Source organism: Pristiophorus japonicus, chromosome 6 (assembly GCF_044704955.1).
Source record: "Pristiophorus japonicus isolate sPriJap1 chromosome 6, sPriJap1.hap1, whole genome shotgun sequence".
NCBI lineage: Eukaryota > Metazoa > Chordata > Chondrichthyes > Pristiophoridae > Pristiophorus > Pristiophorus japonicus.
The window spans coordinates 215,070,906-215,340,829 of record NC_091982.1 but is presented as its reverse complement, the minus strand read 5'-3'; the positions used below and the strand labels follow the sequence as shown (position 1 = coordinate 215,340,829).

General features: G+C 45.6%; 1 protein-coding gene across 1 annotated transcript; it reads right to left on the bottom strand.

Moving 5' to 3' along the window:
• Positions 1-44,289: 44,289 nt before the first annotated feature.
• prss59 (serine protease 59, putative) lies at positions 44,290-180,174 on the bottom strand. Its single transcript, XM_070884081.1, has 12 exons — positions 180,001-180,174; positions 179,025-179,108; positions 175,488-175,494; positions 169,578-169,786; positions 167,574-167,755; positions 158,535-158,767; positions 140,088-140,223; positions 92,987-93,101; positions 78,310-78,511; positions 72,297-72,387; positions 67,361-67,557; positions 44,290-44,399 (listed from the first exon to the last, which is right to left on the bottom strand). Exons 1-12 carry the CDS (start codon positions 180,172-180,174, stop codon positions 44,290-44,292), a joined length of 1,740 nt encoding a protein of 579 aa, XP_070740182.1.
• Between the last annotated feature and the right edge of the window lie 89,750 nt (positions 180,175-269,924).

Here is a 269,924-nt window from a genome sequence, read left to right as displayed (position 1 = left end):
TCCGCCAGGCTTAGCGGAGCTTCCAGATTTTCGGCGTCCTTGTGCATGAAACCCAAAAGGTTAGTTTGCAGGTGCAGCAGGTAATCAGGAAGGCAAATGGAATGTTGGCCTTCATTGCGAAAGGGATGGAGTACAAAAGCAGGGAGGTGTTGCTGCAACTGTATAAGGTATTAGTAAGGCCGCACCTGGAGTACTGCGTGCAGTTTTGGTCACCTTACTTAAGGAAGGATATACTAGCTTTGGAAGGGGTACAGAGACGATTCACTAGGCTGATTCGAGAAATGAGGGGGTTAACTTATGATGATAGATTGAGTAGACTGGGTCTTTACTCCTTGGAGTTCAGAAGGATGAGGGGTGATCTTATAGAAACATTTAAAATCATGAAAGGGATAGACAACATAGAGGCAGCGAGGTTGTTTCCATTGGTGGGGGAGACTAGAACTAGGGGGCACAGCCTCAAAATACGGAGGAGCCAATTTAAAACCGAGTTGAGAAAGAATTTCTTCTCAGAGGGTTGTGAATCTGTGGAATTCTCTGCCCAAGGAAGCAGTTGAGGCTGGCTCATTGAATGTTTTCAAGTCAAAGATAGATAGATTTTTAAGCAATAAGGGAATTAAGGGTTACGGGGAGAGGGCGGGTAAGTGGAGCTGAGTCCACGACCAGCTCAGCCATGATCTTATTGAATGGCGGAGCAGGCTCGAGGGGCTAGATGGCCTACTCCTGTTCCTAATTCTTATGTTCTTATGTTTATTAACAGGCAAGTACACCAGACATTTCAAATGGATCATTATTTTTTTAACTTAATTCTCCTATTTTGACAGGAAAACTCACACAGGCCTAGATCTTTCCCCCCCCACCCCATTTACTGCCTGCTTTGTGGTGGATTCCAGACATATGATGGATGAAAAAGGAGCTATGAAAACTCGTCCACAAGTCCAAAACCCCTTGGGATTTTCCTCCATCCCGATGTGGATGCAAAGGGTCACTTCATTATACAGCACTAATATCAATATTGTCCTGTCTGGCATAAATCAACTTCATAGTCCAAGAAGGATATAGTTGAATTTCTGTCATACTTGTTTTCAATCTTGTGCCTTGGTTATTGTTGTGCATATGTGTAAGATCAAAATTTGGGACTTTTGATAATTTGCTAATCTCCATTATTCATCAGGTATATTTCCCTGCATAATGGCAGCAAATGGAAATTCCACTGTGCAACATCTATTCAGGTAGGTAGGTTATGTGTAGAATAACAAATTAAAAAAATAATCTAACCAAAAGGTTCATATGACATGATAAACCAAATGGACTGAAATTTTAGTGGTTTATAATCATCTAAACCCTCCAATTTTAATGTTAATTCCCCTTAGAGAAGTGCCCATCTTTTGTTTGACCCCCTGCCAGTTCAGTGAAGGTTGGAAACGTATTATATGAGGCATATGGGGATAAACATAGATGCATTTAAGGGTAAGCTGGATAAACACACAAGGGAGAAAGGAATAAAAGATTATGCTGATAGAGTTAGATGAAGAGGGGTGGGTGGGAGAAGGCATATATGGAGTTAAAACACAGGCATGGACCAGTTGGTCCAAATGGCCTAATTCTGTGCTTTAAATTCTATGTCAAACCCGCCTTGCACCCACTCCTTGGTGCAATTTGTTGAACCACCATGTTGTGCCACTTGCATATGGAAAGATCTGAAATTACTTAAAAAAACACATCTGGAAGGAGCTGGTGGGTTGTGTGGAGAGAACTGTCATCAGTTTTATTGTGTTCCTAACACAGATGAGACTGCACACAGGGAGGTTAAAGTAACAGTGACCTCAGTCTTTAGTACAAATGTCTGTTCTGGTGTGTTGACTGTGCCCTCACTGGGCTGGCGTGTTGTTGGCCCTGTAGGGCTGCTGGGTGAGCCTGGCCTTGCTGATGGGCGTGATGGGTTCGATTTCCTGGTCCGGGATGGTGTCGTTGATCCTTTGGGTGTGTGTTGTGGGCTCGAAAAAGATGGTGTCTGCTGTGGGTTGTTCAGGGCAGTCTGTGAACCGCAGCCTCGTTTGGTCCAGGTGCTTTCTGCAAATTTGTCCATTGTCTAGTTTGACTACAAACACCCTATTCCCTTCTTTAACTATCACCGTGCCCACGATCCACTTGGGACCATGTCCATAGTTTAGCACAGACACAGGGTCATTCAGATCAATTTCCCGTGACACAATGGCGCGACCATCGTTTACATTTTGTTGCTGCTGCTTACTCTCTACCTGATCATGCAGGTTGGAGTGAACCAGCGAGAGCCTGGTTTTAAGTGCCCTTTTCATGAGTAGCTCAGCCGGGGTTACCCCTGTGAGTGAGTGGGGTCTCGTGAGGTAGCTGAGCAGTACTCGGGACAGGCGGGTTTGGAGTGAGCCTTCTGTGACTCGTTTAACAGAAACATAGAAACATAGAAAATAGGTGCAGGAGTAGGCCATTCGGCCCTTCGAGCCTACACCACCATTCAATAAGATCATGGCTGATCATTCACCTCAGTACCCCTTTCCTGCTTTCTCTCCCGACCCCTTGATCCTTTTAGCCATAAGGGCCATATCTAACTCCCTCTTGAATATATCCAATGAACTGGCATCAACAACTCTCTGCGGTTCTGTTTGCTTGTTTGTACTGCCCGCTCTGCCTGCCCATTGGAGGCTGGTTTAAACGGGGCTGAGGTGACATGTTTGATCCCATTGCGGGTCATGAATTCTTTAAATTCAGCACTGGTGAAACATGGCACATTGTCACTGACCAGTATGTCAGGCGGGCCGTGGGTGACAAACATGGCCCTCAGGCTTTCAATGGTGGCGGTAGTGGTGCTTCCCGACATTATTTCACATTCAATCCATTTTGAAAAAACATTCACCACCACCAGGAACATTTTACCGAGAAACTGGCCCACATAGTCGACATGGATCCTCAACCATGGTCTGGAGGGCCAGGACCACAAACTTAGTGGTGCCTCTGGGCGCGTTGCTCAACTGAGCACATAGGCTGCATTGCCGAACACAGGACACTAAGTCAGAGTCGATACTGGGCCACCACACGTGGGATCTGGCTATCGCTTTCATCATTGCTGTGCTGTGGAGATCCGAGATGAATGTCTCCTTGCCCTTTTTGGGTAGCTCTACGCGGTTACCCCACAACAGGCAGTCTGCCTGAATGGACAACTCGTCCTTTCACCGCTGGAATGGCTTGATTAGCTCTTGCATTTCAACGGTGATGCTGGCCCAGCTCCCATGCAGTACACAGTTTTTTACTAGGGACAGCAGAGGATCTTGGCTGGTCCAAGTCCTAATCTGGCGGGCCGTGACAGGTGATTTATCATTTTCAAATGCTTCCATGACCATCAACAAGTCTGCGGGCTGCACCACCATCAACAAATTTGCAGGCTGCGCCATTTCCACCTCCGTGGTGGACACTGGTAGCCGACTGAGAGCATCTGCACAGTTCTCGGCGCCTGGCCTGTGGTGGATGGTATAGTTATACGCTGATAGCGCGAGTGCCCACCGTTGTATGCAAGCTGAGGCATTAGTATTTATCCCCTTGTTTTCAGCGAACAGCGATATGAGGGGCTTGTGATTGGTTTCCAGCTCAAATTTGAGGCCAAACAGGTACTGATGCATTTTCTTTACCCCGAACACACACGCTAATGCCTCTTTCTCAATCATGCTGTAGGCCCTCTTGGCCTTAGACAAGCTCCTGGAGGCATAGGCGACAGGTTGCAACTTCCCCGCAATGTTAGCTTGTTGTAATACACACCCGACTCCATATGAAGATGCATCACATGCTAGCACAAGTCTTTTACACGGGTTATACAATACAAGCAGCTTGTTAGAGCATAAAATGTTTCTGGCTTTCTCAAAAGCAATTACTTGTTTTTTTTCCCATACCGAGTTCTTACCTTTATGCAATAACACATGTAGGGGCTCTAAAAGGATGCTTAACCCCAGTAGGAATATACCAAAATAGTTGAGGAGTCCCAGGAATGACCGCAGCTCGTGATGTTCTGTGGCCTGGGCGCGTTCCTGATAGCCTCTGTCTTGGCGTCTGTAGGCCGAATGCCGTCCGCCGCGATCTTTCTCCCCAAAAACTCCACTTCTGTTGCCATGAAGATGCACTTCGACTTCTTCAGCCGCAGCCCTATGCAATCCAGTCGCTGGAGGCCCTCCTCCAGGTTTTGTAGGTGCTCAACGGTGTCCCGACCCGTGACCAATATGTCATCCTGAAAAACCACCGTGCGTGGTACTGACTTGAATAGGCTCTCCATGTTTCTCTGGAAGATCGCTGCAGCCGACCGAATTCCAAACGGGCATCTATTGTAGATGAACAGTCCCTTGTGCGTGTTGATGCAGGTGAGGCCCTTCGAAGACGCCTCCAGTTCCTGCGTCATGTAGGTCGAGCTTGGTGAACGTCTTGCCTCCTGCCAGCGTCGCAAATAAGTCGTCTGCCTTAGGTAGCGGGTATTGGTCCTGTAGCGAGAAACGATTAATAGTTACTTTATAATCGCCGCAAATCCTGACCGTGCCATCACTTTTGAGTACTGGAACAATCGGGCTGGCCCACTCACTGAATTCCACTGGGGAGATGATGCCCACGCGTTGCAGCCTGTCCAACTCGATTTCAACTCTCTCCCTCATCATATAAGGTATCGTTCGCGCCTTGTAGTGAATGGGTCATGCCTCTGGGACCAAGTAGATCCGCACCTTCGCCACGGAAAAGTTTCCAATGCCTGGCTCAAAAAGGGAAGGAAAGTTATTAAGAACCTGGGTACATGAGGGCTCATCGACATGTGTTAGCGCTCGGATGTCATCCCAGTTCCAGCGGATTTTGCCCAACCAGCTCCTTCCAAGCAGCGTGGGGCCATCGCCCAGGACAATCCAGAGTGGCAGTTCGTGCACCGTGCCCTCATAGGTGACCTTGACCATGGCACTGCCCAGGACAGTGATGAGCTCTTTGGTGTATGTTTTCAGTTTTGTGTGGATGGTGCTCAGCGCTGGTCTGAGTGCCTTGTTGCACCACAGTCTCTCAAATATCTTTTTACTCATGATGGATTGGCTAGCGCCAGTGTCCAATTCCATGGCTACGGGTAAGCCATTCAATTTTACATTTAGCATTATAGGTGGACATTTCATCGAAAATGTGTGCACCTCGTGTACTTCAGCATCTGCCTCCTCTCTTTGAGGCTCGAAATTGCTTTGATCCATCATGGACCGATCTTCCTCTGCCACGTGGTGGTTCGCAGGCTTTGCAGAGCTTGCAGCTTGTCTGCAAGCTCATTGGAGGTGCCCATTGTTCCACAGCTCTTGCAAACATACCCTTTGAAGCGGCATCAATAGGCTGAATGGAAGCCTCCACAATGCCAACAAGGTGTGAATTGCCTTGCATTCATCCTTTGTTGCGGACTCTGAGTCATCTGGGTCACCTGTGGCCTGCTGACAGTTGCAGACTAATGGTTTCTGCCCTGTACATTTCTGCTTGCAAACACAGTTCCGGTTAATTTATGAACATTGCTAGCACTTGTGTGCTGAGAGATTTGTTTGGTGTTCTCACTGGTGGACATAAATGCCTGTGCTATCACAATGGCCTTGCTGAGGGTCGGTATCTCTACAGTCAAAAGTTTTCGTAGGATGGTCTCGTGGCCAATGCCCGGTACAAAAATGTCTCTGAGCATTTGCTCCAGTTAGCCATCAAACTCACATTGTCCTGCAAGTCGCCTTAGCTCGGCGACGTAGCTCACCACTTCCTGATCTCCTCACCCTCCGAGAACTTCTCCAGGATGCCCACACTTTGCTGCATCTTTACATTGGATTTGTATACTCATCGCCAGTTATTGTGTTCCTAACACAATGAGACTGCACACAGTGAGGTTAAAGTAACAGTGACCTCAGTCTTTATTAAGACACTCCAGAGTGAGGAACAGGCCTTAGGGGCTGGCTTATATACAGTGCTCCTAAGGGATGCTGGCATCCCTTGGGACTTCAGGGGATGCGCTCCCTGGTGGCGGAACATGGGAGAGCATGCTTTACAGATACACAACAAGTTTATTCTCAATAGGCATCCAAAATGGATGCAAACCATTTCTTGTGAGATTTCTGCTTTAGTGAATTGTTACATTGAAAATAACTTTTCAACTGTATACCTCATAATATATAAGCCAACTGAATATTTTCTTGATAATTAGTTGTTGATTATCATCCAACCAATTATGTTAAAATCATTAATCCTTCAGTATGGATACCGTCCTGACTATCAATGGCACCAAATGCCTTTTGTTATCATCCACTAGAGTTGGTAGTGGAAATTAATGAACCCAAAGTTAAATGAAATCATTCTCAAATGCAGTTGTTTCTTTAAGTAAGCTCCTTTCTTAATACAAATATTAATTTTCCAATGAAAGTTTTTAAAACATCTTGCAAATTTTTCTGGTGCCATTATTGGACCAATCAAAATCAGTCCATATTTACATATCATATTAACTCATTACTATATTGCCACTGAGATTTAGCAACAAGATGATGAAGGTGGAATAGATGTGTTCTTTAATACATGGTTTAGTTGCACATTTTCAAATCTAATTAACTTCCCAAGTACATTAAATGCCATAAGTCTCACTTTGTAATATTGATTTTTAAGGAAAGGTTCAATGGAAATGCTACATTACTAAGGATATAGAGCCACTGGAGAGGGCACAGAGATGAATTACAAGGATGAGACCAGAGATCTGAGGGCATATCTATCAGAAAGGATGAACAGAATGGCTCTCTTTCTCTTGAAAAGAGACGGTTGAGGGGTGACCTAATAGAAGTCTTTAAAATTATGAAAGGTTTTGATAGAGTAGATACAGAGAGAGTGTTTCCACTGGTGGGGAAGAGCATAACTAGAGGCCATCAATATAAGTTAGTCACCAAGAAATCAAATATGGAATTCACAAGCAACTTCTTTATCCAGAGAGTGGTGGGAATGTGGAACTTGCTACAACAGGGAGTGGTTGAAGCGAATAGTACAGATGCATTTAAGGGCAGTTAGATAAGCATATGAGGGAGAAGGGTGTAATGTATGCACCTATTTTCTATGTTTCTATGTGTATGTTTCTGGCCAAAGTTGCCATTAACCGGTCCAGGCAGCGGGCGGTCGAGGGGGTCGTTTAGCCCGACTGCCTGCCTCTCTTCCGCGGTTACATCTGAGCCAGGGTGTCCCTGGAGATGGAGCACGCGGTGTCCACCGGTATGCTCATGGCCTTCCGCGAGAGGTGGGCGCCGGATGGACTGGAGTGCATCATTACCACCGGCAACTAAATTTTAATTTGAACCAGTTAACTGTTCAAAGTTTAATTTGTTTAATTGTGTCGGTTTTAGTGCCCCCCCTTTAACCAGGGGGCATTTCATTTATTTGATTTACTTGATTTCCAGGTGCAACTTAAAATAGTTGTAGAGCTGTTGGCTGCTCCTGGGCCTGGCCAAGGTGACTATTAACTGGCTCAGGCAGCGGGTGGTCAAGGGGGTTGTTCAACCCGACTGCCTGCCTCTCTTCCACGGTTACATTCGAGCCAGGGTGTCCCTGGTGATGGAGCACGTGGTGCCCACCAGTATGCTCGCGACCTTCCATGAGAGGTGGGTACCAGAGGGACTGGAGGGCATCATCAACCCCGGTAACCAAATTTTAAGTTGAATTAAGTTTACTGCCAAAAGGTAATTTGTTTATTCTATCAGTTTTAGTGCCCCCCCCCTTTAATAAGGGAGCACTTGTATTAATGCAACAAAATAGTTGTAGAGCTGTTGACTGCTCCTGGGCACGGCCAAGGTGGCTATTAACCAGTCCAGGCAGCGGGCGGTGGAGGGGGTCGTTGAGCCCAACTGCCTGCCTCTCTTCCGCGGTTACGTTCGAGCCACGGTACCCCTGGAGATGGAACACGTGGTGTTCACCGGTATGCTCGTGGCCTTCCGCGAGAGGTGAGCACCGGAGGTACTGGAGTGCATCATCACCCCCAGCAACCAAATTTTAATTTGATTTGTTTACTTTCAAATTTTAATTTGTTTAATTTGTCAGTTTTAGTGCCCCTTTAATAAGGGGGCATTTGAATTATAGTTTTACCAAAATGGTTGTAGAACTGTTGACTGCTCCTGGGTTTGGCCAAGGTGGCTATTAACCGGTCTAGGCAGCGGGCAGTCGAGGAGGTCGTTCAGCCCAACTGCCTGCCTCTCTCCCATGGTTACATCCGAGCCAGGGTCTCTCTGGAGATGGAGCACACGGTGTTCATCGGTACGCTCACAACCTTCTGCGAGAGGTGGGCACCGGAACGACTGGAGTGCATCATCACCCCTGGCAACCAAATTTTAATTTGAACCACTTAATGTCTAACGTTTAATTTGTTTATTTGTCAGTTTTGTTGCTCCTTTAATGAGGGGGCACTTGATTTATAGGTAAACTAAAATAGTTGTAGAGCTGTTGGCTGCTCCTGGGTTTGGCCAAGGTGGTCATTAACCGGTCCAGGTCGAGGGGGTAGTTCAGCCCAACTGTCTGCCTCTCTTCCACGGTTATATTCGAGCCAGGATGCCCCTGGAGATGGAGCACGCGGTGTCCACCGTTACGCTCGCGGCCTTCTGCGAGAGGTGGGCGCCGGAGGGACTGGAGTGCATCATCACCCCCGGCAACCAAATTTTAAATTGACCGTTAATGTTCAAAAAGTTTTATTTGTTAATTTGTTAATTTGTTTAATAAGGGGGCACTTGGATTTATAGTTTTAATAAAATAGTTGTAGAGCTGTTGACTGTTCCTGGGCCTGGCCAAGAAGAATGAGAGGGGATCTCATAGAAACATATAAAATTCTGACGGGATTGGACAGGTTAGATGCAGGAAGAATGTTCCCGATGTTGGGGAAGTCCAGAACCAGGGGTCACAGTCTAAGGATAAGGGGTAAGCCATTTAGGACCGAGATGAGGAGGAACTTCTTCACTCAGAGAATTTTGAACCTGTGGAATTCTCTACCACAGAAAGTTGTTGAGGCCAGTTCATTAGATATATTCAAAAGGGCTTACGGCGAAAGGGATCAAGGGGTATGGAGAGAAAGCAGGAATAGGGTACTGAAGTTGAATGATCAGCCATGATCATATTGAATGGTGGTGCAGGCTCGAAGGGCCGAATGGCCTACTCCTGCACCTATTTTCTATGTTTCTGTGTCTATGTTTCTGGCCAAGGTGGCCATTAACCTGTCCAGGCAGCGGGTGATCGAAGGGATCGTTCAGCCTGATTGCTTGCCGCTCTTCTGTGGCTTTATTCATGCCAGTATGTCCCTGGAGATGGAGCAGGTGGTGTCCAATGGTACGCTCGTGGCCTTCCATGAGAGATGGGCACCGGAGGGAGTGGAGATGCATTGGTTGTAATCTACCAAAGTTCCCTGGATTCTGGAGAGGTGTTAGAAATCAGTGATGCCTAAAAATGTATAAAACTGTTATGAATGTATAAAACAGATAAGAATGCTGTGTTTAAATCATTGGTTTGAACTGGAGATGAATTGTCTATTGAAGATGCTCAGAAATGCTGTTATCTTGGAACCCTGCTGAGATGTAACAGTATTTTAAACTATGGCAACCATTAAATTTGATTTTCAAGTTAAAGCTTCAGTTTGTTTATATATCTTGAAGACAATTTGTATAGAAAAGGCTTGGAATCGAAGGATGTTTGTAGCAATTAGTGTAAACACAGGCATTTTGCTATGTCGTAAAGACTGGTTAAGGTGACAAGACTCTGGTTTGGGCCTCATAGTTCAAGGGACTAGGCTTTTGTATTGAGGGAATAGGGACAATATAGATGAAACGTTTTCCACAGGAATAAACCCTGGGTTAGTATAAACAGAGAGATATCAAAGGAATTCTACAGAAAAGCAACTTCGATAAGGTATAAACAATGACACATGGCCAGAATTGTAAGACATTTTTAAAGCGTGTTTTGTTTTGAGCTTTGAGACAATGAACTATAAGTCTTATTGGATAGTAAGGTTTATGGGGAACCTTTATAGGTCAAAACTTCTTCACTCAGAGAATTGTGAAATGTGGAATTCTCGACGACAGAAAGTTGTTGAGGCCAGTTCGTTAGATATATTCAAAGGGAGTTAGATGTGGCTCTTACGGCGAAAGGGATCAAGGGGTATGGAGAGAAAGCAGGAATGGGGTACTGACGTCACAATAGTAAGGAGGGACATTTGCTTGGATGATGTGGAATCTGTATGAGTGGAGCTGCGGAATACCAAAGGGAAGAAAACGCTAGTGGGAGTTGTGTACAGACTACCAAACAGTAGTAGTGAGGTTGGGGACAGCATTAAACAAGAAATTAGGGATGCGTGCAATAAAGATACAGCAGTTATCATGGGCGACTTTAATCTACATATAGATTGGGCTAAACAAACTGGTAGCAATACGGTGGAGGAGGATTTCCTGGCGTGTATTAGGGATGGTTTTCTAGACCAATATGTCGAGGAACCAACTAGAGGGCTGGCCATCCTAGACTGGGTGATGTTTAATGAGAAAGGACTAATTAACAAAGGACTAATTGGAATCAATTATTAAAGATGAAATAGCAGTGCATTTGAACAGCAGTGACAGGATCGGTCTAAGTCAGCATGGATTTATGAAAGGGAAATCATGCTTGACAAATCTTCTGGAATTTTTTGAAGATATAACTATTAGAGTGGACAAGGGAGAACCAGTGGATGTGGTGCATTTGGACTTACAAAAGGCTTTTGACCATGTCCCACACAAGAGATTGGTGTGCAAAATTAAAGCACATGGTATTGGGGGTAATGTTCTGACGTGGATAGAGAACTGGTTGGCAGAGAGGAAGCAGAGAGTCGGGATAAACGGGTCCTTTTCAGAATGGCAGGCAGTGACTAGTGGGGTGCCGCAGGGCTCAGTGCTGGGACCCCAGCTATTTACAATATACATTAATGATTTAGATGAAGGAATTGAGTGTGATATCTCCAAGTTTGCAGATGACACTAAACTGGGTGGCAGTGTGAGCTGTAAGGAGGACGCTAAGCGGCTGCAGGGTGACTTGGACAGGTTAGGTGAATGGGCAAAAACATGGCAGATGCAGTAAAATGTGATATGAGTTTATCCACCTTGGGGGCAAAAACATGAAGGCAGAATATTATCTGAATGGCGGCAAATTAGGAAAAGGGGAGTTGAAACGAGACCTGGGTGTCATGGTACATCAGTCATTGAAAGTTGGCATGCAGGTACAGCAGGCGGTGAAGAAGGCAAATGGTATGTTGGCCTTCATAGCTATGGGATTTGAGTATAAGAGCAGGGAGGTCTTACTGCAGTTGTACAGGGCCTTGGTGAGGCATCACCTGGAATATTGTGTTCAGTTTTGGTCTCCTAATCTGAGGAAGAACATTCTTGCTCTTGAGGGAATGCAGCGAAGGTTCACTAGACTGATTCCCGGGATGGCAGGACTGACATATGAGGAGAGACTGGATCGACTGGGCCTGTATTCACTGAAGTTTAGAATGATGAGAGGGGATCTCATAGAAACACATAAAATTCTGACGGGACTGGACAGGTTAGATGCAGGAAGAATTTTCCCGATGTTGGGGAAGTCCAGAACCAGAGGACACAGTCTAAGGATAAAGGGTAAGCCACTTAGAACTGAGATGAAGAGAAACTTCTTCACTCAGAGAGTTGTTAACCTGTGGAATTCCCTACCTCAGAGAGTTGTTGATGCCAGTTCATTGGATATATTCAAGAGGGAGTTATATATGGCCCTTATGGCTAAAGGTATCAAGGGGTATGAAGCGAAAGCAGAAAAGAGGTACTGAGGTGAATGATCAGCCATGATCTTATTGAATGGCGGTGCAGGCTCGAAGGGCCGAATGGCCTACTCCTGCACTTATTTTCTATGTTTCTATGTTTCTAAAAGGTCTTGTCAATATTCAGGTTCAGGCCCACCCCTAAAAATAGGTTAAAAGTGACCTCCTGGAAGTTTGTAGTCACAGATGGTGTGAGGGGAGAGCAGAACAGAAGTCAAGCTGATCAAACACTCTTCAAGAGTGATCCCAAAGGAAGCTCTGGAGAGAGAGACTGCAAGCTAAAGAGAACTGCTTACGTGCGCCAGCCATTTGTCCGATTGGAATCGGTATTATGTTACGTTTGTATGTATTTGCTATATAACTAATGTGTTATATTCCATCTCAAACTCTGATTAAACACAATATATCCACCAGATTGGTTTTATAGTCAATCCTGATTATTAAAGTGAATAGAAATAGCCTTAACTCGGCATATTTCTAACAGAGGTCCCAGTGGATTGGGAAACCGCAAATGTAACACCCCTATTTAAAAAAAGAGGCAGACAGAAAACAGGAAACTCTAGACCAGTCAGTCTATATTTCAAAGTGCTGCACTACAGAGGGACCTGAGGGTCCTTGTGCATGAAACACAAAAAAGTTAGTATGCATGTACAGCAAGTAATCAGGAAGGCAAATGGAATGTTGACCTTTATTGCAAGGTATAGAGTATAAAAGCAGAGAAGTCCTGCTACAACTGTACAGGGTATTGGTGAGGCCACACCTAGAGTACTGCGTACAGTTTTGGTCTCCGTATTTAAGGAAGGATATACTTGCATTGGAGGCTGTTCAGAGAAGGTTCAGTAGGTTGATTCCGGAGATGAGGGAGTTGACTTATGAAGGTAGGTTGTGCCTATACTTATTGTGGTCAAAAGAATGAGAGGTGATCTTATCGAAACATATAAGATAATGAGGGGGCTCGACAAGATGGATGCAGAGAGGATATTTCCACTCATAGGGGAAACTAAAACTAGGGGACATAGTCTTAGAATAAGGGGCCGCCCATTTAAAACTGAGATGAGGAGGAATTTCTTCTCTCAGAGCTTTGTAATTCCATGGAATTCTCTGCTCCAGAGAGTTGTGGAGGCAGAGTCATTGAATACATTTATAGGCGGAGATAGACAGATTTTTGAGCGATAAGGAAATAAAGGGTTAAGGGGAGCTAAGACCATGATCAGAACAGCCATGATCTAGTTAAATGGCGGAGCAGGCTCAAGGGGCCAAATGGTCTACTCCTGCTCCTATTTCTTATGTTCTTATGAATGCATCATTTCAACAGGAAATAAAATTTTAATTTAATTCGATTGGTTAATTTGTTGGTTAATTTCTGGATTTTTGTGCCCTTACAAAAGGCGGCACTTGATTTAAAGTTAGTTTAAAATAGTTGTAGAGCTGTTGATTTGGGAGTGGCTTAGCGAGTGATGTGATGTTCACAAGACTCAATAAAACCCAAGCCAATTGGGTTCAGGGGTTCCCCGATGAGACATGTGGTTGTGAGCCTGGTGGATGAACTGGTAATGTGTAGTGTGATTGCTAATGAACCAACTAGTGATGTGTTGCTATGAATTCTTAAGCAAAGAACCCATGAAGCAAATACATTACAAAGGGAATAGAGGGTTATGCTGAAAGTTAGTTTAGGAAAGATGGGAGGAGGCTCGAGTGGAGCATATATACCGGTATGGACTGTTTGGGCTGAATGGCCTGTTTCTGTGCTGTATATCCTATGCAATCCTATGTAATTAATATCAATGGAATCTCTATAATTCTCTTACAACCAATATAGAATCAAATCATAGAATCATAGAAGTTTATGGCCATTTAGTTCATTGTGTCTGTGTGGCCGAAACAGAGCTGTTGGAGCGGATTTTTGGACATATATTTGATTGTATACGGGACCAAACATTTGTTTTATTTTCCCCTTTAAATGAATTTTGTAAGGGACAATACTGATGCATTATGAACACTGGAGTGTTAAGTGCTAGGTATGTTTGTTTATACCGGTGTCAAAAGCCTGCACTTGTTTATACTGCCCTGTCACAATGCAGGATGGGTTATATATCAAAAGCTTAGCCTTCAAGATAAGTCAAAGCTTTGTAGTGCTAAAGCATGTGTTGTAAAGTGACTTAATTTGTAAGATAAAAGGACTTCACTGCAGATACCAATTTGAGAAGATGGTTCAAAGACAGGGGTCTTTAAAACTTCTCCCAAAGCTTTGTCTCCGATTTAATAAACCTCTCTTTATATATATTATACAGTCTCGGAAATATTTTTCCACAACAGAGCTATTCAGCCTAATCGCACTTTCCAGCTCTTGGTCCGTAGCCCTGTAGGTTACGGCACTTCAAGTGCATAATCTAAGTACTTTTTAAATGCAATGAGGGTTTCTGTCTCTACCAGCCTTTTGGGCAGTGAGTTCCAGACTCCCACCACCCTCTGGATGAAAAAAATTCTCAACCGTCCTCTAATCCCTCTACCATTTACTTTAAATCTATGCCCCCTGGTTATTGACCTCTCTGCTAAGGGAAATACTGATCCACTATTTCTAGGCCCCTCATAATTTTATACAACTCAATTAAATCTCTCCTCAGCCTCCTCTGTTTGAAAGAAAACAACCCCAGCCTATCCAATGTTTCCTCATAGCTAAAATTCTCCAGTTCTGGCAACATCCTCGTAAATCTCCTCTGCACCCTCTCTAGTGTAATCACATCTTTCCTGTAATATGGTGACCAGAACTGCACACAGTACTCCAGCTGTGCCCGAACGAGTGTTTCATACAGTTCTAACATACCTTCCTGCTCTTATATTCAATGTCTCAGCTAATAAAGGAAAGTATCTCGTATGCCTTCTTAACTACGTTATCTACCTGTCCTGCTACCTTCAGGGATCTGCGAACATGCACTCAAAGGTCCCTCTATTCCTCTACACTTCTCACTATCCTACCATTTATTATGTATTTCCTTGCCTTGTTAGCACTCCCCAAATGCATTTTGTATATACTTTACACTTTACATTGCATCAACCACTCTGAGATTGGTGTCTAGGCCCTATATATCACTCACTGTGTTAGAGGACTAAAACTGGATAGAGTATTCTAGTTGAGGCCCGATGAAGGCCTTATAGAAAGACAAAATAGTGTTCCTTGTTTTGAATTTAATTATCCTGGCAATATATCCAGACACTGTTTGCTTTTGCAATTAGCTTCGTGGCACTGGTAATGGACCTTCGATGGCTCGTGCTTTATAATACCCATATACTTCTACTCAACAGCCTTGAGCAATGTCTATGTGCACAACATTACATTTACATATGTTAAAAGACATCTGCCAGATATGTTATTTGGCATGTATCCTTGCGACCAACTGTAATGGAATAGTAAAAACCTGCTCCAGTCTGAATATCAACAGGAATTTCAAAAACAAATGGATTAATTGTAACTTTTGAGAGTTGCAAAACTGAAAGTCGAGCATGTAAATGCAGACAATTTTAACGTTTTTTAAAACTATTATATCATCAATGACACATATTTCCTTTTTTTGTTCACTCTAGATTTCCTATTCTTGTTTGAATTTTCTTAAGTGTCAGTTAAGTTAATCGTCTGTTCTGTTATTGTTGTGGTTTTGTATTTTTCATTTATATTGGGAATATTGGGAAGACCAAAGCCATTGTTTTCACTCCCCGCCACAAATTCTATTCCCTAGCCACTGACTCCATCTCTCTCCCCAACTTTTGTTTGAGGCTGAACCAGATTGTTTGCAACCTTGGTGTCATACTTGACCCTGAAATGAGCTTTCGACCACATATCTGTAGCATAAATAAGACCATCTATTTCCACCTCTGTAACATCGCCCGTCTCCGCCCTTGCCTCAGCTCATCTGCTGCTGAAGCCATCATCCATGCCTTTGTTACCTCTAGACTTGACTATTCCAATGCACACCTGGCTGGCCTCCCACATTTTACTCTACTTAAACTAGAGGTGATCCAAAACTCTGCTGCCTGTATCCAAATTCGCACCAAATCCCGCTCACCCATCATCCCTGTGCTCATTGATCTACATTGGCTCCCGGTTAAGGAACGCCTTGATTTCAAAATTCTCATCCTTGTTTTCAAATCCCTCCATGGCCTCGCCCCTCCCAATCTCTGTAATCTCATCCAGCCCCACAACCCCCCGAGATGTCTGTGCTCCTCTAATTCTGCTCTCTTGTGCATCCCTGATTATAATCGCACAACTACTGGTAGCCATGCCTTCTGTTTTCTATGCTCCAAGCTCTAGAATTCCCTCCCGGAACATCTCCCCCTATCTACCTCCCTTTCCTCCATAAAGATGTTCCTTAAAACCTACCTCTTTGACCAAGCTTTTGGTCACCTGCCCTAATTTTTCCTTATGCAACTCGGTGTCAAATTTTTTATCTTGTAATACTCCTATGAAGCACCTTGGGACGTTTCACGATGTTAAAGGTGCTATATAAATACAAGCTGTTGTTGTTGTTATGCCAGTCTTACGTTATGTTTTGGTCTGTGTATACTTCTGTATTATCTGCCACCAGTTGGTCATTTTCCTAGCGGTCTTGATTTTTTTGATTTCCTTCTATCTCTAAAAGCGATACTTCCTTCATTTGTTCTTTCCATTTTGTGTATTTTTTAAATTGTTATTTTATTCTCAAAATCATGTATTCTGAAAACTAAAACACGCCAAAAAGGTTTAAAAGAATATCAGAATACTCTGTCTCTTTAAGCATCTACAAGAAATGGCTGGAAGTTTATGCTGAGCTCTGACAAGCTAATAGGTTTGGTAGCTAAAAGATATGTTATGATCTAGTCATCTTATTGGTTGTTATGAAACACCATTTTTAAATTTGATTCTAAATTTCTTCTAAAATCTTTTAGCCATTGAAAAAATATTTACATTTGTGATGTTGATTTTAAGATCCTCAGCACACAGATCCTGCTGTAAATCAGCTTTGGCTAATTATATATGTATTTCTATTGCCATTTTAAACATTTTATTAATATATCCAACTAAATTAAACAGGAAGAAATTAATAAGAGTGTTCTTGCACAACTCTTGGAGGAATTACACTGAAAGCTCTGCATACAGATTGGGGTGAAAACAGCACAGTCACTATGGAAACAAAATGTGCATCTCTGGGGAAATTCATGTAACAAAGACTTAGCAAGCAATGAATGAAAGGAGTGTAGGAGCTGAGCAGAGTGGAGGCAGAAGCTGATCGGGAGCCATATAACTACCATGGCAATATTGCAATGGTATTTAGCAATGGGCTGCCAGCAGAAGGGTGCTACCTAACTGAGACAAAACAAAACCAGAGCTTACATTTGGAATAGCTTTGCAGTCAGTTACTGCAAAATCAAGTGGGTCTGCCTGACTCAACCTGGAACTGCTACTACAGTGGCATTTTCTCTTTTCAAAGTCGGAATCCTTACAGCCTTACCTCTGTCTGTTTGCTCGATATCAGCGATTGATTGCTTCCCTTGGTTCTGTTTGTCTCTTTATTTTGTCTTTCTTACTTATGGTTGTGTATTCTATTTTTATACGTTTGTTTCATAATGCCGCCTGCACTGTTGCCTTGATCTCTGTCTTCCTCTCTCTCTCTCTTTGTATTCTGTCTGTATGCCCCATTCTCTCATTAGTTGGACTCTGTTGGATGGAGAATGTGCCAGTAGCACTGCACCCACTCATGCAGTCAACACAAGAGCTTTTCATGTTATTTTTTGGATGGTTTGTAACCAGGATAAGACTTTCCTTCTGGAGAGCCACAAAAAATAGCTCCAGGAGCTGAATCACAGAAACAACAAATAATTCCCATCAATTAGCTTGGCATTGACCTCAGTGCCAAGATAGATGCTTATATTTAGCTATATGCAAAATCATTTCAGATACATTTTTTAGTGTCAGTTACAATTTACACTCATTTCCTTCATGGTTGCTGTCAATGCAAATTCTGGGCATACTGTATGCAAGCATGAATAAGATTGATGCACAGTTTCTGATTATTCGGATGTATATACAAGTCAAATGGTTTGAATGAATTGTAAAAGTCAGGTTGAGCACACCTCTTTTAATTAGCAGTAACATAAATGTCAGTGTTCTGATTTTGGCTGCTGCACATATAAAAGAATAAAAATTAATAGTGCAAAATATTGAAAAATATAATACTGCTGTGTAACAATGTTTGTTAAGTGAACCATCGGAGCAGGCCGGGGAGGGGAAGGAACAGCGTGGCAGCCTGTTCCAGCAGGCTGAGCGACCCCCGGCCTGCGAGCACCATCGAAGCAGGCCGGGGAGGGGAAGGAGCAGCGTGGCGGGCCTGCCCCAGCAGGCTGAGCGACCCCCGGCCTGCGAGCACCATCGAAGCAGGCCGGGGAGGGGAAGGAGCAGCGTGGCGGGCCTGCCCCAGCAGGCTGAGCGACCCCCGGCCTGCGAGCACCATCGAAGCAGGCCAGGGAGCGGAAGGAGCAGCGTGGCAGCATACCACTCCAGGGAGCAGCCTGTGCTGGAGCAGGAGAGCAACAGCAGTGAAGAGGGACATCACCAAGATCCAGGTCGATGATTGGAGCATGGGCAGGTACAGCAGGAGCAGCGAGGTCGGGGCGAAGGCACGGCGAGAAATTGTAGAGGGATGTGATCGGGGACCAGGAAAGGTGCGAGTTCGGGGCCCAGAAGAGGCGAGAGCCCAGGGGCAGCACGGGCCAGCCCACACGTGATATGTGTGCGCACTAGGTCCGTGCAGCAGAGCTGGTCTCTGTTAAGTATGGAAGAACTCCACAAGACTGAGTACTCTGAGCTAAAACTGTTGTGACCTTAGTATCTTTAATACAACTCCAGAGTGCCTGAGCAGCATGGCAGACAACCTTTTATGCTTCCTTGCACGAGGTGCGCAGGTGACCCTTAGGCCTCCAACAGTTGCGCTCTCTGGTGGAAAATCTTACACAGTTACAATGTTTACATACATAACATCACTCCCCCCCCAAAGTCTTTGATACAAATTATTTACAAGTTGAGATGCTCCGGGGCCCTACGCTCCCTGGTTGATTGTCTGAGTTCAAACTCTGGCATGGGTGAGTTGTTTGGACCATTGCTGCACTGTGGCGCGGCTGATCTGACAGGACTGTTGGGAATGGTGGGTTTATCCTCTTGATTGACAGTGAGGTCGATTGCTGGTTGGGTGTGTATTGGTTGATCGATGATGGTGATGTCCTCTTCAGGTTGTTCCTGGTTGTCGGTGAACCGCAGTTTGGTCTGATCCAAATGCTTTCTGCACGTTTGTCCATTCAATAGTTTGACTATAAACACTCTATTCCCCTCCTTGGTCAAGACAGTGCCAGTAACCCATTTAGGACTATGACCTTAATCCAGGGTCATTAACATCAATGTCACGCGATATAGCCGCGCGATCGTGGTACATGTTTTGCCTGTGACGCTGGGTTTCCACATTTTCATTTAGATCCGGGTAGACTAGGGAGAGCCTGGTTTTGAGTGCTCTCTTCATTAACAATTCTGCAGCGGGAACCCCAGTGAGTGAGTGGGGTCGCGTCCGGTAGCTGAGCAGAACCCGAGATAGCGAGTCTGCAAGGAGCCTTCCGTCATGCGTTTCAAGCTCTGCTTGATAGTTTGGACTGCTTGTTCTGCGTGACAGTTGGATGCAGGCTTAAACGGGGCAGACCTGAATGCTTGATGCCATTGCAGGTCGTAAACTCGTTGAATTCCGAGCTGGTGAAACACGGTCGATTGTCACTGACAAGGACGTCGGGCAAGCCATGGGTGGCGAACATACCCTGGAGGCTTTCAATGGTGGCAGTGGATGTGCTGGATGACATGATTACACATTCAATCCATTTAGAATAAGCGTCCACTACAACTAAAAACATCTTTCCGAGAAAGGGGCCAGCAAAATCTACGTGGATCCTGGACCACGGTTTGGAGGGCCATGACCACAGACTCAATGGAGCCTCCCTTCGTGCATTGCTCAGTTGTGAACACATGTTGCACTGGTGCACGCATGAATCTAAGTCCGAATCAATGCCGGCCCACCAAACATGCGACCTGGCTATAGCCTTCATCATGACTATGCCTGTGTGGGTATTGTGTAGGTCGCGTATAAACATTTCCTACCTTTTTTTGGCAAAACCACGCGATTACCCCATAAGAGACAATCCGACTGGATGGACATTTCATCTTTGCGTCGGTGAAACGGCTTAATTTCATCTTGCATTTCCCTGGGAACAGTCGACCAGCTTCCATTGAGGATGCAACTTTTTACAAGTGATAGCACAGGATCCTGGCTGGACGAGGTCCTGATCTGGCGAGCAGCGACTGGTGACCCCTCGCTCTCAAAAGCATCGATGACCAGAAGCAAGTCTGCGGGTTGCGCCATTTCCACCCTGGTCGTGGGCAATGGTAGCCGACTGAGGGCATCAGCACAGTTCTCCGTGCCTGGTCTGTGGCGGATAACATAACCATAGGCGGACAATGTTAGTGCCCATCTTTGGATGCGGGATGAAGCATTGGTGTTTATACCTTTGCTTTCTGAAAATAGCAAAATGAGTGGTTTGAGGTTGGTTTCAAGCTCAAACCGAAGTCCAAATAGGTATTTTGTGCATTTTCTTAACCCCATACACACATGCTAACACCTCTTTCTCGACCATGCTGTAGGCTCTTTCAGCCTTAGACAGACTTCTAGACGCGTATGCAACCGGTTGAAGTTTGCCCGATACATTGGTTTGCTGTAACACACAGCCGACCCCGTACGAAGATGCATCACAAGCTAGCACTAATCATTTACACGGATCATACAGTACAAGAAACTTATTAGAACAAAGTAGGTTTCTGGCCTTCTCAAAGGCTGTCTCTTGACATTTACCCCAAACCCAGTCGTCACCCTTACATGTGCAACGGTTCCAGCAAAGTGCTTAACCCAGGTAGAAAATTACCAAAATAGTTGAGTCATAGAAACATAGAAAATGGGTGCAGGAGTAGGCCATTCGGCCCTTCTAGCCTGCACCGCTATTCAATGAGTTCATGGCTGAACATGCAACTTCAGTACCCCATTCCGGCTTTCTCGCAATACCCCTTGATCCCCCTAGTAGAAAGGACTTCATCTAACTCCTTTTTGAATATATTTAGTGAATTGGCCTCAACAACTTTCTTTGGTAGAGAATTCCACAGGTTCACCACTCTCTGGGTGAAGAAGTTTCTCCTCATCTCGGTCCTAAATGGCTTACCCCTTATCCTTAGACTGTGACCCCTGGTTCTGGACTTCCCCAACATTGGGAACATTCTTCCTGCATCTAATCTGTCTGAACCCATCAGAATTTTAAACGTTTCTATGAGGTCCCCTCTCATTCTTCTGAACTCCAGTGAATACAAGCCCAGTTGATCCAGTCTTTCTTGATAGGTCAGTCCCGCCATCCCGGGAATCAGTCTGGTGAACCTTCGCTGCACTCCCTCAAAAGCAAGAATGTGCTTCCTCAAGTTAGGAGACCAAAACTGTACACAATACTCCAGGTGTGGCCTCACCAAGGCCCTGTACAACTGTAGCAACACCTCCCTGCCCCTGTACTCAAATCCCCTCGCTATGAAGGCCAACATGCCATTTGCTTTCTTAACTGCCTGCTGTACCTGCATGCCAACCTTCAATGACTGATGTACCATGACATCCAGGTCTCGTTGCACCTCTCCTTTTCCTAATCTGTCACCATTCAGGAAAGTTTTTACCAGCAAAGTGGATAACCTCACACTTATCCACATTATACTTCATCTGCCATGCATTTGCCCACTCACCTAACCTATCCAAGTCACTCTGCAGCCTCATAGCATCCTCCTCGCAGCTCACACTGCCACCCAACTTAGTGTCATCCGCAAATTTGGAAATACTGCATTTAATCCCCTCGTCTAAATCATTAATGTACAGTGTAAACAGCTGCCTGCCATTCTGAAAAGTCCCCATTTACTCCTACTCTTTGCTTCCTGTCTGACAACCAGTTCTCAATCCATGTCAGCACACTACCCCCAATCCCATGTGCTTTAACTTTGCACATTAATCTCTTGTGTGGGACCTTGTCGAAAGCCTTCTGAAAGTCCAAATATACCACATCAACTGGTTCTCCCTTGTCCACTCTACTGGAAACATCCTCAAAAAATTCCAGAAGATTTGTCAAGCATGATTTCCCTTTCACAAATCCATGCTGACTTGGACCTATCATGTCACCTCTTTCCAAATGTGCTGCTATGACATCCTTAATAATTGATTCCATTATTTTACCCACTACTGATGTCAGGCTGACCGGTCTATAATTCCCTGTTTTCTCTCTCCCTCCTTTTTTAAAAAGTGGGGTTACATTGGCTACCCTCCACTCGATAGGAACTGATCCAGAGTCAATGGAATGTTGGAAAATGACTGTCAATGCATCCGCTATTTCCAAGGCCACCTCCTTAAGTACTCTGGGATGCAGTCCATCAGGCCCTGGGGATTTATCGGCCTTCAATCCCATCAATTTCCCCAACACAATTTCCCGACTAACAAGGATTTCCCTCAGTTCCTCCTCCTTACGAGACCCTCTGACCCCTTTTATATCCGGAAGGTTGTTTGTGTCCTCCTTAGTGAATATCGAACCAAAGTACTTGTTCAATTGGTCTGCCATTTCTTTCTTCCCCGTTATGACTTTCCCTGATTCTGACTGCAGGGGACCTATGTTTGCCTTTACTAACCTTTTTCTCTTTACATATCTATAGAAACTTTTGCAATCCGTCTTAATGTTCCCTGCAAGCTTCTTCTCGTACTCCATTTTCCCTGCCCTAATCAAACTCTTTGTCCTCCTCTGCTGAGTTCTAAATTTCTCCCAGTCCCCGGGTTCACTGCTATTTCTGGCCAATTTGTATGCCACTTCCTTGGCTTTAATACTATCCCTGATTTCCCTTGATAGCCACGGTTGAGCCACCTTCCCTTTTTTATTTTTACGCCAGACAGGAATGTACAATTATTGTAGTTCATCCATGCGGTCTCTAAATGTTTGCCATTGCCCATCCACAGTCAACCCCTTAAATATAATTCGCCAATCTATCCTAGCCAATTCACGCCTCATACCTTCAAAGTTACCCTTCTTTAAGTTCTGGACCATGGTCTCTGAATTAACTGTTTCATTCTCCATCCTAATGCAGAATTCCACCATATTATGGTCACTCTTCCCCAAGGGGCCTCGCACAACGAGATTGCTAATTAATCCTCTCTCATTACACAACACCCAGTCTAAGATGACCTCCCCCCTAGTTGGTTCCTCGACATATTGGTCTAGAAAACCATCCCTTATGCACTCCAGGAAATCCTCCTCCATCGTATTGCTTCCAGTTTGGTTAGCCCAATCTATGTGCATATTAAAGTCATCTATTATAACTGCTGCACCTTTATTGCATGCACCCCTAATTTCCTGTTTGATGCCCTCCCTAACATCACTACTGCTGTTTGGAGGTCTGTACACAACTCCCACTGACGTTTTTTGCCCTTTGGTATTCTGCAGCTCTACCCATATAAATTCCACATCATCCAAGCTAATGTCCTTCCTAACTATTGCATTAATCTCCTCTTTAACCAGCAATGCTACCCCACCTCCTTTTCCTTTTATTCTATCCTTCCTGAATGTTGAATACCCCTGGATGTTGAGTTCCCAGCCCTGATCATCCTGGAGCCACGTCTCTGTAATCCCAATCACATCATATTTGTTAACATCTATTTGCACAGTTAATTCATCCACCTTATTACGGATACTCCTTGCATTAAGACACAAAGCATTCAGGCTTGTTTTTTTAACACCCTTTGTCCTTTTAGAATTTTGCTGTACAGTGGCCCTTTTTGTTCTTTGCCTTGTGTTTCTCTGCCCTCCACTTTTCCTCATCTCCTTTCTGTCTTTTGCTTTTGTCTCCTTTTTGTTTCCCTCTGTCTCCCTGCCACATTAGTTTAACTCCTCCCCAATAGCACTAGCAAACACTCCCCCTAGGACATTGGTTCCGGTCCTGCCCAGGTGCAGACCATCTGGTTTGTACTGGTCCCACCTCCCCCAGAACCGGTTCCAATGCCCCAGGAATTTGAATCCCTCCCTGCTGCACCACTGCTCAAGCCACATATTCATCTGCGCTATCCTTTGATTCCTACTCTGACTAGCACGTGGCACTGGTAGGAATCCCGAGATTACTACTTTTGAGGTCCTACTTTTTAATTTAACTCCTCACTCCTTAAATTCGTTTCGTAGGACCTCATCGTTCAGTCCCAGGAATGAACGCAACTCCGTCACATTCTGTGGTCTGGGTGCATTCTTGATGGCCTCTGTCTTTGAGTCCGTGGGTCTGATGCCGTATGCCGCAATCTTTCTCCCCAAAAGTGCGACCTCTGGCACCAGGAAAACACACTTGGATTGACTTAGAACCTCTTCCAGGTTGTGCAGGTGTTCGGTGGTGTCACAACCGGTGATCAGGATGTCGTCTTGAAACCCAACGGTGCGTGGAACCGATTTCAGCAGACTCTCTATGTTTCTATGGAAGATGGCAGCAGCCGAGCGAATCCCAAAAGGGCACCTGTGGCATATAAACAATCCTTTGTGCGTGTTGATGCCCATCAATCTTTTCGAAGATTCAGCCAGCTCCTGTATCATGTAGGCGGAGGTTAGGTCCAACTTGGTGAATGACTTCCCTCCTGCTAGCGTTGCGAACAGGTCATCCGCCTTGGGTAGCGGGTAACGATTTGATCGTTACCTTGCAGTCTCTGCAGATTCTGACCATGCCATCGCTTTTCAACACCAGAACAATCGGACTGGCCCACTCATTGAACTCGACTGACGATATGATTCCCTCTCGTTGAAGACTGTCCAGTTCGATCTCAACTTTCTCCCTCCTCATTTATGAAATTGCTCGAGCCTTGTGATGAACGGGCCTTGCATCGGGGACTAGAGGGATCTGCACCTTGGCACCTGTGAAATAGCCGATGCCTGGTTCAAATAGCGATGGAAACTTGCTCAGCGCTTGGGCGCACGAGGCATCATCCACTAAAGATAATGCTTTGATGTCATCCCAGTTCCATCGAATCCTTCCCAGCCAGCTTCGGCCGAATAGCGTTGGGCCATCACCTGGTACAATCCACAGTGATAATTCATGCACAGCTCCATCGTACGATACCTTAACTGCCGCACTGCCATGACTGGTATGATCTCTTTGGTGTAGGTGAACAGCTTTGTCTGACTCCGGCTCAGTTTGGGCCTTTGTGCCTTGTTGCCCCACAGTTTCTCAAAAGCCTTCTGGCTCATAATTGATTGATTCTCTCCTGTATCCAACTCCATTGATACCGGAATACCGTTCAATTTGACTTTCAGCATAATAGGAGGGCTCTTGGTGGGGAAGGTGTGTACCGCATACACTTCTTCCTTGGGTTGAGTTGCTGCTCTTGTTTGTTCTGCATGATCCGTGCCGGGTTGATCATCCTCTGCCGACTCTACCACGTGGTGAGTCGCAGCACTCTTGCACATTCGCTGGAGGTGCCCCGTTGTTTCGCAGCCTTTGCACACATAGTGCTTGAATCGACATTGATGGGCTCGATGATTACCCCCGCAGCGCCAACATGGTGCTAATGGATTTGCATTCATGCTCAATGGTGGACTCTGAGTCACCATAGGTCTTGCAGCTGCAGACGTGTAGGCTTTGCCATATGCAGTTCTGTCTGCTAGCGACATTATTTTATGCACATTAATTGCCGGTGAGCTTCGATGCTGGGAAGATATCTGTCTGGTATTATCGCTCGTGGATATGAATGCCTGGGCTATCGTGATGGCCTTGCTCAGGTCTAGGAATTTGGCGGACAGCAGCTTGTGAAGACTGATCTTGTGGCTGATGCCAAGCACAAAAAAGTCCCGCAGCATTTCCTGCAAAAATCCAGCAAATTCGCAAGTTCCTGCGTCTCAGGTCAGCGACATAACTCGCCACGTCCTGGCCCTCAGAGCGGTGGTGCATGTAGAAGCGATACCTGGCCATTAAGATGCTCTCCTTTGGCTTGAGGTGTTCCCAAACCAGCGTACACAACTCTGTATATGTCTTCTCCGTTGGTTTCTCCGGTGCTAGCAGATTCTTGATGAGGCCATCAAGGAGAATCACCCTGAGCTTGATCGCTGTATCGTCTCCATCCAGTTCATTGGCCACGAAGTACTGGTCGAGACACTCAATGAAGGCTTCCCAATCATCACCCTCTACAAATCTCTCTAGAATACCAATGGCAGCCATAACCGCGTGAAAGTTCGTAATCTGTTACTCGTCACCAATTGTTAAGTATGGAAGAATGAGTACTGTGAGTTAAAACTGATGTGACCTTAGTCTCTTTAATATAACTCCAGAGTGCCTAAGCAGCATGGCAGACAACCTTTTATATTCCCTTACACGAGGTGTGCAGGTGACCCTTGGGCCTCCAACAGTTGCGCCCTCTGATGGCAAGTCTTACACAGTTGCAATGTTTACATACATAACAGTCTCCAGTCATCTTGGTTAATCCTTGCCACTGGACCAAGACCTAGCTCTGTCAAGCCCGTGTGCTGGCTGGTGTGCAACGGCCACCACATGTTAAAAAAGTCCACGCACAGGCATCTTCCACCCTTCAAGGTTTAGTTCGGGACTGGAATTTTAGTTCCTTCATTGAAACACCTGTGAACTTTTTGACATAGAAGCAAGTCATCCTCGATTCGAGGGACTGCCTATGATGATGGTTAAGGGAGTGGTCACTAAACTTTACCCACACTCCTAAAATTGCTGTTTGGAGTAAAAAGAAGTACGGCACATTAACAATTGGAGGATTTCTACCTAAATTCATAATGGGAAAAGTGTTTGTCTATGGGTGGAAGGAACAGAATTGTGTGTAAACTGACCTGAATCAAACAAATCGAGCAAATGGGTTAGCGAGGGCCCTAAGATAAAGTAGCAAAGAGACAACAGAACACCAGAATCTACCCTGAATGGAAAGTGTTTCACATGCTGAACCACCTCCCCACCCCCCCGCCCCCCCCACCCCCAATGTGGTGGCTAGGCATCTGTGACTATTAATGACAGTTATGTTTCTATGATACAGGATATCTGTGCATGAGGAGGACAGGTAAGGACAAGAGCAGCAGACGCATGGGAACACAATCACCTGCAAATTCCCCTCCAAGTCACACACCATCCTGACTTGGAAATATAACACTGTTCCTTCATCGTTGCTGGGTCAAAATCCTGGCACTCCCTCCCTAACAGCACTGTGGGAGTTCCTTCACCACAATGACTGCAGCTGTTCAAGAAGGCGGCTCACCACCACCTTCTCAAGAGCAGTTAGGGATGGGCAATAAATGCTGTCTTTGTCAGCGACGCCCAGATCCCGGAACAGAGGAAGTATCAGATAGCTAGCAGGAATTGGAAAAGAGTTAGTGAAATTGACTAATTGCAAGTTTGAAAAGATCAGTCTGAGAAAGTTTTTGAAAGTGGGAACAGATGAAGTAAGTTTGAGGGATTTAGAAAGAGAACTCCAGAATGCAGGGCTATGACCGCTGAAAGTTCTACCACTAATGCTGATGTGAGGGAGGGAGGACCCATTGTAGTCCAGACTCAGATTTTCATGCTCTTCATAATACACCCTACATATATTCCAAAGCTATAATATATGATGGGACTGATTTAACATTTATAAACATCTAATGCTTTGCTCTCACATTTATCCCAATTCTCATGAACAGTGATTACATGTTGGTACCATTTTCTGAAAAATAAACCAGAGTACTGGTTGTATCAGTTGCATACACCACAGACATAGAAACATAGGAATAGGAGTAGGCCATTCAGATCCTCAAGCCTGTTCTTCCATTCAATTCGATCACGGTAGATCTGTATCTTAACTCCTTGATTCCGTAAACCTGAATACCCTTGCCTAACAAAAAGCTATCAATCTCACTTTTGAAATTTTCAATTGACCTAGCCCCAATAGCGAGTTCAGATTTCCACTACCCTTGACCCCTCCCACCTTGCAAACTACCACCCCATCTCAACCTCCCTTTCCTCTCCAAAGTCCTTGAATGTGTTGTTGCCTCCCAAATCCATGCCCATCTTTCCTAGAATTCCATGTTTGAATTTCTCTAATCAGGTTTCTGCCCCTGCTACAGTACCGAAACGGCTCTTATCAAAGTTACAAATTACATCCTTTGTGACTGTGACACAGGTAAACTATCCCTCCTCATCCTTCTCGATCTGTCTGCAGCCTTTGACATGGTTGACCACTCCGACCTCCTCCAACGCCTCTCCACCATCGTCCAGCTAGGTGGGACTGTACTCCCCTGGTTCCATTCTTATCTATCTAATCGTAGTCAGAGAATCACCTGCAATTGCTTCTCTTCTCGCTCCCGCACTGTAACTTCTGGTGTCCCGCAAGGATCTATCCTCGGCCCCCTCCTATTTCTCATCTACATGTTGCCCCTCGGCAACATTATCCAAACATACAGGGTCAGTTTCCACATGTACACTAATGACACCCAGCTCAACATGACCATCACTTCTCTCGACCCTCCACTGTCTCTAAATTGTCAGACTGCTTGTCTGACATCCAATACCGGATGAGCAGAACTTCCTTCAAATAAGTATTGGGAAGACTGAAACCCTATAGTCTTTGCGCCCCACTACTGATTGCATCCTTCTCCCTAGCATGTGTCTAAGGCTGATCCAGACTGTTCGCAATCTTGGTGTCATATTTGACCCTGAAATGAGCTTCCGACCACATATCCGTGCCATCACTAAGTCCGCCTGTTTCCACCTCCATAACATTGCCCGACTCCACCCCTGCCTCGGCTCATCTGCTGCTGAAACCTCATCCATGCCTTTTTACGTTTAGACTTGACTATTCCAATACACTCCTGGCCGGCCTCCCACATTCTACCCTACATAAACTTGAGGTCAACCAAAACTCTGCTGCCCGTGGCCTAACTCTCACCAAGTCCCGTTCGCCCATCACCCTTGTGCTCACTGACCTACACTGTCACCTGGTTAAGCAATGCCTCGATTTTAAAATTCTCATCCTTGTTTTCAAATCTCGCCATGGCCTCCCCCTCCCTATCTCTGTAATCGCCTCCCACCCCACAACCCTCCAAGATATCTGCGCTCCTCTAATTCTAGCCTCGAGCATCCCTGATTTCAATTGTTCAACCATTGGTGGCCATACCGTCAGCTGCCAAGGCCTAAACTCTGGAATTTCCACCCTAAACATTCCATATCTCGACCTCTCTTTCCTCCTTTAAGATGCTCCTTAAAACCTACCTCTCTGCCCTAATTTGTCCTTATGTGGCTCGGTGTCAAATTTTGTTTATTAATGTTCCTGTGAAGCGCCTTAGGATGTATTACAACGTTAAAGGTGCTATATAAATGCAAGTTGTTGGTGTTGACCTTTGTGTAAAGGAGTGCTTTCTGGCATCACCCCTGAACAGCCTAGGTCTAATTATAAGGTTATGCCGCTTTGTTCTGGACTCTCCCACCAGAGGAAATAGTTGCTATCTATCCTATGAATTCCTTTGATCATCTTAAACTCCTTACACTTCTCTATTCAAGAGAACACCAGCCTCGTCTTTTCTTTTTATTCATTCATGGGATGTGGGCGTCGCTGGCAAGGCCAGCATTTATTGCACATCCCTAATTTCCCTTGCGATGATGGTGATGAATCACTTTTTTGATCCGCTGCAGTCTGTATGGTGATGGTACTCCCACAGTGCTGTTAGGGTGGGAGTTCCAGGATTTTGACCCAGCGACGATGAAGGAATGACGCTATACTTCAAAGTCAGGATAGTGTGTGACTTGGAGAGGAACATGGAGGTAGTGATGTTCCCAAGCACCTGCTGGCCTAGTGCTTCTAGGTGGTAGAGGTCAGGGGTTTGGGAGGTGCTGCTGAAGAAGCCTTGGTGAGTTGCTGCAGTGCTTCTTGTAGATAGTACACACTGTAGCCACAGTACGTCGGTGATGGAGGGAATGAATGTTTAAGGTGGTCGATGGGGTGCCAATCAAGCAAGCAGCTTTGTCCTGGATGGTAACGAGCTTCTTGAGTGTTATTGGAGCTGCACTCATCCAGGCAAGTGGAGAGTATTTTATCACACTCCTGATTTGTGCCTTGTGGATGGTAGAAAGGCTTTGAGGAGTCAGGAGGTGAGACACTCACTGCAGAATACCCAACCTCTGACCTGCTCCTGTTGCCACAGTATTTATGTGGCTGTTCCAGTTAAGTTTTTGGTCAATGGTGAATCCTAGGATGTTGATGGTGAGCGATTCGGTAATGGTAATGCTGTTGAATGACAAGGGGTGGTGGTTAGATTCTCACTTGTTGGAGATGGTCATTGCCTGGCACTTGTGTGGCGTGAATGTTACTTGCCACTTATCAGCCCAAGCCTAAATGTTGTCCAGGTCTTGCTGCATGCGGGAATGGACTGATCCATTATCTGAGGAGTTGTGAATGGCACTGAACTTTGTGCAATCATCAGTGAACATCGATGTCATGTATGTAACCACAATGTAACACCACTGTATTTCTGTATACACTCAACCTAGATGCACACCTTGACCACAAGGGTTGAACTTGTGGGAGACACTCCTTATCTGATCACACAGGTATAAAAAGGGAGGTCCCATGCAGGGTCATCGTCTTTGGAGTCCTGTGAATAAAGAGTTAAGGTCACAGAGTGACCTTGTCCCCAGAATGTGCCTCATGTGGTTTCATACAGTAGAGGAAGGACTTTACATTGGCGACGAGAAACGGGAATTCACGACCCACGAGAATGGCCACCGGTAACACAGAGGAACGGTACTGTTTTGGGGAAGACTGGGACGATTTTGTCAAGAGGCTCCAGCAAAGCTTCGTTATGAAAGAATGGCTAGGAGATGCAGCGGCCGACAAGCGAAGGACTCATCTTTTGACCAGCTGCGGACCAAAGACTTATGCGCTCATGAAGGACTTACTAGCACCCAAAAAGCCGGTGGATAAAACCTTTGAAGAAGTTAGCAAATTGATCGGCGAGCACCTCAAACCGCCGAGTAGCATACATATAGCCCAACACAGATTCTACACCCACCGATGTCGTGAAGGACAGAGCATACCGGACTTCGTAGCGGATCTCCGCCGTTTGGCCAGCCTCTGTAAGTTCACAGATGCCTGCAGGGGGGAGATGCTAAGGGACTTCTTTATCGAGGGCATTGGTCATGCGGGTATTTTCCGCAAATTAATTGAGACCAAGGATTTGACCTTGGAAGCGGCGACGTTGATAGCTCAAACATTCATGGCGGGGGAGGAAGAGACGAAAATAATATACGCGTGCAATTCTGCCTCTAACGCGGCGATGGATCAGGGAGTCAACATCATCAATGCGACTCAGAGCCCTGCAGGCAGGCGGGGCAGTCCGACACTCCGCAGGCAGCAATAGACCCCAGAGTAGGACTTCAACAGAGACAATGCCAGGCTGAACGGATATTCACGCCATCACAGTGGACAATGCGGCCTGGGATGGGGCCATTGACACCCACTAATAGGGTACTTAAGAGCAGTCAAAGGGACAGTCAACACGGAATACCTGGCCATAGTCCCTTTGTTCCCAACAATGGAAACTTTAACTCATGCTGGAGTTGTGGAGGAAAACACTCAGCTAGATCTTGCAGATTTCAACAGTTTGTTTGCAGGAACTGCAACCTCAGTGGCCACTTAGCTCGAATGTGCAGGAAGTCTGCAACCAGACTAATAGATGAGGTGGATGGATCAGAAGAGGGTTCTTTGAGGCAGAATGACTTTTGGGGCAAATTGATGGACGCCGAGATTCAGCAGGTCCATGTGGCGAATATTCACAGTTCATACATCAAAACGCCACCAATGATGATGAGGGTTTTATTAAATGCGCATGGAGCTGGACACTGGGGCCAGCAAGTCACTCATGGGCATTCAGCAATTTGAGAAGCTATGGCCCCTTAAAGCCAGTAGACCCAAATTAGCATGTATTGAGACACAATTACAGACTTACACTAAAGAAATCATTCCGGAGTTAGGCAGTGCAATGTTGGCTGTCACACACAATGGGTTAGTGAATCGGCTGCCACTCTGGATTGTCCCGAGCAATGGTCCCGCACTGTTGGGGAGGAGCTGGTTAGCCGAGATGAACTGGAAATGGGGGATGTTCATGCAATGTCATCTGTGGAGCGAATTTCGTGCTCACAAGTCCTACAACAATTCGATTCACAATTCCAACCTGGCGTCGGGACTTTCAAAGGCACTAAAGTAGTGATACACATGACCCTGGACGCCAGGCCAGTGCACCACAAAGCCAGAGCTGTGCCGTATGTGATGCAGGAAAAGATCGAGAGCGAATTGGACCAGCTGTTAAGAGAGGGAATCATCTCGCCTGTTGAATTCAGCGACTGGGCAAGCCCCATCTGTCTCGTCCTAAAAGTGGATGGCTCTGTCAGGATCTGTGGCGACTACAAGGCCACCATCAATCGGGTGTCCCTACAAGATCAATACCCGCTCCCGAGAGCGGAGGAACTCTTCGCCACACTGGCAGGCGGCAAGCTGTTCACCAAGTTGGACCTCACTTCAGCCTATATGACCCAGGAACTGGCCAATGAATCTAAACTACTGACCACCATCACCTCGCACAAGGGACTGTTCATTTATAACAGGTGCCCGTTTAGCATTCGATCAGCGGCTGCGATTTTTCAACAAAACATGTGAAGCCTGCTTAAATCCATTCCTGGAATGATTGTATTCCAGGACAACATCCTCATCACGGGTCGAATCACCGAGGAACACCTCCACAACCTGGAGGAGGTGCTATGCTGACTGGACCGGGTAGGCCTGCGACTCAAGAAGTCTAAATGTGTGTTCTTAGCTCCTGAGGTTGAGTTTCTGGGCAGGAGGGTTGCTGCAGATGGGATTCGGCCCACCGAATCCAAAACAGAGGCGATTCGACGAGCACCCAGGCCCTGCAACACATCGGAGCTGCGTTCATTCCTGGGACTGTTGAACTATTTTGGGAACTTTCTGCCGAACTTGAGCACATTGTTGGAGCCGTTACACGTGCTCCTGCGTAAGGGTTGCGATTGGTTTTGGGGAGACTGTCAGGAACGGGCTTTTGATCAGGCGTGAAACCTACTTTGTTCAAACAAGTTGTTGACTCTGTACGACCCCTGTAAAAAATTGGTTCTGACATGTGATGCATCATCCTATGGGGTTGGGTGCATGTTGCAGCAGGGCAATGCTGAGGGTCAACTACAACCTGTGGCTTATGCCTCCAGGTCGCTCTCTCAAGCAGAACGGGGATATGGGTTGGTCGAGAAGGAAACGTTTGCATGTGTCCATGGTGTAAAAAAAATGCATCAGTATCTCTTTGGTAGGAAGTTTGAATTGAGATGGACCACAAGCCATTAACATCTCTGTTGTCAGACAGCAAGGCTATCAATGCCAACGCATCAGCTCGCATACAGCGATGGGCCCTCACGCCGGCTGCTTATGACTACTCCATCCGGCACCGGCCCGGCACTGAAAATTGCGCTGACGCGCTCAGCAGGCTTCCACTGGCCACCACTGAGGGCAAAACGCCGAGATGGTCATGGCTGTCGATGCCTTTGACAGCGCAGGCTCCCCCATCACAGCCCACCAGATCAAAATCTGGACAAACAGAGATCCCCTCCTATCTCTAATTAAGAAATGTGTCCTGACTGGGGATTGGGCGCCCGCACACGGAGCATATCCTGAGGAGGTCAGACTGTTCTACAGACGGATGGATGAGCTCTCCATCCAAGCCGACTGCCTACTATGGGGCAGCCGGATAGTTATGCCCCAGAAGGGCAGGGAGGCATTGATCAGGGAACTCCACAGCGAGCACCCAGGCATTGTGCTGATGAAGGCCATTGCCCAGTCACACGTTTGGTGGCCTGGAATTGATTCAGACCTGGAACACTGTGTTCGCAGGTGCACGACGTGTGCCCAGCTGGGTAATGCCCCCAGGGAGGCCCCGTTCAGCCCGTGGCCCTGACCCATGGTCACACATTCATGTTGACTACGTGGGCCCGTTCATGGGCAAGCTGTTCCTTATTGTGGTAGATGCGTACTTGCAATGGATCGAGTGCATCATTCTGAATTCATGCACATCATCTACCACCGTTGAAAGCCTACGTGCGATCTTTGCAACCCATGGCTTGCTGGACATCCTGGTTAGTGATAATGGCCCATGTTTCACAAGCTACGAATTCCTCGAGTTTATGTCGGGCAATGGCATCCACCACGTCAGGACTGCGCCGTTCAAGCCGGCCTCCAATGGCCAGGTGGAACGTGCGGTCCAAATCATTAAGCAAGGTATGCTCAGGATTCAAGGACCTTCCCTACAATGCCGCCTATCGCGTCTCCTGCTGGCCTGTAGATCCCGACCGCACTCGCTCACGGGGGTCCTGCCCGCAGAGCTACTAATGAATTGGACACTCAAACCTTGATTGTCCCTCATTCACCCAGTCCTCACCGACATAGTTGAGGGCAAGCGCAAGTCACAAAACGACTACCATGACCGTAATTCGAGGGGGAGATATAAAGAAATAAATGATCCTGTATTCGTCCTCAATCACGCCATAGGGCCCAAATGGCTTGAGGCCCAAATGGCTTGAGGCCACTGTAATGGACAAAGAAGGGAATAGGGTGATCGTGGTAAAACTCAACAATGGTCAGATATGCCGTAAGCATCTGGACCAAGTAAAAAAAAAGGTTCAGCATCGACACGGAGGAACCTGAAGAAGACCATGAGATGGAGCTCACAACACCGCCAGTGAACGAGCAACAAGAGCAATCAGAAGAATGCACAGTCTCTGCGGTCAGCCCGGACAGGCCGGAATCACCACAGGTGACAGACACTCACGTCAGTGTCCAACAACCAGAGCCCCAACTGCGGCGCTGCACGAGGGAGTGTAGACCACCTGAAAGACTAAACCTATGATCCCAATAAGACTTTGGGGGGGAAGGTGATGTCATGAATGTAACCACAATGTAACACCACTGTATTTCTGTATACACTCAACCTAGATGCACACCTTGATCACAAGGGGTGAACTTGCAGGAGACACTCCTTACCTGATCACACAGGTATAAAAAAGGAGGTCCCACACAGGGTTATCGTCTTTGGAGTCCTGTGAATAAAGAGTTAAGGTCACAGAGTGACCTTGTCCCCAGAATGTGCCCCGTGTGGTTTCATACTGTTGAGTAAGGACTTTACAATCCCCACTTCTGATGTCATGATGGAGGGAAGTTCATTGATGAAGCAGCTGAAGATGGTTGGGTCAAGGGCATTGCCCTGAGAAATATGCAGTGATGTCCTGGGGCTGTGATGATTGACCTCCAACCATCACAACCATCTTCCTATGTGTTAAGTATAACTCCAGCCAGTGTAGAGTTTTCCCCCTGATTCCCATTGACTTCAGTTTTACTAGAGCTCCTTGATGCCACACTCGGTCAAATGCTGCCTTGATGTTAAGGGCAGTTACTCTCATCTCACCTCTGGAATTCAGCTCTTTTGTTCATGTTTGGATCAAGGCTGTAGAGATCTGGAGCTGAGTGGTCCTGACAGAACCCAAACTGGGCATCGGTGAGTGCCGCTTGATAGCACTGTTGATGACACCTTCCATCACTTTGCTGATGATTGAGAGTAGACTGATGGGGCGGTATTTGGCTGGATTGGATTTGTTCTGCTTTTTGTCGACTGGACATACCTGGGAAGTTTTCCACATTGTCCGATAGATGCCAGTGTTGTAGCTGTACTGGAATAGCTTGGGTAGAGGCGCGGCTAGTTCTGGAGCACAAGTCTTCAGCACAACAGCCAGGATATTGTCGAGGCCCATAGCCTTTGCTGTATCCAGTGCACTCAGTCAGTTCTTGATACCACATGGAGTGAATCGAATTGGCCGAAGACTGGCTTCTGTGATGGTGGTGACCTCAGGAGGAGGCCGACATGGATCATCCACTCAGCATTTCTGGCTGAAGGTGGTTGTAAACGTTTCAGCCTTGTCTTTTGCACTCGTGCTGGGCTCCGCCATCATTGAGAATGGGTATATTTAAACAGCCTCCTCCTCCCATTAGGTGTTTAATGGTCCACCACCATTCACGACTGGATGTGGCAGGACTACAGAGCTTTAATCTGATCCATTGGTTGTGGAATCACTTAGTCTTGTCTATAGTATGCTGCTTCCACTTTTTAACATGCATGTAGTCCTGTGTTGCAGCTTCCCCAGGTTAGCTCCTAATTTTTAGGTACGCCTGGTGCTGCTCTTGGTATACTCTTCTACACTCTTCATTGAACCAGGGTTGCTCCGCTGGCTTGATGGTAATGGTAGAGTGAGGGATATGCCGGGCCTGAGGTTACAAATTGTGGTGGAATACAATTCTGCTGCTACTGATGGCCCTCAGCACCTCATGGATGCCCAGTTTTGAGCTGGAGATCTCTTCTGAATCTATCCCATTTGTAGTGCCACACAACATAATGGATGGTGTCTGTTGTGTATGGAGAAAGAGTCAGACTGAACACTGTGAGCTCAAAGTAAAGTGTGACCGTAGTCTTTTATTGCAGGTCTCCAGAGTGCCTTTCCAACCTGTGAAGCCTCCTTAAATACCTGTGCTCCCAAGGGATTATGGGATCCCTTGGGACTCCATGGGATGAGCCCTCTGATGGCTGTACAGAGTAAATACAAGTATACATATATAACAACACTCCACCCCCCCTCCCCCCCCTACCCAAAGTCAATAGTGTAACTATTTACAATGTGAATCGATCTGGGGCCCTTCTTGCCCTGGTTGATCGTCTCGGTGTGAAAACTGGAGTTGTTGAATCATTTGTTGGGCCCTCGCTGGACTACTGTGCAGCTGGCCTTGCTGGGCTGCCTGGTGTATTGGATCCTGCTGGGATGCTGTGGATGATGGGTTCTGCTTTGTGGTCAACCGTGGTGCCGGTTGCCACTGGTGTGTATGTTGGGGGATCAAAAAAGATAGGTTCCAAGATAGGCTCAGGATAGTCTGTGAATCTGAATTTGATTTGGTCCAAGTGTTTCCGGTGGATGAGTCCATTTGAAAGTTTGACCCGAAACACCCTGCTCCCCTCTTTGGCCACGACAGGGCCGGGAAACCACTTGGGACCTTGTCCATAATTTAATAAAAATACAGGGTCATTGATTTCAATCTCGCGTGACACATTTGCGCGCTATCATGGTATACACTTTGTTGAAGCCGCCTGCTCTCTACCTGCTCATGTAGATCAGGGTGAACTAACGAGAGCCTTGTCTTAAGTGCTCTTTTCATGAGCAGTTCAGCAGGTGGGATCCCAGTGAGTGAGTGGGGTCTCGTGCGATAGCCAAGCAGGACTCGGGATAGGCGAGTCTGCAGTGAGCGTTCAGTTACCCTCTTCAAGCACTGCTCTCTCTGCCTGACCATTGGACGCTGGTTTAAACGGGGCAGATGTGACATGTTTGATCCCATTATGGGTCATGAATTCTTTGCACAGCACTGGTAAAACATGGCCCGTTGTCGCTCACCAGGACATCGGGTAAGCCATGAGTGGCAAACATGGCCCGCAGGCTTTCAGTGGTGGCAGCGGACATGCTACCCAACATTATCTCACATTTAATCCACTTGGACTACGCGTCTACAACCACAAGGAACATTTTACCCAAGAACGGGCCTGCAAAGTCGACGTGTACCCTAGACCATGGTTTGGAGGGCCAAGACCATAAACTTAGCGGCGCCTCCCTGGGTACATTGCTTAACTGCAAGCATGTATTACATCTGTGAACTCAGGACTCTAAGTCCGCATCGATACTGGGCCACCACACATGGGATCTGGCTATCACTTTCATCATTACGATGCCTGGGTAGGTACTGTGGAAGTCATTGATGAAGGTGTCTCTGCCCTTCTTGGGGACCACTACTCGATTGCCCCACAGAAGGCAGTCTGCCTGTATAGACATTTCATCTTTGCGCCACTGGAACGACTTTATCTCTTCCTGCATTTCCACTGGGACACTGGACACAGCTTTTGACTAGAGATAATAAGGGGTCCTGGCTTGTCCAGGTTTTGATCTGCTGGGCAGTGACGGGTGATTGCTCACTCTCAAATGCTTCCATAACCATGGCTAGATCTGCAGGCTGCGCCATTTCCACCTCCGTGGTGGGCAATGGCAGCCTACTGAGAGCATCGGAGCGGTTTTCTGTGCCTGGCCTGTGACGGATGGCGTAGTTGTATGCGGACAATGTGAGTGCCCATCTCTGGATGCGGGCCGATGCGTTGGTATTCATCCCTTACTCTCAGAGAACAGGGATATAAGTGGCTTATGGTCAGTTTCCAATTCAAATTTTAGACCAAACAGATATTGATGCATTTTCTTTACCCCATAGACACACGCTAACGCTTCTTTCTCAATCATGCTGTAGGCTCGCTCAGCCTTAGACAGACTCCTGGATGCATAAGCAACTGGTTGCCGCTTCCCGAAATCATTAGCTTGTTGCAATACACACCCGATGTCTATTGACGAAGCATCACATGCTAGTACCAAACACTTACATGGATCATACAACACAAGCAATTTGTTTGAGCATAACAATTTTCTCGCTTTTACAAAAGCATTTTCTTGGCTTTTGCCCCAAATCCATTTGTCCCCTTTTCGTAGTAAGACATGCAGTGGTTCTAACAGTGAGCTGAGACTCGGTAAGAAGTTACCAAAGTAGTTCAGGAGTCCCAGAAACGACTGGAGCTCCGTCACTTTCTGTGGCCTCGGTGCGTTCTCGATTGCCTCCGTCTTCGGCGTTGGTGGGCCTGATGCCGTCCGCTGCTATCCTCCTTCCCAGGAACTCTACTTCAGGCACCAGGAAAACGCACTTCGAGCATTTTAACCTGAGCCCCACATGGTTGAGTCGACTAAGAACTTCCTCCAGGTTCTGCAGATGCTCGACTGTGTTCCGACCTGTGACCAAGATGTCGTCCTGGAAGACCACGGTGTGTGGGACCGACTTCAGTAAGCTTTCCATGTTTCTCTGGAATATCGCCGCCGCCGATCGGATTCCGAACGGGCATCTGTTATAAAGAAAAAGACCTCTGTGCATGTTGATGCAGGTGAGGGCCTTCGATGATTCCTCCAGTTCCTGCGTCATGTAGGCTGAAGTCAGATCCAGCTTCGTGAACGTCTTTCCTCTTGCCAGCGTTGGCCTTTGGTAGTGGGTATTGGTCCTGCAGGGAGAAATGATTGATAGTTACTTTGTAATTGCCACAGATTCTGACGGTGCCATCTCCCTTGAAGACTGGGACAATAGGACTGACCCACTCGTTGAATTCAATCGGGAAAATGATGTCGTCTCTTTGTAGCCGTCTAGCTTGATCTCGACCCTTTCTCTTATCATGTACAGTACTGCTCTCGCCTTGTGATGGATGCGTCGTGTCCTTGGAATTAGGTGGATCTGCACTTTTGCTCCTTAGAATTTCCCGATGCCTGGTTCGAACAGCGAAGGAAATTTGTTTCAGAACTGGGCACACACAGTGCCGTCAGCGGGCGATAGCGCTCAGACGTCGTCCCAGTTCAAGCGTATCTTTCCCAGCCAGTTCCTGCCGAGCAGCGTGGGACCATCACCCGGTATCACCCAGAGTGGTAGCTTGTGCACCGTTCCATCGTAGGAGACCTTTACGGTAGCACTGCCGCTTACAGGAATCAGTTCTTTCGTGTAAGTGTCTTAGTTTCGTGCGAACTGGAGTTAAGACTGGCCTTGAGGCCTTGTTTCACCACAACCTTTCGAAAGTGTTTTTGCCCATGATGAACTGGCTCACTCTCGTGTCCAGCTCCATTGACACCGTGAGTCCATTTAGTTTAACATTCAGCATTATCGGGGGACAATTCGTGGTGAATGTCTGCACCTCATGTACCCCTGCCTCCTCGCTCTGAGGCTCTGGTTCGTCGTGATCCTTTGTGGATCTGTCCTCCTCTGCAACATGGTGGTTTGAAGGTTTAACAGGCTTTGCAGCTCGTCTGCACACTCGTTGGAGGTGTCCCATTGTTCCACTGCCCTTGCAAACATACTCTTTGAATCGGCATGAATAGAAACGATGATCACCCCAACAAGGTGTTAATGGCCTTGCATTTATTACCCTTGATGGTGGACTCTGAGACATCTGCGAACGTGTAGTTGCAGGTATGTGTGACCTGCCCTGTACATTACGATTCGAAAACACTATCACTTTGTTCACAGTACTTGTAGCAGCACTAGTGTGCTGAGAGATTTGCTTCATATTGTCACTGGTGGCAATGAACGCCTGGGCTATCGCAATGGCCTTACTCAAGATTGGGGTCTCTACATTCAAAGTTTACGAAGTATGGTTTCGTGGCCAATGCCAAGTATGAAAAAGTCTCTGAGCATGTGCTCCAAATGTCCTTCAAATTCGTAATGTCCTGCAAGGTGTCTTAGCTCGGCGACATAACTTGCAACTTCCTGTCCTTCAGACCTTTTGTAGGTATAGAACCGGTACCTCACCATCAGAACACTTTCCTTAGGGTTCAAATGCTCTTGGACCAGTGCGCACAAATCGTCGTACAAGTTCTCAGTGGGTTTCACTGGAGTGAGCAGATGCTTCATGAAGCCATACGTTGGTGCCCCAAAGACGGTGAGGAGGATCGTCCTTTGTTTGGCAGCGCTCTCTTCCCCATCTAGCTCGTTGGCCACAAAGTATTGGTCAAGTCGCCCCACAAAAGTTTCCCAATCTTCTCCCTCCGAGAATTTCTCCAGCATGCCCACTGTTCTTTGCATCTTTGGGTTCACTATCTGTATCTCGTTGCCAGTTGTTGTGTATGGAGAAAGAGTCACACTGAACACTGTGAGCTCAAAGTAAAGTGTGACCTTACTCCTTTATTGTCGGTCTCCAGAGTGCCTCTCCAACCTGTGAAGCCTCTTTAAATACCTGTGCTCCCAAGGGATAATGGGATCCCTTGGAACTCCAGGGGATGAGCCCTCTGGTGGCTGTATAGAGTATATACAAGTACACATATATAACAATGTCCTCAGTGTGAAGCTGGGACTTTGTCTCCACGAGAACAGTGCGGTGATCATAGAAACATAGAAACATAGAAACATAGAAACATAGAAAATAGGTGCAGGAGTAGGCCATTCGGCCCTTCTAGCCTGCACCGCCATTCAATGAGTTCATGGCTGAACATGCAACTTCAGTACCCCATTCCTGCTTTCTCACCATACCCCTTGATTCCCCTAGTAGTAAGGACTTCATCTAACTCCTTTTTGAATATATTTAGTGAATTGGCCTCAACAACTTTCTGTGGTAGAGAATTCCACAGGTTCACCACTCTCTGGGTGAAGAAATTCCTCCTCATCTCAGTCCTAAATGGCTTCCCCCTTATCCTTAGACTGTGTCCCCTGGTTCTGGACTTCCCCAACATTGGGAACATTCTTCCTGCATCTAACCTGTCTAACCCCGATGGACCAATACTGTCATGGACAGATACATCTGCGACAGGTAGATTGGTGAGGATGAGGTCAAGTAGGTTTTTCCCTCATGTTCGTTCTCTCACCACCTGCTGCAGGCCCAGTCTGGCAGCTATGACCTTCAGGACTTGACCAGCTCGGTCAGTAGTGTTGCTACGAAGCCACTCTTGATGATTGACATTGAAGTCCTCCACCTAGAGTACTGCCCTTGCTACTCTCAGTGCTTCTTCCAAATGGTGTTCAACATAGAGGAGTACAGGTTCATCAGCTGAGGGAGTGCAGTAATCAGCAGGTTTCCTTACCCATGCTTGACCTGAAGCCATGAGACTTCATGGGGTCCAGAGTCAATGTTGAGGACTCTCAATGCCACTCCCTCCCGACTGCATACCACTGTGCTGCCACTCCTGGTGGGTCTGTCCCAGGGATGGTGATGGAGGAGTCTGGGACATTGGCAGAAAGATATGATTCTGTGAGTATGACTTGCTTGACTCGTCTGTGGGACAGCTCTCCCAATTTTGGCACAAGTTATCAGATGTTGGTGAGAACGACTTTGCAGGGTTGACTGGGATGGGTGCACCATTGACGTGTCCGAAGCTGGTGCCGAGGTCGATGCTGGGTTTCCGTCCAGTTTTATTATTCTTATTTTTTTCGTAGTGGTTTCGAAGTGGCTTGCTAGGCCATCTCAGAGGGCAACCACATTGCTGTGAGTCTGGAGTCACATATAGGTCAGACTGGGTAAGGATGGCAGACTTCCTTCCCTAATGCGCATTAGTGAACCAGATGGGTTTTTACATAATCCGGTAGTTTCATGGTCACCATTATTGATACTAGCTTTTTAATTCTAGATTTGTTTAATTAACTGAATTCCCCAGCTGCCATGGTGGGATTTGAAGTCATGTCTCTGGATAATTAGTCCAGGCCTCTGGATTACTAGTCCCATGACATTACCACTGTGCTACCATTCCTGATCTATGCAATTTGTCCTCATAATTTAACTCTTTTAGCCTGGTATCATTCTGCTGAATCTGCCCTGCACACTCTCCAAGGCCAATACATCCTTCCTGAGGTATGTTGCCCAGAACTGAATGCAATACTCTAAATGGGGTCTAACTGGAGCTCTGTACACGGCGGGAGTAAGACATAAGAATACAAGAACATAAGAAATAGGAGCAGGAGTAGGCCATACGGCTCTACCATTTAATATGATCATGGCTGATCCGATCATGGACTCAGGTCCACTTATGTTTGCTGGTGACTTGCATTACATAATTGTCCATAAATGACTGATCCAGGAAGTCTATTCTATTTATGCAGTAAATCTAAGCAATAAATAGTAATTTTTTTATATGTGCTAAAATTATTTTGTGTTAGCTTATTGCTATTTGCATGTGCATTTACCAGTGACTTGTGAAGTGTTACATTTGGTAAACTTGAGTGACATAATTCTTGCAGTATTTGAGACTGTATCCTTGAAGAAGAATACATAATGAATAAGGATGGCATCATTTTGTGGGAATTTTACATTAACTTAGAAATCTTACACAGAAAGATTATCAGGACAGATGTTGTGGAAAATGGAAATGTCACTGTTAAGCAGGTGTGAGAATTGCAGAGAGAGCTTTATGTTCGTGCTATATCTGAAATTGCAGCGGATGAATAATGTTCAATTTGTCGGTCCAGAGTTGTGCCTTGCATTGATGATCACAAAATCTTCTGCCGCCCCCTCAAAAAAGGAAAGAAAAGGACAGGCAGTGCAGCAACAACACAGCAGAAAATCTCATAACATGTGCAGGATTTATCATCTCATTGCTTGCTGAGCTCCATTGAACGTACAAGAATAAACAACTAAAGGCAATATTAGTGGATTAGATCTAATGGGACCTTCAAACAATAAGAAAACAAATATCACTTACAATACAGTCAATACTTTCAGACTCAAAAATTCTATCTTACCTCCATATGACATTTTATATCAGGATCATGAGAGAAATTCCCTATCACAATTGCTCGAATAGCAAGGTCCAAAAGATATGATGCCAGCATCATTCCTCTTATATTAATAGATTTGCTCAACTTGCAACAGTCAAAATTTGCTTTTACAGTTTACTTCAAGAAGTGTTTATTGCAGAGCAACTCTAAAAAGAAAACATTGCGAAAATGACTTGATTTGACAGTCTAGTTGGACATGTTGAAGCAGCTGATTCATGGACCCAAGACCCATCCCAACAAGTTATTCTAAAATCAGACTTGGAAAATGATGTCATTGAACAGCAGTGGGAATATCTACTTTATCTTATCCCAATCCTTCCCATTTTCCAGTGCACACCATCCTTGATTAATGAAATATCTATTTCTATATATTTCCTCCTGGTGTCTAAGTAATGAAAACCTGGGAACAATTCACATAAGCCATTCACCTCACCGGCACATTTGTTCCCGTTACGCCGCTGGTCAAATGATTTCCAAGGTCAGTATTATAATTCTAACATCTCTCACATCTGCGGTTTTGACTGCACCATCCTAATCTGGATAGCATTAACTCTTAGATCCTAAATATTTATCTAACTATAAAAAAATGGTATAATAGTACAATAGCTCACACTTCCTGTTTGATATGGTGTGCTTCTTTACTTTCTTGTAGAATTCTGCAAGTATAGTTTAACACTCATTCTGCTGACTAAACCATAAATTAATATGGTTAGAAGATATATTGTGAAAAGCATTTTAATACAGTTTATACAGAAAGGCATTGCATTAACACATTTTGGAGGGGAAAAGGTAACCAGCACCTGTTCTTGACATTCTATATGAACAGGTCAAGGGGAGAAAAAAATACAGTGAATCCCTGAAGTTCTGAATCCTTCTATATGTTTCATTCTCACATAGTTAAAGACTTCATTCTTTAACCCAGGTTTTGAGCCGGTGAAAAATCTCTTTTCTTGCTTGTTTGAGCTGTGGCAGGTCATTTTGGTTTTCCGGGTACATGTCGGCACAATGGGCTGTACCTGTTTTAGGTGATTAAGGGAAATAGACAAAAATAAATCTCCGAGAAACATGAGCTCCTTTGCACTGTATTTTCACAAACCCCTCATTTGTTTAAGAACATGCCAAGTAAATCTTGCATACTGGTATACTCCCCTTAGCTTATTGTAACTGATCTTTGTTACATGAAATCAATGATACTAGCCAATTTATACATGCAAATGTCACTTGTAGAATGCTTTACTGGAATTCACTATCAACTGTTCAAGCTTACAAGTCACACCAGATGCAGGGTTATACTCAACAGATACAGTGTTAGGCCCAGCAAATCAGTCCTCAAGATTTAAAAAAGCAAAAGCTAAAATCTTACGAACTTACGAACAATGATGGACAGGTAAAGACCATCTGGTCCATTAAGCCTGTCCCACACAATTGCGATACCTTGTGTATCAGAACATATACTCTCCACCCCACTTGAAACCAAGTGATTTCCTGGGAGAGGCAAAAAAACATAAAAAACCTAGGCCAATTTGGGGAAAAAAATCTGGAAAATTCCTCTCCGACCCAACTAAGTGATCAAAACTAATCCAGGAGATCACTCTGGCCATTAAATTCCCTGCGTACCTACTTTCTGTAAGAGGTGATCTCCACCACAGCCAGAAACAAATCCAGTTTTTGCTTGAAGGAATTCAGCGAGTTTGCATCCACCACATGAAATGGCAGCTTGTTCCAGAGGTCTACTATTCTCTGGGAAAAGAACCTCCTCCTGACGTCTAACCTAGATCTAGCCCTATACAACTTAAATTTGTGACCCCTCGTCCTGCCTAACCTATTTAATTGAAATAAACTGTCACTTGGAACACCGTCTATTTCCTTCACGCGACGTGGAGGCCCTGACCTGCGAGAAACAATCAGCAGCAGGTCGGGGCCATAAAAGGAGTGACGTGCGGCCCCTGGACAGCATGGAAGCATACCACTGCAAGGTACAGCACGAGCTGGTGCAGGAGGGCAACAGCAGCAAAGCGTGACGTCAGCAAGGTCCAGGTCGGTGATTGGAGCCTGGGCAGATACAGCAGGAGCAGCGAGATTGGGCGAAAGAGCTGTGAAAGACTGTGGAGGGATATGATCGTGGCCCAGGGGCAGCATGGGATATGTGCGCGCCCTAGGTCTGTGCAGCAGAGCAGGTCTCCAGTTGTCTTGGGTAATCCTTGCCACTGGACTAGACTAGCTCTGTCAAACCCGTGGTGTGCAACGGCCACCACATGTTAAAAAAATCCACGCACAGGCATCCTCCACCCTTGAGGATGTAGTTCAGGTTCTTCATTCGAAACACCTGTGAACTCATCCTTTTTTTTGGCGTGGAAGCAAGTCATCCTTGTTTCAAGGGACTGCCTATGATGATATGATTTCCTTCATTATCTTATAAACCTCAATCATATCCCCCCCTAAGTTTACACTGCTCTAAGGTATAGAGTCCCAACTCTTTTAGCCTATCTTGATAACTAAAATGCTTTAGACTTAGTCGCCCTCTTCTGCACCCTTTCCAGAGCCTCAATATTACCCACCATGTGAGGAGACCAAAACTGGACACAGTATTCCAAGTGTGGCCTGACTAAGGTCTTGTACAAGGACAAAACAGTATGCCTCGTCTTATACTCAATTGACCTATGGGTACACCGCAACACCTTATTTGCTTTAGCTATCGCTGCACGTCATTGCTCATGTACCTTTAAGGATGTATGCACTATAATGCCCAAATCTCTTTCTATCTTCACCATCTTTAATGCCTTTCCCTGGAGGGTGTATGAATGTTGAGCATTTGCCCTGCCCACATGCATGTTGGGGAGGGTTTGAACTAGCTTGGCAGGGGAATGGGAACCGGAGAATAGATTCAGTGGGGAGAGAAGCAAAGCTGGAAGTGGGCAGCGTAGAAGTAGAAGTAGAAAGTGAATTTGGAAGACAGTGGAATCAAGGGCTGGAAAATAGACACCAGGGGAGTTTGGCAATTCTAAATGGTATATACTTCCCTGTGAGGAGTATAGCAATAAGGCAGATCAGCTGAGAGAACAGATTGACACTTGGGAGTACAATATTATAGCTATTATGGAGACATGGCTGAAAGAAGGGCAGGTATGGCAGCTCAACATTTACTGGTTACAGGGTTTTCAGATGGGATAGAAAGAGGGGTAAAAAAGGGGAGGTCGCAGTATTGATTAAAGAAACAATTACAGCTGTGAGAAGGGATGATATGTTAGAGGGGTCATCAAACAAGGCCATATGGGTTGAATTATAGAACAAAAAAGGGACGATCACATTATTGGGAGTGTACTATAGACCTCAAAACAGTCAGAGGGAGATAGAAGATCAAATATGTGGGCAAATTGCTGCAAAGTGCAAAAACTATAGAGCTGTAATAGTGGGGGATTTCAACTACCCTAATATTAACTGGGAAAAAGGTAGTGTGAGTGGTAGAGGCTGCAGAATTCCTAAAATGCATTCAGGAGAACTTCTTTAGCCAGCATGTAACAAGCCCAACAAGGGAGTGGGCGGTTCTGGACTTGGTTTTGGGGAATGAAGAGGGGCAGGTGGAAAGGGTATCAGTGGGAGGGCATTGTGCTGCTAGTGATCATAATTCAGTAAGATTGAGGGTAGTTATGGAAAAGGACAAAGGGGGACCAGGAATAAAAGTTCTCAATTGGGGTAAAGCCAATTTTGCTGAGCTGAGATGGATTTTGGCCAAAGTGGATTGGAAACAGCTGAATGAAGATAAATCAATGTCAGAGCAATGGGAGGCATTCAATAAGGAGATCCTGAGGGTTCAGAGCAAGTATGTTCCCTTAAAAAAAAGGGTGGGACTAACAAATCTAGAGCCCCCTAGATGTCAAGGGACATACAGGTTAAGATTAAGAAAAAAAAGGAAGCTTATGACAGATACCGATAACTCAACAGTGCAGAACATCTAGAGGAATATAAGAAGTGCAGGGGTGCAATTAAAAACGATATCAGGAAAGCAAAGAGAGAGCATGAAAGAATGTTGACAAGCAAAATCAGGGAAAACCTAAATATGTTTTATAAATAAATTAAGAGCAAAAGGATAACGTGAGAAAGCGTGGGGTTGATTAGAGACCATAAAGGAAATTTGTGTGTGGAGGCGGAAGACGTAGATAGGATTCTTAATGAATACTTTGCATCTGTTTTCACAAAAGAGAGGCTTTGCAATGAGGGAGGAGGAGTGTGAAATATTAGACGAGATAAACATAGTGAGAGGGGAAGTATTAAAGGGCTTAGTAGCTTTGAAAGTGGATACATCCCCAGGCCCAGATGAAATGTATCCCAGGCTGTTAAGAGAAGCAAAACAGGAAATTGCAGAGGCTATGATCATCATTTTCCAATCCTCTCTGGCGTGCCAGGTGTGGTGCCAGAGTACTGAAGGACTGCTAATGTGGTACCCTTGTATAAGAAGGGAGAAATGGATAGGCCATGTAATTACAGGCCAGTCAGCTTAACCTCGGTGGTGGGAAAATTATTGGAATAAATTCTGAGGGACACGATAAGTCTTCATTTGGAAAGACATAGATTAATCAAGGACAGTCAGCATGGTTTTGTCAAGGGAGCGTCGTGTCTGACTAACATGATTGAATTTTTCGAGGAGGTAACCAGGAGGGTCAATGAGGGCAGTGTGTATGATGTAGTGTATATGGACTTTAGCAAAGCTTTTGATAAGGTCCCACACGATAAACTGGTCATGAAAGTAATAGGCCATAGGATCCAGGGCAAAGTGGCAAGTTGGATCCAAAATTGGCTCGGAGGCAGAAAGCAAAGGGTAATACAAAAGCAAAATACAGCGGAAGCTGGAATTTGAAATAAAAACAGAGAATGCTGGAAATCTTAACGGGTCAGGCAGCATTTGTTGAGAGAAAAACAAAATTAACTTTTCGGGTCGACAACCCTTCGTCAGAATTGCCGAATGTTCGAAAAGAGCACATTCTTAAGTACAGAAAGGGGGAGGGGAAGAAAGAACAAAAGGGTAATGGTTGATGGATGTTTTTGTGACTGGAAGGTTGTATCCAATGGGGTTCCGCAAGGCTCAGCGCTGGGTCCCTTGCTTTTTGTGGTATATATCAATGACTTGGACTTAAATGTTGGGGGTATAATTAAGAAGTTTGCAGATGACACTAAAATAGGCTGTGTGGTTGAAGAAGAAAGCTGTGGACTGCAGGAAGATATCAATGTACTGATCAGGAGGGCAAAACAGTGGCAAATGGAATTCAATCTGGGTAAGTGTGAGGTAATGCATTTTGGGACGTCTAATAAGGCAAGGGAATACACATTAAATGGTATGACACTGAAAAGTGTAAAGGAACAAAGGGATCTTGGAGTGCAGGTCCACAGATCCCTGAAGGTAGCAGACCAGGTAGATAAAGTGGTTAAGAAGGCATATGGAATACTGCCTTTATAAGTCGCGACATGGAATACAAGAGCAAAGGGGTTATGCTTGAATTGTATAAAACACTGGTTAGGCTGCAGCTGGAGTACTGTGTACAGTTCTAGTCACCACATTCTAGGAAAGATGTGATTGCACTGGAAAGGGTGCAGAGGAGATTTGCCTAGACTGGAGAATGAGGAAAGATTGGAGCTGCTGGGTCTGTTTTCTTTGGAACAGAGGAGGCTAAAGGGAGACCTGATTGACGTGTATAAAACTATGAGGGGCTGGATAGAGTGTTTAGGAAGGACCTGTTTCCCTTGGCAGAGGGGTCAACAACCAGGGGGTGTGGATTCAAAGTAATTGGGGGGAGATGTATTCACCCAGAGGGTGGTGGGGGTCTGGAACTCACTGCCTGAAAGGATGGTGGAGACAGAAACCCTCACCACATTTAAAAGATACTTGGATGTGCACTTAAAGTGCCGTAACCTACAGGGCTACGGACCAAGAGCTGGAAAGTGCAATTAGGTTGGATAGCTCTTTGTCGGCCAGTGCAGACACGATGGGCGAAATGGCCTCCTTCCTTGCTGTAAATTTCTATGATTCTACGATAACACTGCACATATCTAAGTTATTCATTTTCCAGACTTTGAGCACCATCTCCCACACATTAAGATCTGCCTGAAGCAGATGAGCATCTTTTACAGTTCTATCACTTGTGCAGATCTTGGTATCATCTGCAAATTTGCAAATTGTGCCTCCCAACTTCAAAATCCAGATCATTAATAAAAATAGTAAAAAGCAATGGTCGCAAAACTGATCCCTGCGGGACTCCATTGGTGTCGATACAGATTCAAGTCCATCTATAACTATTCTTTGCCTGTGTCCTGCCAGCCAGTTCTGAATCCAACTCAATATATTTCCACCAATACCAGAGGCTCCGATCTTATGGAGAAGCCTCTTTTGCGGTACCTTGTCAAAAGTTTTTGGGAAATCTAAGTAGATAATGTCTACTGGGCTTTACTCATCCACCAACTTTGTAACTTTTTCAAAAAATACAATTAGATTTGTGAGACATGACCTCTTTTTCATGAAGCCATGTTGGGTGTCCTTAATATGTGCCTCCCTATCCAAGTATTCATATGTTGCATCCCTTATGATTCCTTCAAGCATCTTACTTATTATTGATGTTAAACTGATGGGCCTATAGTTACCCGGGTCTGCCTTGTCACCTTTTAAAAAAAATATATATATTTTTTGCAAAGTTCTTCAACCAGCCCTTTCTTTGAAAGTGTTGGGAATCTTGTTCAGTTAATTTTTCCATGCATGCTTTTTTGATGCTGAATGTAAATTATTTTTCAGCAGACTTTGGGTATTTTTTTGTTTAAACAGTTTGGAAATCAGTTTTAAACTGTTCAAATTTTAGTCGCTTTTTCTAGAAATTGGATCGGGTCCAACTGAGTCACCACGCAGATCACTTGGAGACTAAGCCTACAACAAGATGGTTAATACATACTACATTGGTGTTATTACTGTAATTCTCTCTTTATTGCAATACTTTAACACTTAATTGATAATCCCAAATGAGCAATTAATCATAATTTTGCTGACAAAACCTTGGCCAGTTGCTCAGCTTAACAGCATTAAATGTCATTATTTTTCATTTATAGCTTTTTCTCTTGTTAGTAGGCTAATTCTTCATGTGAAGCTGCAAGGTGTAAGAGGGCTTGCTCTGAGATTTGTACTATTACATTAAAAAAGCCTTAATTGTGAATGATGAAAATCTGGAATATTCAGAAGACGATTACAGTCGTCCTTAGATGTGCAACCCTATCAGTTTGGGACAGACCAATAAACTGGAGACAAGCTTATTAGGAACAAGAATTCCATGCCAAATTAACGAGATGCAATATGGAGGATGAAAGATGGAAACACTGCTGGAGTTTGCCCGAAAAATCTCAATCTGTGTTAGCACAGTTATTAGCATGGAAGATTCAAAATGCAAAGCAAATCACTCTCCTGTCCATCACTTAAATATGTAAGTAAAATGTTTAAAATTGCATTCTTGTTTGTAGGAATCATTAATTTATATGTCTATCCCTATTATCTCCATAGAACTGATAATGAAATGTTTGAAGCCCACAGTCCTGCTGCGCATGCCCTGCATTATGGGGCACTGAGGCCATGAGAGAGGTTTATCTGCACAGTGAATCAGTCACACAGTTGTAAGGCTCTGAAACATACAATGCATGATAGAAAGCACACGTACCCAATACTTTTACCAAACACAGTATCACCTCCATTGGCCCCAATCCTACGTCAAGACCAATTGTCACTTTTGGATTTTTACACCATTGGCATATTTTGCCCTGTCCAAATGAGGTCTTACAATACATGGCGATATCCCCACCGACACCGACACCTGGGAGTCCCTGGCCAAAGACCAATGGAGGAAGTGCATCCGGGAGGGCGCTGAGCACCTCAAGTTTTGTTGCCGGGAGCGTGCAGAAAACAAGCGCAGGCAGCGGATGGAGAGTACGGCAAACCAGACTCCCCACCCACCCTTTCCTCAAATGACTGTCTGTCCCATCTGTGACAGAGACTGTAATTCGTGTATTGGACTGTTCAGTCACCTAAGAACTCACTTTTAGAGTGGAAGCAAGTCTTCCTCGATTTTGAGGGATTGCCTATAATGATGAATACATGGGAGTCCTATTACACTGACAGTATGTGTGGTGTAAGTGGGTTTAAGTGACAGTGTTAGGTGTGTGTCTTCCACTTCCTAATCATATTCTCTTTCTTTGTGTTTCCCCAGCAAGAGGGTGAAATGAGAGGGAGGGCTGTTGCATGCCAATGGATGCCTCTAGTGATTGATGTAATTCCAGTGCCTCCTTGTGCTCGGGCAGTAGATTTGTTTTTTTTTATATGTACACAGATGTGGGCGTCGCTGGCAAGGCCAGCATTTATTGCCCCTCCCTAATTGCCCTTGAGAAGGTGGTGGTGAGCTGCCTTCTTGAACTGTTGCAGTCCATGTGGTGAAGGTACTCCCACAGTGCTGTTACGGAGGGAGTTCCAGGATTTTGACCCAGCGACGATGAAGGAATGGCAATATATTTCCAAGTCAGGATGGTGTGTAACTTAGAGGGGAACTTGCAGATGATGGTGTTCCCATGTGCCTACTGCCCTTGTCCTTCTAGGTGGTAGAAGTGGCGGGTTTGAGAGATGCTGCCGAAGAAGCCTTGGCGAGTTGCTACAGTACATCTTGTAGATTGTAAACATTGCAGCCATGGTGGAGGGGATGAATGTTTAAGGTGGTGGATGGGCTGCCAATCAAGTGGGCTGCTTCGTCCTGGATGGTGTCGAGCTTCTTGAGTGTTGTTGGAGCTGCACTCATCCAGGCAAGTGGAGAGTATTCCATCACACTCCTGACTTGTGCCTTGTAGATTGTGGAAAGGCTTTGGGGTGTCAGGAGGTGAGACACTCACCGCAGAATACCCAGCCTCTGATCTGCTCTTGTGGCCACATTATTTATGTGGCTGGTCCAGTTAAGTTTCTGGTCAATGGTGACCCCCAGAATGTTGATGGTGGAGGATTCGGCGATGGTAATGCCATTGAATGTCCGGGAGCAGTGGGTAGAATCTCGCTTGTTGGAGATGGTCACTTGTGTGGCGCAAATGTTAATTGCCACTTATCAGCACAAGATTGAATGTCGTCCAGGTCTTGCTTCATGCAGGCATGGACTGCGAATTATCTGAGGAGTGGCAAATTACATTGAACACTGCAGGCTGCTCAGGTCCCTGCCCTAACTTCTGAGATGTTTTTGGCTTACGCTGTCTGGGTTTGGAAACCCCTGAGGGCCTTGCTAAAAACGGCTTCACTTGCACCCATGCAGGGGCAGTTTCAGCCATTGGGAGATGAATGAGAATTGAGAGCGCTTTAAGTGGAGTTCCCACTTCCATGTCCCTTTCACCATCATCACTCACCTGGGCCAGCGCCACACCACTCCTACCACACTGCTGCAAACCAGCTTGCTGAAGATTAGTGACATGTTGTAAGGCCATGGATAAGGTATCTATCATCCTATTTAAGTCTGCTTGGCGGTCGTCATGGTCTGCATGGAATCATTTGAGAGCCATGCTTGAAGTTTCATGGAGGCGGCCACTCTCTCCATAGCAAACATTCTCGCAATTGCCTGCACCACAAATCCATTAGTGATCGTTGCACTCTTCCATCCTCTCTGCTATTGTGGAGAGTGTGTGTGGCATGACTGTCAGTGCCTGGCTAAGTTGCTGATGCACCTCTTGCATTCTTCTTCTCAAAGATAGCCCCCAGATTCAGTTTCTGTGTTCAGCTGAGCAGAACTTGGAGAGGATTAAGCCCCCACCCCACCCCGATATGGATTATCCACAGCTGTCCCTGGCATCAGTATCTCCTCATGCTCACTTGTGAATAGTGAATCACGAGGTGAAAACCCAACCAACTCTCCAACCGGCCAATTAAAATGCGAGTATTTGCTCTGGTGCATGGCTGTACAACCTGTGCACCCTCAGAAGGAATTATGTCATCTGAGGAATCGTTCTCATGCATCTCTAGCAACACTTACTGTACATGTGGACGTCCTGGAAGACAAGAAAAGGATATGAATTAGTCGTGGCAAAGTAATGATCTTGACGATCACCATACACAGTCTTCTCATAGTTTAGATATTTGATTAAATAAAATCACCAGCTATTTGCGCATCGCAGTCATTCCATCTCTGATTGAGAGGGATGCAGGTGTTCCACTTATCTCCATGGCATCCTCTTCTGCATTTGTGAGCTGGACTATATGTGCCACCTCCCCCCGCCGCCCCCCCAACCCCGAGTCCTCTCCCGCTCTCTTGTGTTTTGCGTTCTCTTCTACAAGGGGAGAAAAAACAGACCAGTGAGCGACTGAAGGTCATGTATTCACCAGATGGATGCAGTTCATTTGGTGAGGGTGACTGAGACAGATGAATCACATTGCATAAGGATTGGGGTGAGTGTATAAATGGGGCGGCAAAGAAAGTGAAGGCTGGGTGCTGCTGAAAGGTAAGTGGGTGTGAGGAGTGATGTGATGGAGTACACTTGGCAAGACAGAGTGAAAAGTGGGGGGGGGGCATGGGTGTTAAACCACAGCAAATAGGTGAATCAGCAAATGTGCTCACTTTTCCTTGCCTGGTTAGGTCATTAAACCATTTCATGCACTGCATCCAACCTCCAACCACGCCGCCTTGCTGAGAGCCACAGGTTTCTTCCTCCCATTACTGGGGGAATGTATGTCCCTCCCGCTCCTGACGGCACCCAGCAGTAATTCCAGGAAAACATCATTAAGTCTAGGTGCAGCCATCCATCATAAACACCTCCTGACTCCTCCCATTTCCATTTCTACACTGTCCCTTTAAATAGAGTTGAGATTGCGTCATGTGGTGTACATCATGCCCGTTGTGCAGCTTGGAGATGCAAAACTCGGATGTCAAAACTTATTGCCCCAATCAAGTTGAAATCAGAGAATCCGACCCGCTGACTTGACTTTCGAGTTACGCCCATGCACCCCCAGCTTTGAACCTGTCTCCACATTAATATCGGGGCCCTAGTTTCAAATTGTACTGCATTTGCCTGGTACAGATAATTTCCCTTATCCTAACAGAAATCAACAAGGGGTAATTTAAACCTATCCCGACGGTGGGAAGCTGGTGCAATTGGGTGGACCACCTGTTTTACAATTTCTGATTTTACTCTCACTTGAATTTTACTCTCACTTGAATTTAAGGAGTGTAAAATCAGACGGGGTGTAAACCAGGTGGCAGACCCGTCTGCTACTCGGCAGATTAGATTAAGATTACCCCCAGAAATGCTGCTTTTCAAAATTGAGCAAGTAGGTACGAAAGAATTCACCACAGATTGGATGCTAATTTCTCGACTTGTTGGCACTAATATTATTTGCATGATGCACCACAGTGCACTTTAAGTTGTAGAACTAATACTTAACCTAGCCCACCCAGCAGGAACGGGGCGAGTAGTGGGTTAAAATCACATCTGGGGGCTCCCCGCACCCTTCCCTCCCCTCACCAGTTTCTGGCTGCATGTCTGGCGCTCACCCTAGGCAAGTGGGGCCCTCATTAAAAGGTTAGAGTCATACTCCAATAACCTCATTTCAAATCCAAATCATGCATACCCCAGCCAGTCTCAGTAGGATTGGTGTCTGAGTGTTTCTGAAGTAATATAAAAAGGGGCCTCAGCTGCTGATCACTGGATCACAAGATTTTTTCTCTCTGGTTTGCCAGGAGAGTTTCCCGCTACCAGATTGCTACTTCCACAGCTTGTTGCCTTACAACCCTTTAGTCAGCTTTCTCTACTTATTATCAGTACCATTCTTACTTCTTTGTTCTGGATGGAAGAAGATATGGAGGAGGAGCAGCAGCAGCCTCAGCAACCACCAGTACCTCAAAAGACAATGGGTAAGAGGGGCTGGGTGCAGGAGGCCACACCTGGTACACAGAGACATCTTCATGGTCCTTTCTGAGGAGCAGTGCTGGAGGAGGTTTCACTTCTCCAGGCAGACTGTCACTGCAACCTCCTGTAACATGGAACCAGTGGGGAAGGCCATACAAGTGGCACACAAAGTTGCCAGTGCCCTGAATTTTGACACCACTGGATCCTTCCAGGGGACATAAGCCACATCTCCCAGATTGAAGTTCACAGTTGCATTAAGCAGGTCACCAACTCCCTCTTAGCCAGGACCAAGCCATACATCACCTTTCTCACTGATCTCAGCAGACAACAGGAAAGAGCTTGTAGCTGGCTCCCCTCGTGTACAGTGTGGGAGCGAAAGCCCATATTTCTGAAATGCTTCAGCGCTGTCTGGAGAAATCGAAGGGGTTGAAAGTTGAAGATTGAGGTTTGGATCGAAACAGACTGATAGATGATATGGAGCCATTTAACCATTCAAATGTGTCTATCTGATCACCTGTGTGTTTACAGTACTTCATGGTGGGAATCGATTGAAGCAGTGGGACTTGATTTTGGGATAATTGTTGTGTATCAGTAAAGCATGCACTCCCATGTTCCGCCACCAGGGAGCTCATCCCCTGAAGTTCCAAGGGATCCCAGCATCCCTTGGGAGCACTGTATATAAGCTGGCCCCTAAGACCTGTTCCTCACTCTGGAGTGACTTATTAGAGACTGAGGTCACTGCTACTTTAACCTCCCTGTGTGCAGCCTCACCTGTGTTAGGAACACAACAACTGGTGACGAGAATACGAATCCAACGCAAAGATGCAGCAAACTGTGGGCATCCTGGAGAAGTTCTCGGAGGGTGAGGACTGGGAAGCCTATGTCAAACGGCTAGACCAGTACTTTATAGACAACGAGCTGGACGGAGAAGCAAGCGCTGCAAAAACGAGAGCGGTCCTCCTCACAGTCTGTGGGGCACCGACCTACAGCCTCATGAAGAATCTTCTAGCTCCGGTGAACCCCACAGATAAGTCATATGAGGAGCTGTGTACACTGGTTCGGGAGCATCTTAACCTGAGGGAGAGCGTGTTGTTGGCGAGGTATCGGTTCTACACGTGCCAGCGATCTGAAGGTCAGGAATTGGCGAGCTACGTCGCCGAGCTAAGGCGACTTGCAGGACAATGTGAGTTTGGTGGCTACCTGGAGCAAATGCTCAGAGAATTTTTTGTACTGGACATTAGCCACGAGACCATCCTACGAAAACTTTTGACTGTAGAGACACCGACTTTTAGTAAGGCCATTGCGATAGCACAGGCGTTTATGTCCACCAGTGATAACACCAAACAAATCTCTCAGCTCACAAGTGCTAGCAATGTTCATAAATTAACTGGAACTGTGTTTGCAAGCAGAAATGTACAGGGCAGAACCCACGAGTCTGCAACTGCCAGCGGGCCTCAGGTGACCCAGATGGCTCAGAGTCCCCAACAAAGGATGAATGCAAGGCAATTCACACCTTGTTGGCGTTGTGGAGGCTTCCATTCAGCCTATTCATGCCGCATCAAAGGGTATGTTTGCAAGAGCTGTGGAACAATGGGGCACCTCCAACGAGCTGCAAGCTCTGCAAAACCTGCTAACCACCACGTGGCAGAGAACGATCGGTCCATGGTGGATCAAAGCAATTTTGAGCCTCAGAGAGAGGAGGCAGATGCTGAAGTACACAGGGTGCACACATTTTTGACAAAATGGCCACCTGTAATGCTAAACATAAAATTGAATGGCTTACACGTAGCCATGGAACTGGACACTGGCACTAGCCAATCCATCATGAGTAAAAAGATGTTTGAGAGACTGTGGTGCAACAAGGCATTCAGAGCAGCCCTGAGCCCCATCCACACGAAACTGAGAACGTACACCAAAGAGCTTATCACTGTCCTGGGCAGTGCCGTGCTCAAGGTCACCTGCGAGGGCACGGTGCAAGAACTGCCACTCTGGATTGTCCCGGGCTATGGCCCCACACTGCTTGGAAGGAGCTGGCTGGGCAAAATCCGCTGGAACTGGGATGATATCCGAGCGCTATCACATATCAATGATGCGTCACGTACCCAGGTTCTAAACAAATTTCCTTCCCTTTTTGAGCCAGGCATTGGAAACTTTTCCGTGGCGAAGGTGCGATCTACTTGGTCCCAGAGGCACGACCCATTCACCACAAGGCGCGAGCGGTACCTCACATGATGAGGGAGAGAGTGGAAATCGAGCTGGTCAGGCTGCAACGCAAGGCATCATCTCCCCAGTGGAATTCAGCGAGTGGGCCAGCCCGATTGTTCCAGTACTCAAAAGTGATGGCACGGTCAGGATTTGCGGCGATTATAAAGTAACTATTAATCGTTTCTCGCTACAGGACCAATACCCGCTTCCGAAGGCAGACAACCTATTTGCGACACTGGCAGGAGGCAAGACATTCACCAAGCTCGACCTGACTTCGGCCTACATGACGCAGGAGCTGGAGGAGTCTTTGAAGGGCCTCATCTGCATCAACACGCAGATGCCCGTTTGGAATTCGGTCGGCTGCAGCGATCTTCCAGAGAAACATGGAGCGCCTACTCAAGTCGGTACCACACACGGAGGTCTTTCAGGACGACATATTGGTCACGGGTCAGGACACTGCTGATCACCTACAAAACCCGGAGGAGGTACTCCAGCAACGATCGCGTAGGACTGCGGCTGAAGAGGTCAAAATGCATCTTCATGGCAACAGAAGTGCCGTTTTTGTGGAGAAAGATCGTGGCGGACGGCATTCGGCCCACAGACGCCAAGACAGAGGCTATCAGGAATGCGCCCAGGACACAGAACGTCACGGAGCTGCGGTCATTCCTGGGACTCCTCAACTATTTTGGTAACTTCCTACCGGGGTTAAGCACCCTTTTAGAGCCCCTACATGTGTTATTGTGCAAAGGTAAGAACTGGGTATGTGGAATAAACCAAGTAATTGCTTTTAAGAAAGCCAGAAACATTTTATGCTCCAACAAGCTGCTTGTATTTTATAACCCGTGTCAAAGACTTGTGCTAGCATGTGACGCATCGTCCTACGGAGTCGGGTATGTATTACAACAAACTAACGTTGCGGGGAAGTTGCAACCTGTCGCCTATGCTTCCAGGAGCTTGTCTAAGGCCGAGAGGGCCTACAGCATGATTGAGAAAGAGGCATTAGCGTGTGTGTTTGGGGTAAAGAAAATGCATCAGTACCTGTTTGGCCTCAAATTTGAGCTGGAAACTGGTCACAAGCCCCTCACATCCCTGTTCGCAGAAAACAAGGGGATAAATACTAATGCCTCAGCCCGCATACAAAGGTGGGCACTCACGCTATCAGCGTATAACTATACCAACTGCCACAGGCCAGGCACCGAGAACTGTGCGGATGCTCTCAGTCGGCTACCATTGCCCACCACGGGCGTGGAAATGGCGCAGCCCGCAGACTTGCTGATGGTCATGGAAGCATTTGAAAATGATAAATCACCTGTCACGACTCGCCAGATGAGGACTTGGACCAGCCAAGATCCTCTGCTGTCCCTAGAAAAAACTGTGTACTGCGTGGGAGCTGGGCCAGCATCCCCGTTGAAATGCAAGAGCTAATCAAGCCATTCCAGCGGCGAAAGGACGAGCTGGCCATTCAGGCAGACTGCCTGTTGTGGGGTAACCGCGTAGTGCTACCCAAAAAGGGCAGGGAGACGTTCATCTCGGATCTCCACAGCACATACCCGGGTATAGTAATGATGAAAGCGATAGCCAGATCCCACGTGTGGTGGCCCAGTATCGACTCTGACTTAGGCTGCATTGCCGTACACAGGACTCTATGTGCTCAGTTGAGCAACGTGCCTAGAGAGGCACCACTAAGTTTGTGGTCCTGGCCCTCCAGACCATGGTCGAGGATCCATGTCGACTATGCGGGCCCGTTTGTAGGTAAAATGTTCCTGGTGGTGGTGGATGCTTTTTCAAAATGGATTGAATGTGAAATAATGTCGGGAAGCACCACCACTGCCACCATTGAAAGCCTGAGGGCCATGTTTGCCACCCAAGGCATGCCTGACATACTGGTCAGTGACAATGGGCCATGTTTCACCAGTGCCGAATTTAAAGGATTCATGACCCGCAATGGGATCAAACATGTCACCTCGGCTCCGTTTAAACCAGCCTCCAATGGGCAGGCAGAGCGGGCAGTACAAACTATCAAACAGAGCCTTAAACGAGTCACAGAAGGCTCACTCCAAACCCGCCTTTCCCGAGTACTGCTCAGCTACCGCACGAGACCCTACTCCGCTCACAGGGGTGCCCCCGGCTGACCTTCTCATGAAAAGGACACTTAAAACCAGACTCTCGCTGGTTCACCCCAACTTGCATGATCAGGTAAAGAGCTGGTGGCAGCAACAAAATGTAAATGATTATCGCGCCACTGTGTCACGGAAAATTGATCTGAATGACCCTGTTTATGTGCTAAACTATGGACATGGTCCCAAGTGGATCGTGGGCACGGTGATAACTAAAGAAGGGAATAGGGTGTTTATAGTCAAACTAGACAATGGACAAATTTGCAGAAAGCACCTGGACCAAACGAGGCTGCGGTTCACAGACTGCCCTGAACAACCCACAGCAGACACCACCTTTTTCGAGCCCACAACACACACCCAAAGGATCAACGACACCACGCCGGACCAGGAAATCGAACCTATCATGCCCAACAGCCCAGCAAGGCCAGGCTCACCTAGCAGCCCTGCAAGGCCAACAACACGCCAGCTCAGCGGGGGCACAGCCAACACACCAGAAAAGACATTTGTACCGAGGCGGTCCACCAGGAAAAGAAAGGCTCCCGACCGCCTCACCTTGTAAATAGTTTTCACTTTGACTTTGGTGGGATAGTGATGTTGTGTATCTGTAAAGCATGCACTCCCATGTTCTGCCACCAGGGAGCGCATCCCCTGAAGTCCCAAGGGATCCCAGCATCCCTTGGGAGCACTGTATATAAGCCGGCCCCTAAGGCCTGTTCCTCACTCTGGAGTGTCTTATTAAACACTGAGGTCACTGTTACTTTAACCTCCCTGTGTGCAGCCTCATTTGTATTAGGAACACAACAATAATAGTGGCTGGTCATTTATCTGTATGTTAATTATTTGTATATATCATCTCAATGCATGGAATAAAGAAACTCCTCTGCCGATCATCTGGTTTGTGTACAGTAATTCATGACATCATCTGTATGTTAAATATTTGAATGTACCATTTGTTACTATGCAAGAAAACAATGTGGTTTGTGTATAGTAATTCAGAAAGCAGTTAGTCGTGATTTTAGGACAATGCCATTTGAGTCTACATCGTCTGCGCACATAGAGAGGCTGAACTTCAGGATCTAGTAGACATATTTACTGCGGCGTACGAACGCATGGGCCTTACGCTAAACATCCGTAAGCAAAGGTCCTCCACCAGCCTGTCCTCGCCGCACAGCACTGCCCCCCAGTCATCAAGATCCACGGCGTGGCCCTGGACAACATGGACCATTTCCCATACCTCGAGAGCCTACTATCAGCAAGGGCAGACATCAATGAGGAGATTCCAATCTGTACTGTACAGATTGGAAAGATAAGGAACACTGAGCAATGATCCGTTTGACCTACTTAGTCATGTCTAAAATTGAGCACTCTAAGAGCATTCAAGTGCTGAATACCTGTCAAAGCTAATCATTACCGACGACATGGCATCTTTTAAACCGATCGGATAACTGAACAATTAACAGATTAAGATTTAGAAAATTAAGAATGTCTCATTTCAGTGTGTACATATGAACTGCAAAATCATAGATTTAAATGAAAATCAGCATTAACCAATTAACAGATTTCCACTGGATACTTAAATCTATTATAATAAATGCCAGTCCTTCAACAGCATTATTAATCAGCATTGTTCATGTGTTTATAATTCATTGCTGCTTGATAAAACAAAAATGTTGTAGATTAATACAGGTAGTATCTGTGAACAATGACTGATTTGTTGAAGTTCATCTTTCATAAGTAACAGTTACATTCTGTTGAAAGCTGAAACTTTAAGACCATTAACTGGTTGTGAATGATGTTACTGTCCAGTGTTTAATCGTCTTACTCAATGATTATACAGAATCATTCATCAACCAAAGGATTAGTAAAGGATCCATTTAGGAGAGAATAAGAAAATTTGGTGCCTTGAAGATGGGAACATGAATCAATAACTCGTAAACCCTTGTGGAATGCATTAAACTGTTGATGAAAGAACATAGTGCAAGTCCATGCAGAGAATACCAATATGTGGTTCTGTAGTTGATTACTTGCTTAAGATTCTTCAAACACCTAAACAACAACGTAGCTCTCTTATGGTATCGTAGCCCAGGAGCAGCGGAGTCTAGGAACGGTGGGGTTGTGGCCTAGGAGCGGCGAGGTTGGAGTCAAGGCATTGCGGAATTGTAGTCCAGGAGCGGCGGAGTCGAGGAGCGTCAAGGTCGGAGTCAAGGAGTGGTGGGGTCAAGGAGTGGTGGGATCGTGGCCCAGGAGTGGTGGAGTCAAGGAGTGGTGGGATCGTGGCCGGGGAGCCGTGGAGTCAAGGAGTGATGGGGTCGTGGTCCGGGAGCCATGGAGTCGAGGAGTGGCGAGGTCGGAGTCAAGGATTGGTGGGGTCGTGGCCCAGGAGTGATGGAATCAAGGAGCGGTGGGGCCATAGCTCGGGAGTGGTGGGGTCGTGGCCCAGGAGTGGTGGAGTCGAGGAGTGGTGGGGTCGTGGCCGGGGAGCCATGGAGTCGAGGAACGGCGAGGTCGGAGTCAAGGAATGGTGGGGTTGTGGCCCAGGAGTGGTGGAGTCGAAGAGTGGTGGGGTCGTGGCCGGGGAGCTGTGGAGTCGAGGTCGGAGTCGAGGAGCCCAGCAGCGAGGCAGAGGCCCAGGAGTGCGCAGAGTATAACAACAGTGGGGTCGGGGCTCAGGGGAGGTGCAACATGGGCCAGCCCACACTGTGATCTATGGTAGGAGTATGTGTGCATACTAGGTCTGTGCAGCAAAGCTTGGTCTCCAGTCGTCTTGGTTAACTCTTGCCACTGGACCAAGACCTTGCTCTGTCAAGCCCTTGTCGTGGCTGGTGTGCAACGGCTATTCCACGATAAAAGAAATCACGCACAGGCATCTTCCGCCCTTCAGGTAGTTTGGGAAACACCTGTGAACTCATCCCTTTTTGGTGTAGAAGCGGGTCATCCTCGACATGAGGGACTGCCTAATACTAATATTGTTCAATAGATTTTGGAGTGCAGTTTCTGTGTTTACTTTGGTTTCACAGTGGCTTTAACACATAGGTATTGCAGAAATTTACCAAGACAAAATGGACCCTGATATTCCTCTAACTAACTTTGGCTGGGTGCTGCCCAGGTGCATCATGCCTGATTTTGGTAGGCCAAGTCATTTGGAAGGCTCAGTTGTACCTCTTGGCAGGGCCTTCTGCCTGGAAGGGGAGCAGCGTAAACACAGTTGCAGTTGGAAAACAGCAGTCATAAGACCTCCAAGCCCGAAGATCAATGGGGAAACTGCAAATGTAGGTAGGACTTTACCTTCTCAGGCCAACTGACAGTTTCTTCAGGTGGCCCTGCATCTGAGGTGCTCTTCCAGAAAAGATGGAAGAAAGTGAGGTGGGAGATCTGGGAACACCTTATCCTGCCTCATCTGCATGGTTACCCTTATTCTGTGCTTGTCATAGATGCAGGTCCAAGTATGTCAGTATAAAATATGTTTTTTTGCTGCTTGTGTTCATAATTGTTACTTGTAAAATTTCTACCTTGTTGTTAGATGGCATGAGTTGTCCTAGTGCACTCTGGGTTTAATAACTCCACAGCATTGTGATGAAAAATACAGCTCCCATGATGTATTACACACAAATAGGCACGTGCACACAGAATTTAAACAGGAGTTGCAAATAGGAACATAAGAACATAAGGAATAGGAGCAGGAGTAGGCCACACGGCCCCTCGAGCCTACTCCGCCATTTAATGATCATGGCTAATCTGATCACAGACTCAGCTCCACTTCCCCGTCTGCTCCCCATAACCCCTTATCCCCTTATCGTTTAAGAAACTGTCTATTTCTGTCTTAAATTTATTCAATGTCCCAGCTTTCACAGCTCTCTGAGGCAACGAATTCCACAGATTAACAACCCCCTCAGAGAAGAAATTTCTCCTCATCTCTGTTTTAAATGGGCGGCGCCTTACTCTAAGATCAAGCCCTCTAGTTCTAATCTCCCCCACCAGTGGAAATATCCTCTCTGCATCCACCTTGTCAAGCCCCCTCATAATCTTATACATTTCGATAAGATCACCTGAATTCCAATGAGTAGAGGCCTAATTTACTCAACCTTTCCTCATAAATCAACCCCCTCATCCCTGGAATCAACCTTGTGAACCTTCTCTGAACTGCCTCCAAAGCAAGTATATCCTTTCGTAAATATGGAAACCAAAACTGCGCGCAGTATTCCAGGTGTGGCCTCACCAATACCTTATATAGCTGCAGCAAGACTTCCCTGCTTTTATACTCCATCCCCTTTGCAATAAAGGCCAAGATGCTATTGGCCTTCCTGATCACTTGCTGTACCTGCATATTAACCTTTTGTGTTTCATGCACAAATACCCCCAGATCCCGCTGTATTGTGGCACTTTGCAATCTTTCTCCATTTAAATAATAACTTGCTCTTTGATTTTTTTTCTGCCAAAGTGCAAGACCTCACACTTTCCAACATTATACTCCAACTGCCAAATTTTTGACCACTCACTTAGCCTGTCTATGTCCTTTGGCAGATTTAGCGGCACCCCACTAGTCACTGGTTGCCAACCAGAGAATGAACCATTTATCCCGACTGTCTGTTTTCTGTTAGTTAACCAATCCTCTAAGCATGCTAATATATTACCCCCAACCCCCTGATCTTTTATCTTGTGGAGTAACCTTTTATGTGGCACCTTGTCAAATGCCTTCTGGAAGTCCAAATGCACCACATCCACTGATTCCCCTTTATCCAACCTGTTTGTTACATCCTCAAGGAACTCCAGCAAATTTGTCAAACATGACTTACCCTTTATAAATCCATGCTGACTCTGCCTGACGGAATTTTGCTTTTCCAAATGTCCTGCTTTAATAATGGACTCCAACATTTTCCCAACCACAGATGTTAGACTAACTGGTCTATAGTTCCCTGCTTATTTTCTGCCTCCTTTTTTAAATAGGGGCGTTACGTTTGCAGTTTTCCAATCTGCTGGGACCTCCCCAGAATCCAGGGAATTTTGGTAAATTACAACCAATGCATCCACTATCCCTGCTGCTACTTCTCTTAAGACTCTAGGTTGCAAGCCATCAGTTCCAGGGGATTTATCTGCCTTTAGTCCCATTATCATACTGAATATCACCTTATTAGTGATTGTGATTGTGTTAAGTTCCTCCCCCCATAGCCCCTCGACTATCCACTGTCTGAATATTGTTAGTGTCCTCTACCGTAAAGACTGATACAAAATATTTGTTCAGAGTTTCTGCCATCTCCATGTTCCCCATTACTAATTCCCTGGTCATGTCTTCTAAGGGACCAACATTTATTTTAGCCACTCTTTACCTTTTTATATATCTATAGAAACTCTTGTTATCTGTTTTTATATTTTGTGCGAGTTTACTTTCATAGTCTATCTTCCCTTTCTTAATCATTTTTTTAATCGGTCTTTGCTGGCTTTTTAAAGCTTCCCAGTCTTCTGTCCTCCCACTAGCTCTGGCCACTTTGTATGCCCTTGTTTTTAATTGGATAGTTAGCCACGGATGGCTATCTTTTTTCTTACACCCTTTCCTCCTCACTGGAATATATTTTTCTTGAGAGTTTTGAAATATCTCCTTAAATGTACACCACTGTTCATCAACCGTCCTACACTTTAATCTATTTTCCCAGTCCACTTTACCCAACTCTGCCCTCATACCTTCATAGTTTCCTTATTTAAGCTTAGTACGCTGGTTAGAGATCCAATTTTCTCACCCTCATCTGAATTTGAAATTCAATCATACTATGATCACTCATTCCAAGGGGATCCTTTACTAGGAGATTGTTTATTAATCCTGTCTCATTACACAGGGCCTAAGATAGCCTGCCCCTTGGTTGGTTCTGTTACATAGGAACCCGTTCCTTACGCACTCTATGAACAAGGCTACCCTGGCCAATTTGATTTGGCCAATCAATATGGAGATTAAAATCACCCATGATTATTGCTGTTCCCTTTTTACAAGCCCCCACTATTTCCTGGTTTATGCTCTGACCCAATAGAGTTGCTACTGTTAGGGGGCCTATAGACTACGCCCTCCAATGACTTTTTCCCCTTATTGTTCTTCATCTCCACCCAAACTGTTTCAACACCCTTATCATTTGAACCAATATCATTTCTTACTATTGCAGTGATTCCATCCTTTATCAATAGAGCTACCCCACCTCCTTTTCCTTTCTGTCTGTCCTTCCGGATTGTCAAATACCCCTGAATATTTAATTCCCAGTCCTGGTCACCTTGCAACCACGTCTCTGTAATGGCTATCAGATCGTACCCATTTGTCTCAATTTGTGCCGTCAACTCATCTATTTTGTTACAAATGCTACGTGCATTTAGACAAAGTGCCTCTAAGCATTTCCTAATCAAAGATATCAAGAGGCAGCATTTGACTGTGACAGCTGGTGAGGGTATGCATTGCAGTTCTGCAATCTGAAGGAAGTTGATGATTGTAGAGTTGAATCTTCAGCAAAAGAATAAATAGAAAAAAAAGAAAGACTTGCACTTGTATAGCTCCTTTCACTACCTCAGGATATTCCAAAGCACTTTATAACCACTAATACTCTTGAAATATAAATGCAATCACTGTTGCATTATAGGAAATGCGGCAGTAAATTTGCGCACAGCAAGCATAGAAATGAAATAATTGACCAGATCATCTGTTTTAGGTTAATTGTTCAGGGATAATTGTTGGTCAGGACACCAGGAGAACTCCCCTGCTCGAGTCGTGCCATGGGATCTTTTATGCCCAACCAAGAGGACAAACTGAGCCTTGGTGAAATGAAGTCACCTCTGACAATGCCACACTCCCTCAATATTGCACTGAAGTGTCATCTTAGATTATTGTTGGGTAATGAGTGGAAGAATTAATGATATGAAGAAGGAACAGAATGGGGAGAGGACAGAGCCTTATGGAAGCCGAGGTGATGGAAAATATCAAAAAATAAGTTGTATCGTGCCCTCCACATACTCAAAATTATTGTTACAATCTGTCCACTACTAAATGATACCCCAGATTTCATAAAAGTACCCAATGAGGTAAAGTTTCCGCTTTGGATGCAATCGGGCAATTGGGTACAAATTACGTTTGAAATTGCGTCGGTTAAGTTACAGGTCAAGTTTCCTCTAAAATGCATTTGTATGATCACAAATGTAAAATCTTCCATGAACCAATGCAAGCCGGCAATGTAATAGAATGCAACGTTTCTTCTACATTAAAAAAAATTCCTTTATGTATTTAAGAATGGTAACCTGGTGCAGTTTTATCAATACAGCTGAAAATAGGTCTATCACCAAAATAAGCATTCTTTTATAATTATTCTCTTTAATCAGAGTGTCTAGTCTAAAAAAAACTATACTAAATCATTGACTAGTTTCATTGGTGTACACTACTCAGTTTCTTAGTAAATTAAATATTTTTCAATATAAAAAACTTTAAAAAGTGCCTGTGCCCCGAAGGAAATGAGTTCAATTTGAAGACCCTCCATGAAGGGCCGCAAACTGGTGCAATTGGCAGAAACTCGCATCCTCATTATTTCGATCTGCTTTGTGGGCAGGGCCATCTTTAGGCAAAATGATTTTTAAACCAGTGTTAAAGATCGCAGAAACTGGATTTACGCTGGACACAACTTACGCTTGAGTTTACCTGACCTTTTGCGTTGGTTTGGCTGACTTTACGCAGAATGCGGTGATAAAACTACAGCAAACTAGCGGAAACTCTAGACCAATATGCTTTATATCAACAATTTCATTACCTTGAATGTAAATAGCTTTATGATTTTTGGTAACACCCAGTATATGCCAGGGATCCATTGAGCCATTGGGGAAGATTATCCGACTTCCTTTGATGTTAATGCCTCCATAATTTTCATTGGTGTGTTGTACAGCATCAGCAACTACAGTGTCATTAAACGCTGGACCAAATAAATCCATGCATTGCTGAAGTTTGTAGCTATAACAGAAGAGAGAGAGAAAAAACTAACATGTATTTGTAAAATTGTCTGTCTTATAAAACCAAAAGATCAATAATGATAACTTTTCACAAGACTATACAACTTCATAAATAACAAAGATTTAAAATAGCAGGTCACCAATTCAATTGTGTAGGCAATAGAGTGGGCATTTTACCACTGAAATATTGTATAAACAAATATAAGAAGAAACATGTTATTTATTTAGATTATTGTGTCTCACGCACATCAACTTTTATAAGACATCTTTAAAGTGAAAGAGATCTGTTAACACACTGATTTATAATTGGTTGATTTTGAATTTCTGAAATGGATTTAAATGGGTAATTTTTGATAGAATTTACAATACATGATAAAACATGTGAAACATTCTTGAGCAGACTGTGCTTAATGTGCATAAATGATTGTTTAATGGTTAAAATGTTTATTTTTCTTGCCATCAGTAAGATAAAGTGAATAAAAAAGGAAGACTTGCCGTTATATAGCGCCTTTCATTACCTCAGGACGCCCCAAAGTGTCTTTCAGCCAATGAAGTACTTTTGAAGTGTAGTCACTGTTATAATTTAAGAAATGAGGTAGCCAATTTGCACACAACAAGCTCTCACAAACCATCATCATAGGCGGTCCCTCGAACCGAGGATGACTTGCTTCCACAAGAGTTCACAGATGTTTCAATGAAGGACCCGATGTTCCAGTCCTGAACTCCAGTTGAAAGGGTGGAAGATGCCTGTTCGTGGATTTTTTTAATGTGTGGTGACCGTTGCACATCAACGACCACACGGGCTTGACAGAGCTATGCCTTTATCCAGTGGCAAGGGTTAACCAGGACCAGCTCTGCTGCACGGACCTAGTGCCTACACATATAGCAGTGTGGGTTGGCCCGTGCTGCCCCTGGACCCTCACCTCTTCTGGTCCCCGTACCCTAATTCACTGCACCTCCGCTATGATTTCTCGCCGCTTCTCCGCCACAAACATTCGCCACACCTCCGCCACGATCCCTCATCGCTCCTCCGCCACAAAAACACTCGCAGCGAATGTCTTCACTCAGAGGGTTGTGAATCTTTGGAATGCTTTTCCCCAGAGGCTATGGATCGTTGAGTATATTCAAGGCTGAGATATATCTTTGGAATCTAGCGGATTTAAGGGATGGGGAGATCAGGCGGGAAAATGGTGCAGGCTCAAGGGGCCATATGACCCACTCCTGCTTCTAATTCTTATGTTTTTATGTTCTCACAAATCGATCAATCTCAGTTTTGACATTTTCAGTTCACCCACAGCATCTACAACTTTTTGGGGGCAAGAGTTCCAGATTTCCACTTCCCTTTGTATGAAGAAGTGCTTCCTGACATCACCCATGAACAGCCTAGCTCTAATTTTAAGGTTATGCCCCCTTGTTCTCGACTGCACCCCCACCTCCCCCCACCCCACCACCACCAGAGGAAATAGTTTCTCTCTCTACCCTATCGAATCCTTTAATCATCTTAAAAATCTCAATTAGATCACTCCTTAATCTTCTATTCTCATACATCTTATTTCATTCAGGACAACAGTGGAACTTCATTATATTTATCCAGGAAGCTCGCTGGCTGACTCCCAACAGTTCTGTGGGCCAGGACATCAGAAAGGGGAAAGAATTACCTAACTTCCCAGCGAGGGAGGGAGGGTAGAAGGCAGCTGTTGCACTGTGAGTGGCCTAGCCAGTCACGTTGATGTTCACAAAACTCAATAAAACCCCAGCCAGTTGGGTCACGGTCATCCACGGTGAGGTATGCAGTTGTGAGCCTAGTGGATGAACTGGTAATGTGTAGGGTGATTGTTAATCCTTTGTTAATAAACCAACTAGTCCTTAAAAGCAATGTGTTGCTATGAATTCTTAAGCAAAGAACCCACAAAGCAAATACATTACATTAGCCAAGGAGTCAAGAGGCAATGGGATCCTGACTGCACTGATCCCTTTCAGGGCCAGCTTTGTGCAGTGCCATGACTGCTCAAAGTGTGGCGGGAGATCCCACAAACAGCAATGAGATAAATGACTAAATCTATTTTAGTGATGTTGGTTGAAGGAAAAATATTGGCCAGGACATTGGGAGAACTCCTCTGCTCTTCTTGTCATGAGATCCTTTGCATCCACCTGAGAGGGCAGACAGGGCCTCTGTTTAATATCTCATCTGAAAGATGGCACCTCTGACACTCCCTCAGTACTGCAGTGTCAACCTAGATTATGTGCTCAAGTCCCTGGAGTGGGACTTGAACCCACAACCTTCTGACTCAGGGTGCTACTAACTGAGCCATGGCCGATACCTAAATGGCATATGTTTTATGCTTTCCTCAGGCCCTGATTGTTAATGCTGATTTCCACTTGTTTTCTGCCCATTTTTACATTCCAGCATATACTAATGAGATTCTCAAGAAATTTCAGTGTGAATTCCTGCCAGAAAAATCAGCATATAACAGTTGTAAATGTCGGCGTAACTTGGCATGCCAATTTTCAGCAAAACAAACCCTGAAGATCGCTAATGAAGAACTTCTGCTGCATTCCACAGATGCAGAGTCACATTGAAAAATGAGCAGTTAGTGCCAACCTTGAATAAATAAGTTTAATGAGGGAGAAACTTTTCCAAGTATCACCATAAAAGCAAAACAAGTGAATTGAATAGAGAAAATTCCTACCTGAGAGCATTGGAGGTGTGTCCATTGGTGGATATATTGCAGTGGGGTAGGAGGGGGAAGAGACAAACTCACAGCAATACGACCCCAGGCAACAGATTTACCATGGCAGTCAGTACCTGGCCACAGTGGCGGAGGAGTTAATGAGGAGGCTCAGGCTTGTCAAGGAGGCAATGACTGAGGTGTACTACCTGGTCCATGAAGACCTACAGGGATAATCAATCATCTGTACTGCATTACAATGGCAGTGAAGGTCACCACTGTCCTCAACTTTTATGCTGTGGAGACTAACCAAGCATTCGCAGCAGACATCTCAGGAGTCAGTATATTTTTGCAGTGTTAGTGCTTTATGTGTTTTGCTGCTGTGTTTGGTCCTTGTGTATTGTGAATGTTTCCCACTATTAGAAGTTCCCCCAGTTGAGAGAATATTGTTGATAGATGGTAGTACAGCCAACTGCAGAGCTGGCAGAAGATATAGAAGGCCTGATATCTGCATCAGCATCAGTGACAAGGTTCTTTGGTTGTAAAGTTGCTGTGGCCTCAGTACTCTTAGAGCTGGTGCCTACAGCTACTAACCAGGTGTATGCAATGGCACAGAACTGCTGCTGACATGACAGCCAACTGCCTGCTCCTACAGTAATCCATGCAGGGCAATAGGCAAGACCATTTCTTCACAAATCTACAGGAACATAGAACAGGGGCCACCTCTGAACTTTTTAATTCTCTCGTGGTTGTCTACAGACATTCTCTAAGCTGATAGTTGCAATAGAAGCATTCAAATGAGGGATACCTCTACTCACTATGCTTACATATATTGAGGTCTGTATAGTAGATGCCATTGGAGTTGCCATGCAATCAATACCAGAGTACAATGTAATTCGTGCTCCATGACATTCTTGTGGGAGATGGCAGTGCATATCTTGGTGTTGGTATCTTCACACAAACAAGCCCACTTTAAATTCCATGTGAAAAGAGGTAAGTGACTCCTCAATAGAGTATTGATTATCGACCGGCCGTGTTTGAAAACAGTCCCACTATGATCTGTGTTCATACGCAGCTAAGCAAACCAGGTCACCATTCTGTACCACTTGGCCCTTCATCAACCACTGCCACTGTTACCCTTCCTTCATCAGTCTTAGTACCTCACACATGCTTTCTTATCAACAATATCTAGATCTTCCACACTGTGTGTAACTGGCGCTGGTGCCTGTTTCAAGTGAGGGTGGTGATGATGATTTATACTCAGAATTGTGGTGCTCTTTAGGCATGGCTGGTGATCCGTTGGGTTCTCCTTGTTCTGTGAAGAGAGTAGATGGTACATTTTGAATACATAGAAACACATCCATTTGGGTACTGCATTGTAATTACATGGCCAATGTAATTTTCAGAACCATGCTATTTTCACTTCTAATACCTTATTTGCTACATTTTTGCTGACATTTCTCTAGAGTCAGTACAATGTTTTCGGCATTCATCAGTTACAGTTGTAACTTTCCCACATGTCATTAATTTACAGTCATATTTGTGCCTTACCTTTATATTCTTCTTTAAATCCTTTTACCTTCTTCTGGATCTCCTGTCAGTTCCTCCATAAGATGCAGACGATGTTGACACCATCTGCCACATATTGTCACAATTTGCGGTTTCTTTGCAAAGTAGGAGATATGTCTCCTTCACTAATACTGTGCTTGCTTCACTCCTTTAATGCGCTTACCATTACTTACAGAGGATCATCGGTAAATTATTTTTTTCACAGTTGGGGTTTAGACATTTCATCACCAGTTGTGTGCGCCACGGCTAGATTATCAAACTCCTGAAAATTTATCGTGGTTAAATGGCATGTTACTTGTTTAAGAAGTGTGAACAGATCACTATTGCTGGTGCGGCACCATTTTCTGCTTCTTTTTATTTGCCACAAACAAAATCAGATTCTTACAAGCAACACATTTCTGCAATTTTGTTACACTTTAAATGTACATTTGCTCAGGAATATTGTGAATTAGCATTCAACAATAAATTATCAATAGAAACAGTCATCTAGAATTCAACTTACCTGAGAGGAAAACCACTAAAAGGCTGCAGCTTTGAGTCACTGGATTGATAATAGCCAAATTCTGTACATGACTGATAGGCCCACTGCCTACCTGGAATGGGAGAAAAATGCAGTTGAAAATGCATAAACATATGAAAATACATTTGTGGCTTAGTGGGTAAATGCACAAGCTAGAGTAATACTAAGCCAAATATCTCAGGTTTAACTCCCAGTCTGTGGTGAGCCAGCCAGAGCATCAGTTGAAATGCTACAATTGACCTCAGTGCTTGTGAGAATCCAATGAAGCCTCCTTCAAAGTACACATGTCGACATTTTTATAACGATTGTATCAAGCTCGACTGAACATCCTTCCAACACAAACTGCCTAGGCATGCATATGAAGAATAACCACTCAGGCAACTAATGGCCATGGAACTGAATCCCAGCATGAGATGGTACCTTCAAGAAAGAAAGGGAGAATATTGGAGGGACAAAAGAAAAGAAAAAAATAGTGGGTACCACCAGTGTTGGTATGGTTCAGCTTCACAATCTTTTCAGAAACTTTTTAATATTGACATGTAAATGTGAGAATGAGATAGGAAGCATAAGGCAGACATTTTGAGCACTAGGCTCCTGACTGCAGTTCAGGCACACCTACACAATGCACCATTTCTGAAACACTAGCTTCATTCATATCATGCAAATTCTCAGGTTGGTCAGACATTCCTGTTCTAAATACACTTAAAAATGAATCTCATAACTCAGGAACTGCACACATCAAATTGAAACATGTAAAATAAAATGTGAGAACTAGTTAAACACTGTACTGCTGGATTTTTATTTTATTTTGTGTTATCTAGTTTTACAGAATTAAATTGAAAAGAGGGATTTAGATTATAAAGGCAAAATATTGCTCTAAAGACCTTAATATAATTTATTACTTTTTAAAATGATCAACCTTAATATTATTTTGAGAAGGCTCTTTTTAATGTTTCCACTAAATAATGAGAGCTGACGATATATTTTCAAAGTGGCTGGTGACAATTATGTTGAATCCAATGGGAAATAAATTATCAATAGAAATAGTCATTAACCCAGTGTGGTTCAGCTTCGAGCACATGCATTAATTAGCATCCCGTGTACAGTTATTCACTCAGTGACCCTTACAGTAATAGTTCCCTTGCTGACTTCATCAACTCTAGCTGTTTAACATTTAAAAAAAAACATATTAATGTCAAAGTCAGACCACTGGGAAACGCTCATTCCCCATAGGAAAGAAGGTTTCTTTTTAAAATCCAAAAAAATTTATATTTAGAATCCCACAATATACACAAGGTATTTCATTCCTCTGTCATGCACTTTCAAAAATAAACTTTTAGATCCAGTCTAAAAACAGAACTCATGAGATAATGAAATAAATTCATCAAATAAAATCTGCTTTTAAGGTGTAACAAAATAATTACAAATGAGAAAAATACCGAATGGTCAATGACAAAAGTATAACCCATGAATTACCAGGTTCTGTCCCTTACCCAACATTAGATAAGCACCCAATATCATGACTGCAACATTACACCAAGCAACTACAGCATACATGGTGCAAAATATGGGAGCGATGTGCTATCTGTACAGGAGATAGCTACCTTAATGTGGCTGCTGTAGTCACAGAGGCCAGGCAAATGCATATAATTTTCTCCACAATTGACACAGCTTACAATGCTGTTAAAATCAGTTCTCCTGTTATGGTGTCTATCGAACTTATTCAACATATAAGCTGGCTTGCACATAACTGAAGATGGCCAGATATGGCTGATTGGTCAGCTTTTCACCAATCAGAAGGTTTCAAAAAGTGAGCAGCCTTCTGAAAAAGGGTTTTCTTTCACAATAAAATTGAACAGCACAAGTACATGGGGCTAGATTTTACACGTTCGTACAGATCACCCAAAAATGGGCATTATTTCCGGCGTGGGCGGTAAAAATGGGTTTTCAGATCGCTGGCTGGTCGCCCATTTTCAAAGCCCCTAGTCTCCATTTTAAAAATTGGACGTTACCGCGAACGATATGAAATGGGCATTAGCGTTAAATCTCTCTGACCTTCTGTCGTAAAGTGTTGCCGTCCTTAGCAATGGCATGGTAACGTACGATTCCCGCGATTCAGGGGGTCAGGGGTCATCATTACATGCGCAGAAGAGGAGACAGAGAGAGAGGGAGCAGAGAGGGACTGAAAGCGTGTGTGGGTGTGGTGTGTGCTTGTTTGGCTGTTGTGGAAGGCATGAGGGAGATTCACCAACAGCAAAAAGCCTACTATATACCAAGAACATAGTTGGCACCGAGTTCTTGTCCAACAAATAATACATAATATGGAAGGGATGGAGGAGGCCCTGGAGCTGTTAGCCAGGAAAACTGGTGGCAGAGGGCTCCCAGTGGTCGCGGAGCGCGGCACTGCACCCCAAAGTGCCGCACCCCCATTACCAACGACACATGAGAGCCAGCAGCAACATCTTGCTGCTGGCTCAGAGTACGTTCCCACCTTGGGACCATCCTCTCCCATATCCGTCCAAGCAGCGGTTCTGCCGTCACCGCGCCCCCACCACCCCCCACCCAATGAAGCATTGCCTGAGGAGCTCCTCGTCCAGGTGGCTTGGAGTCAGGAGTGGAAGGGGAAAGGTTAGAGGTGGGGAGGAGGGGAGGAGAAGCGGGGGGCGGGGTGGCAGGGGGGAGGTGGGGAAGGAAAGTGAGTTGCATGGCCAAAGGTCTTGTCTGGGGCATATTTTTAGGTTACTGCTGCTGTTTTGGTGGGAGGGTCGGGGCAAGGGGTAAGGGGGCTACCTTGTTGGTTTGCATTTGTGTTCTGTGTTGCTGGAAATGGGGACCATTGTAATGATGTAAATGTGGTAAACTTGTTGTGGGCTGGGGCGGGGGTGGGGTGCGGTGGTATTTACAGATATACTTATGATTTCAGATAAATGGTCAGATTAAATGTTTTTTATTTAACATAACCTTATTGTGCATTGGCTCAGTTAGCTGCACCGTTACACACTGGTGATTCCTTAACATGAAAGGATATAATTACACTTAACTTGAATCAACTTAAACGTTAACTGTCACCAAGTTGATGCCCACTATTGATGTATGACCTGAACACCCAGCAATGTGTCAGCTTTGTAAATACCACCAATGTTCTTTCAAGCAAAGTGCTCATTAATGAACTCCTGACATAAGAGTCTTGCAGCTATGATGTCACCACGGGCCCTTTCCTGTGGCCTACAGGGGGGCTTGGGCATGGCTTCAGCGTCAGCTGATTATCTGGCCCGATGTCAGCGTCCACCTTCTCGTCCTCCTCTTTATCTCTCTCCTGAGGTGAACAGTCAGACCCTTCTGGCAATTATTGTCCTCTTCTGATATCCAAGTTATGCAGCATACAGCACACCACCACGAATTGAGCTACCTGCTCAGGGTGGTATTGGTGCTCGCCTCCTGAGTGGTCTAGGAATCTAAAGTGCTGCTTAAGCACTCCAATGGTTTTCTGGATGATATTGTGAGTGGCTCTGTGGCTCTCGTATCGCTTCTCGGCTTCAGTGTGGGTGTCATCAGGGGGGTCATCAGCCAGGTGGCGAGGCCATATGCTTTGTCACCAAGCATCCAGCATTGACCTTGTGGTTGATTGGTAAACAAGTCAGATATGGTGCTCTCACGCAGGATGTGAGCATCATGGATGCTGCCCGGAAATTTAGCATTCACTGCCATAATAATTTGCTGGTGGTCAACAACGAGTTGCACATTCAGGGAGTGGAATCACTTGCGGTTCCTGAAAACCTCTGCATCCTGAAAAGGTGCCCACATGGCGATGTTCGTACAGTCTATTGCTCCCTGCACCTTGGGGAAGTTAGCAATTCGATAGAATCCTAAAACCCTCTCAGTCCGAACCTCCCTGGCCATAGGGAAGCTGATAAAGTCCATCCTGCATACGTACAGGGCTTCAGTCACCTGTATAATGCAACAATGTGTGGCATGCTGAGATATATCGCAAATGTCGCCAGCAGAGGTCTGAAAGGAACCCGACGCATAGATCGACAATGCTGCGGTGACCTTGACCTCGACGGACAGTGCAGTCCTGATGGTGCTGGCAGGCTGCAGATCTCCCCTTATGAGCTGGTATATCTCACTGATAACCTCTTTGTGGAAGCACAGTCTCCTAAGGCAGGTGGTGTTGCACAAGTTGTGGTAAGACCGCTTCTCCCTGTACTTGCGGAGGGTGTAACATCTGGTCCTCCTCATCAGTCTGTCACATCTTACATTGGGCACATGATATTGTCGAATGTACCTTCTGCCATCTCGAGTCTGCAGCATGTGGTGGTCATCAAGAGAGGGTGAGAAATGACAGGCCCCATTCCAATAGCTATCCGTTTTCCACCGATTGTTCACAAAGAATGAATGTCCCCACTAAGACAGCTAGTAAATTCCAATCCTCCATAGTATGAAAAGATGTTTGTTCAGATGTTCACATCACCTCCAAACTCCTCCAGAGTTCATCCAAACTCCCCCGAGGTTGAAGCAGAGCAGCCTTTTAAATGATGCGACCTGCGATTTAGAACATGGCGTCCATACCGCTGTGAGTAGTTCCGATTAGTTCAACTTTTTCTGGGCGTTTTTTTCGGCGATTGATATTGTCGGCGAGATGTGTGCGAGGTGCCAAAAGCAAGGATGGGCAATATACTGGGCGTTAGTTTCGGCAAATGTGATCTTTACGACAAAAAACAGTGGGCGGTCGGTATTATTAAATCTCTGCATTAATTACATGCCGAAAGTAATGCTGGGCGATATTATGGGCGTTGGGTTCGCCCATTCTGATGATTCTGCCCCAAAAAAGTGGGCGGGCATTATTATTTTTCCCCGGCGAACATGGCGAAAGTAACGCTCGGTGATAAGTGTCCGAAAAATGGGCGTCAGTTTCCATTTTGTGGCTAAGTGGGTGATATCTGGGCGTTACACCTCAATTCAGCATTTCAGATGTTAAGAGGGTGTTATGCATGCCAAAATAATGGAAAATCTAGCCCATGGTCTTGTGTCTGATACAGGGTTATTAAATAGATGGCTTTGATCACCCATGCAGACCAGCAACTGGTTTTTGCAGACTTTGCCCAGCATTAGGAAAGATCTGGCAGATAGAAATGAAGTCAGCAATCATGGAGGAGAAATTTGGTTAGATAGCACCCCTCGCGAGGCGCTACAGGGTTTGCAGCCACGAGCGCCGACATTCACGCTGCTCGGCAAATTCAGCGTGCCAGTACCAGTGGCGCTGAGGAGCATCGCCCGGGAGCATCGCGCCGGTGTGCAACACTCCTGGTATCGACACGGAAGCAAAATTTGGATTGTGCTGCACCCGTAGCACCCCGTAGTGACACCTACAGAGAAAGCTGTCATGCAGAACTGTACCGGGGCCCTAAGGAAGTGAATGAGGTAACTATGATTCATATGTTATTTTATTTGCAATTTAACTTTATTTGGGGTGAGCAATGTATAGGGAATGCTTTTTGTGTTTTTAGTTCCAGTTATTTTTGTTGCAGGGAGGCCTCTCCGAGGTCACTATGAAGCCGGCTCTTTAGCATGGAATATTCAGTTGCGCACCCAGCCTAGTGACCTAAGAGAAGTGTGGAACGCTTCCCTGAGTGCTCCACTCCATTCTCAGGGCGCAAAAACTGAATTGAACCAAATTTTTGCCCCAGGACTTTCAAATAACTGTATTTCTGTGTCTGCAGAATCCATCCCATAATACAAAATTATGGATTCTACAGCATTGTGGTCCCGTAAATGTAATATTAACATAACCAAGGCCACAGCATTGCACTTTAACTGGTGCAATTATTACAACAGTAAGACTTAGATTAAATAAACAACAAACTCCTTCAGGATCCCAATAAAAATGGGCCAATGAAGTGTAAAATTATTCCATCCTCCCACTATTTTTGAATTCCAAAACACAATAAAACAGATCTCGATAAAAGCAGTTTTTAAATACTGATTGCTTTCCTACTTCCATCTGCTGCTGGTGCAGCCCAGGAGGTGTTCAACATATCAGATACAAACTTGCTGTAACTTGCATCTAGACATTTCTCTTCATACGTCTTCAGTAGGAGCTGTGAAACCTTAGTATATCTGTCATAGGGTATGCCCAGTGATGAATTCTGCATTATACCACAGAGCACGTCAACGGTGATGTTGGTACCTTTTGGGTCCTGTTTACAAAACATCCAGATAAAACATTATAGACATTTAAAGGAAAATGCAAGAAAAATAGATTAAATGATGACAATTACCTATTTCTTTCTTCTCCCTCCACCCATGATGTTCTATAGGAAAGAGAAGGCTCAGAGGTGACATAATAGAGGTCGTTAAAATTCTGAAGGTATTTGATAGGGTAGGGAAGATGTTTTCACTTGAGGGGAAGTCCAAAACTAGGGGCCATAAATATAAGGTTGTCACTGATAAATCCATTAAGGAATTCAGGAGAAACTTGTTTATCCAGAGAGTGTGGAACTTGCTATCACATGGAGTAGTTGAGGAGAATAGCATAGATGCATTTAAACGGAAGCTAGATAGGCACATTAGGGAGAAAGGAATAGAAGGATATGCTGATATGGTTAGATGAAGTAGAGTGGAGGAGGCGCGTGTCGTACATAATCTCCAGCTTGGACCAGTTGTGCCAAATGGCCTGTTTCAGTGCTGTAAATTCTATGTAATTAAGATTGAGTCTCTCACTTTTCCACACCTCTGCCACTATTCACAAAGCAGCCAAAGTATTCTATCATGATATGCACATACTCAAGACATCTTATTAGATTACCACTAACATCCCCTTCTTTCTAGCAGGACAAGCTGGCACACAATACCCAGGAGCAGGCGAAGACAGGAGGAGGGCGAATATACAAGAGAATAAGAACATAAGAACATAAGAAATAGGACCAGGAGTATGCCATTTGGCCCCTCGAGCCTGCTCCACCATTCAAAAAGATCATGGCTGATCTGATCCTGGCCTCAACTCCACTTCCCCACCTGCTTCCCATAACCTTTGACTCCATTATCATTCAAAAATCTGTCTATCTCCATCTTAAATATATTCAAGGACCCAGCCTCCATAGCTCTCTGGGGTAGATAATTCCAAAGCTTCACGACTCTCTGAGAGAAGAAATTCCTCCTCATTTCTGTTTTAAATGGGCGACCCCTTAATATGAAACTATGCCCCCTAGTTCTAGATTCCACCAAGAGGGGAAACATCTTCTCTGCATCGACCCTGTCAAGCCCCCTCAGAACCTTATATGTTTCAATAAGATCACCTCTAATTCTTCTAAACTCCAATGCGTATATGCCCAACCTACTCAATCTTTCTTCATACGACAACCCCTTCTTCCCTGGAATCAACTCTTGAACCTTTTCTGAACTGCCTTCAATGCAAGTATATCCTTCCTTAAATAAGGACACCAAAACTGTATGCAGTACTCCAGATGTGGTAATACCAATACCCTGTACAGTTGGAGCAGGACTTCCCTACTTTTATACTCCATCCCCCTTCCAATAAAGGCCAACATTCCATTTGCCTTCATGATTACTTGCTTTACCTGCATGCTAACTTTTTGCGTTCCACGTGCAAGGACTCCCAGATCCCTCTGTACTGCAGCATTTTGTAATCGCTCTCCATTTAAATAATTTGCTTTTTTATTTTTCCTACCAAAGTGGATAACCTCACATTTTCCCACATTATAGGCCATCTGCCAAATTTTTGCCCACTCACTGAGCCTACCGAAATCCCTTTGTAGATTATTTGCGTCTTCCTCACAACTTGCTTTCCCACCTATCTTTGTATCATCAGCAAATTTGGCTACATTAAAAACATAGAAACATAGAAAATAGGTGCAGGAGTAGGCCATTCAGCCCTTCGAGCCTGCACCACTATTCAATAAGATCATGGCTGATCATTCCCTCAGTACCCTCTCTCCATACCCCTTGATCCCTTTAGCCGTAAGGGCCATATCTAACTCCTTCTTGAATATATCCAATGAACTGACATCAACAACTCTTTGCGGTAGGGAATTCTACAGGTTAACAACTCTCTGAGTGAAGAAGTTTCTCCTCATCTCAGTCCTAAATGGTCTACCCATTATCCTAAGACTGTGTCCCCTGGTTCTGCACTTCCCCATCATCGGGAACATTCTTCCCGCATCTAACCTGTCCAGTCCCGTCAGAATCTTGTAAGTTTTTATGAGATCCCCTCTCATCCTTCTAAACTCCAGTGTATAAAGGCCCAGTTAACCAGTCTCTCCTCATATGTCAGTCCTGCCATTCCGGGAATCAGTCTGGTGAACCTTCGCTGCACTCCCTCAATATTAAGAATATCCTTCCTCAGATTAGGAGACCAAAACTGAACACAATATTCCAGGTGACCTCCTCACAGCTCACACCGCCACCCAATTTAGTGTCATCTGCAAACTTGGAGATATTACACTCAATTCCTTCATCTAAATCATTAATGTATATTGTAAAGAGCTGGGGTCCCAGCACTGAGCCCTGCGGCACTTCACTAGTCACTGCCTACCATTCTGAAAATGACTCATTTATCCCGACTCACTGCTTCCTGTCTGCCAACCAGTTCTCTATCCATGTCAATACATTACCCCCAATACCATGTGCTTTGATTTTGCACATCAATCTCTTGTGTGGGACCTTGTCAAAAGTCTTTTGAAAGTCCAAATACACTACATCCACTGATTCTCCCATGTCCACTCTACTAGTTACATCCTCCAAAAATTCTAGAAGATTTGTCAAGCATGATTTCCCTTTCATAAATCCATGCTGACTTGGAGTGATCCTGTCAATGCTTTCTAAATACGCTGCTATTTCATCTTTAATAATTGATTCCAACAAATTTCCCCACTCCTGATGTCAGGCTAACCAGTCTATAATTACCCGTTTTCTCTCTCCCTCCTTTTTTAAACAGTGGTGTTACATTAGCTACCCTCCAGTCCAAAGGAACTGATCCAGAGTCGATAGACTGTTGGAAAATGATCACCAATGCATCCACTATTTCTATGGCCACTTCCTTAACTACTCTGGGATGCAGACTATCAGACCCCGGGGATTTATCGGCCTTCAATCCCATCAATTTCCCTAACACAATTTCCCGCTTTATAAGGATAGCCTTCAGTTCCTCCTTCTCACTAGACCCTCGGACCCCTAGTATTTCCTGAAGGTTATTTGTGTCTTCCTTTGTGAAAACAGAACCAAAGTATTTGTTTAACTGGTCCGCCATTTCTTTGTTCCCCATTATAAATTCACCTGAATCTGATTGCAAGGGACCTACGTTTGTTTTCACTAATCTTTTTCTCTTCACATATCTATAGAAGCTTTTGCAGTCAGTTTTTATGTTCCCAGCAAGCTTCCTCTCATACTCTATTTTCCCCCTCCTAATTAAACCTTTGTCCTCCTCTGCTGTATTACAAAATTCTCCCAGTCCTCAGCTTTGCTGCTTTTTCTGACCAAATTATATGTCTCTTCCTTGGATTTAACACTATCCTTAATTTCCCTTGTTAGCCACGGTTGAGCCACCTTCCCCATTTCATTTTTACTCCAGACAGGGATGTACAATTGTTGAAGTTCATCCATGTGATCTTTAAATGTTTGCCATTGCCTATCCACCGTCAACCCTTTACGTATCATTCACCAGTCTATTCTAGCCAATTCACGTCTCATACCATCGAAGTTACCTTTCCTTAAGTTCAGGACCCTAGTCTCTGAATTAACTGTGTCACTCTCCATCTTAATAAAGAATTCTACCACATTATGGTCACTCTTCCCCAAGGGGCCTCGCATAACAAGATTGTTAATTAGTCCTTTCTCATCACTCATCACTCAGTCTAGGATGGCCAGCCCTCTAGTTGGTTCCTCAACATATTGGTCTAGAAAACCATCCCTAATACACTCCAGGAAATCCTCCTCCACCGCATTGCTACCAGTTTAGTTAGCCCAGTCAATATGTAGATTAAAGTCGCCCATGATAACTGCTGTACCTTTATTGCACGCATCCCTAATTTCTTTTTTGATGCTGTCCCCATCCTCATTACTACTGTTTGGTGGTCTGTACACAACTCCCACTAGCGTTTTCTGCCCTCGGTCCCTTCATCCAAGGCATTAATATAAAGAGTAATTAATTGAGGCTCCAGTACTGACCCTGTGGCATCCCACTTGTTACAGTTTGCTGACCTGAAAGTCATCCATTTATCCCAAATCTCTGTTTTCTGTTAGTTAGCTAATCCTCTATCCACATTAATATATTACCCCCAACCCCATGAGCTCTTATCTCATGCAGTAACCTTTTGTGTGGCACCTTATCGAATGCTTTCTGGAAATCCAAAAACTCAACATTAACTGGTTGCCCTTTATCCACCCTGCTCGTTACTTCCTCAAAGAACTCCAGCAAATTTGTCAAACATGATTTCCCTTTCATAAAACCATGCTGACTCTACTTGACTGCATTATGGTTTACTAAATGTCCTGCTACTACTTCCTGAATGGTGGACTCCAGCATTTTCATAATGACAGATGTTAGGCTAACTGGTCTATAGTTTCCTGCTGTCTTTCTTCCTCCTTTCTTAAATAGGGGTGTTACATTTGCTGTTTTCCAGTCCGCTGGGACCTCTCCAGAATTCAGGGAATTTTGGTAGATTACAACCAATGCATTCACTATCACTTCTTTTAAGACCCTAGGATGTAGGCCATCACGTCCAGGGGACTTGTTCCCTTTTAGTCCCATTAGTTTGCCTAGTACCTTATCTCCAGTGATAGTGATTGTTTTAAGTCCTCGCCTCTCCCCACAATAGCTCCATGATTATCAATTATTGGGATGTTTTTAGTGTCCTCTACTGTGAAGACCGATACAAAATATTTGTTCAAAGTCTCTGCCATTTCCCATTTTCCCATTATTAATTCTCCAGTCCCATCCTCTAAGGGATCAACGTTACTTTAGCTACTCACTTTCTTTTTATATAACTATCGAAGCTCTTACTGTCTGTTTTTATATTTCTTGCTAGTTTGCTCTCATATGCTATCTTCTCTGTCTTACCCTTTAATATATTTTCCAAGTCCACTTTAATCAACTCTGCTTTCATACCTTTGTAATAACCTTTATTTAAGATCAGGGGCTAGATTTTCCACTTTTGTGCTTATCGCCCAAAAATGGGCGTTATTTCCGGTGTGAGCGGTAAAAAAGGGTTTTCAGATCGCCGGCTTCTCGCCCATTCTCAAAACACCTAGTTTCCATTGTTGAAAACGGGCATTACCGCGAGCGATATGAAATGGGCGGTAGCATTAAATCTCGCTGATCTTCTGCCGTAAAATGTCGCCGTCCTTAGCAACGGCATGGCAACGCTCAATTCCCGCGATTCAAGAGGTCAAGGTTCATCATGACATGCGCAGAAGAGGAGACAGAGAGAGAGGGAGCTCAGAGGGACTGAAGGCGTGTGTGGCTGTCGTGTGTGCTTGTTTGCCTGTTGTGGGAGGCACGAGGGAGATTCAGCATCAGCAAAAAGCCTACTAAGCACCAAGAATATAGTTGGCACCGAGTTTTTGTCCAACAAATAAGATATAACATGGAAGAGATGATGGAGACCCTGGAGCTGGTAGCCAGGAACACTGGTGGCAGAGGACTCCCGGAGCACGGCACTGCACCTCAAGGTGCCGCACCCCTATTGCCAACCACACATGAGAGCCAGCAGCAACATCTTGCTTCTGGCTTGGAGTACGTTCCCACCTTGGGACCGTCCTCTCCCATCCAAGCAGCTCACCCTCTTGTCCCCCCCACCCCCCCAATGAAGCATCGCCTGAGGAGCTCCTCAGCCAGGCGGCTTGGAGTCAGGAGAGGAAGGGGTAGAGGTGGGGAGGAGAAGCGGGGGGGAAGGTTTTTTTTTACAGAAATACTGATGATTTCAGACAAATGTTCGGTTTAAATGTTTTTTATTTAAAAAAACCTTATTGCGCATTGGCTCAGATAGCTGCACCATTACACGCTGGTGATTCCTTAACATCAAAGGGTATAATCACACTTAACTTCAATCAACTTAAACTTTAACTGTTACCAAGGTGATGCCCAGCATTGATGTATGACCTGCACACCCAGCAGTGTGTCAGCCTTGTAAATAACACCAACGTTCTTTCAGGCAAAGCGATCATTGATGAGTTCCTGACTTAAGGCTCTTGCAGCTATGATGCCACCACGGGTCCTTTCATGCGGTCTACAGAGGGGCGGGGGCATGGCTTCAGCATCAGCCTGCTTGTGTGGGCCGATGTCAGCGTCCGCCTCTTCGTCCTCCTCTTCCTGTCTCTGGTGAGGTGGACTGTCAGATTCATCAGGCAATTTTTGTCCCCTCCTGATAGCCAAGTTGTGCAGCATGGAGCACACCACCACAAATTGAGCTACCTGCTCAGGGTGGTATTGGAACTTGCCTCCTGAGTGGTCCAGGCATCTAAAGCACTGCTTAAGCACTCCAATTGTTTTCTCCACGATATTGCAAGTGACTCTCAGCTTTGGTGTGGGTGTGGCGCAGGGGGGGGGTCATCAGCCAGATGGCGAGGCCATATCCTTTGTCACCAAGCATCCAGCATTGACCTTGTGGTTCATTGTTAAACAAGTCAGATACAGTGCTCACACGCAGGATGGGAGCATCATGGATGCTGCCTGGAAATTGAGCATTCACTGCCATAATAATTTGCTGGTGGTCGACAATGAGTTGGACATTCAAGGAGTGGAATCCCTTGTTGTTCTTGAAAACCTTTGCATCCTGAAAAGGTGTCCGCATCGCGATCTGCGTACAGTCTATTGCTTCCTGCAGCTTGGGGAAGTTTGCAATTCTGGAGAATCCTAGAGCCCTCTCACTCTGTGTTTCCCTGATCATCGGGAAGCTGATCAAATCCCTCCTGCCTGTGTACAGGGCTTCAGTGACCTGTCTAATGCAGCAATGTGTGGCATGCTGAGAAAGTCCACAAATGTCGCTAGTTGTGGCCTGAAAAGAACCCGACGTGTAGAACGACAGTGCCGTGGTGACTTTGACCTCGACAGACAGTGCAGATCTCCCCTTATGAGCTGGCATACCTCAGTGATAACCTCTTTGTGGAAGCGCAGTCTCCGAAGGCAGGTGGTGTCGGGCAAGTCGAGGTCAGACTGCTTCTCCCTGTACTTGCAGGGGGTGTAACATCTGCTCCTCCTCATCAGTCTGGCACATCTTACATTGGGCACATAATGCTGTGGAGCGTACCTTCGGCGATTCCGAGTCTGCTGCGTGTAATTGGTCTCCAAGAGAGGGTGAGAAAGGACAGGCCCCATTGCAGTAGCTCTGTGTTTTCCACCGTTTGGTCACCAACAATGAATGTCCCGACAAAGACACCCATTCAATTCCTATCGGTCACAGTATGGTCAAGATGTTTGTACAGATGCTCACATCAACTCCAACAACCTCCAGAGTGCATCCGACCTCCCCCGAGGTTGATGCACAGCAGCTTTTTAAAAGTTGTGACATGTAACGTAGAACATGGCTTCCATAACGCTGTGATTAGTTTCAGTCAGTTCCACTGTTTCTGGGCGTTTCTTTGGGCAAGCAATATTGTAGGAGACATGTGTGCGAGGTCGTGAAAGTGACGCTGGGCGATCTCATGGCCACTTGTTTCGGTAAATATGCTCTTTACGACCAAAAAAACTGGGCGGGCGGTATTATTGAATCTCGTGTTAAATCAGCACGGAAATTAACATATTATGGGCATTGATTTCGCCCATTCTGATGATTCCGCCCCAAAAAAGTGAGCGGGCGGTATTATTTTTTCTTGGCGTCACGCACATGGGGAAAGTAACGCTCAGCGATAAGTTTCCGAAAAAGGTCTGTCAATTTCCATTTTGTGGCTAAATGGGCGATATATGGGCATTATACAACATTTCAGGAGTAAAATGGGTATTAAGTGGGCGTTAAGCATGCAAAAAAAGTGGAAAATCTAGCCCCAGGACACTAGTTGGAGACCTAGCTTTCTCACCCTCGAACTGAATTTGAAATTCTACCATGCTATGATCACTCTTCCCAAGAGGATCCTTCACTACAAGATCATTAATTAATCCAGACTCGTTGCACATTACCAGATCTAAAATAGTCTGCTCCCTTATTAGAGTAAATATTAGAGTAAACTAGCAAGAGACATAAAAACAGATTGTAAAAGCTTTTATAAATATGTAAAAAGAAAGAGATAAGTGAACATAAGAACATAAGAAATAGGAGCAGGAGTAGGCCATCTGGCCCCTCGAGCCGGCTCCACCATTCATTAATTCATGGCTGATCTGATCTTGGCTTCAACTACACTTCCCTGCCCGCTCCCCATAAATCTTGACTCCTTTATCGTTCAGAAATCTGTCTATCTCCACCTTAAATATATTCAATGACCTAACCTCCACAGCTCTCTGGGGTAGAGAATTCCACAGATTCACAACCCTCTGAGAGAAGAAATTCTTTTTCATTTCCGTTATAAATGGGTGACCACTTATTCTGAAACTATGCTCTCTAGTTCTAGATTACCCCACAAGGGGAAACATCCTCTCTGCATCTACCCTGTCAAGCCCCCTCAAAATCTTATACGTTTCAATAAGATCACCTCTCAGTCTTCAAAACTCCAATGAGTATAGGCCCAACTTGCTTAACCTTTCTTCATATGACAAGCCCTTCATCTCAGGAATCAATCTTGTGAACCTTCTCTTTACTGCCTCCAGTGCAAGAATATCCCTCCTTAAATAAGGAGACCAAAACTGTACGCAGTACTCCAGGTGTGGTCTCACCAATACCCTGTACACTTGTAGGAGGACTTCCCTACTTTTATACTCCACCCCCTTGCAATAAAGACCAACATTCCATTTGCCTTCCTAACCACTTGCTGTACCTGCATACTAACTTTTTGTGTTTCATGTGCAAGGATCCCCAGACTCTCTTTTGTAATCTTTCCCCATTTAAATAATAATTTTCTTTTTATTTTTCCTACCAAAGTGGATAAGCTCACATTTTCCCACATTATACTCCATCTGCCAAATGTTTGCCCACTCACTTAACCTGTCTATATCCCTTTGCATATTTTTTGTGTCCTCCTCACAACTTGCTTTTCCACCCATCTTTGCACCATCAGCAAATTTGGCCACATTACGCTCGGTCCCTTCATCCAAATCTTTAATATAGATTGCAAGTAGTTGTGGCCCCAGCACTGATCCCTCTGGCACCCTATTAGTTACAGTTTGCCAACCTGAAAATGACCCATTTATCCTGACCCTCTGCTTTCTGTTAGTTAGCCAATCTATCCATGCTAATATATTACCTCCAACTCCCTAAGCTCTTACCTTACGCAGCAACCTTTTATGTGTCATCTTATTGAATGTCTTCTGGAAATCCAAATAGATGACATCTACTGGTTCCCCTTTATCCATCCTGCTCGTTACATCCTCCAGCAAATTTGTCAAACATGATTTCCCTTTTGTAAAACCATGCTGACTCTGCTTGAACGCATTATGATTTTCTAAACGTCCTGCTACTACTTCCTTAATGACGGACTCCTGCACTTTCCCAATGACAGATGTTAGGCTAACTGGTCTATAGTTTCCTGCTTTCTGTCTCTCTTAGAGGCAGAGGCAGGAGAAGTTTTAATGGGGAATTTTAATGGGGAATAAGGAAATGGCAGAGACATTAAATGAATGCTTTGTATCTGTCTCCACAGTAGAAGACACAAACAACATTCTGGAAATAATGGGGAACCAAGGGTCTAGCGAGAATGAGGACCTTAAAGTAATTAGTATAATAAAGAAATAGTACAGGAAAAATTAATGAGACTAAAAGTCGACAAATCCCCATGACCCAATGCCTTACAGCCTAAGGTTTTAAAAGAAGTGGCCACAGAGATAGTGGATGCATTAGTTTTGATGTTCCAGAATTTCCTAGATTCTAGAACGGTCCCCACGATTGGAAGGTAGCAACCATAACCCCAATATTTAAAAAAGAAGGGAGAGAGGAAACAGGGAACTATTGACCAGTTAGCCTGACATCAGTAGTAGGAACAATGCTAGAATCTATTATTAGGGATGTGGTAACAGGGCACTCAGAAAATCATAATATGATTGGGCAAAGTCAACAAGGATTTATGAAAGGGAAATCGTGTTTGACAAATCTGTTCAAGTTTTTTGAGTTTTTAACTAGCAAGGTAGATAAGGGGTAACCAGTAGATGTAATGTATTTGAATTTTTAAAAAGCATTCAATAAGCTGCCACGTGAGAGGTTATTACACAAAATGAGAGCTCATGGGATTGGGGGTAATATATTAGTATGGATTGAGGATTGATTAACAGACAGAAAACAGAGTAGGAATAAATGGGTCATTTTCCGGTTGGCGGATTGTAACTAGTGGGGTATCGCAAGGGTCATTGCTTGGGCCTCAGCTATTTACAATATTAATGACTTAGATGAGAGGACCGAGTGTAATGCATTCAAGTTTGCTGACGATACAAAGTTAGGTGGGAAAGTAAGTTGTGAGGAGGATGCAAAGAGACTGCAAAGGGACAGGTTGACTGAGTGGGCCAGAACATGGCAAATGGAATATAACGTGGAGACGTGTAAAGTTATCCACTTTGGTAGGAAAAATAGAAAAGCAGAATATTTTTAAATGATGAGAGACTGGGAAATGTTGGTATTCAGAGGGACCTGGGTGTTCTTGTACATGAATCACAGAAAGTTAACATGCAGATATAGCAAGCAATTCGGAAAGCAAATGTATGTTAGCCATTATTACAAAGGGATTGGAGTATAAGAGTGAAGAGGGTCAAAATTGCTCACCGCTGGAAACGGGGCGCAAGCACCCCGTTTCTAGTGTTTTTACCACCACGGTGGTTGAGGTGTCGTCTTGAGCGAAATTCCGCTCTTTGGCTTTTTTTGGCGCTCCTAATAGGGGGGCAGATATGTGGTAGTAAGTACGTTAGAGCGGCGGAAGTTGGGGTGGGGGCGTAGTTTCCTCCGCTGTCAGTCATCAGCATAGCGCCACATCACCACGGCTCTCCCCTTCAATTAAAGGGGAAAGCCTCTGCAATTTTTAAAGTTTGGTCCACTGGGCCACCAGGGAGGGCTTTGGCTCGGCCAGAGAGGGTGCCAGGCTCTCTGTTGGCAGCCAGGCTGAATCCGGGGGCATAATTGTTGGCCCGACATGACAGTCAGCCGACAAAAAGAGAAAACATGGTGATGGCGGCAGCAGTGGTGCGTCCTCCCCTTTAATGGGAGCTGCACCGCCATTTCAGAAGGCCACAGCCTCACTGCACTTTTTCAAAAAAGCAGCTTTGGCACTGCCCGGTAGGAGGAAGATTTTCTCAGTGGAATTTTGCCATCGGAGGGGAGCATCGGCAGTGCCCGCTCTGATGGCACACTTAGGATGGATCGGCAGCAGCGGAGTGATCGGGAGGGGAGCGGGTCACCACCGGGATACCGCAGGAGCGGAATTTTGATAATGGCGGCCATTACACGAAAAGTCGGCCGCCATTGCACTCTGTAACATTGCTGCCGATTTCGGTATTAATAGGCCTTAAGGAAATGGGCAGTTTCAGCCCCAAGATGTTGAACTACAGTTGTATAGGGCTTTTGTGAGACCACACCTAGAGTACTGTATACAGTTTAGGTCTCCTTACCTAAGGATTCATTTGGCTTTGAGTGAGTACCATAAATGTTCACTAGAGTGATTCATAGGTTATGGGGATTGTCCAATGAGTAGACTAGGCCTATATTTCCTAGAGTTTCGAAGAATGAGAGGTGATCCCATTAAAACATAAAATTCTTAAGGGACTTGAAAGGTAGATGCTGGGTCATAGTCTCAGAATAAGGTAACAGCCATTTAGGACTAAGATGAGGAGAAATTTCTGCACTCAAAGGGTTATATATCTTTGGAATTCTCTACCCCAGAGGGCTGTGGAGGCTGAGTCGTTGAGTATGTTCAAGAGTAAGATTGCCAGATTTTTGGATACTAAGGGAATCAAGGAATATGGGGATAGTGTGAAAGGTCGAGTTGAGGTAAAAGATCGGCCATGATCTTATTAAATGTTAGAGTAGGCTCGAAGGGCTGAAGGGCTCAATGTTGCTACTATTTCCTGTGTTCTTGTGTACATCTGTGTCTTGTCACCCCTCCAGGAGGAGGTCCTGAACATAGATAAACATCTGAAGGAGAAACTATTTAAAACGTATGGAGAAGGAGCAGAAAAATTGGACTGGAATAGATAGCTCCAGTGTGGAGCTTTTCGCTGCACTGGCATTATAGGCTAAAATGGTCTCCTTCTTGGGTAATATTTTTGATGATTTTTAGAATATTATGTGACACACCCTTGGGCTCTGAATCTAGCTCTTTTAAAGCAATCAATGACACATTCTTGACCTTGGGCTCTATGAGGGAGAAACATCAGTTCGGAACCAATATTTGTAAAATGCTTGTGTGGCTCAGATTTAATAAAGGAGAGATTCTAACTCAATAACAGTATTTTAAAAATGTTTAAGGGTTACTGAGCCCGAATCTGCACAATCCATTAGCAACAAAAAGCTGACACTTTTCAAAATCACCTTTGATTCATAACTTTGAAATGCTACTTTACTCAATGTTACTGCCTGCTTACTGCACTGCCTGCTGACCCTCTTTTGCTGCTCCTCTTCAGCGTCCACTCCCACACCTAATGCCAATTCTGCTCCTGCAGCCCGCTTCCAAACCACAATGCGAGTGGTACACGTATGACCACAATCACCCAGAAAGCTGCACCTAATGAAATGCTGCCCAAAGATCAAAGAGCTACATTCAAGGTATCTCGGAGTTGCTTCTGGCAGAAACTGCATGTAATGCTCCAATTGTAGCTTAACCAAGCATCATCACTGAGTTCTTTTTGTATCTAGACTACAGGATACGTTTTCCAAAACAAAAGATCAGACTGGTTGGATATAGTTATGATGAGAGACTGGTTGGGTTAACATTTCCGGTGCCATAACACTAAATTGGCGTCTATAGTTGACTGACTCAATAATAAACAGATAGCATCACTGTTTAAAAACAGCTAAATCTGAATATTTTAAAAACATGATTTTTTCAGGTGCCTTGTTTTGTAAGCATAGTTGCTCTTTGCAGCAGTCCTGTAACAGAATAGACCGTCAACTGCTGTAACCGACAGTTTCTTTCAATAATTTCAAGCATACATCAGATGTAGTCACCCGAGGGAACTCATCAGCCTGAGTCAAACCACATGGATATGCAGACTGCACTCACTACGGTGTCATCAATAGGCTCTGAGTCACTGTTTTTCACTGGCTGTTCCTGCTGTAGAAGCATTGTGCTTGTTCAACTCAATCATGTCTATGTGGTCTGGCATCTACTCCAGAACGTCAACATATTTCAGTTCCTGTAAGCTCTGGATATACATTTTTTGAAAGAGGAAAATTAAAATTGAATAAAAATATCCTTAAAAACATTGTTGGTTTAGATAGGGTTTAAAATTAAAATTATACAGTTTTTTTAAAAAAAGCAACCTTTTAAAAAGGACCAGCTCTCTGTGTACTTGTGTCAATAAGGCGTGAAAAAGATCTGTAAAAAGGGTACATGTCAGAGAGTAAATCCATCTGCCAAGATGGTTGTCAAAACATAGGTTAATGGTGACCACTAAAATTCAAATTTCTTCTAATCATTCCACAGTAAATAGTTAGGACTTTTGGAAGATGCAATTCAAAAAGCAGCACCTTAGGTGTGTCAAAAAGATCTCCATCGTCTTGGTATATCAAAAAGTAACATTTAAAAAGCACAGTGAATTCATCATCATCATAGGCAGTCCCTCGGAATTGAGGAAGACTTGCTTCCACTCTTAAAATGAGTCCTTAGGTGGCTGAACAGTCCAATACGAGAACCACATAGATCGCCGTTGAGGGAAGGGGTGAGTGGGACTGGTTTGCCGCACGCTCTTTCTGCTGCCTGCACTTTACTTCTGCATGCTCTCGGCGATGAGAGGTGCTCAGCGCCCTCCCGGATGCACTTCCTCCACTTAGGGCGGTCTTTGGCCAGGGATTCCCAGGTGTCAGTGGGGATGTTGCACTTTATTAGGGAGGCTTTGAGGTGTCCTTGAAACGTTTCCTCTGTCCACCCTTGGCTCGTTTGCCGTGAAGTAGTTCCGAGTGGAGCGCTTGCTTTGGGAGTCTCGTGTCTGGCATGCAAACTATGTGGCCTGCCCAGCGGAGCTAATCAAAAGAATTACACTCTGAATGATAACTGTTAAGTTAGTATAGGGGCTTATAATGACAAGGTAATAGCTATTTGCCAATATTTTAATGAAACTACTAAGGTTGAAAAAGAAAAAAAAGGCAGATTTTGTTAAATTCCAGAAGGAAGATAAAATGTACATGAAACAGTTAGTGCTATATGGTGCAGCTAGTTTTGGTACAAGGTAAAGCTGGGTCTTCAAGCCAGATCGGCTCACCACCACCTTCACCACCACCAGGGCAGTTAGAGATGGGCAATAAATGCTGGCCTTGCCCGGGACGCCCACATCCCATAAGATACACAGACAGTCATTTACATTTCAGAAAATCCTGCACAGCCTTATGTATACAAACTAGTTCAAATAAATACCCCATATTTGTTGTAGCACTTACCTCAAAAGCTCTGTTGTCCTTATTGTATTGGACCACGTCCATGAAATTCCCAGCCAATGTTTCCAATAAATAACCAGAATCCATTTCGGATCTTATTTCAAGTTTTTCACATAACCTGAGATGGTGAATAGTTTGTGATTTAATAAAAAAATATTTTAAAATTCTAAAAAAGGAAAGGGCAAAAGGTAATATATCAATTTATATAAACTTGATAAATCATTAACCACTTTCCACGCTAAATGTCCTTTGCGCCTTTCTGTTAAATATCTACCATCATTTACTGCACTTCAGTTAAGACTTTGGGGCTGAAATTCAGTAGCACAAGAAAGCTGGTGCACCTGAGTTTTTTTCTGTACTTACCGCAGGGATCCATGATGCGGCTGCATGATCGATTTTCAGGACTTTGACATTTTTTCAAAGTCCCAATGGAAATTGGTCATAGTGGGGGCGGGAGATAGACAGGAAGGCAGGCTGAGGGGCTGAATTTGGGTCGGACTGGGATTCCGCTGCTATCAATCAGTGGTGGAGTAGTGGTGATGTCACAGCGCGTTAAGGGAGAGGGAATCGGGCATTTTAAATCTTCGGTCAATGGGCCACCAGGGAGGATTTTGGCCGGGTCAGCGGCCTGTCACCCAAGAGGAGGTGCCAGGCTGCCCATTGGTGGCCCAGCCGAACCCATGGGCACTATCTTGCCGGCCGATCGGGAAGTCAGCCGTCAAAAATAAATACATGGCAGCAGTGGTCCCGACCCAAATTCAGCCCCTCAGCCTATCTTTCTGTCTATCTCCCCTCTATCCCATCCTTGAAGAGCCGCCGTGCTGTTAGGCCGCACACACTCTGGATAAGGTGCACCGACAGAAAAAGCTGTCGGGGGCACTGCGCGGAGGGACTATGATTTTTTGACCTGAATTTTGGTCAGTGCATTTCTTAGCTGAGGGAAAGCGGCCCAAGCGTTCTGATGTCACGATTGCGGTGGTCATCAGCAGCGGGACAGAATCAGGTCCAGGCCGAAAAATCCCCGACCTGAATTTGGGTCGGGTCAGCCAGTTGGTCACAAAGCGGCAGCCACGGGATTCCGGCGCATGGTTGCCGCAAACGGGCAGTAATGGGTCTTTCTGAGACCTTGAATTTCGGCTCCTTTATATACTGGTATAGAGACAGTCAATGAAACACACCACCAATATCAAGAGTAAAAACACTTTAAGTGATCAATTGGATTGCTGAGATGCAATGGAGACGTCCAAGCCATAGAAGTGCAGAGAAGAGTCATCAGCCTGATCCCCAATGTCAGAAGACTGAGTTATAAGAGAAGACTGGTGAAACTTGAGTATTTACACCTTGAAAATAGGTGACTGAGAAAAAAGCTCAAACGAAAATGGCAAAGAAAAAGCAAATTTTGACTATTCAAATTAAATCATAATAGTAGAAGATGAAGGTGTAGGTTCAATGAAATGAAAGGCATATTTATAACTACTGCCAGGAAGTTTATCTCAATACAAAAAATGATCAATATATGGAATGGACTTCTGATTACGGGAGTGCAGGCAAAATCCGGGAATTATTGAAGAAACCGCTGGACGTTAGGATTGCATTATATGTTCTTTATTGATGGGATGAGTGAGGATGGACGGAAATGTCTTCCATATTTGTACTTGTTTTGTAAACTTCAATACCCACTGAGGCAAGCCATCTTTTCCTATTAGCTTTTCATAGGATGGATAGCAACAGGAGTTAAGGTGGCAAGTGCACATCCCTGGTATGTTAAGAAAGCAACCCACATCATATGGAACCAATTCCAACTCATTTCGAACTAGTTTTTTTTGGGGGGAGGGGGTAAAAAGACCAACATGTGTGCAGGAAGGGAACTGTTACCCAAATAAAAGATCTGTACACAAATGCACGTAGCATAAAATATAAAATAAGTTGGAAGCACAAATTCAACTTAAGGGGTATGCTGCAGTAATCATTACAGAACCGGACTACAAGCTGGGCATGGATGGGAGCTAAATATTACCAGGCTATAGGAAGGATTGGGAAAGGAGGGCAGTTGCAATGTTGATAAAAGACACAATTACAGCAGTCAAAGGTAGGGATTTCGGTATGGATGATCAAGCAGTGGAAACGCTTTGGGTAGAGTTAAGGATGCAAGATTCTGGTAGGAGTTGTCTACAGACCTCCTGATAGTAGTGATGCACTGGGGACTATCTAAATACAGAGAGTTTGTGAGAGGCGCGTGTAGCATCGAGAGGCAGTGGCCTATAAAGGCTCAGCAGTTGGGCAGTCCGGGGAGTTCGTGAGAGGCGGGAGCAGCGTCGAGAGGCAGCGGCCTAGAAAGGCTCAGCAGTTGGGCAGTCCAGGGAGTTCGTGAGAGGCGGGAGCAGTGTCAAGAGGCAGCGGCCTATAAAGGCTCAGCAGTCGGGCAGTCCGGGGAGTTCGTGAGAAGCGGGAACAGCGTTGAGAGGCCCAGCTTGTGCAGCTGCAGCAGGGAGAGAAGGCAGAAAAGAAGTAGAAAGAAATCGAAAGGTGACGTCACAGCCAAGGGGGTAAGTGATTGGCTGGTGATTGGTAAGTAGTTTTTCTTTTTCTTTTCTATATCAGTAAGTAACCTTTAGCATTGTTGTTGTCCAATTAAGTTAATCCAAAGGTTAAGTCATGGCAGGAGAGCTGGGACACGTGTTATGCTCCTCCTGTACGGTGTGGGAAGTCAGGGACGCTTCTGGTGTCCTTAACGACTACATGTGCAGGAAGTGTATCCGCCTGCAGCTCCTGACAGACTGCATTGCGGCACTGGAGCTGCGGGTGGATGAACTCTGGAGCATCCACGATGCTGAGAATGACATGAATAGCAAGTTTAGTGAATTGGTCTTACTGCATGTAAAGGGTACACAGTCAGATAGGGAACGGGTGACCAACAGGAAGAGCAGTACAAGGAAGATAGTGCATGGGTCCCCTGCGGTCATCCCCTGCAAAACAGATACACCGCTTTGGGTACTGTTGGGGGAGATGACTCATCAGGGGAAGGCAGCATCAGCTAAGTTCATGGCACCGTAAGTGGCTCTGCTGCACAGGAGGGCAGGAAAAAGAGTGGGGGAGCGATAGTGATAGGGGATTCAATTGTAAGGGGAATAAATAGGCATTTCTGCGGCCGCAACCAAGACTCCAGGATGGTATGTTGCTTTCCTGGTGCAAGGGTCAAGGATATCTCAGAGCGGGTACAGGACATTCTGACAAGGGAGGGTGAATAGCCAGTTGTTGTGGTGCATATAGGTACCAACGATATAGGTCAAAAATGGGATGAGGTCCTACGAGATGAATTTAGGGAGCTCGGAGCTAAATTAAAAAGTAGGGCCTCAAAAGTAGTGATCTCAGGATTGCTACCAGTGCCACATGCTCATCAGAGTAGGAATCACAGGATAGCTCAGATGAATACGTGGCTTGAGGAGTGGTGCAGAAGGGAGGGATTCAAATTCCTGGGGCATTGGAACTGGTTCTGGGGGAGGTGGGACCAGTACAAACCGAATGGTCTGCACCTGGGCAGGACCGGAACCAATGTCCTCGGGGGAGTGTTTGCTAGTGCTGTCCGGGAGGAGTTAAACTAATATGGCAGGGGGATGGGAACCTATGCAGGGAGGCAGAGGGAAATAAAAGGGAGACAGAGGCAAAAGATAGAAAGGAGAATAGTAAAAGTGGAGGGCAGAGAAACCCAAGGCAGGAAACAAAAAGGGCCACATTACAGCAAAATTCTAAAGGGGCAAAGTGTGTTAAAAAGACAAGCCTGAAGGCTCTGTGCCTCAATGCGAGGAGTATTCGGAATAAGGTGGACGAATTAACTGCGCAGATAGTAGTTAATGGATATGATGTAATTGGCATCACAGAGACATGGCTCCAGGGTGACCAAGGCTGGGAACTCAACATCCAGGGGTATTCAACATTTAGGAAGGATAGACAGAAAGGAAAAGGAGGTGGGGTAGCATTGCTGGTTAAGGAGGAAATTAATGCAATAGTAAGGAAGGACATTGGCTTGGATAATGTGGAATCGGTATGGGTGGAGCTATGGAATACCAAAGGGCAGAAAATGCTGCCGTTGTGTACAGACCACCAAATAGTAGTCGTGAGGTTGGGGACAGCATCAAACAAGAAATAAGGGATGTGTGCAGTTATCATGGGCGACTTTAATTTACATATAGATTGGGCTAACCAAACTGGTAGCAATGCGGTGGAGGAGGATTTCCTGGAGTGTATTAAGGATGGTTTTCTTGACCAATAAGTCAAGGAACCAACAAGAGAGCTGGCCATCCTAGGTGTGATGTGTAATGAGAAGGGACTAATTAGCAATCTTGTTGTACGAGGCCCCTTGGGGAAGAGTGACTATAATATGGTAGAATTCTTTATTAAGATGGAGAGTGACACAGTTAATTCAGAAACAAAGGTCCTGAACATAAGGAAAGCTAACTTCGATGGTATGAGGCGTGAATTAGCTAGAATAGACTGGCAAATGATATTTAAAGGATTGACAGTGGATAGGCAATGGCAAACATTTATAGATCACATGGATGAACTTCAACAATTGTACATCCCTGTCTGGAGTAAAAATAAAACAGGGAAGGTGGCTCAACCGTGGCTAACAAGGGAAATTAAGGAGAGTGTTAGATCCAAGGAAGAGGCATATAATTTGGCCAGAAAAAGCAGCAAACCTGAGGACTGGGAGAAATTTAAAATTCAGCAGAGGAGGACAAAGGGATTAATTAGGAGGAGGAACATAGAGTACGAGAGGAAGCTTGCCGAGTACGTAAAAACTGATTGAAAAAGTTTCTATAGATATGTGAAGAGAAAAAGATTAGTGAAGACAAACGTAGGTCCCTTGCAGTCGGACTCAGGTAAATTTATAATGGGGAACAAAGAAATGGCAGACCAATTGAACAAATACTTTGGTTCTGTCTTCACGAAGGAAGACACAAATAACCTTCCGGATGTACTAGGGCAGCGAGGGTCTAGTGAGAAGGAAGAACTGAAGGATATCCTTATTAGGCGGGAAATTGTGTTGGGGAAATTGATGGGATTGAAGACTGATAAATCCCCAGGGCCTGATTGTCTGCAGCCCAGAGTACTTAAGGAAGTGGCCCTAGAAATAGTGGATGCATTGGTGATCATTTTCCAACAGTCTATCGACTCTGGTTCAGTTCCTATGGACTGGAGGGTAGCCAATGTATCATCACTTTTTAAAAAAGGAGGGAGAGAGAAAGTGGGTAATTATAGACCGGTTAGCCTGACATCAGTAGTGGGGAAAATGTTGGAATCAATTATTAAGGATGAAATAGCAGCGCATTTGGAAAGCAGTGACAGGATCGGTCCAACTCAGCATGGATTTATGAAACGGAAATCATGCTTGACAAATCTTCTGGAATTTTTTGAGGATGTAACTAGTAGAGTGGACAAGGGAGAACCAGTGGATGTGGTGTATTTGGACTTTCAAAAGGTCTTTGACAAGGTCCCACATAAGAGATTGGTGTGCAAAATCAAAGCACATGGTATTGGGGGTAATGTACTGGCGTGGATAGAGAATTGGTTGGCAGACAGGAAGCAGAGAGTCGGGTTAAACGGGTCCTTTTTGGAATGGGAGGCAGTGACTAGTGGAGTGCCATAGGGCTAAGTGCTGGGACCCCAGCTCTTTACAATATATATTAATGATTTGGATGAAGGAATTGAGTGTAATATCTCCAAGCTTGCAGATGACACTAAGCTGGGTGGCGGTGTGAGCTGTGAGGAGGATGCTATGAGGCTGCAGGGTGACTTGGACAGGTTAGATGAGTGGGCAAATGCATGGCAGATGCAGTATAATGTGGATAAATGTGAGGTTATCCACTTTGGTGGCAAAAACAGGAAGACAGAATATTATATGAATGGCGGCCGATTAGGAAAAGGGGAGGTGCAACGAGACCTGGGTGTCATGGTTCATCAATCATTGAAAGTTGGCATGCAGGTACAGCAGGCGGTGAAGAAAGCAAATGGCATGTTGGCCTTCATAGCTAGGGGATTTGAGTTTAGGAACAAGGATAATTACTACAATTGTACAGGGCCTTGGTGAGGCCTCACCTGGAATATTGTGTTCAGTTTTGGTCTCCTAATCTGAGGAAGGACGTTCTTGCTATTGAGGGAGTGCAGCGAAGGTTCACCAGACTGATTCTAGGGATGGCTGGACTGACATATGAGGAGAGACTGAATCAACTGGGCCTTTATACATTGGAGTTTAGAAGAATGAGAGAGAATCTCACAGAAACGTATAAGATTCTGACGGGACAGGACAGGTTAGATGTGGGAAGAATGCTCCCGATGTTGAAGTCCAGAACCAGGGGACACAGTCTTAGGATAAAGGGTAGGCCATTTAGGACTGAGATGAGGACAAACTTCTTCGTTCAGAGAGTTGTTAACCTGTGGAATTCCCTACCGCAGAGAGTTGTTGATGCCAGTTCATTGAATATTTTTAAGAGGGAGTTAGATGTGGCCCTTATGGCTAAAGGGATCAAGCGGTATGGAGAGAAAGCAGGAAAGGGGTACTGAGGTGAATGATCAGCCATGATCTTATTGAATAGCGGTGCAGGCTCGAAGGGCCGAATGGCCTACTCCTGCACCTATTTTCTATGTTTCTATGTTTCGATTAGGGAAATATACAGCAAAAACTGTTTATATTGGGAGATTTTAATTTTCAACTGGACTAAGAGAAGCAGAACAGTTCGAGCAGTAAAAGCAATTAATTTCTCGAATCTATTCTGGACAGTTTTCTAGAACCATGGCGGAGAAATTGGGGTCATTTCAGCCTCCCATTAGCGCCCCCTGGAGGTGTTAACAGGGCACATATGACTTTACAACTGGGCATTGTGCCTCAAACGCGCCCGTTAAATTCAGCAGGAGTTTAGCGGCGGCGCTATGGCATTGCGCCCTGATCTTCTGCACCCAGAGATCGTGATGTAATTGCCCCGGCACCTAAATTGAGTTTCACCCCCTGAAGCTGTGCCAGGCAATAACAGCGATAGCTTCAGGGGATGCATACCCAGCGGATGGCCGCTACTGGGGCAAGATTTAAAGGAGAGGTCACAATCTGCTCCTGAAAAAAATCTCCCATTTTCTTTTCAACTTTCGTGCTGCTTTGGACACATGCGTGGCACTCCCGCTCCCCGGTGGTCCAGGTAGGTGGGTTCCCAACATGTAGAGTATGCAGCTTGGGTCCTTCCCTGTAATTCAGGGATGAGCCCTTCATACATGGCCGATTGTGTAACACTGCTGAGCCATGCATCCCACTCCTGCCCCAGAAAGGAAGTGGATCGCTTGATTTAGCGTTCGACTTCCTTTCAGGGGCAGTAACCCCAATTTATCGCGAGAGGCGAGACTTCTGTGCCTGGCACAATGTCTCGTGCCTCGCGAGTGTTACCGAATTTCTAGGCCCAAATGTCTTATAAGTGGTCAAGGAACGTGTCAGAGTAGAGTTAATGATGAGTAACGAACTAGAATTCGATAACAATCTGACAGTAAGGGAACATCTTGCAATGACCATGATATGATTGAGTTTGATCGTAGGTTTGAAAGAGAGAAGGGCCTGTGGGAACTAACTGATACTATCAGGTCTGCACATCCGCTGATCAGTGGAAACTCAGGGGCGAAATTGGCCTGCGCCGTCGAATTGGGCTTACCGCCCCTCAAAGGAAGTGGAGCACAATCCAGGGCGGTTCCAATGACACTAACGTGGTGAGTTGTGCAGCGCTGCACAGATGCTCTGCGTAGCAAAGACGCGCTTCAACTCCCCTCCCATTTGCTTAAAGGGAGAGCCGCTGCGCACTCTGTAGGACCTCTGATGGCCTCCGCTGGACAACTAGGGCATTGAGGTACCAAAACGGAGTGCCAGGCTGCACGATTGCAACCCACGAAGCTGGCGCTGACACCTGCTCGCATAGCCTCATGAACTGCGGGGCAAGTTTCCCTGCGAGGTGGAAAGGAGTTGGCACGCAGCGCTGAGGGATTGCTGCACCCGGCAATGACGGGGCACGGCGCTGCCATGACAGCATCTCCACAAACTCCCGGGCACTTTCCTGGGAGCAGGTAGCGCCACCACTGCCCCCCTCCCCCATCCCCCCCCGACCCCGGATGAAAAGTGTCCTGCTGCTGGAGGCACAAACAGGCCTCTCAAAGAGGGGCAATTTCGCCCCCCAAGTTCCAGAACCAAGCCCAAGTAGCATAGCTAGAGTTCTCATACAGGATTCTATCCTCTCTCTTGATGACAGCTCATGTGACCTCTCTATCTAGCCCCCTCAGATGCCTGCTAAAAAGAAAAAGAAAACGACTTGAATTTATGTAGCACCTTTCACGAACACCGGTCATCCCAAAGCGCTTTACAGCCAATGAAGTACTTTTTGAAGTGTAGTTACTGTTGTAATGTAGGAAACGTGGCAGCCAATTTTGCACATAGCAAACGCCCACCAACAGCAATGTGATAATGACTGGATAATTTTTTTCTCAGTGATTTTGATTGAGTGCTAAATATTTACTTGGACACCTGGATAAGTCCCCTGCTGTTGGAATCTTTAATGTGAGGGCAGACAGGGCCTTGGTTTAATATCTAATCTGAAAAACGGCACCTCCGACAGTGCAGCACTCCCTCAGTACTGCAATGGAATGTCAGCCGAGATTTTTGTGCTCAAGTCTCTGGAGTGGGACTTGAACCCACAAACTTCTGACTCAGAGGCATGGGTGCTACCAACTGGGCTACAACTTAGGTAAATGCCAGGGCACAGGGCTAGGTTGCCTATGGCAATGGTGATGAAGCCTGCTGAAGAGTCCTTTTGGGACACAGAAGCCCTACAACCATAGCCCTATGACCAATATATTAGCATAGATAGAGGATTGGCTAGCTAACAGAAAACAGAGAGTCGGAACAAATGGGTCATTTTCAGGTTGGCAAACGATAACTATTGGGGTGCCACAGGGATCAGTGCTGGGGCCTCAACTATTTACAATCCTTATTAATGACTTGGATGAAGGAACCGAGTGTAATGTAGCCAAGTTTGCTGATGATACAAAGATAGGTGAGAAAGCAAGTTGTGAGGAGGGCACAAAGAATCTGAAAAGGGATATAGACAGGCGAAGTGAGTGGGCAAACATTTGGCAGATGGAGTATAATGTGGGAAAGTGTGAGGTTATCCACTTTGCCAGGAAAAATAAAAATGCAAATGTATTATTTAAATGGGGAGAGATTACAAAATGCTGCAGTACAGAGGGACCCGGGGTCCTTGTGCATGAAACACAAAAAGTTAGCATGCAGGTGCAGCAAGTAATCAGGAAGGCCAATGGAATGTTGGCCTTAATTGCAAGGGAAATGGAATATAAAAGCAGAGAAGTCCTGCTACACCTTTACAGGGTATTGGTGAGACTACACCTAGAGTACAGTGTACAGTTTTGGTCTCCTTATTTAAGGAGGGATATACTTGCATTGGAGGCAGTTCAGAGAAGATTCACGAGGTTGATTCCTGAGATGAAGGGATTGACTTATGAGGAAAGGTTGAGCAGGTTGGGCCTGTATTCATTGGAGTTTAGAAGAATGAAAGGTGATCTTATTGAAATATATAAGATACTGCGGGGGCTCAACAAGGTAGATGCAGAGAAGATGTTTCCACTCGTCCCAGGAATAGTTTAATAATAAGGGTTCACCCATTTAGAACTGAGATGAGGAGGAATTTCTTCTCTCAGAGGGTCGTAAATCTGTGGAATTCTCTGCCCCAGAGAGCTGTGGAGGCTGGGTCATTGAATATAATTAAGGTGGAGATAGACAGATTTTTGAATGATAAGGGAGTGAAGGGTTACGGGGAACGGGCAGGGACGTGGAGCTGAGTCCAAGATCAGATCAGCCATGATCTTATTAAATGGAGGAGCAGGATCTAGGGACCAAATGGCTTACTTCTTCTCCTATTTCTTATGCTCTTATGACCAGGGTGACCTCAGTGCCAAGGGGCTCATGATACCATAGCACATCCAAGCAATTGTTGAGTATTTTATATATAATTTTATATTAGTTAGTTTTATTTTATTTTATCATGTGTAAGCAGCCTACATCCTAGGGTTTTGAAAGAGGTGACTATAGCGATATTGGATGCATTGTTTGTCATCGTCCAAAATTCCATAGATTCTAGAAAGGCTTCCGCAGATTGGTAGGTAGCAAATGTAACTTCACTATTTAAGGAAGGAGAGAGAGAGAAAATGGGGAACTATAGACCAGTTAGCCTGACATCAGTAGTAGGAAAAATGCTAGAATCTACTTTAAGGATGTGGTAACAGGGACACTTAGAAAATAATAATAGGATTGGGTAGAGTCAACATGGATTTATGAAAGGGAAATCATGTTTTACAAATCTATTAAGAGTTTTTTGAAGTTGTAATTATTAGATTAGATAAGGGGAAACCAGTCAATGTGGTGTATTTAGATTTTCAGAAGGCATTCTATATGGTGCCACACAAGAGGTTATTAAACAAAATTATGGCTCATGGGATTGGAGGTAATATACTAGCTTGGATTGAGGATTGGTTAATGGACAGAAAGCAGAGAGTAGGAATAAACGGGTCATTTTTGGGTTGGCAGGGTGAGACTAGTGGAGTGCTGCAAGGATCGGTGCTTGGGCCTCAGCTATTCACAATCTATATCAATGATTTGGATGCTGATGATACAAAGCTAGGTGGAAATGTAAGTTGTGAGGAGGATGCAAAGAGACTTCAAGGGGATATAGACAGGCTAAGTGAGTGGACACAAACATGCCAAATGGAATATAATGTGGAGAAATGTGAAGGTATCCACTTTGGTAGGAAAAATAGAAAAGTAGAGTATTTTTTAAATGGTAAGAGATTGGGAAATGTTGGTGTTCAGAGGACCTGGGTGTCCTTGTACACAAATTACTGAAAGTTAACATGCAGGTACAGCAAGCAATTAAGAAAGCAAATGGTATGTTGGCCTTTATTACAAGAGGGTTTGAGTGTAAGAGTAAAGATGCCTTACTGCAATTATATAGGGCCCTGGTGAGAAAGCAACTAGAGTATTGTATACAGTTTTGGTCTCCTTACCATAGAGGGAGTGCAACAAAGGACCGTCAGATTGATTCCTAAGATGGAAGACTTGTCCTATGAGGAGCGATTGAGTAAACTAGGCATATATTCTCTAGAGTTTAGAAGAATGAGAGGTGATATTGAAACATACAAAACTCTTACAGAACTTGACAGGGTAGATGCAGGGAGGATGTTTCCTCTGGCTGGGGAATCTGGAACCAGGGGTCACAGTCTCAGAATAGGGGTTGGCCATTTAGGACTGAGATGAGGAGAAACTTCTTCATTCAGAGGGTGGTGAATCTTTGGAATTCTCTACTCCAGAGGGCTGCGGAGGCTCAGTCTTTGAGTTATATTCAAGACAGAGATCAATAGATTTTTGGATATTAAGTGAATCAAGGGATATGGGAATAGTGCAGGAAAGTGGAGCTGAAGTCGAAGATCAGTCATGATCTCATTGAATGGTGGAGCAGGCTCGAGGGGACAAATGGCCTGCTCCTGCTCCGAATTCTTATGTTCTTATGTCACATTATCAGCTTTTCTGACTAACCATTCCTCTCAGTGTCTAATGCGCTTTCTTTACACTCACCATAACCTTTGTTGACAATTGATAAAATCAGTTATTCAGTGTCCCCATTACTTTATTTTTTCAATCAGTGTCAATTATAGTAACTATGCTTTTAATTGCCTTTTTATAGTAAAATACATGCCAGAGTTCTATATCTATCTACATATATTAAAAATGTTATTTATATGTACAATTCTTGTGTCAACCTTTTCAATTATAATTTCCTATGTCCACATTTAGAATGGAAACTGCCTATGTAACCTTGTCACGCAGTAATTACATCTTCCCACTATTAAACCTCAATTTTGCATCTCCCACATCCTCTGCTTGTACAGTAGAGAAAGTCATATGTTCTAACCAACTCTGCTTCTCAAATTAGAATCACAGAATTATAGTGATAGACTTCAACAGGAATGGGCGGACACGTGGCAGATGAAATTTAATGCAGAAAAGTATGAAGTGATACATTTAGGTAGAAAGAATGAGAGAAAATATAAACTAAAGGGTACAATCCTAAAGTGGGTGCATGAACAGAGAGACCTGGGGGTATATGTGCACAAATCATTGAAGGTGGCAGGGCAGGTTGAGTAAGCTGTTAAAAAAGCTTATGGGATCCTGGGCTTCATGAATGGAGGTATAGGGCTAGAACATGCACTTTTGTGGTTAGCGCCCCAAAATGGGCGATATTTCCAGCATGGGCGTTTAAAAAGGGTTTTCAAATTCCCGGCTTCTCTCTCAAAGCACCTATTTTCCACTTTTGAAAATGGGCGCTACCGCGAGCGATATAAAATGCGCGGTAGCGTTAAATGTTTTTGACATTCTGCCGTAAAGTGTGGCCCTCCTTAGCAACGGCATGGCAATGCTTGATTCCCACGATTCTGGAGGTCAAGGGTCATCATGACATGTGCAGAAGAGGAGACAGAGAGAGAGAGGGAGCTCAGAGGGACTGAAGGTGTGTCTGGGTGTGGTGTAGCTGCTTTGGGAGGAAGGAGGGAGACTTTAGAGCTTCACAGCAAGTAGGCAAACAAAAAGTAGCTGTTACTAGCCACATATTTGACCAAATTTGGCCTATAATGGAGAGAGAGGAGGAGGCATCACAGCACGCTGTGGAGACTGAGGCTGGAGAGAGAAGTGAGATGGGAGAGGAGCACATTGGAGGGCGCAAAAGAGCCAGGAGGTTCTCGGACGAGGCAAATGCCTCCCTCTTGCAGGAGGTCGAGTTACGTTGGGGTGATTTGACACAGGGAGGACATGGGAAGCCCACCTCAAAGGGATACCAGAAGATATGGACCAAGATAGCAGAGGTGGTCTCGTCAGTGACCAAAGAGGTGCGTGAGGGCAACCAATGCTACAAACGATGGAACGACCTTGTGGGATCCGCAAGAGTAAGTATTACATTGATTTACATGTACTTATGTATTTATATAATTAGATTTGTAACAGTCATGAGTGCCTATCATCAGATGTGACGTCTTTCACTTTTACCGGGAATGTTTTATTCAAAGCCTGCAGTCACGGTGTACGTCTTTAGGTAAAGAATGACAATTATCATAATAATCATGATTCCATCTGTTGGTTATGTGTTGTATTAGTGTCTGTGACAGTACCTAGCAATGATATCATGCAATGATCTCATGCCATGTCGCCCTGTCACCTTTTACAGAAGAAGCTATCGACGATGAGGTCCGTGCAGAGGCAAACGGGTGGGGGGCCACCAATCCCCAGCGACATCACTGAGATGGAGGAGCGAGTGCTAGCACTCATGGGGAAGCATACCCGGACAGCCACAGATGCATCTGCAGGCCCTGAAGTGAAGCTTACATCATTGCATTGTAAAATCAATACATGCCACACCCACTCGTATCCGAGCAATCATATATGATAAATGATTTCTAAAATTGTCATGTAAATAATGATGGCCTAATGAAAATCATTGGAATGCAAATATGTTGATGATCATGAAATGTGATGTCTGTGATGATTTTGATAACGGTGGCGCTTTTGTCGTGAATATGCTGTGTGTAGCACTGAACTCACCTTGTTACCCTAGCACTCCTTTCTCCTCTAATAATCTTATTTGTATTTTGCAGCTCAGCCGCAGCACGGCCTCAGGCATGACCACAGAGGCCAGAAGGTGGGGGTGCAGAGCAGGACGGTGGACGATCCTACTACATCTGGTGCTGAGGAGGTCCGATTCTCGCTCGGCAATCCGCTGGGCCTGTTCTCCACGGATGAGAGTGCGGACTTCGAAGAACCTGCATCGCCATGCTCCAGAAGCCATTCCACCCCCCAAGGCCATCTAGTGCTCCTCCGGTCATTCCTGCCTCCACTCTGTAGGTACCGGGCCCAAGCACCTCACCACAGGGCATCCCATTTGTCACCAGGATGGCGCCGACCCCACGGAGGTCCCATGGATGCGGCAGGTCTGTTCCACGAGCGCCACATGACAGCGGAAAGATGGTACAATTGTCCAGGAGGACTGTACACATTGGTGACCAGCTCATCGAAGCATTGGGGGGCATATCCCGGCAGCTGGCCACGATCTCCGGCACCATGACCGAGTACATTCCGCGGATGGCGGAGTCCCTGGATGCGATAGCCAGGAACACTGCTGGCACAGGCCTCCCAGTGGTCCCCGAGCACGGCACTCCACCCCTAGGTTCCGTACCACCACTGCGAACGACAGATGAGAGCAAGGACCAAGATAGTGCTTCTGCATCAGAGAATGTTGCCCCCTCGGCACCCTCCGCTCCTGTACTCATCCAACGACCGCATCTGCCTTCATCGCCCCCAATGAGGCACTGCCTGAGGAGCTCCTTGGCCAGGCACTGTGGAGCAAGATGGGGAAGGGGTAGAGTTGGGGAGAAGAAGGGGAGGGGGGAAGGAAAGTGAGGTGCATGGTCCGCAGGTGATGGCTGTGTTATATCTCCATCTGGGTGTATGCAATTTGTTGCAATGTATGGGGACTGGGGATCACGCTCCTGCTTTGCCTTTGTATTCTGTGTTGCTGGACATGTTGAACATGTGATTTATGTCAATGGTGGAAAAAGTGAGATGTGGGCGGGGGTTGGGTGTTATTACTTGTGATGCTCATGATTTCAGACCAATGTTGGTATAAAATGTTGGTTATTGAACATAACCTTGTTCCGCAGTGTCTCAGATAGCTGCACTGTTACTGCTGATTCTTTAACATGAAAGGGTTAAATACAACTTAACATCAAACAACATATGAGACGTAAATTGGCTAGGATAGACTGGCGAATGATACTTAAAGGGTTGACGATGGATAGGCAATGGCAGACATTTAAAGATCACATGGATGAACTTTAACAATTGTACATCCCTGTCTGGTGTAAAAATAAAATGGGGAAGGTGGCTGAACCGTGGCTTACAAGGGAAATTAGAGATAGTGTTAAATCCAAGGAAGAGGCCAAAAAAAGCAGCAAACCTGAGGACTGGGAGAAATTTAGAATTCAGCAGAGGAGGACAAAGGGTTTAATTAGGAGGGGGAAAATAGAACATGAAAGTAAGCTTGCAGGGAACATTAAAAACTGACTGCAAAAGCTTCTACAGATACGTGATGAGATAACACAAATGTGACAAGACAAATGTGGGTCCCTTACAGTCAGAATCAGGTGACATTATAATGGGGAACAAAGAAATGGCAGACCAATTGAACAAATACTTTGGTTCTTTCTTCACTAAGGAAGACACGAATAACCTTCCGGAAATACTAGGGGACCGAGGGACCAAGATGGAGAAACTAAAGGAAATCTTTATTAGTCAGAAAATTGTGTTAGGGAAATTGATGGGATTGAATGCTGATAAATCCCCAAGGTCTGATTGTCTGCATCCCAGAGTACTTAAGGAAGTGGCCCTAGAAATAGTGGATGCATTGGTGGTCATTTTCCAACATTCTATAGACGCTGGATCAGTTCCTATGGACTGGAGGGCAGCTAATGTAATCCCACTTTTTAAAAAAGGAGGGAGAGAGAAAACAGGGAATTATAGACTGGTCAGCCTGACATCGGTGGTGGGGAAAATGTTGGAATCAATTATTAAAGATGTAATAGCAACGCATTTGGAAAGCAGTGACAGGATTGGTCCAAGTCAGCATGGATTTATGAAAGGGAAATCATGCTTGACAAATCTTCTAGAATTTTTTGAAGATGTAACGAGTAGAGTGGACAAGGGGGAGCCAGTGGATGTGGTGTATTTAGACTTTCAAAAAGCTTTTGACAAGGTCCCACATAAGAGATTAGTGTGCAAAATTAAAGCACATGGTATTGGGGGTAATGTACTGACATGGATAGAGAACTGGTTGGCAGACAGGAAAGAGTGGTAATAAACAGGTCCTTTTCAGAATGGCAGGCAGTGACTAGTGGGGTACTGCAAGGTTCCGTGCTGGGACCCCAGCAATTTACAATATACATTAATGATTTAGACGAAGTAATTGAATGTAATATCTCCAAATTTGCAGATGACACTAAGCTGGGTGGCAGTGTGAGCTGTGAGGAGGATGCTAAGAGACTGCAGGATGACTTGGACAGGTTAGGTGAGTGGGCAAATACATAGCAGATGTGGTATAATGTAGATAAATGTGAGGTTATCCATTTTGGTGGTAAAAACAGGAAGGCAGATTATTCTCTGAATGGTGACAGATTAGTAAAAGGGGAGGTGCAACGAGACCTGGGTGCCATGGTCCATCAGTAATTGAAAGTTGGCATACAGGTACAGCAGGCAGTGAAGAAGGCAAATGGCATGCTGGCCTTCATAGCGAGAGGATTTGAGTATAGAAGCAGGAAGATCTTACTGCAGTTGTACAGGGCCTTGGTGAGGCCACACCTTGAATATTGTGTACGGTTTTGGTCCCCTAATCTGAGGAAGGATATTTTTGCTATTGGGGGAGTGCAGCGAAGGTTCACCAGACTGATTCCCGGGATGACAGGACTGACATATAAAGAAAGACTGGATCGATTAGGCTTATATTCAATGGAATTTAGAAGGATGAGAGGGGATCTTATAGAAACATATAAAATTCTGACGGGATTGGACAGGTTAGATGCAGGAAGAATGTTCCCGATGTTGGGGAAGTACAGGACCAGGGGTCACAGGCTGAGGTTAAGGGGTAAGCCATTTAGGACTGAGATGAGGAGAAACTTCTTCATTCAGAGAGTTGTGAGCATGTGGAATTCTCTACCACAGAAAGTTATTGAGGCCAGTTCGTTAGATATATTCAAAAGGGAGTTAGATGTGGCCCTTATGGTTAAAGGGATCAAGGGGTATGGAGAGAAAGCAGGAATGGGGTACTGAAGTGCATGATCAGCCATGATCTTATTGAATGTTGGTGCAGGCTCGAAGGGCCGAATGGCCTGCTCTTGCACCTATTTTCTATGTTTCTATGTTTCTATGTAAACTTTAACTGGCAATAAAGTGATGGGCACCATTGATGTCTGAACTGCACACACACAGCACTGTGTCTGCATTGTCAGTCTAATCAACGCTCTTTCAGGCAAATCGTTCAGATATCAGCTCCTCACATAAGAGTGGGATTTTAAAAATGCCGGCCACATCGCTGGCGTTCATTCAGAACAGTTCCACTTTTTGTGGGTGTTTTTTGGGGTGAGCGATATTGTGGGCGATATGTGTGTGAGGTGGTGAAATTGACACTGGGCGATATGCTGGCGTTAGTTTCGGTAAATATGCTCTTCACAACAAAAAAAAGTGGGCGGATGTAAATATTGAATCTCAGCGTTAAATGTGCGGAAATTAACACTGTGCGATATTATGGTCGTTGATTTCACCCATTCTGATGATTACGCCCCAAAAAAGTGGACGGGCAGTAATATTTGTCCCTGGCGTTAAGCACATGCGAAAAGTAACGCTCAGCGATAAGTTTCCATTTTGTGCCTAAATGGGCAATATCTGGGCGTTATACGTCATTTCAGCGGTAAAATGGGCGTTAAGTGGGCGTTAAGCATGGAAAAAAAGTGCAGGTTCCAGCCCATAGAGTAAAAAAGCTTGGAAATTATAATGAACCTGTATAAAACACTGGTTCGGCCTCAACTGGAGTATTGTGTCCAATTTTGGGCACCGCCCTTTATGAATGATATGAAGGCCTTAGAGATGGTGCAGAAAAGATTTACGAGAATGGGCTGGATTTTCGGCTTTGATGTTTTCATGGCGGTAATGGTGGCGGGGCGGTAAAGTTTGCACCCGGGATCAGTTTGCGCCTCAGTAAGTAACATTGGGGAGCTGGGCCCTGAGTCAGGGGGCGCAACGCTAAGGGAGGCATTGTGCACCTCTCCTGGGCACTAGCATTACCATGCGAAAGAGTCAGGCCGGGAGCGCTCCGCAAGACACCTGGTGGGGAAAAATAACTAAATAAATAGCCACAAAAACATTCCCAAAACATTGCCCAAGCCACCACAACATTAATTGCAAAAAAAATTAAAAGAAAAAACAATCGCGCTTAGCAGTCCATTACTTACCTCTCCACTGTTGGTATCGTTGGACCGCCTGATTTCCCAGGCGTTCACTGCGGGGTGCGCTTCGGGTGGTATGGGTCGGGCAAGATTCAAAACTCATGGCGGTGTCATAACCAGGGGCGTTACATACTGGGCACAGCTCTTCCCGGCGGTGCTGCTCCGCGCCTCTGCAAAACCAGACCCGAGGATCGCTGCGGGGCATTGGAGGCTGACTACCCGGCCAGAACACCTCACCGTCGCCATTGCCGCCACTCCGGGGTGGAAAACAGAGCTGAGAGGAGCCGAAAACCACCACAATGATTCCAAGGATGAGGGACAGATGCAAAGTACACATAGTACCTCAGCCATACCCTCTCCTTTTTGATCCCTAATCAGCCCCACACCTCCTCTTACTACCCATTTACTATTTATATGCCTATAGAAGACTTTTGGATTACTTTTTATGTTGGCTGCCATTCTATTCCCATACACTCTCTTTGCCCCTCTTACTTTCTTTTTCATTTCTGATCTGAACTTTCTATATTCAGCCTAATTCTCAGATATATTCTTGACCTGACATCTGTCATACGCACTCTTTTTCTGCTTCATTTTACTCTCTATCTCTTTTGTCATCCAGGGAGCTCTGACTTTAGTTGCCCTACCTTTCACCCTAGTGGGAATGTACCTGGACTGTGCCCGAATTATTTCCTCTTTAAAGGCAGCCCAATGTTCCACTACAGTTTTGCCTGCCAATCTTTGATTTCAATTAACCTGGGCCAGATCCGTTAACCTCCCACTGAAATTTGTCATCCTCCAATTAACTATTTTTACTCGAGATTGCTCCCTATACTTTTCCATAGCTAATTTAAACCTTATGATACTGTGATCACTGAAACCTACCGGCCAAAAATTCACCGACATACCGCCCACTACCGCCCGCTTACTGTCCGCTTATCACCCAAAAATGCAATTTTGATGAAAAAACACCTACATTTCGCCCGGCGGAGAATTCTTCAGTGACACACTCCCAGACGTTATGCACACCGCCCGCCCATGCAGACCGCTGATATACCGCCCAAAAATGTAAAATTCATGACATACTGCCGGAACTGCATACCGTCCTGGAGAAGGTGCTTTTAAATGGATCTTAAATGGGCAATATGTGTACAGAGCTGACAGGTTTATTTGGTATTACACATAGTTCTCCATAGTTTGATGTATTTTTTAATGGATTGTAGTATTTTCTAGTGTTAGGCAATAATATAAATGGTCTAATGAAGCTTTATTTACTCCTTTATTAATGAACTATAATAAAAATGTTATTAGTCTCTCTCACCCCCCAATCTCTCCCACACCCCAGTCTCTCCCACACCCCAGTCTCTTTCACCCCCCAGTCTCTCTCCCACACCCCAGTCTCTCCCACACCCCAGTCTTTCTCACCCCCCCCAGTCTCTCCCATACCCCAGTCTCTCTCCCAACACCCCAGTCTCTCCCACACCCCAGTCTCTCCCACAACCCAGTCTCTCCCATCCCCCAGTCTCTCTCTCACCCCCCAGTCTCTCTCTCTCTCTAACCCCCCCTCCCCCAGTCTCTCTCTCTCACCCCCCAGTTTCTCCCACACCCCAGTCTCTCCCATCCCCCAGTCTCTCTCTCACCCCCCAGTCTCTCTCTCTCTCTCTCACCTCCCAGTCTCTCTCACCCCCTGCCCCCCACCCCCACCCCGGTCTCTTCCCCTCCACAGCGATCGCTTACCGCCCCGCCCCCCCACCCTCACAGCGATCTCAGGCTGGCAGTCTCTGGCCTCTCGCCGGTGCCTCTCAGGGGGCGGAGCTTCACAGCAGCAGGCGCGTGCGCACAACTCAGGAGCTGAAGATTCCCGAGTCAAAAGGCCTCCTCCACCGCACACCGCTGGCTGCACTCCGCTCCTACCCGCTGCACTCTTCTCTGCTTACCGCCGAGAAAAGTGGGCTGAAATTCCCGTCCGCTCAGCCCCAGCAGTACCGGGCGGTAAAAAAATGACGCACCTCCTGAGGACCGCCAAAAAACGGGCGGAACTTAATTTTCACCAATTTCAGTCCCTAACTGTTCATCCACTGACACTTGCTCCCTTGCTCCATTTGACCTATCTCATTCTCTAGAACCAGATCCAGCAGATCCTTCCTCGTTGGGTCAGAAATGTACTGATCAAGAAAGTTCTCCTGAACACACTTCAGGAATTCTTCCCCTCTGCCCTTTACACTATTATTATCCCAGTCTATATTAGGACAGCTGAAGTCCCCCATTATCACTACTCTATAATTGTTGCACCTCTGTACTTTCTCTGATAATTTGCTCCTCCACATTTTTCCCACTGGTTGGTGGCCTGTAGAAGACACCTAGTAGTGTAATGATGCCTCTATTATTTCTTAACGCTAGCCATATAGTTTCTGTCCTTGACTCCTCCAGGACATCCTCTCTCTCCAGCACTGTAACATTCTCCTTATACAATACTACCACACCACCTGCTTTGTTTCCTTCTCTATCTTTCCTGAACACCCTATTTCCAGGAATATTTAATACTCAATCCTGCCCTTTTTTGAGCCAAGTCTCCAACATTGCCACAACATCATATGCTCCTGTGGCTATTTGCGCCTGCAGCTCACCAATCTTGTTTACCATGCTTCATGCATTTTATCAGGGAGTTTTTGAGGGTGTCCTTGAAGTGTTTTCTCTGTCCACCTGGGGCTCGCTTGCCATGTCAAAGCTCCGCGTAGATAGCTTGCTTTGAGAGTCTCATGTCGGGCATGCGGATGATGTGGCCCGCCCAATGGATCTGATCGAGCATGGTCAATGCTTCGATGCTGGGGATGTTGGCCTGAGCGAGAACACTGACGTTGGTGCGTCTATCCTGCCAATAGATTTACAGGATCTTGCGGAGGCAGCGCTGGTGGTACTTCTCCAGCATTTTGAGTTGCCTGCTGTATATAGTCCACGCCTCTGAGCCATATAGGAGGGTGGACCCCGAGGTCCGTGCTCTCTGCCACAGGCAGAGCCACATTCTGCAGTTTTGTCCATGGTGGGCTCTATCCTGTGGACAATGCCTGCCGGGTTCGAGACTGTGTGGATCATTTGTTTGGTGCTGCAAGTCGAGGTCATATATGCCCGGCTGATGGTGATGGCCTTTATCAGGGTGACTGTGGGTTCCGTGGCTAGCAGCTTGTGAAGGAGGCCCTCATGGCCAATCCCCATCACGAAAACATCCTGCAACGCCTCGTCAAGGTGCGCCAAAATCACATGGTGCCGCGAGTCTCCTGAGGTCCGCAGTATATTTGGTGATATCCTGGCCCTCGGGTCTGTAGTGATGGTAAAATTTGTATCTGGCCGTGAGGATGCTCTCCTTCGGTTTCAACTGGTCACGAATGATTTCAGTCAGCTCCTCATAAGACTTGTCCCTGGCACTTCCGGGTGCCAGCAAATCCCTGATGAGACAGTAAACCTCATCGCCACAACTGGAGAGCAATATCGCCTTACACTTATCTCTCATTGCGTCCATGTCCTCCGTCAGGTCGTTTGCTGTGAAGTAGTACTCGAATCTTTCCGTAAAGGCCTCCCAATCATTTCCCACTGTAAAATCCTTTAGCAAGCCCAGAGTAGCCATGGTTGCGTGGAGTTCGTCCGCTTCCTTGTCGCCAATGTGATGTATGTAGCACACAAATCACTGACTCCACATGGTCTGGTATTGATCTAACTGCTGTGACCTTGGTCCTTTATTGAACAGCTCCAGAATGACTCTCAGGTGTGGTGGTCAGCCTTTTATACTGCCTCTTGCAGGTACTTTCAGGTCTCCCACCACAGCGCCCTCTGTGGTGTACCATTGTGCTTATTATACATTTAAGGTACCAGGACGATACATAACAGGTGTTATAGCGGAAAATTCTCCCCTAGGGCAATGGCACCTGTAGCATAAGGTTGAGAACTAAATATGTAATCCTAATATCATAAAAATGGCTGCCCGTGAAGCCTCAAGGGATTTCTGTTAGCTAAAAGAGACTGCATTCCTAGTTATCGATAACGGCTATGTTCTCACGCAGAAACACACAACAACTCCGCAGATGTTCCCCAGACGAGACGTCCTGGCCCATAGAACAATACAACTCTGTGACAGGACTAAGATAAGAAGGCTACCCAAAGACAGCCAAGGACAGTAAGATAAGGGGGGCCTGGACCATAGCAACGCATCACATAGCAACACATCACTTAGCAACACATCTCTAGGCAACCACGTAGTCACCTAATGTTTAGAACTACTACTATATATAATCTATAATCCAAATGGTTGGATATTCTATGTTTCTATAGTGTCCGGCCGAAATGGGCTGATGTAACTGTAGTAAACTGTAGTAAACTGTTGCAAAACATATAAATATCCATGAAACCCTTTGTTCGGCAGAGAGAGGTACCTGGACCCACCAGTTGCTTCATCTCCCCGCCGGCGTAATAAACCGTTTTGATGTATGGACCGACTCTGAGTGACGAGTGATTCTTGGAAGGGTGCATTCGTGCTAACAGTGGGTATCACTATTGCCCTGTAGACCATAAACTTGGTGCCGGATTTGAGGTGCTGGTCTTCAAACATTCTCTTCCTCAGGTGACCAATGGCAACGCTGGTGCACTGAAGGTAGTGTTGAGCCTCCTGAGAATCCCTGGCCCACGACCGCCCAAAATGAAGGAAAAGCAGCCAGGACGACACTGAACACCTCGAGTCCCATCACCGAGAACAAGCAGAACCCAAGCCTGGACAGCGGAAGGTGCATGTATCAACCCAGGCTTCCCACCCATCCTTTCCTTCAACCACTGTCTGCCCCACCTGTGACAGAGACTGCAGGTCCCGCATTGTACTCCTCAGTCACCTGAGAATTCACTTTTAGAGTGGAAGCAAGTCATCCTCGACTCCGAGGGACTGCCTATGATGATGATAATGATGATTATTATGCTTCATGCATTCACATACATACACTGGAAACCCATCTTAGACCACCCTGTGTTCTCTCTAAGTCTGACCCCATCTAACACCTTACTATTTTTTGCTTTAGTTCTCTCCATCTCTCCCAATCCTTTATGCCCTTTATTTCTCCTTTTTAATGCTTCTTCCTGGTGCCCATCCTCCTGCCAACATAGTTTTGAAGATCTTGGTCTGAAAGTGCAGTCACTGTTATCTTTTAGCACAATGCCTCATAATGCATAATGTCGCCATTTGGGTTCCGCCAGGATTACTCGGCTCCAGACCTCATTATAGCCTTGGTCCAAACATGGACAAAAGAGCTGAATTCAAGAGGTGAGGTGAGATTGGATGCCCTTGATATCAAGGCAGCATTTGACCAAGTGTGGTATTAAGGAGCCCTAGTAAAATTGAAATCAATGGGAATCAGGGGGAAAACTCTCCACTGGCTGGAGTCATATCTATCACAAAGGAAGATGGTTGTGGTGGTTGGATGCTAATCATCTCAGCCCTAGGACATTGCGGCAGGAGTTCATCAGGGCAGTGTCCTAGGCCCAACCATCTTCAGCTGCTTCATCAATGATTATCCCACCAACATAAGGTCAGAAGTTGGGATGTTCACTGATGATTGCAAAGTTTTCAGTTCTATTCGCAGTGCTTCAGATAATGAAGCAGTCCATGGCCGCATGCAGCAAGACCTGGACGACATTCAGGTTTGGGCTGATAAGTGGCAAGTAGCATTAGCACCACACAAGTGCCAGGCAATGACTATCTCCAACAAGAGAGCTTCTAACCACTACCCCATGACATTCAACAGTGTTATCATCGCTGAATCCCCTACCATCACCATCCTGGGGGTCAACATTCACCAGAAACTTAACTGGATTGTGACCAGAAGAGTGTGTCAAAGGCTGGGTATTCTGTGGCGACTGTCTCACCTCTTGACTCCCCAAAGCCTTTCCACCATCAACAAGGCACAAGTCAGGAGTGTGATGGAATACTCTCCACTTGCCTGGATGAGGGCAGCTCTAACAACTCTTAAGAAGGTCGATACCATCCAGAACAAAGCAGCTCTCTTGATTGGCACCCCTTCCACCACCTTAGCATCCACTGCCTCCACCACCTTAGCATCCACTGCCTCCACCAGCAACTTGCCAAGGCTTCTTTGACAGCACTTCCCAAACCCACAACCTCTGCCATCTAGAAGGACAAGTAGGCGCACTGGAACACCATCACCTTCAAGTTCCCCTCCAAGTGACACACCATCCTGACTTGGACATTTACCACCGTTCCTTCATCATCACTGGATCAAAATCCTGTCACTCCTTACCTAACAGCACTGTAGGAGTACCTTCACCACATGGACCGTAGCCTTTCAAGAAGGCGGCTCACCACCACCTTCTCAAGGGCAATTAAGGATAGGCAACAAATGCTGGCCTAGCCAGCGACGCCCACATCCCAGGAACGAATATAAAAAGAAAGTGTATAGCTAACCTACTTGTGCTTTGACAGACGATGTGCTGGTAAGTAAGTTAACCAATTAAGTTATATGGCCACGTACACATTTAATATCACAGCATCTCTTCCAAAAATCTGAGCAATACTATGCAGATGCATAAAAATTGAGCTGCATTAAAGAAGGCAGCCGCAGGAGATACGTCATGAGGTAAATATAATTACAACATAATCAACTGGGCCTTAATTTCCAGTCTTTTTATGCTGCATTATTATAACAATTGCCTCATTATTAGATATGACAAACAGCTCCAAATATTTATAATGAGGATATAGTGGCATTTTGTAAAATGATTAAAAATTTGAAAGTGTCATGATCATATCATTCAAAAATGTAGCAAATTAATGACTTCAACATTCTGTAGCTGCAGACTCGACTCCCAATTGCAGTTTGTGAGGGTTTGGCCATTCTTACCCATGTTATTAGATATGGCTTTCCACAGGAAGAAAACGGATACTCAGTCTTACTTGATGAAAATCAATGGACCAGAATTACACCTGTAAGTCTGTGACCTATTCACTGAGCATTTCACTGAAAAGGAATTGTACACTGATTGTATGTTCTGTTTCTCATGGGGAAAGAAAAGGAAAACATGTTATAATGTTTACGCGTACAAAAGCACGACAGCTGTTTTCCATTTTATGTACCAGTGAAATCTTGCATGGAGTTTTACCCGTAAAAGGAAATGGCATTTTTTCAGCATTCTAACCGCAGTCCAATAAAATAACTTCCATACGACTAATGTTCTAAATTGTGACATTACAGAACAGTAGCCGAGAACCAGAACCATTACAAATTCCAAATAAAACCACTCTTGGTAAGACAGGAAGCAAGTTTGCTTCCCACATTGGTAATGACAGACTTGTTTTCCTAAGCTCCAGGCACAGTTAAACACGTGTTTTAATTGGCAGAAATGGGGCTGATGTTGTCAAGTCTTTGTAACATTATTATCTAAGCAATTGGAATAATGTATTTTTATTTTAGTTGACACAGCTTAGTTTAATATTTCCAGTAACAATGAAGGATTGAATATAGTTAAATGTCATGGGCAGAGGTTCCCAAACTGGCGGGGGGGGGGGGGGGGGGGGGAGGTGGGCGCCCATATGGGGGAGGGGGCAGTGACCAGGATATTGGGGAGGTGCGAGGGGGACAGACAGACCGAGGAGGAGAGCAACCCATGCATGTAACCTCGTATAATCAAAGGAAGGGCATCAAAAGTCGGGCTAGAAATTCGTTGTAGCCAAGAAATGGGCAGTGTTTAGACTAAAAATGGTTAAGTAGCACCAGTTGAAAATCTTATAGGCTGCACTCAAAATTCATCCTCACTCCTCATTAAAATGGTTGAAGTCATGATTCTAATCTAAAAGTTCAAGTTCATTGCCGTTACACCGAAAAGATCGAGGCAGTCTAAACGCAAGTAATGATTGCCACAGGCTCTTTTCACTACTTAAAGGGGAAGTTTATTGATGCTGCAGCACCTCATTCTCAGCATGTTGGATGTGCAGCTGCCTCAACAACCGTAAGAAGAACAGCAAGGAGAAGGAGCACTTATTTACAAATCCTGATGGCAGATCTCCGCCCCAGGGAGAGACCGGATGTTTTCCGAGGAAACTTTGGAGGCATTGATTTTAGCGGTGGCGGGAAGGCAGGGGGTCCTGTACCCCCTCCCCCCCCAACCGGCCCTCACCACAAGTTTGCCAGATTATGTGGAGGGAGGTGGCACACCATGTCACGGGCAGCACTGTGCCTCCCAGGGCCCACACCCAGCGCAGGAGGAAGTTTAACGAGCTCACACGGGTGGTCAGGGTGAGCGAAGGCTTCAACAAATGCTACATAGCACCATCTGTACCACAAGCTTCACACACTGGTCAATGTACCACACCGCCAGCACTCACTCAACAACAATCTCACACTTTGCACACAATGACAGCTAATCAACTGTGGCATGCGCAAGGGTTATTAGGATTCGTGCGATATGTGCGATATGTTTATAGATACATTGATTAAGTGTGTTTGGAATATTTTGTGGTCTCTCTCATTTCATCTTTGTGCCCAGGAGGATGCTGTGATATGGCATAAGACATGGATTGTATTATGGGGATGTGGTGAGCTTCAGGCATCTGGGGTTTCATTCATGCGAATTGAAGTCTGAAGACCCAGTCTCGAACAGCCCGTCCCCAAGGCCGATTGTCTTTCTGCCTCCGTCCTCCCTGCTGTTCCTCCTCCTCATCCTCCTCCTCCTCCTCCTCTGCTTCGTCATCCTCCTGAGGTAATCCCACAATCCCGCAGCCCCCATGACTGTGAGGAAGTGTTGTGTGCAGAAGCCTTTAACAAATAATGAATGACTTCTGTTGAAGCAATACTTCCAGTCAACAAAAAAACTTGAAATAACTAAACAAAGCTGTTTCAGTTGCAGGGAGTAGCAAACAGGCACTGAAACTGCAGAACCATATTAGTTGGAGCTGATTAGGGATGGTACCTTTAAATATCACTGCTGCAGCCTGCTTCTTGTTGTTAGATGCCAGTTCTCCCTATTTGTTCTGCGCTGCCATTAAGGTAAGTGGCTATAATGAAGTTGGGAGATCGGACGTCCATTGAGCATTGCACACACTGATATCACGATCTCCACGAGGATGAGTTCCCTGCCAATCAAGTTTACCGGCAGTGTTACCGGCAACACCGATATGGCGTGCAGTGCGTTACAGCTGTCAATGGCATTTTAGCACCATCTTGTAGAAACCACATGATTTTCTCTCCCATTTGAAGAAACTGAAGTTTAAGTTTAAAGAAAAATACTGTATGCACTGATGCAGCCTCATTGATCTCAGCACAGTGCTGAAGCAATAGTTGAACCCATCAGTGCTGCTTCTGGTAGATACCCCCCCAATCATCAAGATCCACGGCGCGGCCCTGGACAACATGGACCACTTTCCATACCCCCGGAGCCTATTATCAACAAGGGCAGACATCGACGACGAGATTTAACACCGCCTCCAGTGCACCAGCGGAGCCTTCGGCCGCCTGAGGAAGACAGTGTTCGAAGATCAGGCCCTCATATCTGCCACCAAGCTCATGGTCCACAGGGCAGTAGTGATACCCGTCCTCCTGTATGACTCAGAGACATGGATCATATACTGCAGATCAAATCGCTGGAGAAATACCAGCAACGATGTCTCCGCAAGATCCTGCAAATCCCCTGGGAGGACAGACACACCAACGTTAGCGTCCTTGACCAGGCAAAACACCCCCAGCATCGAAGCACTAACCACACTCAACCAGCTCCGGTGGGCGAGCCACATTGTTCGCATGCCTGACACAAGACTGCCAAAGCAAGCGCACTTCTTGGAACTCCTACATAGCAAGCGAGCCCAAGGTGGGCAGAGGAAACGTTTCAAAGACACCCTCAAAGCCTCCTTGATAAAATGCAACATCCCCACTGACACCTGGGAGACCCTGGCCAAAGACTGCCCTAAGTGGAGGAAGTGCATCCGGGAGGGCGCTGAGCATCTCGTGTCTCATCGCCGAGAGCATGCAGAAACCAAGCGCAGGCAGCGGAAGGAGTGTGCGGCAAACCAGTCCCACCCACCCTTTCCTTCAACGACTGTCTGTCCCACCTGTGACAGAGACTGTAATTCCCATATTGGACTGTTCAGTCACCTAAGAACTCATTTTTAGAGTGGAAGCAAGTCTTCCTCGATTTTGAGGGACTGCCTATGATGATGACGCTATGCACCAGAATCAGCTCTGAGTGGTCCAACTTTTACTTCTAGAAAATATACCATGCTGTGCTGTGATCGCCCTCTGCGAGGCTGTATCGGTGTATACTCAACGGAGCATAAAATCAGCTGGACTGTAAAATGGCCATCTGACCTGAACCCACCACGTTCCAGTTGGGTGGGTTAGGTTAAAATCAGGGCTTACAAATCCCTTTAAATTATTATTATGTGGCCAGAATTCTTAATGCATGACCAAAGGAATATCCTTCTTCCTGTAGCCCTCTCCCTCCCAATCTCTATATTTTACATAACCTGTTCCCTCCCATCTCTCTGTACATTTTCCAAAACCTGTTCCCTCTCGATTGCTGTGTGCTCCCTCCTGATCTGTGCTTTTTTCTGTGGAATGCTCTTTGCTCTCTAACTGCAGTCTCACCACATTGGAATGTGAATGATGCAGGAAATTGGGCTGTTGCTGAAACAAAAAGGAGAGGGAAATAAAACAGAACATTAGGATTGGGGAGGATAAAGGAAAGGAAAAGGAATAAAACATAAATTGAAAAGAAAAAGAGAGGAGAAAGTAAAGGAAAAAAGATCGGGTAAAGAGAAGCAAAGAAAGAGACGGTGCACAAAGGAGAAGTGAAATGGGGAAGAAAGCATACGTGAGGGAGGATAGGTCAGGGAATAATCCAGGTCCAATAAACAAACTTCTGACTTTATTTGTGACCCAGAAAATGAGGAAAGAGAGAGTGAGAGACAGACACGCACACAGAAGTGATAGAAGAGGAAAATAGAATGTTCCTGCTGAGGATCAGTGGGAATGAAAGAGGGACAAGGACCCTCTTGGGGATATCTTTAGGAAAGGGGAGAGATATGCTGTTGGGAGGTGTGGAAAAAGAAAGAGAAAGACCGAGATACAGTCTTTGTGAGAGAGTGGAGAGACAAAAGCTATTGAGTGGAGTGCAGTTAGAGAGGTGGAGGGAAGCCTTATTTTTAGATGAGACAAGTCACTGGCTATTCTGGGAGCAGGAGGGATAGTAACTGTCAGGGCATAGCAGGCCCTTGTTATAAAACATTGCATCATCCAACATGCCATGGGCAACACACAGAAGATCTATCAGGGTGATTGGCCCGAAAACAGGCACGGAAAACGTGAAGCTCGATCTGACCGCGCCGTTCACAGTGGTGGAGGCACATCACCTATACAGATTGCACCACACTCACTGACATACTTCCCTTTCTCTTGCAGGCCAAGGTGGCTCATAATCGCCATGAACAGCAACAGACAGGTGGGGGTAAAGCACGTCTTTAAAATCTCACTGCGCTGGAGGAGGTAGTGCTGGAGATCATTGGAGGGGCCGTCTCTGAGGCCGCAGTGAGCAGCAAGGTTGAAAGCATTACTGATGACTATAGGCTCATACCTAATCCGTTTCTCACATCCCACTTCCCCCTCATGGCACAATATCTTCTCAATTACAAGCTGCTGCTAGTGTAAGCATACACATCTTGCTCACCCCTCCCTCCCCTCACCACAACCCGACCCTTGTGCCTTTCTCCTTTTAGATACCCGAGAACTGCCAGCAGCCCAGCCTGTCGCACATTATGGAGGAGGAGAGTGAAGGAGAAGAAGAGGCACCGTCACTCGATCTGACACTCCCAGGCACCAGCTCAGAAAATGGCATAGTGCATACTTTAGAGGGTAGTATAGAGGCAAGATCTGCCCATGGTGAGTCATTGGGCACGAGTGGTCTGCATCCAGGCCGGGGGAAAAGGGTAGCTCAGTAGCTCAGCACGGAGGGTGAGTTCGCACACGAGTGTTCTGTTGCACGGGACTCATAGTGACTTTGATGGGGCAGCCTTCAGAAGAAGGGTGATGGGAGTACACACAGAAATGCTTGGTGCAATGGCCTGTCAGAGAGCCTCTTGTCAGTGTCAAGGAGCATGGAGGAGCCCGGCTCCAACATTGCACGGGGCTTTGCGTGGAGCTTGGAGCCCATGATTTCCAGGATGGAACTGATGAGCAATTCCATTAGAGCACTTGTGGACGCAACCATGATGCTGGGCATCTTGGGCGATGTCGCAGTGTCCACTGCAGCACAAGCAAAAGCCACCCAATATCTAAGTGCTATACTGGAAGCTCAGACTGAAGTCATGTAGGCTCAGACTGATGCCATTATGGCTGGTTTCACGAGAGTGGAAAGGGGCTTGCAGTGTCTCACAGCAGTCCAGCAATCTGTGTTCCAACAAATGACTAGGGATGCTGAGGCACTGCCCCAGGGGAGTGGCAGTGGTTCCGTGGACCAAGAACCTGCTGTCCTCTCTCAGGAGGACAGTATTCATAGAATCATTTAATCATAGAAATTTACAGCACAGAAGGAGGCCATTCAACCCATCATGTCTGTGCCCACTGAAAAAGAGCTATACTGCCTAATCCCGCTCTCACCCCTGCCACTCCGCCAGTGCCTTGCTGTTGCCTGTCAGCTACCCAGCCGGCCGAATCTGCTGCCGCCCATGCTGAAATGGTCACAATCTACAGCCGGGCCTTCTAGACCCAGAGCTGCTTGAGGTCGCCCTGCAAGGTCATCTGCAGTCTCGCCCATGGAATATCAGCAGCCTTTCAGCAGCCATGCAGCAACCACTGGGGTAGCACTGCGTAGGAGCACTAGGATAGGCAAAGGAACACCAAAGACAGACATTAAGGGAATGCACAATGGTGATTAGTTGACTTTGTTATGTAGTTTTGGATTAATTAATTAATTCATAAATTATGTTTGGAATGTTTGTTTTGTGGTGTCTCTCATTTCAGCATTATGCCCAAGAGGACGCTGTGATTTTCGTGGCAGAGGAATGGTAAGATGGGGAAGTGGTGAGCAACGGCAATCTGGGCTCTCATTCAATGGAACCGGACTCTGATGAGGTGCTCAAAGCCCATCCGGAATGGGGATCTGCTGCATGTCTCCTCCCTTCCTCCTCCTTTTCTCCTACTCCTGAGATGGTCGCAGACTCGTGGTGGCAAGGGCTGCGCCTTCATGATGGCCAAGTTGTGGAGGTTGCAGCAGACCACCATGAAATGGGACACGCACTCCAGCATGTACTGGAAGGCTCCCTCCCGAGCAATCAAGGCAATGTAACTGTTGCTTTAGCACCCCTCTGGTATGCTCAATGAGATTCCTCATGGCAGCATGGCTCTCATTATATGAGTGCTGGCCACGAGTTGTGAGGAATCATCAGCCAGGTGTAGAGTGGATAGCCCTTGTCTCCGAGCACTCATCGTGGTGGCTGGAAAATTGCTGGTACATTGGACTGGCACAGGACGAAGGCATCATGACTTCTGCCAAGATATTGGACAGTCACCATCATGTCGCACACCAACTGAACATTAAGTGAGTGACAGCCTTTGCGGTTGTGGTACATCCCAGGATTGATATACGGCATCCAGAAAGCCACATGTGTGCAGTCGATGGCACCCTGCACTATGGAGAAGCCCGATATCCTGGAAAAGCCACATGCGCACTCCTCCTGCTTCTCTCTCTTCAGAGAGAAGATAATGAAGTCCCTTCTCCTAGAGCACGGAACCTCTGTGACCTCCGGGATGCAGTGATGGACAGTGAATTGGGAGAAGTGCGCTATGTCTCCTTCTCCAGACTGGAAGGATCTGGTGGCAAATAAATTGAGGGCACAGTGACCTTGAGGACCACTAGCAGTGCTGCCATTGCCCTGCTCTGAGGCTGCAGGTCTGCTTCCAGGAGGTGTCAAAGTTCTGTGACCACCTCCTTAGTGAAACAATGTATCCGAATACACTACTCGTTGCTTAAGTGCAGGTAGGAGAATTGCTCTCTGAAGACCGTAGGTGGGTAAGGCCACCTGCTGAGAGCATTCCTGGCCCTCCTCCAACTCTTCCCTCTGCGACCACCTTGTCCTCTTCTTTGCTGCCTCTGCTCCATCTCTCTGTTAAGCTCCAGCATGAGGGGGCCTGAAAGTAGAGTGCAAGGGGGGCTTCTAGAAGAGCCCCTGTGACTGGGAGCAAGTGGTCTGACCAGAATATTTGAAATCAGAACCAAAGCCTTCTCCATTTGCATTACCAGTCCCTGTCATCTCACTGATTTGAAATAACTGTGCAAAGCTCCAAACAGTCGCAGCCAGTAGAAATCAAAAAGCAAGTCACTTGCAAGTTGCTGATGATCCCTTTAAATAGCGCAGGTGGGGGGGTAACAATGAACGCATGTTAAATTGTTCGTGTTTTGGAGAGGGCTTGCAGCCGAGTGGTGATGCCCAAAATAGCATGTTGTGTGTCAAATCAGCGTTGCGCACTGATTGCGTCACGATATGACTGGCATTTACCTGGTGAACAGTGGCAATGGCCACACTGCCAAACTGCACAAAATGGCGGGCGCCGCGAGCCGCGCTGGAATCTGGCCTTAACAGTCGATGCAAAGGTGACGATTTTCATGACATATGAGTTATAAAAAAAAATATAGGGGACGTATCATAGTTCAGTAATTTCTTTATGAAATACACTCAAGCTTGTGATTTTGACATCGGGGAATTCCTTCCATCACTTGGAGCGCTGTGCTTTATAAAGGGACTCCAAAAGGCTCACAGTAGATACATGAATGTTCAGGGAGCAAAGCAGCAGTAAAAGCTGCGCTGCCAATACTGACTGAAAAGAGTCACAGATACCTGCAGCCTTTGAACATATAGGGACCAAAATTGGCCCTTCCCTGAAGGCCTGTTATCGTCGGAAGAGCCGCCGATTTCTTGTGTAATGGCCGCCATTTTGGAAATTCCGCTCCTGCGGTATCCCAACGGTGACCTGCTCCCCCCACTGCCGCTCCGCTGCTGCCAATCCATCCTAAGTGCATCATCAGAGCGTGCTCCACCGATGTTCCCCCCGCCCCGATGGTGAAATTGCTCCCATCGCGTGATGCCAAAAGCTGCTTTTTCTGCCGGTGCAATGACGTTGTTGTCATGTATTTCACCATCTTGCAATGACATAGCTATGTAACTGTAACTCATGCACACGGTACCTGTACCCTTGAAATGCACACCCTGACCACAGAGGGTGAGCTTGCGAGAGACACTCCTCACCTGGGTTTCCAGGTATAAAAGGGGAGGTCCCACCCAGAGTCAGCACTCCTTGGTCCTGGGAATAAAGTGAAGGTCACAGAGTGACCGTGTCTGATATATACATGCCTCATGTAAGTTTGTAACAAGGTGCAGAGACACTACATTTGGCGATGAGAAATGGGAATCACCGAACGAGGATGGCCACCGGTGGCACAGAGGAATGCTACTGTGTGGGTGAGGACTGGGACGACTTTGTGGAAAGACTCCAGCAGAGCTTTGTCACAAAGGACTGGCTGGAAGAGACAGTGGCTGACAAGCAGAGGGTGCATCTACTGACCAGCTGTGGTCCACAGATGTATGCGCTGATGAAAGACCTGCTCACACCCCAAAAGCCAGCGGACAAGTCCTTCGAAGAGCTCAGCCAGCTGATCAGTGAGCATCTCAAGCCAGCAAGTAGCGTACACATGGCCCGGCACCGGTTCTACTCTCATCTGCATCGGGAGGATCAAAACATCTTGGACTTCGTGGCGCAATAGCGGCGTTTGGCCAGTCTCTGTAAGTTCTCCGATGCCTGCAGGGGGGAGATGTTAAGGGACTTTTTCATCGAGGGCATTAATCATGTCGGCATTTTCAGGAAGCTCATAAAGACTAAGGACTTGACTTTAGAAGGGGCGGCATTGATAGCTCAGACCTTTATGGCAGGGGAAGAGGAGACCAAGCTAATTTATGCAGGTTTTAACGTCGCGATGAACCAGGGAGTTAATGTTGTAAAAGTGATACAGAACCCCGCAGGCAGGCAAGGGCAATTCGACACCACCCAGGCAGGCAGGCAAGGGCAATTCGACACCGCCCAGGCAGCAACAAGCTCCAGGAAGGGCCCGCAACAGGGACAATGGAAAGGGGATCGGCAATTCACGCCATCACGAGGAACAATGCATCCCGTAATGGGACCATTAACACCCTCCATCAGAGTGCTTAGAAACAGCCAAATGGGTCATCAGAGAGGAATGCCTGGAAATAGTCCTTCTGTTAACAGCAATCTCAGCTCATGCTGGAGGTGTGGGGGTAGACACACTGCCAAAAGCTGCAGGTTCCAGCTTTATACCTGTAGGATTTATAATGTCAGTGGACACTTGGCCAGGATTTGCAAAAAGGCAGTAGTGAGGCTAGTCTGCGAGACAGAGGAACCAGACGAGGGGTCTGCAATGCAGGATGAGGCCTGGGGAACAACCATGGATGCTGAAGTTCAGCGGGTTCATGTGGCTGATGTCCACAGCTCATACACTAAAACGCCACCCATGATGATGAACGTTTTATTGAATGACATCCCGGTGCACATGGAGCTGGATACGGAAGCTAGCCAGTCACTCATGAGCTCCCAACAATTTGAGAGACTATGGTCACACAGAGCTAGCAGGCCCAAACTGGAATGCATTGAGACGCAGCTACGTACGTACACCAAAGAGATCATCCCAGTGCTGGGCAGTGCAAACTTGGTGGTAACGCATAATGGATTACAGAACCGGCTGCCACTCTGGATTGTTCCGGGAAATTGCCCCGCGCTTTTGGGGAGGAGTTGGCTAGCTGAGATGAATTGGAAATGGGGGGATGTGCACGCCATTTCATCCGTGGAGCAAAGTTCATGCTCACAGGTATTGCAAAAATTCGAGTCACTTTCAACCCGTGTCGGAACGTTCAAGGGCACTAACGTAGTGATACACATCACTCCGGACGCCAGACCAGTGCACCACAAAGCCAGAGCGGTGCCGTACGTGATGCGTGAGAAAATTGAAAGTGAACTGGACAGACTGCTCAGAGGGGGCATAATTTCGGCCGTTGAAATCAGCGACTGGGCAAGTCCCATCGTTCCCGTCCTCAAAGCAGATGGCTCGGTTAGGATTTGTGGCGACTACAAAGCCACCATCAACCGAGTGTCGCTGCAAGACCAATACCCGCTTCCGAGAGCGGAGGATCTTTTTGCCACGCTTGCAGGTGGTAAGCTGTTCACGATGCTGGACCTCACTTCGGCCTACATGACTCAGGAACTGGCGGAAGATTCCAAGCTTCTGACCACCATCACGACTCACAAAGGATTATTTGTCTACAACAGGTGCCCGTTTGGCATTCGTTCGGCAGCAGCTATCTTTCAGCGAAACATGGAAAGCTTGCTCAAGTCCATCCCTGGAACGGTCGTATTCCAAGGCGACATCATTATAACGGGTCGAGACACCAAGGAACACCTCTGCAACCTGGAGGAGGTGCTACACCGATTGGATCGGGTAGGCTTGCGGCTGAAAAAGGCCAAGTGCGTGTTTTTGGCCCCAGAGGTCGAGTTTATGGGCAGGAGGGTTGCCGCAGATGGGATCCGGCCCACTGAATCAAAGACTGAGGCGATTCGCCGGGCACCCAGGCCCAGCAACACGTCGGAGTTGCGCTCATTCCTGGGACTTTTGAACTATTTTGGGAACTTTCTGCTGAACTTAAGCACATTGTTGGAGCCGTTACACATGCTCCTCCGTAAAGGGTGTGAATGGTTTTGGGGGGATTGTCAAGAACGGGCTTTCAATAAGGCGAGGAACCTGCTGTGTTCCAACAAACTGTTGACTTTGTATGATCCCTGTAAAAAACTGGTTTTAACATGCGATACGTCATCCTACGGGGTTGTGTGTGTATTGCAGCAGGGTAACGATGACGGCCGACTCCAACCAGTGGCTTACGCCTCCAGGTCGCTCTCCCACGCAGAGTGTGGATACGGCATGGTCGAGAAGGAGGCACTTGAGTGTGTGTATGGTGTGAAAAAGATGCACCAGTACCTTTTCGGTAGACAGTTCGAGCTAGAGACAGACCACAAGCCATTAACATCCCTGTTGTCCGACGGCAAGGCTGTCAACGCTAACGCGTCAGCTCGCATACAGCGATGGGCCCTCACGCTGGCTGCGTATGACTACACCATACGGCACTGGCCAGGCACCGAAAATTGCGCTGACGCACTCAGCAGGCTCCCACTGGCCACCACCGAGGGGGCGTCGGAGCAGAGCGCCGAGATGGTCATGGCCGTTGAGGCTATTGATACTGTGGGCTCCCCCATCACAGCCCAACAGATCAAACTCTGGACCAACAGGGACCCCCTCCTATCCATGATAAAGAAATGTGTCCTGACTGGGAATTGGGCGCCCGCACACAGGGCGTGCCCCGAGGAAGTCAGGACGTTTCAGAGACGGATGGATGAACTCTCCATCCAAGCCGACTGCCTGTTATGGGGCAGCTGGGTATTCATGCCCTAGAAAGGAAAGGAAGCGTTCATCAGGGAACTCCACAGCGAGCACCCTGGCATCGTGTTAATGAAGGCCATTGCCCGGTCACATGTATGGTGGCCGGGGATTGACTCAGACCTGGAACACTGGGTTCGCAGGTGCACGACATGTGCCCAGCTGGGCAATGCCCCCAGGAAGGCTCCACTCAGCCCGTGGCCCTGGCCCACCAGGCCATGGTCACGTATTCACATGGATTATGTGGGCCCGTTCATGGGGAAAATGTTCCTGATCGTTGTCGATGCATACTCGAAGTGGATCGAGTGCATCATATTGAACTCGTGCACGACATCCATCACTGTGGAGAGTCTGCGTACGGTTTTCGCGACTCACGGCTTGCCGGACATCCTGGTCAGCGACAATGGCCCGTGTTTTACCAGCCATGAATTCCAGGAGTTCATGTTGGGCAATGGGATCAAGCACATTTAGACAGCGCCGTTCAAACCGGCTTCCAATGGCCAGGCGGAACGGGCGGTCCAAGTCATAAAGCAGGGCATGCTACATATCCAAGGACCCTCCCTTCAGTACCGCCTATCGCGCCTCCTGCTGGCCTACAGGTCCCGGCTGCACTCGGTCACAGGAGTCCCACTAGCGGATCTCTTCATGAAACACATGCTCAAGACGCGGCTGTCCCTCATTCACCCAGAACTGGCAGACATTGTTGAGGGCAAGCGCCAGTCCCAAACTGAGCTCCATGATCGAGGCTCAAGGGGGAGGTGTATAGAAATAGATGACCCGGTATTTGTTCTTAACCATACTTTGGGACCCAAATGGCTTGAGGGCACCGTAATTGGCAAAGAAGGAAACAGGGTCATGGTGGTCAGACTAAACAATGGGCAGATATGCCGCAAACACTTGGACCAAGTGAAGACAAGGTTCAGCATAAACATGGAGGAACCAGAAGAAGAGCATGATGAGATAGCACCCACACCACTGCCAGCTTACGAGCAACAAAGACAGCCCTCAATATGCACAGTCCCTGCGGCCAGCCCGGACAGGCCGGAATCACCTCAAGTGACAGAGACGTGTGCTGAGGTTCAGCCACCAGAGCCACAACTGCGACGCACCACGAGAGAGCGTCGACCACCCGATAGACTTAACCTCTGAAACTAAAAGACTTAAGAGGGGAGGTGATGTCATGTATTTCACCATCTTGCAATGACATAGTTATGTAACTGTAACTCATGCAAACTGTACCTGTACCCTTAAAATGCACACCCTGACCACAGGGGGTGAGCTTGCGGGAAACACTCCTCACCTGGGTTTCCAGGTATAAAAGGGGAGGTCCCACCCAGGGTCAGCACTCCTTGGTCCTGGGAATAAAGTGAAGGTCACAGAGTGACCGTGTCTGATATATACATGCCTCGTGTGAGTTTGTAACAAGGTGCAGAGACACTGCAGTTGTAGTCCTTCTAAAATGGAGCTGCGGCTCCCATTAAAGGGAAGGACCTACAGACTGCCATGTCAGGCCGACAATTATGCTCCTGAGTTCGGCCGGGCCTTTAACAGACAGCCTGAAAGGGAGAGCGTGGTGATGCTGCACTGTGATGCCATCATCAGCGCTACACTGATGAGTGACAGCGACGAACACTCCACCCGCACCCAATTTCCGCCCCTCTAGCCGGCAAACTGCCGCTTACTGCCCCACATGCACCCCCATTATGACCGACTTCCGGTCCGCCAAGAAAAAAAAAGCCAAAGAGAGGAATTTCGCTCATGAGGCCACCGCATCCACCACGCTGATAAAATCAACAGGAACAGGGTAGGTGCACCCCGTTTCCAGAGGTGGGCCATTTCTGCTCCATACAGTGCCAGAAAGGAAAGCTACGGTAAGCAAAAACTTTAAAAAGGAACAGGGTCAAAAAGTCCCCATTTGAAAATGGACATTTATTTTATAGGGAAAGGTGAAAGATTTCTGCTCAAATTGTGATCATGTTAGAAACTTTAATGAAGAAACACTGCCATCAACTGGAGTAACAAAAAAATTCACTTAGCTGAACACAGGCAGATATCTGAGTTCTGTGGTCATAAGTGCAGTTTGATTACAAGAGCATAAGAAATAGGAGCATGAGTAGGCCACCTGGCCCCTCGAGCCTGCTCCACCAGTTAATAAGATCCTGGATGATCTGATCATGGACTCAGCTCCACTTCCCTGCCCGCTCCCCATAACCCTTTATTCCCTTTTCAATCAAAAATCTGACTAAATCCGCCTTAAATATATTCAATGACCCAGCCTCCACAACTCTCTGGGACAGAGAATTCTATAGATTTACAACCCTTTGAGAGAAAAAATTCCTCCTCATCTCAGTTTTAAATGGGCGGCCCCTTATTCTGAGACTATGGACTAGAGTTTCCATGTTTTTTCCAAACTTAACGCCCACTTAACATCCATTTTATTGCTGAAATGATGCCCAGGTAGCGACCATTTAACCACAAAATGGAAACTGACGGGCATTGTTCGGAAACTTATCGGCAAGCGTTACTTTCCCCAGGTGCGCAACGGCGAGAAAAAATAATACCGCCCACCCACTTTTTGTAGGCAGAATCATCAGAATAGGCGCAATCAATGCCCATAATATCGTCCAGCATTACTTTCCACACGAAATTAACGCCAAGATTCAATAATACTGCTCGCCCACTCTTTTTTTGTCGTAAAGATCATATTTGCCAAAACTAGCGGCCATGAGATCGCCAGCGTCACTTTCACCAACTCGCACACATATCGCTCACAATATCGCACGCTCAAAATATCGCCCAGAAAAAGTGGAACTAACCAAAACTAATTACAGCGTTATGGATGCCATGTTCTACATCACATGTTGCATCCTTTAAAAGGCTGCTGTGCATCAACCTCGGGGGAGTTCGGATGTACTCTGGAGGTCATTGGAGGTAATGTGAACATCTGTACAAACATTTTGACCATACTGTGACCGTTTGGAATTTAATAGGTGTCTTCGTCAGGACATTCATTACTTGAGAGCAATCGGTGGAAAACAGAGAGCTACTGAAATGGGGCCTGTCCTTTCTCACCCTCTCTTGATGACCAATTAGATGCTGCAGACTCAAGACGGCCGAAGGTATGCTCTACAGCATTATGTGCCCAATGTAAGATATGACAGACAGATGAGGACGACCAGACGTTACACCCCCCGCAAGTACAGGGAGAAGCATTCTTACCTCGACTTGCCCGACACCATCTGCCTTCAGAGACTGTGCTTCCACAAAGAGGTTATCACTGAGGTATGCCAACTCATAAGGGGAGATCTGTAGCCTGCCAGCACTATCAGTATTGCACTGTCCGTCGAGGTCAAAGTCACCTTGGCACTGTTGTTCTATACGCGGGTTCTTTTCAGGCCTCAGCTGCCGACATTTGCAGTCTGCCTCAGCATGCCTCACATTGCTGCATTAGACAGGTCACTGAAGCCCTGTACGCACGCAGGAGGGACTTGATCAGCTTCCCTATGACCAGGGAGGTACAGAGTGAGAGGGCTCTGGGATTCTCCAGAATTGCAAACTTCTCCAAGGTGCAGAGAGCAATAGACTGTACGCACATCGTGAAGCGGGCACCTTTTCAGGAAACAGAGGTTTTCAGGAACCGCAAGGGATTCCACTCCCTGAATGTCCAACTCATTGTCAACCACCAGCAAATTATAATGGCAGTGAATGCTCAATTTCCAGGCAGCATCCATGATGCTCACATCCTGCATGAGAGCACTGTATCTGACGTGTTTAACAATCAGCTATAAGGTCAATGCTGGATGCTTGGTGACAAAGGATGTGGCCTCGCCACATGGCTGATGACCCCGCTGCGTGACACCCACACCGAAGCCGAGAGGCGATACAACGAGAGCCACAGAACCACTCACAATATCGTGGAGAAAACCATTGGAGTGCTTAAGCAGCGCTTTAGATGCCTGGACTACTCAGGAGGTGAGCTCCAATACCACCCTGAACAGGTAACTCAATTGTGGTGGTGTGCTCCATGCTGCACAACTTGGCTATCAGGAGGGGACAAGTATTGCCTGATGAGTCTGACAGTCCACCTCACCAGAGAGAGGAAGAGGACGAGGAGGCGGATGCTGACTTCGGCCCAGACAATCAGGCTGATGCTGAAGCCATGCCCCCATCCCCACTGTTGACCGCATGAAAAAGCCCGTGGTGGCATGATAGCTGCAAGAGCCTTACGTCAGGAACTCATCAATGAGTGTTTGCCTGAAAGAACGTTGGTGTTATTTACAAGGCTGACACACTGCTGGGTGTGCAGGTCATACATCAATGGTGGGCATCACCTTGGTGACAGTTAAAGTTTAAGTTGATTGAAGTTAAGTGTCATTATACCCTTCAAAGGAATCACCAGTGTGTAATGGTGCAGCTATCTGAGCCAATGCACAACAAGGTTTTGTTAAATAAAAAACATTTAAACTGAACAGTTGTCTGAAATCATCAGTATTTCTGTAAAAAACAACCCTCCCCCACCCCCCCGGATTCTCCTCCCCACCTCTACCCCTTCCCCTTCCCCTCCTGACTCCAAGCCGCCTGGCCGAGGAGGACCTCAGGCGATGCTTCATTGTGGGGAGAATGACGGCCGAACTGATGCTTGGATGGATACAGGAGAGGATGGTCCTGAGGTGGTAACGTGCTCCAAGCTAGAAGCAAGATGTTGCTACTGGCTCTCATATGTGGTTGGCAATGGGGGTGCGGCACCTTGGGGTGCAGTGCCGTGCTCCGGGACCACTGGGAGCCCTCTGCCACCAGTGTTTCTGGCTACCAGCTCCAGGGCGTCCACCATCCCTTCCATGTTATATATTATTTGTTGGACAAAAACTCGGTGCCAACTATGTTCTTGTTGCTTAGTAGGCTTTTTGCTGCTGGTGAATCTCCCTCATGCCTCCCTCAACAGCCAAACAAGCACACACCACAACCACACACGCTTTCAGTCCCTCTCAGCTTCTTCTCTCTCTGTCTCCTCTTCTGCGCATGTCATGATGACACTAGACCTCCTGAATCGCGGGAATCGAGTGTTGCCATGCCGTTGCTAAGGACGGCGACACTTTACGGCAGAAGGTCAGCGAGATTTAACACTACCGCCCATTTCATATCGCTGCGGTAACGCCCAATTTCAAAAATGGAGAATAGGTGCTTTGAGAATGGACGAGAAGCCGGCGATCTGAAACCCATTTTTACCGCCCATGCCGGAAATAACGCCTATTTTTGGGCAATATGCACAAAAGTATCAAATCTAGCCCTATGTTCCCTAGTTTTAGTTTCCCCTATGAGTGGAAATATACACTCTACATCCACCTGTCAAGCCCCCTTATTATCTTATATGTTTCGATAAGATCACCTCTCATTCTTCTGAACTCCAATGAGTGTAAGCCCAACCTACTCAACCTATCTTCATAAGTCAACCACCTCATCTCCGGAATCAACCTAGTGAACTTTCTCTGAACAGCCCCCAATGCAAGAATATCCTTCCTTAAATATGGAGACTAAAACTGTATCCAGTGCTCCAGGTGTGGCCTCACCAAAGTCTGTACAGTTGTAGCAAGACTTCTCTGCTTTTATACTGATCCCCCTTGCAATAAAGGCCAACATTCCATTTGCCTTCTGATTACTTGCTGTACCTGCATACTAACTTTTTATGTTTCATGCACAAGGACCCCCAGGTCCCTCTGTACAGCAGCATTTTGCAATTTTTCTCAATTTAAATTATAATTTGCTTTTCTATTTTTGCTGCCAAAGTGGATAACCTAACATTTTCCCACATTATATTCCATCTGTCAAATTGTTGCCCACTCACTTAGCCTATCTATATCCCTTTGCAGATGTTTTTGTGTTCTCCTCACAATTTACTTTCTCACCCATCTTTGTATCATCAGCAAACTTGGCTACATTACACTCGGTCCTTTCATCCATGTCATTAATATAGATTGTAAATAGTTGAGGCCCCAGCACCGATCCCTGCGGCACCCCACTAGTTAATGCTTGCCAACCGGAAAATGATCCATTTATCCCTGCTCTCTGTTTTCTGTTAGTTAGTCAATCCTCTATCCATGCTAATATATTACACCCAGTCCTGTGAACTTTTATCTTGTGCAGTAACCTTTTATGTGGCACCTTATCGAATGCCTTCTGGAAATCCAAATACACCACATCCACTGTTTCACCCTTATCCACCCTGCTCGTTACATCCTCAAAGAACTCCAGAAAATTTGTCAAACATGATTTCCCTTTCATAAAACCATGCTGACAGTAATATGCTTTTCCAAATGTCCCACTATTGCTTCCTTAATAATGGACTCCAGCATTTTCCCAATGACAGATGTACATTTGCGCTTTTCCAATCCGCTGAGACCACCCCAGAATCCAGGGTATTTGGTAGATTACAACCAATGCATCCATTATCTCTGCATTCACTTCTTTTAAGACCCCAGGATGTAAGCCATCAGGTCCAGGGGACTAGTCAGCCTATAGTCCCATTATTTTACCGACTACTATTTTTTTAGTGATAGTGATTGTATTAAGTTCCTCCCTCCATATAGCCCCTTGATTATCTACTATTGGGTCTTTAGTGTCTTTGACCTTGAAGACCGTTACAATATATTTGTTCATCATCTCTGCCATTTTCCTGTTCTCCGTTATTAATTTCCCAGTCTCATCTTCCAGGGGACCAACATTTACTTTAGCCACTCTTTTTATTTTTATGTATCTGTTGAAACTCTTACTAGCTGTTTTTACATTTTGTGCTGGTTTACTTTCATAACCTATCTTCTCTCTTTATCATTGTTTTAGTCGTTCTTTGCTGCCTTTTAAATGTTTCCAATCCCCTGGCCTCTCACTAGTCTTGGCTCCATTGTATGCCCTTTTTATCCATAGACTCTTGCAGTCATTGGCATTGACAGTCTTCTGGTACTTTGCCCCAGTGGGTATTTGAATCTAGACATAGAGGGCAGAATTTTCTGAGGCCCAGCACCATTGGCAGGGCCGCACATGCAACCGGCACCTAATCAGGAACTCTGCAATTCTCTGATAAACTCGAAAGGCTCAGAAGGTTAGTTGATTCTTGAAAGTATCATAACTGAGGTCGATCATGTTCTTAACTAGATGTATGCACTTTCCCAGATGTTATAGGATAGCAATCAGGTGAAGGAAATTCTCATCCTCATGTTCAAATCCCCCCATGGCCTCGCCCCTCCCTATCTCTGTAACCTCCTCCAGCCCTACAACTCTCCGAGATCTCTGCGTTCCTCCATGCATCCCTTACGTCCTTTACCCCATGATTGGTGCCTTCAGCTGTCTAAGCCCTAAGCTCTGGAACTCCCTCCCCAAACTTCTTCGCCTCTCCACCTCTCTCTCCTCCTTTAAGACACTTCTTAAAGCCTACCTCTTTGACCAGGTTTTTGATCAGATGTCCAAATGTCTGCTTCTTTGGCTGTGTCAATTTTGGTCTGATTCTTGCTTAGATTTTTTTTCTCCCCATCCTTAGCCCTAGGGCAGTGATGCCAACTGTAGTGCACCAATAGCTGCAATTATAGTAGTTGCTGATCATTTGTTTCACACTAGTAAATCCTGTTTCAAACGTCTCCGCTTGGTTGCGCTGTTTTTTTCAGCGAAAATTGGTGTAACTGCGCGAAAGATCGGGGAATTTTAAGCGGCAAGTTATGTTCAGCTCAACTTGAGTTTCAGCGCTCTTTCGTGCTAATTTTAAAAATATTGTGTCAGAATCTGGCCCCGCCCACAAAACCAGCCACACTCCCATGCTGAATTGATCACCATTGTGAGTTTCCGCTAATTATGCCCATTTGCAGGCCTTCGAGGAGATTCTAAAATTTAAACTGGTTCTTTTGGGTGCAAGGACACTAATAGGCACCTTTTAAAAGTTATTTGAATGCAAATTTTTAAACATTTACTAAGAAACTGACTATTGTACCACAATATAGCTTGCAAATATTTTTTTTTGTCATTTTCAGTGATTTAAAATGGGTTACTCGCAGGTGGTGGACTGACACTGTGATTAAAATGGTTTATTTTTTGTGATTAAACCCATTTTCAGCTGTATTAATTAAACTACATCTAGTTACCAATCTTACATATAGCAAGAGATATTTTTTAAGTAATTTTTTTTAAAGTAACATTTTAAAATGAGCCTGACATCAGTAGTGGGGAAAATGTTGGAATCAATCATTAAGGATGAAATAGCAGCACATTTGGAAAGCAGTGATAGGATTGATCCAAGTCAGCATGGATTTATGAAAGGGAAATCATGCTTGACAAATCTTCTGGAATTTTTTGAGAATGTAACCAGTAGAGTGGACAGGGAAGAACCAGTGGATGTGGTGTATTTGGACTTTAAAAGGGCTTTTGACAAGGTCCCACACAAGAGATTGGTGTGCAAAATCAAAGCACATGGTATTAGGGGTAATGTACTGACGTGGATAGAGAACTGGTTGGCAGACAGGAAGCAGAGAGTCGGGATTAACAGGTCCTTTTCAGAATGGCAGGCAGTGACTAGTGGAGTGGACAGGACTCAGTGCTGGGACCCCAGCTCTTTACAATATATATTAATGATTTGGATGATGGAATTGAGTGTAATATCTCCAAGTTTGTAGATGACACTAAACTGGGTGGCGGTGTGAGCTGTGAGGAGGACGCTAAGAGGCTGCAGGGTGATTTGGACAGGTTAGGCGAGTGGGCAAATACATGGCAGATGCAGTATAATGTGGATAAATGTGAGGTCATCCACTTTGGGGGCAAAAACACGAAGGCAGAATATTATCTGAATGGCAGCAGATTAGGAAAAGGGGAGGTGCAGCGAGACCTGGGTGTCATGATTCATCAGTCATTGAAGGTTGGCATGCAGGTACAGCAGGCGGTAAAGAAGGCAAATGGTATGTTGGCCTTCAAAGCAAGGGGATTTGAGTATAGGAGCAGGGAAGTCTTACTGCAGTTGTACAGGGCCTTGGTGAGGCCACACCTGGAATATTGTGTTCAGTTTTGGTCTCCTAATCTGAGGAAGGACGTTTATGTTATTGAGGGAGTGCAGTGGAGGTTCACCAGACTGATTCCTGGGATGGCAGGATTGTCATATGAGGAGAGACTGGATCGACTGGACCTGTATTCCGTGGAGTTTAGAAGGATGAGAGGGGATCTCATAGAAACATATAAAATTCTGCCAGGACTGGACAAGTTAGATGCAGGAAGAATGTTCCCGATGTTGGGGAAGTCCAGAACCAGGGGACATAGTCTTAGGATAAGGGGTAAGCCATTTAGGATTGAGATGAGGAGGACTTCTTCACTCAGAGAGTTGTTAACCTATGGAATTCCCTACCGCAGAGAGTTGTTGATGCCAGTCCGTTAGATATATTCAAGAGCGGGTTAGATATGGCCCTTGCGGCTAAAGGGATCAAGGGGTATGGAGAGAAAGCAGGAACGGGGTACCGAAGGAATGATCAGCCATGATCTTATTGAATGGTGGTGCAGGCTGGAAGGGCCGGATGGCCTGCTCCTGCACCTATTTTCTATGTTTCTATGTTTCTAAAATGCTGCCCAATTATGTTGGTTCACGGCAGAATTTACGTTCGTTGATATGCAAATGAGTTTGAGCAGAAACATGAGAAAAAATATATATTTCTCAAAATGGGTGCAATTTTGAGCACAATTTGCGCCTGGATCGTCAATTGCACCCAAAGCAGAAATTCAATAGCCCGGATTTTGCAATGGATAATGACAATGAACTATCAGAGTTCGCCATCATTACCCTTCTGAAACTGACAGTAACCTCAGGATTCAGTGCATGCGCAGCTAAACATGGAAATGCTGAAGTTGGGGTCAGTCATTCCCTGCTCCAACACAGGCTGCGCTGTCGACCACCTATGACGCGTCATCAGACCAGTTTCTTCTTAATCGGCTGTGATGCCCGCAGGGCGGACTTAACAAGCCCAATTATCGGAAGAGACATAGTCGGGAGTGGGCTTTCCACATTCCACCAACCCGGCCACATCGATTCACCGCATGTGGAGAAATCGCGGCCTTTGAATGCATTCTCAGATAGAGCAGTGGAGGTAAAACCCTGGAATCATTTAAGAACCAATTGAATGCTGCAAGGAAGGGACTTTAAGGCCATTCTGGATGGATGAACTAAGATGGACTGACTGACCATCCTCATCTGCTATTATGTTATGAACTTGTGAAGGCGTTGACGTACTGTGATTCAGAATGTTGCTCAGTACTGGCCTTTGAAAGGGTTAGCCTGACAACAGATTGATGTTGCTGTACAGAGTACTCAAATATTACCTGCCTATGAACTTGCTCCATTTATAGTGCAACCTGTTTTTAAATAAGTTCAAGTCACTTCATGAAATGCTTCATGTTAAAGTTATATGATTTTAGAATCTGCCATACTTACAGGAAATCTTGTGTTATCTGCTTATACTTGTCAGTCTTTGACAACAATTCTATTAGAGTATCAGAGGCATCCTTCACTAGCAGAGGACATGGGGTCTGATAACTCTCCAAGGAATAATTAACCACCTCCAAGTACTCTGAAAAATATTGAAAATGAAGTCCCAAATGTATTTATAGTTTCTCTGGTGTCAAGTTAACTGAAAATTCAAATACTAATTGAATATAGCAGTAAACTCTACAAGTAATGTAAGTATATAAAGACAGCTAGACAACCCGGGACCAATTTAAAAGGTCTAGATGCACAAATGAAACAATCAAATGCTACATGTTTTCCTTAACCAGTCTGGTATAGAGATTCAACTAATAACCAGAGTTTCTGAATAATGATCACCAAACATGTTCTAAAAATCTCCTTATAGTGAGTTCTATTTATTAAAATCAACCACAGAAGTTACTGTATTAGCACAGTCATTTGATATTCTAGCATACTGTAAACTACATTAAATGGGAATAAACTATTCAAACCAAATAAATGGTAAAACAAAATTATAGAAAGGGATGAATATTCTGGTAGCGAATGCAGCATTTTCTAATTTTTTTGTATCAATCTCTTAAAGTCAGGTTAGATGGATTGGATGTTGGAGAAGGTTCTTTGTTAACCTTAACCACATTTCAGAAGAACATCATGTCTGTAATAGGGGGAAATTTCTGTCTTTCCTATTAGTCATCAGTGATATCTCTCCACGAGCAAGATAAGAACACAAGAACAGAAGATCAGAAGAAATAGAAGCAACAGGCTCAAGGGGTCAAATTTAATAAGATCATGGCTGATTTGATCATGGACTCAGTTCCATTTCCCTGCCAGCTCCCCATAACCCTTCACTCCTTTATCTCTCAACAATCTGTCTATCTCCACCTTAAATATATTCAATGACCCAGCCTCCACAACTCTCTGGGGCAGAGAATTCCACGGATTTACGATCCTCTGAGAGAAGAAATTCCTCCTCATCTCAGTTTTAAATGGGCAGCCCCTTATTCTGAGACTACGCCCCCTAGTTTTAGTTTCCCCTATGATGGAAATATACACTCTGCATCCAACTTCTCAAACACTCTCATTATCTTATATGTTTCGATAAGATCACCTCTCATTCTTCTGAACTCCAATGAGTATAGGCCCAACCTACTCAACCTATCTTCATAAGTCAATCCCCTCATCTCCGGAATCAACCTAGTCGACCTTCTCTGAACAGCCTCCAATGCAAATATATCCTTCCTTAAATATGGAGACCAAAACTGCGTGCAGTACTCCAGGTGTGCCCTCACCAATACCCTGTACAATAGTTGTAGCAGGACTTCCCTGCTTTTATGCTCTATCCCCCTTGCAATAAAGGCCAACATTCCATTTGCCTTCCTGATTACTTGCTGTACCTGCATACTAACTTTTTGTGTTTCATGCACAAGGACACCCAGGTCTCTCTGTACTGCAGCACTTTGCAATTTTTCTCCATTTAAGTTATAATTTGCCTTTCTATTTTTTCTGCCAAAGTGGATAACCTCACAGTTTCCCACATTATATTCAATCTGCCAAATTTTTGCCCACTCACTTAGCCTGTCCAAATCCCTTTGCAGATTTTTTGTGTCCTCCTCACAATTTGCTTTTCCACCCATCTTTTTATCGTCAGCAAACTTGGCTACATTACATCTGGTCCCTTCATCCAAGTCATTAATGTGGCACCCCACTGGTTACTGTTTGCCAACTGGAAAATGACCCATTTATCCCGACTTTCTGTTTTCTGTTAGTTAGCCAATCCTCAATCCAGGCTAATATATTACCCCCAACCCGTGAACTTTTATCTTGTGCAGTAACCTTTTATGTAGCACCTTATCTGTTATGTATGTAATCACTCGATAGACTGAATACTGTAAACTAACACAGGTACAAACCTGGTTCTGCTTTATTCAGGCTCAAAGTGATTACATTACATGATGGCTTGCCTTTTAATCTGGGCTGGCACAGTGATGCCACCTAGTGGCTAGTAATCCCAAGCATACATACATAACACTATCCTCTTTTAAGATATTAGTAACAGTCTTTTTACAAATTGAGACGGTCTGGGGCTTTCCACTCCCTAATTGATCGTCTCAGTTCAACTCCAGCCTTGGGCGAGCGTTCTGAGTCTGTTATGACTGAGGGTTGGTTAGCCGATCTGATGGGAGTGGCAATGATCATGTCAGCAATTGAAAGTCCAGATTCATTGATGACAGCGGAGTCCTCTGATGACCGAGGGCAGGTTGGTTGGTCACTGATTGTGTCTTACTTAGACTGTTCCGGTTCATCCATGTGCCGCAGCTTTATCTGATCAACATGTTTCCTGTATGTTTACCCATTCTTGAGCTTAACGATAAACACTCTGTTACCCTCCTTGGCCGTAACAGTATTGGTGATCCACTTGGCACCTTGACCATAATTTACTACATACACAGGATCGTTAACAGAAATGTCACGTGACACAGCAGTGCGGTCATGATACCACTGCTGACTTTGACGTCTGTATTCAACATGATCAGGGTGGACAAAAGAGAGCTTGGTCTTGAGACCTCTCTTCATCAATAGTTCAGCAGGGGAGACCCCGGTAAGCATGTAGGGTCTTGTCCTGTAACTAAGCAATATGCATGACAAGCGGGTCTGCAGTGAACCTTGAGTTACACGTTTCATACACTGCTTGATGGTTTGGACAGCACGATCTGCTTGACCATAAGATGCTGGTTTGAATGGTGCTGACCTCATTGATACCATTAAGTTGATAGCATTAAGTTTCATGAACTCTTGAAACTCCAGACTAGTGAAGCAAGATCTGTTGTCACTTACAACAATGTCGGACAGACCATGAATGGCAAACATGACACGAAGGCTCTCAATGGTAGCTGTGGATGTACTGGATGACATGATTATACACTCTATCCACTTGGAATATGCATCCACCACAATTAAAAACATCTTTCCCAGGAGGGGACCTGCAAAGTCGATGTGGATCCTGGACCATGGTTTAGATGGCCACGACCACAGACTCAGCGACGATTCCACTGGTGCTTTATTTAGCTGCATGCAAGTGTTGCACTGATGCATACATGATTCCAATCAGAGTCAATTCCAGGCCACCATACATGAGACCTGGCAATGGCTTTCATCAAGACAATACTGGGATAAGTGCTATATAGATCATGTACAAATTTTTCTCTGCCTTTCTTAGGCATAACAACACGATTACCCCATAGTAAACAATCTGACTGAATGGATAGTTTGTCTTTGCGACATTTGTAAGGTTTGGTCTCATCACCCATTTGCTTGGGTATGGCAGACCAATCACCACTAAGGACACAACATTTCACAACTGATAATATCGGGTCCTGGCTGGTCCAGGTCTTAACTTGTTGAGCCGTGACAGGATTTCCTTCACTTTCAACAGTATCCATAACTAACAGTAGGTCTGCAGGTTGTGGCGTCTCCACCTCCGGTGGGCAACGGCAGACGGCTCAGTGCATCGGCACAATTCTTGGTGCTAGGTCTATGGCGAATGACATAATCATAGGCAGATAATGTCAGCGGCCACCTCTGGATGTGGGACGATGCATTGGTATTGACATCTATGTTTTCCGAAAACAATGAAATGAGCGGCTTGTGATCTGTTTCCAGTTCAAACCGAAGACCAAACAGTTACTGATGCATCTTTTAAACCCCATACACACAGGCTAATGCTTTCTTTTCCTACCATGCTGTCGGCTCTTTCTGCCTTTGACAAACTTTTAGAAGCATACGCAACAGGTAGTAGTTTACCCGACTCATTAGCTTGTCGGAGCACGCAACCAACTCCATATGATGAAGTATCACTAGACGCTTGCACAGATCATAGTGTACCAGCAGCTTGTTAGAGCAAAGCAGATTAGTAGCTTTCTCAAAAGCTCTATCTTGAGACGCACCCCAAACCCAGTTGTCGCCTTTTCTTAGCAGCATGTGCAGTGGCTCTAATAAAGTGCTCAATCTAGGTAGGAAATTACCGAAGCAGTTGAGTAGACCAAGGAACGAACTCAGCTCCGTCACATTCTGAGGCTTGGGTGCATTTTTGATGGCCTTCGTTTTAGAGTCCGTAGGCCTGATGCCATCAGCAGCAATTTTCTTCCCCAGGAATTCGAGTTCTGGTGCCACGAAGACGCACTTCGAACATTTTAGTCTGAGTCCCACTTTGTCCAGGCGATGTAGAACCTCTTCCAGGTTGTTCAGATTATCGGCGGTGTCACGACCTGTGACCATGATGTCATCTTGGAACACGATGGTTCTAGGGACGGACTTCAGTAGACTCTCCATTTTCCTCAGAAATATGGCTGCAGCCGAGCGAATTCCGAAAGGACACCTGTTGTAGATAAACAGTCCTTTATGAGAGTTGATGCACATAAGTTTCTTCGACATCTCGACCAGCTCCTGTGTCATGTAAGCCAACCAGTTTAGTGAACGACTTCCCCCGCGCTAGCGGGTATTGATCCTGTTTCGAAACGCAGTTGATCGTAACCTTGTAGTTTCCACAAATCCTGACAGTGCCATCACTCTTCAACACAGGAAAAATGGGACTGGCCCATTCGTTAAATTCGATTGGTGATATGACCCCTGTTATATATGTAAACTTGTATTTACTCCGTACAGCCACCAGAGGGCTCACCCCCGGGAGTGCCAAGGGGTCCCATAATCCCTTGGGAGCACAGGTATTTAAGGAGGCTTCACAGGTTGGAAAGGTACTCTGGAGACCTGCAATAAAAGACTATGGTCACACTTTGAGCGTACAGTGTTCAGTCTAACTCTTTCTCCATAAACAACAACTGCCGACGAGATACAGATAGCAAACCCAAAGATGTAGAGAACAGTGGGCATCCTGGAGAAATACTCGGAGGGAGATGATTGGGAAACTTTTGTGGAGCGACTCGACCAATACTTCGTGGCCAACAAGCTAGTATGGGAAGAGAGCACTGCCAAATGAAGGGCGATCCTCCTCACCGTCTGTGGGGCACCAACATATGGCCTCATGAAGAATCTGCTCACTCCAGCGAAACCCACGTAGAAATCATACGATGATTCGTGCACAATGGTCCGAGAGCATTTGAACCCGAAGGAAAGCGTTCTGATGGCGAGGTACCAGTTCTACACCTACAAAAGGTCTGAAGGCCAGGAATTGCTGAGTTATGTCGCCGAGCTAAGATGGCTTGCAGGACATTGCGAATTTGAAGGACATTTGGAGCACATGCTCAGAGACTTTTTCGCATTTGGCATTGACCACAAAACCATACTTCACAAACTTTTGACTGCAGAGACCCCAACCTTGAGTAAGGCCATAGCGATAGCCCAGGCGTTCATTGTCACCAGTGACAATACAAAGCAAATGTCTCAGCACACAAGTGCTGCTACAAGTACTGTGAACAAAGTGATGTTGTTTTCAAATCGTAACGTACAGGGCAGGCCACACATACCTGCAGCTGCACGTCCGTAGATGTCTCAGAGTCCACCATCAAGGGTGATGAATGCAAGGCCATTAACACCTTGTCGGCGCTGCGGGGGTGATCATCATTTCCATTCATGCCAATTCAAAGAGTACGTTTACAAGGGCCGTGGAACAATGGGGCACCTCCAACAAGTGTGCAGACGAGCTGCAAAGCCTGTTAAACCTGCAAACCACCACGTTGCAGAGGAGGACAGATCCACGGAGGATCATGACAAACCAGAGCCTCAGACCGAGGAGGCAGAGGTACATGGGGTGCACACATTCACCACAAATTGTCCCCCGATAATGCTGAATGTTGAACTAAATGGACTCCCATTGTCAATGGAGCTGGACACGGGCATGAGCCAGTCCATCATGGGCAAAAATACTTTCGATAGCTTGTGGTGCAACAAGGCCTCAAGGCCAGTCTTAACTCCAATTCGCATGAAACTAAGAACTTACACAAAATAACTGATTCCTGTAATTGGCAGTGCTACAGTAAAGGTCTCCTACAATGGAGCAGTGCACAAGCTACCACTCTGGATGGTAGCAGGCGATGGTCCCACGCAGCTTGGCAGGAGCTGGCTGGGAAAGATACGCTGGAACTGGGATGATGCGAGCGCTATCACCCGCTGACGACACTTCGTGCGCCCAGGTCTTAAACAAATTTCCTTCACTGTTCGAACCAGGCATCGGGAAATTCCAAGGAGCAAAAGTGCAAATCCACCTAATTCCGGGGGCGCGACTCATCCATCACAAGGCGAGAACAGTACCGTATATGATGAGAGAAAGGGTAGAGATCGAGCTAGGCTGGCTGCAAAGAGAGGGCATCATTTCACTGATCGAGTTCAATGAGTGGGCCAGTCCTATCGTACCAGTCCTTAAGGGAGACGGCACCGTCAGAATCTATGGCGATTACAAAGTAACTATCAATCGTTTCTCCCTGCACGACCAATACCCACTACCAAAGGCCGACAACCTCCTTACAATGCTGGCGGGAGGAAAGACATTCACGAAACTGGATGTGACTTCAGCCTACATGACGCAGGAACTGGAGGAATCATCGAAGGCCTTCACCTGCTTCAACACGCACAAAGGTCTTTTTGGTTGTAACAGATGCCCGTTTGGAATCCGATCAGCGGCGGCGATATTCCAGAGAAACATGGAAAGTTTACTGAAGTCAGTCCCACACACCGTGATCTTCCAGGACGGCATCTTGGTCATAGGTCGGAATATAGTCGAGCACCTGCAGAACCTGGAGGAGGTTCTTAGTTGACTCAACCGCATGGGGCTCAGGTTAAACGCTCGAAGTGCGTTTTCCTGGCGCCAGAAGTGGAGTTCTTGGGAAGGAGGATTGCGGCGGACGGCATAAGGCCCACCAACATGAAGACAGAGGCAATCGAGAACGCACCGAGGCCACAGAATGTGACAGAGTTGCGGTCATTTCTGGAACTCCTGAACTACTTTGGTAACTTCTTATTGGGTCTCAGCACACTGTTAGAACCATTGCATGGCTTATTATGAAAAGGGAACAAATGGGTTTGGGGCAAAAGCCAAGAAAATGCCTTTGTAAAAGCGAGAAAATTGTTATGCTCAAACAAATTGCTTGTGTTGTTTGAGCCATGTAAGCGTTTGGTACGAGCATGTGATGTGTCGTCATATGGTGTCGGGTGTGTATTGCAACAAGCTAATGATTTCGGGAAACTGCAACCGGTTGCTTATGCATCCAGGAGTCTGTCTAAGGCTGAGAGAGCCTACAGCATGATTGAGAGAGAAGTGTTAGCTTGTGGTAAAGAAAATGCATCAATATCTGTTTAGGCTAAAATTCGAATTGGAAACTGACCATAAGCCACTTATATCCCTGTTTTCTGAGAGTAAAGCGATAAATACCAATACATCGGCCCGCATCCAGAGATGGGCGCTCACGTTGTCCACATATAACTACGCCATCCGCCACAGGCCAGGCACAGAAAACTGCGCCGATGCCTACAGTAGGCTGCCATTCCCACCACGGAGGTGGAAATGGCACAGTCCGCAGATCTAGCCATGGTTATGGAAGCATTTGAGAGTGAGCAATCACCCGTCACTGCCTGGCCGATCAAAACCTGGACAAGCCAGGACCCCTTATTATCTCTAGTCAAAAGCTGTGTGCTTCACGGGAACTGGTCCAGTGTCCCAGTGGAAATGCAGGAAGAGAAAAAGCCGTTCCAGTGGCGCAAAGATGAAATATCTATACAGGCAGACTGCCTTCTGTGGGGCAATCGAGTAGTAGTAGTCCCCAAGAAGGGCAGAGACACCTTCATCAATGACCTCCACAGTACCCACCCAGGCATCGTAATGATGAAAGCGATAACCAGATCCCACATGTGGTAGCCCGGTATCGATGCAGACTTAAGAGTCCTGCGTTCACAGATGTAATACATGCTCGCAATTAAGCAATGTACCCAGGGAGGCGGCGCTAAGTTTATGGTCATGGCCCTCCAAACCGTGGTCTAGTGTACACGTCGACTACGTAGGGTCGTTCTTGGGTAAAATGTTCCTTGTGGTTGTAGACACATACTCCAAGTGGATTGAATGTGAGATAATGTCAGCTAGCACGTCCCCTGCCACTACTGAAAGCCTGCGGGCCATGTTTGCCACTCACGACTTACCTGATGTCCTGGTGAGCGACAATGGGCCATGTTTTACCAGTGCTGAGTTCAAAGAATTCGTGACCCATAATGGGATCAAGCATGTCACATCTGCCCTATTTAAACCAGCGTCCAATGGTCAGGCAGAGAGAGCAGTGCAAACCATCAAGCAAGGCTTGAAGAGGGTAACTGAAGGCTCACTGCAGACTCGCCTATACCGAATCCTGCTTAGCTACCGCATGAGACCCCACTCACTCACTGGGATCCCACCTGCTGAACTGCTCATGAAAAGAGCACTTAAGACAAGGCTCTCGTTAGTTCACCATCAGGTGGAGAGCAGGCGGCTTCAACAAAGTACATACCATGATAGCGCAAATGTGTCACGCGAGATTGAAATCAATGATCCTGTATTTGTATTAAATTATGGACAAGGTCCCATGTGGCTTCCTGGCACTGTCGTGGCCAAAGAGGGGAGCAGGGTGTTTCGGGTCAAACTTTCAAATGGACTCATTCACCGGAAACACTTGGACCAAATCAAATTCAGATTCACGGACTTCCTGAGCAACCCACCTTGGACCCTACCTTTTTTGATCACCCAACATACACACAAGTGGCAACCGGCACCACGGTTGACCACGAAGCAGAACCCATCATCCACAGCAGCCCAGCAGGGCCAGCTGCACAGCAACCCAGTGAGGGCCCAACAAATGATTCAACAACACCAGCTTTCACACCGAGATAATCAACCAGGGCAAGAAGGGCCCCAGATCGGCTCACATTGTGAATAGTTGCACTATTGACTTTGGGGGGGGCGGGGAGTGTTGTTATATATGTAAACTTGTATTTACTCTGTACAGCCACCAGAGGGCTCCTTCCCGGGAGTCCCAAGGGATCCCATAATCCCTTGGGAGCACAGGTATTTAAGGAGGCTTCACAGGTTGGAGAGGCACTCTGGAGACCTGCAATAAAATACTACGGTCACACTTTACATCGTGACCTTAGTGTTCAGTCTGACTCTTTCTCCATACACAACAACCCCTTCATACTGGAGCCTATCCAGTTCGATTTTGACCTTCTCCCTCATCATGTACGGAACTGCCCGAGCTTTATGATGGACGGGTCTTGCATCCGAGTCCATGTGGATCTGCACCTTGGCTCTCGTGAAATTGCCGATGCCTGGTTCAAACAGCGAGGGGAACTTGCTCAGCTCTTGAGCACATGGAGTATCATCCTCCGACGACAACGCTTTAATATTGTTCCACTTCCATTTGATTTTTTCTAACCAATTCCTGCTGAACAGCGTTGGACCATTGCCTTGAACAATCCATAATGGTAAATCATGAATCACATCATCATACGACACCTGACTACTGCACTGCCAATCATTGTTATGAGTTCTTTAGTGTACATACGCAACTTGGCATTGACTGGACTCAGCTTCGGCCTCACAGCCTTAGTATCGCACAGCTTGTCGAATGTCCTCTGGCTCATTATTAATTGACTCGCATCCGTGGACAATTCCATCGGTACCAGCGCACTGTTAAGTTTCACATTAATCATTATCGGTTGGCTCTTTGTTAGGAACGAATACAGTCCATACACTTCCTCCTCTAGTATCTCGGATTGCATATGCAGATCCGCGCTATACTGGTCATCATCCTCCATGTGGTGTGTCGCAGCACACTTGCTCAGTTGCGGACACATGCGCTGGAGATGCCCCTTTCTCGAACAGCCTTTACAAATGTACTGTTTAAACCGACACTGATGAGGCCGATGATTGCCCCCACAATGCTAACACGGTGAAATCGGATTCTTTCCCCCAGCGGACTTTGAGCAGCCACAGGTTTCGCATATGCAGTCAAGTAGGCCCTGCCATATGCAGCTCTGCCAAATGACAATACAATCTTGTTTACAGTACTTGCCGAGTTCCGATTTTTCGATGATATCTGCTTTAAGTGTTTGTCCGTCGTCATGCATGCCTGGGCAATCGTGATGGCCTTGCTCAAATCCAATGTCTCCGCCGCCAGTAGATTATGCAGGATCACCTCGTGGTTGATGACGATTAAAAGAAGACATACAGCATGTCTTCCAACGTGTTTTTGTACTTACACGGTCCAGCTAGACGTTTTAGGTCGGCAACGAATTCTGACACATCCTGACCCTCAGAACAAATGTGCATGTAGACTTGATATTGTGAGATGATGATGCCTTCTTCTGGTTTGAGATGGTCATGTACCAGAGCACACAATTCCTCATCGTCCTTGTCCGTTGGATTTGCAGGCGAGAGAAGATTCTTTGAGTCCATAGGTTTTCGGACTGCAAACAGCGAGGAAGAGTGCCCTGCGCCTAACTGCGTCAGTGGGTTCCTTCATTTTGTTGGCCACGAAGTACTGGTCCAGGTGAGCCACAAAATCTGCCCAGTCCTCTCCCTCCATGAATCTCTCCAGAATTCCAATAGTGCTCATTTTTGCATGCGAAAGTTCTTAAGTTACCTCATCGCCAAATGTTATGTTGGTAATAACTCAATAGACTGAATACTGTAAACTAACACAGGTACAAACCTGGCTCTGCTTTATTCTGGCTCAAAGTGATTATATTACATGATGGCTTGCCTTTTATACCTGGGCTGGCACAGACATGCGTACAGCCCAGTGACCTCCAACAGTGGCACCACCTGATGGCTCGTAACCCCAAGCACGCATACATGATATTATCGAATGCCTTCTGGAAATCCAAATACACCGCATTCACTGGTTCCCCCTTATCCACCCTGCTTGATACATCCTCAAAGAACTCCAGCAAATTTGTCAAACATGATTTCCCTTTCATAAAACCATGCTGACTCTGCTTGATTGAATTATGCTTTTCCTAATGATCTGCTGCTACTTCCTTAATAATGGACTCTAGCATTTTCCAAATGACAGTTGTAGGCTTACCTGTCTATAGTTTTCTGCTTTCTGTCTGCCTCCTTTTTTAAATAGGGTCATTACATTTGCAGTTTTCCAATCTGCTGGGACCTCCCCAGAATCCAGGGAATTTTGGTTGATTACTACCACTATCTCTGCAGCCACTTCTTTTAGGACTCTAGGATGCAAGCCATCAGATCCAGGGGACTTGTCCACCTTTAGTCCCTTTATTTTACCGAGTACTACTTCTTTAGTGATAGTGATTGCATTAAGTTCCTCCCTCCCTATAGCCCCTTGATTAACCCCTACTGTGAAGACCAATACACAATATTTGTTCAAAGTCTCTGCCAGTTCCCTGCACAGCCATATCTACAGTGAGTTCCTTCTACCATGGCCTAATAATTTGTCTTAATGACAGCCTCAAAACACATCCCACCATTGTAGCATTTTTTTCCACTCCAGCATTGTGACAGCCTCAATGGATAAGAATTCCAAATTGCGTTAAGTTGATGGCAGCTTTGCTCTGTAAATGAGAGTGTTCCAATCTCAATGAAAAGATAAATTTTATAGCTCATACTGAAAGAGATGATCTTCATCTCGTCAATTTGAGCTGTTTTCAAACCTGGCATCTGGAGGTAATGCATTATCATTACGTCCCACCCAATACCATCTCTGCTGAGTTATATTAGAGACGTTGGGCTCAATTTTCCCCAATTCCATCTTGTAGCATATTTCAAGAGTTACGCCTTTTTTTTTGGCACCGACTACTCCAAAAAAAAATTGAAAGTTTCCCCATTCTAATTTTTGAAATTGGCGCCGCACAATCTGTCCTTTAGCTTCGGGAGGCGGAGCCTAATGTCTGTGCTGAAAAAAGGATGCCCCCCAACCGCACACCCCCCACCCCGTTCTGCGCATGCGCGAAAAAAAAATGATGTTTTTTACGTGGCTGCTGTGGGCGCGCATGCCCAGTACACCTCCCGGTCTGCATTTAGCCATTTTTAAAGAGCCAGTTGTGTGTGAGAACTTTGAGTGCTGCGTGAGAACATTAATTCTCAGTGGAAAAAATTGGAGCTGCAATATGCAATGCGGCTCAAGGACCAACAATTTCTCACAAGAGGAAGTGGAGGTACTGATTACTGTAATTGAGGCCAAATGGAATGAGCTGGACATCAGCAGAGGTCAAATAAAAGTTACACCAAAAGAAATGAAGAAACGCTGGAACCAACTTGCAGAAGATTACTGTGCAATGGTGACCATCTTGAGGTCCGGAGGCCAGTGCAAAAAGAAGTGGCAGAACCTTGGTCAAGTAGTTAGTGTAAGTAATATTTTCATTTATTTACTGGAATTGCAATTGTAAATGTGACCATCTGTATGTCGCACCCAGCAGAGAGACACCCTCTCTAAAAAGTTATATTTTCATCTTTGCAGAGGAAGGTGGCACGCAACAAAAGAGCGAGAACTCGAACAGGCAAATCTGCACCCATGACACCCTTGGAAGTCAGGGTCGCTGTTTTGATGGGTCCTGCCTGGAGAAAAGCAACCACCACTGCACAAGCTGGGCCCACACTCGAGGGAGAAAGTAAGTCCTGCAGTCTGGCTTTGTTAAAAATTAAGTACTGCGCAGGCTAGCCATGCTTCGGTTTATGGGGATGTCTCCATCAGCTACGCTTCGGTTGATGCAATGTGCTATCATTCATCGTGGTCCTTCAAATGAGCCTGCTGCCTGCACTGTGTGTGCCTACTCATGTCACCCTGCCCCCTCCTCTGATGCTAACCATTTGTCTGTTCTGTTATATTTTGCAGAACTTTGAGGCCAAACCTAACGAAGCTGAAGCCGATGCAGAAGAAGATTCAGATGCGGACGAGCCTGAAGAGGGGAACATCTTCCAATCCCACCTTCCAGACCAAGAGCATGGGTATGAGGTGGATGGGGAGGGGGAGAGGGAGATGGAGGGGCAGGGGAAGAATGAAGCCCCCACTGTTGTACTCACTCTGGAGGAGGTGCTGGTGCCGCTTTCCTGAGTGGTACGAGTGTTGGGACATTCCATGCTTGCACACAGTCTGAGGCTGCGGATTCCAGTGGGGTGCAGCGAGCCACACCCAGGGCCCCACCGTCCGAGGCTGCGGGTTCCAGTGGTTAGCAGCGAGCCACACCCAGGGTGAGGAGGGGAAGGAGAACTCGACAGCATTCTCCTGAGCTGCAGGATGTAACAGATGTGGTTCAGGTGATGGCAATGAGTGGGGTGAGCATTGACCATACGTGATCATTCCTGGACACCATCGGTGGGGTGAGTGATGAGGTATCAGGACTGTCGGGAGAAGTAACAACACTCTCGCAAGAAATGGGAACACTGTCCGGGCACATTAGGGAAGGAATGTTGCAGGTAGCTGATACACTGTCGGTGAACATGAGGGAGGGAATGTTGCAGGTAGTTGTGACGCTGTTGAGGCAAATGAGGGAGGGAATGTCGGAGTTAGCTGCTTCAATAAGGGAACACGCCCAGACCCCGCAGCCAATGATGGAATCAACTGCCACTCCCACTCCAATCCCCAACTGCCAATCCCACTCTGAAGAGAAGAGGCCCAAGCCGGGCCTTCCACATTACCACCTGCCCACGCCGCCCATCAAGAAGTGCGCATTACCCGAGATGCTCGAAAGAATAAGCTTGGTACTATCCTGAGAAACGATACGTCACTTTCTGCTAGCATGGGTGGAGTCACCAAGACCAAGCGCAGTGGACGGTCTTAGAATAAGGTGGAGGAGAGATGGGTGCCGCCTTTCTTTGCTGCTGCTGTTGTTGTTGTTACTGTAGTAACTGTTCTCAAATTTAAAGTTTTTTGTAAGTGATGTAAATTTACAAGTTTAATAGTTTGTAAGTGATCTTAAAGTTGGTGAGTGATGTTAAAGTTTGTAAGTGATCTTAATTGAAAACTTTAAAGTTTGATACAAGAATATTTTTATTAAAGTTAAGTTAATTTTTATTAAGTTAATCCTCTCGCGGAGGATGAAAGCATCATAGGTGCTCCCAGGGCATCTCGCATCAATTGCCATGATGCGATGCATGTCGTCACAAATGAGCTGCACATTCATCGAGTGGAAGCCTTTTCTGTTCCTGTACATCTCGGAATCCTCCAAAGGTGCTCACAAGGCGATGTGGGTACAATCAATGCAGCCCTGTACCTTGAGGAAGCCAGCAATCCTGGAGAAGCCCATAGCCCTGTCACGCATTGCCTGGGCGGTCATGGGGAACTTTATGTAGTCATTCCTCCGGGCATATAGTGCAGCAGTCACCTGCCAAACGCAGATGTGTGTTGCACGTTGAGAAATGGCGCATACATCCCCAGTTGTGGCCTGGAATGATCCTGATGCAGAAAATGAAAGTGCAGCTGTAACCTTTACTTCAACTGACAAAGCAGTCCTCCTGATGCTTCTATGTTGCAGGTCTGTTTTTACTAACTCACAGATCTCGGTTACAACTTCTTTGCGGAAATGCAGCCTTCTCACACAGTCTGCATCACTCAGGTACAGATATGGAATGTCTGTCTCGATGTACTCGATGTGGGTAAGGCCTCCTGCCCATCATCCTATGTGCTCTGAGGTGCCTCAGGTGATGATGCCTAATCAATCTTCTCCTCCGCAGCACCATCATGCAGAATACTTTCACGAGGTATGGCATTGTCAATATTGCTCCCATAATTTAATTGTGGCTTTGCAAGAAGCTCAAAACAGCAGGACAAAGCACTCAGACCTTCTTTCCTCTCTCTCTCTCCTCAGGGTGGACGCTCTAGTATGGACCACACCCTGGTCTGCGCATATGCAATTGGCTTGCTTAGAACGGGAAGCTAGGTATTCACTGAAGAAACAACGTCTAATGCAATTGTTTAATTTTTGATTTTTGATTTTTTTCAAAGTACCACCCCTGTCTCCTCACCAGGCTCGAGGGTTGGAGCATTGACTGGCAGAATTGCTCCCTCACCTGGACACAGGGGTTGGTGTCCACCCGCCCCCCCCCCCCCCCCAGCTTCTTTTGACACTGCTGTATAGCCTAAGGGTTCTCATCCTTTATATAAGTGGCTGGCAGTTCAGTTCGGCTTCCACCCCACCCTTCCCGAGCCGAGCCCCGAACTCCTGTGTCCGGGCGAAGGTGTGATTCTGCCAGCCGACGCTCCGACCCGCGAGCTCGGTGAGGAAACGTTCGGTGGTGGCGTGGTACTTGAAACAAAATCTAAAATTAAAAAATTGCATCCATTTTCTCCCTTTTGACTTTGAAAAAATTAAGCTTCATGATGCATGTTCTTTGTCTTCTTGACTCCCTCCAAAACTTTGCCTAAAAACAATGGCGTCTTTCTGTGCCGATTTTTTAATGTGTGCTTCTTTTTATTAAGTGCCCAGAATGTTTTTTGGAAGTGGTCACATACGCCGTCCTAGGAAAAGTGTAAGTTTTGCTTACACTTGCTTAAATGTGAAAAACTGGCGCAAACGCAAAAAAATCGGAACCTAAAAAAATCGTACCTAACTGAGTTATGCTGGTGCAGAAACTTTGGGGAAACTTAATTTACTCAAAAAAAAACAACGCACACCAAAAAAAATGGTGCAGATAATTGGGTAAAATTGAACCCATTGAAAGTATAAAATAAATGGGAATAATCTTATAGCTAGTAGGTTTACTTATATTCAAATAATAATCAAAAGCAAATTGCAATAATATATAATTTCAATACTTTTGAATATATTTTGAATATTTTAAATCAACATACTAACTCTTGCCAATGAAGTGATGCAAATGTAAAAGCTACATTCATACTGCTGCTACTGATATGAGACTGGCAGCTTCAGTATGTGTTCCAACTAAATCATATTTCATTTACACTACCTGGTTGAAGTTTAATTTTCTGTCCAGGTGAGAGATCGTTGATGCATGGTTGCATGTTTGAAGACCCACGAAAGCATCAGATAACAAGGTCTTCAAAACTTAACAGAGTGTATTTTATAATAACCTGTAAAATAAGCAACTGCAAAACCACTGGGTTTTCTTTTTCTCTCTTTCTCTCCCCCCTCCCCCAAAATAACTTGTTGAATTTTGCCGTATATGCCCAACTTCCTCCTCCCCTTCTTGAGTTGTGAGAAGCCACAATTCCGCCTTCTCACCACCCGGTCAGAAGGACTATAACCTCGTCACACACTATGAGCTGGATTTTGCCGCCGCTCAGAGGGCGGGTTCGGAGGGGGAGCACGGCAGTTAAGTACATTGGGTTTTCAGTGACTCTACATTGCTTTGAATAGGTGACAGCTGCAAAACTGGTATAAAAGCTACCATCTGTTCACTTTCCAATGTTAGAAGCTGGAGCCTTCAGGATTTGGAATACATGTTCCAGTTTTATGCAGTTTGGAAGTGTTTGGAGTACACTCTATATCCACTGTCACCTCTTTGGAACAATCTATCTCACTATTGACAGATCACTTCTGTGATCTCAACTTCACCTACCAGCTATTCCATCAGCATCGCTGCTCTTGAAAAAATCTCACCTTGGTCCTCAGAATCCCATCACGATCAGCCCCAACACCAACATCACCAGTCCCACCAGCAACACCAACAACAACAACAACAACCATCTCCATAATCACCTGATGCTGGACAGGACACAGGACATCAGCACCATATTGCTGTCCGGGAGGCCAGGGATGACCTCACTATGGTCAGATTTACTTCACTTGATGTGCCAGGTTGGTACCACCCCACACCAACACCATATAGCATCACCACAATGCCCAAGCCATTCCTTTCACACTCATCACTATTGGGGGGGTGGGGGGAGGGGGTACCGTTATGTCTCACCATTCACTGCAACTCAGTAAGCCATTTACAAAGGAGCACACAAATCTGTCCAAGAAGGGAAAGTGTTGAAAATAAAGATTTCATTGTTTGACAACACATTAACAGAAACTTGACATGAACTTTGGTTAAACGACCCAAGTGCCTACCGTTGTGTGCTGTTAGTTGTATGATTGGACAAGGATGAGGGTGAATGTGAGGGATGGCTAGTGAGATGGAGATATGATAATGTAAATAGAGAGAGGGATGGGTGGAGGTGTAAGGTACGTTGGTGTGAGTAAGGATGTGCAGGGGTAGTGTAGGGAAGGCAGAGTGATGGGGATGTGATGAGTGGCACCGCATGATGAGGTTGAGTGTGGCTTTGCAGTAACATTTTATGATCTACTGAGATCATTGAAAGGTTTGCACCACTGCAGCCAGGTCCTCCTGATGACATCCCTGCTTGTGCCCTCCTGTGCAATGTGCAACCAGGCTGTGTTGGTGTCCTAGGGAGGTCTCTTCTGCCCATTGGAAAGGAGGAGAATTGCCCTGGGTGCTGTAACTCCCTCCATTAGCATTTGGATGGAGTCTTGGGGGAGCCTGGGTGTAGCCATGCACCTTTGTGCAATGCTGGTCAGTGTTTGTAGCAGCTCAATGCCCATCCTGGCCATCGCCCGCCTCTCTCCAGCCTCGGTAGGTAAATCATGGCCTATATTGTTACTGAGGATAAAAGAGGAAAAAGTATGCATAATATACAGGCAGACACAGACACAAACATGTTGCTGAAATAACTATTACATCCTGTATACTGACGATGCAATTAATCATCATTTGCACAATGTCAGAAAATGAGTTACGTTGTGCTAGTTTATATCCATTTAAAACAGCAGCAGTGAGTAGCAAGTTTAAAATTTTTAAAAAGTGCCTTTCATGACCTCAAGACATCCCAAAGTGTATTGCAGCCAATTAAGTACTTTTGAAATGTAGACACTGTTGCAATGATAGAAACACAGCATCCAATATGTGCTCAGCAAACTCCCACAAAGAGCAATGAAATAAATAACCAGATCATCTGTTTTAAGTGTTGGTTTACAAAAAATAAAATTGACGGGCAGGAAAAAGCCATCTGATCCATTAAATCTTCACATGGGATTCGCGATAAATGTTGACTAAGAGCCTGGGAAAATGACACTGGTCTTCAAATATGCCCTGGGATCTTTTATATCTACCTGAGAGGGCAGATGGGGCTTCGATTTAATGACTCATCCGAAAGACAGATTAACTTTAGTGAAACACATTACATAATGTGGCTTCTTCTTCTTTCGTTTGGTAGTAGCAAAGCAAATCAAATGCCAATATCTAATTGGTAAATGGCACACATGGGGTGGTACTCAATCATACAGGCAAGAAGATCCTAGGTTCAAACCCTACTCTGTGCCGAATAAGGCAAAAGAAAAAAACAATTAGGGTTCCTGGTTCTAACTTTTACTTCATTAAGAGTCAGCTTCCTCAGAAGAGTAATGGAGAAATAAATGCAATACTTACAACTTCAATGATGGATTGACAGTACTCACCCAGAAAGTTGACGACAGCCTGCACTGGTGCACTGGACGCAACAGCAGCATAGACCAGGTGTGGGTACTTCAGTCTAAACCACGCTGCAAGGGATCCTGGATAAGAACCTCCAAAAGCAATCCACTTGTTGTGCGTAAGGTTCATTTTCACATCCACCTTAGTTCGAAAGTGGGCAATGTCTGCGAGTGCCTGATCACTACGAAGGTACAGAAGATTTGAAATGCTCAAGTCCCTTGAAGAAAATTTCAACAAACACAGCAGAAGAGGGTTAAGTTTTTTAACGTTAGGTATGCGTTTTAAAGGAAATACAGAAATACTTTTTCTACTCATTAATATCAAAGTTCGCTTTAAAATTCAGCATTAGATCAAGAGAAATCAACTAAAAAAGGGTACTTGAAAACAGAACTTCTGATCATTACTCTGCACTTTGTATGAAATCTCAACCTGAATTATTGCTTGTAGGGCTTTTGGCACTGTAGAATTTGACCGAGTTTGGGACCAAGTAGAACTGAAGTCAATGGGGACCAGTGGCTGAAGTCATACCTAACAAAAAGGTGTCATGAATGTACTTTTGGGATCACTAGCCACTAGGTGGCATCACTGTTGGAGGCCATGTGCAGCCCAAGTATAAAAGGCCAGCCATAATGAATATTAGTCACTTTGGGCCTTAATAAAGCAGAGCTAAGGTCATTCCTCTTGGAGTTAAACAGTACTCGGTCGAACAGTTATTGCATACACAACATTTGGCGACGAGGCAACAAGAACTTTTTCATGTAAAAATGAGCACAATTGGATTGTTGGAGCGATTTGTGGAAGGAGAAGATTGGACAGACTTTGTGAGCAGTTTGAACCAGTTCTTCGTGGCCAACAAAATGGAGGAGGTCGGTGATGCAGATTAGCGCCGGGCAGTGTTCCTCACGGTTTGTGGTCCAAAAATTTATGGTCTGATAAAGAATCTACTCCTGCCTGTGAGTTCAATGGACAAGATGTATGAAGAAATCTGTACACTGGTATAGGACCACCTTAAGCCAGATGAAGGCATCATCATCTCGAGATACAGATTTTACACCCATGTTCGCTCAGAGGGCCAGAATGCGGTAGAATTCGTTGCCGACTTGTGAAGTCTAGTGGGACCATGTAAGTTTGGGGCTGTGTTGGCAGACATGCTGCTGGACTTCTTTGTAATTGGCATCAACCATGAGGTGATCCTGCGTAAACTATTGGCGGTGGAGACGTTGGACTTGAACAGGGCCATCATGCTCACTCAGTCATGCATGAGGACAGGTAGAAGTCTAAAGCAGATATCAGTGAAAAATCGAAACTCGGCAAGTACTGTAAATATGATTGATTCGGCGTTTGGCAGAGTGGCACATGGCAGGGCCTACCCAACTGCGTATGCAAAACCTGTGGCTGCCCAAAATCCACCAGCGGGAATGCATCCAATTTCTCCGTGTTGGCTTTGTGGGGGAAATCACCGGTACCAGCAGTGCCGATTTAAGCAATATAGTTGCAACGGCTGTCTGAGAGTGGGGCTTCTCCAGCGCAAGTGTCCGCAGATGAGCAAGCATGCTGCAACACACCATTTGGAGGACGATGGTCAGACTAGCGCAGATCCGGATATGCAATCCGACATACCAGAGGAGGAAGTGTATGGACTACTCGTTCCTAACTAAGAGCAAACTGATAATGATCAACGTAAAATTTAATGGAGTGCTGGTATCGATGGAACTGGACACAGGGGCGAGTCAATCGATAATGAGCCAGAGGGCATCGACAAGCTGTGGGATACTAAGGCTGTGAGGCCCAGGCTGAGTCCAGTCAATGCCAAGTTGCGCACGTACACCAAAGAATTCATAACGGTGATTGGCAGTGCCACAATTAAAGTGTCATATGATGGTGAGATTCATGAGTTACTGCTATGGATTGTCCCAGGCAATGGCCCAACGCTGTTCGACAGGAACTGGCTTGAAAAAAATCAGATGCGATTGGAATGATATCAAGGCGTTGTAATCGGAGAAAGATACATGAGCCCAAGTACTGAGCAAGTTCCCTTCACTGTTCGAACCAGGCATCGGCAACTTCCGGGAGCCAAGGTACAGATCCACGTGGACTCGGATGCAAGACCCGTCCATCATAAAGCTCGAGCAGTTCTGTATATGATGAGTGAGAAGGTCGAAATCGAACTGGACAGACTCCAGCGTGAAGGGATCATATCACCAGTTGAATTTAATGAATGGGCCAGCCCCATTGTTCCTGTGCTGAAAAGTGATGGCACAGTCAGAATCTGTGGAGACTACAAGGCTACAATCAACAGGGTTTCGAAACAGGATCAGCACCTGTTACCAAAGGCTGATGACTTGTTTGCAACACTAGCCGGGGGTAAGTCGTTCACCAAACTGGACTTGACGTCGGCCCACATGACATAGGAGCTGGTCGAGACGTTGAAGAGACTTATGTGCATTAACACGCATAAAGGACTGTTTATTTATCACAGGTGCCCTTTTGGAATTCGCTCGGCTGCAGCAATATTTCAGAGGAACATGGAGAGTCTACTGAAGTCCGTTCCCAGAACCGTTGTGTTCTAAGATGACATCCTGATCACAGGTCGTGACTCCGAGGAACATCTGAACAATCTGGAAGAGGTTCTACATCATCTGGACAAAGTGGGACTCAGACTGAAATGCTCGAAGTGCGTCTTCATGACAGCAGAGGTCGAATTCCTGAGGAGGAAAATTGCTGTTGACGGTATCAGGCCCACGGACGTGAAAACCAAGGTCATCAAGAATGCATCCAAGCCGCAGAATGAGACGGAGTTGCATTTGTTCCTGTGTCTACTCAACTACTTCGGTAACTTCCTACCTAAATTGAACACCTTATTAGAACCACTGCACATGCTGCTAAGAAAAGGCAACAACTGGGTGTGGGGTGCGTCTCAAGACAGAGCTTTTGAGAAAGCTACTAATCTGCTTTGCTCTAACAAGCTGCTGGTACATTATGACCCATATAAACATTTAGTAACGGCCTGTGATGCTTCGTCATTTGGAATTGGTTGCATACTCCAAAAAGCTAATCAGTCAGGTAAACTTCAACCAGTTGCGCATGCTTCAAAAAGTTTGTCTAAAGCGGAAAGAGCCTACAGCATGGTAGAGAAAGAAGCACTAGCCTGTGTGTATGGAGTTAAAAAGATGCATCAGTAGCTGTTTGGTCTTCAGTTTGAACTGGAGACAGATCACAAGCCGCTCATTTCACTGTTCTCTGAAAACAAAGGTACCAATACCAATGCATCATCCCGCATCCAGAAGTGGGCGCTGACATTATCCGCTTATGATTATGTCATTCGCCATAGACCTGGCACCGAGAATTGTGCTGATGCTTTGAGCCGTCTGTTGTTGCCCACACCGGAGGTGGAAAAACCGGTGGACCTATTGTTAGTTATGGATGCTTTTGAGAGTGAAGAAACCCCTGTCACAGCTCAACAACTTAAGACCTGGACCAGCCAGGCCCGATTTTATCAGTGGTGAAGAGTTGCATCCTCAAGGGTAATTGGTCTGCCATACCCAAGCAAATGTCAGAGGAGACCAACCCTTACGTTCGTCGCAAAGACGAACTGTCTATTCAGTTGGATTGTATACTGTGGGGCAATCGTGTTGTTATGCCCAAGAAAGGGAGAGAGAAATTTGTACGTGAGCTACATAGCACACATCCCAGCATTGTAATAATGAAAGCCATCGCCAGGTCTCATGTATGGTGGCTGGGAATTGACTCTGAGCTGGAATCATGTGTGCATCAGTGCAACACTTGCATGCAGCTCAGCAAAGCACCAGCGGAATCGCCGGTGGAGTCTGTGGTCGTGGCCATTCAAACCATGGTCCAGGATTCACATAGACTTTGCAGGTCCCTTCCTGGGGAAGATGTTTTTAGTTGTGGTGGATGCATATTCGAAGTGGATAGAGTGTATAATCATGTCATCCAGCACATCCACAGCTACCATTGAGAATCTCAGTGTCATGTTCGCGACACATGGTCTGCCTGACATCGTTGTTAGTGACCACAGATCGTGCTTCACCAGTCAGAAGTTTCAAGAGTTCATGAAACTCAATGGTATCAAACAAAGGTCAGCACCGTTCAAACCTGCATCCAATGGGCAAACAGAACAAGCTGTCCAAATCATAAAGTAGAGTATGAAGCGAGTAACTCAAGGGTCACTGCAGACCCGCCTGTCATGCATACTGCTTATTTGCAGGACAAGACCACACACGCTTAACAGGGTTTCGCCTGCTGAACTAATGATGAAGAGAGGTCTTAAGACCAAGCTATCTCTTGTACACCCTGACTTGAATAATTATGTTGAATATAGAAGACAAAGTCAGCAAGGGTATCACGATCGCGCAGCTGTGTCACGCGATATTTCTGTAAATGATCTGTATATGTTCTGAATTATGGTCAGGGTCCCAAGTGGATCACTGGTACTGTCATGGCCAAGGAGGGCAACAGACTATTTATTGTCAAGCTCAAAATGGGCAAACATACAGGAAACATATGGATCAGACAAAGTTGCGGCACACAGACGAACCGGAACAGTCGGAGGAAGAGACAATCGACGACCAACCAACCTACCCCCCAGTCATCAGATGACTCAGTGGTCATCAGTGAATCGGGACTTTCAATCACCGGCATGTTCAATGAAAATATACTTTCAATCTCTGACATGGACATTGCCACTCCCACCAGATCAGCCACCCAGCCACCAGTCACAACAAACTCTGAACACTCACCCAAGGCTGGAATTGAACAGAGACAGTCAACCCGGGAGCGTAAATCACCGGACCATCTCAATTTGTAAAAGACTGTGTTAATATCTCAAAGGGGGGTATTGTCATGTATGTACTTGTGTGCAGCCCAAGTATAAAAGGCCAGCCATTTTGCATATTAGTCACTTTGGGCCTTAATTGAGCAGAGCCAAGGTCATACCTCTTGGAGTTAAATAGTACTCAGTCTAATAGTTATTGCATACACAACAAAAGGAAACTGTTGGGGTTGTTGGAGGCCAATCATCTCAGCCCCAGAACATCACTACAGGAGTTCTGACAGCATCCTAGGTCCAACTATCTTCAGTTGCTTCATCAATGGCCTTCCCTCCATCATAGGGTCAGAAGAGAGGCTGCTCACTGATAATTGCATAGTGTTCAGCTCCATTCGCAATTCCTCAGATAATGAAGCAGTCCTTGTCTGCATGCAGTGAGACCTGGACAACATCCAGGCTTGGGCTGATAAGTGGCAAATATCATTTATGACAGACCAGTGCCAGGCAGTGACTATCTCCAACAAGACAGACCCTAACCATTTCCCTTTAACATTGAATGGCAGTACCATCACTCATTCCCTACCATCAACAGCCTGAGGGTCACCATTGACCAGAAACTCAACTGGAATAAAGACATAAGTGCCATGGATACTCGAGTAAGTCAAAGGCTAGATATTCTGCTATGAGTGGTTCACTTCTTGACTGCCCAAAGCCTGTCCACCATTTACAGGAGTGTGATGGAATACTCTCCATTTGCCTTGTTGGGTGCAGCTGCAGAAACACTCAAGAAGCTCAACACCATTCAGGACAAAGCAATTTGCTTGATTGGCACCCTATCCTTGAGCTTAAACATCCACCCCCTTCACCACTGGCTTACCAAGGCTGCAGTGTGTACAATCTGAAGGATATAATGTGGCAAGTTGCCAAGGATTCTTCAGCAGCACCTCCAAAACCCACAATTTCCACTACCTAGAAGTACAAGGCATCAGGTACATGGAAGCACATTGCCTTCACGTTTACCACCAAGTCACATACCATTCTGACTTGGACATATATTGCTGTTTCTTCAATGACACTGGGCCTAAGTCTTGGGCCTTCCTACCTAACAGCATTGTGGAAATACCTTCATCACATGGATTGCAGTGATTCAAAAAGTAGGCTCATCATCACCTTCTCAAAACCAACTATGGATGGGAAATAAATGCCAACTTTGCCAGCAACACCCACATCCCAGTGAATGAATAAAAAAAAGAAACAAGAATATTTGTTATATATTTTTCAATAATATTTTAGACCTAGCCAGTAAGAATGCCTGTCTATCTCACTGAGGCCTCCAGTCAGAACAATTGTTATTTTTTGAAGACTGACTGGTCTATCTTTATATTTAATAATTCTATTATATAACGATTTGCCATTGAAACTATCACCATCCATCGTGCTCCTAACCTTATCACTGTAGTAGCATTGTGCCGGGAACAATTTTCCACCTCGAAGAGCACAGAAAATACCGAAAGACAGAAACATACAAGCATTGTGAGACAAGTGCAGCTCACATTGTCTCTTATATAGTACAGTTCCCTACCTTCCTGTCTTGCACTACAGCTGTCATGGCAAAAATTGTGCTTTTAAATAATGTTATCCTTTTTATTTCATTTTTCAAATCATTATGAAACTGGAGATGGTTATGTTGCACTGACTGTTGTTTTGTGGACCATTATCATTTTGACAATTACTTTTGCTATTTCCAATTCTAAATTGTAAAAATAGTCTCAAAAATGCTTATTATATTATTGAAAAAGGGAATTTCATTATAAATATGAATGCTCCCCGCAAGCCTCAAAAACTAGGCCATAGCAGTGTCTCGTGACCATAGTGATCTAATTCAATTTCCCACAGAACAGCCAATACAGCTCAGAAATTCCAGATTGAGCTGATCAAAATATGTAATTACATTTTGTTGGCCCCGTATATTTATATAAACATCTTATATATAGTTTTTGATTCTTTTTGCTAGCAGGAAGGAAGATTATAGGCAATTGAAAACTAATACCTCTAAATGTTGCCTGGCTGTGAAAAGCAGTTATATTTGAAATTGATACGGTTTAATCATACTAATATTTCCCCCCCACCACCACCACCCTCCACACAGGTGTTTCTTGAGTATATTAAGAAAGAATTGCATTTCATACAGCATATTTCTTGACCTCAGGACGTCCCAAAGCGCTTTACAGCCAATGAAGTACATTTCAAGTTTAGTGACTGTTGTAATGTAATAAACGCAGCAGCCAATTTGTGTAAAGCAAGGTCCCACAAACAGCAATGAGATAATATAGCATAATATGTTTTTATAGGGTCGGACTGAGATGAGGAGAAATTTCTTCACTCAAAGGATTGGAAATCTTTGGAAGTTTCTACTCCAGAGGGCTGTGGATGCTCAGTTGTTGAATATATTCTAGACAGAGATCGATAGATATTTGAATACTAAGAGACTCAAAGGGTATGGTGATAGTACAGGAAGGTGGAGTTTAGGTAGAAGATCTTACTGAATGGTGGCATGGGCTCAATGGGCCAAATGGCCTACTCCTGCTCCTATTTTTTATGTTCTTATGTAAATGGGCAGAGCAATGGTAGATTAAATTTAATAAGACAAATGTAAAGTAAAACACATGTGAAAGAAAATGGATAACACACACACAACCACGAGTGATGTTGAAGTAGTTGAGAAGATAGTTGAAAGAGACCAAGAAGTCGTCATCGACTGGATGCTCAATGTACCCAACTAGTGCAGGGTAGCAATCAACAAAACCAATAGAATGTTTAACTACATAGCCGAAATAGGAGAATATAAATCAGAGAAACTGCAAAATGCTCCATTTGGACTGCACCTGAGTACTGTGTCTGGTTAGAGATGCTGAGAAACAAGGGAAACATTCAAGAACAGGAGGCAGTGAAAGGAAGAGGCACAAGGCTGGTCTTTACTGTTGAAGAGCTATGAGGAAAAGTTGGAGAAATTTGGGTTTTACAGCCTCAAAAAGAAATGACTGAGAAGTGATCATATAGAGGTACATAAGACAATTGAAGGAATGGATAAAGGTAAATCCGGAATACTATAAATTCAACTACGAGACTAGGACAAGGAAACACAGCTTCAAAATAGTAAAAGGTAAATTTAGGACTGATATAGAAACATAGAAACATAGAAACATAGAAAATAGGTGCAGGAGTAGGTCATTCGGCCCTTCTAGCCTGCACCATCATTCAATGAGTTCATGGCTGAACATGCAACCTCAGTACCCCATTCCTGGTTTCTCGCCATACCCCTTGATCCCCCTAGTAGTAAGGACTACATCTAACTCCTTTTTGAATATATTTTGAATATATCAAGCAATTCTTCTAGAAATGCATGTCAGGAAAGGGGCTGATTCAAGTGTACTAAAATGCTGTGAAGTAAGTTTATGCAAGTCAGTTATGTGATAATTACTGAACCACCTTTATTCTGTCAACTTTTCTCTACACAATTTACTAGAGTAAATGAAACAATTGCCATTTTTAATTAACTCTGGAACATAGTTAATGTAGTAATACATTACTACATTAAAAGTAGAACAATTTAAAAAGTGTCATGTATAGAAGATTAAACGGGACAGTGTAATGGTGTTGAATCATAGTGCACTAAAAGTATCATAGAATAGGCATTAATTATATTTTTTTCCCTTAGCTCTTGACCTGAGCTGAATGATGAAGGGTGAAGCAGAGCAGTGACTGCGGCATTCAACCACTGAGGAAAGAGAGAGGAATAAATATCAGAGCAGATAACTCTGCCCGTATGGTCCCCGGAGGCCTCTAGGGACTAGCCAACAACAACAATTTATATTTATATAGCGCCTTTAACATAGTAAAATGTCCCAAGGTGCTTCACAGGAGTGCTATAAAACAAAAACAAAAATTTGACACTGAGCTACATAAGGAGAAATTAGGGAAGACTACCAAAAGCTTGGTCAAAGAGGTAGGTTTTAAAGAGTGTCTTAAAGGAGGAAAGAGTTGTTGTTGTTGTAACTAACCTCTGGCGTATATTTGAGGTGGCTTGGAAGCAAGCTGCATTGCCCTATCTGCTCAAATTCAGAAGTCAGGCAGGCAGGTGAAAAAGATAAAAATACAAAATAAAAAGGGGACTCTTACTCAAATATCATATGAAATAGTGAAAAATAAATTGAAGCACAACTTTTTAACCTACATTGTTGGCCAACTTTTTCCATAAAAACGATGCTCTATAAGTAGACAGAGAGCACCCAACTTTTCTGCAAATGTTAACCAGGCACCATAGTCCATCCATGCTGGGTTTGCAGTCCCCTCTCCACCAATCATCAGAAAGACAGGACCCCCGGTCTGATAAAATGTATCATTAAAATAAAATCTCTGGAAAAATAAAAGCAAAGATGGAGCAGTACAGGTTTGCCAATGTATACCACTTATGTATTATCACTTCAAAAATATTAAATCCCAAATTAAATTACTGAATGAAAGACTAAGGAACTAGACAGAATTTTTGCATTGTCATCAATAACAGCAATAAATTATAACTACAATAGTAAGTGTATTGAAAGATAATTTCCTGGTATTTTATTCGGAAATTACCTCAACAAAACAGTAATGAGGTTATAAACAAAATGGATTGACCAAGACACTGCACCCTCAAGGAAACATTAAGTCCGACAAACGTTCATGTGGCATTACTTATAGCCAATTACCTGATACTGCTGCCATGATGTTTTAAAAAAGTGCTCCTGTATACTATTAAAAACACCTTTTAGAGATGGACTACATGGTAATCTTGGTTAATTGTACTGCCATGGTGGGCTTTTTTAAGTGCAGGATTGAACAATTTTGAGGTAGGTCACAATGAAATGAAAAAATACCATTTGGCTCATGTACAGTTTATCAAATTCATGTACAGTTTTCCTACCCATTTAACTTCTAAGGGATACTTTTGCCTAAATAATCCCTGATCCACAAAAGCAACGAAAAAAACTCCACAATATTCGTTAGGGCTTAGATTTATATCTGGAGGACTAGAATACAAGGGGATAGAAGTTATGCTACAGCTATACAAAGCCCTGGTTAGACCACACCTGGAGCACTGTGAGCAGTTCTGGGCACCACACCTTAGGAAGGATATATTGGCCTGGAGGGAGCGCAGCATGGGTTTGCCAGCATGACACCTGGACTTCATGGGTTAAAATACTAGGAGAAATTACACAAACTAGGTTTGTATTCCCTGGAATTTAGAAAATTAAGGGGTGATCTGATTGAGTTTTCAGGATATTAAGGTGAACAGATAGTAGATAGAGAGAAACTATTTCTGTTCATTGGGGAATCTAGGACAAGGGAGCATAGTCTAAAAATTAGAGCCAGACCTTTCAGGAGTGAAAATAGGAAACACTTCTACACACAAAGGATGCTAGAAGTTTGGAACTCTCTTCCTCAAATGGCAATTGATGCTAGATCAATTGTTAATTTTAAATCTGAGACTGATAGATTTTTGTTAACCAATGGTAGTAAGGGATGTAGGGTAAAGGCAAGTATATGGAGTAAGGTCGCAGATCACCATGATATCATTGAATGGTGGAACAGGCTCAAGGGGCGAAATTGCCTCTCCTGTTCCTATGTTTCTATTTATGCTATTCAATCTTGATCTTCTGCCCAGCATTACCCCATGCCCTTGAGATGATCAAATATTATTCTTGTATTACAGAATTTAGGAACTTATTTCCTTATCTATATATATAATGGGAATTATGTAAAGTCTCTGTTGAAATAATAACACTGACTAACTCTGCAGTGCAAACTTTTGTAATTTTTCACTATTGTTTTAATATATTTGCATTAAGTTAAAACTGAGTTAAATATTAGAGGTGATCAAATGACATACCTACACTTATCTATTAAATGTGGTTAAATATTTTACAAGACATTGCCAGAGGAGAATGTTCTGTGAACACAGAAATTGCCACATTACAATAACAATCAATTAAGTTATTCAAACTCAACACAATGTTCTGAAAATATAGCACAAAGGATTTGTGTGCACATACTCTCCTACTTAACCACAGTCTATTGTTTATTTAGGTGTCTGTAAATCATTTAACAGGGAATGGCTAATGGATTACATTATTTACTTCAATCATCTGCTTTTTTCTGGAATGAGTAAACTCTTTCATTCATTTGCATTAAAGGTTACCTGTTTCCACACCCTCCCATCAGCTGCATTGAAATGATCCAATCGCTGGACGAACCATTGCTCAGATCCTTGAAAACGTAGCTTATGCCGTAAAATTCTGAGATACCTTGAATTGTGAAAACCTAAAGCACCCCATTCACAGGAAAATAAAAGAATAACTGACAACACAAGATGAGTCATTCTCATCATCGATATAGCCAGACTACACACTCAGGGTCATAGACATTATATGAAGACGTTGATCATGATGATGAAACCTGTTGAAAAGCGAAAACTTCTTGGATCAGCTGATGATACACAAGTCACTAGAAGAGTGACAACTGGCAGGTGCATCGTGTACATTCCTTTCAACTTCCTGCTTGTGGTTAATAATGTAACACTCTGAGGAGAAATACCAGTCAAAGTAATAATCACAATTGCACTGCTTAGGCATCACAAATGACAAAGTGACATCACAAAGCGGTTGGAAGGAAGTTCTAAGGATGAATAATGTGTTAGTTAAACACTGACTTATTAGATGTCTCTCAATCAATTCTCCCCTATTCATTCCAAAAATTGTTTCTGTATTAAAGTAAGATTTACTTGGAATCTGATTACTTTCCCATTTGCTCTAACAGTGAAAGTGACAGTTGTAATATATATAGTTACACCTGTGGACTACTGTGGCACTGCAGCCAGCACTGTGTACAAATAAAGAGGGAACAGGTCATCTGACTAGAGTTCCGGAGTGTTTTGCCTTCTTAAGGCTGTGTGTGTGTTTGTGAGTTATATTGAAGATATAACAATGGCGATGAGAATGGGATAATCAGGGGAAAAAAAAGTAATTTTTGTTGGTGGAGTATTCAGCCAACTGACAGAGAGACTTGGAGAGCTTCTCTGTTTTGATTAACAGCTGCAAATCCAAGGAAAATTACAAGCACACTTGTCTGAACTGCCAGAGTCCAGATGGCTGCCCCTATGGGAATAATAGGGTGGTTGGGGTGTTTCAATGTGACCATGACAATTTTGGAGCATATGTGGAGCGGCTAGAAATGTTGTTCACCACAAATAATATCATCAAAGTCCCCAGTGATGAAAACCATAACCGGGTGGTGTTGGAAAGACAATGCCGATTTTCTTAACTGAACCAGGGCCCGAGGTGTATGAAAGCCTGAAAAATTTGCTTGTGCCTGTCAAGCCAAAGGACACAACTCTTAAGCAGATTCAGCACTATAGTCTTGAGCCCCTGGAAATTGCTGAAAGTTATCGTTTCGGAATACGAGATCGGTTAACCGAAGAAAATATCAGTGAGTACATTGTAGCATTAAAAAAGCTATCTATTCACTGTAATTTTGGAAACTTTCAAGATTGAGCATTGCGTAACCGCTTTGTTTGTGGGATGAAAAATGATGCGATCAGAAGAAAGTTATTGACAACTCCTAACTTGACTTTTGATTTAGCTTGTCAGACAGCTATGTCAATGAACATGACCGACCAATATTCCCAAGAATTTCATACTATTTCCAGTCATCAGACAACCAAGGTGACCTGCCTGCAGATTAAAAGTAAAAGGCAGTTGGGCACCAAGGTCTCAGAAACTGGCAATGGTAATAGAGCATTGAAGTCCTGCTATCGGTGCCTGGGACAACACATTGCTCAAAGTTGTCCATATGTGAAGGCAGAGTGTTTTATCTGCAGGAAAACTGGGCATCTTACGAAGGCATGCCGACTGAAGGGTATACCAGCTTTCAAAGCTATTAGTAGAAATCCCCAGAGACTACATAGCATGGAAGAAAAACAACAGGACAAGGAGGTTTTAGAGCTACACATCATCAGGAGCATAAGTTTAACTAACAGCGATTCAAAAAGTATCATCATCCATATAGATTTTGCAGGAACCAAGATACCCATGGAAATTGACACTGGTGCAACTGTGAGTGTAGTACCGGAGTCACTATACCTCGACAAATTGCGTGATTTCCCATTGAAGAAATCCAAGATAGAGCTGCGAGGCTACCCGGCAGAGAATATTCCTGAGGTAGGTCGTATCACCGTACTGGTGAAATACAAGGATCAAGTACAGAACTTGCCTCGAGTAGTAGTGACAGGAGACAAGCTTGCCTTACTAGGAAGAAATTGTCTGGGATCACTGAAGCTAGATTGGAGTGAGATTTTCTGTGTTGAAACGAGATTTGCATCAAAGGATGATGTCATCAAGAATTATCTAAAGGTGTTCTGCGAAATAGGCAGTCCGATCCAAGGCTTCGAGGCGAGTGTCAGGGTACAGAAGGACGCTAGATCGGTTTACTGCAAGCCACGTTCCGTACCATATGCACTCAAGGAGAAAGTTGAGCAAGAACTCAAAAGACTAGAGACTGAGAACATTATTTCTCAGATAGAGCGATGTAATTGGGCTACACCCATTGTTGTTGTACCTAAGTCCGATGGTAAGGTAAGATTGCGAGATGATTATAAAGTAACCGTAAACCAGGCTCTAGAGGGTAATCTCCCCAATACATTGTCAAATGTAGAAGATTTGTTCACAACACTGACAGGTGGTCAGTCAGATCTTCTCAAAGTTGGATCTTACAAATGCCTACTTACAACTTGAACTAGATGAGGAGTCCAAGTCATGCTTGACTCTAAATACTCATCTAGGCCTAAATCAATTTAATAGGCTACCATTTGAAATGCTACCAGCCCCTGCCACATTCCAAGGGGTGATGAACTAGATTTTGCAAGATATTGAAGGGGTAGTATGTTATTTAGGTGACATACTAATTTCAGCACCAAATCGGCAAATTCATAAAAACATATTGAATGAAGTCCTCAAACGGCTAGAGAAGCACAGAGTACGAGTATCTGCTCGCAAGTGTGAATGATTTCAAAACTCCGTGGAGTACTTAGGGTACAGAATAGACAAAGATGGTTTACATCCAACCAAGGGAAAGCTGGATGCAATCAGGAATGCACCCACTCCCAAGAATGTCACTGAACTTCGATAATTTTTGGGTCTTTTGAACTATTATGGGAAGTTCCTAGCAAATTTGGCTACGTATTACATCCACTGAATGAACTATTGAAAAAACAGGTCCATTTGAAGTGGTCAGAAGAATGTGATACAACATTCAAGCAGTGTAAAAGCAAATTGGTAGAGAGCACCATGTTAGTTCACTGTGATGTATCTCAGGAGATCAAACTAACATGTGATGCCTCTCCGTATGGAGTTGGGGCAGTAATCTCTCATGTATTACGTAGTGAGGAGGAGAGACCAATTGCTTTTGCTTCACGCACTCTCAGTGCCAGTGAGCGTAATTATGCACAAATCGAAAGGGAAGCTTTGGCATTAATTTTTGGGGTCAAGAAGTTCCACAAATACTTGTATGGTCGTAAATTTATCATCATTACGGACCATAAGCCCCGAACCCAACCTCCATACAAAGTCCCCACTTCCAACATTAGCTGCAGCCCGAATGCAGAGATGGGCTTTGATTTTGTCAGCATATATATATGATATTGAATACAGACGATCAGCTGATCACAGTAATGCTGCTGCTCTGTCTAGATTGCCTACCCCATCACAAGTTACACCCGATAGGGAAGAAGTGTTCTATTTTTCATACATTGATGAACTGCCAGTCACAGCAGAAGAGATTGGTAGAGCAACCACACGTGACCCAGTTATGTCAAAGGTGTATGATTATATTGCAAATGGCTGGCCAAACCAGATAACAGACAAAGATATTCATCCATTCTTCATTTGTAGGGATGAATTATCAGTCGATAAAGATTGCATCATGTGGGGTGCAAGAGTGGTTATAACAAATAAATTCAGGTCCAGATTATTAGGGGACCTCCATGACAAGCACCTGGGAATGTGCTTGACCAAGAGTTTTGCATGCAGTTACTTTGAAAGAGGTAGAATAAAAGAGAGAGAGTTCAAATGGAAATCAAAGGCATCCCTTGGAGAAAAACTTTCCTCGGGATCAGCCTCGAATGAGTTTAAATTCAACACCATGTTTGGAAGGTTCTGTTCGAGAGCGAAGATATCCTCTTCGAAACAGGAAACAAGTGGTTAGGCTTGATTTGTAAATATAGCAAAATATGTCCATGTCTTTTGTAATGTATAACCATGCAAGATTTGTATGAAGATTATTTTGTTATAATTATTTCTTTATTAAGGAGGGAGAAGTGTACTATATATAGCTCCACCTGTGGACTATTGTGGCACTGCAGCCAGTGCTGTGTACAAATAAAGAGGGAACAGGTCACCTGACTAGAGTTCCGGAGTGTTCTGCCATCTTAAGGCTGTGTGTGTGTTTGTGAGTTGTACTGAAGATATAACACAGTCTCCAGGGAATTCCCATGCAGCACATCCATGTGTTAATGGTTTGCCTTCAGATCAGTCCTTAACCATTTCTCTTTAATCCCTCACTCCCCAGCAACACTCTAGTTATTGCCAAACGTAAACCCAGCTGTGGTTATCTCACATGAATCAAGTGGAGTTATTTATCATATCCCCCTGTTGGCCATGGTGTGTTCTGTTCATGCAGCCAGACTTGCAGACCCAGGGTCTATAATCTGCCACCAGCCTATTGAAAATAGATTTAACACCATAAATTCTTTGAGCTGGCCAATGGATGCCAGGCTCTTGGGATATAAATTAAAAGATTGCTGTAACAGGCTGTTAAGAATACATTTTAGTATTTTTGTACATCCTCAGGATGTTCCAAAGAGCTCGTTCTCCTCTTCCTCTCTTTCCTGAGGTGGACCGTCAGCCCCTTCTGGAAATTCTTGTTCCCTCCTGATAGCCAGGTTGTGCAGCATGGAGCACACGATCACGAATTGATCTACCTGATCAGGGTTGTATCGTAGCGCCCCTCCTGAATCCAAACTCCCCCGAAGTTGAAGCAGCCTTTTCAATGAAGTGTTCTGCGATTTGAAAAATGGTGACCACACCACTGTGATTAGTTCAGAATAGTTCAACTTTTTTAGAGCAGTGTTTTCGGCGAGTGATTTTGTGGGCGAGATGTGTACGAGGTACTGAAAGTCACACTGGGCGATATACTGGCTGCTAGTTTCGGCAAATGTGATCTTTACAACAAAAGAAAGTGGATGGTCGGTATTATTGAATCTCAGTGTTAATTAAATGCCGAAAGTAACGCTGGGCGATATTATGGGTGTTGGTTTCGCCCATTCTGATGATTCCATCCAAAAAAAATGCGCGGGAGGTATTATGGTTTCCCGGCATTACGCACATGGCGAAAGTAACGCTCAATGATAGGTGTCCGAAAAATGAGCGTCAGTTTCCATTTTGTTGTGTATGCATGCCTGTTTACTGTGTGATGTCTGTAACACTGTTATGCCATATTGAATGTACCCTTATACTGTACACACCTTTCTGGTACACCAGAGGGTGCTGCTGCTGGAGACCTAGGGGTTGCCTGCACACGGCAGGTAACCCAGTATAAAAGGAAACTCACAGCTTGTTGTCGTCACTCAAGAGCTGCAAATAAAGGACAACAGGTCTACACAGTTTAAGTATCATATCCTGTCTCGTGGAGTCATTACTAAAGGTGCCTACATACACTATAACTGGCGACGGGAATACGAGGTCACGAACTACACACTCAACATGTCTAACCTCAGCAACCTCCAGCAATTTACAGAGGGGGAAGATTGGGATGCTTTTGTGGAAAGATTGGAACACTTCTTTATAGCCAACGACCTGGACAGGGACACACCGGCTACACTACCGAACAAACGTAGGGCCATCCTGCTTAGCAGTTGTGGGCCCACCATCTACGGTCTCGTCAGGGACTTACTAGCCCCGGAGAAGACAAGAGCTATGAGCAACTTGTAACAATCATACAGGAACAACTAAAACCGAAAGAAAGCATCCTCACAGCCAGGCACCGGTTCTACACTTACCTGCGACCTGAGGGCCAAGAAATTGCCAAGTATGCTGCACACTTAAGAAGACTAGCTGCACCGTGTAATTTTGGCTACCACCTTAATGAAGCACTAAGGGACATATTTGTCATCGGAATCGGCCACAAAGGCCTCCTACACAAATTGCTCTCAGCTGACATCACGGTCACCCTGCAGAAAGCAATTCAAGTGAGCCAGGCCTACATGGTTTCGGCCAGCGATTCCAGGTGAATACTGACCCAAGACTCTAAAGGCAGAAATGCTGTCCTGAGTCCCGCAACCCTGAGTCCGCCACATGGGGCAAACCGGATGACCCCGTGCTGGCGCTGTGGAGGAAACCACAGGGCCCACCAGTGCCGCTACAAAGACTATGCATGCAAAGGCTGCAAAGAGAAAGGGTACCTTCAGAGAATGTGCAGAAAAGGCTGTACTCACCGCGTATCTGATGAGTTGGCTGATCACCGGGGCTCCGACACAGATGAAGGTGAAGCTGCTCAAACCCTGGAAGAAGAGTATGGAATCTTTACCTGCTCCACCGGAAGTTCTCCGTGAATGATGGAAGTGGATATCGATGCGGTCCCATTCTCCATGGAGATCGACACAGGGGCGAGCCAGTCTGTGATGAGCCAAATGACCTTTGAAAAAATTTGGATGAATCCTGCCACTCAACTAAAACTGTTTCCTGTCCAGGCAAAGCTGCTCACCTATACCAAAGGTAAAATCCAAATCGTTGGCAGTGTAGACGTCCAGGTCTCTCAGGGCGGCGTGTTGAACAAACTACCCCTGTGGATTGTAGCCGGCGACGGTCCCACGCTGCTGGCCAGGAATTGGATGAACCAGGTCCACATAAGGCGAAGTAGCCCTGTGGAAGAAAAGACCACCACAGTCCTGCAGGAAAGCCAGGAAATGGCTGCAGCACCAGCAGCACAAGGAGAAACACTTGTAATCAAAATGGCCGCCGCCATGCCAGTGAGCATGGAGGAGCATCACATGACACCAAGCGGCCAATCGGATTTGAAGGCTCCCTTAAAGGAGACTGGTAACCAAAGAAATTTAAAGGGGAAGTTTCAACTATTTGAGTACATGGACTTTAAAGCTAAAGATGCAATTAAGGGGTGCAAGTATGAAAATGTATGCAATGTAACAATGAATTGTGATGCTGGTTTAACTAATGTGACTAATGATATGAATGCAGGTGTCAGTAAGGTTAAGAACAAGTTTATTATGCTTAACAGTAATGATAGAGATTGTGAAATGCCTAATGTAACCATGTCTGTTGAAATCAGGACACCCAAAAGTGATGCAAATGCTAGAATGTATAATGCAGGCTCGACTATGTGTGATCAGAGCCAAGGTGTCATGTATACCGGTAGGACACTGCCAAAGGGCATTGGGTCCTACAGGGACCATGCTGATGCCAATGGAATCCCCCTGTGGGAGATCCCCAGGTCCAGCAGGCTACCTGACCATGTAGCCTGGACCTTTGGAACAAATGTGATGCGCCTTGCAGGACACACACACAGGCAGTGGGAGCAGACCCACTACAGGGACAGTGGTCAATGGGCAGCCCAGCCACCACCAATGGCAATCTGCACCCTACCAGCCCCACAATCCCTGGCCACCAGGGCCAACACAAGGAGCATGAGGCCAATACCCTCCAGCTTCCCTGGCAAACCCTGGGATGACCGGACCCTCATCCCAATTGGTGGAGAAGGAGCCCATCCAGTCTTGTGGCCCTGTCCACCATCCCACAACTACCCACATCACAGTGTATACTCACCACCCACTGCTGCCGTGGCTACCTCCCCGAGGGATCCCACAACAGTGACACCCACTTGGTTTGTGTGTGAGAGAGGGGAAATGTACAAGGCCAGCCTCAAGCAGAGGGGTCACACCTGGCAACCACACAACCCTCACCACAACCTCCCTTAGCCCACCACTGATCACCTCCCCTGGTCATGACAATAAGGATATGAAAAATGTTCAGGGGGGAGTATTGTTGTAAATGCATGCCTGTTTACTGTGTGATGTCTGTAACACTGTTATGCCACATTGAATGTACCCTTATACTGTACACACCTTACTGGTACACCAGAGGGTGCTGCTGCTGGAGACCTAGGGGTTGCCTGCACACGGCAGGTAACCCAGTATAAAAGGGAACTCACAGCTTGTTGTTGTCACTCAGGAGCTGCAAATAAAGAGCTACAGGTCTACACAGTTTAAGTATCATACCCTGCCTCGTGGAGTCATTACTAAAGGTGCCTACATACACTATACATTTTGTGGCTAAATGGGCCATATCTGGGCATTGCACCTCATTCCAGCATTAAAATGGACGTTAAGTGGGTGTTATGCATAAAAAAATAATGGAAAATCTAGCCCCTGGGCACTTAACAAAAATCAGCTCACATAACAAAATCAGCGCAGAAAGACAGCATTGTTTTTAGATGAAGTTTTGGAGGGAGTGAAGAAGGCAGAGAATATGCTTCATAAATCTTAATTTTTTGAAAGTCAAAAGAGAGAAATTGGAAATGTAATGTAATGCTTGAATTTTTGATTTTTTTCAAAGTACCACCCCACTACCAAACCTCTCCTCACCGGGCTCGAGGGTCGGAGCGTCGTCTGGCAGAATCGCTCCCTCGCCTGGTCACAGACCTCGAGGCTCAGCTTCAAAAGAATCCAGGGGTGCGGGGGGTGGTGGGGAGCAGTGGAAGCCGAGCCCCTGTGTCCGGGCAAGGGAGCGATTTGTCGGTTAACACTCCAACCCTCGAGCCCAGTGAAGAGAGGTTCGGTAGTGGGGTGTTACTTTGAAAAAAATCAAAAATTCAAGAATTGCATTACACTTTGTTGCCCCAAATGTCTTCATTGAATGCCTAGCTTCCCGTTGTATGCAAGCCTATTGCGCAGACCAGAGTGTGGTCCATACTAGGGCATCCACCTTGGAGAGAGAGAGGGAAGAAGAGGTGTGAGTGCCTTGTCCTACTGTTTTGAGGTTGTTGCAAAGCTACAGTTTAATTATTGGGCAATATTGACAATGCCTTCTGCATGATAATGCTGCGGAGGAGAAGATTGATTAGACAGCATCACCTAAGGAACCTCAGAGCACATAGGATGATGGTCAGGAGGCCTTACCCACATCAGGTATATTGAGACAGGCATTCCATATCTGTACCTGAATGAGGCACACTGTGTGAGAAGGCTGCGTTTCCGCAAAGAAGTTGTAACCGAGATCTATGAGTTAATAAAAGCAGACCTGCACCCTAGAAGCATCAGAAGAACTGCTTTGTCAGTTGAAGTAAAGGTTACTGTTCCACTTTCGTTTTATGCATCTGGATCATTCCAGGCCACAACTCAGGATGTATGCGCCATTTCTAAACATGCAACACATATCTGCATTCAGCAGGTGACTGCTGCACTATATGCCTGGAGGAATGACTACATAAAGTTCCCCAGGACCGCTCAGTCAATGCATGACAGGGCTATGGGCTTCTCCAGGATTGCTCGCTTCCCCAAGATACAGGGCTGCATTGATTGTACCCACATCACCTTGCGAGCACCTTTGGAGGATTCCAAGATGTACAGGAACAGAGAAGGCTTCCACTCGATGAATGTGCAGCTCATCTGTGATGACATGCATTGCATTATGGCAATTGATGCAAGATACCCTGGGAGCACCCATGATGCTTTCATAGAAACATAGAAACATAGAAACATAGAAAATAGGTGCAGGAGTAGGCCATTCGGCCCTTCAAGCCTGCACCGCCATTCAATGAGTTCATGGCTGAACATGCAACTTCAGTACCCCATTCCTGCTTTCTCGCCATACCCCTTGATCCCCCTTGTAGTAAGGACTTCATCTAACTCCTTTTTGAATATATTTAGTGAATTGGCCTCAACAACTTTCTGTGGTAGAGAATTCCACAGGTTCACCACTCTCTGGATGAAGAAGTTTCTCCTCATCTCGGTCCTAAATGGCTTACCCCTTATCCTTAGACTGTGACCCCTGGTTCTGGACTTTCCCAACATTGGGAACATTCTTCCTGCATCTAACCTGTCTAAACCCATCAGAATTTTAAACATTTCTATGAGATCCCTTCTCATTCTTCTGAACCCCAGTGAATACAAGCCCAGTTGATCCAGTCTTTCTTGATATGTCAGTACCGCCATCCCGGGAATCAGTCTGGTGAACCTTCGCTGCACTCCCTCAATAGCAAGAATGTCCTTCCTCAAGTTAGGAGACCAAAACTGTACACAATACTCCAGGTGTGGCCTCACCAAGGCCCTGTACAACTGTAGCAACACCTCCCTGTCCCTGTACTCAAATCCCCTCGCTATGAAGGCCAACAAGCCATTTGCTTTCTTAACCGCCTGCTATACCTGCATGCCAACCTTCAATGACTGATGTACCATGACACCCAGGTCTCGTTGCACCTCCCCTTTTCCTAATCTATCACCATTCAGATAATAGTCTGTCTCTCTGTTTTTACCACCAAATCCTATGCAAGAGCGCTACATCTGCCATGTTGCAGCAGCAGCCGGAAGGGCAGAACTGGCTGCTGGGAGACAAAGGGTACGGCCTCGCCACCTGGCTCATGACACCCCGACGCGTAACCAGGACGGAAGCTGAGCGGGAATACAACATGTCGCACATTGTGACACACAGCTTAATGGAGAGGACCATCGGCATCTTGAAGCAGCGTTTCCGATGCCTGGACCATTCCGGAGGCTACTTGCAATACTCCCCTGAGATTGTCGGTCAGGTCACTGTTGTCTGCTGTATGCTGCATAACTCAGCCATCATGAGGCAACAGCAGCTGGTGGCAGAAGACCCACCTGAGGTGAGAATGGCTGATGATGAGGAGGAAGATGCAGATGATGAAGAGGAGGATGAGGAGGATGAAGAAGTCATGCAACTACCTGAACCTGGAGCACGATGGCGGAGGAGGGCGGGCCGTTGTGCCCCTTTAAACGATTAAACGCCAGCAGCTCATCTATGAACGTTTTGCTGCCTGAAGGCTCAGTGGCAACTTTTCAAAATAGACGATGTTTACTGTTTGAACCCGTTCCGTAATGTTGTGTTGTGTTAAGAATGGAACAAATAATGTAAATGATTCTTCTTTAGTTCAAAAAGTTGTTAATAATGGAACAAATAATGTATTGATTCAGTTATAATTTAAAATATATATTTTATTCAAAATTTTAACACATTTGTACTTATCTCTAATAAAAATTTCTTGTTTCCAACTTTAAACTATTCAGTTAAGATCACGTGCAAACTTTAAGATCACTTACAAACTTTTAAACTTGTAAATTTACATCACTTACAAAAAACTTTTAATTTGAAATCAGTTACAACAGTAACAACAATAATAATGACAACAAAACAGCAGCAGCATCAGCAAACAAAGGCTGCACCCATCTCTCCTCCACCTTATTCTAAGACCGCCTGCTGCGCTTGGTTTCGGTGACTCCACCCCCGCCCGCTGGCGGTGGCGCAGCATTTCTCAAGTTGGTACCAAGATTATTCTTTCGAGCATCTCGGGTAATGCGCACTTCTTGTTGGGGGGCATGGGCAGGTGATAATGTGCAAGGCCCAGCTTGGGCCTCTTCAGAGGTTGATCTGGGGATTGGAGTGGGAGTGGCAGTTGATTCCGTCAATGGGCGTGGGGTCTGGGCATGTTCCCTTATTGCAGCAGCTACCTCCGACATTCCCTCCCTCATGTGCCCCGACAGCATCTCAACTACCTCCCACGTTACCTCCCTCATGTGCCCCGACAGCGTGTCAACTATCTGCGACATTCCCTCGCTCATGTGACCCGACAGTGTATCAGCTACCTGCGACATTCCATCCCTAATATGCCAGGACAGTGTTTCCATTTCTCGCGAGAGTGTTGTTACTTCTCCTGATAGTCCCGAAAATCTCATTACCCATCCCATCGATGATGTTTAGGAGTGATCGCATAAGGTCAATGCTCTCCCCACTCATTGCCATCATCTGACCCACATCTGGTACATCCTGCATCTCAGGGGAGTGCTGTTGAGCTCTCCTTTCCCTCCTCACCCTGGGTGTGGCTCGCTGGGACCCGCCGCCTCGGACAATGGGGCCATGATTGCGGCTCACTGCACCCCACTGGGACCCGCAGCCTCGAACAGTGGGGCCCTGATTGCGGCTCACTGTATTGTGTTCCGAACACAGATGAGACTGCACACAGGGAGATTAAAGTAACAGTGACCTCAGTCTTTATTAAGACACTCCCGAGTGAGGAACAGGCCTTAGGGGCCGGCTTATATACAGTGCTCCCAGGGGATGCTGGGATCCCTTGGGACTTCAGGGGATGCACTCACTGGTGGCAGTACTTGGGAGTGCATGCTTTACAGATACACAACATCACTCCCCCCCCCCAAAGTCAAAGTGAAAACTATTTACAAGGTGAGGCGGCCGGGGCGCCTTTCTTTCCCTGGTGGACCGCCTCGATACAAATGTCTGTTCTGGTGTGTTGGCTGTGCCCTCACTGGGCTGGCGTGTTGTTGGCCCTACAGGACTGCTGAGTGAGCCTGGTTTTCTGGGCTTTTGGGCGTGATGGGTTCAATTTCCTGGTCTGGGGTGGTGTCGTTGATCCTTTGAGTGTGTGTTATGGGCTCGAAAAAGGTGGTGTCTGCTGTGGGTTGTTCAGGGCAGTCTATGAACCGCAGCCTCATTTGGTTCAAGCGCTTGCTGAAAATTTGTCCATTGTCTAGTTTGACTACAAACACCCTACTCCCTTCTTTAGCTATCACCGTGCCCGCGATCCACTTGGGACCATGTCCATAGTTTAGCACATACACAGGGTCATTCAGATCAATTTCCCGTGACACAGTGGCGAGACCATCGTTTACATTTTGTTGCTGCCGCCTGCTCTCTACCTGATCATGCAGGTTGGGGTGAATCAGCGAGAGTCTGGTTTTAAGTATCCTTTTCATGAGTAGCTCAGCTGAGTGAATGGGGTCTTGTGCGGTAGCTGAGAAGTACTCGGGACAGGCGGGTATGGAGTGAGCCTTCTGTGACTCATTTAAGGCTCTGTTTGATTGTTTGTACTGCCCGCTCTGCCTTCCCATTGGAGACTGGTTTAAACGGGGCCAAGGTGACATGTTTGATCCCATTGCGGGTTGAACGGTCAAATGGCCTACTCATGCACCTATTTTCTATGTTTTTATATTTCTAATGACTTAGATGAAGGGACTGAGTGTAATGTATCCAAATTTGCTGATGATCCAAAACTAGGTGGGACAGTAAGCTGTGAGAACACAAGAGTCTGCAAGATATATAGATAAACAATGTGAGTGGGCAGTAAGGTGGCAGATGGAGTAAAGTGGAGGGAAATGTGAGGTTATTCACTTTGGTAGGAACGATAGAAAAACAGAATATGGTTTAAATGGTTAAAAACTTTTAAATGTTGGTGTTCAGAGAGATTTGGGTGTCCTCGTGCAAGAAACACAGAAAGTGAGCATGCAGGTACGCAAGCAATAAGGAAGGCAAATAGTATGTTGTCCTTTATTGCAAAGGGTTAGAATATAAGAGTAAGGAAGTCTTGCTACAATTCTACAGGGCCTTAGTGAGACCACACCCAGAGTACTGTGCAGTTTTGGTCTCCTTATCTAAGGAAGGAAACACTTGCTTTAGAGACGGTGCAACAAAGGTTCACAAGATTGATTCCTGGGATGAGAGGACTGTCTTATGATGAGAGATTGTGTAGAATGGGCCTGTACGTTCTTGAGTTTATAATAATGAGAGGTGATCTCATTGAAACATACAATGTTTCTATATTAAGGGGGAGTTAAATATGGCCCCTAAGCCTAAAGGGATCAAGTGGTATGGAGAGAAAGCAGGAAAGGGGTACTGAAGTGAATGATCAGCCATGATCTTATTGAATGGTGGTGCAGGCTCGAAGGGCCGAATGGCCTACTCCTGCACCTATTTTCTATCTTTCTATGTTTCTATGAATTCTTTAAATTGGGCAATGGTGAAACATAGCCCGTTATCATTGACCAGTATGTCAGGCAGGCCGTGGGTGGCAAACATGGCCCTCAGGCTTTCCGCAGTGGCGGTGCTTCCCGACATTATTTCACATTCAATCCATTGTGCTTTGCACACGTGGGTTCGGATCCCATCTTGTTGCCATGAAGACCTCTTCAGTCGCAGCCCTACGCGATCCAGTCACTGGAGGACCTCCTCCAGGTTTTGTAGGTGCTCGACGATGTCCCGACCCGTGACCAATATGTCGTCCTGAAAAACCACCATGCGGGGTACCGACTTGAGTAGGCTCTCCATGCTTCTCTGGAAGATCGCTGCAGCCGACCGAATTCCAAACGGGCATCTGTTGTAGATGAACAGTCCCTTGTGCGTGTTGATGCAGGTGAGGCCCTTCGAAGACTCCTCCAGCTCCTGCATCATGTAGGCCAAAGTCAGGTCGAGCTTTATGAATGTCTTGCCTCCTGCCAATGTCGCAAATAGGTCGTCTGCCTTAGGTAGCGGGTATTGGTCCTGTAGCGAGAAACGATTAATAGTTACTTTATAATCGCCGCAAATCCTGACCGTGCCATCATTTTTGAGTACTGGAACAATTGGGCTGGCCCACTCACTGAATTCCACTGGGGAGATGATGCCCTCGCGTTGCAGCCTGTCCAGCTCGATTTCCACTCTCTCCCTCATCATGTGAGGTACTGCTCGCACCTTGTGGTGAATGGGTCATGCCTCTGGGACCAAGTGGATCAACACGTTCGCCCCGGAAAAGTTTCCAATGCCTGGCTCAAAAAGGGAAGGAAATTTGTTAAGAACCTGGTACATGAGGCCTCATCGACATGTGATAGCGCTCAGATGTCATCCCAGTTCCAGTGGACTTTGCCCAGCCAGCTCCTTCCAAGCAGTGTGGGGCCATCGCCCGGGACAATCCAGAGTGGCAGTTCATGCACCGTGCCCTCGGAGGTGACCTTGACCATGGTGCTGCCCAGGACAGTGATAAGCTCTTTGGTGTACATTCTCAGTTTCGTGTGGCTGCGCCTCAGGGCTGGTCTGAGTGCCTTGTTGCACCACAGTTCCATGGCGACGGGTAAGCCATTCAATTTTACATTTAGCATTATAAGTGGACATTTCGTCGAAAATGTGTGCACCTCGTGTACTTCAGCATCTGCCTCCTCTCTCTGAGGCTCGAAATTGCTTTGATCCACCATGGACCGATCTTCCTCTGCCACATGGTGGTTAGCAGGTTTTGCAGAGCTTGCAGCTCATCTGCAAGTTCGTTGGAGGTGCCCATTTTTTCACAGCTCTTGCAAACATACCCATTGAAGCAGCATGAATAGGCTGAATGGAAGCCTCCACAACGCCAACAAGGTGTGAATTGCCTTGCATTCATCCTTTGTTGCGGACTCTGAGTCATCTGGGTCACCTGAGGCCTGCTGGCAGTTGCAGACTCGTGGTTTCAGCCCTGTACATTTCTGCTCGCAAACACAGTTCCAGTTAATTTATGATCATTGCTAGCACTTGTGTGTTGAGAGATTTGTTTGGTGTTATCACTGGTGGACATAAACGCCTGTGCTATCGCAATGGCCTTACTGAGGGTCATTGTCTCTACAGTCAAAAGTTTTCGTAGGATGGTCTCGTGGCCAATGCCCAGTACAAAAAAGTCTCTGAACATTTGCTCCAGGTAGCCATCAAACTCATATTGTCTTGCAAGTCGCCTGACCTTCAGATCGCTGGCACGTGTAGAACCGATACCTCGCCATCAGCACGCTCTCCCTTGGGTTAAGATGCTCCTGAACCAGTGTACACAGTTCCTCATACGACTTATCTGTGGGTTTCACCGGAGCCAGAAGATTCTTCATGAGGCCGTAGGTCGGTGCCCCGCAGACCGTGAGGAGGACTGCTCTCCTTTTTGCAGCGCTTCCTTCTCCGTCCAGCTCATTGGCTACAAAGTACTGGTCTAGTCGTTCGACATAGGCTTCCCAGTCCTCACCCTCCGAGAACTTCTTCAGGATGCCCACACTTTGCTGCATCTTTGCGTTGGATTCATATACTCGCCGCAGTTATTGTGTTCCTAACACAGATGAGTCTGCACTCAGGGGGGTTCAAGTAACAGTGACCTCAGTCTTTATTAAGACACTCCAGAGTGAGGAACAGGCCTTAGGGGCCGGCTTATATACAGTGCTCCCAAGGGATGCTGGGATCCCTTGGGACTTCAGGGGATGCAATCCCTGGTGGCAGTACATGGGAGTGCATGCTTTAAGGATACACAACACACTGCACCCCACTGGGACCCGCTGCCTCGGACGGTAGGGCCCTGGGTGTGGCTTGCTGCACTCCACTGGGACCCGCAGCCTCGGACGGTAGGGCCCTGGTTTGTGGCTCGCTGCACCCCACTGGGACCCGCAGCCTCGGAGGGTAGGGCCCTGGGTGTGGCTCACTGCACTCCACTGGAACCCATTGCCTTGGACAGTGTGAAACCAAAAAATGTCCCAACACTCACACCACGTAGTCGGGCCCCAAACAAACATGCATAACTCCTCAAATATTCCAAAAAATGGCATGGGGAAAATGGAGCCCATGGATACTAGAACAATACATGGTACTCTAAGTGTGGTCTAATGACAGTTCGATATAAGTTTAGCATAACTTCTCTGCTTTTCAATTCTATTCCTCTCGAATAAGGCAGCAAGTTCATGCGCTGTAACATCCTACAAGCAGTTTAATATGATGAATGACCTGTTTGTCTGTTTTTGGCGTTGTACATTTCTAGAAGTAGATTTTGTATACACAAAAGTCTCTATTTGCACTGTGAGTTTGTTGACTATTACAAGCAAAGGATGGGGAATTAAAAAACATTGGGGAAGAGTTTCCACTTTGGGCGCACCCAAAATGTGCTTGAAATTGCGCTGGTTAGATTAGACTTCATGTTTCCACTACAATTAACTTGCATAATCACAAACATAAAATCCTCCATGAACCAGTGCAATCGGGCAATGTAATACAGGTACAGCGTTGAAAATCCGGAAGCCTCAGAACAAGGACATTCCAGATTCTGTATATTTCCGGACTTCGGAATGTCTTTCTGACATCCCGAATCCGGAAACGCCAAAGCCCAGGTTCGGGTATTTCCAAACTTCGGAACGTCTTTCCGATGTCTCGAGTCCGGAAACGCATGGGCCAAGGTAGGTAGGTAGGGGAGGGGAGGTGGGGTCGGGCAGCTGAGCAGCGTGGGAGAGGGGGTCAGCCCGAGGCAGAGGTCTGAGGCGGGGGCGAGGTCGGCGACGGCCCGAGGCTGGGGAGTGATCGGCGGTGGCCCAAGGCCGGGGAGTCCAGCGGTGGAGCGGGGGGGGGGGGAGTGGGGGGGCGGCACCAGCGGGTCTGGATTCTGAAACATTTTCCGGATTCCGGACAACCCCGCCAGGGATCGTCCCGTTGTCCGGATTACGGAACAGTACAGATTCTCGAATTCCAGATTTTCCTCACTGTACCTGTAGAACATAATTGTTTCTTCTTTAATTTCAGTTAAAAAGTATTGCTTCGATGTATTTAAGAGTGGTTACCTGGTGCAATTTTATTAATACAGCTGAAAATTAGTTTATCAGCAAAAGTAAACATTTTTAATAAGGATGTCCAGTGCTCCACCTGTGAGTAAGCTGATTTAAAATAACTGAAAATAAATACACTCGTCAGTTTCTTAGTCAATTGAATATCTTTTGATATGAAAACCTTTAAAACATGCCTACCAGTGCCTATGCACTTAAGACGATGAACACAATTTGAAGAACCTTCTTGAACCAGTGCAAATGGCGTAATATCGCAGTTTCAACCTGGGGGCATGGCCAGTTTTGTTGACGGGGCCTGATTCAGGCGCATTGAATCTTGAACCAATGTAAAAGATCGCGGTAAAAACAAATACAACTGGTTTTAGGTGTAACTCACTTGCGTTTAAAATTCCCGAATCCTTTGTGCTGGTTTGGGCGATTCCACCCAGATTGCGCTAATAATAACTAGCGGAAGCAGGCAGAAACCTGATCCCATGGTTTACATATACTCCAAAGACAAACCAACAATATTTTATATTTATTAAGTTTTTTAAAATAATAAAAATTCATTTTATGATCATTAATATTCAAAGAGCTGGATTTTCGGCTTTTTGCGTTTTCGCCCATTTTTGGGCGCAATTCGCGGCGGAACCAAAAATTTAGCACTGGATTAACATTAGCACCAGAGCGAGTAACTTTCGCTAAATGAAAGTTCATGAGGAGCATTAGCGTTAACTCCGGCGTTGCACCACGCACTTTGTGCACCAGAGCCGAAAGCTCCGCCACTAATAATTCGGCCGTTCTGTGCATGCGCAATTTATTTTTCTTCCCTTGCTTCTGGTCTGCTGTCCAGTCGAAAACATTAATGCAGGGCTTGGCCACACGCATGCGCAATACACCCAGAGCTGAATCAGCCATTTTACTTTTAGGTTTTGATGATGGAGGACGACGATTCCAGACAGCGTGCCAGGCGGTTCAGCCACGAGGCTAATGAAGCTTTAGTGGGGCCTGTGGAAAGAAGATGGCAGGAGTTGCATCGTAGGGGTGGATCTAGACCCCTGCCATCCATATTTTAAAGAATTTGGAGGGAAATCACTGAGGAGGTCTCTGCCTCAGACACTGCAGTCAGGACTGGCACACAGTGCCGACAGAAGTTTAATGATCTGACAAGCATCGTCAGAGCGAGTACAATTTTAATTCATGCGCTCCTTCATTACTTCAATTATAAATCTGACACACTATTTGTTCTCATGCTTTTGGTCCTTCTCAGCACTCTGTGGGTTGCCTCATAAAATGCAAGACACATAGTTAGACTTAGTTCAGCACCCTATTTGCCATGAATGATATTTACACATGATTAAGATTACTTTCTGAGATCTCATAAGATTGCTCCACTTCAATGTCCTCCTGATGAGCCACGTGCAACTTCCAAGGCCATTAAACAGAGGACTGTATTACATGCAGACAGTATGGTATAAGTGCTGTGGTGGCTATCTGTGCCACAAGAGCAGATGGACCCTCTAGTAACCATTCACATTTTCATCTTTACAGGCAAAGAAATCGCACAATTAGCATGAGCAGGTGCAGACAGGCGACAGTCCGCCTCAGACTCTGCCACTCACTGACATTGAGGACAGAGTGGCAGGCCTCTTCGGCATCACAGCTCAGGCAGCTGCCACTGGGGGCTGCTGACCCCCACTCGGATTCTGAGCATAAGTCCTGCACACACCATGGGATAGGTTGGGGCAATGTCATGCAGTGCCTCTGGACTAGGCTTGGGGCAATGTCCTGCACACTCCATGGGATAGGTTGGGACAATCCCTTGCAGTGCCTCTGGACTAGGGTTGGGGCAATGTCCTGCACACTCCATGGGATAGATTGGGACAATGTCCTGCAGTGCCTCTGGACTAGGGTTGGGGCAATGTCCTGCACACTCCATGGGATAGGTTGGGACAATGTCCTGCAGTGCCTCTGGACTAGGGTTGGGGCAATGTCCTGCACACACCATGGGATAGGTTGGGACAATGTCCTGCAGTGCCTCTGGACTAGGGTTAGGACAATCCCCTGCAGTGTCTGTGGACTAGATATAATGGAGTAGCGGCGGTCCTTCAAATAAGCCTGTGCTATGCGACCCTCCTCATGTAACCCTGCGCCCTCCCCTACTGCTAAGCACTCGTCTGTTGCTTTCTACTTCCAGATGACCAGCCACAGGCGCAGCAACCCTCAAGGGACCACTCCACGTTAGGCTATTGTCTAGAGGAGAAGAAGGATACAGATGAGCCGACTCCAGCGCAGCATCAATCCATCTCTGTATCACTATCGGGACTCGACGTGACGTTCTCGGAGTTCAACCATTCTGGGGCTCCTGGGACCAGTGGTGTGCAGCAACGCAATTCTGGGGTCGAATCCCGTATGCCATCTCTCTGGAGGGTGAGTCGGCAAAGTTGGTCTGCTGACAGACAGGCAGACGTGGAACTGGACATGGTAGAAATGTCCAGGGAGAGCATCCAGGTTAGCCGTCAGCTCCTTGATGTCTTGGGTAGGATTCCGGCTAACATCGACAGTCTGAAAGCGACCATTATGGTGGTAGGGTCACAGATTGTCAGTGTGAGCCATGATACCAGTGAGGCCAAAAATGACCACATGAGGCTGGTGGCCTCCACCAGTGACAATGGCGTCCCGGAGAGTTTGGTGCGAACCCTTGCCGAATATGGCGCATCACAGGCACTTGCTCTGCTTCAGCTTGCCTGCTGCCATATTCTCTGCGTTCCCCACTGTCACATCAAAACCACCTGTGACTGGTGATGCCGATGAAGAGGCTAGTCAATCAGAAGCCGAGCCTTCCACGCCACGAGCTGGTCCAGTGCGTCCCCAGGCAGTGTCTCCATTGTCTCTCCCCCCAACACAGCAGCGCTCTGGCAGCCTTGCTGCATGTCCTCTTGATGCCGCTTTGGGTAGGAGCAGCAGGCAAGGGAGGGGAATGGGAAGGGGGGGCAAAAGACAGTGGGAAAAATTATTGGGGCAGGATATGATGTTGCTGCATTATGTTGTTGATGCTGGATGCATCGTATGTTTTGTGTTACAGTATTATTATGTTACACTGGATTATGTTGTTTTGTTGATAATGTTGTTGAAGTATCACACTGCTGGATGCAGCTAATTTTATTTTATTTAAATTTCACAATAAAGGTTGCAAAGTTTAGAATGTTACAATGTTTAACAACACTTTTTGTTCACCTTAACCATTCCTATGTAGTGTCTCATTTGCAGAATAAGAGGGGGAATAGTCAACATGATGGGATAGAGTGGCCAGGCAACAGTCAAACGTGCCGTTCACTCTTCAGGCAAAACAGTCAATTATGAACTGCCGATGTAAGGCTTTTTCAGCGGTGAAATCTCCACGATGCCTCCCTTCTGGTTGTGGTGGTGATGGCAGTGGTGGTGGCATGGGTTCCTCGCCAGGCTCCTCTTCCTCCTCCTCCTCCTTCCCCCCTTTGCCCCCCCTTTCTCCTGAGGTGGTTCTGCAATCCCCATTGACAAAAGGTGCTCGCGGGGCGATGTGCATACAGTCAAGAGCACCCTGAACCTTGGGGAAGCCAGCAAATCATCCAAAATCTACAGCCCTCTCACTTTGGGTCTCCCTGCTCATTGGGAAGTTTATGAAGTCCATTCTGCGCGCGTACAGTACATTCATTAGTCACCTAACAAATGCAGCAATGTGTAGCATGCTGCAAGATGGAGCATTTGTCGCCTGCTGATGCTTGAAAGGAGCCGGAGGCATAGAAGGCAAGTGCCACAATCACCTTCAACTCGACGGGCAGTGCAGCTCCTGTTGCCGCTAGTAGGCTGTAGGTCTGCCTGTATGAGCTGGCATATCTCTGTGACCACCTCTTTTTGGAAGCGCAGCCTTCTAACACGCTGTGCCTCAGAAAGTTGGAGGTATGAGCAATGTTCCCTGTAAACTCGTGAGGGGTAAGTCCTCCTCCCCATACATCTGCGACCTCTTCGATTATGTTGCAAATGATCAACAATAAGCCTTCTTACAGCTCGAAGCCGTAAAAATATAGCAGACAAAATTACTGGCTTCTGACCTAGCATGGCCCCCATCTTTTAAAATGTCCTTAAATGTCCTTTATAAAACAAACTAGAAACTCACATAAACTTCACAATCAAAAGTATGCAGTAAAGCAGCGTTTTTCTCCCAATCCTTTTAATCACTCACAACTCCAACTTTCTCCTCCGATTTCAACATGACACCGTTAGCGCCTGGTGCGCCCTGGGTCTGTCTGGTTTTTCTGGGCGGCTTCTCGGGCGGATGCTAAATTGGGCGAAATACTTGAAAGTTCCGCCAGCGCAGCGATGCACGATGATTTACGTCATCCAAACGGTCAAAACAGCAGTTTTAGAGCTACCCAAAACTATTGGTGAAAGTTCTGCCCGGGAGCAGAATCTTGCGTGCCTCGTTTCACACCCCCGAAAAAAATGGTTGCATCCCGCCAAGGCGCTAAATGGGGCACAAATCAGCTGAAAATCCAGCCCAAAGTACTTACTTCTTCATTAACTAATTAACTCTTATGAAAACATATATCACATATAAATTCAGTTTAAAACAAACTAAAAATGTTACAAATAGAATAGATCATGCCCAGCTGTGTAATACAAACAGCTCTGACCTTGGAAATGACCATAAGCCATTCAGATGTAGTCAATTATGAGTTATCCAATCAGGCTCACTTATTAAATGAATTATCATATCTCATAACTGCTAACCATGATACATCTTCCACTATTTTTATATGGAATAACACCAATAGCAATCAATATTTTATTGCACAAAGCTATTTATTTGACTTTCTTAGGTTATAAAAACTGCAATCATAATTATTATTTTTCAGTTGAAAACATGATGCATGTGTGATAAATAATATATTGTCGTGTTTTCTTGGATGCCTTTATGAACAATAAGTTAGACTACAGCTCCATTGCATTACCAGTCTGTGAGTGGGAACTGCACAGTATGGCAAGACAAGTTTTATTTTGCAGACTGTAAGTGGCATGTTCCTCTTCAGAAGATATCTCTATTCATACATGCTTAGAATTGCATGTGCAAAACATCCATCCCAACTGGTATGTGCTTAACGTGGAAGCATGCACTTTCTCATTAAAAACACCACACTATGTTTTGGGCCACCTAACTGAAGGCCCTGACCAATTTAGCATTGGCATGAAAGGCCATGCAGATTGGGTGCAGTCCTCTCCACTGCTAAATTGGTTATTGCTATATTAAATTTAGACCCCTATGTTTGGCACCATTAAGGTACTTTTGTTAGGCGCGTAATAGTAATTAAATAAACTTTTGGTTACGGTTGATGACTGAAGAATAAAGGACGGTATCACTGAATTACATTAAAATTCAAATCAGAACAGTACCATTTCCATCTTCTTTTGCCTTGCACCTTCATTGCTTTTGTCATTTAATCTCTCCTGCCTGCCACCCTATAACAGACCTTCCCTTTTGTTCCTTCCTCTCTTCCGCTCCTTTCCTTGCCGCTGTACTTGCTTAAAACCTGTTACATCTCTAACTTTTTCAGTGCTGATGAAAGGTCATCGACCTGAAATGTTAACTCACTTTCTCTCTTCACAGATGCTTGCAGCATTTTTTTGTTTTTATTTCAGATTCCCAGCATCCAGAGTATTTTGTTTTAGCATCATGAACATTAGCATACAGTCACAAATACAAAACATAGAGCTCAATCTCTCTCTCGCTGTGTGTGTGTGTGTGTGTGTGTGTGTGTGTGTGTGTGTGAAAATCAGGGACCAAGAATGGGACCGGACCGGCAAGCCCTTCGGGCGGGGTTGAAGGTAAGTTGCTGCTATGTGTTTTTCAATTCTTTTACTGTGTCCGGGCATCTGCTTCACCGATTTCATTACCTGCGCCGATTTCCTTAACTCTCTGGAAGGTTTTTCTGCAGAGGCCACATACGCTGGCCTAAGCAAAACTGGAGTAACTATCAGCTGACCAAATTTCCCTAAATAGCCAGAATTGGCGTAGGTGGCTGGTTACGCTGCCTTTGCTGAAAATAAAACTGACCTAAAAAAATCATAACTAACCGAGTTACACTGGTGCAAATTGATTAGAGAAACTGTGGTTTTTCAACTTAGGCCAAAAAGAGCAGCCTGCTCCAAAAAAACGGCGCAAATCACTGGAGAAAATTGAGCCCATAGACACTGTCATAACGTTCTGTTGATATATGCTTAGAATGGTTACATAGTTGCATTCCATCATTAATGGAGAGCTTGGTTGAACAATGGCTGGAATTTTGACATTTCTGAACTGCCTCCGGGAGGGTGGGGGCAGTCAACTACAGACAGAGGTCCGGGTATCCCTGCAAACTATGGATTTTTAACTCCACAACGTGTGTGTGACATCATGGGCAGGTTCCCCGCTGTGATTGATAGGCTGGCTTCTAGTCGGGCGGTGAATACTGAACAGGATGTCGCAACAAACAGGTAGGTGCAGGGTCCAAGGATGGGGGGGGCAGTTCCAAGCCCGAGGGGGTATCCGATCCTGAGGGCAGGGGGGTCTGATCCCCGATCCCCAGGAGCAGGGGGTGGGGGGGGGGAGTCCAATTCCTCTGGCGGGCCAGTCTGATCCCAAACCCCAGGGCAAGGGTGGTGTTTGAATGGGGCGAGCTAATGGTGGGTAAGCTTGGGGGGCCAGGAGGAAGTACTCCTGCTCTTCCTTGCCTACAAAGATTGCTCCTCGAGGCTGCCCTTGCCTTGCTGCAGCTACCGGGAATCTTCAGGGCCTCTTTATCATATTTAAAAAGCCAACCCGTCGCCTGCCAGCAGGTTGGCTGCCCGCCGCCCTGTCCCGCCTGTGTAAAAGCCAAAAGTGTGCAAGTTGAAGGCAGGATTTAGATTTTTAATACTTTAACATGCCCCCCACCTCCAACCCACATATTTTTTCATGTTAAAATTCCCCCCATGTGTCTGCAATATGCTGCTGTTTCAGATAGATGAATGTTCTGTTTTGTGGTATTGCACCTTATGGCATCTATGGCTAGATCTAGCATATTCCTACTTTGGACAGCAGTGTATGAAGTCTATAGTGTGTCATGATAGACCTTCAGGTGTGCGTGCTATAATGCATGAACAAAGGTGTCAGTTTATCCAAACCTTTGGATAAACCATTTGAAAGGACCATTCTGTAATTTCTCCAGTAAATTTGTGATCGGTTACATTTATCCTCTTAGAATTCAGTGGATTTAAATTGGATCATCTACCATAACCTTAGCCCATTTAGATATTTATCAGCTGTCATCATATTTATTTGTCCTATTCAATTTCTTACATATCATATATTGATGCTTGGGGTCACTAGACACCAGGGGGTGCCACTGTCAGCGGTCATAGGAGCTGTAGACGCGTGTGCGTGGGCCCTGGTATATAAGTGCTGGTACCATGTCTTGTAGTCACTTTGGGCATGAATAAAGTGGACCAGGTTTAAACCTGAGTGAATTTACAGTAACAAGTCTTTTGAGTCATTATGTACATAACATTTGGCGACAAGGTAACTCAAGAACCTTCGCATGCACTATTGGAATTCTGGAGAGATTCGTGGATGGCGAGGATTGGGTGGATTTTATCGACCGCCTGGATCAGTATTTTGTGGCCAACAACATGGCATGAGACGGTGGTGCAGTTCGGCACCGGCGGTTTTCCTCACTGTTTGTGGCCCAAGAATTTATAGCCTTATGAAGAATCTCCTCTCGCCTGCGCGTCCAATGGACAAAGAATACAAGGATTTGTGTGCTTTGGTATGTGACCATCTCAAGCCAACAGAGGGGATCATCATATCACGCTATTGCTTCTACACACATGTTCGTGCTGAGGGTCAGGATGTGTCGGAATTCGTCGCCGACCTGCAACGTCTTGCTGCGCCGTGTAAGTTCTGGACCGTGTTAGAAGACATGCTGCAAGATTTCTACGTGATAGGCATCAACCATGATGCGATTCTCCGGAAGTTATTGGCCACAGAGACGCTGGATTTGAGCAAGGCCATTGCGACTGCCCAGGCATGCATGGTGATTGATGATAATTTGAGGCAAATATCATCAAAAAGTTGGAGCTCCACGGCAAGTACTGTAAACAAAATTGTGTCTTCGTCTGACAGAGCTGCTTATAGTGTGGATATCTGAACGGAATATATGGAATTAAGGACAGTAAGGTAAACGGGATATATGAAAATGTATAAGCCATTGAAGAATAGCTGGGAGAATGTCAGATTGCAAATAGTGCAACATCAGCATAGCTAACAGTCTTTCTCAAGGTTTCAAGTCACTACTCCTGCCAATAATATCTAATTGTAACATGAAATACATCTGCAGAATTGCAAGGTCTCAGTTAATAGTCACACCATTAGATTGAAACATTTAGAGGCAATGCGTGAGCTTTCAAGAAGAACATCTCATATAGATTGACTAATGAGTGGCTGAGTTAGACTGTCAATCCATTTGTATTTTGTTATCTGATTTCAAAACTGTATAACTGTTAACGCTTTACGATGTAACTTCACCTATCCGTAGGGAGTGTGTACGCTCTATCCAGAGAGTATATCTTCTGTCTGATAGGTCTTACTGGCCGGTAATAAAGACTGCTTTGTTCAAAGCACAAGAGGTATTCGACTCAGTAATTTTACTGAACCAGATTGAAGTAAAAGAATCCGGGAATTAACAATAGCAGGGCCTACTCGACTGCTTATGTGAAACCAGTAGCTGCTCAAAGTCCGCCAACTGGTACAAATCCGATTTCACCTTGTTGGTGTTGTGGGGGAAATCATCGGCCTCATCAGTGTCGGTTTAAACAGTGCTGCTGTAACAGCTATTCGAAAGTGAGACATCTTCAGAGAATGTGCCCACAACTGAGCATCATCGCATTGGTGATGATGACCAGTCTAGTGCTGGCCTGGATGCACAACCCGAGGAGGAAGTGTATGATTTGTATTCGTTCTTGTGAAAGAGCCAGCCGATAATGGTTAATGTGAAACTGAATGGCGTGTCAGTATCGATGGAGCTGGACATGGGTGCGAGTCAGTCGATAATGAGCCAAAGGACATTCGACAAGCTGTGGGACACTGAAGCTGTGAAGCCTAAACTGAGTCCAGTCAATGCCAAGTTGTGTACTTACAGTAAGGAACTCATACCTGTTGTGTATCTGTAAAGCATGCACTCCCATGTTCCGCCACCAGGGAGCGCATCCCCCGCAGTCCCAAGGGATCCCAAGGGAGCACTGTATATAAGCCGGCCCCTAAGGCCTGTTCCTCAATCTGGGGTGTCTTAATAAAGACTGAGGTCACTGTTACTTTAACCTCCCTGTGTGCAGTCTCATCTGTGTTAGGAGCACAAGAACTGGTGACGATTATACGAATCCAACGCAAAGATGCAGCAAACTGTGGGCATCCTGGAGAGGTTCTCGGAGGGTGAAGACTGGGAAGCCTATGTTGAACGGCTAGACCAGTACTTTGTAGCTAACGAGATGGACGGAGAAGGAAGCGCTGCAAAAAGGAGAGCGGTCCTCCTCGCGGTCTGCGTGGCACCAACCTACAGCCTCATGAAGAATCTTCTGGCTCCGGTGAAACCCACAGATAAGTCATATGAGGAGCTGTATACACTGGTTCGGGAGCATCTTAACCCGAGGGAGAGCGTGCTGATGGCAAGGTATCGGTTCTACATGTGCCAGCGATCTGAAGGTCAGGAAGTGACGAGCTACATCGCCGAGCTAAGGCGACTTGCAGGGCAATGTGAGTTTGATGGCTACCTGAACCAGATGCTCAGAGACTTTTTTGTACTGGGCATTGGCCATGAGACCAAACCCAAGAAAACCTTTGACTGTAGAGACACCAACTCTCAGTAAGGCCATTGCGATAGCACAAGCATTTATGTCCACCAGTGATAACACCAAACAAATCTCTTAGCACACAAGTGCGAGCAATGTTCATAAATTAACTGGAACTGTGTTTGCGAGCAGAAATGTACAGGGCAGAAACCACGAGTCTGCAACTGCCAGCAGGCCTCAGGTGACCCAGATGACTCAGAGTCCGCAACAAAGCATGAATGCAAGGCAATTCACACCTTGTTGGCATTGTGGAGGCTTCCATTCAGTCTATTCATGCCGCTTCAAAGGGTATGTTGTGCAAGAGCTGTGGAACAATGGGGCACCTCCAATGAGCTTGCAGACGAGCTGCAAGCTCTGCAAAGCCTGCTAACCACCATGTGGCAGAGGAAGATCGGTCCATGGTGGATCAAATCAATTTTGAGCCTCAGAGAGAGGAGGCAAATGTTGAAGTACACGGTGGGTGCACACATTTTCGACGAAATGTCCACCTATAATGCTAAATGTAAAATTGAGTGGCTTACCCGTAGCCATGGAATTGGACACAGGCGCTAGCCAATCCATCATGAGTAAAAAGATGTTTGAGAGACTGTGGTGCAACAAGGCACTCAGACCAGCCCTGAGCCCCATTCACACGAAACTGAGAACGTACACCAAAGAGCTCATCACTGTCCTGGGCAGCGCCATGGTCAAGGTTACCTACAAGGGCACGGTGCATGAACTGCCACTCTGATTTGTCCCGGGCGATGGCCCCACACTGCTTGGAAGGAGCTGGCTGGGCAAAATCTGCTGGAACTGGGATGACATCCAAGCACTATCACATGTCAGTGAGGCCTCATGTACCCACGTTCTGAACAAATTTCCTTCCCTTTTTGAGCCAGGCATTGGAAAGTTTTCCTGGGCGAAGGTGCAGATCCAATTGGTCCCAGAGGCATGACCCATTCACCACAAGGTGCCTCACATGATGAGGGAGAGAGTGGAAATCGAGCTGGACAGGCTGCAATGCGAGGGCATCATCTCCCCAGTGGTATTCAGCAAGTGGGCCAGCCCGATTGTTCCAGTACTCAAAAGTGATGGCACGGTCAGGCTTTGCGGCGATTATAAAGTAACTATTAATCGTTTCTCGCTACAGGACCAATACCTGCTACCTAAGGCAGACGACCTATTTGCGACGCTGGCAAGAGGCAAGGCATTTACCAAGTTCGACCTGACTTCGGCCTACATGACGCAGGAGTTGGAGGAGTCTTCGAAGGGCCTCACCTGCATCAACATGCATAAGGGACTGTTCATCTACAACAGATGCCCGTTTGGAATTCGGTCGGCTGCAGCAATCTTCCAAAGAAACATGGAGAGCCTACTCAAGTCGGTATCCCTCACTGTGGTTTTTCAGGACGACATATTGGTCACGGGTCGGGACACCGTCGAGCACCTACAAAACCTGGAGGAGGTCCTCCAGTGACTGGATCGCGTAGGCCTGTGGCTAAAGATGTCGAAATGCGTCTTCATGGCAGCAGAAGTGGAATTTTTTGGGGAGAAAGATCGCGGCGGACGGTATTTGGCCCACAGACGCCAAGACAGAGGCGATCAGGACCGCGCCCAGGCCACAGAATGTCACAGAGCTGCGGTCGTTCCTGGGACTCCTCAACTATTTTGGTAACTTCCTACCTGGTTTAAGCACCCTCTTAGAGCCCCTACATGTGTTATTGCGTAAAAGTGAGAACTGGGTATAGGAAAAAAAACAAGTAATTGCTTTTGAGAAAGCCAGAAACATTTTATGCTCCAACAAGCTGCTTGTATTGTATAACCCGTGTAAAAAAATTGTGCTAGCATGTGATGCGTCGTCGTATGGAGTCGGGTGTGTATTATAACAAGTTAACATTGCGGGGAAGTTGCAACCTGTCGCCTTTGCCTCCAGGAGCTTGTCTAAGGCCGAGAGGGCCTACAGCATGATTGAGAAAGAAGCTTTAGCATGTGCGTTCAGGGTAAAGACAATGCATCAGTACCTGTTTGGCTTCAAATTTGAGCTGGAAACCGATCACAAGCCCCTCATATCCCAGTTCGCTGAAAACAACGGGATAAATACTAATGCCTCAGCCCGCATACAAAGGGCTCTCACGCTATCAGCGTATAACTACACCATCCGCCACAGGCCAGGCACCGAGAACTGTGCGGATGCTCTCAGTCGGCTACCATTGCCCAACACAGGGGTGAAAATAGCGTAGCCTGCAAACTTGTTGATGGTGGCGCAGCCCGCAGACTTGTTGATGGTCATGAAAGCATTTGAAAATGATAAATCACCTGTCACGACTCGCCAGATTAGGACTTGGACCAGCCAAAATTCTCTGCTGTCCCTAGTAAAAAACTGTGTATTGCATGGGAGCTGGGCCAGCATCTCCGTTGAAATGCAAGAGCTAATCAAGCCGTTCCAGCGACAAAAGGACGAGCTGTTCATTCAGGCAGACTGCCTGTTGTGGGGTAACCACGTAGTGCTACCCAAAAAAGGGCAAGGAGACATTCATCTCGGATCTCCACAGCACATACCCGGGTATAGTAATGATGAAAGCGATAGCCAGATCCCACGTGTGGTGGCCCGGTATCAACTCTGACTTAGAGTCTTGTGTATGGCAATGCAGCATGTGTGCTCAGTTAAGCAACGCGCCCAGAGAGGCACCACTAAGTTTGTGGTCCTGGCCCTCCAGACCATGGTCAAGGATTCATGTCGACTATGCAGGCCCGTTTCTCAGTAAAATGTTCCTGGTGGTGGTGGCTGCTTTTTCAAAATGGATTGAACGTGAAATAATGTCGGGAAGCATCGCCACCACCACCATTGAAAGCCTGAGGGCTATATTTGCCAACCACGGCCTGCCTGACATACTGGTCAGTGACAACGGGCCATGTTTCACCAGTGCCGAATTTAAAGAATTTATGACTTGCAACGGGATCAAACATGTCACCTCGGCCCCGCTTAAACCAGCCTCCAATGGGCAGGCAGAGCAGGCAGTACAAATAATCAAACAGAGCCTTAAACGAGGCACAGAAGGCTCACTCCAAACGTGCCTGTCCCGAGTACTGCTCAGCTACCGCACGAGACCACACTCACTCACAGGGGTGCCCCCGGCTGAGCTACTCATGAAAAGGACACTTAAAACCAGACTCTCGCTGGTTCACCCCAACCTGCATGATCAGGTAGAGAGCAGGCGGCAGCAATAAAATGTAAATGATGGTCGCGCCACTGTGTCATGGGAAATTGATCTGAATGACCCTGTGTATGTGCTAAACTATGGACATGGTCTCAAGTGGATCGTGGGCACGGTGATAGCTAAAGAAGGGAGTAGGGTGTTTGTAGTCAAACTAGACAATGGACAAATTTGCAGAAAGCACCTGGACCAAACGAGGCTGCGGTTCACAGACTGCCCTGAACAACCCACAGCAGACACCACCTTTTTCGAGCCCACAACACACACCCAAAGGATAAACGACACCACCCCGGACCAGAAAATTGAACCCATCACGCCCAACAGCCCAGCAAGGCCAGGCTCACCTAGCAGCCCTGCAGGGCCAACAACACACCAGCCCAGCAAGGCCACAGCCAACAGACCAAAACAGACATTTGTACCGAAGCGGTCCACCAGGGAAAGAAAGGCTCCCGACCACCTCACCTTATAAATAGTTTTCACTTTGACTTTGTGGGGGAGTGATGTTGTGTATCTGTAAAGCATGCACTCCCATGTTCCGCCACCAGGGAGCGCATCCCTTGAAGTCCCCAGGGATCCCAGTATCGCTTGGGAGCACTGTATATAAGCCGGCCCCTAAGGCCTGTTCCTCACTCTGGAGTGTCTCATTAAAGACTGAGGTCACTGTTACTTTAACCTCCCTGTGTGCAGTCTCATCTGTGTTAGGAACACAATAATACCGGTGATTGGCAGTGCAGCAGTCAAAATGTCATATGATGGGGTGGTTCATGATTTACCATTATGGATCGTCCCAGGAAATGGTCCAACGCTGTTCATCTGGAATTGGCTCAAGAAAATCAAGTGGAATTGAAACGATATCGTGTGCTCAAGTGTTGAAGAAGTTTCCTTCTTTGTTTGAACCGGGCATTGGAAATTTTACTGGAGCCAAGGTGCAGATTCACCTGGACTCTGATGCAAGGCCTGTCTATCATAAAGCTCGGTCTGCCCCCTATATGATGAGGGAGAAGGTTGAAATTGAGCTTGACAGACTCCAATGTGAAGGGATCATATCACCGGTCGAGTTTAACGAGTGGATCAGTCCTATTGTCCTTGTGTTGAAGAATGATGGCAAGATTTGTGGAGACTACAAGATTACAATTAAAAGATTTTCGAAACAGTATCAGTTTCCGTTACCAAAAGCTGATGATCTGTTTACCATGCTAGCTGATGGAAAGTATTCACTAAACTGGATCTGACGTCAGCCTATATGACACAGGAGCTTGTCAATACTTCGAAGAAACTTACCTGTATCAACACCCATAAAGGACTGTTTGTCTGCAACAGGTGTCCTTTTGGAATTCGTTCAATTGTAGCCCTTTTCAGAGGAATATGGAAAGTCTTCTAAAGTCCGTTCCTAGAACTGTCGTGTTTCTGGTCACAGGTCACGACACTGCTGAACATCTGAACAACCTTGAGGAAGTTTTACATCGACAGGACAAAGTGGGACTCAGGCTGAAAGTGTGTCTTCATGGCACCTGAAGTTGAATTCCTGGGGAGGAAGATTGCTGCTGATGGCATCAGGCCTAGACTCGAAAACTAAGGCCATCAAAAATGCACCCAGGCCTCAGAATGTGACGGAGCTGCGTTCATTCCTTGAGCTACTCAATTACTTTGGTAATTTTTTACCCGGATTGAGCACTTTACTAGAGCCACTGCACATGCTGCTCAGAAAAGGCGACAACTGGGTCTGGGGTGTATCTCAAGACAGAGATTTTGAGAAAGCTAAGAATCTGCTCTGTTCAAACAGGCTGCTGGTTCACTATGATCCGTGTAAGCGTCTTGTATTGGTCTGTGATGCTTCATCATATGGGGTTGGCTGTGTACTCCAACAAGCAAATGAGTAAACTACAACCTGTTGCGCATGCTTTGAAAGTTTGTCAAAAGCGGAAAGAGCTTACAGCATGGTAGAAAAAGAAGCTTTGGCCTGTGTGTATGGGGTTAAAAAAAAAATGCATCAGTACCCATTTGGTCTTCGCTTTGAACTTGAAACGGATCACAAGCCAGTCATTTCATTGTTTTCGGAAAACAAAGGTATTAATACCAATGCATCGTCCCGCATTCAGAGGTGAGCGTTGACGCTGTCTGCCTATGATTATGTTATTTGTCACAGACCGGGCACTGAGAATTGTGCCAATGCACTGAGTCGTCTGCCTTTGCCTACACCAGATATGGAGACACCTCAACCTTCAGATCTACTGTTAGTAATGGAGGCTTTGAGAGTGAAGGTACCCCTGTCATTGCTCAACAAGTTAGGATGGACCAGCCATGACCCTATTTTATCGATTGTAAAACATTGTGTCCTCAGTGGTGATTGGTCTGCAATACCCATGGAGATGTGTGATAAAACCAAACTTTACAACCGTCCAACTGTCGCAAAGATGAACTCTCCATTCAGTCAGATTGTCTACTGTGGGGTGTAAGAGAAATTTGGCATTAGGGGTACCAGCGGGACAAGGGTTAAAGTACTGGTTCCTGCACCGACCCATAAGGAGGTAAAAGGCCTCCCTTCAGCCTTGTACGAAGGCTCCAGAAGTTATCAATTCAATAATATTCCAACAGGATAGAGAACCTAAACAGACATTGATAAGACCTTGCGAAGAGGCTCGAGGCAGACTCACGGGCATCAAGGAGAATCAACAAATTCTGACCTAATGAAGTCATTCTAGTCACAGCCTAAGGTGGACACGAGGGTCTTGGCCTGTCAATCCAAAGTAGCACTAATAAGGTAGTCCAATTAGAGAAGTAGAACTGATAAGGTAGTCCAATTAGAGATCTAGGGAGGTCTTACCAGGGAACGGAGGGGTTTTTGAAATGTATAAAAGTTGTATGATTGTGCTGTTCGGGGAGCATCTCCACTCACAGGAGGCTGTGATGAGAAGTGTTCCCGGATGTTCGTAATAAAAGATCGTTATACCTTGCCATTCGTCTCTGTCTGCTAACCCCGGGGGCTGTTACGCGGGTTGGGGCGAGCGTCGACCCTCTATATCAGGGGGCCCGCTCGTGGGAGGAGAAGCCTTCCCATTTTCCCCTTACAGGGGCAATTGTGTTGTTATGCCCAAGAAAGGCAGAGAAAGATTTGTATGTGAACTATATAGCACTCATCCTGGCATTGTCATGATGAAAGCCATTGCTAGGGCTCATGTTTGGTGACCTGGAATTGACTCTGATCTGGAATCATGTGTGCATCAGTGCAATACTTGCATGCAGCTAAGTAAAGTACCAGCGGAATCTCCGCTGAGTCTTTGGTCGTGGCCAGCTAAACCATGGTCAAGGATACACATTGATTTTGCGGGCCCTTTCCTGGGAAAGATGTTTTTTGTTGTGGTGAATGCATATTCAAAGTGGATAGAGTGTATTATTATGTCATCCAGTATGTCCACAGCTACCATTGAGAGCCTTCGTGTCATGTTTGCTACTCACGGTTTGCCTGACATTGTTGTGAGTGATAACGGATCTTGCTTCAAGAGTTCATGAAACTCAATGGTATTAAACATGTTAGCTCAGCCCCATTCAAACCTGCTTCTAATGGTCAAGCAGAGCATGAAACGTGTAACTCAGGGTTCACTGCAGACTTGTTTGTCACGTATATTGCTTAGTTACAGAACAAGACCTCACACGTTTACTGGGGTCTCCCCTGCTGAACTACTGATGAAGAGAAGTCTCAAAACCAAACTCTCTCTTGTTCAACCCGATTTGAATGATCGTGTTGAAAACAGATGCCAAAGTCAGCAATGGTATCATGATCGTGCTGCGGTGTCACGTGATATTTCTGTCAATGATCCGGTTTATGTATTGAATTATGGTCAAGGTCCAAAGTGGATCGCCGGTACTGTTACAGCCAAGGAGGGTAACAAAGTGTTTATTTTTATGCTCAAGAATGGGTAAACATGCAGGAAACATGTTGATCAAGTGAAACTGCGGCACACGGATGAACTGGAACCACTTGAGGAAGACGCTGTCAGTGATCAACCAACCAATGTTCATTCATCAGAGGACTTTGCTGTCATTACCAAACCCGGACTTTCAGTCTCTGACATGGTCTTACCACTCCCATCAGATCGGCTACTCAGCCTCCAGTCATAACTGACTCAGAATGCTCGCCCAGAACTGGAGTTGAACTGAGACGATCAACTTGTGAGCGGAAAGCTCCAGATTGTCTTAATTTGTAAAGAGGCTGACACTAAGATCTTGAAGGGGGATGTTGTCATGTATTGATGCTTGGGATCACTAGACACCAGGAGGCGCCACTGTCAGAGGTCATACGCGCGTGTGTGCGGGCCCTGGTATATAAATGCTGGTACCATGTCTTGTAGCCACTTTGGGCGCGAATAAAGTAGACCAGGTTTACACCTGAGTGAGTTTATAACAACAAGTCTTTTGAGTCATTATATACATAACACTACAGGAGGATGGGGAGATAAGATGGGGAATTATGAAAAAATCCTGGAAATTTATCAAAAAATGCCAATATTCTTGTCATAACATTTTACCTGCAAGCAGATACACCAATAACATTATAGTTGTGACCTGCTGGATATATGCACAAATTGTAGACCAAGTGATCACAGCAAAAGCAGCAGGTTGAGCTCAAAAGATAGAGCAGGTAAATTTTACTCTTCCAAATTGTGTTTTGATGTAAGGCAAAAAATTAATTTTTGAGAACCACTGACTGTCACAAAGAACGTGAAAACTTGAGGCCTAGAGCAGGCCGAGTACTTTTAATTCAGCAGACTGACAGAGGTGTTGTCAGCTCCTCTTAAAGGGACACACACACATCTTTGGGTAAGTTTGCATTTAAGCTTTTGGATTGGATTTTTCTATTTTATTGAAGTCGTGGCTCGCTGCAATATATGAGTTGACGGCACAAATAGAGAAAAATGGCTATGATCTGATAGTCATTACAGAGACGTGGTTGCAAGTTGACCAAGACTGGGAATTAAATATTCAGGGGTATTTCACAATCCAGAAGGACAGACAGAAAGGAAAAGGAGGTGGGGTAGCTCTGTTGATAAAGGATGGAATCACTGCAATAGTGAGAAACAATATTGGCTCAAATGATCAGGATGTTGAAACAGTTTGGGTGGAGATAAGGAATAAAAAGGGGGAAAAGTCTCTGGTGGGCGTAGTCTATAGACCCCCTAACAGTAGCAACTCTGTTGGTCGGTGCATAAACCAGGAAATATTGGGCGCTTGTAAAAAGGGAACTGTAAAGTCCTTACTCTACAGCATGAAACCACATGAGGCACATTCCAGGGAAAAGGCCACTCTGCGACCTTAACTCTTTATTATAGGACTCCAGAAGTGATGACCCTGCATGGGACCTCCCTTTATATACCTGTGTGACCAGGTAAGGAGTGTCTCCCACAAGTTCACCCCCTATGGTCAAGGTGTGTATATAAGTTGAGTGTATATAGTAATACAGTGGTGTTACATTGTAGTTACAAACATGACATCACCTTCCCCTCCCCCCGCCCCCCCCCCCCACCCCCGCAAAGTCTTACTAGGATCATAGGTTCAGTCTTTCAGGTGGTCTACGCTCCCTCGTGGAGCGCCGCAGTTGGGGCTCTGGTTGTTGGATGCTGATGTGAGTGTCTGTCATTTATGGTGATTCCGGCCTGTCCGGGCTGACCTCAGGGACTGTGCATTCTTCCGATTGCTCTTGTTGCACATTCGCTGGTGGTATGTGAGCTCCATCTCATGGTCTTCTTCAGGTTCCTCCATGTCCATGCTGAACCTTTTTTTTACTTGGTCCAGATGCTTACAGCATATCTGGCCATTGTTGAGTTTTACCACGATGATCCTATTCCCCTCTTTGCCAATTACAGTACCCTCAAGCCATTTGGGCCCCATGTTGTGATTGAGGACAAATACAGGATCATTTATTTCTATACATCTCCCCCTTGAATTTCGGTCATGGTACTCATTTTGTGACTTGCGCTTGCCCTCAACTATGTTGGTCAGGACTGGGTGGATGAGGGACAACCGAGTTTTGAGTGTCCGTTTCATGAGTAGTTCTGTGGGCAGGACCCCCGTGAGTGAGTGCGGGGGGAATCTATAGGCCAGCAGGAGGCGCGATAGTCGGCATTGTAGGGAGGGTCCTTGAATCCTGAGCATACCTTGCTTAATGATTTGGACTGCCCGTTCCGCCTAGCCATTGGAGGCCGGCTTGAACGGTACAGTCCTGACGTGGTTGATGCCATTGCCCGACATAAACTCCCGGAATTCATAGCTCGTGAAACACGGGCCATTGTCACTAACTAGGATGTCCGGCAAGCCATGGGTTGCAAGGATCGCACATAGGCTTTCCACGGTGGTGGATGACGTGCATGAATTCAGGATGTTGCACTCGATCCACTTCGAGTACGTATCTATTACATTGAGGAACATCCTCCCCATGAACGAGCCCACGTAGTCAACGTGAATGCTTGGTGGGCCAGGGCAATGGGCTGAGCGGGGCCTCCCTGGGGGCATTACCCAGCTGGGCACAGGTCATGCATCTGCGAACACAGTGTTCCAGGTCTGAATCAATTCCAGGCCACCAAACGTGTGACCGGGCAATGGCCTTCATCATCACAATGCCTGGGTGCTCGCTGTGGAGTTCCTTGATGAATGCCTCCCTGCCCTTCTGGGGCATGACTACCCGGCTGCCCCATAGTAGGTCGTCTGCTTGGATGGAGAGCTCATCCATCTGCCTGTGGAATGGTCTGACCTCCTCAGGGCATGCTCCGTGTGTGGGCGCCCAATCCCCAGTCAGGACACATTTCTTAATCAAGGATAGGAGGGGATCTCTGTTTGTCCAGGTTTTGATCTGGTGGGCTGTGATGGGGGAGCCTGCACTGTCAAAGGCATCGACAGCCATGACCATCTCAGCGCTTTGCTCAGCTGCCCCTTCGGTGGTGGGCATCGGGAGCCTGCTGAGTGCGTCAGCGCAGTTTTCAGTGCCGGGCCGGTGCCGGATGGAGTAGTCATAAGCAGCTAGCGTGAGGGCCCACTGCTGTATGTGAGCTGATGCGTTGGCATTGGCAGCCTTGCTGTCTGACAAAAGGGATGTGAGTGGCTTGTGGTCCGTCTCTAATTAAAACTTCCTACCGAAGAGTTACTGATGCATTTTTCTTTACACCATAGACACATGCAAGCGCTTCCTTCTCGACCATGCCACATCCCCGTTCTGCTTGAGAGAGCGACCTGGAGGCATAAGCCACAGGTTGTAGCTGACCCTCAGCATTACTCTGCTGCAACACACACCCAACCCCATAGGACGATGTATCACAAGTCAGAACTAAACGTTTACAGGGGTCGTACAGGGTCAACAATTTGTTTGAACAAAGTAGGTTTCGCGCCCGATCAAAAGCCCGTTCCTGACAGTCCCCCCAAAACCAATCACAACCCTTATGCAGGAGCACGTGTAGCAGCTCCAACAACGTGCTCAAGTTCGGCAGAAAGTTCCCGAAATAGTTCAACAGTCGCAGGAATGAACGCAACTCTGATGTGTTGCAGGGCCTAGCTGCTTGTCGAATCGCCTCTGTTTTGGATTCGGTGGGCCGAATCCCATCTGCAGAAACCCTCCTGCCCAGAAACTCAACGTCAGGAGCTAAAAACACACATTTAGACTTCTTGAGTCGCAGGCCTACCCGGTCCAGTCAGCGTAGCACCTCCTCCAGGTTGTGGAGGTGTTCCTCGGTATCTCGACCCGTGATGAGGATGTCGTCCTGGAATACGATCGTTCCAGGAATGGATTTAAGCAGGCTTTCCAAGTTACGTTGAAAAATCGCGGCCGCTGATCAAATGCCAAACGGGCACCTGTTATACGCAAACAGTCCCTTGTGCGTGGTGATGGTGGTCAGTAGTTTGGATTCGTCGGCCAGTTCCTGGGTCATATAGGCTGAAGTGAGGTCCAACTTGGTGAATAGCTTGCCGCCTGCCAGCGTGGCAAAAAGATCCTCTGCTCTTGGGAGCGGGTGTTGGTCTTGTAGGGGCACCCGATTGATGGTGGCCTTGTAGTTGCCATAGATCCTGACAGAGCCATCCGCTTTTAGAACGGGAACAATGGGGCTCGCCCAGTTGCTGAATTCAACAGGCGAGATGATGCCTTCTAGCAACAGCCGGTCCAATTCGCTCTTGATTTTTTCCCGGATCACATATGGCACTGCTCTGGCTTTGTGGTGCACTGGCCTGGCATCCGGGGTCATATGTATCCTTACTTTAGTGCCTTTGAAAGTCCCAATGCCCGGTTGAAATAGTGACTCGAATTGTTGTAGGACTTGTGAGCACGAACTTTGCTCCACCGAGGACATTGCGTGAACATCCCCCCATTTCCATTCATCTCGGCTAACCAGCTCCTCCCCAACAGAGCAGGACCATTGCCCGGGACAATCCAGAATGGTAGCCGGTTCACTAGCTCATTGTGTGTAACAACCATCATTGCACTGCCTAGTACCGGAATGATTTCCTTAGTGTAAGTCCGTAATTGTGTCTCAATACGTTCTAATTTGGGTCTACTGGCTTTGAGTGGCCATAGCTTCTCGAATTGCTGAACACCCATGAGTGACTGGCTGGCCCCAGTGTCCAGCTCCATGCGTACTGTGATGCCGTTCAACAAAACCCTCATCATCATTGGTGGCGTTTTGGTGTGTGAACTGTGAATATTCACCGCATGGACCCGCTGAACCTCGGCGTCCATCGATTTGCCCCAAAAGTCATCCTGCCTCACAGAATCCTCTTCTGGTCCCTCTGTCTCATATATCAGTCTGGTTGCAGGTTTTCTACACATTCAAGCTAAATGGCCACTGAGATTGCAGTTTCTGCAGACAAAATGTTGGAATCGGCTGAGTGTTTTCCCCCACACCTCCAGCATGAGTTAAAGTTTCCATTGTTGGGGACAAAGGGACTATGGCCAGGAATTCCATGCTGATTGTTCCTTTGACTGCTCTTAAGTACCCTATTAGTGGGTGTCAATGGCCCCATCCCGGGCCACATTGTCCACTGTGATGGCGTGAACGTCCATTCAGCCTGCCATTGTCTCTGTTGAGATCCTGCTCTGGGATCTATTGCTGCCTGGTAAATGTCAGACTGCCCCTGCCTGCCTGCGGGGCTCTGAGTAGCTTTTATGATGTTGACTTCCTGATCCATTGCCACGTTAGAGGCAGAATTGCGCGCGTAAATCATTTTCGTCTCTTCCTCCCCCGCCATGAAAGTTTGAGCTAACAACACTGCCGCTTCCAAGGTCAAGTCCTTGGTCTCAATTAACTTGCGAAAAATTCCCGGATGACCGATACCCTCGATGAAGAAGTCCCTTAGCATCTCCCCCCTGCAGGTGTCTGTGAACTTACAGAGGCTGGCCAAACGCCGGAGGTCCGCTACAAAGTCCGGTATGCTCTGTCCTTCACGACGTCGGTGGGTGTAGAATCTGTATCGAGCCAGGTGTATGCTGCTCGCCGGTTTGAGGTGCTCCCCGATTAGTTTGCTGAGCTCTTCAAAGGTTTTGTCCGACGGCTTTTCGGGTGCCAGTAAGTCCTTCATGAGCGCATAAGTCTTTGGCCCGCAGCTGGTCAGGAGATGAGCCCGTCGCTTGTCGGCCGCTGCATCCCCTAGCCAGTCTTTAGTAATGAAGCTTTGCTGAAGCCTCTCGACAAAATCGTCCCAGTCTTCCCCAACTCAGTACCATTCCTCTGTGCTACCGGTGGCCATTCTCGTGGGTCGTGAATTCCCGTTTCTCGTCGCCAATGTAAAGTCCTTACTCTACAGCATGAAACCACATAAGACACATTCCAGGGATAAGGCCACTCTGTGACCTTAACTCTTTACTACAGGACTCCAGAAGTGATGACCCTGCATGGGACCTCCCTTTATATACCTGTGTGATCAGGTAAGGAGTGTCTCCCACAAGTTCACCCCTGTGGTCAAGGTGTGCATCTAAGTTGAGTGTATACAGTAATACAGTGGTGTTATATTGTAGTTACAAACATGACAGGAACAGCAATAATCATGGGTGACTTTTACCTCCACATTGATTGGACAAATCAAATTGATCAGGGTAGCCTTGAGGAAGAGTTCATAGAGTGCATAGGGATGGGTTCCTTAAGCAGTATGTAACGGAACCAAACAGGGGGCAAGCTATCTTAGATCTGGTCCTGTGTAATGAGACAGGATTAATAGACAATGTCCTAGTAAAGGATCCCCTTGGAATGAGTGATCATAGCATGATTGAATTTCAAATTCAGATGGAGGGTGAGAAAGTTGGATCTCTAACCAGCGTACTAAGCTTAAATAAAGGAGACTTATGAACGTATGAGGGCAGAGTTGGCTTAAGTTGACTGGGAAAATAGATTAAAGTGTAGGACGGTTGATGAACAGTGGTGTACATTTAAGGAGATATTTCACAACTCTCAAGAAAAATATACTCCAGTGAGGAGGAACAGGTGTAATAGAAAAGGTAGCCATCCATGGCTAACTAAAGAAATAAAGGATGGTATCCAATTAAAAATAAGGGCCTACAAAGTGGCCAAAACTAGTGGGAGGACAGAAGACTGGGAAGCTTTTAAAAGCCAGCAAAGAATGACTAATAAAATGATTAAGAAAGGGAAGATAGACTATGAAAGTAAAGTAGCACAAAATATAAAAACGATAGCAAAAGTTTCTATAGGTATATAAAAAGGTAAAGAGTGGCTAAATTAAATGTTGGTCCCTTAGAGGACGAGACCGGGGAATTAGTAATGGGGAACATGGAGATGGCACAAATATTTTGTATCAGTCTTTACGGTAGAGGACACTAACAATATCCCAACAGTGGATAGTCAAGGGGCTATGGGAAGGAGGAACTTAACACAATCACAATCACTAAGGAGGTGGCACTCAGTAAGATAATGGGACTAAAGACAGATAAATCCCCTGGACCTGATGGCTTGCATCCTAGGGTGTTAAGAGAAGTAGCGGCAGAGATAATGGATGAACTGATTTAATTTACCAAATTTCCCTGGATTCTGGGGAGGTCCAGCAGATTGGAAAACTGCAAATGTAATGCCCCTATTTAAAAAAGGAGGCAGACAAAAAGCAGGAAACTATAGACCAGTTAGCCTAACATCTGTGGTTGGGAAAATGTTGGAGTCCATTATTAAAGAAGCTGTAGCAGGACATTTGGAAAAGCATAATTCAGTCAGGCAGAGTTAGTATGGATTTATGAAGGGGAAGTCATGTTTGACAAATTTGCTGGAATTCTTTGAGGATGTAACAAAGAGGGAGGATAAAGGGGAACAAGAGGATGTGGTATATTTGGACTTCCAGAAGGTATTTGACAAGGTGCCACATAAAAGGTTACTGCACCAGATTAAAGTTCATGGGGTTGTGGATAATATATTAGCATGGATAGAGGATTGGCTAACGAACAGAAAACAGAATCGGGATAAATGGTTCATTCTCGGGTTGGCAATCAGTAACTAGTGGGGTGCCGCAGGAATCAGTGCTGGGACCACAACTATTTACAATCTATATTAACGACTTGGAAGAAGGGACTGAGTGTAACGTAGCCAAGTTTACTGATGATACAAAGATGGGAGGAAAAGCAATGTGTGAGGAGGACACAAAAAATCTGCAAAAGGACATAGACAGGCTAAGTGAGTGGCCAAAAATTTGGCAGATGGAGTATAATGTTGGAAAGTGTGAGGTCATGCACTTTGGCAGAAAAAAATCAAAGAGCAAGTTATTATTTAAATGTGCTGCAGCAAAGTGCCGCAGTACAGCGGGACCTGGGGGTACTTGTGCGTGAAACACAAAAGGAAAGTATGCAGGTACAGCAAGTGATCAGGAAGGCCAATGGAATCTTGGCCTTTATTGCAAAGGGGATGGCGTATAAAAGCAGGGAAGTCTTGCTACAGTTATATAGGGTATTGGTGAGACCACACCTGGAATATTGCGTACAGTTTTGGTTTCCATATTTAAGAAAGGATATACTTGCTTTGGAGGCAGTTCAGAGAAGGTTCACAAGATTGATTCCGGGGATGAGGGGGTTGACTTATGAGGAAAGGTTGAGTAGGTTAGGCCTCTACTCATTGGAATTCAGAAGATTGAGAGGTGATCTTGTCGAAACATATAAGATTATGAGCGGACTTGACAAGGTGGATGCAGAGAGAATGGGGGTCAAGTTTCGGCCTGAGTTGTTCCTATTTTTTTGGAGCAACTAGTTTAGAATGGAGTATCTTAGAAATTGCAATTCTCGGCCTTTGGTTTGCTCCAGTTCTAGTGAGTTAGAACAGTTTCATTTTAGAACAGATTTTTTTTTCAAAAGGGGGCGTGTCCGGCCACTTACGCCTGTTTTGCAAGTTTAGGCAGCAAAAAGTTACTCCAAACTAACTTAGAATGGAGTAAGTGTAGATTTTTGTACGCTCAGAAAAACCTTGCCCACACTTAGAAAATCAGGCGTAGGTTACAAATCCGGCGTAGGGAACGAGGGGGAGGGGGCTTTACAAACAGTAAACACTTCACTTTTACAACTAAAGATCCATCATCAATAATAAATGATAAATAAATCAATAAATAAACCAATAAATCAATCCAAATAAATAAAAAAATTAAAAATTAAAAACAAATTAAAAATCAGTCAATAAATAAAAAATTATTTCTACTCACCTACTGCAGCACCAGGGAGAAGGGGGGGTGGAGAAGAGGGGGGGGGGGGTAGAAGAGGGGGGGAAGAGAAGAAGATGGGAGGGGGGAAGAGAAGAAGATGGGGGGGAAGAGAGAAGACGACGAAGAAGCCCCGCACGCAGCTGATGCCGAGCTGCCGACGCCTCCGACGACTCTTCGGGCGGGGCCCACCCCAGCGAGAGGCCGGGGCGGGCGGGCCCTGCCACCGAGGTAAGATGCGCAGGCCACTCAGCCAGGGATAGGGGCGACGTCCCTTCGGCCTGGGATAGGGTCGTCGCCCTGGAGACAGGACGCCGGCAGCTACTGCGCACGCACACAGCTGCCGGCACTGTTTTCGGTGCAGGGCTGTAGCTCCATCCCCAGCAGCTCCTCCTGCACCGCGCCAAGGTGGAATTGGGCCTACAGCTATCAGAATCGCGAGATAAGTATTCGGCACAATTTTTGTTCTATAAATTAGGCGGGCCTCTCCGATGTGCGCCGTTCTAGCGGGCAGCCGAAACTTGACCCCGTGGTTTCCACTGATAGGGGAGACTAGAACTAGGGGGCATAATCTTAGAATAAGGGGCCGCCCATTTAAAACTGAGATGAGGAGAAATTTATTTTCTCAGAGGGTTGTAAATCTGTGGAATCTGTTGCCTCAGAGAGCAGTGGAAGCTGGGACATTGAATAAATTTAAGACAGAGATAGAGATAGTTTCTTAACCGATAAGGGAATAAGGAGTTATGGGGAGCGGGCAGGAAAGTGGACCTGAGTCCATGGTCGGATCAGCCAAGATCGTATTAAATGGCAGAGCAGGCTCGAGGTGCCGTATGACCTATTGCTGCTCCTATGTTCTTATGATAAAAGGTTTTTAAGTCTGCAGTTGGATGCTTGCAAGGCCTCAGATGGTAATGGAAGGTCTCTGAGAAGACAGAAAAAGCTGGAAATACTCAGCAGGTCAGGCAACATTCGTGGAGAGAGAAACAGAGTTCCCGTCTCAGGTCGAGTTGCTGCCTGACCTGCTGTGTATTTCTAGCATTTTCTGCTTTTATTTCAGATTAACAGCATCTGCTCACAGAGGAAAGAGGAAGAAGTAGAAGTGAAGGAAGCAGAGAAAGGATGAAATCCAGACAGCCCCTTTCTGGCTGAGATATCTGGGATGGAATCATCCATCTGTGGTACCAATGACCACAACCCCAATTCCGCTTTCAACATTTGTCCCATACCTTACCTTCCCGATGTCACTGACCATCACAGCATCCTCTTGGTCACATTGCTGAAATAAAAACCACCACAATGCAAACTTTCAAATCCAATTTTATCCATCTATTCATTCAACATGACATCAATAAATCAACTCATCATCCTTATGCATTCCTTTAGTGATTGTCTTGTGTGTGGCTTTGCCTATCCTACTGATGTCACACAGTGCTACCCCAGTGGCTGCAGCATGGTTACTGGAAGGATGCTGACTTTCAGTGGGGTACACTACAAATGGTAGTCAACCTTGAGGAGCTGGTGGCTGGGAGTGTCAAATTGAGTATCGGTGCTTCTTCTTCTTCACTCTCCTCTCCCTCTTCTCGGTCAACCACAGACTGGGCAGGTCAAATTTCTTGGGTGTCTGACATGAGGAAGGTGCAAGGGTGGAGTTGTGGTGAGGGGATGGCGGGAAAGCAAGAGGTGCATGCGAGAAGGAGGATAAAGTGTGAAGATACCAGTATCTTGCATCCTTTCAGCCCCGCCGCTGGCCAAGGGCTCAGCCACGCCCCTGTCAAAAATGGCCAGCACCGTCTCCTCCAGGGGGTGAGGTGAAGCTAGGAATGGGAGATGTGCCTCGTTTTTGGTACAGATTGTTGGTAGGTGAATGATGATTGCAGGGGGGGGGTGGGGGCGGAGTCATGCATTCGAAAAGTGCATTGTTAGTGATGCAGTTGGCAGGAGATGACTTTTGAAGATGCATTCACTGACCTTGACCACTGGTCTGAGGTCATGAAGCTTTTTTGGGCACTGGAGCCAAGTGGTGGGGGCAACACTGCTGGCAGTGATGGCCTCGGTGATCTGGTCCCAAATTGTTCTTTCTGGAGGGCCTCCTGCCTCTGAGAGTAGAGGACCTCTGAGGGTAGATGGCAATGTTGACCCCTTGCACAAAGCTGGAATGTTGTGTGCGAGATCCAGGGTGCCCCTTCCCTGGCTTGCTGAGCCATTTGTGTTAATGCTGAAGCACTTTTTCCATTCTTTTAGGTGCAGAAGGGAATTCGGCTTTAAGAGCTGAAGACTTCCATTTGGGAATTCTTTTTAATGTTACTTTTTTTCAGAAGGCAGTTGAGCAGTAAGGGCTGAAAACAGCATATTTTTACAACATTTTTATTTTTATCAATTCAGGATTGTTTATCTTTTAAGAAAACGACAATGGATTGCCCTTTTAAGATCCCACGATGCTTTGCGAAATCACGGCCTCGCCTTCAGAGCCTGTGCAAAACTGCAATGTTGCATGTGGTCACCACTTTGGGACCTGATACTGGAACAAACGGCATCAGGAGGGCGTTACACGGTCAGTTTAGAGCTGGGCTAATCGTCTTTAGTCCTCAGCACCAATATTTCAGTTCTGTCAGCGCCACCATTTTCGGCAACCATTCACCTTCAGCCAAGGTGGTCCCGGCAGCTTTCATGTCGCACTTGAATTTTTAGGACCATGACTTTTATGTCACCTAGGGACATTGTTCCTATAACTTTCCCTTAGTTGATATTTATTGATTAATTGAGGTGAAAAATATTATGATTAATTAACAGAAGGAAGAAGAAAAAACAGAAACAATCACAGGGGGCAAAAGCTAAGTAGTGCTCAGTAGTTATTGATATTGAAATGAATTATTCTGAAACTATGAAGATTGAGCTTAGTAAAAGCATTCTCATAGTCTAAAAATTTCACAAAAATCAGAAATTAATTTTACATTACTCCAATCAAAATGAAAATTGCATGTACAGTGACTTGTATTGTTTTATCTCATTTAAAGACTCAAAGAGCACATTATTAACATACAATTTAATTTGAATCACAATCTGCATTGTTATAACTATGGTGACTTAAAGAAAATGGGCAATGATTGTTTGAAAAGTAGTTGTTCTGTTACACTACAAGAAAGTGGTTGTAATCTCCTGTAAGTTCAGAAAAGGTATTGATATATCAACAACAACAATCATTTTTATTTATATAGCGTCTTTAAATGTGGTAAAATGTCCCAAGGCACGTCACAGAAATGTTATGACAAAACAGATAAATTTGACACCAAACCACATAAGAAGAAATTATGACATATGACCAAAAGCTTGGTTAAAGAGGTAGGTTTTAAGGACCGTCTTAAAGGAGGAAAGAGAGGTAGAGAGGCGGAGAGGTTTAGGGAGGGAGTTCCAGAGCTTAGGGCCCAAGCAACTGAAGGCATGTCCACCGATGGTTAAGCAGTTTTAATCAGGGATTTTCAAAAGGGCAGAATTTGAGGGCGCAAACATCTCGTGGGGTTGTGGGGCTGGAGGAGATTACAGAGATAGGGAGGGGCGAGGCCATGGAGGGGTTTGTAAACAAGGATGAGAATTTTGAAATCGAGGCACTTAACTGGGAGCCAATGTAGGTCAGCGAGCACAGGGGTGGGTGAGGGGTGCTTGGAACTTGGTGCAAGTTAGGACATGGCTGCCGAGTTTTGGATGACCTCAAGTTTACATAGTGCAGAATGTAGAATGACGATTTCAGTGGTTTCATGTTCTCTGTTTTCTTTCCAAAAGGGTTTTGGTATAGTCAGAAGTAGAAATATGTTGTAAGCTTGACACTGTAATATGTTATATAAATAAATAAGTACTGTACATATGCAGTTTAGTTTTTTTTATTGTATAATGTTACTTTTTCTACACTATTTTTATTTTGTAATGGTACACATAATTTCAGGTATGAGTTACATCGCACTAATAGTTTACCGTGGAATGATCTTGGTACTATGTGGTGAAGGTATACAGCATTGTTTCCACAGACTTCTGTAACACTCATTTTCTCATGTGTTATCCATTGCTGCTGTTTGATCCTGAGTCATTAGGATTTTTATCAATGCTGAAGAAGTGTACAGCAGCAGAAAATGTCTTCAACTTGGTTAAAATTAAAACATTTGAAATCTTTTAACAGATTCTGAAGTAGAAAAGATTTTCAAGAACATTTCCAATTGACAGCAAAGGACTACAGCTTATGGTGAGAAGAAAATATCTAAAAATATTGCTTTCTCTAACTTTGGAAGTAGTAAGACATTCTGGACCAGGTAGCCCAAACGATACTGGTTTGGATATCCAAGCAGAATATCACAGATTCAGATCCCAGTGAATTCACTCAAATCTATCTGCTCCAACTGCAAATTCTTCATCAAGGCCACTGTGAACAGCCTTAAAGGTCAAAATGTTTCATAGGGCCCAAGTTTCGGCCTCAGTTGCTCCTGATTTTTTGGAGCAACTGGTGTAGAACGGAGTATCTGAGAAATTCAAATTCTCGGCATTTAGTTTGCTCCAGTTCTAGTCAATTAGAACAGTTTCACTTTGGAACAGAATTTTTTTTTCAAAAGGGGGCGTGTCCGGCCACTTACGCCTGTTTTCAAAGTTTCGTGAGTGAAAACTTACTCCAAACTAACTTAGAATGGAGTAAGTGAAGATTTTTGTACGCTCGAAAAAACCTTGTCTGCACTTTAGAAAATCAGGCGTAGGTTACAAATCAGGCGTAGGGAATGGTGGGGGGGGGATGTTTAAAGGGAAGTTTACAAACATTTAACACTTCAGTTTTACAAATAAAGAGCCATCATCAATAATAAATGATAAATACATCAAAAAATCAACCAATAAATCAATCAAAAAAATTAATAAGAAATTAAAAAAAATTTAAATCAATAAATAAAACATTTTCTACTTACCGACTGCAGCACCGGGAGCCCTCCAACAGCGTGCTGGGATGCCCCCCCCCAGTGTGTCTCTGTCAGTGTCTCTATCTCTCTGTCTGTCTGTCTGTGTGTGTCTCTCACTCTCTGTCTGTCAGTGTCTGTGTTTCTGACAGCGAGGGGAGGGGGAGGAGGGGAGTAGAGGAGAGAGGGGGAGCAGGGGGAGGGGAGGGAGGGAGGTAGAGGGAGAGGGAGGGAATGGGGAGGGATGGGGAGAAGGGGGAGGGTAGGGGAAGGGGGGGAGGAGGAGAAGGGGAAGGGGGAGGAGAGGGGGAAGGGGGGAGGAGAAGGGGAAGGGGGAAAGGAGAGGGGGAGGGAAAGGAGAGGGGGGAAAGGAGGGGGGAAAGGAGAAGGGGGGAAAGGAGAAGCGGGGGGGAAAGGAGAAGGGGGAGAAAGGAGAAGGGGGGAAAGGAGAAGGGGGAGGGAGGCTGAACGGGCTGGACCCGGCTGGGCCCAAGACTTCGGGCAGGGCCCGTCCCCAGCACCAGATTTACAGGTAGGTGGCGTTGGGTCGGGTCAGGTCCGGGGTCCGGGGTCGGGAGCGCAGGTCGGGTCGGGGGGGCGGAGGGAGGTTGGGTCGGGTCCGGTCCGGGGGGGGGAGCATTCGGGAGCACGGGTCGGGTCGGGGGGGGAGGAGGGAGGTTGGGTTGGTTCGGGTTGGGGGGGCGGGGAGGGAGGGAGCGCGGGTTGGGTCGGGTCGGTTCGGTTTGGGTTGGGGGGGGGGGCAGAGGGCGGTCGGGTCGGGTCGGTTCGTGTCGGGGGCAGGGGAGGGAGGTCAGGTTGGGTTTGGGTCGGGGGGGTGGGGGTATGGAGGGAGGGAGAGGGAGGTCAGGTCGGGTGGGGGGGGGGAGCGCGGGTCGGGTCGGGTCGGGTCCGGGGGCGGCGGGGCGGTGGGGGGAGCAGGAGGAAGCAGGAGCTGGGCATGGGTGGCAGCCTTATGCACGCAGCCCCAGTGAGGCCATTCGGTCAGGGCTAGGGGCTGCGTGCTTCTGGCCCCTCCCACACAGTTTTGGGCGTCTGGAGCTACTGCACATGCGCACCCACTGTAGCGCGCATGTGCAGAGGTCCCAGCACTGTTTTCAGCGCAGGGACCTAGCTCCGCCCCCAACAGCTCGTGCTGTGCCACGCCCGACTCCAGAGGACCAGCAGGGAGCCGGAGAATCTGTAAGTTTTTTTTTAGGCGCACTTTGTGGCGCGAAAAACGGGCGTCCAGGTCGGGGCTGCGCCGTTCTAGGCACGGCCCGAAACTTGGGCCCATCATGAGGGAGAAGAAAATGGGAATTCCATCTTGCCCCTGCTACAAGTATATCTTATGTGAGCTATTCTGATTCCATATTATTCCACAATCTGAACTGTCACACCTTCTAATATAAAATAAATCACGTGACAGTATAAGCCTTCATTTAAGGAAAAATATGTGTGGAGAAGAATTTTTTTTAAGCTTTAGAAAGATATATCCTTCCTATCATCTATATATACAATAGTTTGAGTCAGTAATAATTCCAACTCACTTTCTATACCCTTAAGGCAAGCTTGGAAAGAATTGGCTTAACTTTATTATAACTCTGAACAAGTTCAGCTGCTTTTACAAATAGTAACTTTAACTCCTTTTAGTAAATCAGCCTCATCTTTGGTGTCCATATCACGTTGCACCTTGCCACATACAGTCAGAATCTGAAAACATATCAAGGCCATCAATAATTATAATTCCAAAATACATCTATCCCCATGTTAATTAGATTCAGATCATAAAAAAGAAGAAATCATAATGATTTAACACATAAGGCTGCAGATTCCAGTTAGACTGCATCTACTGATCTGGAGTATGATACACAATGGCATAAAGCTTGGATACCGGCATAGAGGTCTGCTTCTCATGGCTAATTTTTAATATTAAATGGACCATCTGAGCACTTTTAAAATGCCATTTTCCACTGGATTACAATTATCCAGCTGTCAATGTGAACTCAGTTTGGTGTTAGATGACCTCTTAGAGAGTGCCTCCCACCATTCACATTTAGTGCTCATGGAAATCAGATCAGAATCTGGGACACCTTGAGTTGTAATACTACTTTTGAATTGATGCCCACCCAAAAACATTTTGCACTGACAGAAACTGGTAATATAACTGAAGCCAATAGTTACATATGATTAGAGTACAAGGAAATTACTGTTCTTTTAGCATCAACAATTCAGCATCCACACAAACAATGCATTTCCAATACATTACGATACAAAAACAATGCACCTTATAAGGCTGACTCCACGGCCCTTTTCCGGTCATGTTCACTGCACGGACACGGAACAAGTACTCAGAGTTGGAGTTCAGATTAGTAGCAACAAAGTTTTTATGTCTGATTCCAGAGAAGACTCCAGCTTGATCTTGAGGTATAGCCATCTCTTTGTCAATAGAAATGATCTCTTGGAACTGCAGTTCAAAAAAATATAAAGCGTGTTCTTCCACTGGAAACATCCATTTCACCTAATTAAAACAAAAATAAAATACATGGATTTAATTATCAAGGAAACCTATTGTTTAAATCCATCTACCACTGTCAGGAATGTATTTCCTAACTTCTTGGCTGGACCACTGTATGGGATGTGGAATGTTGTGGGATTTTCAATTGTGGAAGAAGAGGAAACTTGACAACTTGCTGTGCTGCAATGGAGCCCTGCTTCATTTTACTGATGCAAAGTAGTATAACTTGTCCACATTCATGCTCTAGACTCCTACATGTAGGATAAGCGCTTGAGCATTCTGCTAACCGGCAACAGTACCATAACAAAAAAAATAATTTAAATCTAGAGAATTGTGTATGGTTCTGAAAGAGAAACAAGCCTAATAAGACACAGTTTATTATAGCACGGGTGTGGTACACGGGTTTGGATCTGCAGGTCCCATGTAATTTAGTTAATGAGCTCAATGGCATCACTCTGAGAAGCACCAAGTCATCATCATCATCATCATAGGCAGTCCCTCGAAATCGAGGAAGACTTGCTTCCACTGTCAAAGTGAGTTCTCAGATGACTGAACAGTCCAATATGGGAATTACAGTCTCTGTCACAGGTGGGACAGACAGTCATTGAAGAAAAGGATGGGTGGGAAGTCTAGTTTGTCGCAAGCTCCTTCCGCTGCCTGCGCTTGTTTTCTGCATAGTCTCGGCAACAAGACTCGAGGTGCTCAGCGCCCTCCCGGATGCTCTTCCTCCACTTAGGACGGTCTTTGGCCAGAGATTCCCAGGTGTCGATAGGGATGTTGCACTTTATCAAGGAGGCTTTGAGAGTGTCCTTGAAATGTTTCCCCTGCCCACCTGGGAAACGCTTACCGTGTAGGAGTTCCGAGTAGAATGCTTGCTTTGGGAGTCTTGTGTCAGGCATGTGGACAATGTGGCCCGCCCAACCAAGTAGAGGCCTGGCAGTTATCTGCAGAATAAAGAAAATCTATGGGAGAGTCTTCACCAGAATGCTCTCAGACACCTCCTAATGGCACAACACTGGCAGAGTATTGGAAGCAGGTCACCCACTTACTTAGCCTTTACTATGAAGATATCCAAGTGGAAAAACTGAAGAGAATACTAGTCCACCCCCTCCCCCCGACCACTGTCACTCACTGTGCAAATCTATTACATGCTATGGTACTGACAGACAGTCCAAAAAGATCTCAGATGTGTTCCCTGGTAGTAGCTGAATTAACTAGTCTTTGGTGAGATAGCTATGGAAGTGCTGCAACTGGACTCAACATCCTTGGGCTAGGGAGATCAAAATTGACCATGGTTAAGAATTAAGGACTAATCTTGTGCACAGTTTCTGTGTAGAAGTGGGGAAAAAGAAAATTTAACCCTTAAAAAGACACTTTGAGAGAAATTGGGCTCTGTAGCACCCATTGTTTAGGTGCTAATTGGCTTCCTAAAGGTCAAAAATCTGGTCCTACATGCACACGTACACTTCTGACAGGAAATGCGCCAGATACCATCTTTGTAAAGGGGTGTGCACGTGCGGCCCTTACAACCACTGGCAACATGCAGAGCAGGAGATTATGACATCAATTATTGTGTAACTCTGATTTGACACCAATTCTGCCATGTTCGAATGCCACGCGCCAGCCTATGCCCTCTCTAAACCTCCCACATGTGAACATGCATTCAGTGGTCTGAAGGATGCCCCTTGAGCACTACTTAAAAGAATCATTAACTACTTACAGGTTAATTGGTGGATTAGTTCTTCTGGTTGCTTGTTCCATGCGTTTTTTTAGCTTTCCTATAACTTGCCTAAAGTTTCAAAAGTCTACAGGGAGTGATCTCGCTGGTGCTGAAGTCATTTTTGGTGGTTTACAGGCTTGTGCTAAACGTTGCTTCCAGTCATGGGTGACCTAGTAGGCCTTGCTCTTGGAATTTACCATTACTGGGAGAAAGAAGAGAGGCCATGCAGAGCAGGACAAGCTGCTAGAAGAGAGAGGAGGAGGAGGGGGAGAAGGGCTGTCAGCAGGAGGCGATATCAGCCCAGGGTCTTTAGGGAGCAATTATCTTACCTGAACTTTAGCAAGGACCAATGTCTGAGATGCCTTTGCTTCACTAAAGAGGTTATGACTGAAGTCTGCCAACTGCTGCAACCACACTGCAACCTCAATGCAGTGTAAGGACCACAATGCATGTGGCTTTCAAGGTGACCATGGTTCTTAACTTTTATGCGTCTGACTCCTTCTAGGTTGCTGCTGGAAATATAAGTAACATCTCACAGTTTGCAGTACACAGCTGCTTAAAGGAGGTCTCTGAGGCTCTCTAGACAAAGAGAGGCAGCTTCATCTCATTCCCTCTTGCCAGAGACAAGCAGGCGGAGTGAGCACGAGGGCTTAATCAGAGTGCAGACTTCCCCATGATGCAGGGTGCCATTAACTGCACACACATTGCTTTGCGTGCACCTTATGTCAACTCTGCCATTCTCCGGAACCAAGAAGGATTCCACTCCCTCAATGTGCAGCTGGTGTGCGACCACAGGCAACGCGTCATGCAGGTCAATGCCCGGTGTCCTAACAGTAGTCACAATTCCTTCATTCTACGGCAGTCCTCTGTGCCAGCTGCACCGATGACTGGTCAGGGCGGTGGACCCACTTCAGGGGCACTTCCGCCCCGAGCCCAAAAAACTTTCAAAGATGGTAATTTCTCCGGTATCTTTCAAAAATGGTAGATGTGCCCCCTTTGGGGTGGGGCTCAATTCCAGCCCCTGAGTCTCTAAATTAAATCCAATGTTAGTATTTGAGCTGCTGGCTGGGAGAGTCTTTTCATCTTCACTATCTTCTTTCTCTTCGTCCACTGCCTGGGTAGGTTCCAGTTCTTGGGTGTCTGAGATTAAAAAGGGACAAGGGCTGGATTGTGATGAGGGGAGAGGAGAAAGTTTCAGTGCATGCTTACACCCTCTGCATCCTCTCACTCAGAAGCGATTGTGGGATGAGGGTGAAGGGGATTAAGTGTGCCTTCATCAATCGCTTCAGCGTCGCCAGTGGCCACAGCCTCAACAATGCCCCTTCTCATGATGGCCAGCCACTGTCTCCTCCATGGGGGTTAAAACATGCAGGTATGCTTGTTGTTCTCCAGTTATTTGCTGCTGCCTGTTGTACACTACCTTCTCCTACAAGAAAGAGGAAAGTATCTCAGTAATTGTCATGCAATATGTTTGGGTGATATGGCTGTCATGATTGAATAGCTGCCAGTGTGTGTGAGTTGTGGGTGTGAGACTTGCAACAGTGTGTGAGGGTGAGGTAAAGTATATGAATGTCAGGGTTCAGTCCTGATTGATAGAGATTGTTGATAGGTGGATGACAGGGGCATAGTGAATTGAGCAGTGGATGAGGCTATTGGTGCAGTTGGTAGGATATGCCATTTGTAGATGAAGTCACTCACTTTGATATCTCGTGTGAGTTCATTAAACTTCTTCCTGCACTGCATCCATGTTCGACAAGCAACACTCCTAGCATTGACGTCCGCCGCTATTTCTTCCCACTGCCTCCTGAGCATGTGCCTGGAGGGCTTCCTGCCCGTTGAAGATACAGGACATCTCTTCTTCTTTCCACCTCTTCCATCAAGACCTCCTGTGCATTGTCTGAAAACCTTGGTGCACGCTCTCGCACATGTTCAGCCATTGCTCAAAGTATTACAGTACTGGATCAGTTTTGAAAAAACTCCCACCACTTGTTCCAGCTACCTCCTCTTTAAGCGGTATAGGCTGCCTTTAAGTAGCGCTATACACTCATGGCATTGGGCCCCCTGCTGATGTGCGCAGTCAATGAACAGTGCTGGAGTACTGGCTGTATGCAAAAATCAAGGGAAAGAGCAGGCAGCACAATTATCCCGTGCTGCCTGTCACGTTATGAACGGCAGGGTGATCCCTGTGCCCGTTTTCAGGTTTTATCCAAGTTCACCTCCATTATATTTGTGATGTTCTCCAATTAGAAAATGGATATACAAATAAAAAAGAGACCTGACAGGTCTAAGAGAAAAAAAAATAATTTGAGGATTTGTAAGCAATAAAGTTTGTATTTTAATAACATTGTTTAGCTCAATCGGATTATATTTTTAAATGAAATGCCACCATAAATGAATTAAAAATTAAAAGGATGAGTTATGCCAGAGGCTAAAGTTTCATTATTATGTTACAATTTCAACAAGTATATTTGGACAAAACAAATGCTACCTTTGCAGAGGTTCCATCCACGGTGTGCTTGTATATAGTAGGAGCTTCTGGTAGTTCATGCCTTAAGGTATTCATAGGTTCAATAGGAAAACTTTGTGCAGATGTTTGTGCAGATATTTGTGCCGAATCATCATTTTCTGTATCAAATTGTACACGATTATCAAACAACTCAAGTTTCCCAACATTGCATGTTAGTGTAACATTATGTATTTGAGAGAGCAATGGAAAGTTTCTTGTACCTTGGTTTACAGTAATGTTCTCTTTTGATGTGCATACATGTCGCTGGTTCTTGTGACTAGTACTAATGTGGATGCCATTCCGTGGCCTCAATTTAGAATAGTTTTGGTGGCCAGTTCTTAAAGTTCGGGACTTTGGAAAACCAATACTGTAGAAATGATTTGAAGAATGGCTTTTTGCACTGTTATATGAAGGAGTCCCAGACAAGTAAACTGTTCTCTTCTTGGCGGAATCCTTGCTGGTTATTTTTGAGTTGATTTCAAAATTGGTTGTAGACTGTGATTGACATTGACTACACTGCGCAAATTGTACATTGCATCCAGTTTGAGTTTTGGAGTTACTTTGTATGAAACTTTTACTTTTAGACAGCAACTTTGAATTTCTGTAGCCAGGTCGGCCCCCAAAATTTAACCTTGACCTTGTATTATGAAGGACATTATTTTTATTCCAGAATCCCAAGGGGTTGGGAATATCAACTTTGTCAAAAGAACCACATTTTGCACTGTAAGAAGTGGTCTCAAGCAAGCAATGCATTTCTTGTTTACTGCAGTCCATTTTGTATCCATCTGAACTGCTTTGTTGATCATGCTGGCAACTATGGGTGATTTTTTCAGAACATTCTCTTTCCGATGACAAATTCAAGCTCTTGTAGAAAAGGCTATTTCCAATATCACCTTGTGGCCTCACACTTGAAAAGGTTTTGCATGTATTGTTGGATACCTGATTCTTAAACAAACCATCACTGACAAAACAGTTTGAAGGAATGCTTTTCTCACCATTAGAACAAGTACTCTCACATAAGTGCTCTGATCCATGCTTATCACAATCTGTCAGAGATGGTCCTGCACTAGTATAGGTACAAGGCACACAAAACTGGTAAAATGATGCAATGTTTTTACCACCCTCTCTTTCCAATGACGAAGAAGAACTATTGTAGGAAGAGCTAATTCCAGTATCACTGTCTGGCATCTCTTTAGAAAGAGTGCTGAATATATGATCTCTCAACAAGTCTGCATTGTCCTGATCATTTGGATGTTTACAGTTTGCTGTTTTAGGAGAGGATATGCCATTTGAAAAATCTGCTCCTTTCTGACTTAAGTCTACAGTGAATACATCTTCACTGATAGGGCTTGCATTGCTATGCTGCTGCAGACTCTGCCAAGTAGACATAGCCTGTATCTTTTCAGAAATAGACATGAAGTTTGTTATTTCAGATGTACTTTGACATTTATCTGATTCTTGGATTTTGTCATTGCATTCCCTTTCAGCTGGCATATTTGAAGCACTGCTGTAGGGATCAATTCCAACAGGATTGCAAAGGGTGTTGTTTGTACTCTTGAATTCATGGTTCTTGAAGGATGTACAGTGAAAACCACCTGAAAAAATACTTTCATCAGATTTAGATGAGCACGTGTGAAGCAAATTCTGATTTGTATTGGCTTGAGTCTCACTGCCATATTGTGTGTCATGGTGATTAGAATTTGACATAGATTCATGGCAATTGATACTGAATGCATTTGTCACATCTCTCTTCGATGTAACTTGCTCACTACATTTGCTGGAATTTGTAACATAAGTACATGAGCCCACATCAGTTGCATTTGAAGCAGTATCCATCTTAGAAACACACTGCAAGTTACATAGGCTAGAGTATATAACATGACTGCACAAGTCTACATTGGTTGAATTTGTGATAACCTTATTCTCAGATGCACATTGTGAACTACATTGGGAAGAACGTGAAACATCTTCATGAGAATCTTCATTGGAAGCATCTAAGTTGAAATTAACTGTACAAGAACGTGAAATACACGAGCAAAGGTCCAAATTAGGAGCAATTAAGGTGGCATGAACTTTAGAAGCAAATGATGTGCAATGAAGGTTAGGAAATGCCTCTTGTACATTGCAAGTAGCTTTCATCTTTTTCATTATGTACGGAACATTCAATCTTTGAACCTTTTGGAAATCTCCACGATATAAATGTTCTGACTCAGTTTTACGTAGTTGTGACGGAAGTGCATTAATTGCCTCTTTTATATGATCCACATTTAATTCAAAGTCTTCAAAAGGAATTACAGCTAATGACTTACTAGGAGTCACACAAAGCATGATTTCAGTCAGACGTTTGTTTATCTGTGCAGATGTTTGAAGGAATATAGCTGGACTAGTTTCTTTGAAAGCTTCTATTGCATACAACATCAATCCTTCTAACTTTAACATTAACTTTGATGCTGATTCAATGAAATTGTCAACTTCATTTTGTTTCTTTGTATTTTCACTTTTCATCCTATCTTTAATTGCCTGCTCTTGCAGTTTAAGTGCTTCTTGTAATAAAATAAATTCCTGGGTCACTTCTTCAGTTAGTTGCACCTCATTTAGCTCCATATCTGTTTTCATTAATTTCAGCTGCTGAATACATTTTTCATAATTTGCTTTGACTAAAACAAAAGAGCATCTATATTAGAGAATTAAAACCACAACATTTTGACAGTATTTTCAGAACCTGGTTTTCAAAAGAACAGAGTAATGCATAACTGTAGAAAGCTAAAGTTAGAGTTAACAATATAACTCAGAAAATAGGTAAATTTTACATGTTATAAAAATACATTGTCTAAAAATTGTCTTTTAATTCATAATTATAGCTCAAAGTAAATCAATAAAAACCTACCATAATTGAAAGTCAGGCAAATAAATTACATTTGCAGGTATTAATAAACTGAGAGGAGGTGAAATTGATCTTGGATGGTAGCGTAAAATGAGCAATGATCAATCGGCAGCCCGTTTCACAAGCAGCCTGATGTTCTTTTCTAAAACAAAAGCAAAATATGGCGGATGCTGGAAATCTGAAATGAAAACAGAAAATGCTAGAAATACTCAGCAGGTCAGGCAGCATCTGTGGAGTGAGAAACAGAGTTAACCTTTCAGGTCGATGATCTTTCTTTTCTTTTCCATTGACATCAATGGAAAGTTTTGCAATACAGCCCAAGACCAATTTTACCCCCAATGGCTTTCAATTAGGTTATTGCCTTTAAAGTGCAATTTATATAAATCTTAACCAATTCATGTAGATTAATAACAAGTACCACTTATAAGCTCAATTAGGGCTCTGTTTGCATTGCATTTACCTTCTGTGAATTGTGAGACATTCTTCTGCATTTCTGCTACTTCACATTGGAATGCTAGGTCAAGAGAATATAAACGGTGATTCCTGTGGGTACTCAATTTGCATTCATCACAGATTGGCAATTTATCCTCTACACAGTAATGTTTCAGATTTGTAAAAGGATGGAAGAAACACTTAATCTGATCTTCAATGCAAGATGAAGGATCTATCAAAACATGAGACAGAAATGCCTTATTCTTGTGAATTTTTCGAAGACATTTTTCACAGAAGTTCAGATTGCAGTTGACACACTTTTTCATAGCAACATTATTTTTTTCATCACAGAGCTGGCAGAAGATCTGCATTAGCTGGGGGTTTACTCTTTCTTTTGTTTTTCGCTTTTTCTTCTTGATATTTTCGAAACCAGCATTAAGTCCTTCTTGTCTGTACCTTGTCACAGTACTGTTTAGCAAATAGTTCTCTGGGAACTTAACTTCATCTTCTTGGTTGAAACAAAAGTTTTCCTTGCACAAAGGGCACTTAACACTTATTTGACCTCTTTTCTCATGCTTTATTTCTTTGTTGAGACAGCTGTCACATAAACTATGACCACAAGGCAGCAAATATGGGTTATTGTAAAGTTTTCCACAGGCTGGACACGTAAGTTCTTGAAACAAAGTACCAATGACTTCTTTCTTTTTTTTCATTTTGATCAGTCCTTATTTTTCTGCATGGCATTTATTGGAATGGGTCTACAGGAAATAAAGTTGTGTTAGAAGAACTTATTTGAAATAATCAGCAAACATTCCATTCACACAGCAATTTCTTTATTTCCAGTATTCTGATTTCATGACATCATAAAGCACTTAGCATGTTTAAGAAAATGTCCATCCTAGAAATGTAAAAATACTGTTTAATAACACAGTACTAGAAGTATTTATTGGAAGGCGGGGAGTTAAAGGCAGTAATTTAATGCAAATATATTTGTGATTATATACCAGGACTGGCCAACCCACTTCCCATGAGCTGCCTGCACCTCTTCTGTAACCAAAGTGTGGTTCCTAGGATACTTTGTTTAGCACACAAGCTCAATGCACGAGATGCAGAAGAACCCAAAAGGAGGCAATTTGGACGAATAAAACAGGCAGTTTCCCTTGAGTTCTGATCTAGTTAACCTGAAAAAAGAGAAAACGAGGAGTGGCACATTTACAATAGACCTGTAGTGCAATACTGGCTGCCAGTGGTCGGAGTATTTTTTTTAATTGTTCAGCCAAAGCTCAGAATTTTGTATTGATGATCCCATGGTAAATGAGCTCTTGCTCCCAGTCACAAATTCGATCCTGGACAGTTACACGAGAAAGTCTGTAATGTAAACTAAACATTTTATAGCAGCACTTTTCTATATGGTCAACAATTCTAATAGAGAATTAGAGTGATATGCAATCTCTCCCCTCATTTTTCTCCCTCCCATTCCCTCAGGGAATTTGCAAAGAGATTGTGAAGGCAAATCACTCCCAAATTTCTGCCAACTATGTTCTCAAGTGACTTCCATGAAATATATGATAGTATCCCTTGAATTAGCCTTTGCAATTTCCTGCTCTCTTCCTTCCATTGGCTACTGTTAGGGGATACATGTACAACAAGTGGAGAGCTGCAATATTTGAAGTTCTGTACCCAGAGGGCTACTGGCCTCTGTGTCAGAAACAAGGCAGATTAGAGAGGGAATATGTTTGACACATGGAGAGGGAATGAAAGGGGAAGGTGATAGAGATAAACAGAGAGAGGAGGGATAAAAGTCAAGAATGAGAGAAGGGGATAGGTGGAATGAGAGAGAAGGAAACAAGGAAGGCAGTGAGAAAGAAGTGATGGGAAAGAGAAAATGAAAGTGAGAAAAATGGTTGAGATAGAGATAGAGAGAGAGAGAGAGATGGAGAGAGAAAGAGAGAGATGGAGAGAAAAAGCAAAAGTGAAGAAGTAATGAGAGATGAGCATAGGAGTTTAAAATCCAGATTTTAAAAATAGTTGCCACCAAAGCATGTCAAAAGTCACATTGATGTGTTAGGTTTCAAAATGTACTGCATAGAATCCTTGCACTATTTGGAGTGGCAATGAGAATAACGTGAGCATACTAATCTATAAAAATAATAGTCAGATTTTGTCTGTCCTGGGGTTTTTGTCTGCCCTGGCGTGGGGAGGGGGGGCGGGGTCTGGGAGCACGTGTTCTGGACTGAGTGACAGTTGCATCGACCAATACGCGATCAGGGCCTGCCCGGCCTCGCAACCAATCAAGGCGGGGAGCAATGGGTCCGCCCCAATGAGGAGGTGGCGTGGATGCGGCGGGGCCTCCCCGGGCGTTGTTGCGGAGAGGAGTGCGTTGCAGGAGCGACGAGTGAGGGAGAGAAAGAGAGAGAGAGAGAGGGGGGGGGAAGAGAGGGCGCGTCAGGGGAGGGGAGAGAGAGGGAGGAGAAAGAGGGGACGAGAGGGAGCTGCAGGGGTGGAAGGGAGAGAGAGCGTGGGAGGGGGAGGGAGAGTGCGAGAGAGAAGGAGAGCAAGATGGAGAGAGAGGGAGGGAGAGAGGGAGGGAGTGTGAGAGAGACAGAAAGAGAGGGGCGGGAGAAAGGGAGGGAGGATATCAGTGTCGATTCGATAGACGAAAAAGAAAATACTGTTGCAATAAAGATACTAATTGACTTCAAATGTTTTGCAGGTCTCTGCTGGTATACTATATTTAAAACATACATTGTAACTGCAATTGTAACTGTTGTCATAGTCAATAGTGAGATGAATATCTCAACTTACAAAATTGACAATAACCCTCTTATAACTTCCTTATTTCTGACCCTCTTCTATGGATATGTTTTATTATCTCACTTCTGGTCATGACATATCCTCTGTTTATACAATGGATATCTCTCAGAATGTGTCAAAGGTTGCTGCACAAGAAAAAAGTTCACGGGGTTGGGGGTAATATATTAGCATGGATAGAGGATTGGCTAACTAACAAAACAGAGAGGCAGGCCAAATGGTTCATTCTCTGGTTGGCAATCAGTAAGTAGTGGGGTGCCGCAGGGATCAGTGCTGGGACCCCAACTATTTACAATCTACATTAACAACTTGGAAGAAGAGACTGAGTGTAATGCAGCCAAGTTTGCTGATGATACAAAGATGGGAGGAAAAGCAATGTGTGAGGAGGACACAAAAAAGCTGCAAAAGGACATAGGCTAAGTGAATGGGCAAAAATTTGGCAGATGGGGTCTGAATGTTGGAAAGTGTGAGGTCATGCACTTTGGCAGAAAAAAAATCAAAGAGCAAGTTATTATTTAAATGGAGAAAGATTGTAAAGCGCTGCAGTACAGCGGGACCTGGGGGTACTTGTGCATGAAACACAAAAGGATAGTATGCAGGTACAGCAAGTGATCAGGAAGGCCAATGGAATCTTGGCCTTTATTGCAAAGGGGATGGAGTATAAAAGCAGAGAAGTCTTGCTACAGTTATATAGGGTATTGGTGAGGCCACATCTGGAATACTGCATACAGTTTTGGTTTCCATATTTATGAAAGGATATACTTGCTTTGGAGGCAGTTTAGAAAAGGTTCTCTAGGTTGATTCCGGAGATGAAGGGGTTGACTTATGAGGAAAGGTAAAGTAGGTTGGGCCTCTACTCATTGGAATTCAGAAGAATGAGAGGTGATCTTTTTGAAACGTATAAGATTATGAGCGGGCTTGAGAAGGTGGATGCAGAGTGGATGTTTCCATTGATGAGAAAGACTAGAACTAGCGGGCAAATCTTAGAATAAGGGGCCGCCCATTTAAAACTGAGATGAGAAGAAATTTCTTCTCCCAGAGAGTTGTAAATCATGTGGAATTCACTGCCTCAGAGAGCTGTGGAAGTTGGGACATTGAATAAATTTAAGACAGAAATAGACAGTTTCTTAAATGATAAGGGGATAAGGGGTTATGGGGAGCGGGTGGGGAAGTGGAGCTGAGTCCATGATCAGATCAGCCATGATCTTACTAAATGGCGGAGCAGACTCGAGGAGCCGTATGGCCTACTCCTGCTCCTATTTTGTATGTTCTTAAAGCTTTTTCTATGGAACGGACTTTAATCATGTGACCAAATGCTACACTGTTGCTGGCACTCTTTTACATTCAAAACAAGAAAAATATCAATATTTCTAAAATGCTGAACAAAGTTAAACATATGAAAACATTCAGGAAAAACTCTCAAAATAATGAAAATAATTTTTTAAAATCCATTCATCAGCCACATTCAAGTCCACGATCTTTATGGGGTCAAAATTCAACTTCCCGATACGGCGGCCAACACAAATAAGTAACAGGGCTGCGGTGTCAAATGGCCGCAGATTTTTCGTCGAATGGCCGCTGTTCGCAAAATTCTCCTCGGGATTTTCCGGCAGTGATCATATCCGGCCCGCTCCCCCCACTTCCGCCCCAGTGCTGCCGAAGCCTCCTAAGTGCATCATCAAAGCGCGCATAGCCGATGTCCCGCCCCGGAAATTAAATTCAGTTGGGAAGGTATTCCGGCCGCCGGCCGGTGTCCCCGCCAGCTCTTCCTGTCGGTGCACTGTGCTTGAAATGGCGGTGCGGCCACCATTAAAGGGGAGGGTGCACTGCAGCATCAGCCGTCTTATTTATTTGTGTTGGTCAACTGTTAGGTCGACTGACAACTATGGCTCTTGGGTGCCAGGCTGCCTGTTGGTGGCCCGGCCGAAACCTTCCCTGGTGGCCCAGTGGACCTAACATAAAAAAATGCAGAGCTCGCAGCGGTCCTCCCCTTTAACCAAAGGGGAGAGACATTGTGAAGCGCTAGCGCGATGACATCACCAGCCTGGCGCTCATGACCGACAGCGGCGGAAACTATGTCCCGCCTCCACTTCCGCCCCCATTATGCTGGTAACTCTGTTCCCATCCCACTTCTGCCCCCTTTATGGCCGACTTCTGCCCCGCTCGAAAAAGCATCATAGAGCTGAATTTCGCAAGATGGGCTGTCTCATCCATTGCGGCGGCCAAAACACTACAAAAACGGTAGGTGTGACCCGTTTCCGGGGTGAATTTCGGCCCCAAAGTCTCTAGTACTAAAAATTTGCATAAAATGACTCCTGATGACTTCAGACCCTTGTTACTATACCAACCACACTACAATGCAATCAAACATGGAAATACCACACAAAGCAAAGAATAAAAATGCTACATACATCAAAGAAAGTCAGTGAACAAAATAGATTTCAATTAAAATGACACATTTTACAAACCGATTCTGTTGAGGCAATGACTTCTCAAACGAAAACTTACAACAGACACTCAAAATTTAAAATTCACAAATCCTGTCAGAAATGACCACATAATACAAAACTACACAACAAACAGAACTATCTCAACCATTAGGTTCAAGACAAGTCTTTCAGATATCACCTTCAGTAAACAACTCATCAAATGTACAGGACCAACAACTTCCAAAGGAAGTATATGAAAACTAAACGACATTGAAGAATCTATGGAACAACTGAACCCCCCTAATCAACAACAGGCAAAGCAGCAGGTACAAATTTTTAAAAAATGGAATTTCTAAATTTGCTTCCTGGCTCAGGCTTCATTTTCAGCCTGTTCCATTCTTCAAACATATTTCTTGTGTTCTTGTGTATCGATTGTGCAAATAAGTACTACAATGCTCCCAGCATGATATAACACGCTAACATGGTATAACAGAGTTACAACTTTGTTGCATATGATATACAAGTGGTTCTATAAATTGTTTAAATATTGTATCAGGGCCCATGTATGCTATTATTTCAACAACAAAAACTTGGATTTATTAAGTGCATTTAATGTAGAAAACCATCCAAAGCATTTCTCATAAGCATAATCAGTCAAAAATGGGATGTCAAGTCAATCAGAGAGAAACATAGAAACATAGAAAATAGGTGCAGCAGTAGGCCATTCGGACCTTCGAGCCTGCACCACCATTCAATATGATCATGGCAGATCAATCAATTTTAGTACCCCATTCCTGCTTTCTCTCCATACCCCTTGATCCCTTTAGCCATGAGGGCCACATCTAACTCCCTTTTGAATATATCTAACGAACTGGCCTCAACAACTTTCTGTGGTAGAGCATTCCACAGGTTCACAATTCTCTGAGTGAAGAAGCTTCTCCTCATCTCAGTCCTAAATGGCTTACCCATTATGACTGTGACCCCTGGTTCTGGACTTCCCCAACATTGGAAACATTCTTCCTGCATCTAACCTGTCTAATCCCGTAAGAATTTTATATGTTTCTATGAGATCCCCTCTCATTCTTCTAAACTCCAGTGAATATAAGTCTAGTCGATCCAGTCTTTCCTCATATGTAAGTCCTGCCATCCTGGGAATCAGTCTGGTGAACCATCACTGCACTTCCTCAATAGCAAGAATGTCCTTCCTCAGATTAGGAGACCAAAACTGAACACAATATTCAAGGTGTGGCCTCACCAAGGCCCTGTACAACTGCAGTAAGACCTCCCTGCTACTCTACTCAAATCCTCTCGCTATGAAGGCCAACATGTCATTTGCCTTCTTCACCGCCTGCTGTACCTGCATGCCAACTTTCAATGACTGATGTATCATGACACCCAGGTCTTGTTGCACCTCCCCTTTTCCTAATCTGTCACCATTCAGATAATATTCTGCCTTCCTGTTTTTACCACCAAAGTGGATAACCTCACATTTATCTACATTATACTGCATCTGCCATGCAATTGCCCACTCACCTAACCTGTCCAAGTCACCCTGTAGCCTCTTAGCATCCTCCTCACAGCTCACACTGCCACCCAGCTTAGTGTCATCTGCAAACTTGCCGATATTACATTCAATTCCTTCGTCTAAATCATTGATGTATATTGTAAAGAGCTGGAGTCCCAGCACTGAACCTTGCGGTGCCCCACTAGTCACTGCCTGCCATTCTGAAAAGGACCCGTTTATTCCAACCAGTTCTCTATCCATGTCAATACATTACCTCCAATACCATGTGCTTGAATTTTGCACATTAATCTCTTGTGTCAGACCTTGTCAAAAGCCTTTTGAAAGTCCAAATACACCACGTCCACTGGTTTTCCCTTGTCCACTCTACTAGTTACATCCTCAAAAAATTCTAGAAGATTTGTCAAGCATGATTTCCCTTTCATAAATCCATGCTGACTTGGACCGATCCTGTCACTGCTTTCCAAATGCGCTGCTATTACATCTTTAATAATTGATTCCAACATTTTCCCCACTACCGATGTCAGGCTAACCGGTCTATAATTCCCTGTTTTCACTCTCCCTCCTTTTTTTAAAAGTGGGGTTACATTAACTACCCTCCAATCCATAGGGACTGATCCAGAGTCTTTAAAACGTTGGAAAATGACCACCAATGCATCCATTATTTCTAGGTCCACTTCCTTAAGTACTCTGGGATGCAGATTATCAGACCCCGGGGATTTATTGGCCTTCAATCCCATCAATTTCCCTAACACAATTTCCTAACTAATAAGGATTTCCTTCAGTTCCTCCTTCTCGTTAGACCCTCGGTCCCCTAGTATTTCCGGAAGGTTATTTGTGTCTTTTTTAGTGAAGACAGGACCAAATTATTTGTTCAATTGGTCTGCCATTTCTTTGTTCCCATTATAAATTCACCTGATTCTGGCTGCAAGGGACCTACATTTGTCTTCACTAATCTTTTTCTCTTCACATATCTATAGAAGCTTTTGCAGTCAGTTTTTATGTTCCCTGCAAGCTTACTCTCATACTCTCTTGTCCCCCTCCTAATTAAACCCTTTGTCCTCCTCTGCTGAATTCTAAATTTCTCCCAGTCCTCAGGTTTGCTGCTTTTTCTGGCCAATGTATATGCCTCTTCCTTGGATTTAACACTATCCCTAATTTCCCTTGTTAGCCACGGTTGAGCTACCTTCCCCGTTTTGAAGTTCATCCATGTGATCTTTAAATGTCTGCCATTGCCTGTCCACCGTCAACCTTTTAAGTATCATTCGCCAGTCTATCCTAGCCACTTCACGTCTCATACCATCGAAGTTACCTTTCTTTAAGTCAGGACCCTAGTCTCTGCATTAACTGTGTCACTCTCCATCTTAATGAAGAATTCTACCATATTATGGTCACTCTTCCCCAAGGGGCCTCGCACAACAAGATTGCTAATTATTCCTCTCGCATTACACAACACCCAGTCTAGGATGGCCAGCTCTCTAGTTGGTTCCTCGACATATTGGTCTAGAAAACCATCCCTTATACACTCCAGGTATAATGGATAGATAATTAAAAACTTGGCCAAAGAGGTGAGTTTTAAAGGAGGAGTGAGAGGTAGAAAGATCTCTGCCTTTCAGACTGACAAGTGACATGGTGAGAATATTACCTTTATCCCAGTGTACAATGTTGTTGTGGAATAAAGTAATTGTTAGACTTGAGCTTCTCAATCTGAGATGTACATTACCTGACAATAGGGGAATTTCCCACACCTGTGGGCGGCTGGGCAATCATTAGACCAGCAATGATGTTTAAAGGGTTCGAATTGTAGGAAGCATAATCTACACAGCCTACTGGTTACTGTAAGTTGAAAGGTAACTAATGAAATATAAAGATATATTTCATATTTTCCCACTACATAGCTGCTATTTCAGTTATTTTGGAAAGGTAAGGTAAGATGTATCTTGAAAAGGACAGTGAATAACTGTGTAATAATATTTTAGGAATCAATTAACATTTGTCTGATGGATCAGTATGGAATTGGCTTCCTGGTGTAATTGCACAAAAATGTTACCTTACCAGTTGAACGATTGACTGGAGGACAAATATAATGGAAAAATCTTGCAATATATGAACAGCACAAAGATATTGTTGCCCAGTAAACAAATTGCAATAAGAGAAAAACAATATTTTTATGAGATCACTGCAGAAAACACTGAACGTGAACAACATTAATTAACAACAATAACTGACATTTATTTAGCACCTTTAACATAGCAAAATGTCCCAAGGCGCTTCACAGGAGCATTATCAAACAAAATTTGATATTGAGCCACAAAAGGAGATATTGGGACAAAGAGATGGGTTTTAAGGAGTGTCTTAAAGGAAGAGAGACAGATAGAAAGGAGGAGAGACAGATAGAGAGGCGGAGAGGTTTAGGGAGGAAATCCCAGAACTTAAGGCCGCAGCAGCTACTGCACCGGTATGTGCGAGAGGCCCGAATTGGAGGAGCGCAGAGATCTCGGACAGTTGTAGGGCTGGAGGAGATTACAGAGACAGAGCGGGGCAAGGCGACGGCGTCATTTGAAAACAAGATGCTAATTTTAAAATTGAGGTGTTGCCGGACTGGGAGCCAATGTAGGTCAGTGAGCACAGGGGTGATGAGCGAACGAGACTTGGTGTGAGTTTGGATAGGGGCAGCTGAGCTTTGGAAGAGCTCAAGTTATTGTGGGATGGAAGATGGGAAGCTGACCAGAAGAACATTGGAATAGTCAAGTCTAGAGATAACAAAGGTTTGGTGAAGGTTTCAGCAGCAGCTGAGCTGAGGCAGGGGTAGAGTCAGGCAATGTTACAGATGTAGATGTAGGCAGCCTTGGTGATGGAGTGAATATGTGGTAGGAATCTCATCTCAGGGTCAAATTCAACACCAAGGTTGTGAAATGAAAAAAAATTACATTGATACACAAGGCAAAGCTTATTGGCTTAAAGATATCTAGCTATGCAGTACTTCTGACCTGTTCTGTTTATATTTCATAGGTAGGGATTAGAGCATGTTACAGAAAAAAGCAATATATTTGTTTGAAAAGAAAATCAGTTTTGACAATGAGAATTTTGTGGGAATTAGAAGATTATAAATTCTGCAATACTATAATTTTTTCTTAATGCAACTGACTCACATCACTTTTTCTTCTTTTCTGACTGAGTACAGCAGTAGCTTTGACAACAATAACACTTCTCAACGGGTTGCTCTGGGACATTTGATGTTCTTCAACATTTCCCCCACTAGGCTTGCTTTAACTTCACAAAGGCTTTGCTTATTTACACTCATTGCAATTTGAGCTAATATTCTAAGATTACTTTCCAAGTCTTAGGTTGCAAATATTTAAAATTCTTTTATGTTACCAATTTCACAGTCACCTTTCATTAAACTCCCTTCAATTTATATCTAAGGCATCATTTGCAATGTACTATTATGTCATCATAGTGTAAAAGGTACATCACGCCACGTAACCAGGAGGGGTAAAGTTAGTGATAGAATAATTCCAAGTAGCTACAACTTTCATGGCTCTTAAAATCCCATAAAAAGTAGAGATTCTTCTCAGTTGAAATGAGCATGGTATTTATTTTGAATTCCTACATATGTAATGATAAATTGACATTCATTGAAGTACTCCTTTTGAGAAAAATGAATGATGCTAAACATACTTTGATCACTGTTTTCTCACATCAAATATGAGTACTCAGTTTATAGAGGAGGTATTAATTCTTGGATGTCCTCTGTACTAATGTAAACAACAACATCTTACATTTATATAGTACCTTTAACGTAATAAGATGTCACAAGGCACTTCACAGGAGTATTACTTTTTTTGAATTGACCAATGAGCCACATAAGATGTTAGGGCAGATGACCAAAAGCTTGGTTGAAGAGCTAGGTTTTAAAGAGCGTTTTAAAAGAGGGAAGAGAAGTGGAGAGGCAGAGAGATTTAGGGAGGAAATTCCAGAGCTTAGGACCTAGGCAGCTGAAGGCACGATTGCCAATGGTGGATCAATTAAAATTGTGTATGCTCAGAAGGCCAGGATAGATGGAGAGGTCTTGGGGGATTATAGAGCTGCAGAAGATTACAGAGATGAGGGGTGAGGCCATGGAGGGCTTTGAAATCAAGGATGAGAATTTTAAAATTGAGACGTTATTTAACTGGGAACCAATGGAGGTCAGCAAGTACAAGAGAGATGGGTGAGTGGGACTTGGTGCGAGTTAGGATACGGGTAGCAGAATTTTGGATGACCTCAAGTTTATGGAGGGTAGAATCTGGGAGGCCAGCCAGCAGTGCGTTGGAATAGTCAAGTCTAGAGGTGATAATGGTGATAAGATTGTTTATTTAGTAACTACTGTCAATTAAGAAGTTATAGCTGATTTTGTGTATTTAATTCTAATATACTATTTACCTATAAATATTAAATGAAAGAGAGTATGCAGCTATTGGAGAAGACTGGAATTGCTTGCATGTTTTGAAAGCTTAAAAAACCTTGAATGTACAAAGGGTTATTTAACAACAGATTGCATCTGTTGGCTTGAATGCTATTGTGATGTCACAATGCAACGTCAGATTACAGCCAGACATGAAGGTTGTCGGGATGTTGCCATTTTTGTACCAAACCAAAAGTGGCAACAACACTCCAGTCAAGTCCTGACCTAATTCTGGAATACAGTGATGCGAGGGCCAGTGCAGTGATAAACTGGGTTTAAAAAATGTTGGATCTTCTGAGCTCTTTATAAACTAACTGCTGAGTCACTTTTAGTGTTATGATAAACTGGCACCTGTATTTTTAAAACTTTAAACATTGTCCACATCCATAAGCACAGGTGCACAGAGCTCTCTCTGGCAGCCAGGTAATTTTGCAGGGGTCTTTATAGTCTGTACCCATTGGTTGTGGACTAGAAGTTCAACATAATCACTGCCAGAGAGAAGTAATGTTGCCCAAGCTATCCATAATTATCTACAATTGTTAGGGATTACGAAACCACAACAACATAAAATCTTCAGAACAATTGCTTAATTAGCGGTAGTTACTAAATAAACTAATTACAATATAAAAGTATTCAATGTTATGAGTGAATAGCATATTAGAATTAGACACAAAAAATTAGTTTAATTTCTGAATTTGCAGTAGTTACTAAATAAACTAATTATTTAATGTTATTTGGCTCATACCATGTACAAGGGGAACATTTAATTTGTTTCCAGCAAAATTTCAGATAGTAATTTCTTAAGCAGCTTATTTTACATAAGTTCTGAACAACTCAAATATACAATTGGATACATTATTGAAAAAAATAAATGTAATTGAAAAGTTTAAGACAGACTATCTGAAATTGATTTGGCTCCATGGCCTCACCCTTTCCTATTTATGTAACCTCCTCCAACCTTACAGCCCTCCGAGAACTTTGTGTTCCTCAAACTCTAGGCTTTTATGCATCCCACACTTCTTTTGTCCCACCATTGGCGTCTGTGCCCTCAACCATCTAGGCTCTAAGCTCTGGATTTGCCTCCCCTAACATAGAAACATAGAAACATAGAAAAGAGGTGCAGGAGTAGGCCATTCGGCCCTTCGAGCCTGCAACACCATTCAATATGATCATGGTTGATCATGCAACTTCAGTACCTCATTCCTACTTTCTCTCCATACCCCTTGATCCCTTTAGCCGTAAGGGCCACATCTAACTCCCTTTTGAATATATCTAACGAACTGGCCTCAACAACTTTCTGTGGTAGAGAATTCCACAGGTTCACAATTCTCTGAGTGAAGAAGTTGTTCCTCATCTCAGTCCTAAATGGCTTACCCTTTATCCTTAGACTGTGACCCTTGGTTCTGGACTTCCAGAACCAGTGGATGTGGTGTATTTGGACTTTCAAAAAGCTTTTGACAAGGTCCCACACAAGAGATTAGTGTGCAAAATTAAAGCACATGGTATTGGGGGTAATGTACTCACATGGATAGAGAACTGGTTGGCAGACAGGAAGCAGAGAGTCGGGATAAATGGGTCCTTTTCAGAATAGCAGGTAGTGACTAGTGGAGTGCCGCAGGGCTCAGTGCTGGGACTCCAGCTCTTTACAATATACATCAATGATTTAGATGAAGGAATTGAGTGTAATATCTCCAAGTTTGCAGATGACACTAAGCTGGGTGGCAATGTGAGCTGTGAGCAGGATGCTAAGAGGCTGCAGGGTGACTCGGACAGGTTAGGTGAGTGGGCAGATGCTGTATAATGTAGATAAATGTAAGGTTATTCACTTTGGTGGCAAAAACAGGAAGGCAGAATATTATCTGAATGGTGACAGATTAGGAAAAGGGGAGGTGCAACGAGACCTGGGTATCATGGTACATCAGTCATTGAAAGTTGACATGCAGATACAGCAGGCAGTGAAGAAGGCAAATGGCATGTTGGCCTTCATAGCGAGAGGAATTGAGTATAGGAGCAGGGAGGTCTTATTGCAGTTGTACAGGGCCTTGGTGAGATCACACCTTGAATATTGTGTGCAGTTTTGGTCTCCTAATCTGAGGAAGGACATTCTTGCTATTGAGGAAGTGCAGTGAAGGTTCACCAGACTGATTCCCGGGATGGCAGGACTGACATATGAAGAAAGACTGGATCGACTAGGCTTATATTCACTGGAATTTAGAAGAATGAGAGGGGATCTCATAGAAACATATAAAATTCTGACGGGATTGGACAGGTTAGATGCAGGAAGAATGTTCCCGATGTTGGGGAAGTCCAGAACCAGGGGACACAGTCATAAGGGTTAAGCCATTTTGGATCAAATGAGGAGAAACTTCTTCACTCAGAGAATTGTGAACCTGTGGAATTTTCTACGCAGAAAGTTGTTGAGGCCAGTTCGTTAGATATATTCAAAAGGGAGTTAGATGTGGCCCTTAAAGCTAAAGAGATCAAGGGGTATGGAGAAAAAGCAGGAATAGGGTACTAAAGTTGCATGATCAACCATGATCATATAGAATGGCAGTGCAAGCTTGAAGGGCCGAATGGCCTACTCCTGCACCTATTTTCTATGTTTCTATGGGGTCAAGTTTCGGCCTGAGTTGCTCCTATTTTTTTGGAGCAACTAGTTTAGAATGGTGTATCTTAGAAATTGCAATTCTCAGCCTTTAGCTTGCTCCAATTCTAGTGAGTTAGAACAGTTTCATTTTAGAACAGATTTTTTTTTCAAAAGGGGGCGTGTCTGGCCACTTATGCCTGTTTTGCAAGTTTAGGCAGTGAAAACTTACTCCAAACTAACTTAGAATGGAGTAAGTGTAGATTTTTGTACGCTCAGAAAAACCTTGCCTACACTTGGAAATCAGGGGCGGGAGGTGGGAAGAGGGATTTACAAACATTAAACACTACACTTTTACAAATAAAGAGCCATCATCAATAATAAATGATAAATAAATCAATAAATAAACCAATAAATCAATCCAAATAAATTAAAAAATTAAAAATTAAAAAATAATTAAAAATCACTTAATAAATAAAAAATATTCCTACTCACCTACTGCAGCACCAGGGAGAAGAGTGGGGGGAAGTGAAGGTGGGGGGGGAGAGAAGAAGATGGGGGGGAGAAGATGGGGGGGAGAAGATGGGGGGGAAAAATGATGGGGGGAGAGAAGAAGATGGGGGGAGAGAAGAAGATGGGGGGAGAGAAGAAGATGGGGGGAGAGAAGAAGATGGGGGGAGAGAAGAAGATGGGGGGGAGAAGAAGATGAGGGGGGGAGAAGAAGATTGGGGGTGGGGGAGAAGATGGGGGGAGAGAAGAAGATGGGGGGAGAGAAGAAGATGGGGGGGGGAGAAGAAGATGGGGGGAGAGAAGAAGATGGGGGGAGAGAAGAAGATGGGGGGAGAGAAGAAGATGGGGGGGGAGAAGAAGATGGGGGGAGAGAAGAAGATGAGGGGGGGGAGAAGAAGATTGGGGGTGGGGGAGAAGACGACGAAGAAGCCCGGCTGCCTGCCGTCGCCGCCAACTCTTCGGGCGCGGCCCGCCCAGCGAGATGCGGGCGGGCGGGCCCCGCCGCCGCCGAAGAAGCCGGGCCCCACCGAGGACTTTGGGCGGGGCCCACATGCAGCCGATGCCGGGCTGCCGATGTCTCTTCGGGAGGGGCCCACTCCCAACGAGAGGTCGGGCGGGTGGGGTCTGCTGCCGAGGTAAGATGCGCAGGCCACTCGGCCGGGGATAGGGGCGACGTCCCTACGGCCTGGGATAGGATCGCCGCCCCGGAGACAGGACGCCGGCAGCTACTGCGCACACGGGCAACCTCCACTGCGCATGTGCGCAGCTGCCGGCACTGTTTTCAGCGCAGGGCTGTAGCTCCGCCCCCAGCAGCTCCTGCTGTGCAGCATCGAGATGGAAATGGGCCTACAGCTATCAGAGAATTGCTAGGTAAGTATTCGGCGCAATTTTTGTTCTATAACTTAGGCGGGCCTCTCCGATGTACGCTGTTCTAGCGGACGGTCAAAACTTGACCCCTATGTTTCTATGTTTTTCAATCTTCCTCGCTGCCATGCTCCACCTCACAGTCAACAAGCTCCGCGCTGGAGTGGAATTAAACTACAGAACCAGTGAGAACCTGTTCAACCTAAGCCATCTCCAGGCCAGGTCCAAGACCACCCCAACCTCTGCCATCGAGCTACAGTACGCGGACAACACCTGTGTCTGCGCACATACAGAGGCTGAACTCCAGGACATAGTTGATGTATTTACTAAGGCGTACGAAAGCATGGGCCTTACGCTAAACATCCGTAAGACAAAGGTCCTCCACCTGCCTGTCCTCGCCACACAGCACTGCCCCCCAGTCATCAAGATCCACGGCACGACACTGGACAATGTGGATCACTTCCCATATCTTGGGAGCCTCGTAGCAACAAGAGCAGGCATTGATGACGAGATCCAACACCGCCTCCAGTGCGCCAGTGCAGCCTTCGGCCGCTTGAGGATGAGTGTTTGAAGACCAGACCCTCAAAACTGCCATCAAGCTCATGGTCTACAGGGCTGCAGTAATACCCGCCCTCCTGTATGGCTCAGAGACATGGACCATGTATAGTAGACACCTCAAGTCGCTGGAGAAATATCACCAACAATGTCTCCGCAAGATCCTACAAATCGCCTGGGAGGACAGGCGCACCAACATCAGCATCCTCATTCAGGCTAACATCCCCAGCATTGAAGCACTGACCACACTTAATCAGCTCCGCTGGGCAGGCCACATAGTTTGAATGTCAAACACGAGACTCCCAAAGCAAGTGCTCTACTCGGAACTCATTCACAGCAAACGAGCCAAAGGTGGGCAGTGGAAATGTTACAAGGGCACCCTCAAAGCCTCCCTGATAAAGTGCGATATCCCCACTGACACCTGGGAGTCCCTGGCCAAAGACCGCCCTAAGTGGAGGAAGTGCATCCGGGAGGGCGCTGAGCACCTCGAGTCTCATCGCCGAGAGCATGCAGAAATCAAGCACAGACAGTGGAAAAAACAGGCGGCAAACCAGTCCCATCCACCCCTTCCCTCAACGACTATCTGTCCCACCTGTGACAGAGTCTGTGGCTCTCATATTGGACTGTTCAACCACCAAAGAACTCATTTTAAGAGTGGAAGCAAGTCTTCCTCGATTCTGAGGGACTGCCTATGATGATGATGATTGCGCGCGACACCGCCTCATGCGTATACTCGCTTCCTACGCATTCACTCTGTTATGTATTGATGTGTGTATCGTCCTGGTACCTTAAGTGTAATGTGAGCACAATGCCACACCACAGAGGGCGCTGTGGTGGGAAACCTGGAAGTGCCTGCAACAGGTGCTATATAAGGCTGACCACCACACCTGAGAGGCACTCTGGAGCTGAACAATAAAGGATGAAGGTCACAGCAGTTAGACTTACACCAGACCGTGTGGAGTCAGTGATTTGTGCTAGATACACCACATTGGCGACTAGGAAGCGGACGAACTCCACGCAACCATGGCTACTCTGGGCTCGCTAAAGGATTTTATGGTGGGCAATGATTGGGAGGCCTTTACGGAAAGGCTCGAGTACTACTTCACAGCAAATGACCTGACGGAGGACACGGACGCAATGAGAGATAAGTGTAAGGCGATATTGCTCTCCAGTTGTGGAGATGAGGTTTACTGTCTCGTCAGGGATTTGCTGGCACCCGGGAGCGCCAGGGACAAGTCATACGAGGAGCTGACTGAACTCATTCATGACCAGTTGAAACCGAAGGAGAGCATCCTCACGGCCAGATCCAAATTTTACCATCACTGCAGACCTGAGGGCCAGGATATCACCAAATATGCTGCGGACCTCAGGAGACTCGTGGCGCCGTGTGATTTTGGCGCACACCTTGACGAGGCTTTGCGGGACGTTTTCGTTATGGGGATTTGCCACGAGGGTCTCCTTCACAAGCTGCTGGCCACGGAACCCACAGTCACTCTGACAAAGGCCATCGCCATCAGCCAGGCACATATGACCTCGACTTGCAGCACCAAGCAAATAATCCACACAGTCTCGAACCCGGCAGGCACTGTCCACAGGATAGCGCCCACCACGGACAAAACTGCAGAACGTGGCTCTGCCCGGGGCCTGGAATTCAGAGTCCGCTGAGGGGGGCCAATCAAGCAGCACCATGCTGGCATTGTGGAGGAAGCCATGAGGCTCACTGATGCAGGTTTGCGGAGTACACGTGCAATACCTGCCACATTAAAGGCCACCTTCAGTGTATGTGTAAAAGAAATCGGACTCACCATGTGGCTGAGGAGATGGGGAATGATCCATCATCCAGTGAGGAGCAGACAGAAGATGATGAGGTGTTTGGACTGTACACGTGTATCAACGATTCACCCCCAGTGATAAGGGAAGTAAAAATCAACGGAGTCCCTGTGAGTATGGAAGTGGACACGGGCTCGGATCCGTCGTTGATGAGTCGGAGAACTTTTGATAAACTGTGGACTAACCCAGCTGCACGACCCAAGCTGGTCCCGGTCACGGCGAAGCTGCGTATCTACACCAGGGAACTAATACCTGTTCTTGGCAGAGCGATGGTGCAGGTATCCCATGGGGACAAGACGCACGGTTTATCTTTGTGGGCCGTTGCAGGCAATGGGCCGACACTCCTCGGCCGGAGGTGGATGGGGACGGTGCGTGGGAGCTGGGAAGACTTCATCACTCCACAGGCTGCTGCTCCCGGGGTGCTGCCATGCCCCGGATCTCCAGAGAGCACCGCCAACCGAGCTGGAGCTGCAGCCTCAATCCCCCCACAGGCAAGCCCCAGCCCCGGACCTCACACAGAGATCCTGCAGCCTCAGCCCCCACAGGCAAGCAGCCCTGCAGAGAGGGGCCTAGTTGGGGGAGGGGTGAGCCGGCGGGGTACGAGGGATCCAGGATGGCCGGCGGATCGGAAGAGCCCCGCCGAGGAAGTAGCCGTCGGGCGGGCCCCGCCGAGGGAGGCCGCTACGGAGGCCGCGGGGGAGGCAGCAAGTGCGGCCGCTGGAGAGGCCACGACGGTCACAGGGGAGGCGGCTACGGTGGCCGCCGGAGAAGCGACAACGGCCGCAGGAGAGGCGGCAAGACAGGTGGCAGCGGAATGGAGCGGAGGCTGCGACTGCGGAGGGCATCTGGAGTGGCGGAGAGCAAGATGGCGGCGGCATCGTGTTCAGAGCAGCAGAGCATCAAAGATGGCGGCGCCCAAGGAGAAGCCTCGTGGAATCCTCCTGCATCAAAGGTGGTGCCTTAAAAAGGAAATGCACCCGGGAGTCTTAAAAGGGCCTTACCATGAGGTGGTCCCCACAAAGGACTTCTGTAAGGCAGAGTGAGTCTAAAATGAGCTATGTTAATGTGAGATGGCGAATTTATAACAAGAATTAATTTTTTTATGCTGAATGGCTACTGTATTTGTGTAAAATAATGGATATGAAGTACAATTAATCATAAGGGCTAACAAGGAAATCAGGGATCCGTTACCAGTCAATGTACCAGTTAATGTACCAGATAACATATACCATACTAACGCACTATCTATGCCTACCTGCCTTACGTTGGACAAGTGTGATGTTGTGTATTGATGTGTGTATCGTCGTCCTGTGTCCTGGTGGGGGGGAAGTGTGATGTTATGTATTGATGTGTGTATCGTCCTGGTACCTTAAGTGTAATGTAAGCACAATGCCACACCACAGAGGGCGCTGTGGTGGGAAACCTGGAAGTGCCTGCAACAGGCACTATAAAAGGCTGACCACCACACCTGAGAGGCACTCTGGAGCTGAACAATAAAGGATGAAGGTCACAGCAGTTAGACTTACACCAGACCGTGTGGAGTCAGTGATTTGTGTGCTAGATACACCACACACTCACAGGGTGAAGATGGCTGATGCAGCAGTGCGCTCACCGCTTCTCCGAAGCCGCCATCGTTGATGCCCTGGAGAGGCATTTTTCAGCATGGAGGCTGAAAGGAGGCCAGAGGCCCAAACATTTTGAAGGCTCTGGTGGGAAGTCGCTGAAATAGTATCAGCAACTGACACAGTGACCCAATGTCGCCAGAACTGGATGGACATGGCTCTGTTGCTGAGCGTGAGTATATTTTACATTAACCTGAACATGCCATTCACTGAGCTCAATGTGCAGTCTCTCCTCAATGTGAATGTGTCGGACCCTATGCTCTACGCAGGTGAGGCCAGATGCAAGGTTCGCATTTGCAGCCTCACCCACTCCGAGGGCCTGCATGCGCTGTTAACCTTCCTACTCCATTGTGGAGACCCACCCCTCATCTTGTTACCTCCTCAGTCTTCATATGCATCTGGAAGATGCTATCCTCTCAGTAACTGTTGGGTCCTCACCCCCTCATTCAAGCATTGCCACAAGTACTCGCAGCTAATGGAAGTTATATCAACATTTAAAGACGCTCATACACTAATATATTATGAACTATGTAAGGCACTTCGGACAGACAGATAGAAGGATACTAACTCTGACATTCTGTTTAATCTTGCAGGCCAAGCTCGCACAGATTCAGAGTGGAGGAGGGGACTCTGAGGTGCAATCCTGAACTATTGAGCAACACGTATCAACTCTGATGGGCGCACAAGTGGGTGCGGTGGCGGTGGGTCAGGCCGAGCCCCCTTGGGACAGTGACAGTATGTTGAGTTCCTTTGCAGCCTCTAGCAGGCTATTTAGCCCTCACAGCACAATCCTTCATCACTTTCCAGGCATTTCTGAACACCTTTCCCGGCCCCCTCCTCTGCATGTAACCACTCTTCTCTCGCTTTGTGCTTTCAGATGATGACTCAGACGGCCAGGGGCCTGCATGTCAGCCTTCCACTGTGGGTGATGGTGAAGAGGAGAAGGAGGTGGAGGACATCTCTCTGGATGTGACAGAGGATCCAGTGTCCTCAGAGTGCGGGGCCAGCAGCTTGTTTGCGGAAGGTGTGGTCGGGGAGCTGGAGGAGGGTGATGCTCCGGGACCCAGTGGCCTGCAGCAACATCATGGGCAAGGAAAGATCAGGGTGCCAGCTCCCCAGAGGGTGAGTGTACGCCTGAGTGATGCTCAGCAGCACTCTGATGATGAGCCTGAATTAGAGAATCTCGCAAGACAGTCATTGCAGGTGCACAGCGATCTGCTGGGTGTTTTGTCAAGGGTGCCCGAGAGTATCGATGCACAAGCTGTTAGGATGGAGGAGTCCATCGCAACCTTTGCATTTGTGTCTCTGCAGCCCATCGAGCCAATGTTGGATGCTTTATGTGAACATGGGGTCCCAGACATGGTAGCATGGACTATGGCTGACGTGGCAGTAGCCATTGAGCACCAGGTTGATGCTATGGTATGCATACTCGCATGTTGTCAGTGCATGGTGGCATCAATCAGCTCTGTGGTGTGCTGCAGTCGCCGTCTGCCCTAAGGCAGAGCTAACTTTAATCCATGCGGGAACAGACCGCTGCCATCATGTCTGGGGCCCCATCAGTTGCATGGGGAACTAACATTGGTGAACCACAGCAGCAATCTGTGCTCAGCCAGATAGCTCCAGCTGCTGGGGCTCTGCCCCAGGGGAGTAGCAATGTGTTGGGCCTGTTGGAACGTGATGTCCTCTCTCAGGACGACATCACTCCGCCCTTACCTCTGCCGCTCTCTGCAACCCATCCACCATAGAGTGCTGCCACCCATGCTGAGGTGATGCAGTCCGCCGTTGGGCCTTCCAGGGACCGAGCTGGTGCGGAATGTCCTGCTAGGCCATCAGCTGTGGCAGCGGTGCCAACAGAGTGACCGTCAACCAGCCTTGCTACAGGCACTGAGACCCCATTGAGGAGGAGCAGTAGGCATGGGAGGGGGGAGAAGGGAAGGGATGGAAAAGCACTGAGAAAGAGCCATTAAATATGTGTGCGCATGTGGTCAGAAATGGTGACCTTGCTCAAATATTAACTCATGTAAATAGTTGTACTTGGATGAGCCAATAAAGAATTGTGTGATGCTAGCCAGAGATGATGACCTTGTTCGAATCTAAACAGATGTCAATAGTTCCACTTGCATGAGCTATTAAAGAATTGTGTGATGCTGGCCAGAGATGCTCTCCTTGTTCCATTCTGAACTAATGTGAATAGTTGGCACGTGGATGTGGGTGATAATGTTTCAAGGGGTCTGGTTTCAATTATTGTTTGCTGTGGATGATGGTGTCCTTTAGTGCTTCTTTACAGTACACTATAGTTTTTCTTTCAAATAAAGATTTGTTTAATTTGTCACAATCTTATCTTGCCATTTATATGCTTGGAGGGTGGGCGTGACATCTTCAGCAGCTAGCCAGGTGAATAGGTTGGCCAGGTGAGGTGGGGCCCACAATGCCACATGCGTACAATGAATAGCCTCCTGAACAAAGGGAAAGCTCGCTCTCTTGGCGAAGCCATGGGAACGCTCATCCTGGCTCTCCCTGGACATGCTGAACTTTATGTAGTCTATGTGTCTGCTGTAGAGAGCGTCAGTCACCTGGCAAATGCAGCAATGTACTGCAAACTGCGAGATGTTGCATATATCGCCTACAGGAGACTAGAGGGAGCCGGGAGCATCAAAGTTGAGGACAACTGTCACTTTCACTGGCACTGACAGCGAGGTCCTGGTGCCATTTCAGCTCGAGGTCTGTGTGCAGGAGGTGGCAGAGCTCGGTGACCACCTCCTTGCGGAACCGCTGCCACCTTATGCACTGCTCCTCGGACATATGAAGGTAAGAATAATGTGCATGGTAAACCCTGCATCTGAATGGCCTCCTGCCCCGAGGTCTGGGGCCTCTCTTTTGGCTGTCTCCATTGGCCTGAAGCCATCTCTGTAGATGTCATCACAGGACGATGTCGTGTGTCATCACTGCCCCCATTAAGTTGCAGAAGGTGACCGTGATGTGCTAGTCGCTGATGTATCCAACCTGAAAGCCACCAATGTTTGTGAAATGCTAGTTGTGAAGCTGAGTAGCCGCAGCACGCCAACAGCTATGCAATCTGCGAGGAGAGAACACAGCACTGACTGTGACCTCTGTGGCCCAGCTGCAACTCCCCTTAAATACCACCTCAGAATCTTTACTATGACTTGTAAACGCCAACTTTTTGTGGCGTGTTCCCCAACAGCCGGTAAGTGAGGTGACCAAAGTGAATTTAGAGAGACCGGCGCCAAGGAGATGTTGCACGCGTACTGACGTCAGGATTTCCATAGCGGTAGTCGGCGGGGCGGCAAATCTTTACGCACTTGAAAAAGGACAACCGAATTTCCCATCAGGCCACCCAACGCCGCTGCCCAGCCGTTCACGCCCCGTTACCGCCTCACTCAGGCGGTATCAGCTGGCGGTAGCAACTGGATTTCGACCCCTAAATGTGCAAGGGCAAGTCTAACTAACGGCAGGTGCCATTAGATTCATACCGACAGCAAATAATTGCCCAATGAGCTAGTCCTTGAAGCAAATATCCTTTTCAGCTTTTCTGTTGTACTTGTGATGTCAAATGGAATATTTGCAGGTTTTATAATATATAAACCAAGCCATTTTACAGTTGTATTATTGTTATAAAAATGTCTAAACATTACAACTTAACTATGCACACAATACATGGCACATAGGAGTGGTTTATTGAGAAATAAACATCAATGTCAATAACTCAGAAGCACAACAGCCATAATGGCTCAAACATCCCTCGGTAATGGATCAAATAACTCATGAGCTCCACTCTAAAAGGCTAATAACTGACATGTGTCATAGTAAATATGGACCATATCATTCATAAAAAATACCTGCTGATCGGTTCTACACTGTTACTAAGGCCGGAATTTTGCCGTTGCTCAGAGGGTGGCTTCAGAGGCAGGTCCGCTGTCAAAATAGGAAAGCGGGTCAGGAGTCCGCTGTCAACCCGCCTCCACGCTCGTCTCCCAAGTGTTGGGTCTGTCAGCGCTTAACAGTCTTGACATTAAGTGGCGGGGGAGGCAATTGACATCATTAAGACGTCGTTAAAAGCCTTTTAGCATGTACTTACCATTTTTGCAGCTTTTTCACGAGGTTCACAGCGTTTGGGGTCATGTCAGGTAAGTAGGTCAGGTTTTCAATGTATATCCATTCTTCTGAATAGTTGACAGCTGCAAATGTGGTATAAAAGCTACTATTCCACAGCTGTTCAATTTCAAATCTTGGAAGCTGGAGCCTTCAGGATTTGGAATACACATTTGAGCTTTATGCAGGTTGGAAGTATTTGGAGTAAACTCTCTAACCACTGTCACCTCCTTGAAACAACCTCTTTCACCACTGACAGATCGCTTCTGTCATCTCAACCTCACCTGCCCTCTATTCCATCAGCATCGGTGTCCTTGAAAAAATCCTTGGTCCTCAGAATCCCACTACGATCAGCCCCAACACCAACATCACCAGCCACACCAGCATCGCCAGGCACACCAGCAACACCACTACCAACCTTCTCCGCAATCAAACTGATGCTACACAGGGCATCAGCACCTGACCACATTGCTGCCCAGGATGCCAGGGATGGCCTCACCATGGCCAGATTTACTTCACTTGACGCTGTACATCCTAGCTGCCACATGATGCTGTAAGACTTCTAAATCTCTGGCATTAAATTGACAGCAAGAACAATTCTTTTAAAACAATTTGGAATAAGTTTATTAAACACACACACATGCATGCCTATCAGAGAAACAGCAGTCAAGTTGCAACAGATACAATGATGTTACAATAGTGAGTTATACATTTATTAATATGTATACTTCCCTCTGGCAAAGCAGAAGAACATGGCATTTGTCCTTGCTTCTGGTTCAGTGGGAGGCTTCCTGCTTTGCCATGTGCTAAGAAGAAGAGACAAGAGAGCAAGCAAACTTTGAGCCTGGGTTTTTATATCCCTTAAGTCCATTGTTTCTCAGAAAGCCCCAGGATTGGGTCTTGGTTCCAGGACAGTTCCTATTGGCTCTCCTCACATATGCGTCTGTCTGGAGGACTGGTGTCATTCCTTGAATAGGTTAATGGCTTTCCAATTAAAACCTTTTCTAGTTTGGTGAGTTTCAAAGCCATGCTTCCTTTGTTCTTTGAGCTCTGCCCAGCCAGAGAAGACATGAGGTATCCATTTTGTCTCTTCAAACAGCAGCCTTTCTGTATAATCTGCACTTACAACATTTATACATAGACAGAATCAATTTTATCATGAATAAAAACTTTTATTCTTACAATGCGCCAGGTTGGCACCACCCCACACCAACACTATAAAGCATCCCTGCAATACCCAAGCCATTCTTTTCACACTCATCACCATTGCGGGGTACCGTTATGCCTCACCATTCACTGCTACTCACTAAGCCACTTCCAAAGGTGCGCACAAATCTGTCCAAGAAGGCAAAGTTTTGAAAATAAAGATTTCAATTTTTGACAACATATTAACAGAAATTTGACATGAACATTGGCTAAAAGACCCATGTCCCTACCCTTGTGTGTTGTTAGTTGGTATGATTAGACAAGGATGAAGGTGAGTATGATGAATGGCTAGTGAGATGGGAAAGAGAGGGATGGGTGGAGGTGCAAGCTAAGTTGGTGTGAGTAAGGATGTGCAGGAGTAGTATAGGGAAGGCAGAGTGATGGGGATGTGATGAGTGGCACAGCAGGATCAGATTGAGTGTGGCTTTGCAGTAACGTTTTATGATCCACTAAGGTCATCGAAAGGTTTGCAGCACTGCAGCCAGGTCCTCCTGATGACATCCCTGCTTGTGCCCTCCTGTGCAATGTGCAACCAGGCTGCATTGGTCACCTGGGGAGGTCTCTTCTGACCATTGGAAGGGAGGAGAACATCAGAAAGGCTGCTGTTTGAAGAGACAAAATGGATACCTCATGTCTTCTCTGGCAGGGAGTCGAGGAGGCGGAGCGGGACGTCGGTGAGGCCTACAAGAGGCCAGCATTGAGTCGGGAGGCCCAGCAGGGAGTCGAGGAGGCAGAGCGGGACATCAGTGAGACCTACAAGAGGCCAGTGTTGAGTCGGGACACCCAGCAGGGAATCGAGGAGGTGGAGCGGGACGTCGGAGAGGCCAGCCGGTGCAGCTGCAGCAGGGAGGCAAAAAAGAAGTAGAAAGAAATCGAAAGGTGACGTCACAGCCAAGAGGGCAAGTGATTGGCTGGTGATTGGTAAGTAGTTTTTCTTTTTCTTTTCTATATCAGTAAGTAACCTTTAGCATTGTTGTTGCCAATTTAAGTTTATCTAAGGGTTAAGTCATGGCAGGAGAGCTCGGACACATGTTATGCTCCCCCTGTACTATGTGGGAAGTCAGGGACGCTTCCGGTGTCCCTGATGACTACGTGTGCGGGAAGTGCATCCACCTGCAGCTCCTGACAGACCGCATTGCGGCACTGGAGCTGCGGATGGATTCACTCTGGAGCATCCACGATGCTGAGAATGACGTGAATAGCAAGTTTAATGAGTTGTTCTTACTGCAGGTAAAGGGTACACAGCCAGATAGGGAATGGGTGACCAACAGGAAGAGCAGTGCAAGGAAGGTAGTGCAGGGATCCCCTGCGGTCATCCCCCTGCAAAACAGATACACTGCTTTGGGTACTGTTGAGGGGGATGACTCATCAGGGGAGAGCAGCAGCAGCCAAGTTCATGGCACCATGGGTGGCTCTGCTGCAGGAGAGGGCAGGAAAAAGAGTGGGAGATCTATACTGATAGGGGATTCAATTGTAAGGGGACTAGATAGATGTTACTGCGACCACAACCGAGACTCCAGGATGGTATATTGCCTCCCTGCTGCAAGGGTCAAGGATGTCTTGCAGCGGGTGCAGGGCATTCTGAAAAGGGAGGATGAACAGCCAGTTGTCGTGGTGTATATAGGTACCAACGATATAGGTAAAAAATGGGATGAGGTCCTACAAGATGAATTTAGGGAGCTAGAAGCTAAATTAAAAAGTAGGACCTCAAAAGTAGTGATCTCAGGATTGCTACCAGTGCCACGTGTAGTCAGAGTAAGAATCGCAGGATAGCTCAGATGAATATGTGGCTTGAGGAATGGTGCAGAAGGGAGGGATTCAAATTCCTGGGATATTGGAACCGATTCTGGGAGGTAGGACTAGTACAAACCGGACGGTTTGCACCTGGGCAGGATCGGAACCAATGTCCTAGGGGGAGTGTTTGCTAGTGCTGTTGGGGAGGAGTTAAGCTAATATGGCAGGGGGATGGGAACCTATGCAGGGAGACAGAGGGAAGTAGAATGGGGGCAGAAGCAAAAGATAGAAAGAAGAAAAGTAAAAGTGGAGGGCAGAGAAACCTAAGGCAAAAAGCAAAAAGGGCCACATTACAGAAAAATTCTAAAGGGGCAAAGTGTGTTGGAAAGACAAGCCTGAAGGCTCTGTGCCTCAATGCGAGGTGTATTTGGAATCAGGTGAACGAATTAACTGCGCAGATAGCAGTTAACGGGTATGATGTAATTGGCATCACAAAGACACGGCTCCAGGGAACTCAACATCCAGGGGTATTCAACATTTAGGAAGGATAGACAAAAAGGAAAAGGAGGTGGGGTGGCATTGCTGGTTAAAGAGGAAATTAATGCAATAGTAAGAAAGGACATTAGCTTGGATGATGTGGAATCGGTATGGGTGGAGCTACAGAATACCAAGGAACAGAAAACACAAGTGGGAGTTGTGTACAGACCATCAAACAGTAGTAGTAAGGTTGGGGACAGCATCAAACAAGAAACTAGGGATGCATGCAATAAAGGTACAGCAGTTATCATGGGTGCCTTTAATCTACATATTAATTGGGCTAACCAAACTGGTAGAAATGCGGTGGGGGAGGATTTCCTGGAGTGTATTAGGGATGGTTTTCTAGAGCAATATGTCGAGCAACCAACTAGGGAGCTGGCCATCCTAGACTGGGTGATGTGTAATGAGAAAAGACTAATTAGCAATCTTGTTGTGCGAGGCCCCTTGGGGAAGAGTGACCATAACATGGTAGAATTCTTTATTAAGATGGAGAGTGACACAGTTAATTCAGAAACTAGAGTCCTGAACTTAAGGAAAGATAATTTCGATGGTATGAGCCGTGAATTGGCTAGAATAGACTGGCGAATGATACTTAAAGGGTTGACAGTGGATAGAGAATGGCAAACATTTAAAGATCACATGGATGAACTTCAGCAATTGTACATCCCTGTCTGGAGTAAAAATAAAACAGGAAGGTGGCTCAACCGTGGCTAACAAGGGAAATTAAGGATAGTGTTAAATCCAAGGAAGAGGCATATAAATTGGACAGAAAAAGCAACAAACCTGAGGACTGGGAGAAATTTAGAATTCAGCAGAGGAGGACAAGGGGTTTAATTAAGAGGGGGAAAATAGAGTATGAGAAGAAGCTTGCCGGGAACATAAAAACTGACTGCAAAAGCTTCTATAGATATGTGAAGAGAAAAAGATTAGTGAAGATCCCTTGCAGTCGGATTCAGATGAATTTATAATGGGGAACAAAGAAATGGCAGACCAAGTGAACAAATACTTCGGTTCTGTCTTCACGAAGGAAGACACAAATAACCTTCCGGAAGTGCTAGGGGACTGAGGGTCTAGTGAGAAGGAGGAACTGAAGGATATCCTTATTAGGCGGGAAATTGTGTTAGGGAAATTGATGGGATTGAAGGCCGATATATCCCCGGGGCCTGATAGTCTGCATCCCAGAGTACTTAAAGAAGTGGCTCTAGAAATAGTGGATGCATTGGTAATCATTTTCCAGCAGTCTATCGACTCTGGATCAGTTCCTATGGACTGGAGGGTGGCTAATGTAACACCACTTTTTAAAAAGGGAGGGAGAGAGAAGGCGGATAATTATAGACCGGTTAGCCTGACATCAGTAGTGGGGAAAATGTTGGAATCAATTATTAGGAATGAAATAGCAGCGCATTTGGAAAGCAGTGACAGGATCAGTCCAAGTCAGCATGGATTTATGAAGGGGAAATCATACTTGACAAATCTTCTGGAATTTTTTGAGGATGTAACTAGTAGAGTGGACAAGGGAGAACCAGTGGATGTGGTGTATTTGGACTTTCAAAAAGAGATTGGTGTGCAAAATCAAAGCACATGGTATCGGGGGTAATATGCTGATGTGGATAGAGAACTGGTTGGCAGACAGGAAAGCAGAGAGTCGGGATAAACGGGTCCTTTTCAGAATGGCAGGCAGTGATGAGTGGAGTGCCGCAGGGCTCAGTGCTGGAACCCCAGCTCTTTACAATATACATAAATGATTTGGATGAAGGAATTGAGTGTAATATCTCCAAGTTTGTAGATAACACTAAGCTGGGTGGCGGTGTGAGCTGTGAGGGGGACGCTAAGAGGCTGCAGGGTGACTTGGACAGGTTAGGTGAGTGGGCAAATGCATGGCAGATGCAGTATAATGTGGATAAATGTGAGGTTATCCATTTTGGGGGCAAAAACGCGAAGACAGAACATTATCTGAATGGCGGCAGATTAGGAAAAGGTGAGGTGCAACGAGACCTGGGTGTCATGGTTCATCAGTCATTGAAAGTTGGCATACAGGTACAGCAGGCGGTGAAGAAGGCAAATGGTATGTTGGCCTTCATAGCTAGGGGATTTGAGTATAGGAGCAGGGAGGTCTTACTGCAGTTGTACAGGGCCTTGGTGAGGCCTCACCTGGAATATTGTGTTCAGTTTTGGTCTCTTAATCTGAGGAAGGATGTTCTTGCTATTGAGGGAGTGCAGCGATGGTTCACCAGACTGATTCCCGGGATGCCAGAACTGACATATGAGGAGAGACTGGATCAAGTGGGCCTTTATACATTGGATTTTAGAAGGATGAGAGGGGATCTCATAGAAACATATAAGATTCTGACGGGACGGGGCAGGTTGGATGCGGGTAGAATGTTCCCGATGTTGGGGAAGTCCAGAACTGGGGACACAGTCTTAGGATAAGGGGTAGGCCATTTAGGACTGAGATGCGGAAAAACTTCTTCACTCAGAGAGTTGTTAACCTGTGGAATTCCTTGCCGCAGAGAGTTGTTGATGCCAGTTCATTGGATATATTCAAGAGGGAGTTAGATATGGCCCTTATGGCTAAAGGGATCAAGGGGTATGGAGACAAAGCAGGAAAGGGGTACCGAGGGAATGATCAGCCATGATCTTATTGAATGGTGGTGCAGGCTCGAAGGGCCGAATGGCATACTCCTGCACCTATTTTCTATGTTTCTTTGTTTCTAATTTGGACATCGTCCCTTTACAGAAACTGGCTAATGACGTGTCATCAAATGATGTCATCAGATCCGCTTCCTTTGAATTGGCCGGGATCCTCGCTGAGCGGGCTTAACTAGTGCATTATCGTAACGTTACTTGGAGAGAGCAGGCTGCAGGCCGGAACCTCGCTAAAGACACCAGCCACCCTAGACTTACCTCGGTTGGCAAAATCGCAGCCGAAATTACTAGATATGTGGAACACAACGTATACTGGTTGTTTACAGTGTTACATTGGGTTTAACAATTCACTAGTCTGTTCTAGGTCCCAATCATAAGACCACTTTTCAGATAAACCACTGCTTACCTTCACACATTTTTGTTTCACTCAGACACATCTGCCATTTTTCACTAATACTTCTAATTACAAATGTATAAAATAGGGGTCTGTATCCAGATGCTTACTACTACACATCACTGTACCTCTGTGGGAGTCATATAATGCAGCTTGCTGATTTATTAGGAGCTACTGAACAGAAGGAAGAGTTCTGTTTACACTGGTTAGTGCGGGTACATAGCTCAAACCCATTTTTTTCTTTTCAAAAATATAACAGATGGCAATGTATGGAAGAATGTGTTTGTGTTTTTCTGGTGGCTAGTTTGATGAAGGAACAGATAATGAATGGCTGGAGAGAGATTTTGTGTGAACTGTTTTAGGACATCGATGCACGAGCAATGGCAATAAGCTCCGAAATTTCTTCCCTGAACCTCTTTGCCTCTCTCTCCTTCTTTAGGACATTCCTTAAAAACCTACCTCTTTGACCAAGCTTTTGGTTACCTGCCCTAATATCTCTATGTGGCTCGGTGTCAAACTTTGTCTGATAACGCTCATGTGAAGGCTCTTGGGATGTTTTACTATGCTAAATGTGTTTATATACATTGGAGCTGAGGAAGGGAAGGGAAAACCATTTCAGTGTATTAATAGGGGATTACTTAATGTAACAATGTGATTTAATATTCATTTAGCTGTATGTAGCACACAGTATGGTGTTTTTGAGTGTGTGGATCATGTACACCTTCCCTGGCCAAAAATTTTAGAGCTACTCTCAACATTGCTTTCCAACCAGCTAGTAGGACACACATACAAATGGGCATGGTTTTTAAGCCAGTAATTTACCAACCTTCTGGAGAAACGTGTACTCGAGCAGTTCGAGCAGTCAGTCGAGGAGGTGGGAGCTCGGAGCAGCACGAGTCCGGGGTCGGCGAGAGGCCTATAAAGGCCAGCGGGAGTCGAGCAGTTCGAGCAGTCAGTCGAGGAGGCGGGAGCTCGGAGCAGCACGAGTCCGGGGTCGGCGAGAGGCCTATAAAGGCCAGCGGGAGTCGAGCAGTTCGAGCAGTCAGTCGAGGAGGTGGGAGCTCGGAGCAGCGCGAGTCCGGGGTCGGCGAGAGGCCTATAAAGGCCAGTGGGAGTCGAGCAGTTCGAGCAGTCAGTCGAGGAGGTGGGAGCTCGGAGCAGCACGAGTCCGGGGTCGGCGAGAGGCCTATAAAGGCCAGCGGGAGTCGAGCAGTTCGAGCAGTCAGTCGAGGAGGTGGGAGCTCGGAGCAGCACGAGTCCGGGGTCGGCGAGAGGCCTATAAAGGCCAGCGGGAGTCGAGCAGTTCGAGCAGTCAGTCGAGGAGGTGGGAGCTCGGAGCAGCACGAGTCCGGGGTCGGCGAGAGGCCTATAAAGGCCAGCGGGAGTCGAGCAGTTCGAGCAGTCAGTCGAGGAGGTGGGAGCTCGGAGCAGCGCGAGTCCGTGGTCGGCGAGAGGCCTACCGGTGCAGCTACAGGGAGAAGGCAAAGAAAGAAACAAAGGTGACGTCACAGCCTAGGGGGTAAGTGATTGGCTGGTGATTGGTGAGTAGTTTTTCTTTTTCTTCTTATATTAGTCAGTAACTTTTAACATTGTTGTTGCCAATTTAAGTGTATCTAAGGGTTAAGTCATGGCAGGAGAGCTCGGTCGGGTGTTCTGCTCCTCCTGTACCATGTGGGAACTCAGGGATGACTCCATTGTCCCTGACGACTACGTGTGCGGGAAGTGTATCCACCTCAAGCTCCTGACTGACCGCGTTGCGGAGTTCGAGCTGAGGGTGGATTCACTCTGGAGCATCCACGATGCTGAGAATGACGTGAGTATCACGTGTAGTGAGTTGGTCTTACCGCAGGGAAAGGGTCCACAGCCAGCTAGGGAATGGAAGACCAGCAGGAAGAGTAGTGCAAGGAAGGTAGTGCAGGGGTCCCCTGTGTTCATCCCCCTGCAAAACAGATACACTGTTTTGAGTACTGTTGAGGGGGATGACTCATCAGGGGAGAGCAGCAGCAGCCAAGTTCATGGCACCGTGGCTGGCTCTGCTGCAGAGGAGGGCAAGAAAAAGAGTGGGACAGCAATAGTGATAGGGGATTCAATGGTGAGGGGAATAGATAGGCGTTTCTGCGGCCTAGACCGAGACTCCAGGATGGTATGTTGCCTCCCTGGTGCAAGGGTCAAGGATGTCTCGGAGCGGGTGCAGGACATTCTGAAATGGGAGGGAGAACAGCCAGTTGTCGTGGTGCACATTGGTACCAACGACATAGGTAAAAAAAGGGATGAGGTCCTACGAAACGAATTTAAGGAGCTAGGAGCTAAATTAAAAAGTAGGACCTCAAAAGTAGTAATCTCGGGATTGCTACCAGTGCCACGTGATAGTCAGAGTAGGAATCGCAGGATAGCGCAGAAGAATACGTGGCTTGAGCAGTGGTGCAGCAGGGAGGGATTCAAATTCCTGGGGCATTGGGACCGGTTCTGGGGGAGGTGGGACCAGTACAAACCGGACGGTCTGCACCTGGGCAGGACCGGAACCAATGTCCTAGGGGGAGTGTTTGCTAGTGCTGTTGGGGAGGATTTAAACTAATATGGCAGGGAGATGGGAACCAATGCAGGGAGACAGAGGGAAACAAAAAGGAGGCAAAAGCAAAAAACAGAAAGGAGATGAGGAAAAGTGGAGGGCGGAGAAACCCAAGGCAAAGAACAAAAAGGGCCACTGTACAGCAAAATTCTAAAAGGACAAAGGGTGTTAAAAAAACAAGCCTGAAGGCTTTGTGTCTTAATGCAAGGAGTATCCGCAATAAGGTGGATGAATTAATTGTGCAAATAGATGTTAATAAATATGATGTGATTGGGATTACGGAGACGTGGCTCCAGGATGATCAGGGCTGGGAACTCAACATTCAGGGGTATTCAACATTCAGGAAGGATAGAATAAAAGGAAAAGGAGGTGGGGTAGCATTGTTGGTTAAAGAGGAGATTAATGCAATAGTTAGGAAAGACATTAGCTTGGATGATGTGGAATCTATATGGGTAGAGCTGCAGAACACCAAAGGGCAAAAAACGTTAGTAGGAGTTGTGTACAGACCTCCAAACAGTAATAGGGATGTTGGGGAGGGCATCAAATAGGAAATTAGGGGTGCATGCAATAAAGGTGTAGCAGTTATAATGGGTGACTTTAATATGCACATAGATTGGGCTAGCCAAACTGGAAGCAATACGGTGGAGGAGGATTTCCTGGAGTGCATAAGGGATGGTTTTCTAGACCAATATGTTGAGGAACCAACTAGGGGGGAGGCCATCTTAGACTGGGTGTTGTGTAATGAGAGAGGATTAATTAGCAATCTCATTATGCGAGGCCCCTTGGGGAAGAGTGACCATAATATGGTGGATTTCTGCATTAGGATGGAGAATGAAACAGTAAATTCAGAGACCATGGTCCAGAACTTAAAGAAGGGTAACTTTGAAGGTATGAGGCGTGAATTGGCTAGGATAGATTGGTGAATGATACTTAGGGGGTTGACTGTGGATGGGCAATGGCAGACATTTAGAGACCGCATGGATGAATTACAACAATTGTACATTCCTGTCTGGCGTAAAAATAAAAAAGGGAAGGTGGCTCAACCGTGGCTATCAAGGGAAATCAGGGATAGTATTAAAGCCAAGGAAGTGGCATACAAATTGGCCAGAAATAGCAGCGAACCTGGGGACTGGGAGAAATTTAGAACTCAGCAGAGGAGGACAAAGGGTTTGATTAGGGCAGGGAAAATGGAGTACGAGAAGAAGCTTGCAGGGAACATTAAGGTGGATTGCAAAAGTTTCTATAGGTATGTAAAGAGAAAAAGGTTAGTAAAGACAAATGTAGGTCCCCTGCAGTCAGAATCAGGGGAAGTCATAACGGGGAACAAAGAAATGGCAGACCAATTGAACAAGTACTTTGGTTCGGTATTCACTAAGGTGGATACAAACAACCTTCCGGATATAAAAGGGGTCAGAGGGTCTAGTAAGGAGGGGGAACGGAGGGAAATCTTTATTAGTCGGAAAATTGTGTTGGGGAAATTGATGGGATTGAAGGCCGATAAATCCCCAGGGCCTGATGTCCCAGAGTACTTAAGGAGGTGGCCTTGGAAATAGCGGATGCATTGACAATCATTTTCCAACATTCCATTGACTCTGGATCAGTTCCTATGGAGTGGAGGGTAGCCAATGTAAACCCACTTTTTAAAAAAGGAGGGAGAGAGAAAACAGGGAATTATAGACCGGTCAGTCTGACCTCAGTAGTGGGTAAAATGATGGAATCAATTATTAAGGATGTCATAGCAGTGCATCTGGAAAATGGTGACATGATAGGTCCAAGTCAGCATGGATTTGTGAAAGGGAAATCATGTTTGACAAATCTTCTGGAATTTTTTGAGGATGTTTCCAGTAAAATGGACAAAGGAGAACCAGTTGATGTGGTATATTTGGACTTTCAGAAGGCTTTCGATAAGGTCCCACACAAGAGATTAATGTGCAAAGTTAAAGCACATGGGATTGGGGGTAGTGTGCTGACGTGGATTGAGAACTGGTTGTCAGACAGGAAGCAAAGAGTAGGAGTAAACGGGTACTTTTCAGATGGCAGGCAGTGACTAGTGGGGTGCCGCAAGGTTCTGTGCTGGGGCCCCAGCTGTTTACATTGTACATTAATGATTTAGACAAGGGGATTAAATGCAGTATCTCCAAATTTGCGGATGACACTAAGTTGGGTGGCAGTGTGAGCTGCGAGGAGGATGCTATTAGGCTGCAGAGTGACTTGGATAGGTTAGGTGAGTGGGCAAATGCATGGCAGATGAAGTATAATGTGGATAAATGTGAGGTTATCCACTTTGGTGGTAAAAACAGAGAGACAGACTATTATCTGAATGGTGACAGATTAGGAAAAGGGAAGGTGCAACGAGACCTGGGTGTCATGGTACATCAGTCATTGAAGGTTAGCATGCAGGTACAGCAGGCGGTTAAGAAAGCAAATGGCATGTTGGCCTTCATAGCGAGGGGATTTGAATACAGGGGCAGGGAGGTGTTGCTACAGTTGTACAGGGCCTTGGTGAGGCCACACCTGGAGTATTGTGTACAGTTTTGGTCTCCTAACTTGAGGAAGGACATTCTTGCTATTGAGGGAGTGCAGCGAAGATTCACCAGACTGATTCCCGGGATGGCGGGACTGACCTATCAAGAAAGACTGGATCAACTGGGCTTGTATTCACTGGAGTTCAGAAGAATGAGAGGGGACCTCATAGAAACGTTTAAAATTCTGATGGGTTTAGACAGGTTAGATGCAGGAAGAATGTTCCCAATGTTGGTGAAGTCCAGAACCAGGGGTCACAGTCTGAGGATAAGGGGTAAGCCATTTAGGACCGAGATGAGGAGAAACTTCTTCACCCAGAGAGTGGTGAACCTGTGGAATTCTCTACCACAGAAAGTAGTTGAGGCCAATTCACTAAATATATTCAAAAGGGAGTTAGATGAAGTCCTTACTACTCGGGGGATCAAGGGTTATGGCGAGAAAGCAGGATGGGTGTACTGAAGTTTCATGTTCAGCCATGAACTCATTGAATGGCGGTGCAGGCTAGAAGGGCTGAATGGCCTGCGCCTGCACCTATTTTCTATGTTTCTTCTCTTGCTTGATCTTTTTGAGAACACAACTGAGCTCCATAACCCATCCTGTGAGGTCGGCGAGTTGGTAAGGCCCTGAGGTCGGCGAGTCAGTGAGTCGGGAGGTCGGCAAATAGGTAGGGCCTGTGAGTTGGCGAGTCGTGAGTTCGGAGACCGGGAGTTCGGAGGCCTCAGACGTCGGTGAGGTGAGTTGGTAAGTAGTTCTCTTTTCTCTATTTCTTTTAGGTTGGGAGTTCGGAGGCCGGGAAGTCGGAAGGCCACAGAGGTCAGTGAGTTCGGGAGGCCAGAGGTCGGTGAGGTGAGTTGGTAAGTAGCTCTCTTTTCTTTATTTCTTTCTAAATAGATTTTAAACTAGTGCAGCTCAGTCCCGTGGAGTGCGCATCCTGCAGCATGTGGGAAGTCCTGGATGCTTCGCACAGCCTAGACAACCATGTGTGCCGGAGGTGTCTCCAGCTTCAACTGCTCGAGCTCTGCCTTTCATTGCTGGAGCAGCGGGTGGGTATTTTTTAACATGGGAGGACTTACCGTTCGATTTGCCCATCCTTCAGCCAACAAATACTACGTGTGAAATTCAGTATTTATTTGTTCAAAATAGTCAGTATACCAAGTTAATGGCTTTTTCTTCTAATGGCTAAGGTTTCTTTAATTTGTCATTCCTAATTATGCAATTAGCATTTTCGAAATTTGTGGTTTTATTTAGCATTATGTGTTTAATTTCTTTTTAATTTTGATTAAGTTCAGAGTAATATAATCCATTTATTATTATACATTTATATAGCTTATTTTCTTTATCTATTTCCTTGATAACAGCTCTTTGATGAAGGCTGTGTTTACATAAAACTCTTAAGAAAAGAAGTAATACAAGGATAAATCAGCTGCAAGAGGACACTCCATTTATTTTTAAAGGGTTACATTCTCACATGTTCCAGACACAAGAACAAAAGGTTTATTAAACTAGTCAAAGTTTGACCCAGCATACTTAAAAGGTCCCTCATGACTGCCAATGAAGTAAGTCTTTTGGCTGGGCATTTAGTTGGGGATTTAGGACTTTAATTTAGATTAAAAAATTGGTTTGCAACATCGCTGTATGTCCCTGATGTGGGTCACAATGCCTAAAAACACATTTTGGATTACTTTCATGAGTAAATATTGGGTATTTTTTAACATGAAGAAATGTGTTATTTATTGGGAATTCAAGCCATGATGTTGGAATATTTTTCATTATATTTAAATTAACCATATAGGCCAAAATCTTTGCTTTGGAGTCGAGTTGCGTGTGTCCGGGCCGCGTAGCGGGTTGGGAACATGAAGATGTGAACAGCACATTCTGCAGTGCGCATTTAACTTAAAGGTCCCAATGAATGCAGTCATGTATGTTTCCTGGCCCAAATAAATAGAGCGGAGCTGATGATGACACCGATGACTTGTTTTCAGTGAGGATATTTAAAACAGTCGTGCACACATCTCATTTGAAGGTTGATGTAGGAATGCATAAGGTGGTTTCCAGAGGTCTCAATAACATCATAAAACTGATTAAACTGTGGGTCATGGAGACAAGGCAGAGGGTCGCACCAAGATTCAACGATGCCTCCTTGGAATTTCTGGTGCAGGCAGTAAGAGCATGCAGGGTGGTCATCTTCCCTGACGATCGAAAAAATGACCACCCAAAGACACAAAAAGGGCATGGCTGGAGATTGCAGAGAAGGCAGTAGCAGAGATGTCTTGAGGATGTGGATCCAGTGCTGGAAAGGATTCAATGATGTCATGAAGTCAGGAAAGGTGAGTGCAATGCCACACTCACCTTCATCCTGATGTGCCCGTCACTACATCCCCATCACTCTGCCTTCCCAAACCTACTGCACATCATTCCTCACACCAACCTACATTGCAGGTCCACTCATCCCTCTCTGTCTATGCACCTACTCACATCCCCATCTGATTAACCACCACTGACACTCCCCTCATCCTAATGCAATCATAGCAAGTACACCACAGAAGGAAGCCATTTGGAAATGTCACATCACTCCCTCATAGTTACCCTCTACAGATGTAGCCCATCTACTCCTTATATTCATTCCATCGCTCTCACTCAAGGTTCTCTTCTTTCCTTCCTCACAGGAGAAGTGAACCCACAACAACAGGGCGAGGCAGAGAACCAGAGGTGGCCCTCCAGTCTTCAGTCAATTGACTCCAGCAGAGGAGGAGGCTGATATGTCCTTACTATACAGTATAAATGCACACGAGGCCCATACTTGAGAGGAGGTCACTCTGTGACCAGTTATCTTTATTACCAAGACCTCAAGAGGCAAACGGTGGGTGGAGCTTCCCCTTTTATACCAGAAAGTCCAGGTTAGGAGTGTCTCCCACAAGTTCGCCCCCTGTGGTCAGTGTTCTCACGGTGTACAACTTAGGTCAGCTTATACATGGGTTACAATGACAGTTGAATACATGACAGAGGCCTTGGAGATCTCTGGAGTTGTAGAGCTTCTGGTGGTGAGAGATGGAGAGAGGGGCACCTTCCAGCAACCTGGTGACAGAATTAAATCCCATACAGCCACATGGCATACAATAGTCACTCATATGGTGATTGATGTCAGCAGCCAGTGAAATGTCATCATGTGCATAATGATAACATTACCCATTCTTAATATAACATTTATAATTCATCTCTTTAATCTCCCACAGGTCCATCAAGTGCCCCCCCCCCCCGCTCACTGTCCAGCCGCAGGAGGAAGATGACTCCTCAAAGGAAGTGCCAGTCTCGGAGGGTGCACCATCAGCAGACCTAGGTGCATCCAGCACCATCACCGATACGCACACCTCGGTGGATCCTGTGAGATAGCGTCGTGTTGTCACATCACAAATGAGCAAGAGCAGATGGTATTGACAGTGAATACTCCTCGCCAGAGGACGCAGGATGCTCCAGCTCTGCTGAGCTGCATGCAGATGCTGAACCTCAGGGGCCATCAATAACGAGGGCGATCTTGGAGGGGCAGCAACCACTGCATGAGGCTTTGGCAGCTTTTGCAGTTGCAATGTCTGCAAATGGCCAGAGAATGGAGGAGACCATCTTCAACATGAGAACCACCATCTCGCAGGCGTTTCCATGGAAAGGGTGGCCAACACCTACATGGAGCAGCAAATGCACCAGACACAGGAGAACATGCTTACTGTGGCCAACATTTCGAGGAGGGCTATAAACATAGACTTGGGCCTTCATCGCCCGACTGATGTGTGGCAAGGTGCTCCCCAGCTCCAGCAGAGATAGAGGCAGGCTGCTCACTTCCTTGCTGCGACTGCTGGACACTTTTGGTAGACATCCTCTGGGTTTTGGAGCCTATGAGGGCCAGCTCCTTACTTGCAGGGATGATGTTGAGAGGGAACATGGAAGTGGGGGCTCTTCTCAAAGCGTTCACACTTTCCCCCTTTTGTCTCCCGTCAACCAGAGCCCCACATGCTTCCTCAGATCCTCATGGCATCACATATAGGCCAGACCGGGTAAGGTTGGTAGATTTTATTTCCGATAGGACATTAGTGAAGCAGTTGGGTTTTTCCGACAATCCGGAAGTTTCATGGTCACCATTACTCATATTAGCTTTTTTTTTAAATTCCAGAATTATTTAACTGAATTTAAATTCCCCAGCTGTCATGGTGACTCATGTCTCTGGATTATTGGTCCAGTAACATAACCACTGTGCTACCGTATATCCACATGGATGTATGAAAAAATGTTAGATAAGTTTCAGTTATATTTATGACACAGATACATTTATTTCTTTGCACCACTTTCTGGTCTTGTCCATTTTTGCCGGTTACCTTGGAAGTGGCATTATCACTTGGAGTGAATGGCGAGACATGACTTAACCTCGAGCAATGTGGGTTTGGGTGAGAGTAATGGCTTGGTCATTGTAGGGCTGCTTTATGGTGTTGTTGCGGGGTGGGGGGAACTTAGTACAGCATGTGGCAGCCATATGGGTGCATTGGAGCAAGTTAAGTAAATCTGGCCATTATGAGGCCATCCCAAGCCTCCCGGGCAGCAATGTGCGTCACGGCTGATGCCATCTCTACCTCAGGTTGCTCCTCCTCCTTCTCATCATCTTCCACCTGTTCCTCCTCCTCCTCCTCTGAAGAGGTTGTGCGCTCTGCACCTTGCTCCTCCTGCAGCTCCAATCCTCGTTACTGCGCTATGTTGTGCAGCGTGCAGCAAATAACAATGATTCTGGAGACCTTGGTTGGTGCATGCTGAAGGGCTCCTCCAGATCTGTCAAGGCATCTGAAGCACATCTTCAGCTTGCCGATTACTTGCTCTATGACACATCTGGTGGAAATGTGGCTCTCATTATAATGCTCCTCGGCCTCAGTACTTGGCCTCCTCAAAGGTGTCATGAGCCACGTCTTCAGTGGATAGCCCTTGCCTCCAAGCAGTCAGCCGGTAAGTCTGTTTGGAGGTGCAAAGAGCTGAGGGAGGGTGGACTGGCACAACATGAAAGAGTCATGACAGCTGCCGGGGAATCTAGCACACACATGCATGATGATCTTTTTATGGTTGCAGACAAGCTGCACATTGAGAGCGTGGAAACCCTTACAGTTCACAAATTACTTGTAGGTGCTGCTGGGGTGCCTTGATGGCCACATGTGTGTAGTCGGTGACACCCTGCACCTGTGGGAAGCCAGTCTGACCTTCAAAGCCAAGTGCCTGCTCAGTAACTCTGGCTTCATCAGTGGCAAAGTTGACCTAATTGGCTGATCTTGTAAAACACGGCATCAGTGACCTGTGTGATGCATCTGTGGGCGGCCGACTGCTGAGATCCTGCAAATGTCTACTGCAGATCCCTGGAAGGAGCCTGAGGCAAAGAAGTTGAGCATGGTGGTGACTTTGGCAGCCACTGGTAAGGTGTGTCCACCAGGTCTTCTGGGTAGCAGGTCTTGTTCCAGCAAGCTACAAATATCTGTGACGACCTGATGCGATAGCCCGAGCCTCCTGAAGCACTGCTGATCAGTCATATTGAGGAGGCTTGTCCCCTGCCTATATACCCCGTGTTTGGGATATCGCCTCTGGCGTGCTGCAGCCCTGTGCTGACCCCCTCTCTCCTGTGGAGCATCAGGTCATTGAGGAGAAGACTGGTGTTGTGGTTTCTGCTGCTGGTGTGGCTGATGTTGTTGGTGCTGGGGCTCAGCTTAGTCCGATTCTGAGGTCCAAGGTGAGACAGCAAAAGCGGCACCCATGCTGATGTAATAGATGCCAGGTAAAGTGGAGATCAGAGGCCCAATCCTTCAATGTAGTGACAGTGACTAGCAATGTGGTGAGACTGGCTTCCGAGGTTGCAGAAATGACCGGAGACTCCCGATAGCTAAATCTCTGCACAAAATAGAAGCAGGTGTAATGTGGGAGCATTTGTGTGTTTCCTCAACTGTCTTGCACAATGAACTTGCACAATGGCCACTGAGCTTCTGACACCTCTTCACGGGCGAGGTTTCGGAGGTGTGTGAATCCCGTGCTCAAGAAGTTAAAGCCAAAACCTGTTGTTAAAAAGCCTCTTAAGGGTCTCTCAACAAGCAATGAAGTATTTTAATCAGGTGGCCCGCCTCTGCCGAGTGGGTCCGTGGCACACTGAGAAATGCACCCGAGTTAAATGAAGAAGTCGGTGCGAAGACGGTGGGTTTCCAACGCACTGCCAATTTCAGCGATTTTTACTGTTGACCCGCCCCCAAACCTGCACACTCGGGACTGGAAGATACTCGAACATAAAGTCAATACATGGTTCCTTTCATAAATGGTTAGAAGTATTACATAGCATTACATAGAATGTACAGTGCAGAAATAGGCCATTTGGCCCAACTGCTGCCTGTCAGTGTTTGTGTTCCACACAAGCCTCCGACTTCATCTAATCCAATCAACATATCCTTCTGTTCCTTTATCCCTCATTTGGTTATATAGTTTTCCCTTAAATGCATCTATGCCTTTCACCTCAACTACTCCTTGTGGTAGTGAATTTCACATTCGAACCACTCTCTGGGTAAAGAAGTTTCTCCTGAATTCCCTATTGAATTTTGTTGTAAATATGAATTTGTATATACTCTGTACAGCCACCAGAGGGCTCATCCCCCGGAGTCCCAAGAGATCCCATAAGCCCTTGGGAGCACAGGTACTTAAGAAGGCTTCACAGGTTGGAGAGGCATTCTGGAGACCTGTAATAAAAGACTAAGTCACACTTTACTTTGAGTTCACAGTATACAGTCTGACTCTTTCTCCATACACAACAATTGGCGACGAGATACATATAGGGAACTCAAAGATGCAGAGAACAGTGGGCATCATGGAGAAATTTTCGTAGGGAGATGATTGGGAAATTTTTGTGGAGTGACTCGACCAATACTTCGTGGCCAATGAGGTGGATGGGGAAGAGAGCGCTGCCAAACGAAGGGCGGTCCTCCTCAGCGAAACTCATGGAGAAATCGTACGACGATTTGTGCACACTAGTCCGAGAGCATTTGAACCCGAAGGAAAGCTTTCTGATGGCGAGGTATCGGTTCTACACCTACAAAAGGTCTGAAGGCCAGGAAGTGGCGAGTTATGTTGCCGAGCTAAGACGCCTTGCAGGACATTGCGAATTTGAAAGACATTTGGAGCACATGCTCAGAGACTCTTTCATACTTGGCATTGGCCATGAATCCATACTTCGCAAACTTTTGACTGTAGAGATCCCAACCTTGAGTAAGGCCATAGC

Bases quoted from the DNA above. Each gene is read 5' to 3' on its own strand.
- prss59 (XM_070884081.1), bottom strand. From the start codon at position 180,174: ATGCCGATGGTCCTCTCCATTAAGCTGTGTGTCACAATGTGCGACATG. The intron at 78,512-92,986 runs GTAAGTGCTACA...TTTTGTAAACAG, and splicing joins AGGACAACAGAGCTTTTGAG to GACCCAAAAGGTACCAACAT. The intron at 44,400-67,360 runs GTAATGAAATTG...CACCTAAAACAG, and splicing joins TAAAGCTATTTACATTCAAG to GTACAGCCCATTGTGCCGAC.